The sequence below is a fragment of the Stegodyphus dumicola genome, chromosome 5 (genome assembly GCF_044657685.1).
Source record: "Stegodyphus dumicola isolate Sdum_Otavi_A_Nest chromosome 5, ASM4465768v1".
NCBI classification, from domain to species: domain Eukaryota; kingdom Metazoa; phylum Arthropoda; class Arachnida; order Araneae; family Eresidae; genus Stegodyphus; species Stegodyphus dumicola.
Window position 1 is genome coordinate 40979473 of NC_140772.1, and position 243793 is coordinate 41223265.

General features: G+C 33.5%; 1 protein-coding gene across 1 annotated transcript; it reads right to left on the reverse strand.

The window, feature by feature from the left end:
• Positions 1 to 74947: 74947 nt before the first annotated feature.
• LOC118195907 (Iroquois homeobox protein 5a-like) lies at positions 74948 to 242724 on the reverse strand. Its single transcript, XM_035367247.2, has 7 exons — positions 242358 to 242724; positions 156157 to 156324; positions 127506 to 127600; positions 124173 to 124332; positions 114583 to 114802; positions 86587 to 87279; positions 74948 to 76789 (listed from the first exon to the last, which is right to left on the reverse strand). The coding sequence occupies exons 1-7, from the start codon at positions 242403 to 242405 to the stop codon at positions 76656 to 76658; spliced, it is 1518 nt and encodes a 505-aa protein (XP_035223138.2). The 5' UTR covers positions 242406 to 242724; the 3' UTR covers positions 74948 to 76655.
• Positions 242725 to 243793: the final 1069 nt, after the last annotated feature.

Below are 243793 nucleotides of genomic sequence, written 5' to 3' on the forward strand. Positions count from 1 at the left end.
TCAAAGTACTAAGTAGATATGCCATTTAAATATGCAGAATGAAAGGAAATTATAAAAATCGAGTTAGATTTTAGCACCTTTAAAATAAAAATCAAAGAATTAAAATTTAAGAGGAAAGCATTCACGATGGAAAACACTAAAATCTGCAAGGAAGTTTATTTAATTAACCAATTATTATGACTGAAGCCTTTACTATAATTTCTTTACGTATTTCTCACCAGAATGAACATTAAGTTTTGTATGTATTTAAATCGAGGGTTTTGATGTTGAGATGAGAGTTTCTGGCAACCGCGTCTTGCTGTTTTTTACTCTGTGCAGCTCTGACTAAAGTTATGATCTGACTTTAGCGTCTTGCTAAGTAAAGTTCTAAAATACGCGCCAGTAAAATTGTGAGCCAGCTTATAAGGTATTTTTCCCTCCTTTCTGCATGCCTTCGTGGTGTAACGGTAGCACACTGGGCGTGTATTCGAGAGATGCATATTTGAATCCCGGCGAGATTATTGCTCACTTTTCAAGTCCCTTGCTTCAAAAATCCTAACGACTCTACAATGGCGCCCGAACTAAAAAAGTAGTGGATAATGATGATTCTTCACCACTGGTGCCCTAATCGCCAGTCGCCTTTTAAAAATGGGAGTATATAAAGTTATTTCCTCCCTCTTTTCTGCATGCCTTCGTGGTGTTACCGGTATTGTCCCAGCAAGGACATTGCTCATTATTCGTATCTCGTGCTTAACATAGCCTAATATCTTTACAAGTTCAATTAGTTTATTTTATGTAAAGTCCCCGACTACGTTTCCTTCAGTAAACTTATATTATGCTAATTTTAATACCCGCAAAATAGCATAAGCTGTACCTGTTCTTTTCAGTTTAAGACTAAACAAAAAAGTTATTTGAACCTCCATTAGTATTTGGGATTTGCTTAAGACTAAGTGATAACTCCTTAGCAGTTTAGTAGAGTCTGCAAAGTTTCCAGTTACAGCAGAACTCTATAAATCAATTAAAATTAAGAATAAAATTACTAGATTTTATTGAATACGGTACTCTTTAAGGAATAAATTAGTAATTTGAGAAGCTTCTCGAGTAATCGCAGCAGATTTGTTTTTCAAGTATTATTTCAAAACCAACAATGAATTTTAAACTGACGTGTGTTCTTTCAATTACTTTTGCATATATAATGATTTTGATACTTTAATTAGTCTATCAGGTTCTGTGTTCCTCCTTACTTGCTTTGGGAACATTAAATGTCCTGACTCGGAACAGGGAGCTTACTAAAGCTATGTTCAATAAATTTGGGAAGTAGACAATACACACAGGAAGGGTATACGAAACCCTTTATTTTTCTCTCTTTACAATGATTTCCGGACTTCGGAATACAGAGACCAACCACTTGTGATCTGAACGTAAGAATATAAAAATATTAACTAAACTCTAACTAAACTTAACTTTGGATTAATTAAACAAGTGCCTACTACAAGATTGGCCGTATATTAGCAAAAAGCCGTATGTAGTACAGAGAACTGCTAACACTACGATACGTTTAAAATTATCAAGAGGATTAAACCTCTGGCCTTGAAGGCGACCAGCAACCGAGTAAAACTACTATGGCAAGCGGCCTGCTTCTAATAGCTCCTTTCCTCTCTCTTGCTCTATATACGAGCCAGTTTCCCTTAGAAAGTCCTCCACGAAAGGCATCCCTCCCCTTAGGCAGATAGCCCTAGTGTGCTTTGCCATAATTAAATACACCAACACCAACACCTCTCTCTTGCTTGGCAAAAAGCCACAACTTAAGTACTTGGCGTTCGCAAGACAAATTTGCGTAAATAAGTTAAAGCTTTTAATTCTGGCCGGATGTAGAAAATAAGAAGTGATAGTAAAGATTTAAAATAAAATAAACGTTAGTAAAACTTAAGATCCTTACAAGTCTCATTCAAATATATTGAGTATAGTATTTTTTATGCAAGTCCTGGTAATTATTGTAGGTACTCCTCCACAATCCGCTAAAAAAACGCAAAACATAAATGAAACAATAAACACAAAAATGCGTCGAAATTCTATTCGAACAGAATAGAACTATTGAAGCCAAATAATCATTTTACACGTAAAACCCTTGTTTTATCAAGCTTAATTTAGACATCACTAATTTTGTCTAAATTATCAGATAAGAATACCAACCACTTCAGAAGTAGAAACATATCTTTCAAATGAGTAAACCATAATTTACAGCTGACGTCATCACTAATCAACTATTGTATTAGCTCAACTGGAATAAACTCCACCCCCAAACGACATATTTATGCGACCTGAGACTACCGATGCATGAAAAAAATCCGCCAATGAAAACCACAGGATTCACAAATAATTTCTTCTATTAGGTCATGGAGTTATTTTATCTTATTTTTTATGATAATATCCTCTAATAGCGGTACTTCCTGCTGAAAATCTGCAAACAATCAAATTACATCTGGATGAAAAATAGTTTTGTTCGAAGTTACTTTATGCAACTCGATTGCTGAGGCAATAATCTCTTTTACGAAATAACAAAGCTCTTTAAGCTTTCATTCTTTTGCCTTATTTTGTAACAGCCATATTTTGAAATGAGAATTATTTTTTGGTCTCCATGACATTTAAAGTAATTTTATTCATTAGTAGCAGAGAAATCTATTATCCACGTTATCTGATGTATCTTTGCTTTGAATATTATTCGGAATTTTTTAACTGTAAGCAAAACAAACAAGTGTTACATTTAAAATTAGGTAAAAAAATCTTATATGTACACCACATGACTTCATTGTATTTTAATATTAAACTATACGCATTTTTCTTGCATTTCATTTAAACTTATTGGATTGAATTAAACCTACTTCGCCGACAGCGCATAAACCACAATAGAATAAATGCATTCTTTAAAATTCACTCTAGTATTTGTTTACCATAGCGACACTCTGGCGCTAGATTCACTTAACAGCATTAATAATTATACGACAGTTAACTTATATAATAATTATACAACGGAAACTAAGTTAACTGTTATATAATCCAATAATTATATAACAGTTAACGTATATATTTCGTTCATATTATAACTCATAATGCACAAAATTTATATCATTTAAAGAACAGAATTATATAATCGTTGCGACATGTTCTATTCAAATACTATAATAAAGCTAGAATGATGTATAAAAGAAATTAAGCAAACAAAACAAAAAAGAAACAGTTTTTCACAGACGATTGAGTATTTCTACTTTAATTAATTCAGTTCTCACTTCGTGAGAAGGCAAAAATACATAAAAACTCAAAATATCTATATTAAAAATTACGAAGTAAATCTCAAACACTTATTTTCTTGAAAAAATTCCAGAAAGAATTAAGCATGATTTAATTGGCAATAATAAATGAAGGCGTTATCTTTGTTGTTGCGAAGCTAAGTTTCTCTAGATTGGCAACAAATCCACTAGTCTGCTGTTTGAAATGTAAACATCAATGGCCGCCATTAAACATAGGCTTAGCTTCAATTAAACAATTTTAAAATTGTTGATAATTCTAAAAATATTTCATACAGATTTACTAAAGGCATAAAACCCTTAAACGGAAGACAAAAACAACATAATTCAATCATTTTTAAAGCGAAAAATGTACAATTTACAAACATATAAGAGTAAAGAAACTGAGATCACCGAGCCGGATAACAGAGTAGATATATATAAATATATTTATATACGTTTGGTGCAGCCGATCGCAACCAAAACACGAGGTGCACATCTACATGTTATAGTAGAGTTATATACAAAATTTCAACGTTCTGAGGCTACTCCTTTTTGAGTTATGAGAGATACGTACGTACGCACGTACGTACATACGTTCGTACAGACGCCACAAAAAATTCTCTTCAGAATTAATTTTAAAGCAGTTTTATAATTTTTTTGAAGAAAAAGAGTATTTTATTCCGTCCTTACGTACATATATCACGCAAAAACATCGTTAAATTGCATTCGATAGCGGTCAAAATGGATATTTTCGTTGAAATATGCTGCCTGAAACTTTTCGCGATTACAATACTTCCTTTTTACTTCGTACAAGGAAGTAAAAAGCAACCTTATATCGAAATGGATTTTGAATAAAATTCCATCGATTCTGAGGGCGATCAGGCATAAGTGCCTCTCAATATAGAGGGAAAAAGAAACAATTATACTTGCAGCTCAGTTAAAAAAAAGTCCCCATTTTCACATAACGCTAACTGCACAAGGTTTTACGATATTTTCATGAACCACAGCAGGTGTTAAAAATAATTTGAAATTCAATTTCATTATATTGTTTCTAAACATGAATAGCATACTGTTCTTTAATAAAATATTTTGTAATATCTGCTGTGGGTTCCAAGGTAGCTTTGTCAATTGCCTTAAAAATAATGTGTTACATTTGACTTCTGCGGTGAATTATCACTACTAGACTATCTCAAATATTAAGCAAACGAATATAGAATTAAAATACTTTGAGTTTGTTCTACTTCACCACTTGTGAGTGTTTAAATTAAAATATTCAAACATAAGATTACCAGCCAACCTTGACCTAGTTTCAACATAAAGCTTCCTTTCCAAAAATAGATAAAAATTCAACAATTTTAATCTAATCTGAACAGAGACTACAAGCTTACTTAGACGGCGACAGAGACTCAAACACATACTTACCAAAATACTCTCAGTCTACAGTTTTCAACGCCAGACCAGCATTGGCCACGTCGAAAGATTGGTTTGGTTTATATAATTACGGCAGAGCTCTCGAGGGCTGTTTGCCTACGGGTAGGAACGTCTTCGCGGACGACTTTCTAAGAGATATTGGCTCGTGTACATGTTACACATGAGGTAAACCTCGAAAACCCCCATACAACCAACCTTGTAGGGATTCTTTGCTAGAATCGGCAAGGCAGAGGACAGCAGGCCAAACTATCACATTCTTATTTATAAAATTCTAAACTTTATCGTAAAACTCGTAGAGTCTTACTCTTCTTGGGAGCATAAAATGTAGACCCCACTGAAGACGTGATGGTATATTCTCGCTATGTCAACAAAAGACGAAGGTTATAACAACCTTTTCATTTTAACTCAACAGAACACGCATAGACCGGCGCTTACAACTAACCACTACTTGTGGTAATTGCAAAATAGTATGTGCAGTCAGAATGAATTAAATTTTAACTACGCGACTGGCTCCTAGTTCAGTCTACATCCGCTTTATCGGCTGCACACAGCAAAGCCGAGTTTAGAATATCAATATAATCTAAAGTAAATGGCTAGCACAAATATTCAGCTACAGAGTTATTTGCAAACACGCGTCAAAACTCGTTCTCAACCTCCTGTACTCGTAACTAACTCTTCGACTACGAACTTTTAAATTTTACTACTTAAATACTATTTCCGAAATCATTGACATTTGATAGTACGTCATTTAAATTTGTATTTTGGCCGAAAATTGAAATCAGAAGGGAAAGGAAAGTTTCTTAAAATAAAAATAATTGACTAGTACAAAGTAAAGTGTTTACAAACTCTAGCCACTCAAATCTGCATAAATTCCGGAATGAGCGAATCTCGTGGCGAAAAGAAGCAGAACGGAAAGGAAGAATTGAAAATAACATTCACTTAGTCTTTCTAAGTTTTTCTCACAACTTTCTGGCAACAGTTACACGGTAAAAAGTTCTTTTGACGTCGTCAGTAAACTTTTCCCATAGCTGAGTTACGTTTTCTTCTGCTGTTATGTTTACTAATGTTTCGGTTGAGGAAACATTAAAAATGCCTTCAAAGTAAACTTCGAGAATCTTTTCACACGTTATAAAAGTGAGGAATTCATTTCTCTCATGGAAGAACTCGAACGCGATTCTCATGGTCTCTGAGTCAGACTCAGTTCGTTTTCCGACAAAATTTTCTTCGCTCCTGAAGAAGAGCATCTCCTACATTTGATGGTCCACGAAACCGATAGTGTTTTCTACAGCATCTACGTCAGCCCAAGCTTGCTTTTTTTTGCCTAATTTAAATAGATTTTCCCTTGAAGTCCCCTATAACGAACGCAGATTCAGAATGAGGAGCAATAAAATAATGAATTTTCAAGCATCTAAGTTTCTTTTCCTAAATATCATTTGTAGAGACGTTGGGTTATTTTGAAACAGGAGCTGTGAAAAATGAGCAGTGATCTCGCTGGGACTCGAACCTGGATCCCTCGAATACGCGCCAAGTGTGCTACCTTTACACTACGAGGGCATGCAAAAAGGAGAAAGAAAATGCCGTATACACTATCTTTGGAATAACGCGTTGAACCTCTAGGAAGTTAAAAAAAAATAATAATAAATCGCGTTAAAACCGGGATCTATTCTAAGATAAAATGTTAATGTAACGAAAAAAACATTTACGGCAAATGGTAGGTCGCACAAACGAAAATATTTCAAAAATGCATTATATGAAGCATGCCATACTAACTTACATATATATCTATATGAATTATTATGTCAGTGTATATCTACATGAATATTGTTGTGAAATGCCCAGCTGAGGTAAATTACCTTCTCCTAAAAGCGGGTTAAGGGTTGCCGGAAAATGACAAAAGGGAGCAAAGTTGCCATATTTGGCGAAAAGTCGCCCATTTGGCGACAAAATTGGCGATATGCCGGGGACAGATGGAGAACATTCTGGAACGAATTCTTACCGGTTTGGCCCATATTGTTCTCGAAAGAACCCAAAAGCTATATAAACCCTGCCTATACGCACAGTGTCTTAGTGTGTCTCGTAGTCCGCCGAGTTGATCGTCTAGTCTAGTGTCGAGTGTGTCTGGAGTTATAGCATGGAGAGTCTCGAGAGTACGTTGATCCGAGAACGACCAAAACGAGTACTCTGTTGTTTCTGGTGCTGTACTGTGGTGTTTTGCCGTGAAGCTGTCTTCACCGTTATAGCCTGATGGCCTGAAGGCTGAAGTCTTGAGAGTACGTACAGTTCTGAGAACGACCAAAACCGAGTCGGGAGCTGTACTCTGGTGCTTTGCCATGAAGCTATCTTCACTGCTATAGCCTGGCAGTCTGAAGACTGTGTTGTTGATTGTTTCAGCGTGTTTATAGTCGTTTTTCAACGACTGTAAACTTGATTTTGGAGCTGTCCTGAGTAATACTGTCTAAACAAATTGTGTCCGATTCTTCATCAAGTGTTATTATCAATCATTCCAAATCCACGAGCCCGTGCAAAACGCAACAATATTTTGTGTAAAATGCATATACACAAAATAGCATATAAAAGATATTCTTCAGTTTGGTTTTATTGTCTTTTATTTACATGATTTTTATTTTGACTGAAAGGCACAAAAGTAGTTTTTTCAAGCTTCCTATTTAATGCTTAGTATGCATAATATTTGTTACGCTATGTAAGTATTCGATTTTTTCATCAAAGTTTCGTCTTTTTAAAGGTATAAAATAATTTCATATATGGGAAGAAATACAGCGCCGAGCATGTTTAATGAAATTATTATCAATTAAAGACTAAATTTTCTTTAATTTTGAGTTATATAGTCAACTTTCGATTAACAAAGTTTAACCATCCAGTGTCAGTTCAAAACGTGGTTAATCAGAGGGAATTAAAAACGCTGGAAAAAGAAAATATCCATACTTTAATGAGAAAAAAATACTGTTAACAATTTATCTGCTTTCTAGACAACTTAATCTGGAGAATAATCTCTATTGGTTACTTATAATAAATCAGTATCCAAAGTTCACATGTTCTCTTTTCTGTTATAAGGTTATTATATAAATTAACTAGTTATTCATAATTTCAGCCTTTACTATAACTTCTCCTTTCTGTTTCCTCACCAGAAATGTAAATCAGTTAGAAACAATTGAGTGTTTATGGATTGTAAATATTGCATTGCGTAGTTCCTGTCAGCTCTGATAAGTTTGTAATTATTTGTATTATTGCTGCCGACTTATTAATTGTTACGCTGGTTAGAGCTTTGAGTCAACTCAGATTTAAATTTAATTGTGTAGTCTTTGACTATTAGTCTACATTTTAAATTTTGAATTTGTCTGTTACTGCCACAAGGGGTAGTTGATCCTGTTAGCAAGAGAAAAGTGCTTTTATGGTCAAAGTTTGTGTTTAAATAAAAATATTTATTTAAAACTTTTATAATACTCTTTAGTTAATTTCAGACACAGCGATAATTCGCTTTACCCCTGTTAGAACTCATTTATGCCCCCTTAAACAAGTCGAAATCTATACTATTCTTATTTACATGACATTTTTTTTTTTTTTTTTTTTTTTTAAATTTCCATATGAGTTAGTGTGAAGAAGAAGCCTTACTTAATGTTTTAAGTTCCAGAAATTTATTTTCAAACGATTTAACGATGTTTATAAGTTCTGCTGGAATAGATGCAGTTGAATAGTATGCTACTGGGCTTTCAAATACTACTACGACATAATCTGCCATCACTGCAGTTACTCAGGACTTCTCGTTTCATTTTAGTAGACAGTTTTGTATTATGCTGATAGTTTGTTATAGCAATTTTTCGATCGTTTTGCGTTAAGTAATTTTAGTTTTTAAGAGAAGGCTCGTTTAATCCACAATTCGATAAATCTTGCCAGGATAGTCGGAAGTTCACTGCTTTTGATTCATCTTGTAACTTGAGCTGTTTTTAGAAGAATCTCCACCTAATTATAATTAGCTCAGAATTGCTTAATTGACGGCCCCGACAATCAACTTACACATCTAAATAAAAAATTAAAACTAAAGGGACAATAGTTACAGCCGAAAACATCGCGGACGAAAACGTCGCGGAGAAAACAACGCAAGGCGAAAATGTCGTGGTACAAAACATCGTGGGAGAAAACAAAGCAAAGAGAAAACATCGCAGTTCTAAAACATCGTGGTACAAAATATCCCGGTCGAAAATAAAGTGGTTAAGAAACTTCGCAGTTTAAAAACATCGTCGTCGAAAATATCGTGGTAAAAAATAAAGTACCTACAAATCATCGCATGACGATAACATGGCACACATGCGTATTTCAAATCCCAAACTGACATATCATGTAACTGAGTTTTATCATAACTAACAAATCAACATAAAAAATTGACTGCACGCTATACATAAAACTATTAACGACACATTAAGAATAGACGGAAACAAAACAAAACATAATTTTCACTAAAACAATATCAGATTAACAAATGTGAAGGAAAATAATTTGATAATTAACTAAGGAATTTTAATAGAGGTAACCTTATGCAGTATTTGTCTTCCTTTTTCTAAGCGTTTTTAGACTGTAGTTTTCATAAAACTTATCAAATAAAACTTTATAAAAAACGGTTAATTTATTATTCACCTTTGCTAATTAATTATGTAAATTTAAAATTCTACTATGTTCTATAATATGTGTTAATTTTCTATTTATTAATTCCTTGTACGAAGTAAAAAAGAAGTATTGTAATCGCGAAATGTTCAGGCAACATATTTCAACGAAAATATCCATTTTGACCGCTATCGAATGCAATATAACGATGTTTTTGCGTGATATCTGTACGTAAGGACAGAATAAAAGACTCTTTTCCTCCAAAAAAATTATAAAACTGCTTTAAAATGAATTCTGAAGAGAATATTTCGTGGCGTCTGTACGAACGTATGTACGTACGTATCTCGCATAACTCAAAAACGAGTAGCCTCAGAACGTTGAAATTTTGTGTATAGGACTGCTATAACATGTAGATGTGCACCTCGTATTTTGGTTTCAATCGGCCGCACCAAACGTATATAAATATACTTATATATATAGCCACTCTGTTACCCGGCTCAGTGATCTCAGTTTCTTTACTCTTATATGTTTGTAAATTGTATATTTTTTGCTTTAAAAATGATTGAATTATGTTCTTTTTATCTTCCGGTTAAGGTTTTTATGCCTTTCGTAATTCTGAAAGCAATATTTGTACAATTATCATCAATTTAAAAGCTGTTTAAGTGCGGTTAAGTTTTAAATAACATGGCGGACATATTTGTTTAAATTTGAAACATTAGAATTGTAGATTTGTTGCCAATCTAGAGAGACTAAGCTTCGCAACACAAAGATAACGCATTCATTTATTTTTGCCAATTAAATCATGCTTAATCCTTTCTGGAATTTTTTCGAGGAAATAAGTGTTTAAGATTTACTTCGTAATTTTTAATGCAGATATTTCGAGTTTCTATGTATTTTTGCCTTCTCGCGAAGTGAGAACTGAATTAATTGAATGAGAAATACTCAATCGTCTGTGAGAAACTGTTTCTTTTCTGTTTTGTTCGCTTAATTTCTTTCATACATCGTTCTAGCTTTATTATAGTATTTGAATAGAACATGTGGCAACGATAATTCTTCAAATGATATAAATTTTGTGCATTCAGAGTGTCGTTATAGTAAACAAATATAGTGAATTTTAAAGAGTGCATTTATTCTATTGTGGTTTATGCGCTGTCGACGACGTAGATTTAATTCAATCCAATCAATTTAAATGAAATTCAAGAAAAAAATGCGTATAATTTAATATTCCGTAGAAGAAAGTCATGTGGTGTACACATCAGATTTTTTTAAATTTCATTATTGTTTGGAAGTGTATAATATTTGTGAGGCATTTTTATAAGGATGCTTAAAATACTAGCTAGCCAAAATTTCCTCTCGAGAGGTGTGGTGTTAAGGAAAAAGGGCCGAGAGACCTTCGGATCCGTTTCCCAGGGTGTTTTTCATTAAACTTAGGACGAAGCTGTGCAACAAGTGCTCGGGAGCTATGTCTGTAAAACAATCCTTGGTGAAGTCCTGGTGTTCTGCCATCTTCTTCCTGCCCTATCAACTCTAAGCAGTATGATTCTTACACCATGGCCTATGCCATATTAAACTGGAGATAAATGCAATACCTGAGCATTTGAAGTTACAATTGGAATAAATAGCTGGATTCACTGAAACAACAGACATAAGTTTTTGTACGTGAATCAGAATTAATGTTCAGTGATAATTTATCTCAAAGCTATAAATGTATCAAAGATTTCCTTAATAGGCACATTTTTTAGAGGAAATTACCCATGCGACCAAGCAGCTAACCGGGATTGAACACCAGACTTAACTAGTAGTGTTCAGAGACTGTACGGCTTAGCCGCTGGTGGGTCGAACCCTTTAAAGAGACGGTGTGCTAAACTTCTCATGTGTTCGAATTCGAAATGCGAGTTTCGGTTCGACTACTTGACAACGGTGATTATAAATTTAGATCTTGATATGGTATAAATAAATTTTGGTGACCTCAATGTCTTTTTATGTTTTAATTGTGTGTGTGTATTTAATTACGGCAAAGCACACTAGGGCTATCTGCCTAAGGGGAGGGATGCCTTCGTGGAGGACTTTCTAAGGGAAACTGGCTCGTATACACGTTACACATGGGGAAAACCACGAAAACACCCATGCAGCCAGCCCGTTCGCGGGATTCGAACCTCAGACCGAACTACCAGTGTTCAGCGACTTTACCGCTCGGCCGCTGGTGGGCTTTATGTTTTAATTAAAGACATCAGTAAGGTACGTTGCAGTAATACAGCAAAAACGAAATAATTGCTACATAACGTAAATACATCGAATATTGTCTTTGACGCAACGGCTTTTGTGTATATTTATAGGGTTATGTTTTATTTTATTTGCTTATTTTAAATATTTTTCTTCAATGAATTTATTGCGCTTTTTTTAATCGAATCTGTAACCAAGTAATTTCTTTATTTCATGCGCTATATTGTAGATTTTGCAATTACGAATTCATTGGCGTTTCAGTTTTAAGGATAGCTTGGTTAGAACCTGAGAAATGAACATAAACTCTTCGGACGGGCCTCGGTAAATATTTTTGTCTGCTAGTTCACGACGTGCCAACTTAGCAATATTTTGCAAGTTTTCGGTTAAAGAATTTTCGAGGCTTTAGCAACGAAATTTCTTGAAGTTTCTAGAAGTGTTTGGACAGTTCTATAAATAAGGCTGTTTTTGTCCTTGTGTTCAGTGATTACAATTTAGATTTTGCTCTCTAACCAAGTTTAGTGATTTACAAAAGTCTTGATGGTTAAAGAATAATTTCCCTTATCTCTGTTTTTCTCTTTGTGTTAACTTCTGTTCACATTGCTGTAGAGTCGGTTATTTATTTCAATAAAATACCAATTTCTTCCTCAGCTTAGTTATTATGGAGATGTCAACGAACTTAAGCTCGCAACAGTATCTAATGTTTAAAATTAGTGATAAGTGATAAGTGACGGAGGACGCGAGTACCACCCCTCTACCATAGCGGTTAATTGGTATAGCGCCGCGTTCCCCTTGTCTAGAGTACCCCAAGATGGTATGGGAAAGGATGAGGGGCCACATGAACCCCCTGACACCAGTCACCGATTTAAAATACAGTGCCATACAAGGGCCTTGGCAGATAGTACCTTGCCATACAATAATATTTTGGTTCATACAGCATGTTACAATTGAGGTACATATTACGTATGATGGCATATTACAAATAAGGTACATAGTACATAATCTTACATATACAAAGACAAATACATTTAAAATATGCATATTACATTACATTAATTTGATTGTGTGGATGGGAATATTTTAGATATAGGAAATTATATTAAGATTTACATGTGATCAAAGGGCAATATCGTGTTGCAATGGTTCGTATCTCTTACATCAGAACTTATGACATGTAAATTATGCATACATTATACATTATATACACTATACTGATACATTATACATTATACTGATACATTATACACTATACTGTTACATTATACACTATACTGGTACATTATACAGTATGCTACTATATACATTATACTGATACATTATACACTATACTGTTACATTATACACTATACTGGTACATTATACAGTATGCTACTATATACATTATATATTATATACACCATACTGATATATACATAATACTGATATTTTATACATTTAGCTGAGATACATAGCACAGTTGACTTTTTATTTGTTTAAAATTAGTGAAACCTCACCTTTTAGTTACGCATTTAATCTTATTCACTCCAACTGCCGTTCTATACTAGGCTATTTCTCAAAGTGTAGGAGAAAGCGCTGTTACCATTTTGTAGCAGTGTTGTATTGTATCATTATTGTTACTGCTTTTGTTGTATAACTATACTACAGTTAGTGCAGTTTTTATTATAAAAATCACTTTGCTACTTCTTATTCGTATCGATGACCATCAATCCGTATCATTAAGAGTTTAACAAAAAGTACTATAAGGTATTTCTCTCACCTTCCTAGCGTGCCTTCGTTGTGTGGTGATCTGCACGCTGGGCCGGTATTCCAAAGGTCCCTGTTTCGATTACCGGCGAAGGCGGTTGCTCATTTTTCATCTTTCCTGCTTCCAAAATACCTAATGTCTGCACAGTACTATTTAAAACTAACACTATTTGAAGGAAACTGCTATGATATATTATATAATCTTGGAATACTGTTTTTACTTCCTTGTACGAAGTAAAGGAAGTATTGTAATCACAAAAAAATTCGGGTACCATATTTCAAAGAAAATATCCGTTTTGACCGCTATCGAACGCAATTTAACGATGTTTTTGCTTGACATCTGTACGTAAGGACGGAATAAAGGAATCTTTTCCCCCCAAACTCATTCTAAAACTGATTTAAAATGGACTCAGAAGAGAGTCTTTCGTGGCTTCTGTACATACGTACGTGCGTACGTATATATGTGCGTATCTCGCATAACTCAAAAACAAATACCCTCACATCATTGAAATTTTGTATTTGGGACTGCTATAACATGTAGATGTGCACCTCCCTTTTTGGTTGCAATCGACCGCACCAAAAGTATACCAACTCTGTTACTCGGCTCAGTAAGCTCAGTTTCTTTATTCTTATATGTTTGTAAATTGCGTATTTTTTTGCTTTAAAAATGATTGAATTATGTTGTTCTTGTGGTGTACACATCAGATATTTGAATGATAACTCTTCAGACAATTTCAAGCCTCTCTAATATTAAGGTATAATTCTTGATTTGCAAAGAAATACTTTAAAAGTTATTTAATCGCAAGCAATTAAATTATTTAAGTAACTTTTCAATATATCTAGTACAATTCTATAAAATGTCTTTCGATGAATGTTGTTTGAAGAAAGGTATCAAAATTTTCTTAACGTTAAAGATTCAAATAAATAGAAAGCTCCTCGAAAAAAAAAAAAAAACCCATTCATAAATATTAAAAAGATTCAGAAATACTGCTCTCTTTATCTTGAAATGCCATATCATTACTTTTCTTACGAATCTTTGACTTTATCCTGAACTGCACAGGGTCATAGGCAGGGAGTTCTGAAAGACTGTGCCATCATACAATAAAGATACAACAATAAAGATGTTACACATAAATCATCGCACAGTAAAGATTGTTCATCACACAATAGATTAAATATGAAATACGATTCATTATCTGTGATAAGTGTCTACACAGAAAATCACCTATTTATAAAATTTAAGGAATTTTTTTTTTTTTTTTCTCTTGAATTTCTCGATAATTTTTGCATTTTGGAGCTACAGTTTTGATGTAATATTTTAGGCCAGGTCTTTTTTAAATCGATGAAGAATTGGTTTTGTTGTCTTTAGTGTTTGAGCTACTTGAGGGATAAAAGTACTTGAAAAACTTCTGTTTAACAATTTTCATGACTAGTTTGCTTCTGTTTAAAAACCTTTCTAAATTTTGATTCATATTAAATCGTCCGCGCTTTTCATAAAATTTTAAATTGAACTACATAGTTGCTGTTGATACTTAAAGGTGGCTGCAACGTTGAAGCATAACAATTTTGCTCCTTTCGGCCTCTTATTTATCAAAATGTATCATTTCGTTGTTGAGATCCTTCGATAAGTTAGGGGCTATTTTATAAACCTTTTTAACACTTAACTAAAACTGAAATTGGTTTGAAGGGAATGATCATTTTTACTTCCTTGTACGAAGTAAAAAGGAAGTATTGTAATCGCGAAAAGTTTCAGGCAGCATATTTCAACGAAAATATCCATTTTGACCGCTATCGAATGCAATTTAACGATATTTTTGAGTGATATCTGTACGTAAGGACAGAATAAAAGACTCTTTTCCTCCAAAAATATTATAAAACTGCTTTAAAATGAATTCTGAAGAGAATTTTTCGTGGCGTCTGTACGAACGTATGTACGTACGTATCTCGCATAACTCAAAAACGAGTAGCATCAGAACGTTGAAATTTTGTATATAGGACTGCTATAATATGTAGATGTGCACCTCGTATTTTGGTTTCAATCGGCCGCACCAAACGTATATAAATATACTTATATATATAGCCACTCTGTTACCCGGCTCAGTGATCTCAGTTTCTTTACTCTTATATGTTTGTAAATTGTATATTTTTTGCTTTAAAAATGATTGAATTATGTTCTTTTTATCTTCCGGTTAAGGTTTTTATGCCTTTCGTAATTCTGAAAGCAATATTTGTACAATTATCATCAATTTAAAAGCTGTTTAAGTGCGGTTAAGTTTTAAATAACATGGCGGACATATTTGTTTAAATTTGAAACATTAGAATTGTAGATTTGTTGCCAATCTAGAGAGACTAAGCTTCGCAACACAAAGATAACGCATTCATTTATTTTTGCCAATTAAATCATGCTTAATCCTTTCTGGAATTTTTTCGAGGAAATGAGCGTTTGAGATTTACTTCGTAATTTTTTATATAGATATTTTGAGTTTTTATGTATTTTTGCCTTCTCGCGAAGTGAGAACTGAATTAATTAAATGGTAAATAGTCAATCGTCTGTGAAAAACTGTTTCTTTTTTGTTTTGTTTGCTTAATTTCTTTTATACATAGTTCTAGCTTTATTATAGTATTTGAATAGAACATGTGGCAACGATTAGATGATTCTTTAAATGATATACATTTTGTGCATTCTGAGTTATAATATGAATGAAATATAATAGTGTTAAGTAAACCTAGCGCCAGAGTGTCGCTATGGTAAACAAAGTGAATTTTAAAGAATGCATTTATTCTATTGTGATTTATGCGCTGTCGGCGAAGTAGGTTTAATTCAATCTAATAAGTTTAAATAAAATGCAAGAAAAAATGCGTATAATTTAATATTCCGTACAAGGAAGTCATGTGGTGTACACATCAGATTTTTTTTCTATGGTAACTGGAGATATCTGTATATTTATCTACATTTGCTCAATTTTAATCAATTTAATTGTCTCATTCTTATTTTGGACTTGTTTAATCCAAATGTCTGCCATTTGGATTAAACAAGAACATTTTTTTTTCTTTTTTTAAGACCTGCCATGGCAATTTTGTGAGCATTGTTTTATTAATATTAAGCACATCAATTATAGCTGAAATGTAACATGACGATTTTTCAGCAACAGCTATGAGTTTTTATCCATATTCTCATTTGTTTCAGACTACGAATAATGATCATTATTGGCCTTATTAATCATCATCTTCGCATCAATTATAAAATCGACAGTGCCAACAAAAATCATTGGATGATATTTAACGTTTGATTCCTTTATTCTTCGAGTCTACCAGCGGCCGAGCGGTAAAGTCGCTGAACACTGGTAGTTCGGTCCGAGGTTCGAATCCCGCGAACGGGCTGGCTGCATGGGTGTTTCCGTGGTTTTTTCCATGTGTAACGTGTATACGAGCCAGTTTCCCTTAGAAAGTCCTCCACGAAGGCATCCCTCCCCTTAGGCAGATAGCCCTAGTGTGCTTTGCCATAATTAAATACACACCTTTATTCTTCGCACGATATTTCAAGTATCTCCGTTGCTGCTTTTCTTGCTTTGCAGCAAACTTGATTGCTATTCTTTGCTCGACTTTCGAAATCAAAACAGCAAATATTCTAAATCAAAGCGGATGATTGATTTGCATAGAAAATTATATCCGTAACAGAAAGACAGAACAAAAGTATTTTTCCTTTAAAAACTGGTTAGTAGAAAGCAATAATCTTAAACCGAATAAAGTTCTTAGGCTTACGTTTTGAAATATGAAGTATGATATAAAAATTTATGGAATATTTATTTTTCCATTATATTGCTTTTGAAAATACTCTAAAAATCTTTCAATGCCTTTTCTTGTGTACATTTATAGGTATTATTCGAGTGACAGGCAAAAGCAATTTTCTGGTTGTTCAAATAGTTGCTTCGTTAAACGCTAAGTAGCTATCTCCAAGCAAAACAATAAATCTTTACTTTGCCGATGATTAAGTCTAAAAGAACGAATGAAACCTATTTTAATGTTTTGATTTAAGCAAATAAAGCTATTAATAGTTTCCTGAAAAAAGATTCATTTAGAAGCATTGTCATTTTCGTTTGTGGTACGCTAATTTTTCTCTAAGCTTTATGCTGAAGTACACAGAGTTAGGGATTATTAAATGACATTACTTTGTGTCATTAGTAACGATATGATCTAATATAAAATCCTAAATGATGAGTTCCCGTTCAGTTCATGATGGAAACAATTGCCCACAAATTTTAAAGGCTTATTTTACTTCGTTTTTTTTTTTTTTTTTTTTTTTTTTTTTTTTTTTTTTTTTTTTTTGCCTTTTTGTATTTTGGAACCATTTTTATGGTAAAAGATTTTTTAACCCAAATTTTATTTAATTATATGCACTCTTGATATTTTGTATCTTTAATTTTCGAAGGTTTTGACGGATAGATAGATATAAATGATTTCTCCACAAGCTTTCATTTAACCATTTTCATGGTCTTTTTACTGCATTTTTGAATTCCTTTTCCAAATTTTTAATGCATGCTCTTGGCCTTCGTACAGTCTTAAAATTCAGCAAACTTTAATTTGGATATTTAATTATTTTTATAGCGTTTGCTTCTTTTGGCGTTACAATTGTATAAATTTACTGTTTCGTTCTTAGCAGGTTTGATTCATTGAAGTAAATTTGTAATCGGTTTTAACATTTAACTGAAACTGCAATTGTTTCCAAAGCAAGATTCGCTTTTGCCATTACAGTTTAATAGTTATGCATATTTTTTTCATTGACTCATATTTAAACAATATAGGTGTATCATTCTTATCTGGGATGCTCTTTACTTTTAGCAATAAATGCAGTAAGTCCCATCCCTATTACCTTTGCGGTGAATTAATATATTCAAGTTGATTTGAATAATTTTTTAAAAACCTAGCAAAATATTTGCACCGAAGAAGCTCTACGTGAAGTCCGCACGGTCAAAAATAACTCTAAAACCGATATCAACATACGATTGAACTATTACACTACATTCTCATCTTACTACTAATACTTTTTAATAAAACATTTTATTAAAAAGTAATTGGTAATGTATGATGTTGGTAATGAAATGATTGGTAATGTATTATAAAAATGATCCTAACGGAGGAATGATAGCTGAAAACTGAAACTAAAAAAGAGAAATTAAGGAGATTATACCATCCAGATCGATGTTTTTGTGGTCGAGCGTTGAGAACCGATCCCCGAGTCTCTAAATAAAGAGTTATTTGGTGGAAATGTCAATCCTCGACAAGGCTACTTAGAGGTAAGTGAAATTTAGAGTGTTCTCGAGCCATAACTGTTGGATAACGAACTTATAAAACCTTACATCGCCCTCTGCCAGCCTTGGAGCTCAGTCTCCCTGAGAGCCCCATCAGGCAGGGGCTTTTAAATTTCACCTCTCGACGCTCTCTTAATGTCCTCCTTAAAAGTCGCTTCTATCCGCTTGGCAGCCGGGCTTTAAAAGTTTATGACGTTTTCTCTCTCTTCGGCTTTGGCAGGCAGAAAAGTGCCGCTACTGCCATTTGCAACCGCGGCGTTTTCGCTTCGAATTTTTACGCAGTTCGTCCCCTTTGTTGACTCGCTGTTAATGCAACCATGACTAGGGGTTTCATATGGAAAAGGGATTTAACATTTGCTTTCATTGAGACATTCGGACAAGACTCTAAAGCTTAAAGATGTCCTCAGTTTATAAAATTTTGTTAACGTCAGTTCATCATTACGAGAGATTTATATTAGAATTAAGGATTGCAAATTTATTGATTTTTTCCTAATTGGAAAATTCGCCAAAAGTAAATAAAATAATTCAGTATCTCATCTGTAAAATCATTTAGTAAATTTGACAGTTATTAATAACTAATACTTTACGAGTATGTTTTCTTTCCAAGAAAGCGTTTAATAGAAATATAACAGTAAAGAGGGATATTCTGAAAGGTTTCAGATTTTGACGGTTGCCCAAAAGAGTTTTGTTAAGGTTTTTGAAGCTCTCGCTGATCTGGCGGTATACCACACTGCTGTTGCACTCCCGCTAACCCGGGCTGATTTTTTCGCCTTATTAGCTCTTTTATTAAGCGCCGTTTACTTCTGTCTTACCCCATATATAGTTCAACAACAAACTCACAAAAATTTTAAAAGCAGCAATGTTTAGATTTCCCGATGAAGTATTACTGTTGGCATACATACTTAAGCCAAAGGGGCATTAGCCCAGAATGGCTATTAATCTCGAAACGGCATTTTGCGTCCAATCACTAAAAGTGTTGAATCACCTTTCAAATTCTTTCCACCAAATATTATCGCCTTGTATTAAATTTAAAGAAAGAAAATAATGAAGAATCTGCTTCAATGTATGTATGTTTCTCGCACTGTAAAAAAACAACTGCACCTAGAGACATCAAATTTTGAATAGCGTTAGTCCTCCACCCGAATATGGGCACCTCAAAGCCTGAAATTTGAATTTTGAATTTGTTTTATTATCTATTTAATATTTCGTAAAACTTAGAAACTTATTACCTATTAATGCATTAATGTTTTATTATCTATATCTATTATTGTTTGTGTATTTTGTTATTTTGTAAAACTTTGCTATTTTCAGAATTTGCAATAGATATTCTCGCGCGCTGGAGATTAAAATGATTTATTCCTCGGTGTTGCCACTGCTTGCTTTAAAATGGTTGAATTTTTTAATCAAAAATTCGTTAATATTTTACAGAATATGAAATAGACAATAAAACAAATTCCAAACTGTGTTTGGTGCTCATGCTCTGGTGGAGGATATGTTATTCAAAATTTGATGACACTGGGTATCTTTGTTTTTTCAACCTGCGATAAGCATACATATATTCATCCAGATTCTTCATATTTAGTTCCTTTAAATGTAATACAGAGCGATAATATTTGGTGGCAACAATCTAAAAAGTGATTCGGACATTTAAAGTGATTCGAATCAAAATTCCGTTTCGAGACTAATAATCCTGCTTCTGGGCTAACGCTCATTGGGGCTAAAAAAAGCATTTTATTTAAAACTAATTAGCGCTGCGAGAAATATATTAAGATAAATTATATTTCCACGCGTATTTTCCTCCTTTTTTTTTTTTTACTATTTTTTTATGTAAATCAAAAAGGGAAAACTATGCGAATAATTAAATTTGATGGATAAACTACATTTAATTATCACACTATTATTTCTTTAAAAGAAACTTGCATTCTAATTGGAATACATACTAATGTCAGTATTTAGAATATCTAATAAGACATTTTCATTTCTGCTTCCCTCTAACTTGAATCTCGCCTGCTATTGTTTTTGTATCGTCTGCTACTCCTCAGGCCTCAGATCATTTATAAATAATTAAAGAAGGTGAATGCGCACCTGACTCAGGGAAACTGCAGACTAAATGTCAGTTGGTGTTTATTTTCAGGGTAATTGGTCGGTTTTTGTATTAGCCTCGCATCAAGTTCAGCAGTTAGAAGGGAAAGGTTCGGCATGACCATCGCAGGTAATTCGCGAGTGTTTGTCTTTATTAGTAAGGAGAGAACAATCGCTACGTGAATTAATTCATTTAAAAATTCTCCTAATAATAATTTAAAAAATACGAAAGCTTGTTCTCTAAAGTCACTGAAGAAGGGAGAAATTAAAAAAAAAAAATTAGAACCTTTTGCTAAAAAGGCATGGGTAAAATTACGCAAGGAAGTGCGTTATTCCTTCTTCTAATTCTCAGAATCAGATTTAAAAAGTAATGCCCTGTTAAATATTCCAGTTTAATAAAAATTTACTTCTAATCTAATATTTTTATTTTTGAAGGAATGTAACATCATTTGTTTGTCATTACTGTAATTTCAAGACTGCATTTTTTAAAAAATGAAAATATCTTTTATTTTAATACATCTGCTTTAAATGTCAGATTTCATATTTCATGCTCTTATGCGAGACGCGAGATTATAACTCAAAACCTGGGGCTTCTTAATTATAAATGTGCAATATACGAAAATTGCCTTAAAATATTTCAATAAATGTTGCGGATCAAAGGCTGCTTCATGTTGAGTTAATAAAAAATAAATTAGCATTAGGGAAGCTTTAGATTACTATCTAACTCCTCAAAGAATTTATGTGCTATCTTGGAAATTTCCTAAACTAGACAAAAAAAACCTTTTTCCTCAATGATTGAATTTTTTAGCAAAAAAGGGGACAGAAATTGTACTGTTAAATATCGTCAAAATAATTTTCTGTTATAGAACATTTGTAAAAGACACGAAAATAAAAATTATAAAACTGAAGAAATGGAACAAATCAAAGAAATTTGTTAAGTGTGAATTTACTGTTAATAGATTTTAAAAAATATAAAAAATAACATTTTTTATTAATCCAAAGGGGCTTTGTAGCTGAAGGACTATTGTATTTGCGATTTTGTGTTGGTTCACTATAAATGTCCGTTTCACTTTTCAAACTGTTGCCACGAAATGTTAGAGTCCTGCATTATATTTGAAGAAATTAAATAATAAAAGATCTGCATAAATGTATGCATATTTCTCGCATTGTGATTAAAAAAAACGGTACATAGAGCCATCGAATTTTGAATGACGTAATCCTTCTACGAATATGGGCACGTGGAAGCCCAAATTTGAAATTTGGAATTTTTTTAAATCGATTTCATATTTTGTAACACTTCAACGAATTTTTGATTAACAAACTCAATAATTTAAAAGCGAGCAATAGCAACACTTTACGGGGGATAAAAAAACCGTTTTATCTCCAGCACGCGGAACTGCGTATCGGAAATTCTAAAGATATGCTCATTTTAAAATTATTTTGCGACATTGCTGTTGAACTGAATTTTATGGTTTAAGTGCGAAGAACATAATATTTAATAAATAAATGTAACATGAAAAATGTAAAAAGAAAAGTCCATTTGGACGTAATTTAAAATCTGAAACATTTCAGATTTTTTTTTTATAATTTTTTTAATTAATCCGCAATTCTCTTCTTTGATTTGTTCCATTTGTTTAGTTTTATAACTTTTATTATCAGGTCTTTTGTAAATAAATGTTCTGTAGTAGAAAAGATTTTGTACTTAACGATAACTAACTACACAAATTCCATCATTCTCTTTACTAAAAAATTCAGTTATTGATGAGCAAGGTTTCGTGTCTAGTTTAAAGAAATTCAAGAGATACATAAATTCTTGAAGTAGTATTGAATCTGATGATAGAACTCCTCTTGATGCACTCTGGGGAACATGAAGTCCATCACAGCAGGAGAGCACAACATGTCGTAAACATTGATGTAGTGCATTCAATCACGTAAAGTCTGGCGTTAGAAACGGCTTTTAATTAACTACAACAAAACCAGAAAAGGTTATAAAAATGACTGACTAGATATATCGTAATATAATTTTATTTCAAAATATTATGAATGATTTCTTGTACTGCTTTCAAATCCTCAGTTTGTTAATCAATAATAGATCGATTAAATCTGAAAAATAATTTTCTCTGCCAAGTTACAGCATGGCTATGTTAGTTATGAAACTTGGCTTTCGCCAGACATTGGAGTTTTTGCCGCGTGACGCGGACGACACACAACAGTACCTGAGGGTTACTACTGAACAGCCACTGCCAAGCTACAGTACTTAGAGAATCACATATGCTCGAGGGCGAGGGATATATAAATTGAAGGTCTTACGCTCTTACGCTCTTATGCAGTAGCAACACTTGCTAAGGCGCGTTGATAGTAAATGCTACTTGCAGATTCTTTCAGCTCTTCGCTCGCTAGTTTCCGCGACATGAACCATATTTGTGGATTTTGTTTTGCCAGGATGGGGTTTTACATGTTAACTGTAAACAAATAACGCCTCTTTGAGGTGTTGTAATGGAAGTAAAAACATTAGAAATGATCCCGTAAAATAAGTGTTACCAAGTTTTTGTTATTTATAATACTTTCTGAACTGAAATAAATATGATAACAAACAGGAGTACTCGGCCGCAAAATTCGATTTTACAAATTTAAATTCTTTGTAAAGAACATATAAAAATATTTTGTTAATAATTTATGGATCTCCATTTTTTGTTTTTAATCCGTGGAAAATTTTAAAACTTTTAAGTAAATGTAAACGGGCTATATTAAAACATTCGGTGTGTCAAATTTTGACCCGCCCACCGATGTTGGACGAGCTTGACATATGTATATAGTGAACTCCTAGTTAAAGGCTCAATACCAGGCACGATATCCACAGCAACCCCAAATCACGTCTAATCAAAGGACAATTAACGAAAAATATGGAAAGCAAAAAATAACCATATTATAATCGAAAAAAAGTATCAATTGGACTGTATTTTCAAGCAGTTTAACATGGAGAATTTCGTGACTTAAATTACACTCATGTCCATAAATTAAGGATAATTCTGAGTCACGCGGAAATCGAACTCTAAAATAAATATATCTCCTGTAAAATCACTACACACATCTTCAAGAATCATATGCAAATTTCAGGAAGTAACCAGATGACACCGATGGTACGTCACAATGACGAGAGTATAAGAGAGTGATATATAAGGAATACAGGCAAAGAAGTAAAATTGTTCGCAGGCGCTTTATAAGCATTTCAGTGCAATAACCGAATAGTTATGACATAAAGGATGCATTTGGATGAAATTTTACATGGTAGAATTATCGGCCGTCTGGAATGTGGGCGTACCCAACTGGAAGTATCAGACGAACTTGGAATTGCCCAGAGTGTCATCTCCAGGCTTTGGCAACGATTCCAAGATGATGGTAGTGTGAATACACATTACAGCACAGGTCACGAAAGAGTTACAACGCCGAATGAGGACCGGTATTTGGCAGTTACTGCCAAAAGAAACAGGCGGAGCACAGCCTCAGACCTGTCTCGTCAGCTCTCTTCAGCCACTAGTATGACAATTTCAAGGCAGACCGTGTACAGACGCTTAGGGCAGATATGCTCGTAGACCTGTCAGATGCGTTCCACTTACTGCAACTCACTGTCGCCTGCGGTTAGCCTGGAGTAGAGAGTATGCATTGTGAACACCGCAACAGTGGGCTTGTGTGATGTTTTCCGGCGAGTCCAGGTTTAGCTTGCAGTCTGATTCTCGCCGGACGTTCATATGGAGAGCTACCCGTTACCATCAAGAAAACATCATTGAACGACACCGTTAGGGTGGTGCAGGAGTGCTCGTTTGGGGTGGAATTATTCTGGGTTCCAGAACTGACCTGCATGTTCAAATTGGAACCATGACAAGCCAAATCTATCGATACGTCATTCTGGAACAACATGTACGCATGTTTCGGGGCGCCATGGGCGCACGATTTGTGTTTATGGGTGACAACTCCCGTCCTCACCGTGCAAACATCGTAAGCGAATGCCTTCAATCGGAGGATATCACCTGTATGGACTGGCCAGCATTCTCACCGGACTTGAATCCAGTAGAGCACGTGTGGGACATACTTGGCCGAAGAGTTGCAGCCCGTCAACCTCCTCCTACATGTCTACCGGAACTTCGGAGGGCATTGCTTTTTGAGTGGTGTCATATCCCCCAAGATCAGATCGATAATTTGATACTCAGCATGCCTAGGCGTTGTACGGACTGTATTGCATTGTCTGGGAGACATACAATGTATTAAGAATCATACCAACCATGTAATATTGGTTTTTTGTAAATAGGATTTTTTTTGTAATTTGCTCCAGGGAGAAAAAATCGCTCATTATTTTAATAATATCAAACATATAGCATCTTTTTTTGCTCTTTACCTTTTGTTTAATAAATAAGCTTTACAAATAAGTCAAATTTGTTTTGCTTCTAACTCTTCCTTTGCCCGATTTTGCATTATCCTTAATTTATGGACATGAGTGTAGATGGGTATTCAAAACAAAAAGAGACATCCAATGAATAATGGAGGAATGAATATCATTAGAAATATATGATGTAAGTTGCAAATGGCATTAAAGAACAATATTTGCAGCATAAGTTTAATAATGCTATATTGAGGTTAAGCTAGCTAAAAAATCGAACAAACAGTAGTTTCTTTTTAATATTTTCTCTTTATGATTTTTGAGAATAATTTCCCATCATTCTGCAATGGACAAACTTATTACATAAAAAGAACGAAAGGCAGGTCTCAGTAAACCCACAAACCGGTTAATTCGTTTCCGGTTAATCTGCAAGTAATTGTAGAAAAATAAAATAAACATACATCCAAGTTCATAAAAAATAATCAAAGAGTAGGAAAAAAAAGTAGAGAGGATTCGGATATTGATTTCTTCCGTTGTGTTTCGCAGGAAAATTAGCTCCTTAAAATCCCCACCTAGAAATCCAAGAGCCTGTTACTTTGCTTTTGAAACTTTCGTACCTAATTGCTTTTATCCTGTGAAAATCTTTCTCTTGGATCCATGGCTCAGGGAAGAAACGATTTGCAATTCTAAGAGAGGTCCCAATCCCAGCGTCAAGACAAGAACATTGTCTTCAATTATCGCTATGAGCTGAGCTTAAATATTTATTTATCCTTTTGAAACGGACACGCCTGTTAATTGCAGCCGTTCTCTGGCAATTACACAGTTCGCAAAACTGCAATAAATTCATTTCCCCGCTTTATCATCTTCAGCTGTCACCCCCAGATCCAATGACTTGGACGATGTCCTTGTTGGAAAGGAACCAACATTCCGTACCAGGAGAAACCATATTTTTCTGTTGTCAGAATAAACCTTTTCTTTTGAGCAGCTTCACTCGAAGTGTATCTAACGATGTTTTACGTGTAAATTTCAACTCGCTCATCTTATACTGTTAAAACCGGCCTGGCCCCAGACTGCATTTGTTTGGCCCCCTAAAATGCGATTCGCGTCATTGCACAAGCACATCGTTACACATTTTTGTTTTCAAGTGATATCAAAAAAAAAAAAAAAAAAAAAAAAAAAAAAAAATTAAAAAAATCTGAAATGTTTCAGATTTTAAATTACGTCCAAAGGGACGTTTTTTAACATTTTGTGTGTTACCTTTCTTTATTAAATATCATGTTCCTCGCACTTAAACCATAAGATCCAGTGCAACAGCAATATCGCAAAATAGTTTTAAAACAAGCATATCTTTAGAATTTCCGATACAGAGACTCACGCGCTGGAGATAAAAATGTTTTTTCTGCACAACGTTGCCATTGCTCGCTTTGAAATCCTTGAGTTTGTTAATCAAAAATTCGTCAAAGTGTTAAAAATAGGAAATCGATCATAAAACAAATTTCAAATTTCAAATTTGGTCTTCCACATGCTCATATTCGTTGGAGGATTACGTTATTCAAAATTCGATGGCTCTATGTAGCGTTACTTTATCACAATACGAGAAATATACATACATTTATGCAGATTTTTCATTATTTAATTTCTTCAAATATAATGCAGGACTCTAACATTTTGTGGCAACAGTTTGAAAAGTGAACCGACGTTTATGAGTCCGACGCAAAATCGCAAAACGAAACTAATAGTCCTTCGGGATTCAAATCCCTTTGGACTAAAAATTTGGAATATTATTTCAGCTTGAAACGGAAATCATGCTGCAGTGGTTTTTACAACAATCAGTATTTTAATTTTTTAAATTCTATTTTATGTATACTAATTTTAAACAATATCAAACTCTGAGCCGTTTCAGTTACTTAACACAGAAACATTACTTTTAGAATATGTAGGGGCTATTAAAAGAATTAATAACATGACTCCATTCGTGTTCTCTGCGCTAATGAACACTTAAAATCTCACACAATGCATCATTTTGTTATGGTGTGAATATGTTTAGCTATAATTACAATTGGAAGAAATAAAACACAACTGATGGTCCAGTTTGCATTTTAAATTAATTAAATTATTTAGGATTAGCTTCCATCTCCGTATACTTGTGCTCAGGTTAGTTACGTAGGGCACTATTATTTTTATGCAAAATCCAGGTATATTGAGAGATCTTATTTTAAATAATTCTTCTATTTTGAAGTTGCAGCTTCTCTGTGGAACGTTCTGCTCATCTTACATGTTTAAAATTCGCAGAGAAGAAAAATTCTCTTTCTCAAATCACCGTGGAAAGGACTAAAATTATTCAGTTTATCTTTGGTAATCAACATTGTATTATTTACGCAGAGAGCAGATTGCAACATTTTTAATGTTGGGAAAACGTTTAGTGTTCGAACAGTTTACCATTTGCTTCAACAGTTTCAACGAACAAAATAGGCTCTCTTGAGCAAAATGTTTGGCAATCGTATAATTTCATAATTTCGGAGTTTTAATTTGCAAGAAAAAATTAAATTAATTTGCAAGAAGTAATTAAAGGAAAAGTGAATGCAAATAAGCCACAAACCATCCTAATATTCATAGATCAATTCAAGCGTTAAGACGTGAAATTCTAATCAGAGTTAATGCGAACTTCTGGATAGAGCACTTTAGGTCGAAGCTAACAGAGGTCTTTATTTGCGAGATGTTGTTTTTAATACAAAATACTAGCACATTTCCATAAAAGATTTAATACAACAAAGGAAGAAAATAAATAATGTTGGAAGGGAATATACTATTCATCTTTTAAATTATAACGCTGATTATCTTGTATTAGTCAAATGTAGTGAATTAACATATAAAACTGTACTTTTAACGTAAGTGCTATTCAAGTACGGCAGAAGAAAAAGAGAAATATAGCATAGAAAGTTAATTATCTACACGGTAAATTTACAGATAACTTGCTGTTAGCACCGTAGATTGTCCTGAACCATCCGAAAGGTTATGTAAAATTTCCGGAAAGAAAAAAAGAAAATAGTAACAAGTTTCACAGGATGAGATCCTTAAAATAACGATTTTTCGGATATTCATCGAAGCAAAAGATTAAAGAATAATGTAAAATCGATGCGACATGTATCCTATGTAGCTTAACAGTTTATGTTCGAATTCTGAGATTCAAAATTTGCAAAATTACTTTAGGACAAAAAGGATATCATTAAAAGAACCCCTCGCTACCGAATGTTAGAATGAAATGTAAAATCCCAAAAGGAAATGAAGAATTATTTCATACAGATTATTTGGATATATTTGATTATATGACGAAATATACTAGGGCCATATACCTAAGGAACGTGAGGCCTTGTGGATGACGTTTTAAGGGAAATTGATTCTTATTAACGTTTCACAGGGATTCCTGCCGCCAATAGCGGACTCTAACTGTTTATAGGCGTTGGCCAGTACTAAGGCCGGAAGTGGTGGTCTCTTGATTATGAAGGTACATAACAGGTGGGCCACTGTTGTCTCCTATGAAGGGGAGGCACAAATTACATCATGCCTTCACCGGGATTCGAACTCAGTCACTTCGGTACAGCAAACAGAAACACTAGCCAATTCTTCGTCTGGGTGGTACGTTTCACACGGAGAAACCATGAAAATGCAATGTAGCCACTTCGTTCACAAAAATTTGTTCTTGAATCGAAATGCAATGCTAATGTTCAGCAGTCTTATCCATCCGACCATAACCAGAACATGAATCAAGTTTTTTTTTCTGCCATACATTTGAATTCAGTAATTCATATAAAAAATAATTTCTATTATTTCAAGGCAAAAGGAACTGCGTTCTGATTTAGTTGTAGCCTGAATCTACATTTACAACAGTCCTCACTCTTTTCTCTAATTAAAGTACTAAACCACACGATATAAAAAAAATATCCAACAAACAGAATCTCTACTAAATTTTCACAAAACTACAAAGTATCATGTTTCCGATGTACAGATTATATTTGATTAATAACAGCATGAAAGGAATGAAATGGAATGTTTTTTAATTTATAATCGCAATTTGCTACCGAAAGCATGAAGCAGACCAGTAGGAAAAATTTTTATATTTGTATTTTAGTATTTTATTATGTCTTTTTTCAAAAATGAGATACTTTACTGTTGTATTTAAATTCTCGTCAACCATTTAAGAAAACCCCGATTAACGCTAATTTTGAAAAGCCAACCTCTACAGGGTTCTGACCATCATATTTGAAGAGCATTTTGTCACGCTGGTAAGAAGGTCTTTTTGATTATCATAGAATTAACTTATTCATTATCTGATAACAAATTAATTAAGGATTTAATTGTAATACTTTGCTTTTATCTTCATAAATTAATTTAATGAAGTTTTCTTTAAAATCAATAAGGATTCCTCAGGGTCTTCCATCTGCCTCAGGTTTTTCCAAGGACTAAGGCCAGATGTGTTGGTCACTTTATTATGGAGGCACCTAATAGTTCGGCCGCTTTTGCCTCCTACGAAGGGACGAGCAGTTATATCCATGCCTTCTCCGAGAATCGAACCCGGGCTCTTTGGTATCGCAGCTCCCCCAGCCACTATACCGTCTGGGTGGCACGCATAACAAACTTAAACCATAAAAGCAAAACACATGTAAACATATGAAGTATGTTTAATGTGTAAATAATATAACTGAAAATTGGTAAATTATCACGTTACTTCAACAAAATAACTTTATATAAAACGCCTTACTCCCTTAAAACCAGCTAGAGGATGAGAAACCTTCATAAAAGTGTTGTCTGAGTTCCTCAGATTTGTAAATTGGGCAATAAATTGCAGTGTACGTGTCTCTAATTTAAGGTAAAAATCAATGTTTCATTAACACAAAATACAAAATGGCGCACAATCTCACAATCTGAGAAGATGAAGCTCTTTAAACATATAGCGAAGTGCAATAATGTTAAATTAATACAAGCGCGACACAGATCTGAAACAAAATATTTTTAATTTGAATGAAAAACACTTTAAAAAGAATCTGGAAGAGACCAGCAAAAAAAAAAAAAAAATTCTTGAGTAAATATGGAGTAGACCTATCTTTGTGGAATGATATCAGTAATTTTTAAAAGCTTGAAAAAACCATAGTCTCCTTTTATTTTAAATCAAGTCTCAAAATACAGTAACATCATTCATATGTATTTTAATTTTAAAACGAAAATTTTTCATCACAACTTTGTTCATTTAAGACATGTTTCCTCTTCTTAGCTCAAGCTTTAATATTCGAATCTTAGATCGAAATAGAAGTTCTTGAATATTATTGAAGATCGAAATAGAAGTTCTTGAATATTATTGAAGATCGAAATAGAAGTTCTTGAATATTATTGAAGATCGAAATAGAAGTTCTTGAATATTATTGAAGATCGAAATAGAAGTTCTTGAATATTATTGGAGATCGAAATAGAAGTTCTTGAATATTATTGAAGATCGAAACAGAAGTTCCTGAATATTATTGAAGATCGAAATAGAAGTTCTTGAATATTATTGAAGATCGAAATAGAAGTTCTTGAATTTATATTTCCCGTAGATTTCTTCGTGCTAGTATTTACGATACAGATAAAACTGTTTCATGCGTCAATTTAATATTAAAAGCAGATTTTTTTTTAAAAAAATTCAAAGCTAAAGTACTCCAACACCCGAATAAATTCAAAGTATTTTTGACATTTATTTGTTATCTAATTATTTTTTATCTCTTTTTAATATTTTACTTGCTTAAATGTTAAAATACAACTAATTTTAATTATAGCATTTTTGAAAATTTTAGCTCATACTGATCCTTATTAATTGGACTATCATAAATATTCGTTACGATCATAAAGATTAGATTGATAAACAAAATTTTTTAAATTTTATTTATTTGTTTTGGTCGTTGAAATTTATTGTTTCTTGCTTTTAACGAAATGAAATCTAAAATAATTTTCTTAATCTTTTTAATTATGTTATTTATGTTCAGTACACATTAGATTGATAAACAAGAATTTTTAATTTTATTTATTTGTTTTGGTCGTTGTAATTTAATTTTATTTGCTTTTAACGAAATAAAATCTAGAATATTTTTTTAATCTTTTTAATTATGTAATTTATGTTCAGTGCAGATAAAAGGAATATTAAAAAGTTGTTTTGCGGGAACAAGACTATATTTAGCATAATTGGTTTTTACAATTTTCTGAAGCTTATTTTACCCTAACATTACTGATTGGCAATGTTAAAAATATTCTTAACGCAATTTCTGAATTAAAATATGATTAAATTAAAATGTATTTCTCTTGAATTACATTTAGGAGATCTGATCTATTTTAGCTATTAGACTTAATGAAATAGTGAGGTTCTAAATCTAGACATTTCTGATGAAATATCTACATCATTTACATCATTTCCTTGTTTAAGTGGTAAGTTACCTTTTTAAAACAATTAAATTTAATAGTATTATGTTTTTACCAATTAGAAAGTGAAAATCTTACCAGCTAGAAAGTTGAGATCGAAGACTATCCGTTTAATTTTGTATATCTTCATTTTACTTGCGAGATTAAAATATCTCTCCTTTCTTTCAGTTGTTCTATGAATTTTTTTTTCCCTGAAAAATTAATACTTTTATTTTTTAGCCCAAAGGAACGTTAATCCAGAAGGAAGTCTTAAAACGACATTTTGCGTTTTAAGACTTGCGACATTTAGTCTCGAAACGACATTTTGCGTTGGTTCATTATAAACGATGAATCACTTGTAAATTGTTGCCACCAAATATTATCGCCCTATATTATACTTAAAGAAATGAAATAATGAAGAATCTGTGTGAATGTATGTCTGTTTTCAGCATTGTGGAAAGACGACGGTACCTAGAGCCATCAAATTTTACATAAATCCTCCTCCATGCAAATATAGGCACCTAGAAGCCCGAATTTTGGATTTTGAATTTGTTTTATTATCTCTTTCATATTATGTAAAAACTTTAACGAATTTTTGATTAACAAACTCAATGATTTCAAAGGGAGCAATCGCAACACTGCACAGAAAAAAGAAAAAAAAAATTGTATCTCCAGCGCGTGAGACTGTCTATCAGTTATTCTAAAGATATGCTGTTTTGATGTTGCTAGTGAATTGTATTTTATATGTTTTAAGTGGGAAGAACTTAATATTTAATAAATAATATGATACCAAAAAAAAAGGTTAAGGAACACTTCTTTGGTCTTACTACAAAATCTGAAAGCTTTCATTTTTTTATTATTTTCTTGTCTTTTTACTTCCTTTTACGAAGTAAAAAGGAAGTATTGTAATCGCGAAAAGTTTCAGGCAGAATATTTCAACGAAAATATCCATTTTGACCGCTTTCGAATGCAATTTAACGATGTTTTTGCGTGATATCCGTACGTAAAAACAGAATAAAAGACTCTTTTCCTCCAAAAAAATTATAAAACTGTTTTAAAATTAATTCTGAAGAGAATTTTTCGTGGCGTCTGTACGAACGTATGTACGTACGTATCTCGCATAACTCAAAAACGAGTAGCCTCAGAACGTTGAAATTTTGTATATAGGACTGCTATAACATGTAGATGCGCACCTGGGTTGCAATCGGCCGCCCCAAACGTATATAAATACTATATTTATATATATATCCACTTTGTTATTTGGCACAGTTATCTCAGTTTCTTTACTCTTATATGTTTGTAAATTGTACATTTTTTGCTTTAAAAAGGATCGAATTATGTTGTTCTTATCTTCCGGTTAAGGTTTTTATGCCTTTCGTAATTCTGGAAGCAATATTTGTACAATTAATCAACAATTTAGAAGCTGTTTAAGTATTTGTACAATTAATCAACAATTTAAAAGCTGTTTAAGTGCGGTTAAGTTTTAAATAACATGGCGGACATATTTGTTTACATTTGAAACAGCAGAATTGTAGATTTGTTGCCAATCTAGAGAGACTAAGCTTCGCAACAACAAAAATAACGCCTTCATTTATTATTGCGAATTAAATTATGCTTAATCCTTTCTGGAATTTTTTCGAAGAAATAAGTGTTTAAGATTTGCTTAATTTTTAATAATTAGTAATTTTTAATACAGATATTTTGAGCTTTTATGTATTTTTGTCTTGTCGCGAAGTGGAAACTGAATTAATTGAATGAGAAGTACTCAATCGTCTGTGAAAAACTGTTTCTTTTCTTTCTTTTTTTTTTTTTTTTTTTTTTTTTTTTTTTTTTGTGTGTGTGTGTTTGCTTAATTTCTTTTTTACATCGTTCTTGCTTTATTATAGTATTTGAAAAGAATATGTGGCAACGATTAGATAATTCTTTAAATGATATACGTTTTGTGCATTCTGAGTTATAATATGAATGAAATATAATACTGTTAAGTGAACCTGTTGCCAGAGTGTCGCTATGTTAAACAAATAGAGTGAATTTTAAAGAATGCCTTTATTCTATTGTGGTTTATGCGCTGTCGGCGAAGTAGATTTAATTTAATCCAATAAGTTTAAAAGAAATGCAAGAAACAAATGCGTATAATTTAATATTCCGTACAAGGAAGTCATGTGGTGTACACATCAGATTTTTTATTAATGCTATTATTAACTTTTTTATAACTAACGTTTCTCTTATTATTTTTGATAATCTAATTTATTTACCTTTTGTTTCACTTCTCTTCGTATTTTCTTGACATAGTCATCATTAGAGCTAAATATTTGCATTTTTGTAATTCTGTATCATTTTTTGTAAACAAAGAAATATTCCTTTTATTCTGTTTTTTTCTTTAATTCAGCATGCAAAGATATACCAAGGCTTTTGACTAAATAGAGGGATGCTTTCGTAGAGGATTTTCAAAGAAAAACTGGCCTCGTACTTAGATACCCCATGCAGGAAAGCCATGAAACACTCCATTTAATAAAATGAATAACATGAAGCATTCCATGCAATAACATGAAACAAGAACATGAACTGCGATTCGATATTAGCTTAATCTGTCTATTAAGCGTGAAGTTTTTGTGTCTTAAAAAACTGATTGCCAGGCTTTAGTTTCCATTTTTTTTCTTGCATATTAATTTCTGCGAAGACATATATACAATTTTTAATTTAGTTTCTTAAAATGATTATACTTTCAATTCATCAATGCACTGCAATGATTTACCATTTGATGCCTTATATAAATTTGAACTTTATACAAGTAATCATAACGAATTCAAAATTACATAAAATCGAGATAATGGTTTTTCTACGTCACTTTAAATATTGAATCATTAGTAATTAAATGTTTGATTTGGTTTTCGTAACTGATCGAAGAAAGTAAATGAGCTCACTAGTGTTCATGAATATAACGCCCTTTTGTTGCTTTCAATAAGCTATTTTAAAACGGTGCTTCTCGATATGTTTCAAATTCGAAAGATAATAATCATAAATTCTTTTTAAAATTTATTTCTGAAGGCATCATCCTAGACATTTGTCTGAGGCAAGTGCCTTACTTGCCTCACTATTGACTCTGCTCGATAGATATTGCAAAACTGAAACCGACGATCAGAGCTTGATTTCCAAAACTGGAAGTTTGGAGGAAAAGCTCTTACAGAAGCAAGGCCTTGAGTCTTTTCGAAGTAGTAAATACCATTGTTGAGATTTTTATAAGGTATTTCATGAAATAACCTAATAATGTCTCATTTTTTAATTTCAAATTATTTAAACAAAGAGCTCATTTTTCAATTTTGTAGGATTAGTTTTTATAGTTTCGGTTTATTTGCGTTGTGTAAAATATAATCTTACATATTATGACACAATGAAGAGAATCTAAACAGTTCTTACTGAAATCTTTACAAATCTCACTTTTTTAAACCATAGAGATAAGACTAAACTAATGCAATTAAATTTTTATAAATTTAATAACAATTATATATCTACGATAATCAAATACCTTCATACTTACGCGACATCATGAGCTTCAAGTGTAATAGTCACACCAAAGATTAGTTGATTGCAAAGAACTTGCACAACCAAAGATTGGTTGTGCAAGATTGGTAGTTCACATATCGAGGTAGGTTATCAATGGTCAATGAGAAGGCAAGACAAAGGTTCTGTGTCTGATTTCTGGAAAAAACGTAAAAGCGAAAGTGCAAAATTTAAAATTTGTTCCTCTTTCTAATTTTCTATTTCTAAACCTAGAATTAAATTTCACATATTTAATTATGATAGAAGAATTTGAAGGCCTGTATTTGACATTGTGTAAATCAAGTTCTATCCATGATTTGTATAAACCTTTATGATTTCTATTGCCAATTCCCAGAGAAATTAGATAATATGATGAGACGACATTCCATCTGAGCGTAGGATGTTCTCTTTCGGAATTCCAAATTAGAGCTGAAACTTAACTGCTAGATAGGTACAGCGATATCTTATATGGTATCTTCTCCCCCTTCCAGCATGTCTTCGTGGTGTAATGGTAGCAAATTCGGCTCTTATTCGAGAGGTTCAGGTTCGAGTTCCCGCAAGGGCACTGCTCATTTTGCATGTCTCTAGTATCAAAAAAGCTCTAATGTCTGCAGTGGCGCCTGAAAAAAGGTGGTAGACAATAATTCGTCGCTACCAGAATTTGGCGAATGGATCCCCTAATCCCTAGTTGCCCTTTAAGAGAGAGTATATAAGGTATAGTTCGACCGTCTCAAGGGCAACCCTGGTTGGCATTCTGCCAAAACACACAGACTCATCCAAAAGGGGCGGTATTACTTGCTGCGATGTGAAAGGTCTTCTCTTCTCCGGAAAGAGCTATGCTGGAGGGAAAGAAAGTCCCCATCCTTCCACCCTATTTTGAGAATAATTCAGTCCGAATGGCGCATGCGTGTTTGCCCTCATGGTCGCGGATGAGGCGGTCGAACTATATCTCCTCTCTCCTTCCAGCATATCTTCGTGGGGTGCAACGGTAGCACGGCGTGCATTTGAGACGTTAAAGGCCCGACGAGGGCATTGCACATTTTTCTCGTCTTCTGCTTAAAAAAAGAGGTCCGATGACTCTACAGCCTTAATTACCTATGTTACTATAGATATGCTGGCTTAGCTTCCAGCGGCACCTGTCGCGATTTGTGAAACTCAATTATTTAATAATTATGCAAAGTAAATTTTTTGAGCAGTTTTTTTATAATGATTTCAAATAATAATAATAAAGAGATTTATTCTTGCTTACAAATGAAAATATTAAATTAATTGGGCATTGCACATATTTCTCGTCTTCTGCTTAAAAAAAGAGGTCCGATGACTCTACAGCCTTAATTACCTATGTTACTATAGATATGTTGGCTTAGCTTCCAGCGGCACCTGTCGCGATTTGTGAAACTCAATTATTTAATAATTATGCAAAGTAAACATTTTGAGCAGTTTTTTTATAATGATTTCAAATGATAATCTTATTCTTGCTTACAAATGAAAATATTAAATTAATTGGGCATTGCACATATTTCTCGTCTTCTGCTTAAAAAAAGAGGTCCGATGACTCTACAGCCTTAATTACCTATGTTACTATAGATATGCTGGCTTAGCTTCCAGCGGCACCTGTCGCGATTTGTGAAACTCAATTATTTAATAATTATGCAAAGTAAACTTTTTGAGCAGTTTTTTTATAATGATTTCAAATGATAATAATAAAGAGATTTATTCTTGCTTACAAATGAAAATATTAAATTAATTGGGCATTGCACATATTTCTCGTCTTCTGCTTAAAAAAAGAGGTCCGATGACTCTACAGCCTTAATTACCTATGTTACTATAGATATGTTGGCTTAGCTTCCAGCGGCACCTGTCGCGATTTGTGAAACTCAATTATTTAATAATTATGCAAAGTAAACATTTTGAGCAGTTTTTTTATAATGATTTCAAATGATAATCTTATTCTTGCTTACAAATGAAAATATTAAATTAATTGGGCATTGCACATATTTCTCGTCTTCTGCTTAAAAAAAGAGGTCCGATGACTCTACAGCCTTAATTACCTATGTTACTATAGATATGCTGGCTTAGCTTCCAGCGGCACCTGTCGCGATTTGTGAAACTCAATTATTTAATAATTATGCAAAGTAAACTTTTTGAGCAGTTTTTTTATAATGATTTAAAATGATAATAATAAAGAGATTTATTCTTGCTTACAAATGAAAATATTAAATTGATTGGGCATTGCACATATTTCTCGTCTTCTGCTTAAAAAAAGAGGTCCGATGACTCTACAGCCTTAATTACCTATGTTACTATAGATATGCTGGCTTAGCTTCCAGCGGCACCTGTCGCGATTTGTGAAACTCAATTATTTAATAATTATGCAAAGTAAACTTTTTGAGCAGTTTTTTTTATAATGATTTCAAATGATAATAATAAAGAGATTTATTCTTGCTTACAAATGAAAATATTAAATTAATTGGGCATTGCACATATTTCTCGTCTTCTGCTTAAAAAAAGAGGTCCGATGACTCTACAGCCTTAATTACCTATGTTACTATAGATATGTTGGCTTAGCTTCCAGCGGCACCTGTCGCGATTTGTGAAACTCAATTATTTAATAATTATGCAAAGTAAACTTTTTGAGCAGTTTTTTTATAATGATTTCAAAGGATAATAATAAAGAGATTTATTCTTGCTTACAAATGAAAATATTAAATTAATTGGGCATTGCACATATTTCTCGTCTTGTGCTTAAAAAAAGAGGTCCGATGATTCTACAGCCTTAATTACCTATGTTACTATAGATATGTTGGCTTAGCTTCCAGCGGCACCTGTCGCGATTTGTGAAACTCAATTATTTAATAATTATGCAAAGTAAACTTTTTGAGCAGTTTTTTTATAATGATTTCAAATGATAATAATAAAGAGATTTATTCTTGCTTACAAATGAAAATATTAAATTAATTGGGCATTGCACATATTTCTCGTCTTCTGCTTAAAAAAAGAGGTCCGATGACTCTACAGCCTTAATTACCTATGTTACTATAGATATGTTGGCTTAGCTTCCAGCGGCACCTGTCGCGATTTGTGAAACTCAATTATTTAATAATTATGCAAAGTAAACATTTTGAGCAGTTTTTTTATAATGATTTCAAATGATAATCTTATTCTTGCTTACAAATGAAAATATTAAATTAATTGGGCATTGCACATATTTCTCGTCTTCTGCTTAAAAAAAGAGGTCCGATGACTCTACAGCCTTAATTACCTATGTTACTATAGATATGCTGGCTTAGCTTCCAGCGGCACCTGTCGCGATTTGTGAAACTCAATTATTTAATAATTATGCAAAGTAAACTTTTTGAGCAGTTTTTTTATAATGATTTCAAATGATAATAATAAAGAGATTTATTCTTGCTTACAAATGAAAATATTAAATTAATTGGGCATTGCACATATTTCTCGTCTTCTGCTTAAAAAAAGAGGTCCGATGACTCTACAGCCTTAATTACCTATGTTACTATAGATATGTTGGCTTAGCTTCCAGCGGCACCTGTCGCGATTTGTGAAACTCAATTATTTAATAATTATGCAAAGTAAACATTTTGAGCAGTTTTTTTATAATGATTTCAAATGATAATCTTATTCTTGCTTACAAATGAAAATATTAAATTAATTGGGCATTGCACATATTTCTCGTCTTCTGCTTAAAAAAAGAGGTCCGATGACTCTACAGCCTTAATTACCTATGTTACTATAGATATGCTGGCTTAGCTTCCAGCGGCACCTGTCGCGATTTGTGAAACTCAATTATTTAATAATTATGCAAAGTAAACTTTTTGAGCAGTTTTTTTATAATGATTTAAAATGATAATAATAAAGAGATTTATTCTTGCTTACAAATGAAAATATTAAACTAACATTTATAAAACTTCATAATCAAAAACGCTTTTGGCTTCTTTCGGAAGAAAAAGGACAATGTTCTTTTTTTCCCCTTTTTACTTCCTTGTACGAAGTAAAAAGGAAGTATTGTAAACGCAAAAAGTTTCAGGCAGCATATTTCAACGAAAATATCCATTTTGACCGCTATCGAATGCAATTTAACGATGTTTTTGCGTCATATCTGTACGTAAGGACAGAGTAAAATACTCTTTTCCTTCAAAAAAATTATAAAACTGCTTTAAAATGAATTCTGAAGAGAATTTTTCGTGGCGTCTGTACGAACGTATGTACGTACGTGCGTACGTAAGTATCTCTCGCATAACTCAAAAACGAATAGCCTTAGAACGTTGAAATTTTGTATATAGGATTGCTATAACGTGTAGATGTGCACCTCGTATTTTGGTTGCAATCGGCCGCACCAAACGTATATAAATATATTTATATATATATATCCACTCTGTTACCCGGGTCAGTGATCTCAGTTTCTTTACTCTTATATGTCTGTAAATTGTACATTTTTTTGCTTTAAAAATGATTGAATTATGTTGTTTTATCTTCCGGTTAAGGATTTTATGCCTTTAGTAAATCTGTGTGTAATATTTTTAGAATTATCAGCAATTTTAAAGTTGTTTAATTGCCGCTAAGCCTGTTTTTAATGGCGGCCATTGATGTTTACATTTGAAATTGGAGACTAGTGGATTTGTTGCCAATCTAGAGAAACTTAGCTTCCAACAACAAAGATAACGCATTCATTTATTATTGCCAATTAAATCATGCTTAATTCTTTCTGGAATTTTTTCGAGGGAATAAGTGTTTGAGATTTACTTCGTAATTTTTAATATAGATTTTTTGCATTTTTATGTATTTTTGCCTTCTTGCGAAGTGAGAACTGAATTAATTAAATGAGAAATACTCAATCGTCTGTGAAAAACTGTTTCTGTTTTGTTTTGTTTGCTTAATTTCTTTTATACATAGTTCTAGCTTTATTATAGTATTTGAATAGAACATGTGGCAACGATTAGATAATTCTTTAAATGATATACATTTTGTGCATTCTGAGTTATAATATGAACGAAACATAATACTGTTAAGTAAACCTAGCGCCAGAGTGTCGCTATGGTAAACAAAGTGAATTTTAAAGAATGCATTAATTCTATTGTGGTTTATGCGCTTTCGGGGAAGTAGGTTTAATTCAATCTAATAAGTTTAAATAAAATGCAAGAAAAAATGCGTATAATTTAATATTCCGTACAAGGAAGTCATGTGGTGTACAAATCAAATTTTTTCTAATTAATATAATATTCCTTATGTTGAATCTTTCCTTTACTTTTCTGTCATTTCTAACAGAAAATGAACATTAAGAGATTTTAAGTAACAAGAAAGAATCTAAGTTTACAGAAAGACCAAGTGCGTTGGAAATTTTAATTAAAAGGGTTTAACTTTGGGATCCTACCCCTGGTTGTATTAGTAGGCTGAATGTTTAGTTTTTGATTTAGTTTGCCGTTACGTTAAAAAACTCTCTAGCATAGAAGAGTAGACTCTTAGTTTCTAACTTGATGTTTGTTTTGTAAATAATTTAAATATTCTTGTACTATAAGTCCACAAGAAGTAAATTTTAAGTTTATTTTGACATTTTAGTTTTAATAAATTCAAAGAAATATGAATAAATATTTCATTTGATTTTACAGTTAGTTGTAATAATTTATGTTACTGGATTCTAAGTTAAAGACGAGACGAGAATTTGTCTGACAATCTAGAAATATTTCCCATTGTTTAGATTAAGCATAATTAGGCTGTGTGACCTTACCTACTGCGTCATACGTTTCTCTAAATACAATATTTTATATAATAAAACTTAAAGGAAATTTTAGATAATATAATTTTGCCTGCGATAATGTTTACACATTTTAGCTATTATCACACAACCATTTCTGGCGGAAAGATTTTGAAACCTAGCTCTCATCATAATTAGAATCTTTCCTAATTCTGACAAAGTTGTTAATATTAAACTAATGTTTCGTATCGAAACTAAAAAAAGGGGGAAAGGACATATACCTCGGGCACAGAATTGAAGCACTAGATCTCTTTCTTCATCGTTTGCTTTGGTTCTTTTCTCAGAACAAAAATCTTCTTCAGGGAAGTGATTTTATTGTTTATCACCTCCCATATGACAAATCGACGAGTTAAGAACTTTTTCCCCAAGCGAAGGGGCGTCGTCGATTATTTGTCTTGCCATGGAATCTTTCCTCTTGGAAAAAAAAAGAGAGGAGGGAAAAAAATGGGAGGTCGATTTCAGATTGATAAATGAGCGTACTTTTGTTGAAAACGCGGTCTATTCCCAATACGATGCTAATTGAGAATCGCATTTATTATTTTGTCTTCTGGTTTTTAGATTGCAGTCCGCAAAGACCAGCTGTACTTAATAGATTTTGAAAGTATTTCTTGTTTCGTAATTCTTTAGCATAAGGAGAATTATAATTATCATTAAAATTTTTTATTGTTCTTTATCTGCTTGGCGCTTCAGACAGAACACTTGTTCTATGCCTTCTATCTATACAAGAAGTATTTAAAAAAACATCCGGGACGCCATTTGTTCTCCTAAAGGAAATTTGCAGATAGATGCATGAAACACATATATCGTTTTTAAAAGTTCTTCAAGTTTAACAAATAAAAATTGCTTTTCAAACCACATGTACGAATCGGTTTTTAATCCACAACTGTGAAAGCCTTGTAAGATACTTCCTTCGTCTATACCACATGCCTTCGGGACATAATTGAAAGCACTTCCAGCTGCAATCGGCAGATCTGGAGTTCGAATCCTGAAGAATCCATTGTTTATTTGTGATGTTTCTTGCTTCGGCAAAACTAATGATTCTTTATTTTAACTCATAAATTAAAAATTGAGGTACGGAAGGGAAGTCATTCTTGTTCTGTCATCTATCAACACTATGGACACAAAGGCTCAAAAGAAATTTAAGAATTAGTGCTAGGTTTTCCATTTGAAATCCTTGCAGCTAAATGCATTCAAAGAAGTAATTACCTCTGTGATATGTAATAAATTATATCGTCATTACGATGAGTCTAAGAAGCAGATAACACTTCGTTATCTAACTGTAAGAACTTGCATTCATAGAATGTTCATGTAGAATTGACCGGTTGGGCATAGAATTGCGCCGGTTGGACATAGAATTTCATTTTAAACTGCTTTACAAATCTTTGCCACCTACAGCTTCAAAGCAAAGAATAATTAAATTAAACATTTTGATGTTTTCCAATGTTTTCATATACTGAATTGAAACTATTGTGTGTAATCCGCATAACCTTTGCGAATAAATATAGCAAAAGTGAAAAAAAAAAAAAAAATCAAATGAATCTTAGGAACATTTTTACAACTTCAAGCAGTAACGAGTTTTACAAGATATCCGAAGAAAATCATTCAGGTACTTTCATCAGTTTACATCCCAAATAGAAATAGTATAGCGATCACAAAAAAGTGTGACAACACTTAAAACTCTGTATACGTGAATGTTTTTCAGTTGACTGCGTACATGGCACACACATTCGCCTTTTCTAATGTAAGATGATACATGGTTTTCTTTTGACGCCTAATGTAGTACATACTGTATCCTTTACAAGTATAATAATTAGTATATTGTTTTTGTGATATCGTACTTAGACTAGAAGAGAAACACGCTAATGTGACAATCAAAATCATAAAAACAACCTTGTATTTAGCGTAAGTATAATGAAACACTCAATCGATTTCGAGGGCAGCTAAAGGTCCCTCCTCATCAGGAGAAAGAAAAATCTAGAAAGAAGAAAATAAAGGAGTCTCAGAAACACGTGGTCCTTATCAGCACTGCACGTAGTTATAACTGGATATTTAATCAGAGTTGCATTGGCCGCCTACTTTTACTGAGCCAGGCTATCTGATCAAGCAAAAAGGACAAGAAAAATTAGCGAAGTTAAAATAGGGAGCGAGGGGCAAATGCACCTTCACGCTCAAAAATTGAGTACCTTCACGCTCGATTAAGTGTTTCATTATACTTACGCTAAATACAAGGTTGTTTTTACGATTTTGATACCTTACTTAGTTCACATTATTTTCTACCATGGCCTATGTAAAATAAAATGCGCGTTCTATTCGAATCAGTCTGTCTTGCTTTACTATTGTATCTGTATAGTGATTTAGAAAATAACTGGGTGTGAAAAATTGTCAAACATCCAGTGATAAAAATGCAGCTCTTACACAAAAAACTAAATATTTTTAATAATTGCACATAACTAAATACCAAAATCTATTTTGATGGATAAAATTAAATATCGTTTCAATGCCTTATCTTTAAGTTAAAATTAAGATAAAAAATGTATTGGCGCGTTGCGATGAAAAAGTTATAACATTAGAGCCAATTCTGAGAGACTTTTCCTGTAAAAGACTTGGAAGAACTGTTATTAGATGGATTACAGCAAAGCAGACGAGAACTACCTGCCTATGGCAAAGCATGCCTTTATTAACAGCTTCTCTGAGGTAAACTAGATCTAATTCTTGTTACACTTGAGGAAAATCACGAAAATACGAATGTAACCAGCCCGTTCGCCCAGGTTCGAACCTTACTCGAAATCCAGTATTCATTGGTTTTAATTACTCGGCCGAGGATGAGGCCGAACTGTACCGAACAGAAAATAGGAACTCGCAGGCGATCCAGCCCTTTAGAACCTAGGTCGAATACCAGTGTTTCAGTAGCTTTTACCATGGGCAGTTAGAGGACAGACGCTTGGAAGAAGGTTTCTAAACATAGAAAAAGATAAAGTGGAGAAGATGGATCAAAAAATTCTGAAGGGTTTTTTTAGACCAAAGGGCGTTACCCCAGAAGGGCTACTAATTTCGTTTTGGCATTTTGCGTTGGTTCACTTTTGAAATTGTTGCTACCAAATATTATAGCCCTGTGTTAGATTCAAAGAAATTAAATAATGAAGAATATGCATAAATGTATGTATGTTTCTCGCGTTGCGATGAAACAACGGTACCTAGAGTCATCAAATTTTGAATAACGTAATCTTTCGCCAAATATGGGCATCTGGAAACTCTAGTTTAGAATTTAAAATTTGAACATTTTTATCTCCATCGCAGGAGACTGTGTATTCGAAATTCTAAGGATATGCTCATTTAAAAAAATTATTTTGCGATATTGTTGTTGAATTGAATTTTAAGGTTTAAGTGCAAAGAACGTTTAATAAATAAAGGTAACACGCAAGAGGTTAAAAAAAGTCCCTTTAGGAGTAATGTAAAATCTGAAAGCTTTCAGATTTTTTTTTTTTTTTTTTTTTTTTCTTTTTTTTTTTTTTTGTTAACGTGAGAAATTATTTTGTATTATTATTAGGCCAAAAGAGTATCGAAATGGAGTTTTGCTTCGAATCACTATAAATGCGTCGTTTCCAAGGAGGTTAGAATAAATGGAGCAAGACTTTTCGGAATGTCTCGAGCAATGAAAATGAAGCTATGCTACGTCACGACTTATCATGGCCGTTGCCGTAGGCGAACTTCCGGCTGGTTTTGTTTACATTCTAATTGGTGTTGTCTGTATGTTACCTATACATCATTGAACGTTTATAAGTCTCACGTTCTAATTTTAATATTCAACATAACTGAATTTTTAATCAGTATATAGAAAAATCGCTAGGATTTCAAATAACTGTTTCAAATTAAATAAAAATCTAGATACATGAACTTGTGTAAATGGTAACTGTAACAAATGTATACATGATAAAAACTGGAAGATCAGTGAAAGTTACAATGGTATTTTATGTAAATTATGCCTAAAGACCGCTTTCCTGGGCCTGCGGATGTTGATATTTGCTCCCAAAGTCAGTGTAATTTTATTTAGCAATATGTTTAAAAGTCTTATCCCTACGCTATATGATTGTCATGATAAGTCGTGCTCCAGTATTGTTTCGACTAACTGCATATAAAAAGAAATAAAAACTGAATAGCTGCTTGCACAAAAAAGTATGTATAAATTTAAGCAAAGGTTAAAAACAAACAGGGAGGGGAATAGAAAAGGAGGAGGGGGGAGAAAAAGAAGGAAGGAAAACGATATTCTAACTACGCATGGATGGTGAAATAAATAGTAAATGACCTTTGATGTTAAAGTTATTATTTAAGGCAAAAGATGTTTTTTTAATTGTGTCATAATTTGTTTTCACGTTCTGCATCGGTAAAGGGAAATGCGCATTTAAATGTGTGCATTCTAATCGTGAGTCTGCTTAATGGGTGCTACTTGTTAATGGTTTCTTCAACTTGAATATGTAAGGCACACCACAATTCATTTCAGTTAACTGTTCCGGAAGAGGACTACTGCATCTACCCACCTAACGATAAATGAATATTTGGCAAACGGCGACGGCCGTGCAGAATGTCTTGCGAATAGTTATCGGGTTGATCCGCACTAAATATTTCACGTCCGGCAGTCCAAGTCCGGGATCCAAGGTAAAAGACATAAACAAATTTCCCTCTCCAATAAGGCGCTCTTCTAGTGACCGAGAAGAAGTCATTCCGTATCGCTTACAAATTAAAGAAACTGCGGGGACACCACGGATGTAAAAAGGCCCCCCACAGATCACCCGTCACTCGGATGGACGTCGTGAGTACCCCTGCTGTCCTCTTTCTGCAGACCCCCTTCTCTGTCCTCCCCCTCCAGCTTTAGCTGATGCTTTTGGCTAGTGAAGGATTGCGCGAGTTTTTTAATAATGTGAATTCCATTTAAATGCGAGACTAGTACTTCTGCGACAGGGCATTGCTTTCTTCTTTTTAAAACAATCTAACTTCCATGACTCACTAATCCCGGTAACGTTTAAAAAACTATTATATTAAGCGCGGATTCCTGATGAAGAGTTAGATATTTTTTGTCATAGGACAATATACATCAAGAATTTTCCTAGAAAGATATATGTTTCAATTGTATACTTCCAGTGGAAAAATATACTTTCGTCAGCAGCTCATTTTGAAAATTATTTTACTCTCTATTTAGTTATTTCAATAAACAAAGAAAATATGATCCATTTAAAATACTTATTTCCAATACCATTAAAAATTCTGCATAGATACAACATCTTTACAAAATGAAACGTAAATTATTCTTTCCACATTGCGAGAAAAATGATATTCCAAGGCAATTTATTAATTTACAATTACAAACACGTGGCATTAATTACATCATTTTAAAGTAAAGTTACGATACTTACGAACTTTTTTTAATTTAAACCCGCGGAAGGTTAATAGGCGATGAGTAACTTTTGCATGATTGGTTTCCCAGGTATCATAAATACTTAAAATCACTTTTTTTTACTGTTAACTTTTTCTTAACGAAGCATCACGTTTCTTAGGAGCACTATCTAGTGCACCTGATATGTTCTGTTTCCGGCAAAGAAATGTTACACTGTTTTCTCATCAGTATCTTTGCTACAACGTTTTGTTGAAGGAGTGTTCGCGTATATCATATTAGCCAAAGAAATATTCACCAACCGTCATCAGATGCTTAAAAAATATGCAGCACAGGAATATCCACGTCATCGGATGCCTAAATATTTCCATAATAGTTTGAAAGACAATTTCTTAGAATTCAAAATAAAATTAATTATTAAAAAAGAAAAAAAACTGAATGTGTTCAGATTTCTATATTACGCCCAAAATGGTCTTTTTTTTAACGCGGACTTAAACCATAAAATTCAATTCAACAGCGATATCACAAAATAATTTAAAAAGAGCATATGTTTAGAATTTCTCATACACAGTCTCGCGCGCTGGAGATAATTCCCCGCCCCCCTGTAGTGCTCCACACATAAATAATTTTTACGTACATTGCTCGCTTTGAAATCGTTCAGTTTGTTAATCAACATTTCGTTAAAGTGCTATAAAATGTTAAATCGGTAGCAAAACAAATTCCAAATTAGCGCTTCCAGATGTCCATATTCAGTGGAGGATTACGTTATTCAAAATTTGATGGCTCTAGATACCGTTGTTTTACCACAATGCGGAAGCATACATACATTTATGCACTTCCTTCATTATTTAATTTCTTTAAATGTAACACAGGGCGATAATATTTGGTGGCAACAATTTGTAAAGTGAAACCGACGCAAAACGCCAAAACGAAATTAATAGCCCTTCTGGGCTAACTCTCTTCGAGCTAAAAATTATTGACAGAAAAACAAGAACACTACTGTAAGAGACAAGAACAGTACATTTAACTTAAAGATTGCGAATAGGCAATTTTACCGCATGTATCATTCCGTAGAAATTGCATGTTTTTTTACTTGTTATCCTATAGAGGAAAACAACTAGTTTTCCGCTACAGGAACGCTATCCAACTAGAGAAGGAAAGAAACAGTTTTGTATTTACATATTACATTTTGAAGATGCACTATTGCTGTCGTTTTCAATTAAATCGCTATCGACAAAAATGATCGTTATTATCAGCAGAAAAAGAACAAGACTTTTAATTTACCTTGCATATTATTTATCAAAATACGTTGCTAAGTGCAACACTAAGTTTTTTACTTGTTATCAAATAGAGGAAAACAACTAGTTTTCCTCTATAGAAACGCTATCCAACCAGAGAAGGAAAGAAACAGTTTTGTATTTACATATTATCTTTTGAAGATGCACTGTTGCTCTCATTTTCAATTAAATCGCTTTCGACAAAATGCTCGTTATTATCAGCAGAAAAAGAACAAGACTTTTAATTTACCTTGCATATTATTTATCAAAATACGTTGCTAAGTGCAACACTAAGTTTTTTACTTGTTATCAAATAGAGGAAAACAACTAGTTTTCCTCTATAGAAACGCTATCCAACCAGAGAAGGAAAGAAACAGTTTTGTATTTACATATTATCTTTTGAAGATGCACTGTTGCTCTCATTTTCAATTAAATCGCTTTCGACAAAATGCTCGTTATTATCAGCAGAAAAAGAACAAGACTTTTAATTTACCTTGCATATTATTTATCAAAATACGTTGCTAAGTGCAACACTAAGTTAACCGTTTAAAAATTCGTTTATCTTGAACTTCTGAACAATGTTTTCCAGCAAATATTAATGCATACCATGAATAATGCTATAACGTCTATTATGCTTGGCTATCATAAACTAAACTCGACTTTAGAAGACTGCTTAGTGAAGAATCACTAAGTCTTAACCCTCAGAAAACCGAGGCCTTCACAAACCTATTTGCTTAAAACACCCGTTCCCGTCCATTACCCGTCCCGACCGTTTCCTCCCCTCCACGTTCATTAACGAATAAAGAGGTGTGAATATTTTAAATAACGTTCTTTCTACTTCCTAACAAAGAAGCTTCTATTGGCCTTTATGCCTGCAATAAACTGATATAATGTATTTGTGGAAACTGCAAATGATCCTGTGTACCTTAGGGAGGGGAAAGAAAACTACATCGCAATCTCGGCCATTTCAGGCTGTTGAATGAAATGTTGTCTCAGGCGTTTTGGCCTTCAAATGGTTAAAGCACAACAAAGTCAGGAAAAGGGTGTAAAAGACTCTTTATTAACTCAAATCAGGTTCACAGATGGCACCAACTCATGCTTACAAAAGCCAATATTTTTGGCTTAACTCAAAAGGTAATGACCAGCTTAAAATTAATGAAGTTAAATTTAGCCTAAAGGCTTCACAGCATAACTATCGCACAAACAGGCTGTGACTATCTGGATGGCTCTGACTGTCGGCGTAAAAGAGACCTAATGGCAAGAATATCTCAACGCCACAGAAATCTAATCGCTAGAAAATAAAAGATAGTAACTTGGCCTTCAGACAGGCAGAACACGCTCTGATTTCGCCTTCTCAAGCCTCCCCTTAAATTCTATCTCATTTGAATACACACGCGCTAGTCAGTTTTGTTTTGCATTCTGCTAAGGAAGTGGGAATTGAAAGCAAGAGCGATAGAAAAACCTGCTTTTAATAGATTTTCAATGTAAAATTCGTTAATAGCGTCTTTCGTATTTTATTGCATCATGTTAAGGGACACTGGTCGTGAATCATTTCTCCAAGTCTCTCTTTGGACCATCTAAGTTAAAATAATATATATTGTAAACTGAACAATATCGCTTACTTCTGAAGAATTGATAAATACTGTACGTATTTATCTCTTATTTTATGCTTCTTTTGTATAAAAAAATAGAATATTAGTGTTTGTGTAGCAGTATGCAACTCGTCATGTTACTATTGTCGTAAAAGACCAAATCCTATTTTGCGAAAACGATGCCTAATCATTGATATGCTAACAACACCCAGTTTCCTAAACTATTAATATCAGATGTTTTAACTTTTAAACATGCCTTAATCAGTGAGAGGACGAAATTGTGATTTGATAGATTTTCGTATATTTATTTTGCTTTCCTGTTCATTCCATGTTCACTTTAAATCAACTTTTCTGAAGCACTCGACGAAGCAACAACTACTCATCGTGAAAGATTCATGCAAGTTAAAAAGAGTTAGCTACAGGTTGTAGCGAAAACTTATATAACAATAAATGACAATATTTTCAAAGTGCTTTTTTTCCCAAGACTGTTAGCAAGGAAATCTTTCGAAGGTGATACAAATTTGGGCTTCGAGATGCACATGTTAAGGTTCAGGACACTCACTTGTAGTAATAGTAGCTCGATTCACAGTTCCGGATGATTTCTTAACAGATAAGACCGCTGAAAATTAGGAATTAAACGCTTATTCAAATCATGGCGAATGGGCTGGCTAGGTGGAAACTTTCATAGTTTTCTGACTGTAATAAAGTGTAAATGAGTTTACGACCAGTTTCTCTTGGAAAGTCAAATTCCGACGAAAGGGATGCCTGCTTCGACTTCATGCCTGCTTCCGTGATTTCTAACATGTTTTTGAGAAGATGAAACAGTTTGCTTTAACAAGGCATTTTATGCTTTAGCGTGTAGCAGTAGTACGTTTTGTCATAATGTCATAAATCCAATTTCTAAAAACGCTTTCCATAAAGCCATTTCTCTCTTTAGGCAGATAGCTTTAAGTGTTCTTTGCCATAATGTAATAAATCCAATTTCTTAAAATGTTTTCCACGAACACATTCTTCTCTTCAATTAGATAGCTTTAAGTATGCTTTGCCATGGAACAAATAGAAATCCAAATTAAGATCTGCCCGCTTTAGTCTTCTTTAGAAGTTGTAGCTTTAGAAAACAGGACCAAGCAGTTTAGAAAGCTGTTGTCCTCCTACTGTTATTTAAATCTTTTCTCGGGAACTTAAATAACTTTCAGAAGTTGTGATCATTAGAGTTTTCACTGTGATTTCCCAAATAAAAAAAAAAAAATCTGAAATGTTTCAGATTTTAAATTACGTCCAAAGGGACGTTTTTTAACATTTTGTGTGTTACCTTTCTTTATTAAATATCATGTTCCTCGCACTTAAACCATAAGATCCAGTGCAACAGCAATATCGCAAAATAGTTTTAAAACGAGCATATCTTTAGAATTTCTGATACAGAGACTCACGCGCTGGAGATAAAAATGTTTTTTCTGCACAACGTTGCCATTGCTCGCTTTGAAATCCTTGAGTTTGTTAATCAAAAATTCGTCAAAGTTTTAAAAAATAGGAAATCGATCATAAAACAAATTTCAAATTTCAAATTTGGTCTTCCACATGCTCATATTTGTTGGAGGATTACGTTATTCAAAATTCGATGACTCTATGTACCGTTGTTTTATTACAATACGAGAAATATACATACATTTATGCAGATTTTTCATTATTTAATTTCTTCAAATATAATGCAGGACTCTAACATTTTGTGGCAACAGTTTGAAAAGTGAACCGACATTTATGAGTCCGACGCAAAATGCCAAAACGAAACTAATAGTCCTTCGGGATTCAAATCCCTTTGGACTAAAAAAAAAAAAAAAAAAAAAAAAAAAAAAAAAACTTTCTTTGAGTATTTTTTAACCAAATGACCGGACATTTGCAATCTTTCTTTGAAGTAATATTTGGTGAATGTATTTAACAGTTGCATTATGTTGTGTATTATTATTATTTCCCCAGAGATTTTTTTTTTTGTTTTGTTTTTTTTTTTTGTTTTGTTTTCTTAATAACGCTTATGTTTCTTCACTGCTGCAATTCCTGTTATCGTAAAATACATGGTGGATCCTACATGTACAGCGTCATAGATCATATTGTACAGTGCACGAAGGTGGGACATTTCTGGTGGACTACATCTATCAGCTGTGACTGCTGAAATTCACTGTCAGAGAGACACCATAAAAATCCCTACAAGCTTCGACTTCCAGCTTTGAATATCACTGTAAGACCAACCGCTGAACGGTGGATAAATGGAGTGCAGAGGGAGGAGGGAAAGGAAGAAGATTATGCAACGTCTCTGCGGGGTTCCCAGCTCAGTTTTCACGTCTTCCAATGGGACAATATTCTACAACCGGTAAAGGACACATCACCGGCATTATAACGCCAGTTTATCCGATTAGGATGGTTGATATGCTGTGAATTTTTATAAATTTTGGCAGGACTCTCTGGTAAGCCAATCAATCATAGAAAAGTTAGCAACCAGTTATAGTTTCTCTGTTGCTTTATTGTAATAAAAAATCAATTATATCGCTTATATCTTTTAGTCGAATCTTTTATGGAAAAAATAATTTACTTAGAAAGCAATATTAAGGAGATATTTATCATCCCATAACATACAACAATATTAAATGTATAAAATTTATACCTGTAATGTTGTAAGGATCTTAAGTTTTACTAACGGTTATTTTATTTTAAATCTTTACTATCACTTCTTATTTTCTACTTCCGGCCAGAATTAAAAGCGTTAACTTATTTATGCAAAATTTGTCTGGCGAACGCCAAGTACTTAAGTTGTGGCTTTTTGCTAAGCGAGAGAGGAAGGAGTTAGTCGAAGCAGGCCGCTTACCTTAGAAGTTTTACTCAGTTGCTAGTTGCCTTCCAGGCCAGAGGTTTAATCCTCGTGATAATTTTAAACGTATTGTAGTGTTAACAGTTCTCTGTACTACATACGGCTTCCTGTTAATATAAGGCCAATCTTCCACGTTTATTATTCCAAATTTAAGTTAGAGTTTAGTTATATTTTTATATTCTTAGGTTCAGACCACAAGTAGTTGGTCTCTATATTCCGAAGTACGGAAATTATTGTAAAGAGTGAAAAAATAAAGGGTTTTGTATACCCTTCCTGTGTATCCTGTCTACTTCCCACATTTATTGAACATAGCTTTAGTAAGCTCCCTGTTCCGAGTCAGGTCCTTGCATGTTCCCAAAGAAAGTAAGGCGGAACATAGAACCTGATAATGTAACTTCTGTTATTGAAAGTGAAGAATCTGTGAGTGAGTACATGAATTTGCCACCTTATGGAATGACGGCGGCACTTACAGCCATCAAATTTTGAACACATATACTTCAAATTATGTGTGTTACTACGAGTGGTTATCCTGTACCTGAACATGTGCCTCTCGAAGGCCGAATTTTTTTAGATTCGAATTTGTTTCACGTTTATTTTATATTTTGTAAGAATTAACGAATTTTATGTGGAAAAGCTTCACGAAATCAGTAGATATGTTATTTTCACATTTTCACATGCATCATTTTTCCCACCAGTGTTATAACACAGTGTTGTAATGACGCATGCGTCTTTTATAATCTCAAGCGCAAAAGTCAAAAATTTGTAATCTTTGCAGAATAAGTGTTTTAAGTATCAAAATATTAGTTTTAAGAGAAGATTATTGTGCAGTTTGTTGGTAAAATAAAATAGAAGCTTTGCTTATCGATATATTTTTGTCGTTTGCTCTGATGTACTAACGCTGCTTTTGATGCATTTCTTTATTTTTCAGGGAATAGAAGAATATTATTGTTTAACAATTAAACGCATAGAATGAAATGTGGATCAAATTATTTCTTTCATTCAAATATTCTCAACTACATTTATAGTATTTTATTTTTCTGAATATTATTGACAATACTGATCTGAGCTTAAATATCGATTGGTTTATTTATTTATTTACTTATTTTTAACCCAAAAGGGAGTATTAGTTTGGGAATGGGATTTTGCGCCGATTCACTATAAATGACGAATTTCTTTTCAAATGGTTGCCACCAAATATTATCGTCTTATATTATTTTTTAATAAATTAAATTATGAATAATGTGCATGTATGTATGTACGTCCAGCGCATTGTGAAATAATGACGGTACCTAGAGATATCAACTTTTGAATAACGTAGTCCTCTATGCGAACATGGGTACCTTGAAGCCCAAATTATAAATTCCGAATTTGTTTTATCATTTTTCATATTTTGTAAAACGTAATGAATTTTTGATTAACAATCTCAGCGAACTGAAAGCGAGCAGGGGCAAATTGTACGGAATACGCATCGAAAGTTCTAAAGATATGCTGTTTATAAACGCTTTGAGATTTTGCTCTTAAACTGAATTCAATGTAGAGCAAGTGCGAAGAACATGATACTTAATAAATAAATTTGAGATACAAAACGTTGATAATAAAAAGACAAAAAAAAAACGTTCTGCAAGCCATCTTGCTAAGAAACTGCATGTTGTCATGATGAACTAAGAAAAAGATTTTAAAAAAATAAATAGAAAAATGTTTTTATGTCAGCACTTAACACTGCGTCATTAATTCTAAGCATATGATACTTTTAAAATTTTTGTGAATTTGCTGTTGAATTATACACTCTTAGACAAAAAAAAAAAAAAAAAAAAAAAAAAAACGACGCATCATGACGCACCGAGAAGATATAAAGCAAATTCGACACAAATTGATATGCATACAGGTTTCGACGGAAAATGCAAAATTTTAAATTTTGGCTGCCAATGAATGAACGGTTGTCGCTACAGGGCATCTGATCTGCGCAACTGGCAGGATATTTAAGAGGATAAATTACGATTCCAGGTCATAAATTCTTCACGAATTTCATTCTGTGTACTCTAGACTATGCCTCGCATAGTCTACTGTCTACCAGAATGTAGTAACGCGAACGATAAAAAGTGCGCGAACGATATGCGCAGATTACTTTTCCCTTTAGAAGCATAAAACTTGTAGAGACATTAGGTTAATCTGGAAGCAAGAGAGATTGAAAAATTAGCAACGCCTTCTCCAGGAATCGAATCACGGACCTCTGGAATACCGGCCTAGCGTGCAGAACCACTACACCACGAAGGCACGCTGGGAAAGCGGGAGAAATACCTTATAAACTATCTAAATTTAAGACCATCTGCCTTCAGGAATTTCCTTCAACCGACCATGGCGCCAAATTAAGCTCACTTGAGAAAGTTTTTAATTCGTTGCTATTTCGCATTTATTTAAAGTCACTTTTTCAAATCAACAGAGTTTAAGGTCACGTTTCATTGTGATGGAGATTTTACTATACAGCCGGGACAATTACGCCGCTTTCAAACCGACCTCACTGCTCTGTTGCCACAACTGTTCAGTCCCTTAGAAATGACTGGTAAAAGCTTCCTCTTTTTTATTTCCGAGTTCAGATGAATACAAACTCATTACATATGTCGTGATGTACATTGGCTGAGTCATTTTTATTATGACACTGTTGCTGGAATGGTGTACGTTTCCGCCCTCGAACAACTAGATTCGATTCTTATTTGTTTGTGGCCAGTCACTCGTGTATTCGCATTGTTCCAACGTTTGCGATGCGTTTTCCTCCTACTGAATCCTTACACAGATGCCGAAAGATTTGCTGATTGCATCTTCTTTTTAAGCCGTGAATTCAATTTCGTCTTTTGAAGAAGAAATCTGTGTCATCTTTTTTTTTTTCTTTTCAACTAACATCGGTAAAAATTCGAAGGCAACGAAAATTGCTTCTGCTGGAATAACATTCCTTTCTTTTGATATTTATTTTCGAAGATCCATAAGCAAATGCACATATTTTTCTTTCGAAATCGTTCCTTCCTATTTTATTTTTAAAGATTAAATATTTAAAAATTTTTATTAAGAAGAATTAAAATCTATAAAATTTGAATTGTGTAAAAAAGGAAGGGAACTTTCGAAACATTTGTGGAAAATATAGAAAAATACAACTTTCAAATATTTCTAGTGTTACTACTAAATCCTGGTGATAGTTTCCAACCTAGGAAATGGGTTAGCTGCTTAGTTCGTTTTCGAGTTTTTTTCCCTATCAGTAAAGTGAATGCAAGTAAATTTTCCTTAAAAGGTCCTCCCCGAGGTCATCCCTCTCGTCGGGCTGGTGTGCTTTGCCATATTCAAATAACAAATGCAAACCGTTATTAAGCGCTCTGTTAAATATGTGCTTTACTATGAAAAACAAGATCTTGCAAAGCCATATTTATTGTACATAAAATGCGTAGTTTCTTAAGCGTTTTTTATTCACTGCCCCCTTTTCGAGGATTTTCCCTCAGCAATCCCCTAATTTTACGACAATCCTACACATGTCTTCTGAATGTGATTTGTGAACTTCTATTAGAAACGCTTGAAGAGTTCCCGATATTTATTGCGCTTCATACAATTATTGATTAAAACTCCTGATTCAGTATAAAAACAAAAGGAAAAAGATTTAAATTTCTTTAAATATTTATATATAGTTATGAACCTGACAGAACTTGAATGGATTCCTACCGCGGTGCACGCAAGGGTATGTACTATATTTACACAGCCAGTTTAAAGAACTTACATTGTATTGATGGGTAACTGAGGATTTGCTGTTATACTTTTGGAGTGTTAGTTTTTATGTCCTGGGCTCTTAAACTAAAAATAGGAAACTACATGCAACTTGGATCAACTTGTAGAAAGAATCGATTGAGAAAATTTGGTGTGATTCGTGTAAAGATGCGTGTCTGTAATATTTGTATATTGAATTAAATGTTTAAAATATTTATTTCAAAAGATTTCGGCAGTCAAATTTTAGAAGTATTTTTTATTGTTCACTTTCTACTCAATACCTTTTATAATCAATCCATGGACCCAGTAATGCTCCTAAGTCTTCAGCACTCGCGGGTTGATAACATCCACGTTAAATAATTAAAGTGATAGCTCGATTCATCTTGCAAAAGAAATCAATCTTTAGTGTAGTCACAAGAAGTGGTAATAATTGCTTCTATATGTCTCGGCATACTTAGAGACTCTGAACATTTGCTTCGAGCGTCTTCGGGATGTCGAAAGTCGTATGCTACAGCCGCGGATATTTTGCTGTCTGCCTGTTATTGTGCAATCATGAACTAGACATGCCCAATAGATGACACAGCCGGTGAACTCATTGGAAGAAGCAAAATGGTATATTTGGTTTGTATAAACGTATAGTGGTATATTTTCTCAGTATCGCCCGACACGTTACTATTATAACGATGCTGAGAGAAGCAAGCTTCGCTGGAAAAGACAAATATCACGCAGTTCGCCCTTCCAGGCTTTATACGGTTAAAAGTAGTGTATAGTAGTATACAATTCTAGCCATATACGGTTAAAAGTAGGCAAGGTAACAAACGATCTGCACAATTTCCTCGATGATACAGGACAAAGTTAAACATTTCTTGCGAAGATTGATTGCATTTGAATAGAATTTCGAAGTTAGGTTTTGATGTAGCCTATGATTCGTGATAAACACACTGAGGACAAGATGCCTGTCCTCTCATTTGACAACGCTGCAGGGAAGTTGAGATACTTCACATACATGTGGTCTTTTTTTTCTTCAAAATGATTCCATATCTGAAACACTGTGTGTTTGTGTTTTTCCATCATATGCAACAATATCTTAGAAGCGTTCGCAATCCGAAAATATGCTAGAGTTATCCCACAATTAAAGTTGGATAACTGTTGATATAGTTGCTTTACTTTCAGATGAAGTAATTCTTAGTGGTCTATGCTGAAAAATGGCAAGCAGACATAATTCCGATGTTTAACAAAGGCTAATGTTTTTTACTTTTGCAGCGATTCCAACTTGCATTATTCACATACATGACTTATATAGGCACATGTACAGGTAAAAGTGTTGGGAGCACCAGAAACTTCATTGAAGATCGAACAGGTATAGCTTCCAATCACTAACGGATTACAGCAAATTTAAGGTCAAGCGTCTGCGTGGCAGAGGATTGGTAAATTTGGGAGCTATGGATGAGGTTATTTGAGGAGAGAAGAAGAATAAAGCTGATGATAGTTCTTTAGAGGTTTAGAAGTTTATTATTAAGAGAGGAAGAATAAAAAGGGAGAATTTTAATTTTATTTTAAATTTTATTTTAATTTTATTTTAATCCATGTTTAACTTTTAAGTAAATAATATTCGACGAATTAACAGCAAAAATTAAACACATTTGGGTGAAAACGTGTCAACATGAAAAAACTTTCTTATTTAAGATATGTGTGTTTAAAGATATAAACGGAAGCAAACATTTTTCTAGTTTCAAATTTAATCAGTTAGCGCTTTTTCTCAAAATAATACCTTTAAAAATTTTTATGTAGTTACAATTTTGCAGAAATTATAAGTCTAGCATTTTTTAAATTAAATATTTAAATATTAAGTTAGGAAAAATCAGTTCCTTGAATTCAATTGAAAATAAAATTATACGAAAAATTAATCCATATAGAAAAGAAACTAAGCAGCGCAAACCGCAAGGATACTCAGATTTGGCATAATTAACCGATTTTAATCTTGTGCTGCTCCTGAAATCATAGCCAAATATTTTTAATATTTAATTTTAAATATATCTAAGAAATTATTGAATAAAAATTACATTCTTGTGAAATCATGCCTCAAAAACTTCTTGCTGTAAGATGGTATCGCAAATTTTTATAGATCTGGATTTAAAATTTTTTCGAAAAAATTTATAAAAAGGATTTAAAGACGAAATTTTTTTAAATAAATCAAAATATCGGAATTTTACTTGCACTAAATCACTTAACAGTATTATATTTTATTCATATTATAACTCAGAATGCACAAAATGTATATCATTTGAAGAATTATCTAATCGTTGCCACATGTTCTTTTCAAATACTATAATAAAGCTAGAACGATGTAAAAAAAAAAAAAAAAAAAAAAAAAAAAAAAAGGGGGGGAAACTTTTCACAGACGATTGAGTATTTCTCATTCAATTAATTCAGTTTTCCCTTCGCGACAAGATAAAAATACATAAAAGCTCAAAATATCTGTATTAAAAATTACTAATTATTAAAAATTAAGTAAATCTTAAACACTTATTTCCTCGAAAAAATTCCAGAAAGGATAAAGCATGATTTAATTCGCAATAATAAATGAAGGCGTTATTTTTGTTGTTGCGAAGCTTAGTCTCTCTAGATTGGCAACAAATCTACAATTCTGCTGTTTCAAATGTAAACAAATATGTCCGCCATGTTATTTAAAACTTAACCGCACTTAAACAGCTTTTAAATTGGTGATAATTGTACAAATATTGCTTCCAGAATTACGAAAGCATAAAAACCTTAACCGGAAGATAAGAACAACATAATTCAATCCTTTTTAAAGCAAAAAATGTACAATTTACAAACATATAAGAGTAAAGAAACTGAGATCACTGTGCCGAGTAACAGAGTGGATATATATATATAAATATAGTATTTATATACGTTTGGGGAAGCCGATTGCAACCGAGGTGCACATCTACATGTTATAGCAGTCCTATATACAAAATTTCAACGTTCTGAGGCTACTCGTTTTTGAGTTATGTGAGATACGTACGTACGCACGTACGTACATACGTCCGTACAGACACCACGAAAAATTCTCTTCAGAAATTATTTTAAAGCAGTTTTATAATTTTAGATAAGATATCACGCAAAAACATCGTTAAATTGATTTGATAGCGGTCAAAATGGATATTTTCGTTGAAATATGCTGCCTGAAACTTTTCGCGATTACAATACTTCCTTTTTACTTCGTACAAGGAAGTAAAAAGGGAGTTTAATTGAACAAGCAAATATTTTTAAATACATGCCAAATTCAGTTAATATTACCGAGCTAAATTTTGAATATTAATTTTGAAAATATCCCCTTGCGCAATTTCTAAACTTTAGCCTAATTTAAGGTGGAAAATCGAAATATGAGGGGAAAAATTTTCAGAAAAATTACATAAGCAAAAGTACATGTATTAGAGCAAAGTTTTTACATAAATCTGATATATCGAAGTAAGAATAACTCAAGTTGAATTTCTTAGATTGGCCCAGCAGAGGGGGGCTTCCATGCAGAAGCTTTAGATCGGCCCAGCGGAATGGGAGTTGCTGGGCCGAATTGGTTCGTATTCACATTATAAAGCCTGAGTAAAAACTTTAAGGCCAGTAAAACTTTTTGAGAAAATGGAAACATTTAAACTGAGGAATTAAAATACCATTTGATTGATAATTATTAAGCTTAAATAAAAGTAAAAAAAAAAGTAGAAAAATTAATTTGCAAATATTTTATTATTAGAAAATATTACAGAACACATAGATGAATATTTGAGCCTGAGTAAGAACTTTAAGGCTAACATAGAAAATAACATATAAGAGAAAAATTACAAATTCTTAGAAGGTTGTGTAGGAGCCATTTCTTCGAATTACTACAAATATTCTTGTTTTCATGGATGAAACGAGTTTTTGACAAAGGGTGGGGTCGGTTTTATACCATTTATTTTCAACAGTAGATTTCAGCTCTGTTGTTGATGTAAAATGTCTCCCATTTGCATAAACTCTTCTTGCTAAGTCACCCCAAAGATTCTCGATTGGGTTGAGGTCAGGTGATCTAGCTGGCCATTTCACAGTTTCAACATTGTTGACTTGGAACCAATTTTCTGTGCTGTTACTCGAATGGATCGGTGCATTGTATTAGTCAATTTTGCTGTATATGTGAAACTTCCAGACCTTCTAATTGTGTTATAAATCGTTTTTTGACAAACTTTTAAACCTGTCGTCGGAATCAGTTTCCAGGTTCAGTACTTTCCAGTAGATACAAACATCACTTTCAAACCCTTCTTTCATCACGCGAGGACAAAGCTTTAGGTCTTCTCCCAGTATTCTTTTTACCATAATTGTCTTTCAATTAAAAAAATTGTTGACTACAGTCTTTGATCTTCCTATCTTTATCGCAATAGCACGACTACTCATTCCTGTTGAAGACAAAGCTTCAATCTCTCCTCTTTCACGATCAGTTCACTTCTTACCCTTCGCCATCTTCACAAAGATCACCAATACTTCGAAGAAACGTATGACAAATATGAAAATTGCAGCTTTGTCACAAGCTAGTAGTTGCAATGGTAATTACACAATTATATTATATTTAATTTTAAAAAAATTACTGGTGGCCTTAAAGTTTTTACTCAGGTAGAAATACTAACTTTGTAAATAACCACATGTTTCTCATAATTACGTATTTACAAATTATGTTTATAGCATTTATTTCTTATCAATGAACTTTAATAATTAATATTATTTGAACCCCTTTTATTTCATTTTACATTTTCTCAAAAATTTTTACTGGCCTTAAAGTTTTTACTCAGGCTGTATATGGGCAAGTTTTTTAGTTTTTATCAGCGTTTTAGCTTTTTTGTATTTTGTTCTGTAGGAAAAATGTCTAATTAATTTTGTTATACATATTATTTATTTGTTTATTTGTGATATATATTTTGAAATATAACACAGTATATAAAAATATAACAGAATGCTTTCGCTTACATTACAATACGATTGATTAACAGTTCTAAAGATGGCTGTGGTTCCATGTTATCAAGATGGTTGATATTCTAAAATAGTGTTATTTCAATATGCACTTTATGAGCAACAAAGAATATTGGAGGAGAATATTCCTTCCAGCATACAAATTGAGTTTCCTATAGTTCTTGCTACGTGGGGGTGGTTGAAGATGGTATTCACCTGTCGGCCGAGCAACGGTAAGACTATCATCTGCCTATGCAGCTGCCTCCTCACGTCAATTAAATGTGGCCTATGGCGGGTCCATTCATCACCCCGGCACCTGTGAGATTGCCTAAAATTGTTTGGGCTTCCTGAAAACAAGAAGGAGGCGTGAAGAACACGGGCAGCGGCGCCGGACCTTCTTCCGGTTGCCAACAGCTCCTCAGCATTTTGATGAGCTTGACGAAGAAAGGCGGACGAAAGAAGCTTTAACAACCAATTGATTATATCATCCATTACTTTTACTGAGTTGATGAAGATTCAGATTAATTACGAACTTGAATAACATAGGGGACAATCAAGAGAAATTTAACCATTTTGTAAATTTCCTTATGAATTCATGCAAAATGTTAAATCCTTTATTAATTTTCTATGTGCTCTCAGTAGCGTAGTACAACGGTTATAAATCCTAGACAGCCTATAGTCGCATGAAGCAAATTTTAGTGAGCAGCAAAAAGTTTTCAGGGTTTCTATTTAGTTATATAGTTATAAATATTTAGTTTAAGTTATTACTTACTTTGCAATTAATTAGGTGAGAATATTTATTAATTATTAATCCATTGTTTTTCTTTCTTTCTTTTACTCTTTTTACCATATATTTCTGAATATAAACTAATTCGTAAGCAGGTCGAGAAGTAAAAATTTGCTGCAGAAATTCAACGAAAATTGAAAATCTGTGTATAATCCAAATTTAAAATTTTCTTAATAAATCTGCTGCATATCCCCAAAAATTAGACTTATTAAATACGTTGAAGGTGAGTGCCTAGTGCTCATCTATTTGAAAACATACCAGAAGCAATTATCAAGCTGCTAAAAAATATTCATCAGTAATGTTACGGACAAAACTAAATACTATGTATTATCTATGAGGCAGATGACAACGACGTTAATAAAATGTGAAAGATGATGATTTTCCCCCCATTTGTCTGTATCAGAGAGAAAGTTCTGAGAATGTCTAGAAAATTCCGAATCGCATGCTGAGAAATTTGTTTAATATACATCAGGAATAAATTAAATATACATAATATTTTTTTAGTTATTTAAAGTTTCTGTTTTACAGGATGGAACTCATGCTTTCAGAAATTTGACTATTAATAAATATAGTCCATAATAGTCTGAGAATGAGCCTTAGCATCATTAAAATTATAATATTGTACAATGAATGACAGGTAAATCATCTGCAAAAGCGATCTGGTGCTGTTTTAAAAATTTCTCAAATTTCAAAGTAAATCTTTCAAAATAAGATTCCAAATAAAAAGACAGAAACGGATCCCTGAGTATTATCCTTTGTTCAAATCACACTTTTTTTTGTGATGTTACCCAAATTAGGTTCAGCGAAGTAAAACTTCGTGGAGTTCCATAAGAATATTTTATATTTAATGGAACACTTTATTAAATCAAAAATATTGTTAGAGTCTTCAAGACACTAAATAGATGAAGAAGGCCAGGCTGTCGAGTGCATCTCTTGCATCCAAGAAAACGAGAAAGCTAACATAATTTCTACGGTTTCCCTGGGTGACAATATTGCACACTCGAAACAAAGCGTCTTCAGCATATCTCTTGGGGAGTAAATTCTAACTGATCCTCGCTCAAAAAGCTACAACGACCAAGGTGATAATTAAGTCTATTTATGCAGCTAAACACTTACCCAAATATTGGAGTAAATTAATGTAATGAATGTTATCAGTATAGCTCTTCGATATCTCAGCACTTACAGAAAGAAGAATGACACTCGCACTCCTCTAGCTTCGTGGGAAAATGCCAAGATTGGAACATCCATTAAAAAAGGCATGCAAGTTAGAGGGACAACCAATAAGAAAATTCTTAATTATTTTATTAATTATTCTATCAGACTCCCTATGACTTGTTCAATCTTTAGTTTTCGATTACACCATCAGCTTCTGCCCTAAGAAAAGGACACCATTATCAGCATCATAGGCCGGATCAGCTTCACGACGCAAACACAAATGCGTATATCTATCATGTACTAGAGAATCCCGAGGGAAGAGTCAATTGCATCCTTAAAAGAAGAAATAAAGCGACCAAGAGATATTTCAATCCCTGAAATTTCAAGCTATCTAATAAAACTGGTCTTAACTTCATACGTATAAATTTTCTTCTAAACATTCTGTACAGTTGTATGAATTATGTTAATTTTATTAACAGTTAAATTTTAAGTTCCTTTCCTGTCAAATTCTTAACTTCAACTTACTACTTCCGGCCAGAACGTAGTTTTGGAATCACTCTGAATACTCATATGGAGGAGCGGTATTTAAACCACGAAGTTACTGACAGAGAGAGAGATAATCAGAGTTTCTGATTTACGCGCGTCTGCCTTTTTGGCCACTCTCTCTCTCAAAGCTGTTATTACGCTCGGCCGTACTCAGGCCCTTGCTAAGCTTCGTAGTCAAATAAGTTAAGGGGCCAACTCAATTTTAATCTTGATAGCTTCGTCTATATTTCTTTAGTTAATCTTAGTTTTAGTTTAATTCTTAGTCTCTTAAGTTCAAGCCCAAGTGAGGGCTTTGTTTGTACACTCCCAGGCGGAGTTTTGTTAAATCTTATTGGAATAATAAAGGGTTAGTTACCCTTCCATCTTGTTGTTTCTTGTCACCCGAACTTAAGCGATTATTCGCTTATCATTTCTTAAGATTCTTCACCTCCAACATTAACTTAGAATTAAAAAGTGAGAAACTCTACACCATCGCTAAGAAACTCTTTCCATCATTCTGTTTTATTCTCCTCAAGTTTAAAATCATACTTCAACCTAATCTGAAGAAAATTTTGTTTTATAAATATTCCAAGAGAATTTATTTGTATTTTGATACCGTCTTCTAACAGCATTCAGCTGTTTTCTCATGCAAGATATTTGAGAAATTCCCAGGGAACTTTATGAAAGCCATAGCTTTTCACAGGAAGAGGATTCTCTGCGAGAAAACCAATCCAGTGTTTCAACTCTAAAATGCATATTAGGCTGAGTGTAATTTTCAGTGGAGTTTAAAATATTTGTACTTGCATTTTAGCAGAATGACTATGATGATAGTTACAGTTTGCTCTTTTCACATGGAAAAAAAATTTGGTTTTCCAGAAGCATTCAAAAAATATCATACTTCTGGAAATTACTTCCCATTTGGGAATTTTCCCCTCAAAAGAAATCATTATGTGATAAGTTAAAAATCGTACGCAGGTGTATGCCATTTCTCACATTCTACAGCAGTTCCTGTCCAGAAGTAGACACATCAGTATAACTGTATCCTTGAATGGCGCAGATGGTAGGTCAGTAGTCTTCATTAATCGCAAAATGTTGTCACATACTGTAGATTTCTCTCAATTTAGAGCCTCTGGAGTCGGTCATAAGGCTAAATCAAACATCAGATTTACTGCTAGAAACCTTGCACCGAATAAAATGCTTTAACACTTTCTTCAAAAGAAAATGTGATCTATTTTGCACAAATCAGCATCAATATTATTAAGGGTCGGAAAATGATAAAACAAAAGTGTGAAGTCATATCCTATAAAAAATGTTAGCTATGGCAGCTTTTAATCATAATTCTGAAAATATGAAAATGAGATAATCGCACTTTTTCTTATAAAAGTTGTCTCTTTGATAACTTCAAATATAAGGCAGCAGCTGGAGAAAGGTTTATGTTTAACATCTATCATAAAAACACAAAGCAATTGTACTGAAACATTTTGAGCAAAAAGAGAGACATCATCACTCGAAGGATTAAATACTTCATCTTGGTACTTTTTAAAATACTAGGGAAATATATTTTAATTCCCCGAATGTATTTCCCAAAAGTATCGAAGCAAATATTTTCCAAAACTACTGAACAAAAATTCAGGACGATGCCTTTTGTTAGTCATCATTTGGGAGAACTAAGAAGAATCAGGAAAATCATGAGCTTGGAAAATCTCACACGCTTAATAAAGGTTAAAATGAAGTACCTAAGCCCTTTAAAAGCAGGTAATAAACTTTATAGGGTGTAAGGATTATGTTAATTTTATTAACAGTTAAATTTTAAGTTCCCTTCCTGTCAAATTCTTAACTTACTACTTTCGGCCAGAACGTAGTTTTGGAATCACTCTGAATACTTAATGAGGAGGAGTGGGATTTAAACCGCGAAGTTTACTTGCTGAGTTAGAGAGAATCAGAGTTTCTGATTTGCGCGCGTCTGCCTTTTGGCTACTCTCTCTCAAAGCTGTTATTACGCTCGGCCGTACTCAGGCCCTTGATAAGCTTCGTAGTCAAATAGAGTTAAGGGGCCAACTCGATTAGAATCTTGATAGCTTCGGCTATATCTCTTTAGTTAATCTTAGTTTTAGTTTATTTCTTAGTCGCTTAAGTTCAAGCCCAAGTGTCGGCTTTGATTGTACACTCCAAGACGGAGTTCTGTTAAATCTTATTGGAATAATAAAGGGTTACTTACCCTTCCATCTTGTTGTTTCTTGTTACACGAACTTAAGCGATTATTCACTAACTAGTTCTTAAGATTTCACTTATAATTGCAAATACTCAGTGATAAACCCAGCAAGGCAGCCAGAGTTTAGAAAATTTCAGAAAACTAAGGAACGAGCTTCTAAAACCTTGGACGAAAGGAGATGTAACGTGTCCCTTTTCCTTTTCTAATATCCAGCTTTAATTACTCTTCCAAATCTCTTATTAATCTATTATCAGTTTCTAGTATTTTCAACCGTCTAGAAAAGTTGTTAATAATTCAGTTATGTAACAACTGGTTGAAATTCAAGTAAACTTTTAGCTAATTTGGCTTTTATTTTATTATTTTAGTGTTCCTCACGTGGTGGTGGTGTGGTGTATTTAATTACGGCAAAGCACACTAGGGCTATCTGCCAAAGGGGAGGGATGCCTTTCGTGGAGGACTTTCTAAGGGAAACTGGCTCGTATACACGTTACACATGGGAAAAACCACGAAAACACCCATGCAGCCAGCCCGTTCGCGGGATTCGAACCTCGGACCGAACTACCAGTGTTCAGCGATTTTACCGCTCGGCCGCTGGTGGGCAGTGTTCCTCAGGTAAAGTAGGAATTCTTGTTGTGACGTTCAAGAGCAAATAAGCTGCTGTAGTTAACTAGGACCTTGCATATCTAGGTAATAGTTTAGCTTTTGCTCCGTTCCGTTCCAATTTTTGAAAGAGAACACTCTACAGGACGAATACAAGGGTCTGCACCGCTTTTCCCTTAGCACCAGCCTCTCGAGAGGATTTTTGGATCGACAGTATTTTTGTGACCACTTTCTGCCTCCATGATGAGAAGACACTATGCATTTACGAACATCCGTGCCTTCTTCGGGATTTGAACCCAGTCCCAAGATCCCGACAACTGGTTCTCCTACCCCATACCAACAAGGCGGGTCTTAATTAAATGTTTAATAGCTTAAGTACAATTACATTTAACCTAGTTGTGAAAATGCTATTTTCAAGGAAATACTTTTTATTAACTTTGATTCCGTTTAGCTTTTTTTTTTTTTTTTTTTTAACTTAAAACATGTTTACAAGATAAAATTTAATTCTGGCTCGGGTAGTTAATTTACATGACAACGGAAATGAAAGTTCTTTAAAATGTGTATGCGAAATTTGATTAAAAAATTTCTTCTTGTGATAGTTTACGTATGCAAGTCAATACGTTTTAAAACCAGAGGTTTCTCAGCCACCACAAAACTACTATGCAAGTCAATACAATAAGTAACAAAATGTTCTGAGATTATGTATTGCATTTGGAGAAAAAATTGTCATTGTAGAAGATGAAAAAGAGTACGTCTGAAAAAGTTAAAAGCTAAGACGAAAATTGCTGCCGCTTTATTGCTTAAAATCGAAAAAGAAGTTTGTTAAGTATATATTTTTCAACAGCACATCAGAAGATTTCGTAATGTTAAATAACTTTGTTCTGTAGGCAATAAATAAAATAAAACAAAACATGGTAATCACTGCCAGTTTCTAAGACGATTTTTTCTTTTTCAGTAAATGAAATAAATTAGATCTTGTATCAAGAGAAAAATAACAGAATTTAATTATAGATGCGTACTTTAATTAACAGAAAAAAAAATCGATTCTGTTACTCAAAGCAATTCATTATGTCCATGATAGAATAAATCTATGTCGACAGAACACAAAAAATGTTTATGCATTTAAAATGGCTTTCGATGAAACCACAAGCATTAGTTTCGTTAATTCATTTCCTTTTTTTTTTTTTTTTTTTTTTTTTTTGCCTGCAATAAAGTAACACAGTAACATCAATTTATATCCCTGTAGTCATTGTTGCACAATGTAGTGTTGATGTAAATTTTTCTAAACATATGTATCGTGTCTGAATCGTAAGTTGATCGTGTCTGGATTTTACATATTTTTGAAGCGTTAAGCTTTGTTTTAATTTAATTTTTAACGCACTTTATGTCATAACTTTACTGATTATTTGTTTAGTCGAGTTTGTGACCACTTTCTGCGTTTATAGGTGTTTATTTGTGTATTACGTTCCAGTTCTGAATCTATCGACATTTGAGTTGTAAAGATATTGAGATATGTTAGAAACTGATGTATTGGAAAAACTCTCCCTACCTCATTACTCTCCCTCAGTTTCAACTTTTGTCGGTCAATTGGCGATACTCTGGAACTTTTTAGGATGCGCTGGTTTGAAGTCTTGGAAGAGATTTTTCTCGAAGCTTCTAAAAGCTCTTGGATGTCCTATAAACAGTGGCCGCGTAAAATCACGAATCAATTCATTTAGCTGAATAGTTCAGTTCAAGAGTTATGCGAATGTATTGAGTTCTGCTATGTTGATTACTAATTTAGTTTTTGCTTTATGATTGAATTTCATGATCTGCGATATTCTTCGCGTGTAAGGAGAATGCTACTTATCTCTGTTTTTTTTTTTTTTTTTTTTTTTTTTTTTTAGTCCAAAGGGATTTGAGTTCCGAAGGACTATTAGTTTCGTTTTGGCATTTTGCGTCGGACTCATAAATGTCGGTTCACTTTTCAAACTGTTGCCACAAAATGTTAGAGTCCTGCATTATATTTGAAGAAATTAAATAATGAAAAATCTGCATAAATGTATGTATATTTCTCGTATTGTGATAAAACAACGGTACATAGAGTCATCGAATTTTGAATAACGTAATCCTCCAACGAATATGAGCATGTGGAAGACCAAATTTGAAATTTGAAATTTTTTTTATGATCGATTTCCTATTTTTTAAAACTTTGACGAATTTTTGATTAACAAACTCAAGGATTTCAAAGCGAGCAATGGCAACGTTGTGCAGAAAAAACATTTTTATCTCCAGCGCGTGAGTCTCTGTATAGGAAATTCTAAAGATATGCTCGTTTTAAAACTATTTTGCGATATTGCTGTTGCACTGGATCTTATGGTTTAATTTACAATTATTTATCTTACTGCAGAATAGTTATTTCTTTCAATAAAGTATCAGTTTCTTCCTGTTCACTTGGCCACTACGAGCCCCTAGCTCTCAAAAGTGATCACTACGAGCCCCTAGCTCTCAAAAGTTATCAGCAATGGCCCTTACCATTTCTCCTTCTGTATACACAGCTTCAGAAATTTTAGGAATTGATGTTAATGTGTTTAAGTTTGTTTCTTGAAATTTTTGGAAATTTACTGAATGGAATTATATTTAGTGGATAGAGAGTCAATAAAATTTTGTCCATGGTTCTGTCTGTGTTGCTAGACTCTACTGTAATGATATGTGACATTTATTTCCGGATGACAGGTCTGGAGCCATTGTTTTTAAAGGTGATTTTTACTTTAATGAAGTCAAATATGTCTCTGGGGAGTGTCGCATTTTTGGCTTTTAGCAATGCAAAAGCCAAAAATGTCTCCGTTTGATGGAGCTCAAGATGGTGTAACTGGAAATGTTGATTACCACTTCAGTCTCAGCCTTGCATTTTAAACTTGGAGTGACATGGGTATCAAATTCTAAGCTGTCGTTAAATTTATTCCAGATTTTGATGGTAGTATTTGACAAGAGTAGAGAAGTCACACCATGTAAATGCATTTGAATTATGATCAGAAGAGACTTCACTAAGTTCGAGGTGCTGTCTTTGAGACATATTTCGCAGAAGTACAATGTTCAAGATATCTTGGAGAAGACTACCTATACAAAAAGATAGAAGATAAATTTTTAGGGTCTAGAATTATAAAACACTTTTTAGTGGCTAATTGCAAAGTACGCCACCAAAGAGGTTCTCTGTCTGACTGTTGCATGCTGTCGATTTGGCATATAGATCATCCGCAAGTAAGTCAGAATACTAGAGGAAAAATAACATCAAAGATCATTAGAGTTAATACGCTTATTTGGTAGATTAGTACAAGCTGCAATTAATAGTAATGTCTGAGCCTTTGTGTTTCTAAAATTTCTAAAATTTCTATTGTTTATTTGTATTGTTTCTAAAATTTCTATTGAGCATAAACCATTCAGAAAATATAGCGAGAACTTAACACTTGATTGGATATAAATCAACATACCATCTCTTTTGTTATCTCAGTCATGGCGGATAATTCGATAATTAGGGTCATCGAATCACAATTTCTTAGATAGATCTTACTTAGCATAATATTAGTGTCACGCAAAATAAAAAATTGATTTCAGAGATTTGAGCTTTTAATTTATTCATGTTACAAAACGCAAATTTTGTTTATATAATGACGCGCTGAGAGTAGAGGGGTTATCTGGTCCATAGCTGCAGTCGCTCCGTTAGCTCAGTTGCCTCATAGGCAACAGCCATTTTATCAATCTACGATTTTGTTAAATTGAATTAACGAAATCTATGTTTTTTTTAATTCACTTAAAAGCGATTTTGTATTATTTTAATGAAGTCGCAAAAAGCACGATCGTCAGGAATCAATGGTTTTACTACTTGGACATACATTTTTACGATTATCATCTTAAACCATTTAATTGCACGACATCCTGCTGTCGACGAATCTGGAGGTATTCTTAGAAGTAGCTGAAATAGATTTCATGTTATTTATATTTGGGTAGCGTGGACATCCACGATAGCTGGTAACGAAGTCCTCCCGGTATAGGGCCCATTTAGGTGTCTCTAATTTACTTTTATGAAAACATTGTGCAGTAAGGCTATCTATCTCCAGCACATTTCATACATTTGGATAGTTTGCAGTAGCAATTTTTAGTGTGGCTGTAATTCTGACCCTCATGACTTTTATTTAGATATTTTCCTTTGATTTTATATATCATCATGCTTGATTAATGAAAATCAAAGTTAAATCAAGTATATTTAAGTCAGGTTTCGTTTATACTTCCAGGTTATAGAAGTTCGATTATAATTTCAATACTTTCTTTCCAAATCTACGAATTCTATCAGAATCGAAACGCCATCAAACATCCAGCTATAATAAGAAATAAAGAAGTTTATACTTATTGACATACATACTATATGGATTTTTATTTATGGACCGAAGATGTATTTAATAAATAAGAGACATATATTAAATTGTCATTATTTATACGTAAGTTTGGTCCCACTTGTAACTTAAAGCTTCGTTAACTGTTGTACAAGTAAGTGTTACAGTTCCACTTATTGTAATTACTTTGCATTATTGGGTTCTAATTTGAGGATAAAAGGAAAATCGTACGAAGGTTAGGGAGTATTTAGATTTGGGGTAATTTAAAGCATAACCTTATACAGTATGTCTGGTCAGAGCTCGAGAATAAACTAATCACTCCAGAATAAAGAAGTTCCAGAAAAAGTAAACACCGTAGTTATTTATATGTATGGGAGATGCAACAGGTTTAATCCGATAATTCAAAATTTCCCAATTCTTTGCTTTTTTCCTCTTGGCCAAAAAAAACCCCACTTCCCGAACAGCAATCTGAAATGCTTATTTAATGCTTTTAATCTATGATCCTTAGGCAAAGGCGAAAGATAATGCAAGAAAATTTGTGAAAGTTCCGTAAGATTAGAAAATAAATAAGTTTGATTTCTTACTTACTTGTACGAAGTATTGTAATTGCGAAAAATTCAATGAAGATATCCATTTTGACCGCTCTAGAATTCATTTGAAAGATGTTTTTGTGTGACATCTCTATGTACGAACAGAATAAAGGACACTTTTCCGCAAAACGGATTGTAAAACTCATTTAAAATGGCTTCAGAAGAGACCTTTTTCGTGACGTCTGTACGTACGGAAGTATGTATGTATATATCTGACATTACTCAAAAACGAGTAGCCTCAGAACGTTTAAATTTTGAATATGGGACTGCTGTAGCATGCAGTTGTGCACCTCCCTTTTTGGTTGCAATTGGCCACACCATTTTTTTGCTTTAAAAGTAATTGAATTACTTTGTTCTTATGTTCCGGTTAGGATTTTATGCCTTAGTTAACATCTTGCATGCAGTTTAGTTAAACTGAAAAATATAAATATTCTATAACTCTTGTAATATTCTATAACTCTTATAATAAATATTCTTATATAATAAATATTCTATAACTTATAGAATTATCAACAATTTAAAAGATGCTTAAGTGCGACTGAGCCTAAAAAAGCCGCAATTTGTTTAAATTTGAAACTTTTAAAAGAATAGTGATTTACGTCAATTTTTGCACTGATTTCAGTGTCGTTTTGCCGATTGGGACCAAAAACGAACTTCCAGTTTTGTGCACCAAAAAATATGTCTTCCTGCCCTCTGGCAGAACTGCTTGCTTTTGCATAGAAATTCTAATTTCAACTGTAAAACTTGTTTTTTTAACTGTTTTTAACGGTACGTGGTGCTTTATGATTTTTTGTATTTTACGAATTTTATTGAAGCTGTTTTGTGTTTTTTATGCATTTTTGCCTTGTCGAAAAATGAGAATTGAATTTATTGAATGAGAAATATATTATTTCTAATGAAATTCGAGGAAAAATGTTTAAATGAAATGCAGCAAAAAGTATGTAGAATTTAATTGGCCGTACAAGGAAGTCAGTGTGATGGCCACATAAGTTTTTTTAAATTTATTATTCTTTAGGAACAGTTGGCCATAATCGTATCTTTTATAGCAATCCATATCACTAATAAAATCTAAAAGGAAGGAGACACAAAAAATAAAGTAGAATAAATAAGTGCCAAACGTGAGCTATAAATTTCCTTAGTGTTAACCTAACTTGAATTTATCCTCGTCCCGTAGGAAAACATTTAAGTCATTCAAACTAATATTCTAACAAATTAGAGGCGTTTCTTGTTTCAGATAAGTTCTCATATCCGCATTTACTTAAAAGTGGAGTATGTTCACAATTACATTTTAACTATTTCAAGTGTATAAATAATTATACTATGATGGCAACATCACGTGTTTTCGACGATAAGGTTTCGACGATGTTTCAAGTGCCACCATGGCGTATAGACATTACATATGTAAGGTGTATGTTAATTATATAACAGTTATTTTAATTTTGAAACCCTTTCATTTAAATTCTTGTGTGCCAATTACAACTCCCTACCAGAATGAGTTTTTAGAATCACGTTGAATGCAAATGAGTTAGAAGTAGTATTAAAAGGAAGTAACCGTGTCTTATCTCGGAGTCGAATCTCGGCCCAGTGTAATATAGCAGCTATCACTGATAATGATCAAACTGATCGGGACGGCAGGAATCGATTTTTTATAAAGGATATTTTTAAACTTATTTTTTCCATTCAAGATGCCCCATTTAACATCGGAAAAGAATAGGTGAATAAGAAACATATAATGTTGATTTTTTACTTAGACTATTTATGCTAAATTGTTCTATAAGAGTAATATGAAGGGGATACTTATTACTCATTTTTAAATGCTAAATGGGTGAAACTCTATTGAAACGTTCATGAAATTAATGTTAGCAAATGAAATGACTTTTATTCCTATTGGACGTCTTATATTTTGCTGTGGAAAATACGCAGATACTATGCGGATGCTCAAAAAAGAGTTCTTCATCTAACAGAACATTTCAGTATGAATCGATTTCAGTAACGATTTCCTTTAATGTTACCAAGGTTAAGACTATTTAGATGATCGAAGAGCACGCGAGGACTATCTGTCGAAGGGAATGGGATGCCTTCATGAAGGAAGTTTTAAGAGAAATGGGCTGGTATTTACGTTACACTGGAAAATACTACAGAAATTCTTGTACAGCCAGCCCATCCGCCAAGTTTTGGACCCGAGACGAACACTAGTATTCTGTGATTCTATTGCTCAACCGTCGGAGAGGGAAGAAATAAGGAAATTCAGAAACAAAAGTCGTACTATTGACCAAAAAATCGGATGTCACCGCAATATGGTTCCCTCCTCAGAATTTGGAGCAACAGTCAATTCCAACTTTTTTCTTTCTTCAAATCTAGAAGAAATTTAAGGCATTCTGTAACTTCATGCATTATTGATTTCAGTAATTTGGAAGTTTCGCCATAACATAGTAGAAACAGTTATAATTATTTGTGAGGTTCCTTTACTTTCAACAACCAGTTATTTTGTTGTTCTGAATGCGTACTATCACTTGTTTCTTTCCGTTTTCCTCCCAGAATGCAAATTAGTTCGCGTGCATTTATATTGAAGTTTAGAGATAGTTCAGACGGAGCGTTTTCTGCCACTCATAGTCATGTTCCTAGGGTTGCTACTTTAAATAAGAGTTCCCGTCTTTGGCCTTGGATTACAAAAGCCGAAATCTGAAATCCACGCCAGAGAATTTCTGAGCCAACTTCGCGTAAATTGCGCTGTGTAGCCTTTGGTTATTAGTCTATTTAAATTTAAGCTTTGGATTTCGCTTCTTGATCTTGAGTTTCTCGCCATAAATACTGGCGAAATCGTAAGCACCAGCAGGGGCTTTTGTTCATCTATTTTTACTTAAATAAGATATCTTTTACAACCTTCCCAAATTTCTGTTATACTTTTAGCGATAAGTATCTTAACATTGGATATTACTCAACAGAGTTAAACTTTACGTAATTATAGTCAATTTACGTATTATTTATTCGTAGACAGCAACAACGATCACTGCGAGTACTGGATATAAGATCAAAATTTTGTATATTTTTTAAAATTTTGTTACTAAGAATATAGGTTATTAAAACACATGTTAGCATATGTTTACAAAGCTATACCGTTGTTAGTAATCAAATTATTTTCAGAAAAAAAATCGATATATGTAAGTTATACAAAAAAATACGTTGCAGAAAATTTATGAATCTTCAGTAACATTGGAGGTTTCGTAGTTTACCTATGCAACGTTTTTCCTTTCGTAGCTTTCCCACCAGCGGCCGAGCGGTAAAATCGCTGAACACTGGTAGTTCGGCTCGAGGTCGAATCCTGCGAACGGGCTGGCTGCATGGGCGTTTTCGTGGTTTTCCCCATGTGTAACATGAATACGAGCCAGTTTCCCTTAGAATGTCCTCCACGAAGGTATCCCTCCCCTTAGGCAGATAGCCCTCGAGGCTTTGTCGTAATTAAATAACCTAACCTAACCTAACCTTTCGTAGTTTACGTGCAACGTGGATACAAAGTAGTTCCACTCAGAATATACTCTATGAAGCCATTCCTGCCGCTATGCAGATAGCTTTTGTTTATTTAGCTCCTCCTTAAATTCGACCCAATCAATTAACTTAATTTAACCAGCTTTTACGCTAATTAGTTAATGTAATTTTAATACGCTTTTATTACGCTAATTAGTTAATGTAATTTTAAAAGTGTTTTTCTCTTGAAAACAGCAGAACCTGTTATTTCTTTATTATTAAAGTGCATATCGATTTTACTTTGTTTAATGTTACCAAAAACATCAGTATCTTTAGTTTGCAGTTATTTTATTAATTGGCAGGATATTAATTCAGAGCTTCCGTTATTATTCATCTGCTTGTGATATCTATTATAGTATCCGTCAAAAGTGATAATTCGCTTTAATAGTTGGGGGAATGGAGAAGTTAATGGAGTTAAGAATTATCCCGCAAAATCAGCTCACAGATAAATATTTGAAATGATTTTCAGCCTATTTATTATGGACGAATAATCTACGATATTACATATATCGAATGAACAATACATTGAAAAGATGATTTTGCTTTGTTGAAATAGAGAAATAACTTCATATTTTGACAACTGTATGCTAAGCTTTATTGTAAAAAAGTAACTGTGCTGAAACCAGAAATATTTAAAGCACTTAACAATTAGACGCTTGTCAATGTATCATTTCATCGAAATCACTAAAAATCAGATTCTTTAATTCCTGCATATAAAACACACATATATTCTTTATATTCCTTGAAAACAATTTTTATATTAAATAGAAAGAAACATCTTTGACAATAAAAGTATAACAAACAAAGCATGGTACTTGTGTATTAACTGATGCCCATCAAAATTTCCAACTTAACCCTGATTCCTGCAAATGTTTGGTAATACTAGAATCTGCTCGATTCTTCTAGAAAGCTAAGATTTTTCTTCTTTTTTTTACTTTTATTTATATTTATTTATTTACTTATTGATAAAGGGAGGATTTTTTTTTTTAAATTCAACATCAGTTTCAAATCAATTGGAGCAAGCAGCATATGTGTCTTGCCCTTTTCTGGTATACCTTTCTTAATGGAAAATTCTAGCCACCATATTTGTTCATATTATGTTAATTTTTACTGCATTTTTTGTCATGCATTTTACTAGATATGCCGAGAAATTAAGCAGAAGTAATTTATTATTTCCAGGCATATGATTACTACGAAAAATTCATGAGCATTCAAATTCTTTTGTAATGAAAGCGTATATGACACAAGATATAGGATGGAAATATAATGTCAATAACTGTTATCTTAAGAACTTGGAATTGGGTCGAGAGAAGCTACTTGCTTTTCTATTTAGCAAAGCTCATATAGTAGTAGAAACAATCAGCTGAGAGTAACAATTTAATGAGATTTTGAAGGAATATATGTAATACAATATAGGCAGAAAATGTTTTTTAAAAAATATTATTATTTTTTAAAAAACATTAATAATTCTTAGCGTATTTGCTGACATTGAAAGTATATTTCATCGCCAATAGATTATTAGTGGTATATCGGTGGATATCAGTTAATATGTAAGTACCCAAAGCATTTTTAATTGTGTTTCTTCGATGTCAACAAAGTTAGATAATCAATCGCACAGCGAATATTTGTTTTTCTTTTTAGGAATTTATAGATACAGAATATCACACTTGGAACACAGATCTCTGAAAAGCGATAAACGAAGTAAATGGAATAAAATACACAACTGATAAAAACACTCATTCGGAGTATCTTGTCTTCTGGGCGTCACTCGAGTTGAATTTTGTTGAACACGAGGAATTGTTTCCATTATCTGCATCATGCTCAACACATATATAGCTTCGAAGGTTTAAGGTAACCGGTCCCACTCTTCAGAGCGTGTTGCATTGCTGTGAAAAAGTTGGAGTTTATCCATATTGCCTAGATACAAAACTATCTGCTTGAAGTGCAAATTTGAACGTGCTTCCAGCAGTAGTAAAAACAGTGCTGTCCTTCAAAATGTACTTTCATTTGTTTCTGCGTGCAAACAGACACAAGCGGAATACGTTAAAACAGCCTGAGTTTCCAAGTTTACAATGTTATATATATATTTATTATTTATGAAGAGATATGTGTTCGCATATATGTATATAGAGAGAGACCTATTGCTGACATTTTTCGAAGTTCGTCAAAGTTCTGTGAACGTAGTGTACGTTGATGGTCGTCTATCGCGTGTGAGCCAAACGAAAAGAATCACCGGTGCTTTTGGAGGCTGTGGGCTGGGAAGGTAGTCGAACTCCGGATTATCGCACGCTGGGGGTCGAAAACTGCGAGGGATCGTCATAATCTTCGGAGATACAGTCCGAATTCGGGTTGGACGTTGAAGATTGAGGTAATCCGGAAGAGTGACTGTTTGAGAAACTTTCCATCTTCTCTTCTGGAAATAAAACATAAATGTAAGTAATAGAAAGAAGATAGGCATTTAATTAATACTATTCAGAGTTATTGGTACTTTTCAATTAATGGAGCGGCAGCAGTAAATGTACGCCAAAGGGCCAAATGTGATGATAAATGGGATTTATTTAACCTCACGAATAGCTATATAGTGATATCATTATGAATTAGAGGGAAGAATGACCATCGATCCAGCAGTTTTATCTCCATTATTTATTTTTTCATTTGCTTCCTTTTTTCTTCGGTTGCTATTTTTGTTAAAGCTTAGTTTTTCTTTTGTCCTTGAAAAAAAGAATCAGTATGGGTTACATAATTTGAAAGTTGCCAAAAGATGAGCAGCCGTAATTAAATTCTTTCAACATAAAGATACCATACTACCATACTACTCAAACCGATGGAATGGCTTCTGAAGTAAGATGTCAAAAGATAACCAACAGAATTTGTCATTCCACACACCTGAACAAAACTTCTACCTACCAGCCACCACAATCAAGGTGTAGACGACAAAGCAGTCGCCATTTATTGAACATAGAATATCAGTATTAAGTTACACAGAGTGCTACATTTTGATATTGTGCGCAACTACGCTGCGTATGATAGAAATAAAATATACATTGCCAAACACTGAAGAATAACTTTTACATTTAAATCCGCTGACCTGATTTGTCCAGAATCTACAAAAGTCAATGATCGCAATTTGTGCTTATAGTGTTGATCACCCCCCGGCGGTCGACGTAGAGAACTCTGCGAAGCTACTGGCTAGGATCTGTACCTAGGCAGTCTCGGCCACGGGGTATAAAATCACGAGTCTGGCGGTTCCAGAGCCCGGGGTTGGGTCATATGTATGGCTGGACCTCGAGGGAAAGGCGTAAGACGTATACCAGATGGTTCTGTAGCTTGGTGTGGGACGGCACCACGGTGTTGGACGGCACCGAGTTTGCTAGCTAATGTCCTGATGGGACGAGCTGCCCGTGTAGTACTGGCGGGGGCATTTAAACGACCGGTCAAGTCCATCAGGTGTTCAGGTCACGCCTCCGTCGAAAAGCCGAGAACAGGGAGTGGTGACCCCTCGGGCCCGGACCAGTAACGGAGGTTTTTTGGAGTTATTCTGTCCGAGGCTAAGAGCCGGTGTGGGACCCGGTTCTCCAAACATTAAGGAAGTTAGTTTAAAAGTCCTAAGTGGATTTTGTAATTTTGGGCTGAAGCTAAGTTTTGGATTTGTGCCCCACGACTCCAGTCCATAAAGTCGAACTCGTTTTATGTGGCCTACCTGCCACGACCCTCCCCCTGCCTGATATGGGGGTTCACAGCGGGACGATTCCCTCAGTTGCGTAACTGTTCGCAGGAGAGGTGTACAAATTTTGATTGATTATAGTGTTGATTGTTAACAGATTGGAATCAGCACAGATGGAAATTCTTTCATTAACTTTGAGATGCTACTTTTTCAAAAGCGCACCATGACTAGTTATATTAAGAGGTATTGCCACGCGCCTTTTTACTTTTGCTGCCTAGTACGTATATGTGCTGCCTAGTATAATGTGCATATGTGCTTAGACATCGAGCTACCATTAGAAGACATATTCCCAGGTATTTAATTATTGTTTCCTTCCACATATTTAACTTTTCCAGATCCACAATGACAATTGTTCAGTTTGTTTAATTTTTAGCTATGATCTATGGGTCTATACTACCAATATACGTTTAGTTTGATTTTGTTCCTGTTTTTATTGAATTAGTGTTTTGGATTTCAAATTACAGGGAAGATCGAGAATTCATATGTAGCTTAGGAAGATTAAACGAGTGTGTAGTTTTAGAGTGAAATAAAATTAACCTTACATTGTAATACACATTTGTTAATAATGCTGAAAAACAAAATTCTGATAAAATACAATTTAAAAAAATGTTTGCGTGCAGTAAACTTTTATTTAAAATGGGTATGATAATTTATACATTAACAGGAGAAAAATAATTTATCATATACTTCTGTGGGTATAATTGTGGGTATAAAAGATTATATACTAATTTTATTTACAGATATTGTAAATAAAATTTTTCATTCTAGTATTTCCATTAAACTCTAGGACAAATTATTATTACCCCTTTAGATCACTAATTATCCCATCTATTTTAAATAAAAGATTAATGTATAAAAATCTTCTATAATAGAATTTTACTATCCACCTTTTTAGTCTCAATTACACTTATCTATTATGAAATTTTTAGTCATTATTAAAACACCACAAGTAATAAATTATAAGAAAATTATATAATAACGAAAAATAACTGAATGTTATTCAGAGAATAAGAAAATCCACGATGGCAAACTCAAAAGCAATTTTTCCTCTTTTTCTCTCGTCTGCTTCAGACTGCAATAATGGTTTTTAAAATAATTACAGACAAATGCTCAATAATACTTTTTTATCATTCTTGTTTTAAAAGAGTTTGTTTTGAAATCTGTGAAAATAAAAAAACTTTATATGCAATACATTTTTATAAGTTGAAATTTTAAAAATCATAAATATTAGATAGTCTGAAAAATCGAGCGATTTTCAAAAACTCACCGAAAATTCCAAAATTAAGTTATAATTTTCATACAAGTTTCATTGAAAAAATTTTATTCCGCTCTATTCAATGGTGCAAATTGTGAATTTCTGACATGCTTATTTATTAAACGAAGACACACGAGGAAAAAAGTTTAAACATCAAATTAAAAATTCTAAATCGAATTTTGATAAAATTCTTTCACCAAATTATCATTGGCCAACAGAGTCTGTACAAAATTTGAATTCTATAGTTAATCATGATATAGATTAAAAATCGATTACAAAATTTAAACCACAGTGAAATATCGTAAGTAACCTAAACAGAAGCTTGGAAAAACAAGGTTTATTCTTTAGTTTCACGTTATAATAAATAGGATAGATTATTGTTATTGCACCCATGGTAGAGCTTTCTACCCAATAATGTGTTTTTTTCCACGATGTTCGTTTTCTTACTGCCAAAGTTATATTTTACTGTAAGAGTTTCATCGGTGACAACAGACTTAAAAAAATTTTTTTTTTCGACAACTCCATAAAAATTTATTTTATTTAAAAATTCATATATATAAATTCGGGTAAGCGCATACTCACATTAGCGAGACAAACTCAAGTTTCATGTAGTTAAATAGAAATTTTCTGTAACTCGTTAATGATCACTGATTATTCAGTCTATAAAAGACTAGGCCCACTATTGGTCGAATGGTAAAGGCATTGAACACTGGTAGTTCAACTTGGATTCAATTCCAGGATAATGGGTTGGCTGGCTGGGCGTTTCCGTGATTTTTCCCATGTGTAACATAGATACGAACCAGTTCCTCTTAGAAAGTCCTCTACGAAGGCATCCTTCCTCTGAAGCAAATAGTTCTAGTGTGCTTTGCCATTTTCAAATAAACCAAACCAAACTGTTCGGTACTTCTTTGGGGATTGAGGTTTTGATTTAAATCAGCAACCAGAATGCAGATCTTCAACATCGAATAGAAGATTTCTAAAATGTCAGACGTATGATGTACAATGGTTAAATTGTGAGAGTTTTGTTGTAAAAAAAATTTATTATAGTTCGACCGCCTCATCCGCGACCATGAGCGCAAACACGAGTGCGCCATTCGGACCGAATTTTTCTCAAAATAGGGTGGAAGGAGGGGAACTTTCTTTCCCTCTAGCATAGCTCTTTCCGGAGAAGAGAAGACCTTTCACGTCGCAGCAAGTAATACCGCCCCTTTTGGACGAGTCTATGTGTTTTGGCAGAATGCCAACCAGGGTTGCGCTTGAGACGGTCAAACTATAGCAATTAACTGAAAATCAGTCTTAGACTCCTTCTTCGTATTTCCCTTGCAATTCAAATGAACTTGTAGTAGAAATTTTGCCAGTGGACGAAAAAAAAGTTATGCGGTTGAAAAACTTTAATTGTGTTTTTCTAATGCCTTCAAGAGAATCAAAATGTTTTTTTATTGCAGATTTCTACTTTGGGGAATATGCGAAATTTGGACTGTAAGGTGAGTAAATTTCGTTTTTGCTAAATACTCAGTTTCCCAAAAGTGCTGGACCCACCAGCAGTTGAGCGGTAAAGTTGCTAAATACTGGTAGTCGGTCAGGAGTTCTCGCGGAAAAGGCTGGCTGCATAAGCGGTTTGTTTTCCCCATATGTAACGTGTATACGACTCAATTTCCTTTAGAAAGTCCTCCACGAAGGCATCCCTCCCCTTAGGTAGATAGCTCTCGTGTGCTTTGCCGTAATTAAATAATCCAAACCGAAATCAAGCGGGCTGAATGAATTGGTGCGTCATTGTGTTGTAAGGTCGTTCCTCTCCCTGCCAAATCTGGCTTTACCAGACAGAACGTTCACGCATGCAAACGCTCAAGATTCACATCTGTGCTATTCACGCAGTGGCAGCGGCACCTAAACTCTATCTTTCAAATGATCAACAATTACTGTTGATCATCTTTCAAACAAGCTCGTTCATATACACGTGCCTGTGATAAGCAATATTTACCCTGCACGCCATGTAAAATTTTAGACGATTTTCAGCCCAGTTCACGAAAAATTTAATGACAGTTTCCTATCAAATTTTTGTATCAGCCAATTTTTGTCTGTGACAAGCGTTTCTAAAGGAACTATATTTAACATTTCTGTGGCTGTGGTCAACCTTCTTAAACACAAGCACATGACAACCTTTTCGTCTCACGGTTATAAATAAAGTATCGAGCTTCATATACTTAGTTACAATTTGCTCGAAAAATATCACGATTAACACTTTGTCTTTGTGACAGTCGGTCAGTATTTAATTTGATGCGGTAACTCGGGAGGTGATTCTCGGTCAGCACTTGATTTGACGTGATAATTGGAGCGTAACGATATCTATTTATGTTTAGTTTGGGTAAAATCGTTTCCTGAGTGTATTCAATAATACACGCGTATAAAATAACTGCCAATCTTTACTCTTAAATACGTTTAGATTTATTCTGTTATGTATGCTTCTTCCACGTTAGTTCGAACTCGACTGTCATGGTAATAGCAATATCATTTTCAAAGTTACGGAGCCAATTAAGTTTAGTTTTCAAATTACTAAATTGAATACGATGAAGGAAAAAATTGAATACGATGAAGGAAAAAATTGAATACGATGAAGGAATCAGTTCTATAGAAGAAAAGTTCGAGTTTTCATTGCTGAAGAACGAAATTACGTATGTGCCAAATTACTTGTTGATATAGAGAAGGAAAGTAGTGATAAAGATAGCGATAATGTAAGAGGTGTAACATGGTGAAAAATCAGCGTAATAGATAGTGAATGTGAAAGCGACAGTGATACCACAAAGAAGACAGAAAATTCAAAATTAATAATGTGCGTGGAATCCGAAGATATACTGCAAAGAATATATTTTGTATCCTGAGAAACAACCGTAGGCTGGCAGATATCTTCAGACATAAAAGAACCATTAAATTTTTGTGAAATTATTTTAGGTTAGATGTAAAAAACTCCCCAAACATGCAGAAAATCGACGCAAGTTGTTGGTTCGCAAGAGCGAAAAAGGAAAAGAGTTAATGTTTGCCATTTGGAACAAATCATTTGCTCAGTTTTTTAATCCATGACAATAGATAGTCACTGGATCCAAGCAAACGATAACTTGCGTAGGAAATACATGGTTCCCGGGAAAGAAGTAATCGAAAAGAACGATACATATATCCGAAATCATGTTTATTGCACTGCAGCTTATATAGCTGGAATCACGAATTACTAACGGAATGATGTAATATAAATTAATTAGTAATATGGCGAATTAACAATTGTGAATAAACAGAGTTAAGAATAGACTAGAAGAGAAACATGCTAATGTGACAATCAAAATCGTAAAAAAAAAAACCTTGTATTTAGCGTAGGTATAATGAAACACTCAATCGATTTCGAGGGCAGCTAAAGGTCCCTCCTCATCAGGAGAAAGAAATACATAGAAAGAAGAAAACAGGAGTAACAGAACCACGTGGTCCTTATCAGCACTGCACGTGGTTATAACTAGATTTTTAATCAGAGTTGCACTGGCCGCCTACTTTTACTGAGCCAGGCTATTTGATCAAGCATAAAGAAATATTAGCGAAGTTAAAATAGGGAGCGAGAGGCTTAGACTCTATAATTGACCGAGCTATTGCGAAGAGCAATGTTGCCGGTTCCAAAATTAAAGCCCAAGGGCACTTGACATAAATAAATCCGGACGTGGAGAAAATCTCAGATGAGAAAACGGAGATAAGGGGAAGAAGAGAAGTACCAAAAGGAGCAAGACAATCCAATCGGACCAGTTCGCAAAAGGTGACGAGCGATCATAGCTTTCAAGGAGGACCCAAGACAATGGAAATCAATGACAACAATACGAGAAGATACACTACAGCAATAGTTCCAATGACAAATTCAAATATAATTAAACAACATCAATCGGTAGTGCTAAATACAACACAATACAACCACTGAACGGATTTTTATACCCTCCGGTAGTACCAAACGCGAGGAGGTAACGCCATCTATCGGCAAAAATAACTGAATTAAGATAGTAGAATTTTAAAGGCATTAGGAAGGACTGGATTGGACTTCAAATCATTAACTAAACTTGCTAAATCTTTGTGAATGTGAAAAGCCTCAAGAAAATCCAATTCACCTATGGAAGAAGCCTTTTGGATGATTTTTGCAGACCCAAAATCAAAATTATGGTTAAAAGTCCAACTATGATACGCTATTGAAAACTTGTTAATTTCGCCTTTTTTGACATAAGATTCATGTTCCTTGATACGAAACTTCAACGCTCTTTTTGTTTGGCCAATATATCTTAAACCACACTGACACGATATACTATAAATTCCCCAAGAATTCAAGACAAAAACGCAATCTTTTAGAATCGAAGGGTGAATTTTATTAATAGGGGAGAAACCGACTTGAAAATTGAATTTCTGGAGAATCCGTACAATTTTATAGCTAACAGAAGGATAAAATGGAAGCATGACAAGGTCATTAATATTATTTCTAACAGTGGAATGTCTTCTTTGATGGGAATCTGAAAATTTTTTAACGGCTTTATCAATAATCACGGGAGAAAATCCACGGTCAATCGCAACTGCTCTCAAATAATTAAATTCATTGGTAAGCAAAGATTCAGAGGAACAAACTTTAAGCGCGCGGAAAACATAATAATAAAAAGAAGCCATTTTTTGCTTAACGGGGTGGCATGACTTGGCATGGGGTGGTAAACAAACTGCAAAGGGTTTACGGTACACAGTGGTGCTAAAATCGGTTTCATTGCGGATTATAAGAATATCGAGGAAGGGGAGGGAATTGTTGGATTCAATTTCAAGAGTGAATTGGATGGCTGGATCAATTGAATTCATAATAGATAGAATCTCGGATAAATCCTCTTTATAACCGTCAAAAAGTGCGAAAGTGTCGTCAACATACTCTGATTAAAAATCTAGTTATAACCACGTGCAATGCTGATAAGAACCACGTGGTTCTGTGACTCCTATTTTCTTCTTTCTATGTATTTCTTTCTCCTGATGAGGAGGGACCTTTAGCTGCCCTCGAAATCGATTGAGTGTTTCATTATACCTACGCTAAATACAAGGTTGTTTTTTTACGATTTTGAGAGTTAAGAATGCTTCGAAGCACTACATAAATAAAAAGATGAACTACTTATTCTGATGTTTCGCAATATCTTTTTTTTATTTTGATCTCCAAAGCTGGAGTGACGAAGAAATCGAAATTTTTAATAAATCCACCTTCATGAGAAATGTCATGGAAGTAGTGGAATGCTTAATTAATAAGAACAAAATAGCTGATGTTACTGAATTACGAAAACTGATGCTGCTGTAATACGAGAAATAACGTGTGACCCTGATTTTATGAAAATTTATGCTCTTAATGCCTGCTGCTAAAGAAAACTTTAATTCCTGATCAATACCAGAACCATTGTACTCCATGAGTAATCTTCTCTGATAAATAGATAAGAAATTAAACAGAGTTTGCCAAAAAATTAGAGAATTTTCAATTTTTTAAGGGGGTTATATTAAAATATCGTACAATTTCCAAATGACTACCACTCCAATAAATATAGTACTTGAGAGAGCTTCCCTCCGCGGAAATAGATTTCTAGTCAGGAATTGGGACAAATTATGTTTCTTGTGTGCCACTTCTTTTTAATAATATTCATAAATAAAATAAATATTTACTTATACGTGAAGTGAAGAATTTTCTTAATATTTTTTGTTTATTATTAATATTTATTACCTGGGAATGTATATACACATAAGTTTTTAACATATCTCAAGTTATTTCATTTTTTTATATATATACAGTCAGCTTTCTATTAACTGAAGACAAAGCAATTGGCTTGCCAGTTAAGCAGGACCTGTTTAAATAATTTTAGTTTACAAGTTACTTATTGCAGAAAGATGGATAAATTACTATCACAGCCATCAGCGTCAAACTATTACAAAAAGTAAATAAAACTATAGAAAGAAAGACAGGAGAGCCCACCAGGAGCCGAGACGTAAATTCGCTGAACACTGATAATTCTACCCGGGTTCAATTCTAGGTGAACGGAGTAGCTTCATGGGGGTTTGCGTATTTTCCCCTATGTATTAGGTAGATATATGTTTCTTTTCTGTAGAAAACCCTCGCCTTAGGTAGATAGTCCTAGTGTGCTTTGCTGTAATCAAAACAGAAAAAGAAACGTGCTTGGGATAACAGCAGTGGTAGTAGATGTTATAGTATTTAGACATGTTTCTTTAAATATACACCGTCATTAGATATAATTCGGGATGTATTAACATTGTTCAATCATCCATTAAAATTGTTAAATCTTAAATATAAATCAAGTATTCAGTAATTAATCTTCTGTATCATTCTGAAGTATCTTCTGTATCATTTCCAAAATATAGAGAGTAGGTTTGGGTTGGTATATTTGATTATGGCAAAACACTCTAGAGCTATCTGCCTAAGAAAAAGGAAGCCTTCATAGAGGACTTTCTAAAAGAAACTGATTCGTATCCATGTTACACATGGGGAAAACCAACATCCATGCAGCCAGCCCATTTAATTGGAATAGAACCCAAGTCGAACTACTCGTGTTCGGCGACTTTACCGTTAAGCCGCTGGTAGGCCTTAAAATAAGCATAATGTAAATAAAAACGTTCTTTTTATTTGAATGTTAATTTAATTTACACGACTAAGTTAATTTAATTTACACGACTAAGTGCAATTATTCGTTTGCTTAAAATTTTTTAAAATACACGTAAATTGTTATTAGTAGTCTTCTGTTCATTATAATATAAGTTATTCTTCTTTCTTGAGTTTTTATTTTTTTAACTGTTCTAAGATAAACCGTAAACAGTATTCCCGACGTTATTTTGATTCATCGGGAGTTCACTGTAATGCTACAACATTTTATGTACTAGTATATTCAGAATATAATTTATTTTAATATATTTCATGCTATACCTGATAAGTTTGTTTCGAATAAAACGGGTATTTATTTTTCAATTTTATTTTACTGAATTACAATTAATAGACAAGGTGTTAATAAATTTATAGTCCCTAGCATTTATCGTCTGTCGGTATCCATGTATACAAGCAGCGTCAAGGATTAAAAGTTTGAGTTTTAAATTTTCAATGACATCTGAAATTTTATTTCGCAAGTGTCTCAACCAATTTTCTAGAACAGCCGTTTGATGCAGCATGATAAAGTTCTTTCTATTATGCACTCACCCTGCATATGAGCGTCACTGAGATCCTGTGCGCAGAGAGCAGACTGTCCCAAGTACCCGCTGCCGTGAATTTCGATGTAAGCTGAGGAAGGCACAGTGGCTGCCTGGTGGGCTGCTGTCACTTTCATATTGGGCGGTGTCTGGGGTGGTGTATCAGTCTGAAGTGAGATGGGATTGAAACCGTGCAGACTGCAACTGTAGTTGCCGAACCTCTGGAAAGGTACAGCGCAGCTCTGAAACGAAGAACCACTGCCTTTCGCTGCTGATGGCGCTGCTCCCCAACCAGCCTGAGAACATAAGTCCTGGTGCGCATAAGGCATGAGAGCCGTTTCGACTACTTTGTTAGTAGCCGTATCGGCTAGGGACCAAATTTTGGGTTTGTACAGATGAGATTCAGCAGAAAAGCACTGCCCCACCGACACGGTAGCTAAAGTAGTCGGATGGTCTTTGGCGGGACGGTGATGGGATCCCATGTATGAATCTATGGAACCGAGATCCGGCGAGGAACTCTGCGAGGAGACGGACGGAGTGTATCCACTAGAAGGGCAAGAAGGTGCCCCTTCTAAGGAGGAAGAAGCCGCAGACAACATGTCGGCTGAAGGGTGGGAATCCTCATAATGCTGGTGGAGATGCTGGTCACCAACCGTTGAGCGGTAGGCGCTGTCGTTTCGATGGTGTTGGCCAAGGTCCATTTCTGAAAAGTATAAGAATTAATTAGTAAAGAAGGAAAGATATCTGTATCTTAAATTTGATATTAAAAAATTGGCTAAGAATTTAGAAATCTCCCTAAGTCTTAAAAGATGCAATAACATTTTAATTGAGACCGAAAAATGCAAATCAAGTAAAAAAAGCACTAACTTGTTTTAGTTTTTGGCTACTGTAGGAAACGTTTACGTCTACTGTTTTTTAAATATGCAGATTGTGCTATACTTATGCTTTGTTATTAAATAAATGAAGAAACGTTTAATTTATTTTCATCATATATATATATATAATTAAAAAGCTAGGTAGTAAGTACTGTGCAGTAAGACTTATTTGGTCTTAAAAAATTTTTTGCGCAATATGCTGCAAAATTAAGGAAATAAGAAGATAAATTGTAGTGAGCTCGCCAAAAAGTTACCAGGAGCTGTGGCTCCAAGAAATAGTTCAACATAGTATTTAAAAAAAAAAAAAAAACAATGACATTGAAGGGTGAAAAATTAGGCTACACGCGAAATAAAATGTAGAATATAAAACACAGTAAAAATTAATCGTTAGAAACAGGTGAATGGCAAAAAATACAGTAAAAACCTATCGATGTGATAAGTGAAAAGTAAACACGTATAAAAAACCGATCGATGGAACAAGTTAAAACAAATAAAAACATATGTAAAACATAAAATTATAAAAATTATAAAGCGGTAAATGGTAAATTAGCTCAATTCGACTTCCAACCTGGCTTTTCAAGGGAAATTTCAGTTAAACGTCGAACCAAGCTAACTCCATTAGGCGTTTCGCCAAAACAGACAATTGAAACTCTTGTGTTACGAAAATTTTATAATTAGATGAATTGCCCTAAAAATTGTCCAATTTCCCAACGCGTCCGCAAAAAATGACACATTAAAATGTAAAAAATGTAAATGCAATTCCGATGCACATCAATAATTAATAATTACAATAAAATAAATGGCGGTTTGCTATTAGTCAAACTATACAATAACGTACGGGCTGGACCTGCTTTCTTAAAGAATTAAATCTTTATAAGTTTTATAGATCTTAAATTACATTAAAATGAAAACAAACACAGTGGGTCTTGCTAAGTTCAAGAATTTTTTTTTTTTTTTTTAAGAAACATAATATAAAAAAAAAAAAAAAAAAAAAAAAAAAAAAAAAAAAAAACCAGACCTGTGGCTATGCAGTCCTCTTGAACGTGAAGCAAAGTTGAAAAGGGGTTGTAATTCCCCTCTGTGTACTTCAATGCCATCCCTCTCGTCGTGTGACGTAAGGCGGGGGAAGCAATGTCACTGGGCAACAGCCAATGCGATTAGATTGTCCGTTGGCGGTAACTCGTCCCCCCAGAGCTAAAAAGGGGTTGAAAGACTCGACGTGGAAAGAATTCAAAATGGCGTCAGTCAAGTTGTTTGAAGAAAAAAAACTGTGAATGTGAATAAAACTGTGAAGTTCTAAATGTGAAAATGGCTAATTCAGCTAAAATTACTCAACATGGCCACAAAAGTAAAGAGTAAAATGGACAATCTATTCTTCAAGTATAAGTAAAAACAGCAAATCTTGACAGTACTCTTGTAAAATAGTATTCTGCGGTGTTTTAGGAAAGAAAATAAAGCATAGTGTTACAAAAGTACGATCTTTTAATAGCACCGATACGATCTGTTGCTAAGAACAGCGAGATTAAAAATCATAAGACTACCGGTTTTAGAAGAGTACTGATAACAAGAATTAGTGTTATAGTATAAAATTTACAGTTATATCGCAGTGTCTGAAAGGCCTTAAATTTATTTGCTTAAACAGATCGGCTTTTACAGATTGTTGTTATTAATGCTCTTAATTAGAACATAATATAGATATGGTCTACGAATTCTTTGAGGCCAAGAGCAAAATGATTCACCTGTTATTGGCGAAGGTCTTGGACACCTTATAGATAGCTGACAGTATGAGTATGGCAAACTTAGTCTCAGTTTTAAATTGAAAATATTTCTTCTGATCCAACGCCTGCTTTCCATCTTCCCTACTAACAACCTTTAGATGGTTAGATAAGACTCTCGAATGGGCGGTATTTTAAATGTTCCATGCTGGTAAGATACTAAGATATTACATAGTAACAATGCCTTCCCTAGGAATCCTACTAACAATCGACACCACTAACACTGCACCTACAGGAAGGTGCTTTTCGATTTCATTCACAGAATGGCCCAAGGATATTCTAAAACTATTAATGGATAAAATTATTGTATAACATCCAATAAATACTACTAAAGCTGGAACTGGGATCTTACGAGGTATAAAGCGGAGCAGAATTTTCTACAATAGCAGATAACGTACTAATGTTTGTAGCTATACTTTAGTGAAGTAAAATATATAAAGGTATTCCTTAAAAGCTGTAATATTTATTAAGCATTTTTAAAAGTGGGAAATTGTAGATAAAGAAAAGTAATGCGGTTATTATAAAAGAAGAAGTTCCTGTGATAAAATACTATTTCTTTTGTAGATTTATGTTTTTAGATAATATCTATCGGCAGAATTTTGTTTCCTAACGAATGTTTGTTTCATAACGAACGCTAACTCTATTTTATTATTCGCCCCAAATCGAGTTTAAATCGTTTTTTCCTTTCTTTTCCATTCATCCCAATAACTGTCGAATAGGTAAAATGGCTGAATACTGAAAATTCGAACCTGGCTCGACCGGAGGTGAATGGGTTAGTTGCATGGTTGAATTCGGCAGTTTTCCTCATGTGAATGTGAATAAAAAAGCCAGTTTTCTATAGTCTTCCACCAATTCTTCGTTAGGAAAGTTTTTCCTTTTCTTTAGGTTTATAGCCCTCATGTGCTTTGCCGTATTTAAATAATCTAACCTTATATTTTTTTCACTGATTCCAAAATGTATCTAAATTATATTCTTCATTTCTATTAAAACAATTATGAATTAATAATACTTTTGTACAATTTCAATGAAATGATGTCATATAACTGATTAATTTTTAAGTAGAAGATAGAAAAAAAAATGTTATAAAATGCTTTTTGAAATAATACTTTACGGAATAGTAGTTCAAAATAAAACATGAAATATTGTGAATTTGTTTCGTTCTAGGACAACATGCTTCTAATAATTCCTCATAGAAAGAAATATGCTACAACACTGTGTATTGGCCACAGTTAAATTATTTCGTTCTTATTTCTGATTTTAAGATTTGTGATTGATTATGTTTATGATTAAAATCAACAGAATGTATTTAATTTTTATGCTTTCTAGCGTTGATATATGAATCTGAAATGCTACAAATTATTTACTACATTTGGTTTTTTGAGTATCCACTAATGATGGAACGGTTAAAGTTCTCAAAGTAACAGAAGTTGTTTTCATGTATTCTGTTCTCAATAATGAAACAGGTACGTAGATGAGCATTTTCTTGATTTTTCCATATGTAATGTAAATCATTAACTCATAATGCGTACTTTTGATGCACAAAAGGGTAAACTGCCGTCTGTGAGATTGCTCTTTTAAGATATCTTTGAAGAAACATTTGCTAAAATTGCTCACAAATGAATTTAAACATTCATTCTTCTTTACTGATATATCCATAAACACACATTTTCAAAAACACCACAAGTGAAGAGAATAGAAACATACTAAACACAAAAACTAATAAAATTAACTTGAAATTATCTAAGTAGAGAATAGTACAACACTGTTTGAAATAAATGTTAATATTTAAAGTTATTTTAGCAGCTTGTAACTAAGTTATTTTTAGAATAAAATTATAAAAATCTTTTAAAAGTTGTAATTACCATGTTCTAAACCTATGCGTATAAAGTTGGTGCATTTGGGTTTAGAACCCTGCAGGCATGTTGGCTTCTTACACTGTATACAGCAATATTGCTAAAATTGTAGAATAGGGATTTTGTCGTATCTTATGACACGAAAAATCGGATTTTATATTTTTTAACATTAATTCTTCATCTATTGCTGTCAACTTTCCCTCTGATTTACATAGAACATATATTATTGATGAATTTAATTCGTGAGGTAGGCGACGATTCTGTTGTCTACGTTCCATATGCTCTTGGACTGCTCTTGACGTTAATTCTTCTTTCAGTACCTCATTTTTCTTTTATCAATGATGTCCGTAAGTGGCCTAGCAGTAGAGCTGCACAAGTCAATTATCCTTAAAACATTTTCCACGAAGGCATTCCTCCTCTTAGGCAGGTAGCCTTTTCCTTATTCTGAATAATCCAATCCAGTTGCAGCACTCATGTATGATGTGATAATAACTGTAATACAGAAAACCGTTCTGCTTTTTCTCCAAATTCTCCAGCTCTTCCTATTCAAGCAGTCATTTTTATGATTATCGTATACATTCCTGTACGTGATGTGATATAAATTTCTAACGTACATCCTTTTTAGTGATAATTTTCGTACATATATTTAGTTTCATCTAAATTTCCTTCATTGTGAAAGTTTGTACTTCTGACGTCGTCAGTATTTTCTGATAAGGTTTTTTCAGAACCTAAAATTAGCAAAGCAACACTAGTTTTTGGCGTAGATTTAATCAGGAACTCTCGATTTCGAGGGCAAAGATGTACAAGTCCTTCTTCATTAGAAGCAAAGAAATCTGGGAGGCTGGAAGTAGTCGAAGTCAATTGAGTAAACTTAACTAAATCTACGCGGAACACAAAGCTGTTGTTTTGCTAATTTTAGGTTTCACTTTGGAATGTTTTTCTTCTGTTTTGATTCATAACTTTTTCACATTCTACATATTTACATATTTGTCTTCTGAAAGATTACTATGATCTCTTAAACTACTTCACTGAAACTTTTCCATATAGCCATTTTAAAGTGTAAATCGCCATAATGTAGGCCCATGCAAATGCTTCTAGAAACTGTAACATTAACTAACGTTTGGTGACTGACAGATACTATCGAAAAAAAAAATTCTGATTCAAAAAGTTTTTATTATCATGAACTGCAAATACAGTGTCTCACAAAAGTAATGGGACACTTGTGCTTTACAAACAGAAACTGTAGTAAAATAAATTAAAAAAACATCTAAAAATTTTTTGTGGGTGTGTTTCATACTTAAATTTAGTAACAATTATTACATAACATACATTTTCTCAAAATATTAAAATATTAATTTAATAAAAATACAATTGTTCAGAAGGGAGCAAAAAATGGCTCACATAAGTGATGGGACACTTATTTTTTCATCAAATATTTATCCAAACATTTTACTTTTTGAAAGGTTTTAATATTTTGTTGGATTTTCTTTTACTTTTAAAACATGATTTAATCTTCTTGGGATGGATTCGACTAATTTTTTTGTGATTTCTGGAGTGATTTTACCCTATTCTTCTTGAAGCCCCAATTTTAATTGTTGTTTTGAAGAAATGGTGTGTTTGCGAATTCTTGATTCCAAATCTTGCCAAATATTCTCTATGGGATTTAATTGTCAAGATTGTGGGGGTGTTTTTATTATTTCAGGACAGTTATACAGCAACCAGAGTCTAACGTTCAAAGCAGTGTGCTTGGAGTCATTCTGGTGATAGAATTTAAAATCGTTATGAAAGTTCAATTTTCGTGCTGAAGATTTCAAATTTTGATTTAAAATATCAATATACTTGTACTGATCCATTGTACTGTCAATAAAAACAAGATTACCAACTCCAGCGGACGACATACACCCCCATACCATAACTCCTCCTCCACCATGTTTTACTGTTGGCATCAAGTTCTGTTTGCGAAGTTCTTCCCTGGGTTTTCTCCACACCACGATTCTACCGTCAGGAGCAAATATATTAAATTTACTCTCATCAGCAAATGTAACTTCATTCCAGTAATCAGAATTCTTGTTTATGTTGGATTTTGCGAAAGCCAGTCTGAGTTTTCCATTCTTTTCACTTACGAAGAATTTTTTCCTGGCTGCTCTACCGTGATATCCAGCAGATCGAATTACTCTTCTAATAGTCTCAGGATTAACAATTACTCTATATAATGCTTGTAAATCAGCAGCAACTTGCACTCATTCTTGGATTTTTTTTAATATTCCGAACGATAATTCCCTTTATTCCATTGGATAGCTTTGATGGTCGGCCAGATCTTCTTTTATCCTGAATCATATGATTCTTTTTATATCGTTTAATGATATTGAAAACTGTTGAATGACTCAAGTTAACTGTTTCAGCAATTTCTCTAATAGATTTTCTACGTTCAATATGCAAATTAATAACTAATTTTCGAATTTCAGGCAAAGTTTCTTTTCGTTTAGCATTCATGGCTGCACAGAGCTAAAAAACACAAAAATTCCTAAACAAACTGGAGAGAAATACTGCAGACTATTTTATAAATTATTGACAATTGCTTTTGAGTAAAAATAAAAACCACCAAAAATATTTTTATTGTAGTACGTAGTAGTATCTAATGGTGTCCCATCACTTATGTGAGCCATTTTTTGCTCCGTTCTAAACAATTGTATTTTTATTAAATTAATATTTAAATATTTTGAGAAAATGTATGTTCTGTAATAATTGTTACTAAATTTAAGTATGAAACACACCCACAAAAAATTTTTACATGTTTTTTTAATTAATTTTATTACAGTTTCCTTTTGTAAAGCACAAGTGTCCCATCACTTTTGTGAGACACTGTAGTTTGGAAAAACGGAATTATTAAGAGGCTGGATTAGATAAACTGATAAGAGCGAGAAAAATTCTTTTGAAATAATCTAAAGATTTATGAATGAAACAATCTTCCAGGTGGCGTCTGACCAATTAAGAGTAAATACAAGCCAGTTTCCATTAGAAAATTTTTGATAAAGACTGTATTTAAGTTCAGCTCCTAAACAAATTATCTTTTCTGTCCGTCATCAGTGAAGTTCCTGAAGCCAATGAAAGCTTAATTCTGATTCAAATTATCGTCTGCTTCGCAGGTGTATTTTGGGTTATTTATCATCACACCACAGTTTAATGATGACGTCCATTATTAAATTAATACATGCGCTAATTATATACAAATCACACTGAAAATTTGATTGCGATAAGCATCAGCGTTGTTTCTCGGTGACTGTGTGTATGTTTGCACTCGAATGATTGTGGTGTAGAATTGAAATTAAGAACGAATTTGCGTTCTTGAATAGAGAATGTCATTGCAAAGGATTGGATTCTTCTGGTTCTTTCCGCCTCTGGGGAAAAAGAAGCTAGGCGGAGTTATGAAAAGGCAAAAAATGAAATAAAGAGGTGTTTTAAATTCATTTTTTATTTTCCATTATTTATTTATCTATATAATTTATTCTTGAATTTTATTATATTTTATTATGGAATGGTCAAATATTACAAAGAACATATTTTATCAAATAAAATATAATAATAAATTATAATCTCAAAGGGTGTTAGCTCAGAACGGCTATTAATTTCGTTGTGGCATTGTGCGTCGGTTCACTATAAATGTCAATTTACTTTTCAAATTATTGCCACCAAATAGTAGAGTCCTGCATTATATTTAAAGAAATTAAATAATGAAGAATCTGCATGAATGTATGTATGCTTCTCGTTCTGTAAAAAAAACAACGGTAATTAAAGACATCAAATTTTCAATAAGTTGTCCTCCACTAGAAGATGGGCATCTGGAAGCCCGAACTCGGAATTTAGAATTTTTTTTATTATCTATTTCATATATTGAAAAATTTGAACGAACTTTTGATTAACAAACTCAATGATTTTAAAACGAGCAATGGCAACACTACACGTAAAAAAGCATTTTTATTTTCATCACGTGAGTCTGTGTATCGGAAATTCTAAAGATATGCTCTTTTTAAATTATTTTGTGATATTGCTGTTGAAATGAATTTTCTGATTTAAGGGTGAAGAACATGATTTTTAATTATTAAAGGTAACACACAAAAACGCTAATAAAACACCCCTTTGGGTGCAATATAAAATCTGAAAACTTTCAGTTCTTTTATGACTTTTTGCAAAATAATTTTTTGTTTGATTTCTAAAATAAAGTGCACTTTTCGTTTGTTTTGGTAATATAAAAATTATATTCTATTTGTTATATAAAATAATACATATAATAAATATGACACTTTTAACAATAATAGTCATACCATTTTGTTTCTATGAAATTAAATGGTAGTTGTAACAAGAATAGCAGTTGCTTATATAAATCAGCATACGTAGGTTTGGTTGTAAGATCGATTTTTTTTCAGATTTACAGATCAACTTACACATAAGAAATATACTGTAGCTATCAATCTTCTCTTTGTAAAAGAAACGTGGTTTATGTGCATAATAAAGCCAGCAAAACGTACGTGTTTTTTTTACGATGCCAGCTCTTTTAAGCTTTGGCAAGAATAATTTTAATTCATTCGAAGAATTTTGACCTAGATTCTGGAAGTAATCCTCTAAAATCATATGCCGTAACAAATACTTTTCCTCCAAGAGTTTGTTTCTTGCAATGAACGTCTTAAGCATTGAGTAACTGCAGCATAATTTTAAGCTATTCAAAATATTCGCTAGCTTTTGAAGCTACGATTTCCAGTAAAGTAAATTACAATGGCATATTTAGTTTCGCATGCATTTCTCTTTTAAAAAGTACTATTTCAGTGCTGCTTTACGCTTTATTTTCCGTTTTACCTGGAGATAAAAAGCGTTTTATTTTTCCTTTGAAAGCAACACGCAGACAAGAAGTAATTATTATTCCTTTGTTTAGCATTATAATCGTCATTCTTCTTACTAAGCACGGACAGTTAATCTATAGTTGAATTTACGGCTACCAATTGGAACAGTTGCGTGGAGGTCTTTATTTCTTTATAAATAATACGAATACGAAACAATTCTTCTTCAATTCAGTTACGCGTCCTCTATGAAAGAACGGAGAGGAGAAATATATTATTTAATATCAGTTCGAAATTAATTTGCGTTAAATTTGATTTTTTGGTATGTGATATAATATGACTTATGCGATGATTTTATTGTTTTATTTTATCTGTTTATTTATTTTGAATTTCTTATAATTTTTGCCTCGACGAAGGAAAATCATCGTATTAAATAATATGAAATTCAGCTCTTATATTTTACCTTATAAACCGCAGTACAGTATGAAGTACGAAACTGAAATGCGCCAATATGTGAACCATTTCCTGTTGACGAAGAAATGAGAAACTTCTCAAATTTACCTATACATGAAAGATACTTGAAATTTTCAGTAACTTTCAGATAGAATATGTTTGTTGTTAAAAATTAACTATTTTAATAATAGGCAATATTATTGAGATAACCAGCCAGCTTAAGCTTTTCATTCAGAGAGCAAATGTCTTTGAAACAGACAAAGCACCCAGTTAACCAGGCCAACTTTCATTACGATGTAAGGATATGTGTTCAAAACTTATCTTAGTTTTCTAAATTATGCCTGTGATCTTATGTCTCTTCTTCTCGCCTGCTTGGTGTAATGGTTAATGGGGCTTAATACTAAACTGGTTGGCTCAGGTTCGAAACCCAAAGAAAGTAGTACGAATATTGTTCTTGCTTAATGTCTTTGTGGCACACGGACACTTTAAATAATGTCGAGCCGAAAGTACTCTGAAGAAGTTGGTATTAAGGGAAGGCGGGTAGAAGACCGCTGAATCTATCCCCCCATTCTCGATTAAAATAGGAGGGATCTGAGAAAATTGGTACTGCTGGTATTCCCAGGTCTTAGACGACGAATGGAGCAATCCTTTCTATCTTGACCACCATGAGTTAGAGGACATAATAGTGGGCTATTATTATAGCTATTAGTGGACTATTATTATTATTATTATTATTATTACTAACAGCTTCGCTGCCAGCCTTCGTCTGGCTTTTAAATGTACTGGAAAAATGGCTGAAGGGAACACCAAACGTTAAATTTAAAAACTGCGTAGAATTTTACTTTGCAGAACAACTTCATAAAAAAAGTTATTATGTATAACAAAACTACAATGAAATAAGCAATATCCCTTAATACAAATATTAATTATCCTAATAAATAAATTAACCAACTTCCCTTTGCAAAATCTTAAGAACTCAAATGGTATAAAGGAGGTTAAGAACTTTGTTTCCTAAAAAAATCACTCAAAACTTTTCAATATCTTAAAAACAGTGAAATGAGCCATAAATAACATAAAAGAATACAAAAAACAAAAAATTCTGAAAAGCAAAGTATAATTAATGATATTTTATCTTATATTTTCAAGAGAAAAAATTACAATGAAATAAGCTATATCCCTAAAATTACAATGAAATAAGCTATTATCCTAATTAAAAAATTAACCAACTTTCCGTTAAAGAAAAAAAACCATGCAAAACTTTTCAATATCTTACAAACAGTGAAATAAGCACAAAATAACATGAAAGCAACTCAAAAAACATAAAATTCCGCGCAGAATTTTACTCTACAGGATAACTTTATCAAAAATAAATAAATAAATAAAAATAAAAATGTATTATATGTATATATAAATGACAATGAAATATGCCAATCTCTTAAAAACAGTGACATAAGAAATAGGGTGAAAAATTGTTGCCAAACCCATATTTCTAAAAGAATGAAACTATTCAAAATGATGCGATTTCATCAAAAAACTATCAACAACCATAAGACAGGAAAATTGTTGCCAAAATCACATTTTTAAAGATGTGAGGTGCGAGAAGTGTACTCCGAAGCTTCAATTAAAACAATTTTTAAAAATACAAAATATTATCATTTTTCCAAAATTCGTTTTGTAAAATCAGTCGCAAGGATGAAAGTTTAAAGTGTCCAAAAATCAAAGAAAAATAAACTGTACATTTTTAAAAATAAACTTTTTTAGAAAAAATCCCGTTGAAAAGGTGTTAAGCTCCCTTTGTTAAATGAATTCGTATTTAATCGATTTATTGAAACACAAAATCTATTTTAAGTTCGTAAAATAGCTAAGTGCCTACGTTTCATGACGATGGGAAAATGGAGTGTGTAGAGTAAAATCTCGCTTTCTTATAGCCCATTATGTCTCAAAATGATTAGATTTCGTCACAAAACATAAAATAAAAAAATTCGAATTCGAATTTCGAAAAAATCGCTTCGAGGTGCACTGGCTCTTGTCTAGATGCACCTATGTACCAAATTTCGTAGCCGTGGGTCTATTAGCTTACGCGCAGCGCGAACGAAAGACACACACACCATCACAGACTCTTTCTTTTATTATATGTAGAGATTATTATTATTATTATAAGGGCACAGCCCTGATCCTCCTAGTCGGTACAAGCCAGCCGTATGATAAAAAAATGGGACTGATCAGATAAAACAAATATAAGGAAAAAAAAAACATTTAAAATCCAAAATCGCCAAATTCCAACTCTATCTTTGTTCGTATTTATAATCTTCATTATTGTCTCTGCAAAATCTTTCAAATTTGAATAGTTCCTTTTAAAATCTTCCTTAAAATTCTTTCTATATTTCTCTCTTGCACTCGAAGTAAGCGTACATTCATCAACTAAGTGCCTGGCGCCTCCAAACTTATCACAAATTAAGCATTTATCATTATTCTGTAGATGGAACCGATTAAAATAAACCGGGAAACGCCCATGATTAGTCAGTACCTGATTTATATCAACATTATTTATAATATTCATCTTCTTGTTTAATTTTATATTTTTCATTAACTCTTTTTTTCTTATTAGACGACTTCCAGCAAAAATTCCATTCTGTATAAATCCAGTTTCCCATTTCAGCATAAGGAGAAATTCATTGCGACAGTAATATCTCTTTTGAACTCATCTCTGTGAGACTGTTTCTCCTCTCCGCTTCAGTTTCGGCCCATCCTTTGGAACGATAACTGACATTCTCTGTGCCTAAATGGAGAATTGTTCTTTCTGTCCGTTCATCCTCTCCCATAAAGAACTAATTAACGAGTGCTTGGCCTTTGGGGCTGTAAACCTTTTAACTCGAAGAGTTAAAGGTGTTTAAAGAAATAGTGCTTCTGATTCATTATAAGTTATTTTCAGTGCAAATTTTTCGTAAAGAATGTACAAATGAGCAACTCGGAAAACTTTGAGAAGATTTTTTAACAAGTGTCTTAAATACAAGTTAGAGGAAGTTGTTATCTTTGAATTTCTAAAAACTAAGTAGATCTCTTTAGCTATGAGAGACATGTAACTCTGGTAGAGTGGTAAAAATTCACCTAATATTCTGTAGCGGTGAAAGGCAGTGCCAAATAATACCTATTTCCATATTACTGTCAGAAAGTAATTTAAGCAGAGTATTGTTCAATGTATCCTCAATTTATTTCGGATAATTTTCTATTTAATTGAAAAATAGCTTTCCTTAAATGCAGTGCTCAGTCAGGATATTTCGGTGAACCTTTTTCTATTTGTCCTATGTCACCGATTTCGTGACTGCGTCGATTGAAGAATTTTATTGGACAAGGCTGAAAGACAGCGTCGACGCCCGGTTTCTGAATCCCACCTTTCATATTCGTGACCCGAAATAAAAGGAAAAGAAGTAGTGGAATCCATCCAACCTATAAAGAGACGTTGAAGATACATAGCGGCGAATCGCGTGGTGGACCAATGGCGTCACGAAAGCACCTTATGATAATACCCATTCTTTCTTTTATAATGGGCCATGATTTGAATGGAATTAACATTTCGCATGAGTTAATGGGCATCCGCTTTGCGTGATGCCACGCAACGCTCGCAATTCCCAGCTTTGCGTGGTGAACCTTCCATGCGTGTCCAGCAGCCCGGCCAATGAGAGCGGTCGGGAGGGGCACAAAAGAGAAAATGTCGTCACACTCCACTAATAATGGCCGCAATCATAATGAACAATAATAATGACCTCGCCAGATAAAAGGAAGGGAGATGAAAAATATACTGAAAGAGGCGACCGAAAAAGCCCATTCGCTACGCCGCGCCATTTTCCAAACAAGGGGATAATTACCCTTTGTTTGTTTGTACAAGATGTTTCAGTCTCCAATTATGAAATTCAATTCTGTCACGCACAGGTGCTCAGAGGAATAGACAGAAAGCAGAAATATTGGCTTTCCTCGCTCTATCAGACACTAACGAGCCCAGAACATGATTGAATTGCATTTAGTATGCAAACGAACCATCAGCGGTGCATGTACAATTGAATGCGAGGCAACACGAGAGGTTGCCAGGTCGGGAAGCTGAATTCTCCCACTCCTGGCGGCATTCGACATTAAAATCAGTTTTAATCTCAGCAGATTAAGTCCAAAACTTTCCTCTCCCACATTCGATTGGGGAAGAGAATGTCTCAAATTACAAGGACAAAAGTACAGCGGGAAAATGGGACAAAAGTTTCTCAGTCTAGCAAAGCCGAAGGGGATTTTCCTTGAGACTGAGACAATTCACATTAAGGCCTCGGCTTTAACTTCGAAGTACTTTGTATCTTCTCAGTTATTCTTGTCTTTGAAAATTTCATTGTGTAAAAACAAAGAAATAGTGAGAATTTCGATGCAAGAGTAGTCTGAATGTAAAAGAATAACTTACTATAAGCAAAGTGAAGTGATATCGAGCTCAACAACCAAATGCATGAATATGAACTAAATATATGAATATAAAATGTCATATATTCCCAGAATAACATTGTAATGACAACTTACTATTACTAATGTAGGTACTCCAAGCTTAATTAACTTGCACAAAATTCATTGAAAAGTTATATCATTCATTACAAAGCGAATGAACATTTTGATTTTGAAAACATCACTTTTGCTTGTCCTATTTGGGCTTTCTTCTAGATTAGCCATGTCAAAAGCTTTGAAAGAAATATAAATAACTAACGGACATTCGTATCTTAAGGAAGGAATGGCTCCTGCAGAACTTTTCAGGGAATGTGCAATTAGTAAAGAATTAAATTATTCCTCCTTGTTGTCTTTCTTGTTCCAGCTAATAGTTTCTTGTTCCAGCTAATAGCCAATACATCCAGCTAATAGTTGGTCATCCAGCTAACGGTTAAACATCCAGCTAATATTTAAATGCAGTGAGCAGTCATGATACTTCGTTGAACCTATGTCTGTTCTATGGTAACGATTTCGTGACTGCGTCATCCAAGCTGGATTTGGAATTTCCAGCTTTTAATTCTATATCTTTTTTCTAGCAAGGAACCTACTGTTAAGACACAATAACACACCGAATAAATACTAATTCAGAAGTCAAACAACTTCTTTCCATCAATTAGCTATAAAGTTGCACATATTTTGCGAAATTTAACTTTCGGGTTGTTTAGTCTCCCATCAATAAAATTCCGAGCTCCATACTCAAGGACCCCATTCCGGATATGAATTCCTGGGGTATTTATAGGATTCCTTGCCAGTGTGGTTTAATTTATATTGGCCAAACTAAGAGGACCTTAAAATTTCGCGTCAAGGAACATGAGGCATATGTTAGAAAAAAGGAAACACAGAAGTCTTCTGTTGCTCAACATTGTTGGTCCGATAATCACACTTTCGATTTTTCTGCTGCCAAAATTATTCAAAAAACATCTTCCATTGGAGAACTGGATTTTCTAGAGGCATTTCACATTCAAAAAAATCTTTCTCGATCCTAATTCCAATCCATCTTTGCCTTCGGCCTTTAAAGAAATTATGTTTTAGTTCTGGTTTCACCAACAGATGGCGCCACTTGCTTATTTTTGTCCAGGCTTTCTTATCTTATCTAATCATTATTTCCTATCTCGTTCATTTGCGGTTTTGCAGCTGAGGATGGTGGTTCGGTAAAACCATCGAAACTAGTCCTGTGAAAATTTTGAAAATATAACGCTTATTTTTGTTGTTTGACTTCTGAATTAGAACCTACTGTTTTTACGAACTTCATTTACAAGGACCTAATGATACTACAACAAGATCACTTATCAGATTGTTTTGAAGTAACAGCATTTTTAAATTCGCTCGTTTTTACCTTTTTGTCTACAACAGCTAGGTTCGGAGAACTACATGGAAGCCCTTGAATTTCATCAAACCAGAATAGCAGTTGTCCAGAGAATGCAATAGTCTTTTTTTTTAAGGAAGAATTCATTCGTTAACTCAAATTTTCCCTCACAACCTATCTGACATTAAACAATTCAAAAAAGAAATTTACCGTGGCGTAGAGAATTTTACGAACATACTCTACATCTCGTTAGGGCAATGCCTTAACTATCACGAAGAAGATCTTCCTTGAGGAAATGAGATTTTTTTTTTTTTTTTTTTTTTTTTTTTGTGACTCCAAAATACTGAATTACCCAGCTGTGCTCAGAAAAGTAAAAGTAGGGTGTGTTAAATGTCGCATTTTGAGCACGTCTTTCTTTAGCGAATTCACAGTAATGACTTGACTGACGATCTCTGAGTACTTGTCATCACTATTAACGCGTCTTTCAGTTGTATATAAAATCACTATTAACGCGTCTTTCAGTTTAAAATCTGATAATTACCATTAACAATCTAATGTTTTCTCAAGTATGATTTTCAGCAAACATCATATTATTATTAGTAAATAATACGTGTTCGTAAGAAAAATAGCTTTTTATTTTATTCTTGTTACAAGCAGCTACGCCGCCAGCCATCGTCTGGGTTTTAAATGTACCGCAAAAACGCCTGAAGGGAACACCAAACGTTAAATTTAAAAACTGCGCAGAATTTTACTCTGCAGAACAACTTCATAAAAAATGTATTACATATAACAAAATTATAATGAAATAAGCAATATCCCTTAATACAAAAATTAATTATCCTAATAAATAAATTAACCAACTTCCGGTTGGTTAATTTATTTATTAGGATAATTTATTTATTAGGATTATTAGGATTTATTAGAATTATTTATTTATTAGGATTTATTAGGATTATTTATTTATTAGGATTTATTAGGATTATGTAATTTATTTATTAGGATTTATTAGGATTATTATTTATTAGGTAATTTATTTATTAGGATAATCTCAGCATTAAATTTAAAAACTGAACAGAATTATCGCCATCATTTTTCCAAGTGGCAACAGTGTTGATTTTCAACAGTCAACAGGCCAGTATACAATTGGATGAAAAACTGTTGTCAAAAACCACGTTTCTAAAAGAATGAAACTATTCAAAATGATGCGATACAATCGAAAAGATAAAATTAAAAAAAAATCTGATTCGATGTTTGAAAAAACCGCTTCGAGTTTCACTGGCTCTTGTCTAGATGCACCTATATACCAAATTACGTGTCTATTACCTTAAGCGCAGCACAAATGAAAGACACACAGATTCTTTTATTATATGTAGATATTTACAAATGCCGAGCTCTTGGCTATTACGTGATTAACTCACGATCTGTACAGAAATTTTGAGGAATGTCGTTGTAATTCTGGAGTTCAGATCAAATGTTCGGCATTGAAAATCAGCAGCTAAGTTAAAGCGAACCAATAGACAAGCACGTGTTGTCGAAAATCTAAAATAGAGTCTCGCTAACGGTCCAAAACAGTATCTTTCTTTCTAAGCAGACTCCTCTCCATTTTGAAAGATGAATCTGTGCTTCAGATAAATTTGATCAATGTACCAGTATAGCATGTTAGTTTGAAATCAGTAGCATCGCACTCAGTTAACTTGGGGGATTTGGTGAGTGAAATTTTACACGTGTTAGTGTGCAGAGTTAGAATCCTCATCAGTACAGTTTGTTTCATAGTTGTAAATCAAATTGTGTGTTACAGTTACTTAATTATTTGAGTTATTGAAAACTTAGAAGCACAGGTGGCTGTTAATTGTTAAAATTTAACTGTACTACAAAATGTAGTTTTACTAAAACTTGCAATTACGTTTTATCTCTTGCATGTGTTATTAAATACTCCTGCTTATTTGTAAAGTCAATAATTTACCGAATCAAGGAAATTTATTCAAATGTAATTAGAGAGATAATTAGGTATAACCTTACAATGTAACTACAATATTAAAATGTAAAGTTAACTAATTAAAAAAATACATCTTTAAAATATTTTCAGTTGTTCTAGATTAATTTATGGTCTTTCAAGTTCAATTGGGAAAAACTTTTCTTTCTCTTAATGATTAATTAAAAATATGGCAATTATACTTTCTGCATTATTAATAGGAATTATGTATTTTTGTAAATCCCTGTCGCTCGCTTTACTAGTATTTCGAGAAAATCAGTTTAGAAAACGTATTATTTTAAGAAAAGATAATTACAATTTAAATACCGTATATTCCGGCGTCTAATATGCACCGGTGTATAACTCGCAGCTATAATTTCAAACTATATTTTTTAAATTTTTAGGTATGTTCGCCATACACCGCGCACCCTTTCGCTAAAGGGGACTCATACACCTTAAAACCCATAACATCTTCGAATATTTGACTGTTGCAAGAATTGGGATAAGTAATTTATTTTAAAAGCAATTACTTCCAACTTTTTTACATCTGACTACATAATATAGCTGCTTTCTGAAATAGTAATCAGAAAATTTGTGTTCCCACAAATATTTTTATAATTTAATCCGCTTTGTGACAAAATTTTTCGTCATGTTTCCACCTTGCGTGCACATTTTAAAACATTCTGTTGCATAATTTAATTCCATATTTAATATGCAGCTTTTATAACATTTGTAAACTACTGTGAACCAAAAATTCTAAGAATTTACTGTTAAATTTTAATTTTATTTTGAGTTAAGTTTATAAAATGTATTTTATTAAAAATTCTGTAATGTTTTCGTGCATAAAATGTTTTAATATAAAAATATTCATCATATTTTTGGTTCAGTTAGAAGATAGTGCTCATATAAAGAATTCCATCCAATTTCAAGTATGTACCATTAGCCATTTTTAAAATATCATGCGAAGATGGAAACATGACGAAAAATTTTCTCCCAAAACGGATTAAATTACAAAAATATTTGTGGCAACACAGACTTTCTGGTTACTAGTTCCCAAAGCAGCTATATTATGTAGTCAGCTGTAAAAAGATGGAAGTAATTGCTTTTAAAATAAATAAAATATCTCAATTCTTGCAACAGTCACATATTCGAAGATCATAAGGGGTTTAAGGTGTATGAGTCCCCTTAAGAAGAAACCTGAAAGATACATGTGCGATTGCGATGCTCTGATCTTTTGAAATCATTCATTCGAAAATTTTCACTTCGAACACTTCCGAAAAATGGTATACTGAATTGACAAGAGTTAGGGAGAATAATATTTGTGTGCGGAAAAGGCTTAAAGATGTAAATAATTCTGCAAAGAGGTTAGTTGTATTCAATGCAGCTGTACATAAAAATGTTATTTTAGTGTTGCGACAAAAAGGTGGACATAATTTGGGGTAGTAATGCACTTCCGACCCGAATGAATTAGAGGAATTAGGAGTCAGATGTTTTCTCTTAATGAGTGAAAGCGTAATAATTAATATTCATTTTCACTCATTAAAGAAAATTATCCGTTATCAAAAATTATTTGATAATGAAAATTCTTAAATTCATGAGATGTCATTTCTTTTAAATAAACAGCATTTAGATACATTTATAAATCTAATTTCTGTATGCTCTCATTTTTCTTATTTTTAAACGGATGATTCTGATATTCGGTGTATAACGCGAATTCGTGAACTTCGATTTTAGTAGCACAAATGTTAACGTTACCCGAGTCACATATAGGCTTGCCAGCTAAAAGGCTAAATATATGTAACTGACACGACAGTTTTTCTAAGAATAAAAATAAAAGCCTCCTTCAAACAGAGAGTGAGAAACAAATAAGCGTGAGATAGGTTAAATATCTGTTTACGCCACAAATTGAAATTACAAGATAAAAGTAATTTTCAAATTGCGAAATTTAAGATAAAAGTAAAAAGATAAAAGTAATTTTCGAGTGAATGATTTCAAAAGATGAGAGCATCGCACATATATCTGTCAGGTTTCTTGTTAAAGAAAAATGTCGCCTTGTACGGCGAATATACCTAAAAATTAAAAGCGTACTATAACTGTAGCGTATATTGTAAGGATTATGAGTTCCTTTCCTGTCAAATTCTTAACTTACTGCTTCCGGCCAGAACGTAGTTTTGGAATTATTCTGAATACTTAATGACGAGGAGCGGTATTTAAACCGCGAAGTCTACTTGCAGAGTGAGAGAGAATCCGAGTTTCTGATTTACGCGCGCCTGCCTTTTGGCTACTCTCTCTCTCTCTCAAAGCTGTTATTACGTTCGGCCGTACTCAGGCCCTTGATAAGCTTCGTAGTCAACTAGAGTTAAGGGGCCAACTAAATTAGAATCTTGATAGCTTCGGCTATATTTCTTTAGTTAATCTTAGTTTTAGTTTAATTTTTAGTCTCTTAAGTTCAAGCCCAAGTGCGGGCTTTGCCTGTATACTCCCAGGCGGAGTTTTGTTAAATCTTATTGAAATAATAAAGGATTAGTTATCCTTCCATCTTGTTGTGTCTTGTCACACGAACTTAAGCGATTATTCACTAACTAGTTCTTAAGATTCGTCACTTTCTACAGTAACTGAGAAATACACTAGTGAGAATCTTACATTTGCTGAGTACGGCCGAGCGTAATAACAGCTTTGAGAGAGAGAGAGTGGCCAAAAGGCAGACGCGAGTAAATCAGGAACTCTGATTCTCTCTAACTCTGCAAGTAGACTTCGCGGTTTAAATACCGCTCCTCCTCATTAAGTATTCAGAATGATTCCAAAACTACGTTCTGGCCGGAAGTAGTAAGTTGAAGTTAAGAATTTGACAGGAAAGGAACTTAAAATTTAACTGTTAATAAAATTAACATTAAATTGCAATGTAATGAATTATTTTAAAATGTCAGAGAGATCATGAGAGAGGAGTTTTCCCCTTTCTTGCAAAGTTAGGTTTCACAAAGTAAAGTTTCGAACATACTAGTAAGAGAACTTCTTTTCAGAATAACTAACTTGAAGTACATGAATTTTCTTTCCTGAAAAATTCTGCTCAATTCAACACCAACATCTGAATAAGAGCTCCATATTTATATAACCGGCTTTCAGTCTTCTGACCAGTGAAAGCTTAAATTCATTGAGGCCACACGCATACGTGAAGCGAAACTGCACAACATCGATACCGCATAGGATCAACACAATGCGTAGAGTCCACACACATAGAATCGACACCGGCATACAACAGAATCTAATTATCGACATTCACTCGACACTACAAAAAAGTAATATTTTACTAATTATATAATAATGAAAATAGAATTAATGCAAATTTATCACCTGCATATATTTTCACAAACATAAAATCGACACTGCGCGGACGTCAGCATAGCATCGACACGATATACAGAGGCTGTTCACACATTTTTAGACGATGTATATTGTATTCACAAAACTAAATTACATAAAATCCTTGTGTTTTAAATGCTCTATTTAACATCCCTTATTCTGAACTATCTTTCGACACCGCAATTTCCAGGATAATAATGCCTTTTGAAGTGGCAGAAGAAGTATTCTATCCCATTCCTCCCGAACAGCTTTCCAGAGTCCTGTTAGGGTTTTGGGACAACGTTTGGATAATGCAGTTTTTAAAAGTCCGAAAGCACAAAAATCCATAGGTGACACATCAGGAGATTTAGTAGGGATATCAGTGAAGGGTATGGCCTTAATACCAGTTTTTCGTTCCATTTCTTCTAGGAAATTTACAGTGGATTTTGATGTGTGACTGCTAGCTTTGTTCTGATGGAGTCTCACAGATTGATGGCACTGTGGGTAAAGCGATTGTACTTCATTCAGAAAAATTGGCGATAAAATATGTTTCTGATAGTATTTGGAGTTAATCTTGACATTTTTTTGCACTCTCTTTATTTTTAACTTGCTATTATAAGAAAAACCAGCAACAATCATGAATCCCTTAGAAAAACTTTCTTTCGATTCTTTGAACCATGTACTTAAATTATTTTCTCCCCTTTTATGATAATAAATGGCTTTTCTTTTGTTACAATCATTTAAATACACCCATGCTTCATTTATTGTGACAATTGTTTTCCATTTTTCTTTGGATAAGTGTTTCTCATATAGAATTCTGCAGCGTGTCCTGCGTTGAGCGATATGCTTTGGAAGAAGACGATGCACATTGCGTTTTTTCGCTTTCTTAAGATTTAAATCAACGTTTATCATTTTGTTTACAGTGGACACCGAGCATTTTAATGATTCTGGAACTGTCCTTTGACTAGGGGGATTTTCTTTTAACATTAAACAAGGTACCTTTGCAATAGTCGAAGATGTCCGTTTTTTCCTTGGATACTTGCTTGGAATTTTTGTCCGACTTGAGGCTCCAGTTTGACGTTTTTTTTTTTTTTTTTTTTTTTTTTTTTCCTTTCTTGTTGATGATATTACCTACCGACGCTTTATATATCACAAAATCATGACTCTCACATCGTTTTTGGATAACGGAATATGCATATGTTTCTTCGGAAAGAGCGTAAATGTAGCCTTCGAACTACTGCTTTGTTAAATTCGCCATTTTGCTTAAAAACAAAACTTTCAAGTCACAGACGATAATTTTGGCTTTTAAAAACATAGTACAATTGCAATTACTTCTTTTGAAGCAAACGATTTTTTATTACCAAAATCGTCTAAAAAATGTGCGAACAGCCTCTGTACAGCTAGTACTGATACAGACTATTCAGAGTAGCAACAAGACAACTAATTGTTGAGCTGCTATTACACTATCCAAAATAGCAACAAGGTAATTGATTATTTCGAAGGAATAGTTCAACAAATTCAAAGGAAAGGAATACACAAATCATTCAGAGCAGAAAAGAAGAAGCATTAAGCAAAGTCAATAAATAAGAAAAATATTTAATGCTAAAATAATCCAGCAACCAGTTGATCAAGATTTAGGCAATGATTCATAAATCAGAAATGTCAACTGAAAGATTATTAAAATGCTGCTTATTTTTCTCAACACATTCTCTGAAGAACAGAGTTTCCTGAATGTATTAAAATAAAAACAATAAAAAATGCGTTGTAACTACGAAGGAACTATACCATACCTGTCATTGAAAAATGTGAATTAATCACTAGAATCTACAGACTCCAATTCTGTAGGTTCTAGTGATTAAATCACATTTTTCAATGCCAGGTTTCTCTAGTTAATGATAAAACATGCAATGATGTGAGACCTTTTTTGTTATCACTTTGAAACATTACATTATTGAATTATTTTTACTAAGCTGATTGATGCACATTTCCTTGGGTTACAGGATGACATGTATTATGCTGAAATAGCCTCTTCACGTACCCAAATTATAGCAAAATCCTGGAAAAGTATTTCATTTTTAGATTGATCAAACCTTTTGTTTAAGTTTCTTATGAGAACCTTCTTAGTACAGGGTTCCCAACCTTGCGAGCATTATGGTACGCGCCAACTCCATATGTGAGACTGTTGACAACAATGACGAACATAATACTGTCGGAGGAATCTATAACTTCTCGTTTTATATCACCTTTCAGTTCTGATGAATCTCGTGGATCTGATGTGTAAACCTCAGATTTCAGATAGCCCAGAATCAGAAATCCATCCAAGTGAGGTCGGGGATAGTGGTGGCCACGGAACTGCTAACTTGCGGGAGATGGCTCTATCTTGAAATAATGCACACGTTGAAAACTTCTAATTCCAATAAAAATTTATTATCCTTGTAGAGTCATTGGATTATTTTGAAGCAAGAGACGTGAAATATGTGCAGTGCCCCCGCCGAGATTCGAAACTGAACCTCTCGAATGCCCGCCGAGTGTGTAACAGTTACAACATGAAGGCATGCTGGAAGGAGACATAACACACTGTATATCCTCTTTCCTCTTGTGTTGTCATTGATATTTTACAATGCTCGTCTTTCTAAAAGTTCTACATCTTCAATTTTTGTCATACGTGAGTCGTTCCAATACCATTTATGGATTTTCAATGCGCTAAACATCTGGGCAGAAAAGGAGGGTGTCACGATTCGAGAATTTCGACATTTTTCACTATAACCGTAATCATGGAAGCTTTATTATTTTAAATCATCAAAACCTCGAGTGCATATTTTCAAATAACATTGTCCGAAATTTTGTTTCGATTCGTTGAGCGGATAGGCCTCTAAATAGGCCTCTGATCAGGGAAGTATTTTATGATCACTCTATATTAACATATATACTTAAATGAATTGGCACATATCTCTTTTCTGAGCTTTGTTCAAAACACATATCTAAAATGCAAGTGAAATGAAAAGTGGATATTTTTCACATCATACGAATTATTTTAGCAAGAAGGAAATAAATTTAATCTGCTGCAGATATTTTGGTTTGATACTGTTGCCCTATAAAAAAAACAGTTATAAGGTATTTCTCCTACCTTCCTAGCGTGCCTTCGTGGTGTAGTGGTTATGCACGCTGCGCCGGTATTCCAGAGGTCCGTGGTTTGATTCCCGGCGAAGTCTTGCTCATTTTTCATCTTACCTGCTTCCAAAAATACGTAATGTCTGTGCAGTGGCGCCCAAACTAAAAGGGTGTTGGATGATGATTCTCCTCACCCAGGATTTGGCGATTAGGTCCCCTGAAAACCCCAGTCGCCCTTTAAAAAGGGGGAGTATATAAGTATTTCTCCCGCCTTTTGAGCATGCCTTCGTGGTGTAGTGGTTCCGCACGCTGGGCCGGTATTCGAGAGGTCCATTGTTCGATTCGCGGCGAAGACTTTTGCTCTTTTTTCATCTTACCTACTTCCAAAAATACCTAATGTCTCTACACAGTATTATAATTAATAATTTGTCAAAAGTATGTGATTAATAAGTAACAATTCTGTTTTGAATGATTTGATGGCAATGTTTCACTGAAATGACAATCATATGCAGGTCCAATTTTTTCTTTTATTCAATGATTAATTCCAATGATTTTTGTTTTATTATTAGCCCAAAGGGCGTTAACCTAGGAGGGATATTAATTTCGTTTTAGCATTTTGCGTTATTTCACTAAAAATGTGGTTTCACTTTTCAAATTTTTGCCCCCAAATATTAGAGCCTCGCATTATATTTAAAGAAATTAAATAATGAAGAATCTGCTTAAATGTATTGTGATGTTGCGTGGCCCCAACTTGCCCGCAACCGTAGTAGTGACTGCTATGAAATGGAAATTACACAAACTCTTAAGAAGGGTTTAACTCCCTTTTTATTCCACTTTAGAAGTTACAGATGCGTTCACTTGACGCTCACAAACTACGCCGACCCGGCGGTTAAATAAAAATCAGAAAGTACAACTAAAAATAAATAACCGGATGAATAAATAACAAGTCACTACCTACGAGGCTCTATAAACGTGACTAACTTAACCGCGTTCTAAGATACAGCTGAGATTTCAGCAAACTTTCTGAATAAGAAGTTGAAATATTCAACTAACTGCCGAAGTAGGCACACAGGTCGAAACGTGCGGTTCTTAAATTTCTACCTAGCAACCTTCACGCTCGTGAATCAAGAAAGCACACTTACGAACTCGTTTCCCTTCTATTTAACTCAAATTACTTCTGCTAAAAATTTGAATACTTTGCGCGTTCTACTAAAATTTACATACTCTGGCATTGGCAATTCCAGGGGAAAGTAAAGGCTTGACAGGAAAGATAGCTTAAAATAAATGTTAGTTAAAATAAATATAAACACTACAGTATGTCTGTTTCTCGCGTTGCTAAAAAACAACGATAGAGACATCAAATTTTCAATATGTTGTTCTCCACTAGAATATTTGAGATATTGCTGTCGAATTGAAGTTTATGGAAATCCGAACTTGGAATTTTTTTATTATCTATTTCATATTTTGTAAAACTTTAACGAATTTTTGATTAAGAAACTCAAAGATTTCAAAGCCAGAAATGGCAACACTGTACGGAAAAAAAAAAAAAAATTAACCTCCAGCACGTGAGACTGTGTATCGGAAATTTTAAAGATATGCTCATTTTAAAATTACTTTGAGATATTGCTGTCGAATTGAATTTTATGGTTTAAGTTCAAAGAACATGATATTTAATAAGTAAAGGCAACATACAAAACGTTAAAAAACGGCCCTTTGGGCGTAATATAAAATCTGAAAACTTTTAGACTTTTTATTTATTTAAAGATTTTAATTAGAGTCAGTAATTAAAGCCTGATAAATTAATTAAAACACGTGCTATAATGGTATAGTTAAAATTTCCTGTTTAGCTACATTAAAAACTGGTATCATTTAAATGCATTATGCTCATGTAATCATCCAATAACTGGTTCTAAACAATGGTAATAGGAAGTAAAATCAGCGTATTAAAATTATTAAACGGAATTCAGTTAATGGCATTTACGTCGAGTTTGGTTCTAGTTTCGTATTAAGATTTAAAGGAATTCTGGTTGATCAAATTGCTACGCTATTTGAGTTCATTCTCTTAATGTAGTGACCGAATACATATTACAGAATTACATTGAATCTAAACTAAGTATGTAAACATTTCCTTCAGGAGAATATTCCACATTTAAAAAATATAATTATAGATAAAACTGAAATGAAATTCTGTGTTCATATATTTATATTTTTTATGTATCTGGTTTCTATGATGTTGTAAGAAGTATTCAAGTAATGTACGCAAACTGCAGTTAGTACAGTGAACTGAACTGAAGCTCAGTTTAATTATAAATCAGTTAAGTGACCTTGCAGAGTCATTAGGTTAACTGGAAGCAGAAAAAATGAAAAATATGCAACGGCCTTCGCCGGGAATCAAACCACAGACCTCTGGAATACCGGCCTAGCGTGCTACCGTTACACCACGAAGGAACGTTAGGGAAGGGGGAGAAATACCTTATATACTCCCCTTTTTAAAGGGCGACTAGGGTTTTAGGAAACCTAGTCGCCAAATCTTGGGTGCGGAGAATCATCATCCACAACCCTTTTTTCAGTTTACTTGTAGAGTCATTAGGTTAATTGCAAGCAGAAAAGATGAAAAATATGCAACCACCTTCGCCGGGAATCGAACCACGGACCTCTAGAATACCGGCGCAGCGTGCTACTGTTACACCACGAAGGCACACTAGGGAAGTGGGAGAAATACCTTATAACCTCACGAGCAAACTGCAATTAGTTAAATGTACAGTCAATTCCCGCTTAACCACGGTAATACGAGAGACGACACCCGCGGTTTATTCCAATTCATGATTGATTCAAAAGCAGTTAAAAAATTTTGTAAAAAATAATAATCCATAATAAAATTTTAAAAAAGTATTTTTAACAATTTACCGAGATCTCCAAGCAATTTAGTTTACAGAGTAAGCTCATTTCGTTACGTAAACTAAACTAGTATTCAAAGTTCTCTTCCTCTCCTTCTCTTTCGAGGAATCACGTGCAGCATCTTTCTTTCTTTTCTTGTTTCGGTTCATGTTTTTTATTTATTTATCTCTTCGCAGTGTAGTTTACATTGACCGCTGCTTCGTAAGAAATCAGTGTGAAATTGAAGATTAATGTCTCTACACTTGATTTCTTTTTAAGCTTGAGCAATTTACTTTCTATGAACAATCTAATAATAATTTTATATTCCGCAATATATATAATTAAATGACAAACTTTTTAACTCCAAATGCAATAATATCAACTGTAGATGCTGTTATTTCTTGCATTTTCTCACCTTCTGTTTTCGGCAGATAATTTTGTTTTTCGCTAATGGTTTGTAAAATAAAATTTTCCATCACTCCTTAATAAACAAACAGAACTTATATTTAGACAGGGTCTGTTTAATGTGCAAGTCATTAATCCTCCCTTGAATAGTCGGGAGGGAGTTATTTATATCTTAATGAATTAAAATCACCCTTACAAAGAACAGGAATGAAAAAATTCTGGGAAAAAATAAAGTATTAATAAATTGTTAACATTAAAAGAATTTTGAGCTTATTTGTAATTATTTTTTAATATAGCACATATTTAATCCTTTTTCAAAATGTTTACTGATGTGCATTACTGGAAAAAATAGAAGAAACATTGTTCGATATTCAAAATTTCTTAAAGATAAGAACTTCTATCTAAACCAAAGCTCCAAGTAATTTAATTTCAGTCGTCATTATTTTATGGGTGGCTATTTTATCCTGCACCTAAACCTTAAAAACATGAAAAAATCGATATTGTACATATAAGCGTGACCATAGACTCTAGTGAAAACATTAACCGTAAGTAATGCAAATAAAATTGTGCACGACGTATCACATTTTCTAACATTGGCAAAGCAGGATAAATATTATTTCTGAAAAATGTCATTAAGTGTGGAAGAAGCAAGCACAAACATAAATTTGCGAAAAGACATTGTTCAAATGAACCTGCCTGATGCGTCGACGAGCGCCGAGGGGTGTATGCGGAGGACATCCGCTTTATCTCCGCAGCCCTCTTCGCGAAATCCCGCTGGGTCCTCCTCTTTATCGATGGCGTCCTCCCTCTTTGCGGGAGATTCGTCGTCATGCGCTTCTGCCTTATTCCTCGGCTCCCAGGTCATCTTGTTCTCCTTCTTGAGTCTCCGGCGGGCATTGGCGAACCATGTGGAGACCTGTAAAGGAGAAGGAAAATATTTCTGAATCTACGGCTAAGAGAATATTAGTAAATCTTAGAAATCATTCTCGAAAAACTGAAGCTTTTAATACTTCCGATAACTGAATTCGCTTTAGAAATTAAAATAATTTGTATCTTTCATTTGTCTTACAGTTTCCCCTGCTTTTCCGTCTTACTACCCCCTTCTGAGTTTTTATTTCGTTAAGCACCCTCTACCCTTGCAATAATGCCCTCAACCCTTGCAGATTCCAGCCTATGCCTTTGCATGCGGGCTTTTTTATACTTCAAACGAAAAGGCTGCTTGGATGTAGAGAATATCACGGCAAGTATAGTAATGCTCATATGTTTGGAATATTAGACTGATAGTTCACGAATTCCGATCCATTGGAATATAAAAAGGCACTACAATTCTGATTAATTTATGGGAAGACATGACTGGGTAATTTGGTATGATTCTTGAAAAATGCTTAACTGCATTATTTGCGCAATCAAATAAATGTTTGAATATTTGTTTCAAACGTATTTAAGCGATTTTCCGAGTATATCCTTATTGCTGACATATATCTTAAGGTCAACTTACTGCCCTAAACATAAGTAACACCTCCCTAGTTCTCAGCGCCCACGGTAGACGATAAGAGTCACGATGGGAAACTATGATTTATCTGGTTATGCAAATTTAATTCATTCTACAATAAAATACTTCTGGTTTAAAAAAAAATTAAAATTTTTACTCCATTTTAACAGTTTAATAAAATAACTAATGAAGCAATTTTCAGATGAGCACCAAACTATTCGTTGCCTAAGAGTATGAATGCTTTCCCGAACGCAGATTTCCAGTGAGTGTTTCTTAAGGTCCTTGCATAAAAGTTCTTTTACAGGAATCTGGCTCAGGTTTGTTGAAATACTAGAAAAACCACGAAAACTACGTAACGTCAAATTTTTCATCCGCGGAGAGCCAATGTACTACTAGAGTTTTAGTGTATCCCACACTCGTAAGCCATACAAATAAAAAATTAATTATTTCTAGATTTGATGTCTTCAAAAAGAATCTGTTATTCTATTCAACATAAGTGTACTCATAAACTACTACTCAAAACACAAAAATTAGTTCTTAAAGCTACTATTCATACATCTTTAAGAATATAACTTGCTAAAATGATCAAGAAACTGTGTTAAAATTATTATTCCTTATTAAAAAAATGTTTCAAGTTTTGCTAGCGAATGAACTTCAGTTCGGCATATTTGAGCTACACCTGCAAGTACGGTACTTCTATTTATTTAAAATAATTAACTCTTCGACACCAAAAATATATAATATTAAAACTATTATGACAGTTTTAGAATGCTACAAGGATGGTTAATTTCGAATAGTCAACCATAATTGCTATTTTTCAAACGGTCGATAGTAGTTGTCAAAGCCGGAACAAGGACGAGGCAACTGCCATACTTGCCTCAAATGAAGGAGAGCGCAAAATTAGATTTGAAATTTTTCGAATACATTAAAAAATTAAATTGTGAGTTATAACTTCAAAGTTCGAAATGTAACGAGAGGTGCTATTCTAAAATACCACATTCAAAACATAAAAAAGGGAACCCGAACACTTTTCTTAATCATTTAAAGGGAACGAAATCAAAAACTTAATTTAATTATTAACGGTTTAATATTTTACGTAAGACAGAAAAATCGTTATTACAATATGTTTTACATAATTTAAGGACTTAATATCCGAGTTAACGTTTCTTGCTTAAATGCAAATCTACAATTATTAGCCTTGTGAAATTACTGTGCGGAGAGGAAGCTAATTTTTATCTAAATGGTTCAGTCAATACTCACTAGTGTCGAAACTGACAACAGCCTCAATACTCACAACTGTACGGCACACTGTGATTTCCTCAGTATTCTGCAAAATGTCTGCAAACTGCAATTCCTTAGTATTCTGCGTGGATTGTAGATTCACGGCCGATTTCATTTAATATGACCATGCCAATTTTGAGAGTAATACTCCTGTAGGTGTTCTTACTTGCACCAAACTTTTATGCAAGACGGAGTACGGCTACACATTATTCGATCAGTAAAAATCTTCTACTCCAGCATTTCTATAATGAGAGATTTATCAGCTTAAACTTTCGAAAGGAATGGTGGCCTCGTTCCCGGATATCACCCAATGTAACTTTTGGCTGTGGGGATAGTTTGAATCCTTTGTGTATAGTAGTGGCGTTACAAACCTTAGTTCCTTGAAAGAAAGCATAAGACGGGTTTTTACAAATATCTAAACTGACAATTCACAAGCAGCAGCAGCATCCATCGAATACCATCCACCGAACCCTTTAACAAAAAGGAAGGTCAGCACGTCGAAAGTTTTGCACGTGGTCCAGAGGATTCTAATGTTAATTAATAAAATATTTTTTCTGTGAATTTCATACTGTATGGCATTCTATTTCTGCTTGTGCTTTTTTATTGCTGAAACATTAAGGAAATTTTGCGTAATCCCTTTCCTGAGTATACATTATAATTATTAACATGTTATCGGTTAATAATTATAATGAATAGAGCCAAAATCTCTCCTATATATGATGTTTGGTACTTTTTATTTAATTCCTCTCGCTATATCTTCTACAGTCTTTATGAAATCTGATTCCATTCCCTTCATTAGTTTTAGCTGCAGATGATTTCAAACAGGGAAAGTTATTTTATAAGCACATTGTATATGAACTAAATCAGCGGTTCCCAATCTGTGAATTTCCTAACGGCTCCTCAGCCGCTCCCCCTCCAAAAAGTAAATAAAAACAATGAAATTAATTCTTCAAAATTTGAACTAAAGTCGAAATGTGTTCAGAGGACTTACCACTCGGCCACTGGTGGCTCTTGGTTTCAGCATTGAGTGATGAGATTTAATTAATAATTTAATGCGGTAAATACCTAAACTTGCTTGTATTTTAGGCAATTGTCTACAAAACACATTCAGAGAACACCTAATATATTATTATTGCAAATATAAGAGGCGTTGAAGGAGAAACATTTAAAAGAGAGCGACGAGCCATACAAGATTAGAAAGCTATGTTGCAGACCTTCTAGGGAATTCAAAACTGTAAAATAGTTTTCTCTTCACACATGCGTTGTCAGGCAGTGAAACAACCACATAAGCTAATGAAGGAAATGTGAACTAGAAAAAGAGCCCCATCAATCTAAAACATGAATCGTACGTGAAATGCCGCTAGCATCACTTGCACCAGTTGAATTACAATGCTTGGAGTATCTGAATATTTATATAACCTTATTTTAAATAATGTTTGTTGATTAAATTGATCATAGAATGGGGATTCTCGAACGTTAAAATAACAACATATACTGGGTTGGGTCAAAAATTTATGACGATGGAGTCCTCGTAACTTGAAAATTAAAATGTTTATTATGATCATAGAATTATATTTATGATGCAATGATTAAATAGTTTTTCCTCAGCCCTTTTGTTCTGCAGATAATATTTTAACTAACACGTTATTTTTTACGTTGAATCTTCCCTGCACCTCTGTTGTTTCGCATAATCCGCCAGAAAAGGAAATTAAATTATTTCAGGTAATAAGCATGAATATAAACTTAGGGAGAGAGAGTGAGAAGTTCTACAACCTACACCTGGAGCACTGAGATTATGTTCTGCGCTAGTTATTGTTGAGTTTATTTTGAAGTTATAGCTATGACAGAAGACGTCAAAAATAGCAGTGATTTAAGTTTTAATTACTGATTAAGTTTTAATATTTTGACATGTTTATATAGGCTGCTATTGTCTTGAAAGCTGCAAAAGAGAACCTTTAATTTGATATTCTCTTTAATTGTTGACTTAAAGCTGAAGTAACAATAAATATTTTACTATTTCTTTATGCGTTTGCTATTATCAGCACTAAGTCACATTGGAATAAAAGCCGTACAACAATCTTGTAAGAACATTTCGTTCGTAGGTTCATTAGGTTTATTCCAGAGCAAAAACGTGAAACCTAAGCGATACTCTTGCTGGGATTCGAATATCGGATTTTCCGCTTGCTAGCTGGACGTGCTTTCAGTTACATGCTAGAGGCGCATGCTAAGGAAGGAAAAAGTTCTTACAGTCTCCTTCACTTAAAGAGCGACTGGATAGGAGGAGACCAATCGTCAAATCCTGGAGGTGACGAATTATTGTTCATCACAATGTAGTTCCGTCACTTGTAGAGTCTATGATACTTTTCAAAACAATAAACATTTCAAAGCTAAATCACTGAAGAGGTCACTGGTGTTCGAACTTCGGATCTTCCTATCGCTAGCCAGATGTACTTTTTAATTACACTACGAAGGCACGCAATGAAGAAGCAGAAAGTTTCTTGCGGGTTTAGTTTAAGCCTTATAGGTTTAACGATTTGCTTTCGTAATAAAATGGTATTGCTGAATTAAGTGCTTAATTTTTAGAATAAAGAACCTTCTCAAACTTGAAAATATTATTGAAGCGCTATCCATTTGCAATTTAGTACAAGAACTGGTGTTGAAAGGACAATAATTTCTTCGCTCTGCATGTAATTCAGATCAGAAAAATAATAAATTTTACGTAATATGAATAAAATTTAGTGTATGGCAAATTACGCTTTTGTTCGTTGTGCATCATTTCAGTAATCTATCGAACATCATCCTGTGGGAGTTGTATTCTCACCACAAAAGAGTGAAAAATATATTACTAAATGTTCCTCATGTGCTAAAATAAGTCATCATAGGAAATGTTAAAGTTAGCAAGGTAAGTTTATTTCATTGTAGATATGAAGTCTATTCAGTTTATCCAAAAATCTATGATAATGAAACATTAATTCATTACCATGATTCTCTGGATTATATTAGTGACTTTAAGAATAAACAGGCCTCGGCTTAAAAAAATTAAATCTCTTTTATTCTTATATGACACTCTTATTATTATAATTGTTTAGGCCATAGAGTCCTACCGTGGGAATTATTGTCCACAAGTGGTCTGTGAGGAAATCTAGGGAGGCATTACTATTTTGAGGAGTATTAATGAGTTATTAAGAACAAGGTGGGTAAAAGAATACGCTTAGAAATTTGGTTGCAGAACCACTTTTTAAGCAAAATTTCAAACATTAACTTGATTACATCTATCACGGACAAGTAGCTTGCATCTTTATAAGAATCTTAATAAATTATGTTACATGATTCTTTATACAAGTTTACGGAAGTCGTGTGTAATTTTATTTACCTTAAAGGACTGAAACCTACATGCTATCAATCTGATATTCTAAAAACATTGTAGATTTATTAGGTTATTTCGAAGAAGATAAGATGAAAAATGAGCAACGCCTTCGCCGGGAATCGAACCGCGGACTTTTCGAAAACGCGCCGAGCGTGCTGACTGCTACACTACGAAGGCATGCTAAGAAGGCGGGAGAAATAGCTTAAAACATTATCTACAAATCAATATTTTCAGCACTTCCATGTATGTCTATTACTCCTATGTTCTTTCCATATAAATCACTGCTATAATCTGCGCATGTTCCGCAGGTTCGTTACTGTAAATATTTGGTGAAATCTGTAGTATTTATCATTTTGTTTCTGTAGTACCGTAAGAATTTTGATTGATAAATCTGATACAATACAAATAAAACAAGTATTACAATTTTTTACGTTTCAATTACAATTTCAGGGACTGCAGATTAAATTTAGAAAAAATGCATCCAATATACATAATTATTGCAAACGATCAACAATCAAAAGAAGGTTCCAAATAAAAAAAAATTCAAATCTGAAAAATTTCAGATTTTAAAGGTCGCCTAAAAAAATTCACGCTGTCGCTGACTTGCCAGTTTGCTGTTGCCTTTCAATCCTGCTAAACCTATATACAACCAAGTTCACTCAAAATATTCAAAAACAACATATCCTTAGAATTCCCGATGCAGTGTTACAGGTTGCCATACGTACTTTTATATTCAAGGTACTATTTCTTTAAAAGCTAGCCGGTCACTTAGCCAACCGTCTAAAAGTGTTACCATAAAAATGAAAATTATATAATGACTTCACGAATCCAGCTAGTGCGATTTCATAAAAATATTCAGTTTTTCCAATTAGACATGATTTTAATACATGTTTATATAAACCAGTCACATAGAAAAGCAGAAAAAATATTCTTAAAAACTATAGAGCTTTTAAGTAACTAATTTTATTACTCAATAACTTCCAGATTAAATTTCAAAGTATGTTATGCTTTACTGAACGGCAACTCGCTGGTACGTGGAAGATAAAAGTATTTTATTTCCAGTTGCGGCAACACATTGGTTACATGCAGCCGAGTTTGTTAAATAAAACTCAAGGACAAATATCTTACATGTTTTCGGCTCACCAGCCGCCGAGCGGTAAAGTCGCTGAACACTGGTAGTTCGGTCCGAGGTTCGAATCCCACGAACGGGCTGGCTGCATGGGCGTTTTCGTGGTTTTCCCCATGTGTAACGTGTACACGAGCCAGTTTCCCTTAGAAAGTCCTCCACGAAGGCATCCCTTCCCTTACGCAGATAACCCTCGAGGCTTTGGGGTAATTAAATAACCTAACCTAGCCTCTTACATGTTTTCCGTATGGCAACGGTCGGCGACGCTGGATATTCGAATACTTTATTTCGAACAGTGTTGCCACTGCTCACTTTCAAATCGTTGATTTTGTTAACTAAAAATTTATTAAACTTTTACAAAACATAAAATAGATAATAAAATGAATTCAATACTTAAAATTCGGATTTTCAAGTGCCCATGTTCGGGTGGAGGATTACGTTAATCAAAACTTCAAAGCTCTAGGTATCGTTATTTTTTTACGGTCACAGTAACATACATACTTACACGCAAATTTTTTATTCGCTGGTACGTAGAAGTAATTATTATTCAATGTCTTTAAAAATAATACAAGACGATAATATTTGTTAATTTTGATAATATTAAATTAAAAATTTGAAAAGGGATATGCAGTCTATAGTCAATAGACGCAAAATGCCATTTTGAGACTAATAGCCCCTTTTGGGGGTAAAACGCTTGGGAAAACGTGATCAAAACAATGCTTTGGATAAAGAGCTCTCCGATAACTAGCAAAATATAGGACTTGTTAAAAAAAACTATTCTTTTTATTTTGTATATATTAATGTCCTTATAAATAAGTGACTATTTTACATTCTAATACGTTTCAATTAGCTTAGGCAACAACGCTTATCTGCCTGCGAATACTTAAGAAATGCCATCGAGTTTGTTCTTCACTCCTCCCCCATAAATATTAGATTATATGAAAAGTGAATAGTGTCATGGAACTGGTCCATGACACTATTCACTTTTTATATTGTGGTGAATTGAATTTTAGTCGCGTAAATAGGTAAAATGTATTAGTCAAGAATATATCAGGCGTGTAAGGTTAAAACCTATTTAATAACCTAATTATATCCGTTTATGTTTTCCTTGCTTCAGTGAATTTTCGTCCACGCTCCAAGTAAACATTTAACTAAACTTCAGTAACAAAGATAACAAGTAAAACTTAACAAAAAGATTTATTAAACTGTTCTTCGTTATCATTATTATCAAATAATGAAGAATCTATATGTGTGCATGCATGTATGCTTGTTCCTCCCACTGTAAAAGAACGACGGAAACTAGAGCCAGCAGAATTTAAACACGCATAGTCCTCCATTCGAACATGTGCCTCTCGAAGTCTGAATTTTACATTCCGAACTTGATTTTTATTTATTTCACATTTGGTGAGAATTTAATAACTGTTTGATTACAAACTCAGCGAATCCAAATCATGTGCCGTCACAATTCGGAATAAAACAATATTTTTTAAAGCGCCAATGTCTTGCCATTCGTCAAACTTTAAAATCTTCCTAATTTAATCAACAAACTCGACTTTTTAAATGTATTGCCACTACCTAAAACAAAATACTTTTATATTCTTCTTGCCAGTCTGATGCCGTTCGGGAAAGCGTAAGAAATTTGACAAATTTAATCTGTATTTTATTGATTAACAACTGATTTTATTGAGTGACTTTATTGATTGTAATTATTGTAATTATATTAATTATTGATTGTAATGATTAATTATTGATTTTAATTATTAATTATTGATTGTAATTATTGTAATTATTGATTGTGATTTTATTGACTGATTTTATTTATTGATTGATTTAACTGATTTTATTGATTGTATATTCGATTTTGAAACAGTAAATGTTATGTTGTGACAATTTCGCTTTTAACCCGTTCAGTGCCGCTAGTGAGTTAACTCGGACTAAAGCATTTTTTTTTCTAAGACGTGACGCACGTTTGGCTTTACTCCGAGAAAAACTCGACTCAGCGCGGTTAACCCCTCTGAGTTAAAACGCGGCACTGAACAGGTTAAGCACTTTTGTAGAATATTTTCGTGGTTCTTTGAAAATTATTCTCAAGGCTTCGTTACATAAAGAAAGAATTTTCACACACAAAAAAAAGATATATATAGAGAGAGAGAGGATGATTTCTACAGAATGAACATTCTGCGTCCTATCATGAAATTATTCAATAAAAATTAAATTAAAATACTATTCTTATAGTTTATTATTAAAAATCACTAAATTTTTGTGAAATTATTCTAGATGGATCGAACGAAATTACACTACGTGTGTAGAGACATTACGTGCTTTTGGAAGCAGGCAAGATGAAAAATTAGCAACGCCTTCGCGGGAATCGAACCGCAGATCTTTCAATTACGCGCTGAGCGTGCAGACCACTACACCACGAAGGCTCGCTAAAAAGGCGGAATAAATACCTTATAAGTGGACTCATTAAAATACTTATATATTTTTCCTTTTTTTTAGTAGCTATTTTAGGAGGTTGGCAGGAGCTGACGTATTTAATGCACACTAAATGGGAATTCTAATTTTATGCGCTAGAAGAAAACAAAAATCCATTGAAATTGGGTCGATTAATAGGACATTTTATGTTAAATGGCTGGTTGCCACAGCACTCTCCTAAACCACACGTTTTCTCGCAAATGAAACTTACCTAATTTGTAATCTACTGACGGTTGACCAAAATAAAATAAAATAAACCGTATAGAAAAGAGTTAACATAAATAAATAACATATTCACTGAAATAAACTTTCTGAGAAGGTATAGAAAAGAGTTAACACACATATGACATGTTAGCTAAAATAAATTTTCCGAGTGTTGGTTACGATTTCGACAGTGAAAAATATTGTAGCTTCTTAACTAGGAAGGTACGTGATTATCATTTCTATCACGTAAAGAAATTATTACATTTTACATTCCTCGCTCGTAAAGTTTAAAAATAAAGCAATGTCAAAAAATAAAATTCAATAATAGATGTGAAGTATACCTGTGTGAGTGTCATTTTAGTTATAATAGCCAGCATAATCTTCTCTCCTTTGGTGGGATAGGGGTTCTTACGATGCTCGTTGAGCCAGGCCTTCAAGGTGCTAGTAGAATCACGCGTTACGTTCTTCCGACGAGCTCCATTGAAATCTAAACCGCCGTACCTGAAAATAATCAATAAAACAGACACATTTAACAAATAAATGCATGGAAGACACAGGTTAATTTAAAATATAACATTAGGGGGGGGGGGAAATCGCCTTGTATTTGAGGAGATATTTGCGTAAAAATCTACGGATTATATTTAAAGTTATTAGACAGTATAAATTAAGAATAATCCTGTTGTGAATGATTATAGCAAATTACTTAATTGCTACATATTTGATCTCTTATACATCTGTGACGCAACGACATAGGTAATATGGATTTCAGTTCATCGAAATTGGATGGCGATATTATTTCTCCCGCCTTCTTAGCATGCCTTCGTAGTGTAGTGGTCTACACGCTGGGCGCATATCCAGAGGTCCATAGTTCGATTCCCGCCGAGGGCGTTGCTCATTTTTCATCACTCCTGCTTCCAAAATACCTAATGTCACCAAAATACTGTGGCGCCCGAACTAAAAGGGTGTGAATGATGATTCTCCATACCCCAGGATTTGGCAATTGTATCCCCTGAAACCTCAGTCGCCATTTAAAAAGGCGCATTATATAATGCTGCAGCCTTCGTAGTGTGGTGGTCTGCACGCTAGGCGCGTATCCAGAGATCCGTGATTCGATTCCCGGCGAGAGGGTTGCTAATTTTTCATCACTCCTACTTCCAAAATACGTAATGTCTCTACAATATCTTTAAACTACCCTCCCCCCTCCCCCCACACACACATGCACGCAAATTTAAAAAAAAGGGGGGGGGAAAGACGCAAGGTGTGACATCCAACGAATTTTGAGACCAGGTGAGAAACGCATTTGCTCATTGAGACTACAAAATAGATATATATCATATGAAAAAAGATGGCACATAGAGTATCTCTGATCTATGACAAGAAATTTAAATACTTGAAATTTTATTTTATGTATCGTAGGTCAAAATTAACAGATTACAAATGCAGTAAAAGCTCTGAAGGAACCTCTTCTGGAAGCTGCAACTATTTATGAGAAAGGAAAGGAACATAATACAAAGTCGCGGTATAGAAGCCAGCAGCAAATCATTTTTGCTAAATCGGCCATTTCTGCAGATGACCAAAATCTTCTGTATTCGGATTTATTAGGTTATCTCAAAGAAGAATATGACTATCTGCCTAATGGAAGGGATATCTTCATGGAGGACATTTTAAAGGAAACAGTTCGTTTTCATGACAAAATCGCAGCAAATTCCAGTGCAATCATCTCGTCTACCGAGATTGAACCAAGAGTTAATTGTCCAAAATGACTAGTGGTCGGCTTTGCCGAATATATGGCAATTACACTCTTCGCTATAACCATTTTTACAGAACAGGTTTTTGACTTAGCTTATAATTTTTTTTCCAATAACAGATTGTGAACAATTACAAATGTAACCCAGTCCATTAATCTATACAAGGCTGGATGTGGTGGTCTCTTTATTATGGAGGCACCTAACAGGTGGGCCACCATCGCCTTTCCTATGAAGGGGACGAGCAGTTACAACCCTGCCTTCTCCGGAAATCGAACCCAGGCCCTTCGACATCGCAGTCAGCTTCCTTGACCACTATACCCACTGGGCGGCAGCTTATAAATATATAAAAGGAGAAAACAGCTGAACTGAATAGCAGAATATCATTCAAAAAGCGGAATATCATTCTCCGTTGAATTGATAATTGTCTCCTTTTTAAGGGAAAATCTCTTCACTTTGAAGTTATGTTTGTTGTTCATGACGATGAGTTGATAGCCGTTTAATAAATTAATGATGAAATATTACGCAGTTATAGATATAATATTTCCAGGTGTCTGGCATATTTGTTATACCTGCTTACCTTGCCACCTCATGATTTGCCCTGCCATGTTAACTGTTAGAGGCTGTAGTATAATTGTTCTTTGAGGCATGTTTATAATGTATAAGGTCTTTGCGTCATGGGAACACTTAAAATAATATCGATTTGAAAATCTTTTCTAGAGTTTGGAGGAAGGAGATATTTGTAACTGTCTACCAGGATGTTCTTTATCAAAGCTATGATAGATCTGGGAAAATTCCTAATGCCATTCTTAATAAGTCCTTGATCAACGAGAGCTGCAACTTTCTCCCTGTTGGCCAAGATGAATTCGTGAACCTGATTTAGGCTAAGTTCAGATCACAAGGATTAGCACAACAGAAGAAGTACCACAACAAAAAAGTCTGTGATTCTCCACACCCCAGGATTTGGCGGCCCAGACGCGCTACAGCCGGCCCAGACGCGAAAGTTGCCATTGACTCTGACTACCATACCGAAGGGCCTGGGTTCGAATTCCTGTTAAGGCATGAATGTAATTTGTCCGTTCCTTCATAGGCCCACCTATTAGGTGCCTGCATAATAAAGAGACCACCGCTTCTGGCCTTAGTATTGGCCAATGCCTATGAACTGCTACAGCCCGCCATTAGAACAAAAACTATTATTAGGTTTACCGAAAGTTACGAAAAACAAAATTCTGGAATGTAAATAAAGTCTCATCCTCCCCTGCATCATATCGATTGCGCAAGTAACATGAACGTGATGAAGAGGTACGTATTATAGAAATCAAGCTCTGAAGACAGCTTAAGTCACAATGTGCAAAATTAAAATACCATACAGCTTATAAAGGATTGCTGCATTCATCCATCAATGCTGTCATGTTGTAAGTGGTTAGCATGCCTGTCTAACAACTGAAAATTCTCTGGCTCAAACACACCTGACTTTTCACATCTCCTGTCCGAATAAAATCTAACGGTCTTTCCCGAACTAAAATTTGGGGATTATAACTTATAGTCCAATTGAATTTGATCGATTTACTTTTGTGTCTGTCCTCCACCCTTTAAATGGGGAAGCATATAAGGAATTAGTACATTATTCCGTGTTCTCATGACATGAATAGTTAGCATGCCTAGATAGAAACTGGAACATCCGTGGTTAGAATTCCAGCAAAGGTGCAACTGAATTTTTATGTCTACAGTTACAGTAAGACAATAATCTTTACAAATCTTACACCGTGTTTCCGTCTAATTTTGTTTCTGTTAATCATAAAAATTCCCATATTGCTCTTTCACGCAGCAGTGGTTTATTCAGTACTATAATTTAAAAGTGGTGAAACTAATTTTAGATCAGCTTTAATTTATCATATTAAATTCGCCGGGAATAAGTGAAATACTTACCCGTAGGCAGCTAACGTTGGGTCGTAATAATAAGAGGCTGACTGTGAAATGCTTCTCCATGGATCGGAAGATTCTTTCATTCCATATGTGGAGTTCTGCAAAAATAAATCAGTATTTGAAATTTTAAACAAACATAGTAATATAAAGAAAATGCGTTTTTATATAAAACAGAGTACAGATAAAGTGTTGTATTTTTTCCACTTTTTACAAATTCTTTTTAATAAATATCATATAGTTTTCGAAAATGATTAATAATAGCATAAAATCCTTTGTCATCAAGCGTGATTATAACAAGAGGTTATTATTTAAAATTTTCATTCAAGATTATACATTCAAAATAAGCTCTTTCTAAATGGCTTATATCAGGGTTTATTCAAAGTTTCTTGTGTTTAACTACTGATTGATCACTTTTCATACTGTAGCTAATTAAATGTATAAAAGTGGTATGTAGTGAATTCTTAATTTTCTCTATAATTTTAAGACAGGACAGTTTCTTATTTACTATGATGATAGATTCAGTGGCACAAAATATACGTAATTATACGCATATATATATATAAATTTAAACAAATTTAAATTTTAACAAACACGTATAAAAGTAAAAAAGCAAATTTAAAGCCAAAATACAAGGATTGGTTTTGCACTTGATTTGCTTATGCTTCTGAATTTGAATGATATTGTAAATTAGTTCGAGAATTAAATTTTTTATATGTTTACACATTTAAAAAAAATTTTTTTTTTAATTATTTTGGCTTTTTTTCTTTATTTTGGCTTTAAATTTGCTTTTTTACTTTTATACGTGTTTGTTAAAATTTAAATTTAAATTTCATTCCTTGCAGCAATGGCGCAAAGAATATTTAACTAAATTTGTATTTAAATTAAATTTATTTAATTAAATTCAATTTATTCTTATGAAACATATATATATATATATATAATGTTGTATGAACTTAAATCCATTTAGTGCGAATACAAGTTATTATTACTTGCGCAATTGCTGCAAAGTTAGTTAATAATAATTTATTTCCTAAACCGTATTGATTAATTGATTATATTATCTCCTAAGTTTAATTAAAGTAGAATTATTTTAAAAGTGTGCATCCATACTGGTAAGTTATATTTTGAAAGATGTTTTGAAGTAATTTGAAAGCAAAATGTTAATAATGTTTTAACGGGGACTGGAGTTAAATCATCACGAAGAATAATATTACAATTGCAAAAGTAAAAATTAAAACATGTAATTATTGTCATTGATCGGAAATTAGTTGACTTTTCAAGGGGAACAAACCAACTCCCGTTCAATGATCAATAATTGATAGAAATACGTAAATATGAAAGTGTTTCGTCTTTACTCGAGTTATAAATTAAAGCCAAACCGGCAATTCTAGTCAGGCCAAATATTTCCGCGAATAGTTGTTACTCAAAGAACTGATTCTCATGAAACCAAACCGGCAATTCTAGTCAGGCCAAATATTTCCGCGAATAGTTGTTACTCAAAGAACTGATTCTCATGAAGCATTTTAGTCAATTCAATTTGGAGTAAAAATCAATTACTGTAGAGAAATCTTGTAAAACTCGAGTAATCGTCCCCGACACTATCATCTTTATGTATTTGAGTACTATATTATTTGTAGAAATTAAACATTGGAAATTGTCATTATGAAATCGAAATCAAAGTAAAGTTGAAATAAACATAGAAGATTATAAAAAAGATAAATAATGCAAACTTTGCAAAAACAAATCAAAGATAACATAAAAATAATATAAAAATAATTATATACATACTTAAAATCATTGCAAGCAACTTAGATAAACATTTAAACTTTTAGGGCTGTCATTCGCTTTGAACTGCCAAGTAAATATCATGAAAGTATTTGCTTTTAATTTACACTTCGAGTCTTAAACAAAAGTATGTCCTCAATGAATTTCCGTACAAGGCTCTTTTTGTTAGTGTCTATGCAACATGGAGGTATGTGTAACTTACAACATGGCACATGTAAGAAGATATAAGAAGTATATTTAACACCTCGCAGGCGCACATCATTCTTTTCAGCATATTTGCATAAATGTGATTTTTAGGTACGTCTAGAATTGCTGTTGTGATGTTAATTCTAAATTTGTCAGTAGTTCCAGGGTAAATGGAATACATTTGACCATTAATTATTCGCTATTAGCAGATCAAGTAATCCAGGTAATAATTGTACTTATATATAATATTTTTTCTTGAAAGAAGCTTTCTTCTTTAAGATTAACAAAACACTAACGCACAAAAGAAAGTGTCCTCAGTCAATTTCAAGTTCGATTAAAGGATGCATCCTACAACGCATTTTATTCATCAAGAGTTTCAAATAAGCATGCCTGAAAATCTGAACTTTCTTATCAATAAGACATACAATAAATTTGAAATACAGTAAATTTGAAATGATAAATATGCGCTAAACATCATTCCATAAGACCCCATAGGTGGGGGCAGGGGTTAGATGCTTTTGATAATGCGAAGATATCAATTACTGCAGCAATACATCATCTTCAATCTGGATTACTTGAAATCTCAGACAACTAGTATTTTTAGAGGTCACGCAGATCTTGAATCAATTGTGCAATTTTAAGTTTGAATTTCCTTAACTTATTATTTCAATTAATTATTATAACAGATGCTTTTAAACTAAATAATAGAATATTAGTTCATTTCAATAGACATAGCACATGATATGTCCTTCATCAGAATTATAAGCTACGGTAGAATTTTTATTGATCATTGGTTTTTAGATGATATGCACATTCTAAATCTAGTAGAATTTTATTAATAAATTATTCCTTTTTATTTATTTATTTTGATTCTCATTAACCTGAAATTTTCAAAAGTAGTTTATTTTAGTTTTATAACTAATTTATGGTATTGTGAACTGACCCAAAAGGAATGCTTGAGCAGCAAAATAATTCCATGATTATTAAGTGCCAATATGGCAACATCTACTGGATCGTATAATTTTGGAGGGTAAAGTGCAACTAAATTAAAATTGAACTTTGCCCTCCAAAATTATATTCAAGTAAATAAAACTTAATCGTTACTTATAAAAAAGAATTAAAAAATTTGTGAAAAAGCATTATTTAACATAAATTACCGTCTTTGTCAGCTGATTAATCTAATAGTGAACTTAAAATCAAATTCGTGAAAATTTTAAAATGATGGGAAAATTAGCTTCTTAATTTTATAACAAATCTTTCTTTGGTGATGTAGATGGACACCTCTGACAGAAATGGAAACTTCATATCATAATTTTCCAAACTGTTGGATTGAATGCCACTGTTCTGAAAGTGCCGTTTTCAGATTCTCAAGGTCGGCGGAGTCATTTGGCGCCTGCATTTTTACTGCCTAAGGCAGTTTAGCCTAAGGATCATAAAGACTTCTCAATTAAGTCTCAAAGGTCAAGGCTTAATATCTCATCATATCAGCATACTGTAATTTTAAATTACGTGCAAATTTTCATATCGGAACTAGCTGGCTAGTGAGGTTTCCATGACGTGGGGCTCGGGGGTGGACTCCGCTCCGTTCGCAATTTCGATTATACTTCAAAAACAAGTCATTGCGGCGGAGGTGCCATCTTGCGCTACAATAGCTCTTTAGTCTGCATCTTCCAGAAAGCGGCTAAATTACGCAAAAAGGATCAGTTGTGCTTTAGCGCCAATTTTAAAGCTAGATCATGTCCTGGAAAAGTTCTGCTGCATAGATGTTTGTCTGGAAGATTCGAATGTTTTCGAATATGCTCTACACACCGATGTCGCGAGGTATGAATATAATGACAATAGAAACTTCGACACTTCTAAATTTGAGTTCAGGGCAATAATTGCATTATTTTGATTTAAAGTTATGTGCTCTTTCGTGTGGATTTGTATAAATATGGAAAAGAAACCAAAGACTGTAAGTGCAGAGCATTCAAAGCGCAATAGGAATATCGATATTGCGTTATAGATTGAAGTAATAAAGCAGTGTGTATATTTTGCAGTGAAATAATGTCAGCAAAAAATACAATGCAATGCAAAACAGAAGAACACGATATAAATCATCATTATGAGACTAAACATTCTCAGAATGACTCCAAATTTACAGGAAGCCTAAAGTTAGAAAAATGAATCTTTGAAACGTGAGTTGAAATCTCAGTAATTGTTATATGAGAGTGAATGCCGAACAAGAAGAGCAGTTCGTGCTCGTTCAACAGCAAAACGTGGGAAACAATTTATTTAATTTTCAGTTATTAATATTAACACTTTTTATATTCATATATATATATATATATATATATATATATTGTCTGCTATTTATCGGTAATTTTGCTTTTATTCCTTGTTTTATATTTTCGTAACCAATTTGAACATATTTCTAAACCGATATTTCTCATATATTTTAGACTGCCACCTCCTTGTCTGAATTATTTTTTTCTAATACCTCCTACACATTTTCGTATATTTCATGTACTTGTAGTCACAGCCAGTGAGGTTCAATAGAGGCGAGACTAGTGCTAGTTGAAAATTATATAATTAAATTCTGTAATGTAGATAATTTTTCAAACATTTACCAATACAGATAATATGTAGCATTTTTAATTTCTTCGCAATAAAAGTTATATGATAATAATAATAATAATAAAATGCATGTAATGATAATAATAATAATAATAAAATGCAAATTCTGGTGCTGAGTTTTATGAAATGTATGTTTAAGTTAATGGATTATTTGTAAGGATTTACGACCTTTCTCCATCTTCTCCTTCAGGTTTCGTAATGTAAATGGTTAGCACGTCCAGCTATCTAATTTGAATCTCAGCATGAGCGCAGGGGTTTTACATTTTTTCTAAATCCCTAACATACCTGATAAATCATGGGTAATATTAAAGTATTTTTCTAAAGTTATTGCCAATGTTCTCAAATCTTAAACTCCCTGACTTCCGGATAATTCATAAACGGCGGAATTTCCTACTTTGATAGCTTTATGTTGCCAATATGACACGCGTCTGTGTGCACGGATTTTGTTACATTTTAGTTCTTGAATAAATATACATCATTCGCTTTTATAGCTTTTTTTTTTTTTTTTAGTGGTGTGACTTTCTTCCAGTTACTAGGAGTAGCTATGCAGTTAAATTTAGCAATGATCTCTTGCCTTTGCACTGTATGTTGCAGAGTATCATTTAAGTTTCTAACTAGTTATTTTATGTTAATTTCCTTTTCTGTCAACCTCTTTTCCATTTTCCTGCCAGAATGTAAATTTGTAGCTCACCGGATATTCAACTTAGGTAGAAAAAAGAAAATATTTAAAGGAAAGTTTTGGAGGGTGAAATCAGAGCGTATTCCGCCTGCTGCAAGGCCACGTTACTAACTTTGGCGTTGAGTCATTCGGTTAAAATTTTATAATCGAGGCGAGCGCCAAGCTTGGCGAAAGTTTTTTATTTGGCCCGATTTTAATTTGAATGTGGTTTCCTGCTGTATGTTTTCTTGTGGCAAACCTAGAGCTTTATTTCGGTAACTGTAAGAACACAGAGAAATACTGTGTTTGTTTTTAAAAGTTTTACTGTTTAATATTATTGTTATATATATGTTTAATAGTATATTTATATGAATATTTGCAGAAGGTTAAGCTGTTGTTGGTGGGAGAATGTTGGATTTCATATGACATGAAGTTTATAATTTATGAATGTTTTCATTTGATTTTATTTAGTTAATTTTTTTAAAGTTTTGTTTCTTGCATGTGGCAATCGAAAGATGTGGAATATTTAAAGATTTTAACGAAAGTTGTTTAGTGTGTTGAATTCCACGACGATAGTAACTTGAATATTTTACTTAGTTTATGATGATGCTGAATACGCATAATTTGCTATTCTGTTTACGTTTAAAACTGACTTCGCAGTGCTCTGATCTGATAAGAGTATACATTTTTTTAAATAATTATTTACAAGAATGGTTCATTCTACTATTTTGTGATGAATTACATATATATAGGACTAAGCTTTTACTTGCAAAGCTGTTGGACTTTGTTTTACTCATCTAGTATTTTATCATCTCATTTTACTATTCTGTTTACATAAAATAACGGTGTTTTACTACAGCAAAACTTAAAAGTTACTATTCTGTTGACGTTTGAAAATCACATTTTAGTGCTTGTATTGCCGCCTAAAAAATTCACCAAATTTTGAAGGCCAAAATAGTTTGGCGCTAACTTACCCCGCTTATGGAATTTTAGCCAGTTACTCTTGCCATTACACTTGTTTACGCCGACTTTGGTCAGAGCCAGCTTATGTGATAGTTATACTGAGGAGCCGTTAGCCTATACTATATTTCACGAGTTTTAATTCATCCGTTGTCTTTAAGTTAAGTCATAATTATTGGCAATTGTAAGACCGAGTTGGTGCCGAGTGTTAAACTTTATTTCAGTTAAATAAAGGGTCTTTTCCGTTTCACCCTTTCCCTGTTTGTGTGGTACTTACAAGATATAGTGATAACTCGCTACTTGTCTTTTAGAGTTCCAGCCTAATTTGATGTTATCTAAGAAGGCCAGACCCTATAACATCATGAGATATAGGAAAGCACGTTAACATTTATCGTCCTCTTCAGCTGCCACAATTATCTTTCTGTTTCATTAACAGTTAAACTTAACACTGTGTTATCTTCTCTTTGGTGCATGTTACATATATTCGCTCAAACCAGAAGGTTGTGAAAACTGAGAGAAGTAGAGTATGAAAAACTATGCCGATTAACTGATGTTTATGAAGATTGGAGCAAACGTTAGCATACTGTCTCGCAGAAACTTAGCGCCATTTTGTATTGGCTGGAAACCCACCGTGAGTTATATGAAATGGCTTAAATGCTTAGCTGATAAGGAAAAACGGGACGCGGTGTGTGATAAAAACTTATCCCTGGAAGTTTATTGTATTAAAAGCGGAGCTCCCTCAGTTCTGTTAACTATTATCTCAGTCAATCTATTAATTTAATGTTGTACATTTTTAGTTTCAGTTGTAACCACTAAGATTAGGAGTTATTTAGTTTCAATCTGTCTGTGTACGAAGTCGAGAAGACGATAACTAGCCAACATCAAGAAAACAGCTCAGCGTGAGGTACCTTTAGGTACTGTTAGTTAGACAGACCTGAAAGAATAGTTAATAGTAGAATCGTAATGTAGCCATGCGAGACCCATTTTTATGTTAACTATTCTAGTGCAGGTGAAACAGGTTACCAACCTCTCAGAAGAAAAAAAAAACAGTGATCTCTGATTTGCTGTCTAAGAATAACTTAAATTTTCGAACTCCACACGTTGCGTGCATTGAGTAGTTGCTAGCCATCCGGCACAGGAACGCAAAATTCACATTCTGATAGATAATGAATAAGGTTTATATCGCATAGCAACTGGCTTAAGTGAAAGGAGAAAACTGGAGGGGGGAACGCTATCCAGTCATTGTTTGGAATTAGATGTTGCTATTAGCAACACCGATATCTATTCTATCATAACAAGGCTGAAGTGGTGAAAGCTTTGATAAACTTCATTTTCATAGAAAGTCTGTAATTTCTAAATAAATCGAATTTTATCTTTGATTTGCAAGTGAAGAGAACTTGAAAATTTTTCTCCGAATGGATTTAATTTGTGCAATAAAGTATTCCATACAAATCTGTGCAAAATTTATTATCATGTAAATTACGTGTCTAAAATAATTTGAGCTTAAAGAGCAATAAGAATACATCAGTACAATCTTCCTGTGGGGTTTCGAACTAAACTGCAATAGTTTGGGGGGGGAGGGAAATGCTGCTATCTCATAACATGCAAGATTACATTTGTATTTTTATAGCATGGAAAATAAAAAGCTAAAAATTTTCAGGTTGGTCGAAGGGTAACAAGGAAAAATACGCAAAATTTTCCCAGCTTGGGATTTATATTAATTATTCCCGGTCAAATATTTATATTAACATATCGGGGATGGCGGGGGTATTATATGAAATCAGCTCTTTACTAATTGGTGTCATGTCAAAGAAGGCATCCTCGGTTAATTCAAAATCCCGTTTAGCTCGAAGGTAATTAAAAAAATACAGAATTAAGAAATAATCCCTATTGTAGTTACAATATTGTGACAGCTTAAGAGAAAAATAATTTTGATCATATTTTCAAACAATTTAATCTGTAATAAGTTCATCTGGATAGATAAATTAAATCATTATTTTTTAAATAAAGAAAAAAAATTGGAAAAAGAACAGAACAGAACACTCTGTAAACAACGGAAGAATATACTGTTGCGTTTTTCTTTTCTTTTCTGACACCAGTTGTTACGTTATTTTCTTCCTTCACGTTCGTACGGGGTTCGTAGATTTGGAGTGAATACCGACGACATGATGAAGTATCGAAACACACTTTATTTATCAATATTAATCAGGACAGCTCCAAAACACTTTCACAGTCGTCGAGAATCTGCTATAAACACGCTGGAACAATCAGCGACACAGCCTTCACACTGTCAGGCAATAACGGTGGAGACAGCTTCCTTCAAAGCACCCGACTCTGCTTGGTCGTTCTTGGAACTCCACGTACTCTCGAGACTCTCCACGCTACAACTCGCGATGCACTCGACGACACACGAGCACAGCTCCCGACTCTTCGGTTCAGTCGTTCCCAGAGCTCAAAACTCTCTCTCGGGGATGCACTAACCGCGCTACACTAACAGATTCCTTCGGTGCACTTGACGACCCACTCGGCACTCGCTGCCCGGCTGTCAACTCGATCGACTCCGCGGGGATTGACCCACTAGACGAGACACACACTGACTGACTGCGGACCAGCAGGGTTTATATAGCTTTCGGCTTGTGTTCGAGAACATTCTGGGGTAAACCGGTTAGAATTCGTTCCAGAAGGTTCTCCATCCGTCCATGGCATATAGCCAATTTTGTCGCCAAATGTCGTCAAAGGGGAGATTTATCGCCAAATGTGGCAACCCTGCTTTCCTCGCTATTTTATGGCAACCCTGAAACTGCTTTGCGGGGAAGCTATCTCACCGCGCCTGTACGTTTTGTAACAATACATAACTAAAATAAGTTAAAAATGGGCTCTCTGACTGATGCTAAAGGATTTACTATGCACCTGATTTCCTTTACTATTGTGCATTTTACTAGTAGCAGAAAATTAATTGTATTTATTCATCACGGATTATGATATATCTAAATTACATATTGTTGTGAATAAAAAACAACTGCCAAATACTATGACATTATCTGTTATCAGTATTATTAGCTCGTGCATTTTCTTTTCCTTTTTATTTTTATAGAAATTTTTATTTACAATAAATTTTTTTACGGTAAAACAGAACGAACACTACTTTACTCTAGTAGTAATTTAGCTGTAGCTTATAGCATAAGCAAAATTACAGCATAAAACAAAAGTTACTTACGCTAATTTTGTTTTATGCTGCAGTTTTGTTTTACGCTAAGAGCAATTTTTTATCTTTCCGCCAATAAACAAACTTTTTTTAATTAATTTCCGCCAATAAACAAACTTTTAAATTTAAAAAAAAAATTTTATTTTTAGACAGGTCCCAGTTAATCCGTCCGCGGATAATCGGAAGTTGACTAGATGCCAAAAATAAAATAATAACTCGAATAAATAGAACGTAATTCAAATAACTTTACATTATAGGTTTTTAATCGAAATTTACATTTACATAATAATCAAATTCTAAAAACGTATCTAACACCGCTATTTTTATTTAAGGTTGCTATTTAGTTGGACGATGTTTTAGTCATGATTTTGTACGTATACAGATTTTGTAAGCTAAGTAAGCGTGCTTTTAAAACAATACCATTGACATCGACATCGTTCGTCGTCACTGACAGGCAACGCAACTTTTTGTAACAACTCGGAAACGACCTTTTATCGCCTTTCAAAAATCCGTCTTTAAGGTAATTAAAATTAATTCTTTTAGTGTGAGTTTTGCAGCAGGATTACTTTTAAAATATTTTTGAGAAAATTCTTCGAGAAACAACATGCAAATTATTCAAATATAAAAATAATTAAACAATTATTTAAAAAAAATAAAACAACAGGAAATTTCCAAATTGCAACATTCGCTGGAAAATCTAATATTCGGAAAATCTTAGAAAATTCTCTAAAATTCACAAAAATAATTGCAGTAATTCCCGCCGCTATAAAGTCGCTGCCTTGTTTACGAACAACAATAGATACACTTATTTCTCTCGGCCATGATATGTCACAGAGTCAAAATTATTTTTCAGATTCTGTTTAAAATTAAAGCACTCATGAGACAATGAAAAATGTGTAGCGTTGTATCCTAAATATATTGTTACGAAATGTCCAGCTGTGGTAAGATAGCTGCCCCGCAAAATGGTTTAGGTTTGCCAGAAATTTGCAAGGAAAGACAGGGTTGCCAGATTTGTTGCGAAATCGTCCATTTGGCGAAAAAATTGGCGATGTACCATAGGCGGAACGAAAACATTATAGAACGAATTCTTACCGGTTTGCCCCAGAATGTTCTCGAAGGCAGACCAAAGGCGATATAAACCTTGCTTGTACGCAATGTAGCAGTTTATCGTGAGTGCATCGTCGAGTTTATCGTGGGTGTATCGTCGAGAGTGAAGATTATCTTGAATGTGTTGAACTCCGAGAGCGATGAACTGAGTAGGGAACTGTATTTAGTGTTTTGCCGTGAAGCTGTCTTCACCGTTATGCTATCTTACAGCCTGAAGGCTTCTTGCTGCTTGTTTCAGCGTATTTGTGGTAATTTTTGACGACTGTAACGTGTGTTTGGAACTATCCTGTGTAATACTGACGAATAAATTGCGTTTTGATTCTTCATCAAGTGTCATTAATCATTCCAAATCCACAAACCACTAGAATGCAACAATTTTAAATCTAAACACTCGGTAACATTAGTAGACAACCAGGTAAATTATGATCCCATCTCATTCTGTTAATTCTCATTAAATTCTCATCCTGTAAATTAAGAAAGGTGTTCGATGTTATGCAAATTGTATTTCTTTCTTTGTACCGAGGAGCGGCGCAGACGCAAATTTGTTAGGTTTTTAAAGCTCGCGGTTAGAGCTTCGAGGTTGCTGTGAATTACTGGAGTTTCAACTAAGCGGAGGTTCTTCTGAGTTTGTGTTGGTAAGCCGCCACTGAAGTCGGAGTTTGTGTGGTCTTCGCCGTTCCTCAACTAACTTACTATTTGAAAGTCAATAAAGAAGTTTCGGTCAACGTTAGGAGTCTGAGGTTTTTTGAGTTCTATACTGAAGTAATATCAAGTTAATTTACAGTCCACTATTTTTAAACAACGGAACGTACATGTTTTATGGTCCGTCGGCTACGGAGTCACAGTAAATTTGGTGAGTCAGTGTGTTTTTTTATCTTTCTTATTAGATAATGGAATTTACAACGCTTAAGACTAAAAAGCGTGTAGCTAAAGCTAAGTTAAGTAAACTGAAAGAGAAAATTACAGTGACTTACGATTCTGCTGATGTTGATCAGTTGGAACTTTTTAAATCTAGATTAAATGACTTAATGACCGAACTTTCGGATATTTTTAGTAACATATTTGTAGTGAGTGAAGAAAAAGATATTGATGTATTTATAGAAGAACAACAGGTCATACAAGATACGGTTGATGAGTTAATTTTAATGCTAACCAGAGTTAAGAATGTTAAAGACATTAGTGTGGAAACTAAATCTTGTGAAATAGCGAGTATACGCTTACCTAAGCTAACTCTTCCTGTATTTAGTGGCAGTACTGAAGAATGGTTATCATTTTTTGATTTATTTAAAACGGTGATAGTGGATAATGACCGTTTATCAGGTGCACAAAAGCTACAATATTTAAAGGGTTCTTTAAAAGGAGATGCTTTGCGGATTGTTCAAGCTTTAACTATTTGTGACAGGAATTTCGAAATAGCGTGGCATTTATTGTGTCAAAGATTTTCACATAAGAGAGAATTACTTTCATCGTTATTAAAGAAAATCTTGTATTTATCAAATTTACAATCTGAAATTCCTAGTCAGATATTAGCGTTAGTAGACACTGTAAGAGAGTGCGTATGTTCGTTTGAAAATCTAGGATTCAAAGTGGAGCAATTCGCGGATACTATTTTAATGTTAATAGTACAGTTTAAATTGGATTCTTCGACGAGAGGATGGTGGGAAAGAACATTAAAGAGTGAGGAAATACCAACACTTAATAATCTGCTAGAGTTCTTGAAATCTCATGCCAGAACCTTGCAAGCAGGTAAAACGCAAGGTGTTAAAAAAACAAGTTACAAAAGACAAATTAACTTCATTGGCTTCAGAGATTCGCGCACAGTGTACGTATTGTAAAGCCGGTCATTCAGATTTTAAATGTAATAAATTTTTAAATCTGAATGTTCAGGAACGCGTTAATTTTGTGAAGAGAAATAATGTTTGTTTTAATTGTTTGGTTTCAAATCATAAAGCTTTCGAGTGTAGAAGTACACATAAATGTAAAAAGTGCTTTAAAAATCATCACGCACTACTGCATTTCGAAAGAGTTTAAAATGAACCAAAGGCACTTAAAGGAGTTTCGAACAGTTCGAATAAATTATCAGTGACGGCTAAGCCATTTTTCCCTGGGCCAGAACCTCGCGCTCAATCGGCTGGGTCAGGGGAGAATATCGCAAGTTCTAGTCCAGTAATTAAATCTTGTGTTTCAGACTTTAATTTTCAGAGTGAAGTTTTATTATGTACGGCTGTTATTAAAGTGTTGGATTCATCGGGTGAATACCAATTGTGTAGAGCCTTCCTTGACCCTGGCAGTCAAGCAAGCCTGATTTCAGAAGATTGTGTACAAAGGCTAGGGTTAGCAAGAAGAAATGTCAAAGTTTTTATTTCATGTTTAGGGTCTTTGGATACGAAAACTAATGGAATTACGGAAATAAACTTCGTTCCGCATTTTCCGGCGAAAGTGTCATTTAAAACATCAGTATTTATCATCAATAGAATTATTGGAATTTTGCCGCATTTTACATTGGATAAGAAGTACGTTGAGGAATATAATGATTTAATGTTAGCAGATCCAACGTTTTACAAAAGTGGGCCTGTTGATATACTTTTAGGCGTAGATATTGCCTTACCTCTTTTAAAGGGAGAAATAATTAAATGCGAAGAAGGTAAACCGGTAGCTTCTCGTTCTGAACTAGGATGGATTATTTCAGGTAGTGTGAATAATTCAACAGAAATTAATCCTACTATCTATGTTAATAATATACAAGTGGAAACTGATCAGATGCTGTCTGACTTTTGGAAATTGGATGCTGTACCTACGTTTGACATGCTTACTAAATCGGAGAGAGCATGTGAAGATTACTTCAAATCTACATATACGAGAGAGGAAAGTGGGGTATATACTGTGAAATTACCGTTTCACTCTCCGCCTTCTCAGCTTAGAGATTCCAGACAATTAGCTATGCGTAGATTCCAATCTTTAGAAAATTCACTTCTAAAAAGGCCTCAGATATATGAACAGAATAAGGATTTCATGAGGGAATACCTTGAGCTGAGACATATGGAGGGAGTGCCTGAGGGAGAGATTCTTATTGACTCTACGTATTACATGCCTCATCATGCCGTATTAAAGGAATCAAGTACTACGACTAAACTGAGAGTTGTTTTCGATGCTTCAGCTAAAACGACATCGGGTCTTTCATTGAATGATATTTTGATGGTTGGGCCAAGAGTTCAGCAAAAGCTGTTTCCAATTCTTCTACGGTTTAGAACTCACAAAATTGCAGCATGTGCCGATGTAGAGAAGATGTTCAGACAAATTCGTGTCCAAACCCAGAAGATACAAATTGGCAACGAATGCTTTGGAGGGATAGTCCTAGTGAGCCCTTGAGTACATTTAGATTAGTGATAGTTACATATGGGACTGCCTGTGCGCCATATTTGTCTACTAGAGTAATGAAACAACTTGCATTAGATGAACAAGTGAGATTTCCTTTAGCATCAAAAATTGCCCTTCTTGATTTTTATGTTGATGATTTGCTTTCAGGGGCACAAAGTGAAGAGGAAGCGAATGTTCTAGTTCAGCAGTTGAATGAAATGATGAAAAGGGGTGGATTTCGCTTAAGGAAATGGATTTCAAACAGTTCAGCTATTTTAGAGAATATTCCCGAGTGCTTACGAGAATCCAGTATTTCTCTTGAAATAAACAGTGACAAGAAAGTAAAAGTATTGGGAATCAATTGGAACAACTCTAGTGATACGTTTCATTTTTCGGTATGCATAAGTGATAAAAAGTTTACTAAGAGGACTATTTTATCAGAAGTAGCCAAAATATTTGATCCAATGGGATGGTTAGCGCCAACAATAATATACGCGAAAATATTACTACAAGAGTTATGGAACTTACAGCTGGGTTGGGATGAACTCGTTGATAAGAGAATAAGTAGGAAATGTAAGCGTTTCTATCTAGAATTGCCCTTACTTTCAAGCTTACAATTTCCGAGGTATGTCTTGAGTCCGAAGGCAGTAGTGATAGATATCCATGCTTTCTGCGACGCTTCAGAAAAGGCTTATTGTGCAGTCATCTATCTCAGAACAATAAACCTTGATTCGTCAGTCAAAGTCAGCCTTCTGACATCGAAAACCAGAGTAGCGCCCTTAAAAACCCAGTCTCTTCCAAGACTAGAGTTGTGTGCTGCGTTACTTTTAGCAAACCTCTTACATGCAGTATTATCGTGCATAGAACTGCCTATTAACAATATTTACGCATGGACCGACTCGCGGGTTACATTGGCATGGGTCTCGTCCGAACCTCGCCGTTGGCTACCTTTTGTGGCAAATCGAGTTGCAAAAATCCAAGAAGCTGTTCCAGGTATTCAATGGAATTATGTTGCTGGGAAAGAAAATCCTGCAGACTGTGGGACCAGAGGTTTTATTCCATCAGAATTCCTACAATGTGAGTTATGGATGAAGGGACCGCAGTGGTTAAACGAATCCGTAATTCATGTACAGCAAAATTCAAGTGTAGAATTAGAGGGTGAAGTTATGTTGAAGGAATTGAAAAAGAATTTCAGTTCAAATATTTCCAAATTTGAAGAGCCTAGTGTGTCTTCAAGATTTTCGTCATGGTTAAAGTTATGTCGAGTGTTAGCGTGGTGTTTAAGATTTAGAAATAATTGCAGTAAGTTACCTACAGAGAGTATAAAGGGTTATTTATCTACTGAAGAATTCTGTGAAGTTACTTCTATGATTATTAGGATTGTGCAAAGAGCCGAATTTCCAGAAGAATTATTCTGTTTAGAATCTGGTAAACCCTTGAAGACATCAAGTAAATTACTGTCTTTAAGTCCTTTCTTGGATTCCGCGGGAGTAATGCGTGTAGGCGAAAGGCTCAGAAACTCTACAGTTTCAAATAATCAGAAACATCCTATGATTTTACCTAAGAATCACAATATTACGCGTTTAATTATTAAGCATTATCATGACACGTATCTTCACGCAGGTACGCAGCTACTCACTTCTGTCATACGACATAGATTTTGGATTGTGAATGCTAGAGATATTATAAGAAAGTATATAAACCAATGTGTTATCTGCCGTAGAGTTAGAGCGCAAACTGCAACTCAGCTAATGGCAGATTTACCCGCTTCAAGAGTTACTCAAAGTAGAGCTTTTTCTCGTGTAGGGATTGATTTAGCAGGACCATTTAACGTTAAATATCGTCCTGGTAGAGGAGTCAAAATCTTTAAGTGTTACGTATGTCTATTTATTTGTTTTACTACAAGAGCAATACACTTAGAATTAGTTGGAGATCTGTCAACAAAATCATTCCTCGCGACACTTAAGCGGTTTATAGCTCGTAGAGGCAAACCGTGTGAAATTCACAGTGATTGTGCAATGAATTTTATAGGAGCTAATAAAGAATTAAGGAAAGCCTTTTCTATCGTTCAACGTGATGAACAGCTACAGGGTTATATTTCGTCAGAAAATATTAAATGGTTGTTTAATCCTCCCTCTGCCCCTCATTTTGGAGGGCTTTGGGAAGCGGGTATCAAGTCTATGAAACATCACTTAAAAAGATGTTTAGGAACACTTATTTTAACATACGAGGAATTTTTGACATTAATAACCCAAATTGAATCCTGTCTTAATTCTAGGCCTTTAGTACCAGCTTCAAGTGATTGTAGCGACTTGGAGGTGATAACACCAGGACACCTTTTTAACCGGAGCGGCTTTAAGCGCTATTCCAGAATCTAACCAAATTCAAGAAACCATGAGCTGCGTTGGAGGAACGTTCAAAAGTTATTTCAACATTTCTGGAATCGTTGCAGCAGAGACCCAAGTGGTGCAAGGTACAACAAGACCTGAAGATTGGTGATATGGTTCTTATTAAGAACGAAAATCTACCTCCACTACGTTGGAAATTAGGTAGAATTATTAAAGTGTATCCCGGTCTGGATGAGAAAGTTCGAGTGGTGAGTTTACGCACGTCTAATGGTGAAATAAAACGACCTATAGCAAAGCTATGCGCTTTGCCATTTAATTCTTGATTTAGAGACTTTAATTTTTTTTTTCAGGTTTATGCAGTTCAACAGTTTAAATTTATTGTTTGAACCCCCTTGGGACTTCAAGGCTGGGGGTATGTTCGATGTTATGCAAATTGTATTTCTTTCTTTGTACCGAGGAGCGGCGCAGACGCAAATTTGTTAGGTTTTTAAAGCTCGCGGTTAGAGCTTCGAGGTTGCTGTGAATTACTGGAGTTTCAACTAAGCGGAGGTTCTGCTGAGTTTGTGTTGGTAAGCCGCCACTGAAGTCGGAGTTTGTGTGGTCTTCGCCGTTCCTCAACTAACTTACTATTTGAAAGTCAATAAAGAAGTTTCGGTCAACGTTAGGAGTCCGAGGTTTTTTGAGTTCTATACTGAAGTAATATCAAGTTAATTTACAGTCCACTATTTTTAAACAACGAAACGTACAAAAGGTATACCAAAAAGTGATCCCATCAGGGACAGATAAAAGTAAATGGAGCACCAGAACTTCGCCTACAGGTTTAAAGGTTTTTCTCCATAACTCTAGCGCGACATCCATCACAGGGAATACTGTTCCCTTCTTCGGAAACTAGCTCCACTACACAGAATGCAGTGTTCTCATCTTTGTCGTACTGGTCGGCTCCTTCCTTTTTCTGGTCTGTCATGCACTCGTTTCTTTATATACATTTCTAATTATTTTATTTTGAAATACCAATTGATATTTTGATAATGCCTTGGTGTCTATTTATATTTCGTTATTCATAGTACATTTTTTATTCGTTTCATAGAGGTTCCTGTTGGATGCATGTATTAATATTTCATTTTATTAATTTTGGCAAATTTATATTCTGTAATATTGTTTTGATGGCTTTAGACTCAAGATATAACTGACATCTTCTGGTGCGACTGGCTGCCTGGTTTTGTAATGGTTTTCTTTTGTGAGTTGACAGCTAAATATGGTAGTGACAGGAAGCTGGTAACAACAAGAGTCTAGTCAACAACGATATTTATTTGTACTTTGCCTTAATCTTAAATAAATGTTAACAAAAACTTAACATCCGCTTTTTATGGCTTAGGAATACAAGAGCACTTCATTTACAGAAAAGAAGTACAGGAAGAAAAATTAGCATAAGAAAATAACGCATTAAATAAAATAAATCTCGCAGGCCCACAGATGTGGCTTGTCGTAGACAACGGGCACTTTTTCTTTTAAACAGTTTTTGCCAGAATTTTTAAATATATGGAGTAACTCTGGTTTTCGTGAAGAGCTAAAATGTTTGTCTAATAATTTTTTTCGAGGTAAAATTGCCGTAAGATATTTTTAGAACTTTATGAAGAATATCGAAAATCATTTTTAGTTTCACAAAAGGAAGAAAGGCTAATTAGAAATAACTATAATGAGAAAAAATTGAGATATAGGGATGCAAATTTAAAGTTCAAATATTCAGTATATTAATAAAAAAACTTAACTGGTGGTTGTCTTGCGCCAAATAAAAGCTTAAATAGCTGCATTACAGACAGTTTTCGATTTACTGAGGGTGGATTCAATGGTTCCTGTCTCAAAAAAATAAATGAGCTAATTTGTTTTTGATGTGAAAACTGCTTTCACAAACAATATGCGTAAAACAGAACTGTCTGCTGAAAATACTGTTGCGTTGGGTTCGTAATAAATTGAATGCACAAAGTCCGATGAAAAATGAATAAAATTTATTCTTATCACAACAAACTTCCTTAGAGATATTCGTACAATATAGCAATATCTCACGGCCTTTTGGCTAAGATCAAGTGTAGTAGTTATCTTTCAAACTACTAAAACGTTCAACAGAACTTAATTTAAAACAGAGAAAGCTAATCCGATTTCACCGCGAATTCGCTACAGTAAACAACAACAATTATCCAAAAAGCAACTGAATTGAAATGTTTTCCTCCAGCTTTTATAAGCTTTTTAAATCACGCGCGAGAATCTTCTCATATTTTCTCGACTTTTCTGGATAGCAAAAGAGTACAATTACGAGATAACTATTATTAAAATGTTAAATGCTCGTGCTCCTGTATTTTAATTTTTCCGGCGTAGCATTCTTTTCGTGCTGCATTGCACGGGAATACAAAACAATATTAATCATAATTTTACTAAACATAGCAAACTGAATACAAAATTCGTAACAATACGATAAGAAGAAGAAAACTGAGTGAGCTGCCAGTAGGGGTACCATAGGGTGCCATACTTTTAGAGAACGTATTCACAATAGTACACAATTTGATTGTAAATAAATATAAATTCTAACCGATTTTTTTTACGCAAGTTTAAATTCATTGCTGTCAGAGTTCTTTAGTAAATATCACACTTTAATTACCTTTATAACTTTGTTTCTTCATTCCTGGTGATGCTCTTTCTTTCTCCAGTTACAGCGTGTTCAGTTTTAAATACTGATTTTATGTACATAATCAAATGAACTTATTTTCCAGATTAAACTACTTGAAAGTATAGGTAAATTGTTGAAGGATTTTCTGTTCGTGACATTTCGGGTTACTCTCCTTTCATGTGTTTTGCGAGAAGTCGCTGAGCACTGATAGTTCGGTCCGGGGTTCGAATCCCGAAGAACGAGGTGCCTACACGGTCGTTTTCGTGGTATTCCTCCTGTGTAATGTGTGCACGAGCCAGTTTTCCTTAGACAATCTTCCACGAAAGTATCCTTCCCCTGCGGCAGATACCCTCGAGTGCTTTGCCATAATCAAATAAACTAAAGCAAATCTTTCCTGTATTTTAACTGCATTCTAATAGTGATTTTGAATTAATGCCTATCAGGTTCAGTGTTCCGCCTTACTTGCTTTGGGAATATCAAATGACCTGACTCGGAACAGGGAGCTTACTAAAGCTATGTTCAATAAATGTGGGAAGTAGACAAGATACACAGGAAGGGTATACGAAACCCTTTATTTTTTCTCTCTTTACAATGATTTCCGGACTTCGGAATACAGAGACCAACCACTTGTGGTCTGAACGTAAGAATATAAAAATATTAACTAAACTCTAACTAGACTTAACTTGGATTAATAAACAAGTGGCTACTTGAAGATTGGCCGTATATTAGCAAAAAGCCGTATGTAGTACAGAGAACTGTTAACACTACAATAAGTTTAAAATTATCAAGAGGATTAAACCTCTGGCCTTGTAGGCAACCAGCAACCGAGTAAAACTGCTAAGGCAAGCGGCCTGCTTCTACTAACTCCTTCCTCTCTCCTTTTTGGCAAAAAGCCACAACTTAAGTACTTGGCGTTCGCAAGACAAATTTGCATAAATAAGTTAAAGCTTTTAATTCTGGCCGGAAGTAGAAAATAAGAAGTGATAGTAAAGATTTAAAATAAAATAAACGTTAGTAAAACTTAAGATCCTTACATGCCGTCTGCTATATTAACCCGGTTAATCGGGAGTTTATAAAATTAGAAAAGAAAGATAAATTAAAGTATACAATATAAAAGTTTGGTTTTATAACTTTGTTTGTTACTAATTTAATCATGGAAAGATGTAAAATTATGTGAACATTCAAATAAGTCTCAGCGACTGTGCAGAAAGGTTCAATTCGCTTCGCGCACATTCCTGAAAACTGCTCATTAAATCGTCAAATATTAAAGCTCAGCTTGTCGAAGCTGGAAATGACACAAGCAAATGGATATCAATAACACTTTAGTGAAAAGCCGTCCGCCTCATCCTTGTCGATGATGACCGACACCCCTTTAATGAGATTCTTTAACATTTTCATTTTGGGACGATCCAGCTCCTCGGGGTTGTGGATTTCAGAGTAAGGGTGGGGTAGAGAGAAAACGATTACACCTGCACAGTTTGGCTTTCTACGCCCAACTTGTTTTCGGTGTCTCATTTTTCTTCTGTTCGGTTTTGTTATCGGCGATGTGTCGGCAGATAACGTATACAGGAGCAGCAGGTGTTTGTTCTCGCTGCTGAGCTAGATTAGGAAGACAACGAGTGACAAATAATAACTTGCTCTTTCCTCCATAAATGTTGTAATTAATTGGTACTTAATTTCAGGAATGAAAATAAATTCTTTATTTATGCGACTGAAACAAATGTTTATATGCTTTAAGCATGAATATCAATGGCTAGTAATAGTGATTTAAGCATGAATATCAATGACTACTAATAGTAATTTAAGTACAAATATCTATGACTATTAATAGTAATTTAAGCATGAATATCAATGCCTAGTAATATTTTTATGTCGGCAATTTATTACTACTAAGCACTCGGAGGTTATTTTCCCTATGATAAATTCATTGAAGAATTATTTGCCTCGGGAAGGATAATCACCAAAAGCACAGTGTCCCGGTGTGGATACTAAAGAGATCTAAGGAATAGTTATAAATCTGAAGAGCATAAAAGGGGTTTCAGATTTTAAATCAAGTCCAAAGGGGCGTTTTTTTAACGTTTTGTGTGTTACCTTTATTTATTAAATATCATGTTCTTTGCACTTAAACCATAAAATTCAGTTCAATTCAGTTCAACAGCAATGTCGCAAAATAATTTTAAAATGAGCATATATTTAGAATTTCCAATACACAGTTCCACGCGCTGGAGATAAAAAGGTTCCCAACCTCCGTAGAGTGTTGCCATTACTTGCTTTTAAATCGTTGAGTTTGTTAATCAAAAATTCGTTAAAGTTTTACAAAATATGAAATCGATCATAAACCAAATTCCAAATTCCAAATTTGGGCTTTCAGATGCCCGTAGTCGCAGGAGATTACGTCATTCAAAATTAGATAGCTCTGGGTACCGTTGTTTTATCCCAATGCGAGAATGCATTTATACAGATTCTTCATTATTTAATTTCTTCAACATAATACAGGGCGATAATATTTGGTGGCAATGCTGATACAGCCTTTTAAAATTTTCAACGCAAAATCACAAAACGAAAACAATAGTCCTTCAGAGACAAAGCTTCTTTGGACTAAAGCGTGGCTGCATAAATATTTTTAACAAATATTTAAACCTTCATATTTTATATAAAAATTGATCAAGCATCTTTAAAAGAATTATTCTAATCATGTCAGTCAATCCTTCAAAATATGTCAGTTCAATCATCATTATCATCATCATCATTAGTGTTTTTACGAAATGTACAGGTGTGATAAGATAGCTTCGACGCAAAGCAGTTTTAGGGTTGCAATAAAATGGCAAGGGAAGGCATGGTTGCCACATTTGGCGAGAAATCGCCCATTTGGCGACAGAATTGGCGATATACCATGGACGGATGGAGAACCTTGTGGAACGAGTTCCTACCGGTTTATCCCAGAATGTTCTCGAACACAAGCCAAAAGCTATATAAACCCTGCTGGTTGCACAGTCAGTTAGTATGTGTCTCTCATCTAGTGTGTGTACCTCGTCTAGCGAGCTGATAGTCAATCATTGAACGAGTGTCTTGAAGTCTAGCGCCGAGTTGGTCGTCGAGTACATCGAGTGTGATATGAGTCTTTTAGTGATAAGAGTCTCTGTAGTGATAAGAGTCTTTTAGTGCATCGCGAATTAGTTCATCGTCGAGTTTTGTCTTAGACTGTGCTGAGTCGAGAGCTATACTCGTGTGTATCGTCGAATGAATCGCGTGGAAAGTCTCGAGAGTACTTAGAGTTCCGAGAACGACCAAGCAGAGTCGGGAGCTGTACTCTGGTGCTTTGAAGTGAAGCTGTCTCTACCTTTATTGCCTGACACTGTGAAGGCTGTGTCGCTGAACGTGTCAGCGTATTTATAACAGTTCGACGACTGTAAAAGTGATTTTGGAGCTGTCCTGAAAATATTGGTAAATAAAGTGTGTTTTGATACTTCATCAAGTGTCGTCGTTATTTACTCCAAATCTGCGAACCCCGTACGATCGTGAAGGAAGAAAATAACGTAACAGTATTATTATTATTATTATGATAGTCAAACCTCTATTTAACGAGCACACGATTTTACGAGTTATACTACCTAGCGTAGCTTTTCGCGGTATTCTCCTCGAGGTGTAAATTTCCTTGTATGAGAAACTCGATTTTTCATATATCTTGCTTCCTGTTACTTTCAGTAGTGACACCCGAATTAAAGTTTTATGTCTGAACTGGATCTATTAAGTCTCGGCCTCTCCTCAATCGCTTTTAAAGTGGAAGAGAATGTAAAGAATATTCGCATTCTTCTATACGTGCTCTCTTGGTATAAGTGGCTAGTATATCGTCTGTGTTGATGATGAAAAATAAGTTTCATAAAACATAGTCATCTCTACAATACTTTACAAATGATTCACTTCATCTCTAAATCTTTGATCTTCACTGTTGTCTGGATTTTTATTTTTTAGCAGAATAAAGACGGGGTCTTTACTAATAATATCAGTAGATACTTGTACTGAGTTTAATCTTATTGTCCAACTAGCATTTATAATTTTTTCCGAATCTTCCATAGAGAATTTCTCAACTACCAAAGCGGCATCCTAACCTTCGCACAAAGTTCAGAGATGGTTTCATTCGCTCTGAGAGGGTGTTAAATGGTTAAAAACACAAAACTAGAACTAGTTCCAAGACTAATTTTAATCAGTTCTAAGAACATTCAGTTAATGTGCTGAAATACCGCTAGCGCGTGTTACAACCGAGTTAATAGTACATGTCTTTCCACTTGCAATACGAGGATTTTCTGAAATGTTTAATAAAGGTTATAAAAAGCGCAGATTATTTACGTTAAAACTCAAGAATTCTGTATCGTTCAAACAGTAGTTAATCTGCGATAATATTACTTGCATGTAAAATGTTCTTCATTATGTTCTGAAATACAGTTTTAAAATATGTCCATCATTTTAGTATCAAATTCAACATATAATTCAATTTCAAAATACATTCTTTACCGCATGCATTTTTATATTGATTTTTTAAAAAATATTAGAATATATAACGCAAAGGCAGAATTTTTTTAAAAAGGTTAATTTTGGTTTAAGACGTAACAGAATGAATCGTCATTGATTTCCAATGGTGGCACACTGTAATATAAAATATTTTCCTAAAGGAGAAAAATGTAAGCTAGTATATAAGTTATTCGCATTATTCCTCACATTTTGTTTACCGCGTGCTTAAACTTTCCCCCTTTAAATCAGCCTTTTATTCAGAATGAGCATTTCAACAACGATTACAATCGATAGCGACTTCTCAAGTTACTGATAAAACAGTTGAAAATTATTCCAATTTTGATAAAAATGATTTTCCTCCATTTAATAAAAATAATTTAATTTAATAATTTTGCTGTTACCACTTTCTCTTTCGCTATCAGTGACAAATTGATGCGTATTTTATAGAACTCCAGCTTTCGCACGGTATTTGCTTCTGTCAATAAAATATGTAGTTCTGTTCTTAAAGTTTCTATTCCTGACATGAAGACTTAGGGAATTTACAGTATTTGTCATCAGTTCGATTTCATATGCATTGAACGAAAATAAAAAAGGGGACAGCTTTCAAATCTCTCATCAAGCAACAGGAATCTTAAATTAACTACTGCTAAACATTCTTGGATTGCAAACCACAAATTCCAAAATCATCCAAAAAAGATTTCCTCTGCGTGAATCAGGCCCACCAGCGGCCGAGCGGTAAAGTCGCTAAACACTTGTAGTTCGGTCCGAGGTTCGAATCCCGCGAACGGGCTGGCTGCATGGGCGTTTTCGTGGTTTTCCCCATGTGTAACGTGTATACGAGCCAGTTTCCCTTAGAAAGTCCTCCACGAAGGCATCCCTCCCCTTAGGCAGATAGCCCTAGTGTTCTTTGCCATAATTAAATACACACACTGCGTGAATCAACTTTCTTTGATGCTTTCCATAGCCATGGAATCCTCTCTACATTAGTCAATGGCTCAAGTTTTGGATTTTTCGTACAAATTTGTAAACAGAAACAGACCATTCCTAACTGCATTTCAATCCCTAGATATCATCACTGCCCCCCCAACACTCGATACTTCTTTTCTCGCTTCGTTATAGAAAACGCAGTGGTTTTTCATCAGTATATCCTAGAGTATTTTTCGTTTTCTCTTTCTATTTTTTTTGGGGGGGGGAGTATATATTTTTCATTTATTTACAAGTACGGAAGGGCATAGTGTTTGAATCGCTGAAAGCAGTTCTGCAAAAATAAAATCTACGTCAAATATCGTCGGTTTTCTTAGAATGAGCAAAGATTATCAGTTTTGTTAATAAATTTTCAAGTGAAAATAACGAAAATTCATCAAAATTTACAATGTGATACAAAAGTTATATTCCTTTTTCTACAATAGGAACAATATTTTATTGAACGAATATGAATGTTAATGTTGTAAATAACTGCTTCTTTTTAACTTACTCTCGCCTTTACTGAAATTATTTGTATGTAAAATATTTATTAACATTTTCTAAAATACTAATACATGACCTCACTTCAATTTGTAAACAGCTTTTGTTTTACATTACTTTGTCCACAGCAATTAATTTTAAGTTCAACTCATAACTAATTTTAATAATTAATTTAATAAAAATATTATAATATTATAACAAATATAATAATAATTTATAAAATATGATAAAAATATAATTATATTAATAATAATAACTAATATTAATAAAAATGTTTGTAAACTTAGGTTTACAAACATTTTTAAGTTTTGCTCCCAATTAAGCTTAAATTAAACAATTAAAAACTATCTTACTGCCAAATGTTTCACGTTACTTACAGTTGCTTCGATAGGACTGTAATGCAAGTAAGAGCCCACGGCGGAATTTTAATGTTAGATAAATGAATAACTTCTGCGTACGGGAGTAAACGCTACTAGCTCCCTCGGAGACACTCAAAGCCAATTGCATTTGTCCGAGACCGTATTATTCCCACTTGCTGTGCCAGTTGGTAGGAAAACATGTATTCGAAGTGAAACTTGTTTCCACATCCTGTAATCCTCAACAAAAAAAGTCGCTTCTCAATTTAATACATCGTCGATAAGTTAGCGCCTCTGTTTCGTGTTGTATATTTTCATTTTAATTTTTCCCCATTAGAAGTGACTAAATAAACTGTTATTTAGTTTTAATGTGCCTGTGTCTGAAGTTAATTAATAATTCAGACAATAATTTATCAACTTCTCATGGACAAGAAACTTCTCCGAGAAAGATTCCCTCGTAGAAGTATAAAGGAAGGCTTCCTAGATATATAATATAATTAAGTATCATCTTCTTCCGATTGGTTGAACTATTCGAAACAGAGCTTACAGTGCAAAATTTTCCCGCAGCATCCCCTAGTGCAAATTTAGGCTCCCACATATTGCGGGTTACGTAAATTTTAGACGAAACGCAAGGTTTAGTGGCACTTGTGCACAACAAACATTCATTGTTAGATATGTTAACGGTAGTTTATATAGTTTTGAAGCAGTTCCATATAAAACCACACTTTTTTATTAACTTTTCATAACTTAGAACAGTATTATTAATTTGTATTAAATGGAGGATTAATTTTCTTTGCAAAATTTTGAGCTACTGAACTGTACAAATACAGATTTTAACAAAATGTTCATATTATAGTGCGCAGAATGACAAGTACCTTAAGAAATCAGATAACATTAAAATATCAAAATTACCTAAACCACAACACATTTTGAAACACAACATCTTTATAACAGGATTATGAGGGAGACATTTCGTATACATATTTCGATACTATTAATAATTGTTTGATACTTTTGTTTTATATACCAAGTATTAAAATATAATTACGGATTTTGTATTTAGTTATCTATTTTTGGTAAAGTGTAATCAAAATTTTTTTATGTCCCAGTGTAATGCAGCGCGTGGAGACTTTTAAGAGAAAGCTACGCCAAAAAATTAAAAATACAGGAGCATGCGCATTTAATAAATAGATATCACGTAATTTATATTTAAATTGAAATAATACAATTGTGTGTTAGCTGTAACTGTAATTCTGCTTTTTTTGCTTTCCAGAAACATAGAGAAATTACGGGAAGCATATTTCACAAGTGCACATTTCTGTAGCCACCGAGGGAGTGGCTTCTAGGATGGACCAATGAATGGAATGAACATCCAGTAATATTTCTGTCATGTCACATGACCCTTCGCGTGCTTTAAGATTTAAGCAAGATGGTTGAAAATATTTTGCCACGCAATTTTCTGTACAAAATAATTAAACCATCGTCGATTTCTTCTGAAAATTTTCACTGCCAAGTTAGATCAAATCTAAGCAATTGTGAAGATTTCACTACTTGGTTGAAAGCATTTGAAATAAATAAAAATCCATTTTGGACACTTCGCAAAAATATCCATGTGAAATATTACTTAATAAGTGGTAAATAAGATGAAGAAAGAAATATGTCATTAACATCTGAGCCCAAATGCTATCTTTACATAAAGCTGTGCATATGAGAAAAATATTTACACCAATTATATATGTAAATAGAAGTCAGCACTTTTTATTGCAGTCTATATGAAAAAGATGTTTTATAATAATAGCCAATGCAGAATTTTATTCAAAGTGAACTTTACTAATTTGCATTCGTATGCATTTTTAGTGTGTTAAATTTCACATACAATAACTGCTCACTGTTAAATATACTGTCTACACAAATACTCAACAGAATGAATTTATCTTATTCACAACGAATATATTCAATTTATTAACATATAACTTTTAATGTTAACAATGGATATAATCAGGTTATACACAATATGTATTCTGAATCTTACACTTTAAAAATCAGAAGAATGCAAGCACTGAAATAAGAAAACACTAGATTCATTGTAACACTTCCAGTCCTTCTCAGCTCAATTAAAAAAAAAAACAAAAAAACTATGCATTTGAATTCTATTAATCCACAGGTGTTAGTAAATACATAATATTCGAGGCTCGTTGTACTTGAGTCATTTTCGTGATGTAAAGAGCGATGATATGCCGTGAACATCAATCCAAATATTAATGCGTGATAAAAATCGCGACAGTGAAATGTCAGTGATTAATTATACTTGTAAAATGAAAGCACAACGAGATTTTCTACTATTACGCCATACATTTATAACTTTGAAACAAATGCAAATTGAAACGGAAACAACATACGCTCACTTGTAGGAAGATTTAGCTTCACAAGAGCAATAGAAGCTCATTGAACCATTTTCGAAACTCCTCCCTCAGTGGCTATGCTGATGTGCACTTGTGAAATATGCTTACGGGAAGCTTGCCGTGACTGACTAAAAAGCTTGTAAAAGCCGGAGAAAAAATCTCGGTTCAGTTGTTTAGATAACTGTTGTTGTTTACTGTAGCGAATTGTGATGAGATCGGATTATATTTCTCTGCACTTTGAATTCTGTTCTATATAAAGTTTTATTAGTTTAAAATATAACTACTGTGTGATATTGGGATATTGTGCGAATATCTGTAAGGAAAAATTTCAGCATTTTGTTTTATCTCTTGTGATAAGAAGGAACTTTATTAACTTTTCATCAGACTTGCGCATTCAATCTATTACGAACCCGTACGCGAGCAAGAATATTTTAAATAAAAATGCCCTTTTTTGTAATCCACATAGTATTGTAATATGTACTGAGGGTAGCATTATGTAAACAAATTAGTATTTTTTCTCAAAATAGAAGAATAATATACAATTAGAACGACCTATGTTAAAAAAAGAATTATATTTTTTTTAAGCAGTATACCTTTATTTTTAAATTTCACTACTCCAAAACCAATTATTTTTTAACAAAATTAAAGATAATTTCTAAAATTTTTTAGACAGGCAGGGTGGTTGCTTATATTAAACTAACTTGGAATCTACACAGTTGATAAAACTTTTCTGAAATTCTGACCAATGGTTCCGTAGAAATCATCCACGCAAGCAGGACATTTATAGTTGTGAGAAACCTAGCGTCGTTGCGTAGAAATACTCAAAGCCATTAGGCATAGGTTTGAGCAAAAGACTGTTAAGTAGATAGAATTGTCAGAATAGTTTGATACCTTCGTTGAACTATAGAGGTTTTATTTCGATTATCAAAATAATTTTTCGGGATAAATATGCTAGTTTGGAGTTTTTAATCGAATTCACCCATACAGTCCGAATAACAGCAGTTGCTAATCCTTACATGAAAATAAAAAGAATACTTACAAGCGCTGGAGCATAGAAGGTGGTTGTTGGGTCCAAGTTGGCATCCGTTTGATAGGAAGATGCGTAGGAAGGTAATCGAGGGTAGAGTCTGGTATCGTACTGACTTTCTGGACTCACGCCTGTCCTCTCATAACAAGAATTCTGACCAGACGATCCGCCAATCACAAGCTATGAAGAGAAATGTAATTTGTAAGCTTTTTTAATCAATTTATGCGAATATGGTGTATTTTAGATAACAATATTAAATAGCACAACACCACTCTTCAGTAATACTTGTAGAAGTACAGGAAACCTCCTGTCTTTGAAATATGAAATAAACTCAAAATGAGATTTTTTTTTAGTTTGAACTTTGTCAAAATGTGAGATTTCAATTTCCAGTATTTTTACTTCGTTGTACGAAGTAAAAAGGAAGTATTGTAATCACGAAAAGTTTCAGGCAACATATTTCAACGAAGTATCCATTTTGACCGCTATCGAATGCAATTTAACGATGTTTTTGCTTGATATCTGTAAAGGACAGAATAAAAGACTCTTTTCGGTACTTTTCCGTTTCGCCGGCGCAAATATCGCCAAGCAGACTTTATTGGCGACAACATACAGTATACACATAAAAAATATTTAAAAAATTTTAGTTCTAAGAATTCTTTTTTTAAAGGCATAAACATTTTAATATCGCTTAAAACTTTATAAAAAGCCAATAAATAAAGACAATAAATTTGTAAAAAGACATTAATTTAAGAATTTACTATGCTTTCATGGTTCAACAGCCTGATTTGCCGGTTCATATCACGTGACCCCAAGCGATTTCATCTCACGTAAACTACTCTACAAAAATCTGACGCTCTCAGTAATTATCTACATTAATTTCAAGTTAAATCTTAATTTGGAACACAAGTTTAAATGCAAGAAATATTTCAATGCGTACGAATAGCTTACTCAGAAATTATGTAAAACTGCAGTGCTTTACTTCACTAATGCATTCTCATTAGAATTTGATGAATTTAACCCTTGACTTTCCTTTTCTATATTTTCGGCTTCGGGTAAGAGCTGTGATTGCATTCTAATTGACTTAATTACCCAAAATGGCCTTAGACATAAAACCGAACTATCTGATAAAAATTATATGCCAGTATTGAAAGAAACAATCAATCTGATAAGAAAAAGCTGCGGCTTGTTTTGAAAATGAGGCGTAAACGGTTACCAGCGAGAATATTCCGTTTGGCATCGGTTGTACCGTTATTGGCGACTTTATCACTTGCGCCGGCAAAACGGAAAAGTACCCTCTTTTCCTCCAAAAAAATTATAAAACTGCTTTAAAATTAATTCTGAAGAGAATTTTTCGTGGCGTCTGTACGAACGTATGTACGTACGTACGTATCTTGCATAACTCAAAAACGAGAGCCTCAGAACGTTGAAATTTTGTATATAGGACTGCTATAACATGTAGATGTGCGCCTCGTATTTTGGTTGCAATCGGCCGCGCCAAACGTATATAAATATATTTATATATATATCCACTCGTTACCCGGCTCAGTGATCTCAGTTTCTTTACTCTTATATGTTTGTAAATTGTACATTTTTTGCTTTAAAAATGATTGAATTATGTTGTTTTTATCTTCCGGTTAAGGTTTTTATGCCTTTCGTAATTCTGGAAGCAATATCTGTACAATTATCAAAAATTTAAAAGCTGTTTAAGTGCGGTTAAGTTTTAAATAACATGGCGGACATATTTGTTTACATTTGAAACAGCAGAATTGTAGATTTCTTGCCAATCTAGAGAGACTAAGCTTCGCAACACAAAAATAACGCCTTCATTTATTATTGCGAATTAAATCATGCTTAATCCTTTCTGGAATTTCTTCGAGGAAATAAGTGTTTAAGATTTACTTCGTAATTTTTCATGCAGATATTTTGAGTTTTTATGTATTTTTGCCTTCTCGCGAAGTGAGAACTGAATTAGTTGAATGAGAAATACTAAATCGTCTGTGAAAAACTGTTTCTGTTTCGTTTTGTTTGCTTAATTTCTTTCATACATCGTTTTAGTTTTATTATAGTATTTGAATAGAACATGTGGCAACGATAATTCTTCAAATGATATAAATTTTGTGCATTCAGAGTATCGTTATAGTAAATAAATATAGTGAATTTTAAAGAGTGCATTTATTCTATTGTGGTTTATGCGCTGTCGACGAAGTAAATTTAATTCAATCCAATCAATTTAAATGCAATTCAAGAAAAAAATGCATATAATTTAATATTCTGTACAAGGAAGTCATGTGGTGTACACATCAGATTTTTTTCTTATGAAGAACAATATAAGAGATCAGTTAAAACGTCTTGGTCTAAGTAAAAACTAGGCTTTAGTTGAAAGATTCTCAACTATGTTTGAATTAATTTCTTAAAATACACAATGCAAAAATGAAGTTTTCAGAAGAGGTTTCTTTTATGTGCTTTTTTTTTAAACATAAAATATAGTGTGTTTGCTATACGTAGCCTAACAAATCTTAATCCATTCTGAATACAATAAAAATTTTCTAATACTAAGATATTTGTTGCGTTTTTCAAAAAAAAAACAAAGAACGGCACACAAGAAACAGAATGACACACTTTTAAAACAATTAACTGACAATATTTACTGGAAACAAGAACACCGTTAAAAAAGATAATAACAACACGTTTAATTTAAAGATGACGAATAAGTAATGTTGGTGCGTATAATTTTTTCTAAGAAAATGTTTCATGCGTGTTGTCCTATAATGGAAACATCCAAAAAAGTAGCTAAATTAAAGTAAGAACTTACAGTGGTGGCCAAAATTGTGGACACTTTTGGAAATTTTTATGTTTTTGAACTTTGTATGCTTATAGAAAACGTTACGTTTCACAAAATGCAAACTTGTATATATCATTTTAAAGAGAATTTATTACTGAATTCAATACAAAACACAAAATTCAATTATTTGCAATACAAAAAAACTTAAACCATAATAGTTATCGATATACATTAGATAGTGATGATTGCAGTGAGTTATCAATACTTAATAGGGTACCCTTTATTTTTGATTACAGCTTCACATCGACGTTTCATTGAGCTGACAAGAGTTTTAAGCTCTTCTTTCGTTATTACATGATGCCAGGAAACAATTATAGCCTCAATTAGTTTCCTTTTATTTGATGGGCGCCTCATTCGGACAAGAGATTTCAAATGGTGCCACAAATTTTCGATAGGATTGAGGTCAGGACTGTTTCCTGGCCATGACAACAATTTAATGCTCTTTGTACGAAACCACTCTCGATATTTTGGCCGTGTGGCAAGGAGCAGAATCCTGCTGAAAAATAAACGAAGCATTGTTGGGAAAGAGATCTCTGATGGAAGGTAGAAGTTTTGGTTCTAGAATAGTGTCAATGTATTTTCTGGCATTCAGTGTCCCATCGATGACATGAAGGCGACCAATACCATCTGCTGACATGCATGACCAAATCATAACACTAACTGGGTTCTTCACAGTTGCTTGAATGCAGTCAGGATGTAGCTCTTCTCCTATTCTACGTCTTACATATTTTCTCCCATCACTACCGAATAACGATATCTTAGTTTCATCACTCCATATAACTTGTGACCACTGATCATCTGTCCAATTAATGTGTTCCTTTGGCCACTGTAGTCTTTTTTTTTTCGTTGCTGAAAATTAAGATAAGGCTTTTTTCGTGGAATTCTACCTCTCAGAGTCCAACACCTGTTAATCTTCTCCTAATTGTTCTTGAACTGACAGAAACACCAGCATCATTCAGATCACTTCTGATGGCCGCTGTTGACATTTTTCTATCTTGGAAACATAGTCTTTTTATTCTTCTGTCATCAATAGATGTGGTGCACCTTTTTCGGCCTTTTCCTTCTTTGTTTTTTATTGAATTTGTTTCCTGATATCGTAAACAAAACTTTCGAACTCCAGATGTAGTCACTGAACCACCCACCTGTCTTGCAATTTCAGTATAGGAAATACCACTATCTCGTAACACAATAATATTACATCTCTTTCTAGGTGTCCAATCTACTCTTTTATTTGATGTCATTGCTTCTTGACTAAGTATTAAAAATTTTTACAAAATTTCCTACTTGTAATTGCAGTGTATAAGAAACAGAAGAAAGAAAGATATAAGAAACAGATTATAAGAAACAGGTCCTCCTTCTACAGAACAAAGCAAAATAATGAATTGTTTCAGGAGTAAACATGATGTCAGCTTCTACTGGCAGTTACTAACATTTGATTGGTTCTCAGAACAAGAACAGTGATTGGCCAGGAAAGCTAGACATTACAAACCACTTCATAACTGTGTTTTTTATTTATATTAAAGTACATATAACTTTTTTTGTATTGCAAATAATTGAATTTTGTGTTTTGTATTGATTTCAGTAATACATTCTCTTTAAATGGAATAAATCTAAAATGATATATACAAGTTTGCATTTTGCGAAACGTAACATTTTTCTATAAGCATACAAAGTTCAAAAACATAAAAATTTCCAAAAGTGTCCACAATTTTGGCCACCCCTGTAAGTTACCCTGCTAAAAATTCCCCAAAGAAATCAGGAAAGCTTTCTACTGGTTTCTTCTGACCTTTATTGATTTCTCTTGATCTTCCATGGTTTTTCTTTACAAGTCAATGGAATCCTTTTGACACCCATACCCATACAACCAGCATCAATGTCAGTATAACATTTTCTCTGTTTGTACCTTTCTTCTTTTTTATCTTGACCTTACAGGTTTCTTAGTGGTATCAATAGAATCTTAGTGGTTGCAATACCATCGAAACGGACGTCATTAGCTGTACAGATATGAGTTAAACAATTTAATCAGTAGTAAGCATGGTTTTCATACATACGTGATAAATTATAAATGAACAATTTTAGTGTTTTTCAGTATAATTTAACATTAATTAAAAGATTCCTATATAAAGAGAAAGAGAGATTTTAATGTAGGAAAAACATGCCTTTAAAAGATTTTATAAGTTTCTAAAAAGTTATTCTACATTGGTGAAAAGTAAGTTGTTGACCGAGGCGTTTAAAAAAAGGGGGAGAAATGAAAGGCAAATTTGGGAATCAAACAGTCAAGGTGTTACAGGATGTAAGAACAAAATGCAAATGATCGCGCCAGCTAGCCAAAATGAGAAATACTGTGAAATTTATTGTACAACGATAATTTGAAATTTCAAGGCCTAGCTTCCTTACGAGGATCCATTCATAAAACTTTGTTTGTAAATTTTATATAACATTAAGGGGTACAAGTCGACATAGATCTAGATCATCCGCACGGAAAAAATACTTGTGTTTTTCTTTTCGTTATTAAAAAAATATTAGAAGTTAGTTCAAATGACCCAGTATCAACAATGCACCCATGATTTTGTTCTTGTAAGAAAAGGAAAGAAAAATTTTAAATATATTACAAATCCATATCAAGATTAAATTGAAAATTTGAACGACACATATATTTGAAGCATTTGAAAGATGACTGACATGTGAAGTGGTAATTATATTTTGTGTTTCATGAATACACTTTCAAAGCGATATATTTTTATTTCCATTCTGTTCTATCGTTTGAAGTTGATATTTTCTTATGAATTTGCTTTGTATACTCTTCGAGATTGTGGCCTTTTTTTAATTCCCAATTGATAGTTTTGCCATTCGATAATTTAATTCAAATTAATTTCCATGGCGTTTTTTTAACTAACCAAGTATTTCTTAGCTACGAGTTAATGACTCACCTCCATCAAACCTCATAGTTGCTTCACCTCCATCAACCCTCAGAGTTACCTCACCTCCATCAAACCTCAGAGAAATCTTCAGCTGCAAATGCCATATATTTTTATTGGTCTTATTTTCATAAAGTTGGACATTTTGCACTCCATGTGATAACCTTGGTTGATGGATTTTCCATTCGATAATTTTCATTAAGTTGGACATTTTGCACTCTATGTGATAACCTTGGTTGATGGTGGTTTTTCCATTCGATAATTTAATTCATTCGATAATTAATTTTTATTCATCTTATTTTCATTAAGTTGGACATTTTGCACTCCATGTGATAACCTTGGTTGATGGTTTTTCCATTCGATAATTTAATTTAAATTGCCCATGGAGTTTTTTTTTTTTTAACTAACCAAGTATAATGCCTCACCTCCATCAAACCTCATAGTTGCTTCACCTCCATCAATCCTCAGAGTTACCTCACCTCCATCAAACCTCAGAGGAATCTTCACCTGCAAATGCCATATATTTTTATTGGTCTTATTTTCATTAAGTTGGATATTTTTCCCTCCATGTGATAACCTTGGCCAAATCTTCATTTTCCTTTTCATGCAACACTATTAGCGACTTGTAACGGATAGCAATATGAATGAAAGGTTAACATCACTTTTGTTTTCACTGCAAAAACTTGGCTTCGTGAGGGAAATGGAAAGCTTCTTCCAGGGTTCTAACCGCTTAGCTTGCGAGACTCTTAAAAGTGTAATTTAGTCTCGGCTACGCAAATGGGGCAAATTCAGGCAATGAAAAGTAGAGATATTTGCTATTGTTATTTTAAATACTCACGTATTATCACAGTCCCCTTAGTAGAAATCTCCAAGCCCTGGCAATCTCACGGCGCATAACACTTTTTCAATTTTGACAACTAATGTAGTTATTTTCATATGCGTTCTTTTTGTTGTTTTCTAAGTTTCAAAGAATTTTATGGGCAACTTGTGATTACATCTTATCTTGAACTCGATTTTAAAGTACATGCTTAAGGAATTTTCCAAGCAAATTTTCCATTTCTAGAGCAGAAGAACTGGGGTAAATGTTCTGCAAGAATACTCTACGTTTTCGCAAAATCGCTAAAGGCACAATGCTTTGAATCTCGTCTCAAAGCGATTGCTGTAAAATTTCTACCAGAGCAAAAGAAACAAAGCCCAAATAGATATATCGTAAGTAGATCTAATCTATTGATTGGTTGTGGGGATAAATACCTAGTTGAAACTTAAAAAAATCGAGCCCTTATATGCAAGTACTTTTTTTTTGAACGCCGGAAAGGAAAGGAATCAAATGTGTTCTCACCAGGATTCAAACCATAGATCATCTAATTATTAACTGGGTGTTCTACGCCGTACAACGGTTGTGAAAATTAAAGAAGCTCTAGAACTTTTAGGGACATGTTGTGGAAACAGCCTAAGATTAGTTGAAGTTTTAGATTTAGACTTTTGATTACTCCCAGAGTTATAAGCAAATAGTTTCGTTATTAATAAATGTTTTACGAGTTATGGTGTGCATTTTTTATTTAACTTTTGAGTTAATAGCGAAGTTAGTGGCAAATTGACAGCTAATAGGCAAAAGTCTGTAATTCGCCTAAGTAATTTTTAAAAGGTTTATTATATGCTTAGAATGTTTCTTTGTGCGAAGTTCGCGTTACTCTTTTACGCTTCCACATTTTTTTATTTATTTATACTCCGTCATTGGCCATTACACAGAAAAGGACGGATGCCCTGTGGAAGACTTTTCAAGGGCACTGGACCGTTCCGCTTCATACCACGAAAGGAAAAACCACAAAAGCGCCCATGCAGCTAGCCCGTTCGCCGGAACTCGAACGCCGGACCGAACTACCAGTGTTCAGCGAATTTTACCGCTCGGCGGCTGGTGGCCTATTTTCCCCCATTAGTTTCATTTCAAATAATGCGGAAAAATAAACTCAACGCTTCTATGAACTAGCTTACTATGCTAGGACGTCAACCAGAAAAGATTACGATGGTGCAATTCATGCAATGAAGTGAAAAGATATATCGCTCTGATATGACAATAAATATCAAAATAAAAGACATCTTCTGTTAAATTAACGCAAAACTGCATAAATTTGAAACTGCGTTTTTTATTTATAGTAGATATGAGAAAACATATATACAAAAATAAAAACTTCCTAAATGCAGGGTATTGTTCATATTTAATACGATTAGGGCATTTGAATTTTCGAATCTCATGAACCTGAAACGATTCGTTCCCTCTTTTCTCTTCATTCGAATTCTAGCCTAAAAGGTCGCTGAATAGTTCGACTCAAAACTTTGAGAGAAGCTTTCATTAAAGAAGAACGAGATCTTTTGTAATTTCAGTAAACAACATGTACGACCAATATCACAACGTGGCGGCCCCAATGCCGCATTTTTATGTTTTGATAGAATTTTGCAACTCATATTAAGTGGGCAACAAAACTCTTGAAACAGTCTTTCCCTGTCTAATTGTTCTGATTTAGAAAGGTTTTTGAAAAATGTAAAGAAAATTATATGTTATGTCAGTTTTTTCTCAAATAATGTTTAGAAATAAACCTTAAGATTCAAGAGTTTAAATTAATTAATTAATTGAAGAATTTAATTAGTTTTAATTTGTAGAGTTATTCACTATGTAATTCTAAGTTAATGTTGGAAGTGAAGAATCTTAAGAACTGATAAGCGAATATTCGCTTAAGTTCGAACGACAAGAAACAACAAGATAGAAGGGTAACTAACCCTTTATTATTCCAATAAGATTTAACGAATATCCTCCTGGGAGTGTACAAACAAAGCCCTCACTTGGGCTTGAACTTAAGAGACTAAGAATCAAACTAAACCTAAGATTAACTAAAGAAATATAGCCGAAGCTATCAAGATTCAAATCGAGTTGACCCCCTTAACTTATTTGACTACGAAGCTTAGCAAGGGCCTGAGTATGGCCGAGCGTAATAACAGCTTTGAGAGAGAGAGAGAGAGTGGCCAAAAAGGCAGACGCGCGTAAATCAGAAACTCTGATTCTCTCTAACTCAGTAAGTAACTTCGTGGTTTAAATACCGCTCCTCCTCATTAAATATTCAGCAAGATTCCAAAACTACGTTCTGGCCGGAAGTAGTAAGTTGAAGTTAAGAATTTGACAGGAAAGGAACTTCAACTTAAAATTTAACTGTTAATAAAATTAACATAATCCTTACAAATTAATTTACGTTTAGAATTTTGATTAATTTCACCTTCTTTTGTTCAGTTTCATTTTAAATTATCTTTATAAATACACGTAATTAAAATTGTATTCTTAAATTCGTTTTATATTAAACGTAAATTCGAAAAGTTTGCTTTAATTAATCTTTAATTAATTAATCTTTGGATCTTTTCCGTTGTAACGTAACATGCGTCAGACAACGTTTGATAGAAAGATAAACAGATATTTGTGTGAACATTGCTTTCTGGCTTATTGTTAAATTAAATGTCTTGTTCTTATCTCTTGCTATAACAATTTGCTCCTTTTCAAAGTAAGTACTGTCAATAAAAGATTTTTAGAAGTCTTTCTAATTTTATTCTTTGTTTATTGAAACAAACCTAAGAGATATTAATGCAGGAAAGTTGTGATTTGATAACAGAAATATGTTTCCTTGCTAGACTTATCAAATTGGCACGCATATCTTTCTACGGAAAATTCCTCAACGCCTATTATCTTAAAACATGAAAGATTTAAAGCTTTCAGTTTTAAATTATCTGTATTATTAGATGAAGGATTCAAAAGATCCGGTATTTGAAACTTTCTGTACATTTGAGAATCTTTTACAATGCGTCTTACCTCTGATATTAGACTTTAATTAGTCTTTATTTGCAAATATTGTGTTTACTAAATCCCTGACGCATTATATTTTTTTAGATTACAAGGGAGGGAGAAAACATTCCAGCAGTATTTTTAAATTATAGAAAGCTTTTTGTAAATGCATTATTAAATGAACACGGCAGAACAAATATGGGCTATCTACCTAGGTCTTGAATACTTTCGTGATAAGCTTTCTATAGAAAACTTACTCGTAGTTTTACAGACGAGAAAAACACAAATACCCATATAGTAAGGCCCTTACTATTCGAACGGTTAGGGGTCGAACTACTAGTATTCCGCAATGTTCTCGTAAAAGATAATGTTTATTTCCATGACATGTGATACATTTTCATATGTCATGGAAATTTACTACAGATTCCTACACTCAAATTCCATTGTAGAAATTGTAAGTTTATTATTCGTCATAGATGTAGATATTGGCAGCTTACTACCAGAGAAAACACGGTATAACGTAACGAACTCATTCTAGAAGTAAGCAACATACAAATGGAAACTTAAGAACGAAGCCACAATACTTCCACAGTTCATCGTAAACTTAAAAATCCTTTGCCTTATATTATACCTAGCAGTAGCAATAGAAGACAGACCATCAACAGAGCAACCGCACCATCATTTAGACTTTCGGTTTGTATGCTCTATCTGGTACTATCCACCATCTGACGCTCAGCGGCATTTATTAAAACAATTTAGTGTACATATTACGTTACAATGGGTTAATGTACAAAACATAAGTAATTAGAAATGTTCAGTACGTAATATAACTTTCAACTTGGATAACTTTTAAAATAAAAATTTAAAAAAAATCTGAAATGTTTCAGATTTTAAATTACGTCCAAAGGGGCGTTTTTTAACATTTTGTGTGTTACCTTTCTTTATTAAATATCATGTTCCTCGCACTTAAACCATAAGATCCAGTGCAACAGCAATATCGCAAAATAGTTTTAAAACGAGCATATCTTTAGAATTTCCGATACAGAGACTCACGCGCTGGAGATAAAAATGTTTTTTCTGCACAACGTTGCCATTGCTCGCTTTGAAATCCTTGAGTTTGTTAATCAAAAATTCGTCAAAGTTTTAAAAAATAGGAAATCGATCATAAAACAAATTTCAAATTTCAAATTTGGTCTTCCACATGCTCATATTCGTTGGAGGATTACGTTATTCAAAATTCGATGACTCTATGTACCGTTGTTTTATCACAATACGAGAAATATACATACATTTATGCAGATTTTTCATTATTTAATTTCTTCAAATATAATGCAGGACTCTAACATTTTGTGGCAACAGTTTGAAAAGTGAACCGACATTTATGAGTCCGACGCAAAATGCCAAAACGAAACTAATAGTCCTTCGGGATTCAAATCCCTTTGGACTAAATATAAATATAAAGTCTATGTAGAAGTCAACATATAAATATATGTAAAAGTCCATATGAAGAAGTCCATATCTTGTAGAATGTAGCAGTAGCAACAGGCAATTCCACATAAACAACAGCACAAAACAACCCACTACTTTGATCTCAAGTAAAAGATTGTCTTCTGTCACAAATAAAATCTCGCTGTTTGGGGCTCCGCTCATATTATGCTTATTGTAAAGTTTAGTACGATACAATGTTACTTTATCATACTAGGTAATTATAAACAACCCAGGGCGTTATTTTATATATCATTGATATTTTAAGATATTTTAAGATAAGCAAAAGAAGAATTGGCATAAATTTGAATTAAACCTTAAACTGGAGAATATTTTGAATTAAATCGATTTCCAAAGTAATCAGTTATCAACCCCTCTTTTTTTTTCTTTTGGAGCAAAAGCCTTTTAATGGATACCTTTTTAAGGAAAATTGGCTTATGCAGAAAGCCATAAAAACTCTCCTGCAGCCAAGCCGTTCACTGACATTTGAGCTCGATTCTTAAAGGATGAATAACCCCGTCTGTCTGGCTGTAAAGTGGCCCCATGAGATTTGAGATAAGAGTAAAGTATCGTTATATGTAGAGGAAAACAGTAATGAAATGTGCAGAAGGGTAAACTGTTAGAATTTTGAAAACATTTGGAACGAGCGGGTTGAAATGAATATCACTAAATATTGAAGATAAATTTCTAATAATTCTAGATAATGGAAGTCTAGCAAAATTTAATTTACCAACCGAAGAAACTTTGTGGATAATTTTCACAAAAGCAAAGTCAATACTGTCCTTAATAACTTGTATTAGCTATCGAAATTTTTTTATATTACCCTTTTGGTATATATTAGATAATCCAATTGCCATGGTGTTGGGTTTGAGAATCGTGGCTAATTTGCGGATGCTTTATAAATTTTTAATGTATTTTTTGCGATATGGAAGCATTTAACACACTGACAAGCTGAAAGTCCTCTCGGGAAGTTGATGGTAGAGGAAAAGAGTTTCCCAGAATGTTCTCCGTAAAAACTGAGATGAATCTGGACAAATTCGTGCTGTTACCTACGAGGTGCCTAGGATCTTGCCCAACGATAGATACAACCCTTTTCCATTTGGGCACGAGAAATTCGACTGATCCTTTTGATCTGAATACATCAGCAAAACTAGTCGCAACAGCAGACTTAGAGAAAGAATTCTTTTTTCAGCCTAAAATTCGTACTCTTTGATGCGAAATTTTAGTTTTGATCGAGATATATTAAACCACATTAACAACATATGTCATAAATTCTCTCATAATCAAAATCGTCATCAAAATTGTTGTAGTTACTTTTGATAGAAGAACGTTTTTATAGTAGCAAAAGAAAATTTTTTCTAGGCTTTATCAGTTACCGTAGAAGTAAGGCCTTCTGTCAATGACAGCCAGTTTCAAATCATTGAGTTCTTAAGAAAGAAAATATTATGAAAAACAAACTTTGAGAGCACGATAGGTTTTACATTCTCAGGCAATTATTTTAAACAGATTTTGTTAAATGTTCAGTAATGCTAACGGTCACTTAGCTTTATGAAAATGTCTAAGCTTTGACATAAAAAAAATTTTTAAAAACCTAAATCACTAAGAATATCAAAATTCCATTTACATTCGTACCTACAGAAAGTAAATGTACAGTATATTTCCACGAAATAAAAAATAATAGGAATGCTTTCTTTTAACATGTAAATCGAATATTTCTCAATTATAACTAGTCGAAAGGATTGCAGTTTAAAAACATATCCGCTTAAATTACCTGCTTTTCAAGTAAAATCATAGATAGCTCTTGATTTTTGTTGTCTAATTTTCTTTAAAAGTGAGCACTGGAATTTACAGAATGAAAATTTTTACTAATATAGTTCATCTAAAATATTTCCATCGACGTCTAACCTGATGCTTAATTCATGAGAATGTGAATGTTTGATAATGATATTTTACAAAATAATAAGCATGAAATTGTGTATGTTTTTTACTTTCAGTTACACAGATTCAAAACACCATTTAATTTAAAAATTATTTATACGTAACTCAAAAACCTAACAGGACAGTAAGTCAGTTTCAAGAAAGAAATTCGTTTTAACCAGCGTATTATTATAAACAAATTGACATTTTTCTTTTACTGTAACCTAACTGTAATTGTTATTCAATGGAAAGTTTTTGAAGATCTGAAACAGATCTGTTATTCTATTCTAGATCTATTCTGTAACAGTATTACCATACATAGTCTTCTTTCTTTTAACTTTTTTATACTTACTGCTGTTTAAATAAGGTACTTTTCTTTTAATAAATGCTTATTTTATTAATTTACAAATACAATCAAATTTGGATACATCTGTTCTGAAGAGACTAAAAGAGTTGTCAAGTCGAATAATTGTTAAATCGAAGAAACGTCTTAATTCAATTTAAAATTTTATGCGTATTACAGAATGCTAAATTGTTCCAGTTCTTTTACATTTGAGCAATTTTAAAGAGAAAGAAAAAAGTGTTTAATATAGATAGTGTTAATAAGATTTCGTCGGTTTTAGATGTTTCACGCCAGACAAAATGAAACAATCATTAATTCGATGTTGGACTGTTAATGAACAAATAGATGACTTTGGCCACCATTTGTCCTCGAATTCGATAAAAATATGACTCTGTACTTACACTGGAGCATATCTATTCTAGCCTTATGGTTACATTTAATGACAAAAGAGTTAAATTATATGAGTTATTAAATCTAAGGTAATTATGTTTGCGTTTATTAAATAATGTACTTCCATACATACATTTAATGACATAATATCAAAGACATGCAGAACGGTATTTAATTGGTCCCTAAATGATACAAGTTTGAATGTTCGACTTAAATCGCACAAGGATATATTTTTATTAAATCTATTGCAGAAATGTATTAGACATTTGCGATAGTTTGAAAACTAGCATTATTCAACTTACTATTGTATTTAAACAATTCCGAAAATCTAGGTTAGTTATAAATGCCCATACAGGTTTTATCATTCATCACAATTAAACACACCTAAACCCGTTCAAGAAAGCGTTTTGTTTTTTATATCTAGTAATCTGGCCTGCAGTGTTTCATATTAGCGTTTTATTTTGTGTAAGTACTGGAAGGCAGGTGTGTCATCTTGCAATTCTAATTCGAACCATGCGTGAAAATATGTTTACCTAGCAGTACTTCGCTAAAGGTTACTTCCTAAATGTCGGTAAGTTATTGTCCTGACTACAATGAACTTACACAAGCACAGATTAAAATTCAATAATTATGTTTGTTTGCTTCTAGTGCGTTACAATTAAAGCGAGAATTTACGGACTTATCGGCAATAAATAATAGTAACAATTAGGTGACCCGCTTTGAACGTACAGGAACCTGATTTTAATTCAGCTAATTACTACAGAATAAGGCTTCTTGCCAATCTCGAATAGCAGCAGCAATCGATGCGGCCGCCTACCATTACTAAAATATTTCATTCAGGTAGGTATCTGGACGATGTGAGTAATTTCAAACAAGTGCTTTTCACTCAACAAAACATGAATTGCTGTTGATTTTCACAAGCTCTTAAAATCTCTTGAGCTTGCTTTAATATATTTAAACTTCTGATCTGAATGGAGATATGTCACCGGAAGCAAATGCAAGGTAACAGAGTATTTAATTTAACCTCAACTCCAAGTAAAATTTAAAATAATTGTTTCATTGTTTTGCAAACCAGGCTCAGGTAAAAAAATGCCAACACGCTTAACCAATAAACTATCGGCGACAAACAGACACTTTAGCCGTATATATATATTGGGAGAATTAACATTATCTCCTCCGAAACGGCTGGCTCCCGGGCTTAGCGAAGCACACCGTTGGATTCCACAGGTCCGTGGCACGCCATTTTGACCATTCGCGTCTTCTTGGGACTTTAATTAGCCGAGATATTAATTAAAAACTTATTTTCCCCTACGTTTTCCCTACATTTTCCACTTTCTTTCTTGGGTTTTCCCTATTGCAGGGATTTGGCTACGTGCCAAATTCTTTTTTCTCGAATATCTACGGAACGGCGCCGAGTTGAAAATTCGAGACGCGTATCCTCGAATTCCGAAAAATTCTCCGAATCCATCGATACCGTTCTCATGTTCGTACGACTTTAATCGGTTGAGATATTAATTAAAAACTGCGGAAACGTTAATTTCGGCGCTCATTTTTCCGAGTGGCAACAATAAACTATCGGCGACACACACTTTAGCCGCTTATATATATAAAGATGTATTTACTCCCCTTTACGTATTCTTAGTAATATTTTCTTTTATTTAGCCTACTTAAATGTATGAATAGGATATTCAACGTACACAACGAACAAAATACGTATTAACATAATTTTTATATTATGAGTTTTCAACTAGCATCAAACTGTAACATTTAATTTTTTTTTCAAAATCAGTAGTTATAACAAGATTTTGGAGAGTAAGAGGTTTGGTATCTTCAACTCACGCATTATTCAATGATCAAGTGTAATTTATATAATGCAGCCACCTATAATAATGAAAGTCCTCCTTTCTTTTTTTTTACGCGATTGCTGAAAAGGCAACATGGCTGCCTGCTTAGTCTATTCATCTTTTAATGATATCTAAAGGTCAGTTAGTTTCTCAGTTGAATTTTGTCTTCAGTAGATTTTCATAGAACTGTTCTGTACCATTTTCCTTCTATATTAAATAGTTCAGAGACAACTTTGGCTCTGAAAGGACTTGAGATTCATACAAATTGGTCGACATTACCTTCTTAAGAGTAATTTTCAAATAAATTGATGAGTTAGTGAATGCTGTTTAAGAACAATGATTTGTACACTGCCTGCTAGATGGTCTTCCTGTCAAAATACTCGTACCTCAATGATCCGGCTGTTAAACCACATGGACTAAGTGTTATATCTAAGAACGTGCTGGAATATCTCTTAGTGCCCCTATAACTGCATACAGAGCTCCAAGGGAACTGTTGTTTCATAGCATAATTCTGAGCTTTGGAAGAAGTAGAACTATTAAAACATAGCTGACAAGACTTTAAGGCTTTAAGAGCTTTGATTCTTTTTGTGATTTACCTGAGACAGGTTTTTTCTCTATTGCTGTCATTAAAATATGAAGTTATTACAAGAGAAAGTTCATATGGAGATGAGAATTGCATTTCTCTGCCCTAAAGCAATCTTTGAAGATCTTAGATGAATTGTGAAGAATGTTTTTCAAAAGAAAAATGCTTTTGCGAATTCGGTGACACATTTCTTCTCTGTCTTGAAGAATTTTAAAATTTTAATAAAATCGTTTAATTCATTCATTTTGATGTTACGAAATGCAGAAAAATTTAAATGTTGCTCTAGGGATTTTTAAAAGGTTTTGTTAATTCATAAACCTTTTGAGGTAGTTAAATCCTAATAGTTTACATATAGGTCACTAGAATTATGTTAAAACATTTTGAAACGGTAGTTATTTGATCAACAGATGCAGTTTTACAGTAAAATATACGAATAACATTATTTTTAAAAGAGGGATTATATTATTTACCTTTAAAGTAGTAAATTACTCACTGCAAAGCTATATTTGTTGACCTTTGATAAACTTGTAATTTCCATGGCGAGAAATAACTTAACCTTCTCCTAAAACCAAATAAATAAGTTGCTTCACAAATAGTTGCCTGTAGTATTACTTAACTATGCACTCAAAATACGGTTTAATTATATAAACTTAAACAGAATATTATTTGCAAATCCTGGTGGATGTTACCAAACTTAAAATTGAAACAAATTAAAATCACGTCGTCCTTGTACAAACTTTACAACAAGCTACATGCTTTTTTACGCTAATATTTCATTTCGGTTACATTGTCAGGATTTGTGTTTCTCTTGATTTGCTTTGGAAACATGAATGGTCCTGAATAGGAACAGGGAGCTTACTCAAGCTATGTTCAGGAAGGTGTGAAGTAGACAACACAAGCAGGAAGGGTATACGAAACCCTTTATTTTCAATACCTTACAGGTATTTCTGAAACTTCGGAATACAGAGACCAACCACTTGTGGTCTGAACGTAAGAATATAAAAACTACTAACTAAAAGCTAACTTTGAATTAGTATACAAATGCCTAACACTAAGACTGGCCTTTATTTAAAAAAAATGTACGTATGTAGTACGCCGAGCTGCTAAAACTACGATACGTCTGCAAATATCAAGAGGGCTAAACCTCTGGCCTTAATATCAAGCAGCAACCAAGTGAAAACTGGTAAAACTACAGTGGTAAGCAGCTTGCTTCCTAAAAACTCCTTCTCTCTCTCTCTTGGCAAAAAGCCACAAGTTAAGTACTTGTCGTTAACAAGACAACTTGCATAAACAAGTTAAAGCATTTAATTCTGGCCGGAAGTAGAAAATAAGAAGTGATAGTACAGTTTTAAAATAAAATAAACGTTAGTAAAACTTAGGATCCTTACAACATCATTAGCCTAGCTCAAATTTATGTACACCTAGGGTCAAGGGATATCTGAACTTCCTTGAGAATTTGCCAACTAAGACAAACTTCTCGGTAGTTCTTCATGATTCCTGCAGACGACTTCGACAAGCAAGGCGACAGAATTACGATCAAGCTCTTTTTGAGCTGTATGCCAAGACTAACTTCATACTTTTTAATTATACTTGCCATTCAATTTATATAATTTCTTGATTAGATGAGTATCGTTCAAGCCAAGGAAAACAGGAGAGAAATTAAAATCAATTCTTAGTAAAACTTAGCACAATTATCACAGAGATACGAAGTTGAGTTTAAATTACTGGTGACTGAAGAAGAAGAGTGAGTAATGTACAGAAACATAAATAACATTAAAAATCAATTATTCTATGACTCAAATATCTGGCAATACAAATAATTTTTTAATTTACAAAACAGATATTGAAGCTTTACACTGCCCGTCTGAGGCAGATGTCTTTAACACTAATACTATCATTATAAAAACCGTTTATGCAAATATTTTGATTCAAATTTATTTGGAAAGAAAGAAACCAATTTACGTTTCCCTCACTTGACATGTGACGACGTGATGCTTCTGAGACAGGAGCAGAAGAAATTCACAAGTTCAAAATATAAATTATAAAGAAAAGGAGGAAAAAAGAAAGAAAAGGGTGGAAAAGGTCGCACGTCTTTCTTTCAATAGTAAACCAGGCAGAAAAATTGTCCGAAACAGTTGTTCGTGTGAAACAAACACGGTATGATATGGGCCTTATACTCATTTGCATTAACCGCGATTCTAAAAACACATTCTGGTAGGATATCGTAAGTTGAAATTAGGAACGACAGGAACGTAGCTTTAGCTAAACTGTTGAAAACTTAGGATAAACCTTACAAGTTTTCTAGTTACCAAGCCGGTTTACTTCAAGTAGTATAATAATATTATTATTATATTATTACCATACTACTTTCTCTTAAGTTGAAGTCAATGTCAATATTCAAATGTCATTATTTTAACGGCACTGAAGGGATTCAGAAAACTGTAGCGAGAGGTTTAGATAATATTCAATATATACTAAGCATTTGCACCTACAAAGACTGTGTACCAATGGTTAAGAAGTAGGAATGTTGTTCTCCTCCACTTTTGATTTTGTATAAGTTACTCCAAAACTAAGTTCATACGAATTCTTATAAATTTGTAGGCGCACTCTGTATGCCACAATTATATTAATTAATTAAATATATAAATTCTATTGCGCTTTATAATGTCCCAGCAAAATTTGTAGTCCTTAGCAGATGGAATCCTTAAGAACTGTTAGCGACTGATTGTTTCGTTCTAATGCCTCCACTTGGGCTTTAACTTAAAATAGAAAATAAGAAACTAATCTAAGGCTAACTTACTAAAACCAGCCGAAGTTACACAGAAATAACTAACAGAATTGGCACTTATTCAAGCTCACCGATGAACACTAACAGGCACGTAACAATAGGCTTAAATTTGCTTTAAAGCAACGGCGTAACCAGAAGGTAGAACACGTTCTACTAAGAACTTCTAAGCTTTTCTACTAAAGTGACGGACACTTCAACTGAAATACTGGTCGTATCTCATTTACATAAAACGCGATCCAGAAAACTCATTCTGGTAGGAAATTGTAAGTGGAAAATAACAAATTAAAAGAAAGCTTATTCAAAAATAAAAATAAGTATTGGGAAATTAAAATAAACCCCCACAACTTTTAAACGTTAGTTCTTGTAATTATGTAAATCGTGCAAATTTTTTTAAATAATGTTTTCATGATGATAATTAATGCAATTTCTTTATAGGATACAGGTGTACCCCTAGATAACTTTCACGGGTTACCCCTAGATAACCTGCGAAAGAAAAAGTTAGACACATATCTGTTGTTTAATTGTTTACCAGTATCACTTCATGGTTATCCTGAGTTCCATATTCTGATTATTCTGAGGAGAATTTAGCATTCCTCTATGTCAACTCTTGAAATAATCCTGCATCCTCTGTACTTGATTTCAGTTTACGTAAGACATTTCAGTAGAACCCCTGAATATGTATATGTATGTGTGTGTGTATTAAATTATGTTTAGAAATTGAGCACCTAGATTTAAACGTTTCAGTTATATATTTCATTATGTTGGTATGTTTAAAGAGGCATCGGGTATGTTTTGAAAGCAGAAGAAGTGAAAAATGAGCAATGTCCTCGCCGGGACTCGAACCTCTCGAATACGCCCTGTGCTGACCATTACACCTCGAAGGCATGCTAAGAAGGTGGGAGAAATACCTTATACACTCCCCCTTTTAAGGGGCGACTGGGTATTAGGAGACCCAGTCTCCAAATCCTGGTGGTGGAGAATCATCACCCACCACCTTTCTTAGTTCGGGCGCCACTGTAGCGACATTAGGTATTTTTTAAAGCAGAAGAGAAAAAAAATGACCAATACCTTCGCCGGGACTCGAACCACGTACCTCTCAAATGCGAGCCGAATTTGCTGACGATTACACCACGAAGGCATGATAAGAAGACGGAAAAAATAGCTTATATGTTCTTAATAATTTTAATAACTGTTTTCTGTTGAATTAAAAAACAGTATTCTATTAAATTTAAAACCTGTATTCTGTAAAACTGTTACATTTATTTTACATTTATTCTGTAAAACTGTTACATTAAATTTCTGATTTGTTTTAATGAAAAAATTTTAATGTTAAATAATTTTTCTTCATTATCATCCTTACATGAAGGATTCAAAGTTTCAGATTCGAAAATCTTTGAAAATTTGGAGTTGAATTCGAGAAATTTTGGGATTCGTCTTATCTTTAGCATTTAAGAAGCTCTTGAAGGGAGAGAATTTTGGAAAAGTATAGTGGTTTAGAAACTCTAAGATATGCAAATATCTTTACTGATAAAATAATGTTTGACAAGCATTTAATTGAGAAGCTTACTTTCCTGAAAGATAAATTTAAATCGTTGGTTGCACAGTGAACTAACTATATTCCGACAACTAAGTCGAGGAGTATGCATGCATGAAGATATCAGAATAAATGGAAAAAAAATGGTTCAAATTAACATCCATATAAAGTTCCTTAAGCCACTCTTGGTCGGTACAACCAAATTTTTAACACAAACTATACAGTAGCCAAGTTTCAGCTATATACACACGACTAGCTCTCTTCTAGGATCTGTACCTATGCAGCCTCGGTACCGTGGTATAAAATACACGGACCTGGTTCCTGCGACCAGAAATGGCAGCCTATGCTGTCCCGAACGATGGTCCAGAAGACATGTTCTTCATTAGACCTCCCCGTCCTCCGTGTTCCTGATAATGGCGACCCTGAATTGCCGGTTCAGCGAGGGATGTTAAAGCAGAGTTCAAAATTTTAAAACTCCGCGAGGTTACAGCAGAAAATATCTCGGACGAAAACGTCATGGAGAAAACAACGCAAAGCGAAAACATTGTGATACAAAACAACGTGGGAGAAAATAAAGCAAAGAGAAAATCCCATGATGATTTGTGAGCGCAAGATGGAAAGAACGGTAATTTTTAGATTAAATTAAATATGGAAATATTTTTATTAACTAATAAATTAAAAAACAGGTTAAGAAATTCAAACAAAACAAGAAATAATTTTCTCTATAAGAGTATCCGATTAACAAAAGTGAAGAAAATAATCTCATAATTAACTTAGCAATTTTTACTTCCTTGTACAAAGTAAAAAAAAAAAAAGTATTGTAATCGCGAAAAGTTTCAGGCATCATATTTCAACGCAAATATCCATTTTCACCGTTATCGAATGCAATTTAACGATGTTTTTGCTTGACATCTGTACGTAAGGACAGAATAACCCTTTCCGGCACGCTACCTTTTAAAGACGGAATTTCGATAAAAAAAAAAAAAAAAAAAAAAAAAATTAAAAAAAAAAAAGGTAGGCAGTCTAATTAGGCCTAGAGGAGTACACAAGTAAAATTTTGTGAAGATAGCAATTATCATTTTAATTCTGTGGGCGTGCCCAAAGTGGCGCACTAATTGAATAGAGCTTCGAAAAGAGTCCTGAAATGAGCATTGTTGTCAATGAACTAACTGACCGATGAGACGCGGAGAAACAAAGAATACAGACTCTCAGTTGTCTTATATGATCGGTGAGCCCGGTCTGGGCACAACTAGGGTTCGCCGTTTGATTTTAGGCTATATTTCAAGGTAAAAATTTAAAACTAATATAGGACAAGGAGATTAGCATACAGCCAAAAAAATAACATAGAAATTTCATTTCAAACAATTCCTTTTATACCATAAAAAAATCTGGAAGATTTCTTTGAAAAATGAGGGTCTTAAAAAACTAAACATGGCTAAAATATACGGACTGATTTGTATTAAGCTGCCATCTACTATAAATAAAGAAGGTTCAGAGTAACATGTAGTAACCTATAAATCCTTTTTCATTCAATTTTTTCTTTGCGTACGGAAGGCAAATTTTAGGTGTGTCCAGACCGGACACACTGTGCCGCAAAGGGTTAAAGGACACTTTTCTTCCCAAAAAAATTGTAAAACTAATTTAAAACAAATTCTGAAGAGAATTTTTCGTGGCGTCTGTGCTCACGTACGTACGTATCAGTTTCTTTATTTCGTCTGTGCGTACGTACGTACGTATGTATCTCGCATAACTCAAAAACCAGTAGCCTCACAACGTTGAAATTTTGTATATAGGACTGCTATAACATGTAGATGTGCACCTCGTATTTTAGCTGCAGTCTGCCGAACCAAAAGTATATAAATATATGTATATATATATATCCACTCTGTTTAAGGTTTTCATGCCTTTAGTAAATCTGTATGCAATATTTTTAGAATCATAAACAATTTAAAAGTTGTTTAAGCGCCGCTGAGCCTAATAATTTTTGCCATGATGGCCATTGCTTGTTTACATTTGAAACAGCAAAGTAGTAGATTTGTTTCCAATCTAGATAAAGTAAGCTTCGCAATAACAAAGATAACGCTTTCTTTTATTATTGCGAGTTAAATCATGCTTAATCCATTCTGGAATTTATTCGAGGAAATAAGTGTTTAAGATTTACTTCATAATTTTCAATACAGACATTTTGAGTTTAATGCATTTTTGCCTAGTAGCGAAGGGAGAACTGAATTAATTGAATGAGAAATACTAAATCATCTGTGAAACACTGTTTCTTTTTTACTTCCTTGTACGAAGCAAAAAGGAAGTATTGTACTCGCGAAAACTTCAGGCAGCATATTTCAACGAAAATATCCATTTTGACCGCTTTCGAATGGAATTTAACGATGTTTTTGCGTGATATCTGTACGTAAGGACAGAACAAAAGATTCTTTTCCTCCAAAAAAATTAAAAAACTGCTTTAAAATGAATTCTGAAGAGAATTTTTCGTGGCGCCTGTACGAACGTATGTATGCACGTACGTACGTCTGTACGCACGCACGTACGTACGTGTCTCGCATAATTCAAAAACGAGTAGCCTCAGAAAGTTGAAATTTTGTATATAGGACTACTATAACATGTAGATGTGCACCTCGTATTTTGGTTTTAATCGGCTGCGCCAAACGTATATAAATATATTTATAAATACAGGGGTTGGACAAAAATATGGAAACACCTTTAAAAAAACATGTTTCTTTGCTTAATATGGTGTAGGAAACCCGTTGGCATCCAAAACAGCTTGCAGTCTTCTCGGAATGGATAAATACAGTTCCTGTATGTTTGCCAAGGGAGTATTATACCATTCTTCCTGCAAAAAGGTGGCAAGTTCAGATAACGATTTTGGCGGTGGATAACGAGAACGCACTTTCCGTTCCAATGTAGACCACAAAGGTTCGATAATATTCAGGTCTGGTGACTGTGGTGGCCAGGGGAGATGGGACAACTCATCCTCATGCTCAGAAAACCAGTCCTGGACAATGTGAGCTGTGTGAACAGGGGCTTTGTCGTCTTGGAAGACACCATCACCACCGGGGAACAAAGTTTGTACCATGGGATGAACTTGATCGGCCAAAATGTTCACATAAGTCTTGGCAGTCATGTGCCCTGACACAGTTATCATGGGGCCAGCAGAGAACCACGATATGGCTGCCCAAACCATAACAGAACCCCCGCCATGTTTCACTCTTGGCAACAAGCAGTCTGTATTATAGGCTTGAGATGGCGTTCTTCAGACGTAAACTCGACCAGAAGTGGGAAACAATGTGAAAGAAGACTCGTCAGACCATATTACTCGCTTCCACTGCTCTTTAGTCCAGGCTTTATGACTTAAACACCACCTTTTCCTGTTACGGGCATTAGCATCACTGATGAGTGGCTTCTCAATTGCAGCACGGCCAGCAATTCCCTGTTTATGAAGCTCCCTTCTAATTGTTTTGGTACTCACAGGGTTCGGTAACACAACATTCATTTCAGCAGTAACTTTTGCAGCTGTGATCTTCTTATTTTTCGTCCCAATTGCCCTTAATGATCGTCTGTCACGATCACTCAGGACACACTTTCGTCCGCGCTGTGATTTAGCAGATGATGTTTTCCGCTTTTCAAATATGCGGAATAAATCTTCGATACAGTACCTCTTGAAACACTAAACACCTCGGCTACCTTGCTTAAGGAAGCACCTACCATACGTGCTCCAAAAATTTGCCCACGTTCGAAGTCTGTTAACTCTGACATAATGCAATGAATAATGCAATGACAACCTCACATAACAGTACTCCGACAACAACTGAACTGTTTAGCACATTTAAGAAGTTGTATAGGTGGCGTCAGTAGTCAAAAACGCTAGCGCCACCTACATATTTCATTAAAATCAATCTTTCTTTTTAAACATGCATTTCACAAGGTGTTTCTATATTTTTGTCCATCCACTGTATATCCCCTCTGTTACCCGGCTCAGTGATCTCAGTTTCTTTACTCTTATATGTTTGTAAATTGTACATTTTTGCTTTAAAAATGATTGAATTATGTAGTTCTTATCTTCCGGTTAAGGTTTTTATGCCTTTAGTAAATCTGTATGCAATATTTTTAGAATTATCAACAATTTAAAAGTTGTTTAAGCGCCGCTCAGCCTAATAATTTTTTTTTATGGCGGCCATTGCTTGTTTACGTTTGAAAGAGCAGAGTAGTGAATTTGTTGCCAATCTAGAAAAACGTAGCTTCGCAACAACAAAAATAAACGCCTTCATTTATTATTGCGATTTAAATCATGCTTAATCCTTTCTGGAATTTTTTTGAGGAAATAAGTGTTTAAGATTTACTTAATTTTTAATAATTTAATTTTTAATAATTAGTAATTTTTAATACAGATATTTTGAGTTTTTATGTATTTTTGCCTTGTCGCGAAGTGAGAACTGAATTAATTGAATGACAAATACTCAATCGTCTGTGGAAAACTGGTTCCTTTTTGTTTTGTTTGCTTAATTTCTTTTATACATCGTTCTAGCTTTATTATAGTATTTGAGTAGAACATATGGCAACGATTAGATAATTCTTTAAATGATATAAATTTTGAGCATTCTGAGTTATAATATGAAAGAAATATAATACTGCTAAGTGAACCTAGCGCCAGAGTGTCGCTATGGGAAACAAATAGAGTGAATTTTAAAGAATGCATTTATTCTATTGCGGTTTATGCGCTGTCGGCGAAGTACATTTAATTGAATCCAATAAGTTTAAACGAAATGCAAGAAAAATGTGTATTTAATATTCCGTACAAGGAAGTCATGGGGTGTACACATCAGATTTTTTTTTTTTTTTTTTTTTCTTTGCTTAATTTCTTTTATACATTGTTTTAGATTTATTATAGTTATTGAACAGAACATGTGGCAACGATTAGATAATTCTTAAGATGATATAATTTTTGTGCATTCTGAAGAAACGATTGCTGGCATCTTCATTGATATTGAAAAATCGTTTGATAAGGTTTGGCACCCAGGCCTCCTTATGAAACTTCTCTGAAACAAATTTTCACCTGGATTAATCCTCCTAATTTCAAGTTCTCTTGGAAAAAGAACTTTTCAAGTTCGTAGTAAGAACGAGCTATCTAATATCAGTGTAATGAAAGCAGATGTCCAAAACAAATCCATCCAAAACCTCCAAAATGCAATAGACTATATCTTCCCATGGTTTAACGTTAAGAAAATTAAAATCAATGAAAGCAAATCCACTACAATATATTTCCAAAAGAACCCTTCCAGAAGACATCTCAACAATATCACAATTAATGATATCTCCATCGCAAATGATAAATGTGTTAAATATTTAGGCGTTTATCTAGATCAAAAACTAACCTTCAAAAACCATATCGAAAATATCTGTAAAAAAAACCAACCAAGCAATAGGCAGTATCTATGCACTCATAGGGAGAAATTCTAAACTTAAGTCTCGCTACAAAAAGAGTTATTTATTTACAAGCTTTATCCTCCCGATTTTACTGTATGCTTCCCCAGCGTGGGCTGCAACTGCAAGAACTCATCGCGAAAAAATACAAAGAATTCAAAACAAGGCCATCCGAATAATTACAAATGCGCCTTGGTTCGTACTAAGCAGCACTCTTCGCAATGACTTAAAAATTAAACCCACGGATTCTGAAATTCTAAAAGCTTCTCATAATTTTTTTATGAAATGTGACAGTCATCCTAAGAATATCATCAAAAAACGAGGAAATTATGATTTCACAATTGAACAACGCCACAAGAGGCTCTGCACTATTCACCACAATTGTCAGTGGTAATGTATATATTTTATTTTCTTCTTATTTAGCCAAGATTTTACTTAATTTTTTTACTTATAGTTTTACTTATCAAATTGCAAAGCGCTATGGACTTTGTTCCTGCCAAAGCAGGTAGACTTTGTGTGCAAATAGTTTTTACTCTCGTGAAACGTTTCAATGTACTGGAAATCGTGTGTTTCATCATTTTACTTACCAATTATTACTTATCAGAAGAATAATTTTTATAAAATTTTTAAAATGCCTTACAATACATCCTGCATGAGATGGCGCCACCAGAGCTCCAGTCAACTAAAATGCTTTTCATCCCTACTAATAGATGGCGCCACACGAGCGCTTCATTTGTTCAAAGTTTACTTATTCCACGGACTGCGGCACAGGAGCCTCCGTCGCTAGAAATTTCTGAGTTCTAGCACAGCATGTGCACAAGTACTTCCATATTATTGGATACAACTTACTCGATTCTTCACGCATTTAAAAGTCAAGTATAATATATTGGTAAAGGCCGTTAATGGTCGATTGCCTCTTACTAAGTGATAAGACATGGGCATTCTGAGTTAAAAAAAAATGATTGAAATGTAGCTCTGTTAAGTAAACCTAGGGCCAGAGTGTCGCTGTGGTAAAAAAAATATAGTGAATTTTAAAGAGTGCATTTATTTTATTGTGATTTATGCGCTATCGACGAAGTAGATTTAATTCAATCCAATAAGTTTAAATGAAATGCAAGAAAAAAGGCGTATCATTTAATATTCCGTGCAAGGAAGTCATGTGGTACACACATTAGACTTTTTTTATAGATAAGGTCATGCAGTTACTTATCTTTCCTTTTCTATTCTTTTTTAGATTATACTTTTCATGAAAAATTACCAGTAAAACTTTATAAAAAAATTTTTGTTAATAACCTTTGTTAGTTAAATTTGTCAGTTTAAAATTCTATTAAGTGCTATAAGTTCCATTAATTTTCTATACTTAAGTTTCCGTATTACATCTTCAGCAAATATTTATCAGTTAATAAAAAAATATGAAATTAAAAAGTATCCTTCTTTCCATCTTGCGCTCACACATCATTATGCGGGTATTCTTTTACAATTATTAAGGCATGTCCTAAAAACGCATGTTTGCGATGTTAACGTCATGCGATGATTTGAAGGTACTTTATTTTTTACCACGGTATTTTCAACGACGATGTTTTCAAACTGCGAAGGTTTTGAACCGCTTTATTTTCGACGACGATATTTTGTACCACGATGGTTTAGAACTGTAATGTTTTCCCTGTGCTTTCTTTTCTCCCACGATGTTTTCGCCTTGCGTTGTTTTCTCCGTGATGTTTTCGGCGGACACCCTCCGCAGCTATGGAGTGGGATCCCAGTGTGTGTGTGTGTGGGGGGGGGGTATGAATGCGCAACCAGGACTCCTTTATGGAGGTTTTTGACGATTTCCCTGCCTCCCTTCTAATACGAAAAGGAGTGGGGTCCATCCGTATTATGCCAAAATCATAGATGTCGAAATACGTAACTTAAATAGACTTACGCTTACTCATAGTATAGCAACAATCTAATTTCTCATCTTTCACAGATCCAGCAAAAACTAGCTATCAGTGAAATACAGGTGATGAGGTGAATGCTCCAAATGACTACAGTTAAGTTTAAATTCTTACTATTAATATATGCCAAATGCCTTAAAATTTGCCTTTTTGCTCTAAGCGAATGACGGGACATCAGACAAGGGAGTTAGAGTAGGGTTTAACTCATATTTACTTGTTAGTACAACTTAGGAATAATAGTCCTAATGTTTTTCGAGAAGTACTTGGAATCAACTCCGTAAACAATAGATGAAATATTTTTCAACCACAGCCTTATCAGCTTGAGGGAATAACTTAAAATAATGAACAACGCAATAGTCTGAAGATTTGTTAAGTTATGACAAGCAATACAAATTGCTTACAATCTCTAAAAATTTTCAATTTTAACTACTTGATTCATTAAGTATTTGAAATCATTCTGGCTTCCATTCACCAAAAAGGACTCTTAATTTATGGTCAATGAATAACGCAGGACCAACATTAAAGGAGCGACAAACACTTCCTGAGTCGGTAAGTAATCTCACTGTGTTCCGGTATAAATTGCAATTAAGAAGCCTAATACTTAAGCCTATTCTCATGTAACTGAGATTGGCTTAAAACTTCTTAATCTAATTAATTATACTAAGGGAAGCTAAAAGGACTGAAAAGGGCAAAAAGTTTGTCTGTTATAAAAACCTAATATAATTGTCCAAAAACTTACAAAGTTTGACTGGATTGACTGAAAAGTCTGATTAAAAGAATTATTCAAGGACTGACTAAAGTCCTTGAATAATATTTCTCTCCTTAAATAATATTTCTTATATTTCTCTTTCCCGACGTTAAACGTGGCAAACATGTACTGTATTTTGTATAGAGGTTTTGAAAAATTGACTTATTTGAACCTGCAGCTGAATAAGCATAATCTTTAGAATATCTAGTCACAACGGATGAGTGTACATAGTACGTTTAGTAACAGAGGGTATAAAAGACGTATCTGTGACTATAAAGCAAAGATGTAACTAAACTTTTGCTAAATTTAGGAAGAACTCAAATCTGCTTCGAATAGATGCAATTCTAGGCAAACCAGCTTTCGCCGCCTGCGTTGATTTTCCTAAAGAGATACTCCTTTTTGATTCTCTTCTCTTTTCGATTATTTGATAATTAATGGACTCGTGGACCTTGTATAGCACTCCACTACCAATGGGATTAAAAACCACAGCAACAGTTGTTCCTGTTTCAGTATTTAACGTTTTGCAACTAACTTTAATTATGTCAGAAACTTATGTCATTAGTTACGTGTTCAAGCTGCAGAATGAAATTATTAACTAACTTTTATGAATGATATTATTTCCAATCCAGTCCTCCTTAACGCTGCTAAGATTGTAATATCTTAATTTTTCACATTTCATTATTCGTTTTTTAAACATATGGCGCTATGTTTATATTCACTTTGCTCAATCCATTGCTTTTGAAACAAATATGGTCATTGCTCTTCCCATTTTGCAGAATGTTTCTCTCCTGAAGAAGAGGAAACTCTATCTGATCAAAGTCGAAATCAATCAAGTTTTATTCAAAATCTATGCCAATATACGTTTGTTCGCTTGGCTGCTTTCAAATTTTACATTAGCATGTTTCTCCTTTCACTTTGATTTATTATGTAAATCTTTTGAAAACCATTTGCGGGAAACCATGAAAAAGGAAAGACTGGATTAGCTCAAGAAAAGTAATTTTCCCTATGACCCTACATATTGCTACATATACTACTTATTGCTATGTTTGGCTATATATTGTTGCTGTGACATTGGCAGTATAACCTATCTGAAACTGCCTAAAAGTGATCTAAAAATATTAAAATATTTTACAATATAGCCTGGTCTTGGAACCATGCCATTTCTGAGAGTTCTCAACATAGATAAAGGAAAGTATTTCTGAGGGTTCTCAACATAGATAAAGGAATTAATATCAAGATATGCTAACGATAAGCCGCAAAACTATTTATCTCATGCTTTTGAAGTGTGCTGCAAAAGTATAATTCAACATGAGGTACTCAATTTTGAAAACGAAATACGAATAGGGCCCATAAAGTTATCTGATAATGGACAAAAGAATTAATTTGAAGACATGTCATTCTGCTTATATAAATGAATGCATCATCTACGAATCTATAATAATCTTCAAAATTTTAAACACTATTCCCTAATTCTTTATGAAAAGGGTTTTGTTTTTAACACTATATAAAAATATCTTAGACTTAAAACTATACCTCTATGTTGAAGATTAGCCTTTGCAAACCCAAATTTCAAAACAGCATTTTCACCAATGCTTTCAAACATTTCAAACAGCATTATCAAAACTTCCTTATTTTGGAGGGGGGGGAGAACAGTAAATTTTAAACCTTTAAAATTATATTGCTCCCTGATTCTGTATAAAAATAATTTGGCTTTTATTAACATAAAAACTGCCTTTTCTTATAGCAGAAGATCCTGAAAGCAGAAGATCTGAAAAGGGAGAGCATTTGAAAAATTTCCTTGTTTTACCTTTAAAAAAAAAAATTCGCATTCTTCATAAAAATAATTTGATTCTGAATAACATAAAAATACATTATCCGTTAAAATGTATCCTTAAGTAGATGATATAAAGAGAAACGGTGTTGCAAAAATTTCTTCCCTCTTCACTCTAAGCAAACCTTAGGTCTTTAAAACTATACTGCTCTCATATTCTATATGAACATAAGTTGATTCTCAACAATACAAAAATGCGTTGTCCCTTAAAAAAAATAGTCCGGAAACAGAAGGTCGAAAAACAGGGTTTCCATATCTCTCTCCCTTTCTTTTATCAAGCAAGTAAAGTAACCTGTAAAACTATTTTCGTACAAGAAAGCATTTGAAACTAAGGAACAACGTGTCCCCGTACCTTCCTTTTTCACATTTGTCTAGTTCCTTTTTACATTCCAGGACTCTCCTGAAGCACTTTATACTTTTTTCTTTCCTCGTAGCGTCTCGGGTACGAAAACCACGTTACCATCTAACGAGCGACGGCGTAAAGCGCTTTTCCATCCTTCGAAATCCTCTTCTCGCGGTGAACCCCCCGGGACGGACTAAGTAAGCGAGAGCCAGAGCGAGTCTTGCCTTTAAAAGCGTGGGCCACTTGTGGAACGGGTCTCCGAATGAAGATTGATCATACCCCCAGCCCGTGCAGATAGACCGACGAATGCAGGGAGGGAAGGATCTCCTACATCTCCCTTCAGAGAGTTGGGAACCAGAAGAAGATATTGGGTCGAAGCAGTCCCAGAAGTGCAGATCCATTTTGTTCGAGGAAATACTATCATGAAACAGAAACTATCGACAAATGATAAAAATTTTTTAGAGATGCCTTTACTCAATACCATCAACTTTATCTTTAGCCAATTTTTAAGGGTGTGGAAAGTAAGTTTTAAAGGCTTCGAAGGTTTGCAATGAAAGCTAACATTCTTTGGTTAGTTCAACTTAAAGGCAAAATAGGCCTAATTCTGAATAAGGATAATTATCGTGTGTGTTAGCAACGTATATATCACATCCTCAGTTGTGATATATCATAGATGGTATCAACATGCATTATTCGAAATGTTTTAAAATCACGTTCATTCGAGATCTATTACATTTTCTTATATACCCATACTTTAGGGTGACTATATTTCCGTGAGACGAAAACGGGACAGTGCGCGGACACATACATGATGCAACGATGTTGATTTTACCATTTTTCTTCAGTAAGAGTATCCGTATAAAAACTTAGCCAATATTAGATGAACTATGAGGATATTTAAATTGAACCATAGCTGCATTCTTGTATAAATTTCATAAAAATCATGTTTCATTGGGCAAACCCATATTTTTTTTACATGTTGAATTGATCGATAGTCGTGCATTCTTTTCATCATCTCCTTAATAATCAACACCCTGCAATCAACATATCGAAATAGGAGGTTCACACTAGTAATACGCATGACAATGCGGCGTCACATTTACGTTCTCTTCAAGAAGTTTTCTTATAAAGAAAAAAAAATGTCGCAATTTTCAACCGCTTTCTTTATTCCGCAGATTTGTCACCTGCAGACCTTGATTCCCCTTAATGGCTTTCACTCAAAAGTCATTATTTTAATGATACTGAAAATTTTCGGAAAACCGCACCAAACACTTAAACAGTGTGTTTTGCGAAATAATCAAGCAGTTAAATTCACGTGCTAAGTGTAACATACGCTCTAAATTGTATTAAGAGAGTTGTATATTGAAGTCTAGGAATTTTTCTTTAGCTTTTGATATTGCATGAATTTAGTCATAAAATTCTACAGGCACACTATATACATTTAGAATTCTTCATAACTTTTGCAACTGTGATACACTGATCACTAAAATCGTCAAATTTTTAAATAATCTAACTATTGCCATATTTATTTAAAACTCTTCTGGAAACTAAGTCACAGGCTAATTAGAAATGTTTGGTTTACATATTCTGCCTAAATGCTATTTCTACTTGAATAATATGTATGCTGATTTTATTTTCCATATTTATGTTGGTTAGCCTCATAATATACGTGAAAAGAATGTGGTATTGTCATTGTTAAAAATCTAGGCATTTTTCTAATTGAACTGTTGACAAAATTTGTAGCACATTACTCATGAAATTTGAGCTAGACTTTTATTTTCGAAGTTATTCTCTCGCCACCCCCTAAGGGTGGTTTATTGTGCTTATTGAGATCTGTATGCAGGGAACTTTAATTGCGAGATGAAAGCATCAGGGACTGGCTACCTATTTAAAACCCGTCTAAGCAGGTTATGCTCTAATAGAAGTCATTTCTAAGTTCACTGGTTTCGAAAATTCTCTCTTCAATGTTTGGATAGCTGAGAAAGTCCATCTTTTAGCCTACTACTGATTCTGGCAAAGCTTCAGGTTAGAGTGTTAATCTTGTTCCCAAACGGAGCATTCCGTCCAGCTCGCTCTTCCTGGCTTTCATGGAATAGAGCACATAGAGTATCAGCCTATAGTTGTTTTAATTGACAGGAATGGGTGTAAAAGAAGTTGAAGTTTTCGAATCACTAAGAATATTTATGGAAGAGTGAATCTGGCAAAATCCACAGGAATCTTTTAGGATTACTGCATTTCCTAAGGGCCAAAATTCGTCATGCAGCTTTTTCCATTGCAAAATCACATTTTACATTTTCTGAATGCGTGCGATTCTAAACTGTATAAAACTGTATACCGAGCTTAATACCTTATCTGATAATTATTGAAATTGATTGCTGAGCTTAATATCATCACATTTTATTTGATAACCTGTAGTGAATTTTCATCAAACTTATAAACTGTCATTGGGTTTATTTCGCAGCAGGAAACATGAAAAATCATGGATTCCCTCGCCGAAGTTCGAACCTTCGACCTTCCGAGGGCTAGTCGGATAGGCTTTCCAGTTACTCCACGATGGCAGAAAGAGAAAATGCCATACATTCTCTCCCACCTGAAAAGCGACGACAAAAAAGGAACTTAATTGGGGACTAGTAGTAGTTTTCTTGGGGCTCTGCTTGTGAGTTATTAGGTTTATTACAAAGCAGGAATCATGAAAAATCAACAGTGCCTTAGCCGGAATTTCGAACTCTGGACCTTTCGATTGCTAGCCGGACTTGCTTTCCAATTGTACCAAGAAAGTACGCGGTAAAAAAGGAGAAAACACCTTAAAAAACCACATCTAAAATATCTTATCAAGATTAAACACATTTGACGATAATTAATATTCGTGACACGTTATTCCTTTTTATCTAAATTGCCACGATTATCATTCGTCTCATTTACGTCATGGATGTCAGACACACAATTTCAAGCATCAACAGGTGGAAGTAGCGAAAGAGATGGATGTTACGGAACACTGTCGTAAGTGATTGTAAAAGCGTGATTGCTTCACGCCTTTTGGATGGATTAAACAAGATAGCTTTTCATCATAACGAAAAACAGTCAGGTTGACAGATTGCGTCAGACTTTTGTGGAACGAATCAATAGATAATTACCGCCGAAAACTGCGAGATGATATAGAAAAATTTTAATAGTTTGATTTTTGATTTGCTTTGAAAGTTTGACTGGAGGAGAAACATGCCAATGTGGAATTAAAAATTAGGTAAAAATTAAACCTTAAAACAAAATTGCAGATTTCAAAAGTGATCAAACAATAGTCCCTCTTCTTCAGAAGCATATTTTACTCTGATTAATAGTATTAAGACTTGAAGGGTATCTATTTGTCTATTAGAAGTGAATATATCCCTCCCTTATTAGACTCATCTTATGAGACATTTTTGCAACTTCAGCTTTGTACAGTGTGCTTTGATGAGTATTATTCATAATCATTAGAAGACCCTTTCACTGTTATATGGTGTAATTAAAATTAATTATGTGGTACTAGACTACTCTGGATCAAACTTCATTGAATTCTGCCCGATATTTTTGGAGAAACAGCGAAAGAAAAAAAAAAGTGTTTATTTTCTTCATTTTGAAAACCAGGATACAATATAATCGCTTGTTGTAAACATATTCTTCCAATTACAAAAATGTTTTAAACAAGCAAGTTTTGGGCATTTTTATGTTTAAAAAGTCTATTTTGTAAAAAGTACATCTAACATTTTATACTGCCCCCTTCTCCTTATACTCATACATAGCAAAAATTTAGACTCAAGTAAAAAACGAAATGTTTGACTCCCATGTGACAAAAATTGACAGAAATATTTAAAGTTTGAAATCACGCTTTCTGAAAGTTCAGAGTTTGTACACGTGCCCACCAGCGGCCGAGCGGTTAAGTCACTGAACACTGGTAGTTCGGTCCGAGGTTCGAATCCCGCAAATGGGTTGGGCTGCATGGACGTTTTCGTGTTTTCCTCGTGTGTAACGTGTATACGAGCCAGTTTACGTAGAAAGTCCTCCACGAAGGCATCCATCTACATAGGCAGATAGTCCTCTAGGCTTTCCCGCAATCACATAAACCAAACCGGAGTTCGTACACAAATTGAATAGCGAAGTATGTAAATCTTTCACCCAACATTATTAATCAAGCAGTTAAAAAATTCTCATCTCAACACACTAAAAGGCACACTCTTGTTTTAGGAGATTATAAAAATTCTGCTGTCATTTCCTTCTTTCCATCAATTAGCTATAAAGTTGCACATATTTTGCAGAAATTTAACTTTCGGGTTGTTTATTCTCCCATCAATAAAATTCCGAGTTCCATACTCAAGGATTCCGGATATGAATTCTTGGGGTATTTATAGGATTCCTTGCCAGTGTGGTTTGATTTACATTGGCCAAATTAGGAGAGCCTTAAAATTTCGCGGCAAGGAACATGAGGCATATGTTAGAAAAAAGGAAACACAGAAGTCTTCTGTTGCTCAACATTGTTAGTCCGAAAATCACACTTTCAATATTTCTGCTGCCAAAATTATTCAAAAAACATCTTCCATTGGAGAACTGGATTTTCACATTCAAAAAAATCTTTCTGTTCTAGTTAACGATCCTAATTCCAATCCATCTTTGCCTTCGGCCTTTAAAGAAATTATGTTTTAGTTCTGGTTTCACCAACAGATGACGCCACTTGCTTATTCTTGTCCAGGCTTTCTTATCTTATCTAATCATTATTTCCTATCTTGTTCATTTGCGGTTTTGCAGCTGAGGATGGTGGTTTGGTAAAACCATCGAAATTAGTCCTGTGAAAATTTTGAAAATACAACGCTGATTTTTGTTTTTTGACTTCTGAATTAGTATTTATTCGGCGAGTTATTGTGTCTTAATGTAAATCTGTTTTCAAATAAAAATAAAACGACAAAGTTTGGTGCACTAACCACCATATTCATATTCACCCAGTAATGAAGAGTAACGACAACGTATTCCTTTTACATTGCTTTCTGCGCAACGTTTACTTTCGCTTTATATTTTTCCCCCGTAGTTTTTTTGATGGGCTTCAATATAGGACAATAAAGTTTCACTGATATCAGTAAAAATTTTTACTTATTTCTACCGGGCGTTTTTAGGAAGGGTCTTTATGATAAGCTGGGACACAATCAACCCAATAAAAGCATTACTTAAAGATTAAATAAAAGATTCCGCGAAGTCACAGCCATGACGGGCAAAATTAATAGTTTTCATTTCATTATTCTCTGTAGCATATGTAAATTATATTATACTGACTTAGGTGTACATGAAATATTTGAAGTCTGAAGCAGAAATGCAAATGGTAAAAGAAATTCCTTTCACTGCAATGTCTAACATACAAGCATACCTGGCCCTTCTTTCAATTGGAAAAGATAAAAGCTTTAGCATTTCCTTATAAGAATGAATAGGAAAAAAAATATTAAATCAAAATTAGACAAATAAACCCCCTAATGATCGAGTTAGTTAAATAATGCACTCTATTGTATTTAGTAAAACTCTTTATAAGACACATAAAATTATACCTATAAAGTATTTTTTTCTCTTTTCCCAACTTTATGCAATAAGATGTATGTCTGGACGTTTTTATTTCGCTTAAGGTATTGAATGTCTGGCAGAGTAATTAGTATTCTAAGAAATAGCAGTCCGAAGCAATTGAATATGGAGATAAGCAATTACAGGATTATCAGAAACATGTTACGAAGTTCCTCGAAGTTGATGTTAAGATAGTAGGAAAAGATAAGCAGTATTTCTAAATAATTATATACCAAAGGAAATTAATAGTATTATTTAAGTAACGGAGTTTAATCAATATAAATAAAGGATTCTATGCAAAGTAATTTAATTTATGTGACTCGGCATTATTTATTACTTACGGCTTAAAAATAATATTTCACTGAATAATGCCTGTCATCTATCCCTAAACTCAGCCCTTTACAAACTTGCAAAATGCTTCAAACAGTACACTTTTCAGCCTCCTTTTAAACCCGTCCAATAAAATAGAATTCCTAATTTGTAGATGACAAAATATCGTAACTTTGGTCAAGCAGCTTTCTTTGCATTTCTTGTTAATGCCTTTTTGCTGCAGGTTTTTAAATTCAAGACAGGTGAGCACACGCTGTATGCTAAACAGACGGAATAAAAAAAATCTTCAATAATTTTTCATTGGCGGAATGAAAATCTCAAATTTCAGTTTTCGAAGATCAAATTTATTGCTGTAACTACTATGCCATTTATTATGTTCAATGCTTAAACACTTAAGCATCGAACATAATGTAATCAACAGTATAGACGCTTGGGTATACCGAGCATTTTGGCTCAGAATTAGAAAACAAAGAAATGGGGAAATATTTAGCATCTAAACTATTTTTATATTTTACATCTCTCCATTGTTTGAAGAAGTATTAAGACAGAAACTGGTTGAGTAATAAAATTCGCTTTAAGGAGTCTGTTTCTTGCCTCTTTAAACTGAAGGTTAAAATGATCATTATTGTTAAGAATAAATCTCCAAATAACAAGAAGAAAGCCAGTAAATTTCAATAGCTACAGGCAAATTTGATGAGTTCCAATTTCATATTTTACTGAATTTCATTCCATCATCTAGTCATCATTTTATATCACCTAATTATCTTGCGTGGTGTGTTCATGACGTAGCTCAAAATGGCTTGCTAATTTTTTTTCATTTGAATCAAAAATAATCAACAAAGCACACTTATCGGGTAATAATGTACATGTCATTATTTAATTATGGCAAAACGCTCCAGTAGCTAATTTTCTGGAAAATCTTATAATTGAAAAACGTGTAAAGTTAAACGTATGTAGAAACTCATGAAACCTCTTACGTAGTCAACTCAACATATAAGTGATTATACTCAACATATAAGTGAATAACATTATATGTTGAGAAGCTCTTCAAGATTTTTTTCACTTGAGATTGATTTACCACATTAAAAAAGTGCTTTAATAGTGTTGTTCTATCATAAAAGCGTTGGCAATTTATGCAGGTCGGCTAGTGTGGAATAAGGCAGAAACTTTAACAACGGTGTAATATCAGGAGTGTGTCGGCACTTTGATGAATACCTGTTTTTAACAGTAGATTTATGATGCCCATCATTTTAACGAATTTCGAAGTTCATGAGCATGTTTACAAAAACCATTATTTTTAAAGTTTTCTAATTTATTCTGACAATTATCGATTTAATGAGACCAACATACATCCAAATTTATTTGCCCTTCGGAACTTTAATTACAGAGTATATCATGTATACTTATCTCTATGGAGACCCGTCAAACTGACGAATAAGCTAATTTAGTTAACCGCACTACACCTGTTCTTTTATTAAATACTTTTTCTGGTGACATATGTAAAAGTCATTAGAATGTAGATACTAAATGAAAATTATAATTCAACGAGAATATCTTTCAGTAAGTACGAACCCAATATCAATGCACCAAGGTTCGCCAAAGCAAGGATATGTCACGTATGATTATTTGTCAATCGTACGTGTCAAAAGCGTAAATACAAAGTGTTAGACTCAATCTTCTTCAGTCGTTGAGTTCCTGTCAATGTTTCAAGACGTTTTATAAAAATTTCAGTTAAATCGAGTAGAGACGATCGCGAAGAAAATGTAAGCACATTATGAATACTAGCAATATCATTATAGAATTAGAGTAATGTACTAATTTTACTTTATTCTGATGAAATTTCGATTTTTTAGTAGTCATGAATGATTCAAAAAGAGATACTGAACTGCTAGACAGAATAGTTAGTATCAGCGAAGACTCCGGTAAGTCTGTTAAAAACTAAAACTGCCGTAACTTTTAAACACTGATAAAAACAACTACAGATTCGTAAAACTGACGGTTATCAGCAGTTCTTGTTAATATTATCAGTGTGTTTTAAATGAAATTAATCGTTTTTATAAGAAAATACAGGGATTCTTATAGAAGTCAATCTGATAGAGGTGTCCGTAAATATCATGGAGGTAGGAAAGGGAGGAGGGGCCAACCCGCGCTAAAAGTGAAGCACTGCTTTGAAGCTTGGGTCACCAGATGGGGTGTTATTTGCTTACATTCAGAAGCTCGCTTGACAAGATTCTGATAGTATTTCGACACACGACAGTTCCATACAAATCGAAAAAGGGACACTTTCGCATGAAAGAAACATTCATAGTGGGATGGATAATAGCAATTTGTATAGTTTAGTGACATTTACGCAAAAATCACATCTTGGTTATTTTTCGATAACTAACAACAGCGATTTTGATTATGAATTTGTTTTATAAAATTCTAAGCTGTTGCACTACAAAAATATAGATTTTAAGAAAAATGTTATGCTTAAAGAATGAAAAATACCTTACGGTACATTTAAAATTGCATAAGTCTTTCGATACCCTTGATAGAGTATTCGCTACTTTTATTTTATTTTCCAAACGTCAAAATGTTTTAAATAAAACAAATTTTTTTCACACCCATATATTATTGTAACATGTACCTTTTAAAATTAAGTAACGCATGCAAGGGCTATCTGCCTAAAGAGAGAGATGCCATCGTGGAGGAATTTTGAAGAAAAACTGACCGTTGAGTGGGTATTAAAAATAATACTTATAATTTTCATTCAAATTATATTCATACATATTTTTTATGTAAAACTTTCGGGTGTATGCTAAATTAGTGTAAATTACTTTATACGAAAAATATAGTGAATGCACAGAAATTAAAGATTTGCACATGCCGGAAATGATAAATAGGAAATATGTATAGGTATTTATGCATGTGCTTGCAAAAAGCATGTATCTGCCTTTGACAAAATACTTAAATATTCATTAAATTATTTGTAAATGTATTTGAAATGAAGAATTTATTCACTTATAAACAACTGTGATAGTACTGTGAAGAAATCTAATGATTAAATGCATCTAATTTATAATGATTATAAATGTTATCTAAATATATAATAACCTTAATATTGAATTGTAAACATAAATTGAAATCCTGTTGAGAAATACGTTATAAAACTATTTAAGCAAGAATTGTTCGTATTGGAAAGCAATCTGTTAAAAGTTATTGTAAAGCAAATGCTATGAGATGCGCACTTAAGAACGTAATAAAGAGTTTTGGAATATGTATTGTTGAAATGAAGGGTAAAAAAAATCTGATAAGTGTAATTAAAAGAATTATTCCCCTTACATTTTATAATAACTCAGTTACAAGTTTTAAATAATACTTTAAAAAAAAACTTATTTTATTCCCTTTCAGAAATGTTCAGAGAAAGTTAAGTACTATTTAAAGTATTTCGCTAATTCCTAATAATTCTCTAATTTAAAATGAACCGAATAGAGCATTAATTATAAATTGACTTACATTTTTCGATTTAAAAGAAGCCAAAAAATCATGTCATATTTAAGAAAGTATTTTAGGAAGAAGCTCTATAAATAGAAAAGAAATAATGCATAATTTTAATATTAATAATACAATAAACTTTGATCTTAATTTTTGTACCTTAACCGAATAAAATCGAATTACCTTATTTTTTTTTCTAATGTAATTAACGAAAACTTGTGAAAATATTTCATTCAAATTAAACCATTATGAGAAAACTGTCCTGCGAAAAGTATAGCATTTAATTCCGTTCAGAATGAAATGTTGTTTAAAAATATGTTGTTTTCACATACTTAGGACTCTGAAGTGTTGTAGAAAAAGAAAATATATACATTTATATGTATATTTACGACGTAATTACAAAATATTTACATCCGAACGCGTCAAATCCCATAGAACTCAATGGTAAATGACCCAAGGTTTTGGTCACCACGTAGGGATCGCCGGTGCTTCAAAGCAGGGTACGGGAGAAACTTGTTTAGGGCGACTCCATCTTACTTCCTACCTTCATGGTAAATATAGGTATACAAAAATGTCCTCAAGCCTAGTGAAGCAGGGCGAGATCACAGTTTTAAACAACCAAGACTGATTAAGAACACCAAGAAATATTTTGCCAGGCTCGTTTAGTGCTTTTGCTATTCCTCTTTATTCTTATTTTAACTCTGTCTATATGAATTACCTTCTCTTTTTATCTCTATTATTATTTTTAGTTGTATTCTTAAAGGAAGCACAAACAAAAGTAATTTGATTCAAGTACAATTACCTCAAATTTATTAAAAGTTATAATAAAATGGTGTTATTTATCAGCAGCAATGTGGGATGTCGTTTGTGAATGCTCAACGCTCTTGCCAGAAAGGGTGGAGCCAAAATTTGTCATGGCGACTATGACGTCAGTGTGCTCTTTCCTATTTTATCCAAATCTGAAAACTCGTTAAAATGCAGAATATTGTTTTATTATGTTTGAATTACATAGATTAAAATTTCTTCCTACCTTCTACATTTTTATTTATGTTAGAAAACTACATATTGTTGTGAAGTAAAAGGTAATTTGAGTACCTATTCGTTCTTTTTGACAGTATAATTTTTAGCCTTTCATGCGTGCGTCTAATGGAAGACAGAAAGGAAAAGATTCAAAACTTTTTTTTTTTTTTTTTTATCCGAGAACCATAAAAGAAAAGGGGCCAAAGGAAAACGATTTGAGCAGTGTAAGAAATATATGCAGACTGATAAATTGTTTATAGAAAAATCACAAGATAATGCTGATTATAAGCTCGAATCCGATATTGTTTCTGCAAGTTCTAAAATTCCAGCCCGCTCTTGTGCTTCAGTTATCAGCATAAAAGAATTAACCAGTCGAGGTCATAGCACACACTTGCTCATTTCTTTAGTCAGATAATTCTAAAGCAGTTCAGAATTTCAATATATTGGATATACAAATGTCCAAAAGTACATAACAATCAGATAATATATAATGTTATCTATATTGGTCCATCACAAAGTCATCTGTTACGGTTAAAATTGAAAATGAATGACATTTGTCAACTATTCATTATTTTAAAAAACTTTTAAAGAACAAAATCATCCGAAGTCTCTAGGGTGTTTTACTCTATTTCAAGCAGCAGTCTTTTGTTTTGCTCTTTATTGTTTGATAGTAAGTGACTTCTAATTGGGATGTAATACATGGAAGCCGTGGCCGCCCAGACGGTTAGGGAAGCCTGACTGCGATACGGAAGGGCCTGGGTTTGAATCCCGCAGAAGGCAGGGTTGTAACTGTCCGCCCCTTCATAGGAAGCGATGGTGGCCCACCTAGTAGGTGCCTCCATTATAAAGAGACCACCACATCTGGCCTTGTATAGATTAATGAACTGTGTTACACTGTAACTGTTCATAATCTGCCATTGGAAAAAAAAAAAAAGAAAAAAAAGAAACATGGAAGCCGTAGTAGACGGTAACTGTTGAATTACTCTAAATTAAATCAACACTTGACAAGTAAAGACAATAATTAATGTCTAAAAAAAGTAGCGTTCGACTTATGTGCTTCTTAAAGTAATGAACATGATTTCGTATTTGGGTAAAAATAATATGATTTTTAAGGAAACGACGAGAATTTATGTTAATCAAATAATGGAAAATGTGTTTAGCCCAACGATACGGTAGACCAGAAGGCCTATTAGTCTCAAAATGGAATTTTGAGGCGCGTCACTATAAACAACAAATCACTTTTTAAATTGTTGCCGCCAAATATTATTAATATTAAATAATTATTATTAAACTATAAAGACTCTATATGAATGTACGTTTGTTTCTTGTATCGTGAAAAAAACGGCAGTACCTAGAGCCATCCGATTTTGAATAACTTAATCCTTCACCCGAATATGGACACCTGGAAGTCCGAATTTTGAATCTGTTTTATTATCTAGCTCCCATTTTGTAAAACTTTAACGAATTTTTTATTAACAAAATGATTTCAAAGCGAGCAATGGCAACACTGTACGGAAAAAAATACTTTTATATCCAGTTCGCCGATATTGTCTACCTGAAATCCTAAAGCTAGGCTGTTTTTAAATATTTTTAACCCAAAGGAACGTTAGCCCAAATGTTCTCGAAACATGTATGTGTATGTAAATGAAAAAAAGTGCTCTTTGGGGGAGCAATATAAAGTCTGAAAGCTTTCAGATTCTTAGGATTTGTTCAGCTAATGGCAAAATTTGGTCTAGTCATGCAAGAGTATGTTATAATGGATGTATAGTAAGCCATTACTGCGGGAAAAAATATTCAAAATGAAGCAATAAAATATATTGCGTTAGAAGTAAAGCCCGAAGTTTTGTCTAGATTTAACAATCAAAATACTACTCAGTTACAGCAAATTGACTCCAGATATTAATCATGCCAAACAACTTTCTGTAATCTTTAGATTCTCCGATACCACTTATTGTATCATAAACACAAAAAACCTTTTACTGCCTTTTTAGCTCTTGAGAATACAACTGGCGCAAGTCTTACTGTTTCTATCTGAAATACTGTAAATGTCTTTGATTTTAATTAAACGATTGTATAACGCAAGAATATGACAATAGGGCAAACATGAAAGATAAGCACACAGTTTTGCAGGAAAGAATATCCATTAAAAACAATTGGTTCATTTCGTACCATGTTAATGTCATAATTACAAATTTGTACACTATGAAATTGGAAAATCATTCGTAAGATCAATTATGTTACACGAAATTTTTAAAAAGTTATTTTGATACTTCTATCATCAATAAACAGATGGAATATTTTAAGTGCGAGTTTAAAATTGTTAGTCATTGTTTCAAAATCAATATAAATCACTAAAATAAGTTAAGAAGCTATGACTGACAATATCAAAGCACTGAGATATCAATTTTGCGCCGCTAATGATGTATTAGTTATTCTGCCTATTGATACTGCTTTGGGAATCACTGACGACGCAATCCCATTTGAACAACAATTAAAAAAGACAGCTTGATTGTTCTTTAATAACCTGGTATTATCTTTCAAAATGACTGTTGTAAATAAAATTAGACAACAGCACATAATGACTTAGTTAAAATTACCCAGTTGCTAAAAAGAGGTTATTCGATAAAGCATAGGAAAGTAGGTTTTGAACAAGCTGTTATAACAGCATCAGATATAGAGAAAGATTAAAATACACAGTCAATATGTAAGTTTCCTTTACTTTAATTAACCAGTTATGTTACGCTTTATATCTTACTGTCATTTCTCCTTTTCGTTTTTCCTCCAGAATGAAAATTTAATTCGTGGGCATTTAAGAAGAGGATTTTAGATTTTACGACGGAGCTTGTTCTGTCTCTCGAAGCCATGTTATTAAGCTACTAGGTAAGATGATAGTTGCAGTCTTTGACCTTGCATTCTAACTGCCGATAGTTGTCCACGCCGGTTATGTTTTGAGCCAACTTCGCGTCAACTGATTTGCGTAGCCTTCATTTACTGTTTTATTTGAATCTAAATTTTACATTTACTTACTGTACTTTAAATTACCTCGCTACAAGTGGTTGGCTGAGTTGTAAGCACAAAGCATTCCGTCAATTCTTGTTTAGTTTTTAAAAAAGGGTCTTTTACACCCATCGCAAGTTTCACTAGTTACTTAGCGATAATTCACTTATCGCCTACCAAGAGTTCGGACAATTTGAATGATTGCAAAGAACACTTTACAAATATTTACACCGCTTAGGATATTGAGACATATAAAACGTCAATCTAAAGAAGAAGATGTTGACAACTTATAGAAAATTGAAAAATATCGAAGTGCAATCGTTAGTACGCTATCGCACATTGCCAGAAAAGAGAAACTTGTTAAATGTTGCTTTGATTTACAGCTAAATTTAACAGATCTTTCAAAATCAGATATTGAAAGAAATTTATTATGCACGGTTACACGGTTCCTTTCACAAAGAAGATAATGTAATGCCTCTACAGGCATTAAATTTATTAAAAATCACAATGTTTAAGAAATGTATGCCAATGTAATTTATAGCATTGCCCCTATTACTAACTATAGTAACTTAAAAATTATATTATTTTTAAACTTAAAAAAAAATGGCATTGCAGATGACCATGTCATAAACAGAATTTAACAGGCTAGCCATTTTACCAGAAGAAAAGAGTGTTGCAGGTAACGATTTTTTGTATTCTTTAATAAGAGATTTTGTGAACAAGGGTATCCACAAAATTTAAGTTATGAATTCAAATTAATTAAGAACTCTTTCTCAATTACTTATAATAAATTAAAGAAATTAAAATTTCTTTTTATTATTTTAAACAATAGTTACGAAGTAAAAGTTACTGTATTGTTAAACTACTAGGATCAAACGCGAAGATTTCCACCGATTCAAATTGATAAAAATATGTTGTAGTTTAATTGTAAAGTTTAATTCTTCTCAAAGGATTTATTTTTATCCACTCGTATGTATCAAAGGTCTTTGTTTTCGTAGAACATTGTGTTCTGAGCGCTTCTTGCAGAAGCTCTACAAATCAAAATTAAAGAGAGAAAGAAACTTTTAATAGTGACGTGAACCACAAAACGAGCATATCAAAACAACAACAATATTTTATTTCTAATATAATTTTTGTTATCTAATTAAATAACATAAAATAAACCTGTTTCCTTTTTGTAAAACTGCAATGCACGTGCGCATCTTCACAGAAGTCAGCGCGTGGCTACGCAATCGCGATTAAAGTATATCATAACCAACATGTATCATCTTTTAAACGAGATCTCCCCAGCTTCATGTTAATTTTCCATCCCCGCACAAACTCAACTCCCGGAGGCATGCGTCCCTGTCGAAAAAAACGCGGCACGACGAGCGTCGCAACGACGCCTTTTCCTTGTTCTGTCATCAAAACCCAGAGCACGTCGCGGACCATGAGTGGATTTCCAAAGAACGACTGAGAAGAGTATTCCTTCCCTACCTCCTGTACCTTCATTGCTTTAGTGTGCGGATACCACAGATTAAAAGTGTGGAAACGACTTCTGCCTCTCCCCACTGGCCGACGAAATCGAATGAAAAACCTGCGGGTGGTTTCTCATATTGTGTACATTGATTGGGAATGTTCCGAGACACCGTGGACAACTTTTCCGCCAATGATGTTGCGATTTGAATTATTGTTTACGTGACGAGTGTAAAAAAAAATGATCCGTAGTAAAGGTAGAATATTTTATGATATTCGCAACAAAACCTCACTGGAGATCATTCGATGGACTTTCAGAAAACCATGGAGTATAAATTCGTTTCCTTAGCACCCTAATTTGAGGTTAAAAAGCATTCATTCATACCGAAATCACACAATACAAGAATACCAGGAACGACATCCACGGTAAACACCCAACTGAAAACTGTTATTCTGAAATCAAAAGGATGAATAAAACTTCCCTTTCGACTCTCTATATAGCATTTCTTTATTCCGTTTTTCAAGGATATCTACGCTGTATTTTAAAGGTCATAGAAAATTCATCTTCGCTAAAATTTATTAGTTAAAATGCACGTAAACACAAATTGCATCCGACTATATGTTTAAGATTGTAAATGCATAGGGTTTTTAATTTTCCAACGACATCATTTAAAGTGGCACTTCAAATAAGCTTTCTATAGTATAAATTAAATGAAAATAACTCATTGATTAATATTCAATATTCGAAAATTTGAGTCCTCGTACTTCAAAATATGATAATGCGCAATTAAAGTAAACTTTTAACTACGATCATTAATGCAAATTTTTAATTACATCCAAGTTTAAAATGATGTGACGGGGCTTTTAATAAACATTTAAAATAATATGTGGCACTACAGAATGACTGACAAAGTTTAGAAATTTTAATTTTAGATTTCCGTTAATACACTTGAAAGACTCGCAATAAGACTCGGTTTTATCTCGAAAATATTTTATATGTAAGTAAAATACTTTTTATAGCCTTACTTTCCGTACATATTAATTTTCTTTTCCAAATTACGTATGCGACGTGATGCATAACGTTTCAAAATAAATTAGTGCGACATAAAACGATAAACAAAATTTTAATATTTAATTTTAGACTTGCATTTACTGCCCTTCAAATTATGTGCAGTTAAACTCAATTCCATCATGAAAATATTTCATATTTTATATGTACCTTATATCAATTTTCTTTTCTGGATAATCTATTTATAAATACATAGCTATTGATGAAAGATTAATTATCGTCAGAGAATCATCAAACGACGGTGCGTTTTGGACTCTACGCACCTACGGTGCAAAACTTGCAGATGCACTTCCACTGGTCCCTGTTCTTCAGCAAACTGTTGAAAATAATTCTATAGATTTGAGTGCAGAGATCATGCTATCATAGTCTCTACTTAATCTGTACAATTAGGAGCTCTTAAAAAGACAAGTGAAACATTTAGACGTCTCTAAATGTCGCCGGCAATAAATTTAGATGACTTTCAAATTTCGTAACAGTTTCATTGACAATTTTCAGTGCAAGAAGATATTCATATCTCATTTACCACGTGAGACACCTTCATATCGGTGCTTCGTAAGAAAGAAACCTGCACCTGTAATAGATTTCGAACAGTGGCAAAACAGACTTTTTGCAAAAACATAGAAACCTTCAAAACAAGGCAACAGCAGGAAGGTACCCACACATTTATGGAGATCGTTTTCTAACTTGAGAAAAGTAACCTTCATAACAAGTAAGGGCACCTTTATCCACGATGCATACAAAGAAAACACAGCATACGTCAATATTTTGCCATTGCCTAAAAGCGGAATGTTTGCGGTGGTGTTGGTGTATTTAATTATGGCAAAGCACACGAGGGCTATCTGCCTAAGGGGAGGGATGCCTTTCGTGGAGGACTTTCTAAGGGAAACTGGCTCGTATACACGTTACACACGGGGAAAACCACGAAAACGCCCATGCAGCCAGCCCGTTCGCGGGATTCGAACCTCGGACCGAACTACCAGTGTTCAGCGACTTTACCGCTCGGCCGCTGGTGGGCCCCGGAATGTTTGTGATGTTATTGGAATGGCTGTGTGTTCAATGTTTTTTCTAAACCCATGCAGTTTTCTGATTGATACTGCTCTATGAAATCCATCCTCGGCCAGTATGCCCTTACCTAATGACAATTTCGTTGTGATTCTCTGGTTTTATCGCTCAGTGGAACACCAACTCCTGTGGCTTAATCATACTATTGTGCATTAAATGTTCATCTACAATATTAGCAGATAAATACTATGGCATAGCTCTTGCTATGTTATAGAATCAGTATCTGTGATAAGCGACTGCAGTTTGGTCCACACTGCGACACTCTAGTCATCAGAGCATTGTAACCTTAAAACGACTGGAAATCTTCGGATGACTGTCCAATCGTGCAATTCAATTCGGATTTGGTTCCTCTGAAGAATGCAGTTGAAGAAGGGGTATCGACGATGCATTTTTAACTTTTTGAAGAGTCAACGGACCTGATTTATTAGCAAAAGTTAAGCTTAAACAGAATCTGAGCCCCCTGCTGACAGATAAAAGTCTTTCTTAATCAAACAACTCTCAAAATAAGTAGCAGAATTCGTTAAATATATCTAAAAGGGGGGAATGATACTAATAAGGTATTGGTGCTAACTCGGGCACCCGATCTAACCCATTGATCATTAGGTGTAGTCCTCACATGTTACCCATACTCTAATCGTTATTTTGGGAGCACAGTGTTGGTATTTTTAATGTGTTTGTAGTCACTGAATTCATTTGGGGAATATTAGTTACTTTATAAAGCATCTTAGGATATCTTATATTTAGCAGAGTAAGCTTCGATCATGGTGGCGTGGACAGACTTCAACTACGAACATTGGTATTAGCCATATTCGGCTGTCTTGCTCATGACTGCTGTCCTGTGCTTACTCAGATGGGCCTGCTGCTTCATACTTAATTTTTTTTCATCTACCTTGGATGACCGTATTTCATTCGGCCAGATTTATTCCGACCCACGCGCTGTTCTCACTTAAATCTTCAGTTTCATGCTTCATGCACCGTCATTTCAGATTTCAAATGGATTGACATACCAATTCGGAAGACATAGACATCATCATGCTTTGCGTTAAAAAACATAGCGTGCGTAGAAACAAAATGCGCCTAACCGCTAAACGTATGGCGATTTATTTCATACTGAAAAGTGATTGTTTCGGTGTATCGTATCATTCGCATCGTCCCCCCCGGTCTGTTTCTTCTCAGTAACTGAACACTTACAAAGAATAATGCTTAGTCTTATGGTTGAACTTTACAGAGACAATCTCTCAGAAGGAAGATCTTGGATACAAGTTTGAAGGTAGAACCATATAGGCAAGACTTAAAACGCCTGATAAACAATCGGACATGAATCATCCTGTTGATGGAGTAAAGTAAAGACTGTTAATCACCCCTTAAAAATGTATTCCATTAGCTTTAGAATACTACAAAAACCTTATTTAACTAATATGGCAATTATAAAGGTGCACAAGAAGTATTTAGTGCACCTTAAGAATTACAGTTGATACATCACGTTTTTTGTAATGATCTAATCGCAAAATGAAAACTTAGAATAGAAAAAAGTGTTTGAATTCGGCAGTTCATGAAACGAATATATAAATAAAAGAGTACGTGGAGAAAATATTACAGAGCAAAAATCAATTAGTACTACTGATTGAAATGATATATTTTCCCGCTTTATGCGAATAACTAATAAGTTAGCATAAGTATTCTTATGTAACGAAAAATTTTATATCACTGTTCTGCAACGATAAAGTTGCTTCAGATCTGACAGTGTTAATACAATTAGTTAAATTGTGAATATGGATAAAATTCCTCTATTAAACTATTGACGCATTCTACGGATATCAGCATTCACGAAACGTACCGATTTTTTTAAATAAAATACTAAAATTCTGCACATTTTTAATGATAATTTTGGACTATAACATATTCCCCTAATAAGTATGGCATTTTAATAAATAGTACTTTTTTTCCGGAGGCTTCTTCAAAAAATTAAAGGGAAAAACAAGGTTCCTTTTGGGAGTAAAAACTATTCTAGCTTAGATCTGATTTAATTTAGTTCTCTTTTTCTTTAATTTTAAATTCTCTGATTTTAGGTAGTTTTTCGGTTATATTATCACAACTATTATTAAGCTTTACTACAAGTAGATTTACTTTAAACTATATTCTGTTCTTTGTTCTTTTCGCTATATTTCCTCAGACTAGAAGTTGAAAGAAGAAACCAGAAAGTTGTGCAAATTTAACATCAAGTGGCACAGTTTAAAAGGTAGAAGGTTAATTTCAACCGAAAGGTTATCAGAGATGATGCCATGCCGCTGGTCTAATTTAGCATTATTTCTTGCCTTAGTTGTAAACAGTCAAATTAATGAATCGCTGTTCCATGGTGAATCTATTATAATTTTAGATATAGTATAGTAGACAAAATACTTAATTTTGACTTCGAACTTATAATAATTTGTATCTGGGTAACAAGTAACTCAAACACAGGTTGAAGTATAAGTAGCCTCATCTTGTAATTTTGTATAATGATAAGTCAGTCGTTTTATTTAGCATTTTGGTTTATAAACCACAAGGATTGTGGACTAATAATTTAATTTAATTGATTTTTAATTTGGCTTATATGTTCTGTTGGCAGTTAAATACTTGTTAAAAACGATAATTCGCTTCAAGTTAAGTAACTTTCTGTTGATTATTAGGTAACAGGTTCTATAGATTAATAGGTAACAGGTCATTAGGTTGAACATCCAGTTTAAATTAATTTCATCAGAGAAGGTATAATAATAACCGCGCTAAGAAAATTCCAGAAACGGAATGTAACTTCATAGTTCGCTAAATGTTTGGAAAATCCACCGTAATTTTCATAGACAAGACTCCAAAGACAAGCTGAAACAGTCGAATACTATTGAAACAACATTAGATTGCTTTCTGGAAAAGTTTTGAAACATTTTCAGACATTAAATAAAACTGACGAATTGATTTTCATTAACTTTAATAATCTTATCCTCTAACATTGCTTATAAAGTTTTTTCAAATTTTGTGTTGAAGGATCCATAGATGATCATTCTCAATGTTTATTTTATTAGCTTAACGCGTAATAATTGCTGATGGATTAATTCCGTTAAGAGAGATGTAAATAAAGAAAATAAAAAGAGAAAAAAATGCAAAATTGTGAAAGAATGGATAAATAAAGGATCGTGCGTGTGATTATGGCAAAGCCTCGAGGGCTATCTGCCTAAGAGGAGGGATGCCTTCGTGGAGGACTTTCTAAGGGAAACTGGCTCGTATACACGTTACACATGGGGAAAACCACGAAAACGCCCATGCAGCCAGCCCGTTCGCGGGATTCGAACCTCGGACCGAACTACCAGTGTTCAGCGACTTTACCGCTCGGCCGCTGGTGGGCCAATAAAGGATCATGAAAAATATGGGAAAGGAAGCACTGACCTAACAAGTAACTTTCGTATTCTAATTAAAACGTTTACAACAGAATAAAAGCGATTTTGTATATGGGACGTTCAAATGTAAACAGGAACTTTCATACTAGGAAGGAAGGAAGCCAACGTAAATATGACTTATTAGGCAAAGACGTACATGTTTTAATTTGCCAACATTAGCGTTAGTTCATCTTTCAATAATTCTCGTTAATTGTAATCCATATGTCGAAGAAAGAAGTTACAAAAATGTTGCACAGCAAATTATTAATAGAATTTTGACTAATGAAGGTGTTATTCAGTCTCAGAAACTTAAAACTTAATTTCGATGTCTCTTAGACTAAAATGTAGGATTTGTGAAAGACTTTTAAAGAAGGCCAGATGAAACTTGTAAACAAACGATCTGGTCAATGGCTGAGAATCTCAACCTGTAGAGACAAAAAAGCTGATTGCTGCTGATACGCTAGCTCGGGCCAATCAGAAAATCACTGTCAGAGAAATCGCTAAGTAATTTAAAACAAGTTTTGGTAATGTAGAAACGTGAATTACAGATTCTCTCAAATTTAGTAAGCTGAACAAACGCCAGGTGCGTTCCTCATCTCTTGATGTCTGGAAGAAGAAGAACACAAAGAAGATGGTTGAAGTCACACAACACAAGCAAGATGTCCTACTTCACCCTGCGCAAATATTCTAAATTTAGCATCATCTCACTTTCATCTTTTCGGTACATTTTTTTTTTCTTTTTTATTCCTTTGAGAACATACAGACTCCCCGTGCACCACATATGTACAACACGGGGCTTACAGAAGTAACTTAACTAGAATATTAAAGGTTACATGTATAAATAAACATTAAAAATTACATGCATAAATAAAGCGAACAAAAGCAGAGAACAGCAGTCTGGACTTCACGAAAACAGATAAGTTCACTGGCCAAGTCACTCCGAACATTTTCAAATCGTTCTGTAAGCATAATCTAGGGCCATCAAATGTAGGGCACGAGAAAATCAAATATTCTACATCCTGAGGAACTCTTTTTGAACATTCACATAAATTGTTTGATCGTAGATTAAAACGAAACAGATAACTTGCAAATTTACCGTGACCAGATAAAAACTTAGACACTTTAAAATTTAACGAGAGGAAAGACTCGGAATTCAGTCTATGGTAAATAGAAGGAAGGAACTTTTTGGAACTTTTGGTGAACTTTTGGTAGACGGTGGCAGGCGACTATTTAGAAAAACAGCATGAAAGTCTTTTCATTGTACTCAATAAAGTTCAGCTGATAAATCCTTATTTATATTTGAATGTTCCTTATATATCAGACATGGTGTATGAAATTCTAAACAAACATACTTTTCATGTAATCAGTTAAAATAAAAAATAAATGAGATTTGCTAGACACAGTTCAGGAATAATCATAAAAAAAAACAGTAACCTCTAATATTTTTCGTCACAAAACCAACACGAGCGAACATACATAGAAGTTAGACGATCCAAGCTAGATGACGTTTAAATTGATTTTAAACTAAAAACTAAAAAGAACATGTTCGAAACAGGAAACTCCTAGTAAAAAAAGAAAAAACTAGAGAGAGAGCGAACATACTAAAAGAACACTCTGAAAAAAGCCCTGGTTTACATACTGCGTGGGTGGCTCAGCAGAAGATGGTGATTGCACTCACCAATATCCGTAAGTTCGCTGATTGAGCAATGAAGAGCTAAGCATTAAAGTAAGGGTCTCCCAAGTGGTCGATAGAGATCCTCAGCGATCGATGTAACATTCGGGCGCATGAACCAATGGTGGTATTGGCATGGAAAAGTAAATTGAAAGTCACTAATATATATAATAGAAACTTCAAAGGTTTTAGTTGATACTGAAACTAAAACGCTTTTTTTTAAAGATGTGATCTTAAGTTACTTTTGGACGAACATAAATCTTGAACAAAAAGACTCAAAATTTTCTGAAGGGATACTTCCACTTTTGCTTGCGTTTATCGCTAATCTTGTATATGGTGTAAGCTGCCTTTAACTATCTTAATGCTGCCTTAAAAGCATAAAAATCATGGATAAAGAATTTCGTGAATATTCTAAAGCCGAAACTCGCTAGTCCTCAATGAAATATTGTTAACCTTGCCAAGAGTCGTTCGTTGTATTGTGATGCCAGTAAATCCTAGTAACTCAATGAGAGTTTTAGTGCTAATAACTTAGATTACTGCATTACTAACTTAGACATATTAGGTATAAGTAATCTAAAATATAATAAATGCTGTAAAAATAATATTAATTTAATTTTTTGTTCTGTTTTAATTACTTAATAGAAGGGTCTATAGAAAGTTGAGAATTTCTTCAAGGGGTTGATGGTCAAAAACGTTCGGCGGCCTTGCACGTGTTGCGACACGTGTTGATTCTATATCCCTCCATGCCGTGTATTTTTTCACTTTAAATAATGGTGTATTTTAATAACGGTGCATTCACTTTTAATAATGGTGTATTTTATTTTTCACTTTAAATAATGGTGTATTTTATTTTTCACTTTAAATAATGGTGTAGTTTATTTTTCACTTTAAATAATGGTGTAATAGTGTATTTTTTGACTTTAAATTTTTTCACTTTAAATAATACCTAACACCATTTCTGGCCACCCCTTAATCTTTTCTGAAGTTGTCCTGAATTAGAATTTCTACTTTACAGTTTTTTGTCATAAATGATTTTGGCTTTTATTCTAGTCTTTCCCTTACAAAACGAATTATTTCTTACATATTTCTTCGCAAACTTAGATTTTGTCCAGAATTGTGCTATTTTTGTCCGCATAATTTTAACACACTGCACTTTTCTGAAGTATTTTTTTTTTCCTTTTTGCTTAATTTTTAGTTGATTTATTTGTGGTCTAGATTCGTCACTTTTGAACAGCAGTTTAGTTTAACTTTCACTTCCGATTAATCGAAGCATGAGTCCTAGATTGTGAAAAATTGCATGACAAACAAAACATTTTTCCGTATGTTTACTATTTGTCTGATACTTATCCAGTTATTCTCCTAAGTGAACCTGATAAGGATAATGTGATAGTTATCTGTGTTTGTGCAAGACACACAGTCTTTTTGAGATAATATAAGAGGTTACTTCACTGTAATAACGATTGATAGAGCACATATATCAGTTTTACATTCCCTCATAATTTTATTCGTGCTGCTCGTGTCTACTGGTTACTGTAACCACCCCTACATAATTTGATTGTTCGAACACAAATGCTTGAGAATACTTCAAATCTAAGCAAAGAATTATTTTTTACTTTTATTCATTATATTTTAATTTTGACGTAGCATATAAACCGAAAACTAGCCAATTTTCTTAGGAAGTCCCCCCCGAAGGCATCAGTGCTTCTGAAATAAATGATCTCAAATTCCGTACCATAATAAATTAGGTTTACAACAATGGGCTAAACATTTCACAGAATCGACACTTCGTAGCATTGACAGGGCATAGAACTGCACAGGTATAAGACAGATTATAATTACCAGTATACAATAGACAGTAGCAAAAGAAATTTTATAATATGATTTTGAGTAAGATGACTGATGCACCAAGCACAGAATACGCACTGCGTCAGGCCTATAAATTTCCGCTTTAATTTTGATGGAGAAGACTCGGAAGGAGCAGTTCGAGTACCACCATTCACCCTACCCACCAACATCTCGAGAGACTTTTCGGCTTACCTTGTATACTGACTGTCCACATTATGGGAAAAATTAATTCATCTGATAAACTAAACTTTTATTTCTTTTAGGGAAGTGGAGAAAGATCGTGATATGAAACACTGACTTAATTTACTTCCAAAGAAGTCGCATATTCAATTTACCTTGCATACTGAGTGCCCCCTTGCCGCATAGATACAATTTTGAAACAAGGTCCGTCGATATGGCCTTCAGCGTTACTAACCATTCGGCCGGCTGGAAGGCGGGTAGAATCAAGGATCAGACTGATCTTACAGTGGACACCTAATGTTTGATCATAGGTAATGTTATTGTGCTCTAACCGCATTAACTAAACAGAAGCATGTAAATAACTACTAATGTATATCTTACCTTGTTTAGCCATGTACAATGCTATTCTTGAAGATTCAAAATCACTGGACCCGGGCACTTTGGACGGGTGTCTACCCGGTGGCATTTGGTTCGCGGAACTGCCAACCGTATGGTCCAGGCGTTGGGTTGTGCAAGCCTCCCATGTGGCCTCTCTGGCTTTACTCTGTATAAGGGCGGACGTGGCCCTATATGCTAATTAACTTAATAGTAAAGGGGTGGTGGCCACGTCCTCCGTCACTATCACTATCACTAACCACATTAACTACTATTTATACAGCAAAACTAACTGCTTAATCCCACAACGGACCCGCCGAATATATTACAACTTTTTTGTAGTTGGTGCTTTTTGCACTTGCAAAAATTTGGAACAGTTGGCGTCTTTCTCACTCGCAAAAATTGAGAAAAGTTTGTGCCATTCGACATTATTTGATGCCAATCACCATCGCTAGAATATTTATCGCCCATATAAAAATTACACTTACAAATCACCGATAAATTCATGTGTAATTTCATAAAATGTTTATTTATTATAAAATATTTTTACATAATATCTACTAGGTCGTTTACGAGGATTGTTAATGCAAAATTCTTCTTTGTAAAATTTCTTAATGTAGAGTTCTTTTATAAAACTTAAAGTTCATTGTTACAGTTCTTAATCTGCACAGAAATTCTTTTGTTAAAATTCCATTTGTGCGAAATTCTTTAGTGCAATGTATAGTTACTCTGTGTAACGTTCCTTTATGCAAAGTTTCGTTATGCAAAGCTCTTTTGTGAAAGATATGAATATGTTGTTATGTCACAATACAGAACCATATGACTGTTCTTCTGAGTATATGATGCAGCTGTTTGTTCAGTTTGGTGCACATATTTCCTTTTCTGCTCTTGGGAGTCTGCTCTATGGTTTTCTGCTTCTTTCTGCTCTATGGTTTGGAAATAATATAATAATCAGTTCTATTATTTCTTAATTGTTTTGGTTTTATTGCATACTTGATATATTCATAGGCTGGTTTCTGAGAGCTTTATATTGCATTTAATTGTTAGCAAGCAATTGATGAGGAAGGAATTTGAATCACCCCTTTCGGTACATACACATGTATCTGAAGATACAATACATTTCTCTCCTGAAAGTACGCGGGCATGTAGTTTATCAAGTTAATACATATTATTCCTATATTAAATTGAAAGAGGAAATGAAAAATTTGTTTTCTAGTTTCTCCGTGATACCGTTCTTCTTCCCAAAGATGTTTTTGTAGATATTTAAGTTTTTAAATGAGATAATATTTCGACCAAGGCAGAACTGAAATCGCTTCATCACAAGTTACTGCCGATTTATATATTTTTGATTTTTTTAGATTATTTTCAGTACAAGTATATAAGGGTCCTCTTGACTGCAGAGAATTCGGCTTTAAATATACGATTTTCATTTTGTAGTCAACCTTTTAGAATTACCTTATTTTGAGGAGATTTTAGAATTACAAAAGCACATCCTACTCTTGCTTCCGTTTTGCAACTATCCATATAAATACTCTCTATCCTACTAAATATCCATATTAATCCATACATACTCTAAGCACTCGACCACTCATATGTGTCTCATTGTTCTTTGCGTGTTCGATTGTACAGTAGATTTTTTTATACGTTGTTGAATGTTTTTGATAACGTTAAATGGGAGTTTATATTTTGTGCATTCTATATATTCTTCTCTTACGCTATAATTTTCCTGAGTTTTAAAATAATTCCTTTCGAATACTCAATCTGGGCTGTGAAGTGCAAGGGGGTATCCCCATTTTGCTGAGTTGAAAGGAGTTCTGTAGCATCTTGTTATTCGAAGGAGAAGTATGCACGGAATTGCCTGCAGTTACTTTTCTGTTCCTTTGGTCTTAGGTTGTTCCTCTATTTCTGCCCCATATAGAATTAATCTTTGTATTACTGAGTTGAATAGGCTTTTCTGAATATACGCATTAAGGCTTCCAACCGCAGCACTAAATATTGTATATTGCTGGCAATTTTTAAAGTTTTTAGTCTCATGAGTTTAAGATGTTCAATCCAACTGAGCTTTTTATCGATTGTTAATCCAAGGAACTTAATTTTATCTACAATTTAGAATTTTTGATTTTCTGCTATAAATTTAGGAAGTCTTGAAATGTTTTTTGTGGTTTGGAAAGATAACTGCTATAGATCTTTGTTGGTTTATTGTTAGTTTAGCCTGGTATATTGCAAGTTGCATGTGCTGAGGATTTTATTCGTATTTCTTTGAAAATGATCTCTGCTTTTTTTTTTTTTTTTGGGGGGGGGGGGCATTTGATGAAAGCTGCATCATATGGAAAGGCAATTCGTTCAGAGTTTTGATGGCAGTTAAAGAAAGTGATTAACTTGAATGTTAAGTTCCTGAGCTTCGGCAAGCGTCTTGCGGACAAACTCTTTCCTGATGATATTCAATGTTATGTTTGTTCATGAATTAGGCTTTTTCTGTTTCATCGGAACTCTTGTAGAAGTAAAAATACATTGTTTCGGAATTTTGATTCTCTGAGTGCTTGCATGACTGCAGACTATCAGGACTTTTCCTATTGCAAAGGAGCCGGTTTATCGGTCGATATGGTATCCCTTTCTCTGGATCTTGAACTTACTTTCTGAATAAAATTACTCATCCTGCCTTGAAGCTATTAGGAAAAATTTCTTGCATTGTTAATGGAATATCATTGGGAAATTTATAAGTATCTTTGTTATTTTTAATAAATTTCTGTTCAGCTGAGTCTTGAGAAGGGTCATCTGCGATGAAGACTTTTTTCATTATTTATTGTGTAGCTGTAAATGTAGCATCAGTAGCAGATGTATAGTTCTTGAAGCCCGAGGAGAGAATTTCTCTCCACCCTTATTGAAATTATCACTGTACATAATGTCAATACAAATATATTATTAGTATTTATTTAATTAAAAATAAATCATTATGGAAAGCAAAAAATCTTAAGACGGAAGAAAAAGCAACTTACATCTAGCAAATGAATACATATTTAAAAAAAATCTTACTAATCTGCCATTTTTAATGTTTTAATAAAATATTTTTAATGTTTCTGTCAATAAAAAAATTTTAATTGTTTTCCGGAAGCTTTGACTTCTGAAAATGTGTTTATAGCTTCCTCAAAATTAATGCTTTCAGCCGTTACATTTTCAATGGAAAGGCCTTCTAAACCGTTGGTGATCAAAAATAGTTTTTAATTAACTTCATCTTTGAAAATTTTCTCTCGCATGAAGCAGTTGAAAGACACACTGGCAAAAAACTCTTCAGTGCCTTTAGTGTTAGCGACTGATTCTTGAAGTTTATTCCACAATAAACTTTAACTTTTTCAATAAAGACTAGTTCTAATTTTGTCTTTTTTATATTCCTAGATGTAAGTACATATGATAATTAAAAACTTACGGCTTTTCGAAGTCCCTCTTTATAGGAGAGCCGGGGAGGTCCACCCCCCCACCTCTGTAATCATTGTTACTAAGATCTTGATATAGTAATGCTGAAGTATGTCTTAGTTGTGTGGGTTTAAATGTTTTGTTTATACAGATTTTGCAAATGATTCCGTACGTATCTTTACTTTTGTGCAGAATTTTAGCATTTATTTTTCGCTGTTAAGATTTTTCTCTTGTTTCTGCACAATTTAAACTTTCGATCAAGAAATTCGATTAAAGTTTAGACAAACATTCTATTCGATTACAGTTTAGCCAAATTGCTTTTTTCTTGTAAATTGCTTTTTGCTCCGAATAATTAATATAAGCTGTATTTCTTGATTCTTGGGAATTGAATTTTTTCATCTTGCTATTTAATGCTCTTGTTTTATTCCACTTCGCTGTTAGTTTCTTGCCCACTATTTGTTATTAAGTCTTTTATTGAGTTCTTTTATTTTGAAAGTATTCTTGCTATGATGTTGAACTGCATTTATTAATTTTTCTGTTATTTTATTTAGCCCATTTTTGTTAGAAGTGGAAAATATTTTTTCATAAATAAATGGAAGGTATTTTTTGAATGGTATTAAGAAATGCTTACCAGGATTTTGGGTGATATTAAAGCGCATTATGGTTTTTGTTTCATTATTGTAATTTAGGAAGTATGAAATTAACTTTTGGTCTGAAATTGTTTTAGAATCCTGAATTATCCAGCCATTTATGGCATTTAGAAAATATTGAGGAAGAAAGGGTGGTATCTGGCCAGCCTCTATCCAATATCTTATCTCTCTTTTGCGTAATCCTCTATCTCTCTTTTTAATAAATCCAGTAAAAATACAATTACTAAGAAAATCGAGGGGTCAAAACTTGAAAGAGAACAAAACAAATGCTACTGAATTACAAGAAATAACATGCGATACCGATTAAAACAATTTTGGACCACATTCTGTCGTCACCCAATTATGTTATCAGCTGAGGCAAAACTCCAATTCCTAATAGACTAAAACCGTAGTCCCGAGGAATCAGCTGTAAGTAAACAATTAAATAAAGTTAAGTCAAGTTTTCAAAATGTGATCTGAGGTATTTTTAAGAAGGAACAATAAAGAAAATACATATAATAAAATAACATGCAACCTGTGATAAAAATGTGCAGGCTACAAAAGCATGAAGTGCACTATAACTTGAGAGAGCTTTCTTAGCAACTGGTTTTGTTTCTGCACAATTTAAACTTTCGATCAAGAAATTCGATTAAGTTTAGACAAACAAATTAAGTTTAGATTAAGTTTAGACAAACATTCTATTCGATTACAGTTTAGACAAATTACTTTTTTTGGGGGGGTGGAGGAGAAGTGCGCTTACTTTTTAAAAAGAATTCATAAATTTAAACAAAAATAAAATGTTATTATGCATGAAAGTGAAGAATTTTCTTAATGTTTTCATGCTAGAAACTTATGTATGCAGACATGTTTAGATTATAATTTATTTTGGTATATTGTAGTGTTAGGTCAGTTTTGAATAAAACGTCTATTTGTGTATATTTTATTCACATATTTTTAATACTTTTCGAAAAGAAAAAATACCGGTAAACTGGTTTTAGTTGGTAATTTTACCGAATTACAGGTAATTGAAAAAGTCAATAAATATATTAATGCCTAATCTTGATGCTGTTGACGTTGCACTCGCGAACGTTAGGAGGAGTGAACACCAAATTGTTTCGTTATCTCTTCCGTGCTTGTTGTTTTAATACCTCGACGATAAAACAATCAGCGCGTCGTGAGATAAGGGAGAGGAACACGGCGAGCGCATGCGTGCCCGCGGCTGTGATGCTTATCGCCGTAATGAGAGGGGAGCATCAGTTTTAACCTTCCCTGCTCCTTCCCATCCTTTCCCGCTATGGTAGCTATCGACGAAGGGGACTCGGGTCAACTTGGGGCTAAGCTGAAGTTGAAGGCCTTGCTACCTGCCATCAGCAGCAGATAATTTTGACATCAGGGTTTCCGAAGAGGAAAATATTTCTAGTCATTAACGTTTTCTCCAATTTTTATTGTAACTGCGTGTTACATAAATGACTCCAAGATGAGCGGTACAAAAATACACGCAAATCGTTACATTTGGTTTATAACATAGTGTTTCAACATTTTTGGCTCGCCGCCACCTATCGCTGGTTCATTTAGCTCGGATCCCTTATCTTTACAGCAATGATATTCTATTTTAATGTAATATGTAGACATTGATTGAAAAAATGGATAAAATGTTTCATGTTTTTATTTCATTTGCACGGTATTAAAGTATTAATTAAAATTCATCACGCGGTACGGAAAGAGAATGGTAAAGAGAGAAAAGATTTCTCAAAACGTAGAAAAGTGTAGAAAATGAACCTGCTAAACATGCACAGATACCTGCCATGTGACGCGCAGAGATATATATTGAAAGAACAAGTTACTTAAGTGTAACGGATACCGCTGAAAGTATGTGTGGCTTTGTGATCATGCTTTTCAGACTATCAAACTGATATTTCGTAAGTTCGAATCCCTTGAAATAGAAAAATGAACCTGAATGTAACTTAGACCAGTGTGTGTGAAGAGTCATTAGGCGTAATTTGGTATAATGCTTGTAAGAATGCGTGACTGTAATGCTTTTAATCAAGAGAATGTTCAAACGTTTGCTTCCAAGATATTTGAGCAACAAAATTTCCCACGCATTTTCGTAATGCTCACTGATTTCTCAATAATTACTGACATTAGAAACAGTAACGCCGATATACATTTGCTGAACGGCCCCTTGTTGGCTATAATAACCACATTGGAAATTATGGTCCCCATTGTGGATTAAAAGATTAATCTTTTAATCTGATCATTGTGGATAACTGATCATTGTGTATTTTTAAAGATTAATCTTTTAAAAAAATTATTTAATATTTACGGTGTTAAAGACACATACCAACCTAGATTTAAGGATATACTTATCGATATCGTCGATTAAACTACATCCTGCTTAACGATAAATTAATGAACGATAAAGATTCGATACGATAACGATAATGCACGATACTTAACGATAAAGATAATGCAATTTAACGATTACTTTCATAGAAACGTTCCGAGATGTATAAAACTAAATCAAATTATCCTTGATTTAGGAAAAGATTTTCTAGCATTGAAGTAATATCTTTAATAAATATATATATTTCTAAATCCATGTGCAGCTCTAAAATCGTAGTAAGATACGTATTATTTTCCTACAACTTAACTCTTTGAATGTTTCTCTAATTGCAATTAATGAATGCATTTATACAATTTTGATATACGGATATACAAATTGAAATTTTTTAGTCTTAAACTGGCGAACAGCCAAGAATTTTAGGATTTTTATATGATAAAAAGGTTTAAATTTTAAATTACGATGGAGCTTCGATTTAAGGATATCACTCTTCGATTAACGTTGCATTTTCCATTTAAAGATTTAATGGTAATTATCGCTGGTCCCTTGCTAATCATTAAATCGTAGTTTAATCATTAGCTTCTTGATCGTCGTTAATAGCTAAAGCAGGATTACAATCGTTACAGCGGGGGTTTATGTTTTGTTATCTTAACCAAATCAACAGAAATTGGCTATGTTGATATGAACCACACGTAGACGTGCTGGTCTGGACTATGTGCGATAGAAGTAAAACCACCTTTGTAATTTAAAAGGCATTAATGTGCAAACAGCGTATAAAGTGCTTAATTTAGTAGCAGGGCTTAGTTCTACTCGTGCTAGTTAATTAACCATTTAATCACACCTGTTTAACCTTCCTTTTTCGTCTTCGTATTAAATAGAAATCTAAAACTCTATTAATGAACACAAAAAAAAAAAAAAAAAACCGTTCCTTTCCCTTTTGCCTATGATCGGATTCTTGCTCTTAAATATTGGTCGGGAATGGCAGTGTTCATCACTCTTTAGCCGTCTCATTACCAAGTCAAAGGTGCTTCCGGTCAACTTGGGGGCTAAGCTAATACCAAAATCTTGCCCAAAAAAAAACACTACAAGGATTACTTTTCATCCAAGAGAAATGCGACAGGTAACTTGTAGAGTTACTAGGTATTTTTTTGGAAGCGGGAGTCATGAAAAATGAGCAACGCCTTCGCCGGGAATCGAACCACGGACATCTGGAATACGCGTCCAGCGTGCAGACCAGCACACTACGAAGGCATGCTAAGAAGGTGGGGAAAATACATTATATATTTGACCTTTTAAAGGGCGACTGGGTTCTTTTTAGGGGACCCAATAGCCAAATCCTGGGTGTGGAAAATCATCATCCACCACTCTTTTAGTTCGGACACCACTGTAGAGACATTAGGTATTTTTTTAGAAGCAGAAGACTTGAGAAATGAGCAACACCTTCGCCGGGAATCAAACCACGGACCTCTGGAATACGCGCCAAGCGTGCAGGCCACCACACCAGGAAGGCACGCTAAAAAGGCGGAAGAAATACCTTATAAACTAATTACCAACAGCCATGCTTTTTTTTTTCCGAGATTTGAGCCTGATCTCAAGGATAAAATAACCGACACGAAAATATAACTATAACGAATTAAAATTATCTTTTGGACACAAATTTCCTGAATAACCATACGAATCAGTGCGGGTGCATGCACGGATAACTGGAAGACACGGATAATCTAAAAAGTATCCTATATACGATAAACACTGAATTTTAGTCTCACTGTAAATGAACGACGTTCAACGTATTATTTAAAATGTCATTTAATTACAATAATAATGAAACTTACATGCATTTTTTTTTTCTTTAGAAGAAATTCCTCGTTTTCTTTTGGGGGGGGTGAGGGACAATATATCAAATACTAGGCATAACAATAAAGTTGCCTCGAATTCAGTTTGTTGATTCCACTCTTTGAGCAAATTTGTAGTCTAATAATTCCTCTATCTCTTTTGGCTCGTCGGTCCTTTTTAGCGATCTTTCTCTTTTCTCAACGTTTATTTATTTTTTCAAACTTTTTCCAGCTCTATCCTACCCTTCAGCTACCTTTTTCAGCTCTATCCTTGTAACAATGATTTTTTTTTTTTTTTTTTTAATGCCACATGTAGAAACCGAGTAAATACGTATCAGAAGTTTTTGGTACTTATTTATATCACTTGCGCATCAACTGCAGAGTCGTTGGGTTATTTTGATGCTGGAGACTCGAAAAATGAGCAGTGCCTTTATCGGAACTCGAACCTGGACCTTTCGAATACGCGCCGAGTTAACCGTTACGCCACGAAGAGTAACCGTTACGCCCTGAAGACATGCAGAAAGAAGGGAGAAAATGCCTTATACAACGAGTTATTGATAACAGTCTACTACGTAGTACAGATTGAAAACTTCTCAAAGCATTTATAGTAAGAAAAATCATAAAGCACGCAGAAATTCAGCTATGGCATGCTCCGTGACGTACATTGCTATTTGTGCATCCTGACGATCACTGCAAATTCGAATCTTGTGCGATCTTAGACTGTTAGTTTGTGACTTCAATTCTCTATGTTAGAGAAAGTGAATGCAGCTTGAATCTGCATATACGAAAGGCCGAATGGTATCATAGAATCCTTGTAAAGAAAGGTAAATGTAATAATTGTGTAATATACGTAAATCTTCAAGTGTTTGTGTCAAAAATATTTAGGCATCCAAAAATTTGAAGTGTGTTATCGTTGTTTACTTGCTTATAAACCCCTCTTACAGATCATTGGATCTAATAAAGTCCTTCTAAATATCTCAGTGCTCACCGATAGGTGGTAGAACCCACTTTGGGAAACTAAGGTCATATAACTTATGCATTCCATCCAGTGTTCAGAACTTGCTCTTTCAAACCTTATCTTCACTTATTCTTTACCATGCCTTCCCTAGTTCCTACTTATTAATGACCAAGTGAAAAAGACCCCTAAATGCTGATCACTGGAAACCCGGAGAACGGGCTAAATCCTGTCGTGCTTTACCTTAATCAACCAAAAGGTTTAACTATCGACTGACTCTTTTTGAATCATTCATAGTATCCAGAATGTGTTGGTCTAGCTTTGCAGCTTTATGTTTATGTCGAAATTCACTGTAGTGACGCTGACTGCCGAAACTCACATTTTTCACTGACGAAATTCGCTGTAGCAAATATCATGTAGCTTCTTTCGAAATCTCGCAAGATTTTTTTTTTCCAGATACCATTCTTACACGTTTAGAGGTGATGCATGGATAATACGATAGTTGGATAATTCATGCAGAGATAATCGGAAATTATGTACGCTTTCTTCTCACTTTCTCATTTGAAAGCATACGTATCTGCTTCTTCTTTCGCTTGTATAGACATTAGGTTACTTCGAAGCAAAAGAGATGAAAAATGAGCAGTACCCTCGCCGGGACTCGAACCACGGACCTCTCGAATACGAGACGAGCGGACTGACCATTACACCCCGTAGGCTTGCTGAGAAGGCGGGAGAAATACCTTATATACTCCTTCTCTCAAATGACGATTGGGGATTAGGGAGTCAATCGCCAAATCCTGGTGGTGGAGAATCATCATCCACCACTTTTTTTTGGTTCGGGCGCCACTGTTATGACATTACGTTATTTTGAAGCAGGAGAGATGAAAAACGACTAATACCCTCGCCGGGAACCGAAGCGTGCTGACTAGAAGGCGGGAGCTAAGAATGCTAAAATGGCGGGAGAAATACCTTATACACTAATAAATGTATTTCTATGGCATAAATCTTATATCCACAATCATCCTTAAGTTATCATCATTTTAAACGTTTAAGTAATTTATTTGTCATTTTTGTGTTTTCAACTTACGATGCCTCTAAAGATTTTCCAAAAGTGCCTATTCGCTACCAGTAGTAAATAATAATACTATTTTTCTGCTAAAATGCACAACCTAATATCTAAAAATCAGTCCATATAAGCTAGTAATTGAAATAAATGAATTATTACATAAAATCGGAAAGTAATAAATTTAAATGCTTATCTTAAATGTTGTTTCTTCAGAACATTAGCTAAACGATTCAACAAAGTGATATACAGAGTGTTCTTATCCTAGTCTATCTATTTCTTTCTTATTTTTGTTTTCTGCTCCATATCCTGCACAAATTCAGAATAAATGGTACATATGGGTCGAAAATATTTGTCAATAATTTTTCCCATCGGGACGTATCCTAATCGATACCGTTCCATTAAAAGAACTCGAACTGATCGAGTCGGATCCCATATGGAAGGGTTACAGCAGAAAACATCGCGGCAAAAACATCGCAAAGAGAAAACATGGCAGTTCTAAAACATCGTGGTACAAAACATCGTCGTCGAAAATAAAGCGGTTCAAAAACTTCGCAGTTTGAAAACATCGTCGTCGAAAATATCGTGGTAAAAAATAAAGTATCTACAAATCATCGCATGGCGATAACATCGCAGACATGCTTTTTTCAGGCTTTAATAACTGTAAATAGATATTTCCATAATAATTTGTGAGCGAAAGATGTAAAGAAGGATAATTTCTTTCTTTACTTTCACATTTTTTATTAACTAATAAATTTTTGCTCAAAAAGTATGAAGGAAACTTAAGCATAGAAAATTAAACGCAACTTATTATACTTTTTATGAAAAATTACCAGTAAAAACGTTATAAAAATGATTGATTAATGGTCTTTGTTAGTTAATTATGTCGGTTTAAAATTCTATTAAGTGCTATAAGTTGCATTAATTTTCTATGCTTAAGTTTCCTTCTTATTTTCTCAGCAAAAATTTATTAGTTAATATAAAATATGAAAACCAAATTATCCTTCTTTACATTTTGCGCTCACAAATCATTATGGGAATATCCATTTACAGTTATTAAAACCTTAAAAAAAAGCATATCTGCGATGTTATCGTCATGCGATGATTTGTAGATACTTTATTTTTTACCACGATATTTTCGACGACGATGTTTTTAAACTGCGAAGTTTTTGAACCGCTTTATTTTCGACGACGATGTTTGTACCACGATGTTTTAGAACTACGAAATTTTCTCTTTGCGATGTTTTCTCTCACGATGTTTTGTAGCACGACGTTTTCGCCTTGCGTTGTTTTCTCTGCGACGTTTTCGTCCGCGATGTTATCGGCGGACACCATATGGAAGTGATCCACCAGCAGCCACGGAATAAGATCGCGAAACACTGGTAGTTCAACTCGGGTCCCAAATCCTGGTCAACGGACTGACAGCATGGAAGCTTTCGTAGTTCCCTCATGTGAATGTTTCTAGTCTGACCTTTTTCTAATATCTTATTAATATTCAGCTTTTGGTGAACACTTAAAGTCATAAACTTCCTTCCCTTATCCGGAATTTTATTAAGTTTTAAAAATATTTTAAATAAATAAAGGACACAAATTATATATAAATATGAAGTTTTAAACGAAGGACTAACTCAAAATCGTAAAAATGGCGTAAAGCAGCTGCGAAGCTTTACCGAATATCACCAAATGAAGAAGTCTCTTGAGTGCATCTTATTCTCATTCGTAACATGTTATCGCAACTCTACTGTTCTTTAAATTCGTATTAATCCTGATAGGCACTGCAGAACCTGCGAATAATAAGGCTACAAATGTTTCGAAACTGCTAATTGGCACTGAACATTGAGAAAATGAATCACTCTTATTTCTACCATCTTTGCGAATAGTATGTTGCATTATGCAGTGATGCAGAAAGTGCATTTCGTTTTCGTATTTTGCGTAAAAAGTTAGAATATCAGAATCTCTTACTTTCGCAAAGACAAGACAGATAGCCCCGCAAAGTACAATACGTTTCACATCAATTTATTCAGTATATTACATTATTATCATGCAGATTACTGTGTTACTCATTTACTTAATTTTGGTGAGGGCTTACTGGGCATAATTTATCGATAAACTGTATCTTTATACGCAAATACGAAGTTTTAGATAGTTTTCACCTATTATCTGCGATTTAACTTATCCATGGTAAGTCTTGGAACGCATTACCCACAGATGGCTACAGCCGAAAACATCGCGAAAAAACATCGCAGACAAAACCATCGCAGACGAAAACATCGCGGAGAAACAACGCACAACGTGGAAGCGTCGTGGTACAAAATATCGTGGTCGAAAATAAAGCGGTACAAAAACTTCGCAGTTTAAAAACGTCGTTGAAATATCGTGGTAAAAAATAAAGTACCTACAAATCATCGCATGACGATCGCACACATGCATGTTTCAGACTTTAAAAGTGGCCCACCAGCGGCCGAGCGGTAAAGTCGCTGAACACTGGTAGTTCGGTCCGAGGTTCGAATCCCGCGAACGGGCTGGCTGCATGGGCGTTTTCGTGGTTTTCCCCATGTGTAACGTGTATACGAGCCAGTTTCCCTTAGAAAGTCCTCCACGAAGGCATTCCTCCCCTTAGGCAGATAGCCCTCGAGGCTTTGCCATAATCACACACACAGACAGACTTTAAAAGTTGCAAATGCATTTTAGCATAATGATTTGGTAGCTCAAGAGGGAAAGAGGGTGAAAATGTTAAGAACACTTTAAGAATAAACGGAAACAAAACAAGATATAATTTTCACTAAAACAAATAACAGATTAACAAACGTGAAAGGAAATAATTTGTTATAATTAACTAAGCAATTTGTATAGAGGTCACCTGATGCAGTTTATTTATCTTCCTTTTTCTAAACACTTTTATACTGTATCTTTCATGAAAAATTATCAGTAAAACTTTATAAAAAAATTAATAAAACTTTGTAATTAACTATGAAAATTTAAAATTACGTGCTGCAAGTTGCATTAATTTTCTTTTCATTTGCAGTTTTTAAAGGCTTAAGTTTCCTTCTTACATTTTCAGCAAAAAGTTATTAGTCCATTCAAAAAATATGAAATTTAGAAGTAAAAATATCTCTCTTTCCTTCTTGCGTTCCCAAATCATTATGCGAAAATGCACTTCCTTTTAAAACCTGAACAACGCATGTGTGCGATGTTATCGTCATGCGATGATTTGTAGGTACTTCATTTTTTACCTCTTTATTTTCGACGACGATGTTTTAAAACTACGAAGTTTCTAAACTGCTTTATTTTCAACTACTATATTTATTTCGACTACTATATTTTGTACCAGAATGTTTTCTCTTTGCTTTCTTTTCTCCCACGATGTTTTATATGACGATGTTTCCGCCTTGCATTGTTATCCTTGATGTTATCCACGACGGACACTCCCACAGATGCAGAGACCCTGCTGCAATGAATGCCTACACACGCAGCATTATAGAAATAATGTTTTTCAACAAATTTCAGTAAAACTGCCAAACGATCGTTGACAGCATTTATTACATTACATTTCAATTTAATTTTCCTAAAATATAGTTTGCTTACAGACAGAAATTTCTATGCTATTAAAATCGGTTACTTTATTCAGTGATCACATGTTGTCATAGATTCGAAACTGAGCAAAGAATGGCAATAAAGTTTTGCTGCAAAGCAGGAAAAAGAGCACATTTTTTCAAGCACTTGTGACTAAAGACGAAATTTTTGGTGTTCTTTTCATGGTTAGGAGATTAAAAGAGCAAGAACTTTCTTGAGTTGAAGAAAGTCCAGCACATCCAGCCTAAAAATCTCTGTTTCATAAATCTCGAGTAAAAGTTATCTTGGCGGCCTTTTTTCATTGGAAAGGTAGGTTTCACAAAGAAATTGTTTCTAAGGACACACGGTGAACTCCATGTGTTATACTCCATGTTTAATAATCGAATTTCTGAATAGAATACAGTACTTTAATCTTGAAAGCTTTTGATCGAATAAATGGTTTCTGCTGCACAGTAGTGCGCTGTTACACAATTTTATTCTCCTCAAGCAGTTTCTGCCAAGAAAAAGTATCTCAGTTTTCAGTCACCTACTTGGTCATCAGACTGGCACCTGCAGATTACTTTCTTTTCCCTTAAGTAAAGTTTCATATCAGAAGCCATTACTTTAACAGCCCTAAAGAGATTCAGAAAACTGTAACTCAGAGACTTGAACAGCTTTTCAAAAGATACGTTCTACGAATCAGTTGTGTGAACGTGTCAATCATTGCACAGACTTGCAAGAGTTTATTAAAGCCTGAGAACTAAGAAGATAGCTTTCATCAAATTTTAATTTTGTACAAACTTTGTTCCAGAAAAGACTATAAATTAGTTAGTGTCAAGTAATAGTTACGAAACGAAGGGGGGAAGAGAAAAAGGAAATCAGAAAAGATTCATGTTTTTAGCGTCGCACGTCGATTTGTCAAGATTTTTATACTCTTCCTGAGCATTTCAAGTTACCAAGTCTGGTCTCGAACGCACGTATACTTACACATTTATTTTATTTATATTTATCATTTTTTAACTTTATTATTAAACATCGCTACCTTCGCACTTATGCCACAAAAAATTCAAGAGCAAAACCACAAAATATTTAAATACAATAAATCTTTAGAATTTCCGATAGAGTGTTAAACGTTGCTATATTCTTTTTTATATTCGTTATTATATTATTCGTTGAAAACTGGCCGCTCGAGCGTACAGACGACTGAAAGAGTTACCATAAAAAGGAAAATATATATATAAGGATTTTAATGGGTCCAGCTGATCATTTCATAAAAGAACATTTAATATTTCTTATTGAACATTGCATTATTTTTAAATTCATTTTTATTTAAATCAATCATATGAAAAAGTAGAAAAAAATATGTGTAAGAACTGCATTTATTGCTTCACTGTTGCCCGGTTTGCTACTTATTAACCAAAAGATTGAATTTTAAAGTTAAATACGTGTAATTTACGCTTTACTGAATAGCAACACGCTATTCAATGGCGAACTTCAACTTGTTGGCGAATTATTGTTCCCAACAAATGTGGCTGCCAACACAAACACAAGACAATATAAAATTAAATAAATAGCTATTTATTCGTCCCTAGTGATTTACCAACCGAAATGCTTGTCAGATTAAAACCATTGATTCGTCGTTACGTGAAATTAGAAGATGAGACTTTAACCTGATCCTTAAGTTTCAAATTCTTCACAAGATGCTAAATTCAAAACTAAATAACCTCATCATTAATATAAATTAATTAATTAATTAATTAATTAATATTAATGATTAATATAAATGCTCAGTAAAACGTATCAGAGACTTTGCGAAACCTGTCATAATTTTGGGTTAAGCAATGCCGCGTGCGTACCATTAAATTTGTATAACTTTCCCTTCTGAGCCAATATTATGAGAAGATTCAAGAAGGATAGCATAAAACTGTAGTTCCCAAAATTTCGGGAAGAATTAAAAATCCTACAAACAATTGTATGAGCGATGTATTGCAATAAAAAATAAATTGAAACATATTTGAAATTTATTCATTCCTATCTTTATGAGAAACATGAGCGTTCTGTTTCTAAGCAATTTCTTTAATTTAGGAGCATATATTTGAAAGGCAAACTCTCATTTCCTCGTCAATACATTAAAGAATTCTTCTCATTTTACATTTGTCGCCCAGATAGGCAAGTGCTTAGTGAATGTGACTGCCGTGCCGAAGGGTATAGGTTCGAATCCCGGAGAAGGCAGGGATATAATTTGTCTGCCTATTCATAGGAGGCAACGGTGACTCACCTTTTAGGTGCTTCCATAATAAAAAGACCATCGCTCCCATCCTTAATAGCCGTTAATACCTATAAAGGGCTAGAACAAATTTAATTACCCCAAAACAGAAGCAAACTCATCAAATTTTTCTTCTCATTAGTTTTTTATTTTTTAAAAAATTTTTAATGGATTTATCTTTATTGACACGGTACATATCAATGCAATAATCCATTTCTTCGCGCCAGTATGTTACAATCGACCAGAGGAACAGAACTTTTTTTTTAAATCTAGTGCGGCCAGAAGTGGTGGCCATTTTTTGTGTAGGCACCTATTAGGCGGCCACCGTTGCTTATTATGAAGGAACGGACAGTTTCAAACATGCCTTGTCCAAGATTCGAACCCAAGCTCTTCGGTACTGCAATAAGTTCCCCTAACCACTATACCGTTTGGTCGGAAGAGCAATAGAACTGATGATACGGTTGCGATGATCCTGGAAGTTAACGGAGAACGGAGATACAGAAACAAAAATTTATTGAGAAAGGTTCACAAAAAAATCGCTTGGGATTATCTTCGAATACAGTCGTGGCAATGGCATAAAGCTCCATGTTCTCAGTTTTTGCATTCTATCCAACTTTGCGGAAAATTTTGATTGAGATGTTCTAACAAATGGTCTCTCCCTTTGCAACAAGATTTTGATCATTGTTTGGATAATGATCAACAAATGACCTCGATAATAGTCTATATGGTAATGAGCTAGACAACTGTCTTGATAAAACAGATAGTCATCATTCTTTTTATTCAACTTTAGCATCAGTCAGAGTTCCATTATGCCCAAGTAAGTCTTCCTAGTGAGGCACAGTTGCTACCTTTCAACAAAGTTGCACATATAAGTCCTTTGGGGCTATGAAAAAAACTTAATAAGTTATTTCAATGTAATAAAATTTAGTATCAGTTGTGTAATCTATTTGATATGAGTTTGTAGAGACAATAACTTTTTTTTGCGGGGGGGGGAAGCAGGCAAGATGAAAGATGAGCAAACGCCTCGAACCACGGACCTCTGGAATACCGGCCCAGCGTGCAGAACCACTACACTATGAAGGCACGCTAGGAAGGCGGGAGAAATACCTTATAAGTTTTAGATATTTCCTGGATTTCCAATAAGATTATATTGTGTAGTAAATTTTTTACATTAGCTAAGACATTAATATTTCTTTAAATTAAAGAACTTTTTCGTTTTGCTTCTGAGGTAAAAGGAAAATAGGTTTAATTCATATAATTAAAAACGTTAAAATTTCTATCACCTTGAATAAGCATTTAAATGCTAAAGTCTGTCCGCCTCCTTGTCTAAAATGAAGAAAAAGTTTTTAAAAAGGTATTTATTTACTTAAGACGGTCCGGGTAAATATTAATTTTTCGTCACTAGGATTATATCCTAATCAAAATTTCAAAAATAGCATATGTTAAAAGCTATGCTAATTAACAAAAACTGTAATGAATTTACTGCATTTACACACAATCACTACATGCACATTATTACTGCATTTATTTCACAATCAAGTGAAATATATTTTTCTCAAGTACTTCTGATGTTATGTGGTATTTCTAAGGTTATTTATCATGCTTAAAATATCCCATATTTAAAGCTCATAAACAGTAAGAATCATTTATGTTATTGATTGAATTCTTCAAAAAAAAAAAGGGGGGGAAGAAAAGAAAGGAAGAAAGAAAAAAACTTGGAGTTATAATAATTAATTTTTAAAAATCTAAAAAAATAAAATTCTGGAATTTGTGAAAATTAAATTTTAAAGCAGCTGTTAAGTGTTTACAAAGGCGCATTTTGTTTATATTATTTTAAACGTAAAACATGGGTTTATTTCAGTTCAGATTACAACCTCTACGAGTAAAATTTGATCAAAATTACAATTATTATAACTTAAAAACGTACATTGACACATCTTGGTAAATAAGTAAGCCATTAGCAAAGTGTTTACGATAAGGCAATCAACAGTTTTCTTCGTTACCAGCTACATCAAATGTATTAAGGTTTAAAATTGATATTCTTATTAGAATGAGCATTCAAGAGTTGTAGACGCTGGCACTGCGTAAGTAATTGCAATATTTTCTGCATAATTAGATTCATGATCTAAATTAATATCGCGATAATTAGGGTATCGAGAAACTTCTCTAAAGTTTTATTTATTTGTATTCATGTATTTTCAGCCAGTAATATTTTGGTGAAATTTTTTTCACATCTAGTAAAATTTTAAGTTTCAAATGTAGATGTGTTTTCATATAAAAATCGAATTAATAAAAAGTTAATTGCATACTGATTTAAAATTCCAGTTATTCTTTGTAACGTTCAATCAAAAATTTAATTTAAAAGTCATAAATACTTTAATAAGAAGAATACGGTTTATTTCAATCCTGTAAATGATTCCGTTTAGATTAATATTTAAAATTCTTTTTGGCAAAGTTCTCAGAACATCACCACAGGCGTCAAAAATAGGAAATAGCATTAGATTATGTATACCTCTTTTGTAACATCATTTCTATTTATTTATTTATTAAATTTACTATGGATTATACTATTATACTATGGATGTATAAATTAAATTCAGGTTACAGAAAACCTTTCTACATTAGAGTGAAAGGAAAAGGCGTTGTGAACATTTCTACAAAATAAAATCCTCCGCTTAAAGCCAAATAGAAAATAAATATTTACATTTAAGCTTTTAGGAGGAAATCAAAACAGCCGTAAAAAACGCACATGTAGTTTTTTTTTTTTTTTTTTTTTTTTTTTTTTCTCTTTCTGATGTAAGTTATGACTCTCTTTCACATGTTTCTCTTTGATAACGATATCATATTTTCCAGAAATTAAATCTTCAAAAACCTCCTTAATAACAGTTCAGCTTTCAATTTTAAAGTTCCTATTGTGGGAATAATTTGCTATGGTAACATCCATTTATTTCAATAGAAAAACGGAAAATTAAGTATTCCATACTTTTATCAGAATGTTCGTGAAATTTATCATCTCTGTTATTAATCGTTCTGATTTCAGCATAATCCAAGTCAAGTTCATGGCCAAGATAAGAAGAGCAATTGACATTAACCAAGATCTGGATTCAAGCATTCTGGATGACGAAATGGCCATCTCAATCTTAACTTTGATAGAGAATCCTCCGGGGGACGAAACCAAGTGCCCCTGCTTTCCTATTCCAGTCTCTCGACGAGACATTAAAATGAACAAAAATTTAAAGGCTCTATATGGCAAATACAGCACAGACTGGGCATTTACAAACACTCATATCTTTCCAGAAATTCAAACCAGAGACCAGAGATACGGTAGTCACCATTGCTAACTTTTATACAGCACAGAATAGCCTAGTCAACATTTTTGTAGTGTTTACTTGGCGATTATAATGCGAAATTTTTGTATTATGAAATGATGATTAAAAATAAGAAATTTTATTAGACTTAATGGATGAGAAACACGCTGATAAATTTATAGATTGATAATATTAGAAACACAATTTAAAATGCTGCTACAATCTTGTTAATATTCCATTTTATTCTTTCAGAAGCTTAAAATATTTCTAAGATTCTTCGTTATTTCACTTTTCATTTTCTAGCCCATCAATCAATTTCCTTGTTCAATTCTTATTGATTCCTTCTCTAATTTTGATTTCTGATTAAATTTATAGTATATCTTTTCAGTGTCGTTTGGCATATACAACTGTTAAATTAGCAGGTAGTTGAAATTTCAAATTTCAGTGCTCAGAAAAGAGAAATAAACAAATCTTTGCTAGCTTTTATAATGGGTCCCTTAGATTTTGCGGGAACCATTCACAAAATTTGATGAATTCTATTTTCTTGAAATACTTCACATTCACAAAAATTTACTTTCTTTAATTAATAATTAGAATTAGAATTCCAATTTTCCCAACATCTTTAAAATTCTACAATCTTATCGTTTTCAGACTTCATTACTTTTTTCTCAACGGAACAAAGAAAGAACATTTGTTCTTTCTTTGTTCCGCCCGTTGAATTAACTGTGAATACGACTGTTACTTTTGAAGAAAACGGATTCAGATCTGATATTCCTGTTAATCTATAGAATTTTATTCAAAATCCATTTCACTATAAGGTTCCTTTTAAGTTACCTGGCTTCTACTTGTCGTTAGAGAAATTTATTAACATCTTTTATGATTAAAAATCTCCCATTCAAACGGAAAACTATGAAATTTCAATCTCATGTTTACTAATACGGCCAAAACTAACAGTAGTTTCTAATTCTTCGCAATATAAAACATAGAGATACATGAAAAATGAAAAAATTAGGAGCAGTTTGTATGATGACAGTATTTAGATTAATAATTAGGAGAAATTAATAAACAGTAGCGAAATCTTGGTGGTGTTCACACTGAATATAATATGGACAATATACAGAATTTAAACATCAAAATCATTGTTATGTGTTCCGACTATCGTATCTCATGTTTACGCACTCAAATTTTGCCAGTTTCAATAATGCTTACTGACCACTTTCAAAAACAATTTTTACAATACACGTGGCTAATGTTCCGCTTGTAGCAAAATGACTAGCTACATTCTTTCAAAATAAAGTGACCACATTCTCGGATAGTTCCGAATTTTGTAATTAGCTGACATGAGTTATGCAACTGTTATGTACTTGTTATGGTTATGAAGATGCTTTTGTGGATTCAGAACTTATATAAAATCATCATGTTTCCTAGGGAGACCTGCTACAAAACTCTTAAAATTCATAAAAGAACTTGAAGTTATTTCATAAAAAGCAAAAGAATTCTTAGATTTCAATCTAAGCTTCATTTTTTTTTTTTAATTTAGAAAACGACTTCGAAATTAAATCATTTGAAGTGGATTATGGTTTTAAAATATTAAAAATGTAAACGCAAGGAGAAAAGCTTAACTTGCGGAAAATAACATTTTTGATGAAGAATAGTTACTTAATAACAAATAATTTAGTGAAAAATTAATCAGTTGTACAAGTATAAAACTGAAACTGATTGAAATGGGAGGTAAAATGTTCCCATAATCAGAAAAGTCATCAAATCTATAACATTAGTAACTGAATTCCTCTTTGCGGGAAGAACTGCAGAAACGCATAGTGTATATTTTGCTAATAAATACATCGAAATCTTTCATAACGACCACCTCTAAATGCAAATAACCTTGAGGGTATAAATAAACTTTATTATTGAACATCTTCGTTACTCATATTATCGGCATCCATCTTCATAACGTGCAGAAATTGTCTGAAAAATGTGGAGTCTATTTTTATAGATTTTGCTATGTAAAATCCTAGCAACTACATAAAAATTCAGCTAAGAATATTGATTGTTTGAAAATAAAAGATATGCTTCAAACAAAGCCCCTTTTCCCACTTTATGGCCGAAATTGTCTTGTCCCACGCTATCTTCGAAAAACATCTGGTCACTTTAAACTAAATCGCTCCCACCAGCGGCAGAGCGGTAACGTCGCTGAATACTGATAGTTCGGTCCAGGGTTCTCATCCCGTCGAAGGGCTGGCTGCTTGGCCGTTTTCCCCATGTGTAACGTGTATATGAGCCAGTTCCCCTCAGAAAGTCCTCTACGAAGGCATCCCTCTTCTTAGGCAGGTAACCCTCGAGTGTTCCGCCATGATTAAATAAACCAAACCAATTAAGCTAAATCACATGATTTTTTTTAATGTTATATGATAATGTGAGTCTGATGTAGAGTTTTTCAGCACTTCATATTCATTTCATGATCGGATGCTCCTGTACCTGGAAACGCTTGACTGATTCGAAGAGATATAAATTCAACGTCACTTTATTCGAGATCCCGCAGATAATGTATTCCACAGATGTTCCAAGGCTTATTGCGATTACATGAAACTGCACGTAATAGCAAACATCATGCTTTATAAATAAAAGAGAAAAAGTCAGCACGCCTGTCAAAAGTTTAAATAAATATAGATATTATGATATTAATTATTCATCTTTATTGTAAACAGGAACTCTGCTCTTTTTGATTGTGAAATTTCCGACCAAATGTATGGTTTTATTTTTGATAATGCTTAAAAAGCACAGGACTGTAGAACACTTAAAATTTTTAGTTTTAAAAACTGAGACTGATTTCATGTATCCAATAACTGGACCCTTTACAAGCATTAACTATTTTAATTTTTCAATTACCTTAAAATATCCTCAGTTTTATGCATTAAGCTTTCGTACTTGTATTAAAATTATAAATAATTAAGAGGAATATAAAGCACTACTAATTCTCAAGTGGCATTAAACTATCCTTTTTATGACTTTAGTTATTTTAGAAGGGCAAATTCAGAACATATCATTAGAATATGTATTTTAAAACTAAAGTTTAGATATCTGATATAGGTAGACACAATATGTACATATGTACTATATAATGCATATAATACAAATTGCATGCATATTAAATATGTTACTGCGCAATACAGAACGAATGTGCATAAAAAAGTCTTGTTTTGGATCATACTGTAGCTTAAGATCCAAAAGGAAACTACAGACTAGCAATCATTATATTATATATTTATCAGTAATATATATTTTTACAACCATTATACTATAAATTTATATCATTGTACTATATAATTATTTTTTATATATTGTATATATTTATATCATTATACTATATAATTATTTTTTATATATTCTATATATTTATATCATTATACTATATATTTATTTTACTATATAATCTATATATTTATACATTATATTTATTAGACTTCCAATCTAGTCATTATAATGAATATCATCTTGTATCTATTTGCGTTCTGTTTTACTGCAGCTATCGGCATGAAATCTAATAGTTATATTAGTAGTTACTTTAATGATTTCTAAGTTACGTGCTGCGAAATATTTCAACACATTTCTTGAAATGATGCTTTTTCCCCATGACTTCAGAAACATCGCTATGTTTGTGATATAGTAAGAAGAATATCTAAAAGGCATTGCACTAATCACTGGTTTTTAAAAATCTCTTTTCAGCTTAGAAATATTAAAAAGTTAGCATGAATTTAAGATCATATCAGATCCAAACCTCTATTTGAATTTAGTTCTGTAGAAGAAAATATTACTGAGCAGTTTTATAACAATACACTGAAGATAAATTTCAACAGCTGGTAAATTAATTGACATTTGGATGTCGTTAAAAAATGAATGATTTTGCAAAGCTTTGTTTTCAATATATACTATATTAAAACTTTAGTATCGTAAGTAAAATGAGGAAAAGGAAATGAGATGGCTATAGTTAGATTTTAAAAGAAATGCGATGACAAAATATTCATCCTTTTCACTAATTCAGATTTATTTAATCGATAATATGATTATTTAAATAATGATGATATGATTATTTATAGCTAGATAAATATTATATGTAAATTATTCCTGAGATTGAAATATATATTTCATTTATTTTTTAAATTAATCAACCCAGTCTTAATTGGTTCTAAATTTATACGTTGCCTATGTTCTGACCGTAGAATTTAACCCCAACAACAGATATGCACTGGAGTGCATGCACCCACTTGTAATAAAATTTTGTGTTAACGTTACATTATATTAAGAGTTGCAGATCATAATCATTTAGTAAATGGGTATATATGTTAATGAAGGATGTGATATTACTCCATGTTTTCACCTTTTCTATCTCTCTTATGATGCACTCCATAATTTAACTTTTAACTTGCTCAGTGATGATATCTGTTACTATTTCAATGGAAAATATTTGTTAATCTCTTCCATCTTGATGACCGAAGAATCACTTTCATCATTCCAAGGGAGTATATCCACTAAGTTAGATAATGTAAGTTTGATTTAAAACTTTTCCTCTTTATTATAATTACACTATGAAATATGTGAATACTGCGTCGGTTTCGGTGCATGGAGAAAAACTATGATAGCCTGAGAGTTTGGAAATAGCGAAGCAGGAACTTTAGACTACTTTGTCACTTAAAATTTCTGTTATATATATATATGAGTGTTGTGTGTATGCGTATCCGTAGGAAAGCTGAAGTGAAGGAAGGAAACGGTTCACGATATAAAACGCAATATAGAAATAAAGTTAAATGTAGATCAAAATTACATAAAACAAAGTAAATAAAAGAGTTCAAATTACAAGAGATCTGTGTTATTGGAAACATGCAAAGCGACAAAAAATAACCATCAGAATATGAAGCAAAGGAGGAATTAAAAACCAGTAAAAAAAAGAGAGGACAGATGGTAAAAATCTCTTGATAATGGAAATTGTGCAGCATGTGCTGTCTCAGGGGGCAAAAGCGGGGGACAAATCACGACATACAATTGACCATCATCAGTTACATTAAATAGGTGCACAGTTTAAGATTTAACTAAATTTTATGGTAAATTTAGGAAAAACGAAATGGTAAATTTAGGAAAAACGAAAACTTGTTAATTAATTACGTCAATGTAAGTTAAATGTTTTACACCAAAACTAACATGAAAAAAAAAGGGGGGAAAAAAGAATTTGCATTATGTTATGTCGTTTGACTTACGTTGTAGTTAACACATTCCTTAACTAAAGTCTCTTTTAATAAAATCATATACCATCCTACTATCACACTCAAATCTTGAATTTGAAAATTCCATTATAATGGTGGCATATCTCTTTCAGAGTTCAAATTTATATTTTTTATAGTGATATGCATGTATGAGCAGCTTTGAGTATCTTCATATATATGAGAAGATTAGTGGAGACAGAATTTCTTTCCTTTAATTTTCCTCTAAATGAAACGAAGTGAAAGATACGTATGAATTTCCTCTTAAATTTTCGGGTATAAATCGGGTATAACTTCAGGTATAAAATATACCTCATTAGGTATAAATATTTCAGTCTTACTTGAAAGTGCGATGAATATTAATATTTATTTATTCTTGAATAAACTTCGTGGGTTAGCAATATAATCTCTATCATACTGTTAAAGTAATTATTTTATTTCATTTATGTAAAACTTCGAGACCTTTAAATAAAATGAATGTATTAGTGAAGTTTAAATTATACATAATTCAAGCAGAGTTTCCTTCATGTGAGCAACTTGTAAGGATTATGTTAATTTTATTAACAGTTAAATTTTAAGTTAAAGTTCCTTTCCTGTCAAATTCTTAACTTCAACTTACTACTTCCGGCCAGAACGTAGTTTTGGAATCTTGCTGAATATTTAATGAGGAGGAGCGGTATTTAAACCACGAAGTTACTTACTGAGTCAGAGAGAATAAGTTTCTGATTTACGCGCGTCTGCCTTTTGGGCCACTCTCTCTCTCAGAGCTGTTATTACGCTCGGCCGTACTCAGGCCCTTGCTAAGCTTCGTAGTCAAATAAGTTAAGGGGCCAACTCGATTTGAACTTTGATAGCTTCGGCTATACTTCTTTAGTTAATCTCAGTTTTAGTTTAATTCTTAGTCTTTTAAGTTCAAGCCCAAGTGCGGGCTTTGTTTGTACATTCCCAGGTGGAGTTTTGTTAAATCGTATTGGAATAATAAAGGGTTAGTTACCCTTCTATCTTGTTGTTTCTTGTCACCGAAATCATTCGATTATTCGCCTATCAGTTCTTAGATTCTTCACTTCCAACATTAACTTAGAATTCCAAAGTGAGGAACTCTACAAAGTAATACACAGTAATGTAAATCAGTAATGTTAAAAATCTGTCTAATAGGAGCTGTTAAACTACAATCAACCACGAAATACCTAGCATCACCATCAACCTGACAACTATTACATAATTTATTTTCCTGCAAATTAAATCGGTTGAAATAGAACGGAAACCTACCATGTCCAGTTAAAACCTGATTAACATCAATATTGTTCATACATTTCATTTTATTTGTGATTTTAATTAGTTCCATAAATCCTTTGTTTTTAGGCGAAGAGAACCACTGTATTTTCCATTTGTTAACGTAATATTTTTTCATTCTTCGAATCGCAATTCTCTTCGAACCTGTTACTTCAATATCCATTGCACTGACATTTGAGATAGCCTGCTTGGCCAGGCTGTCGGCCCTCTCATTACCAATAAAGCCTATATGGGCTTTAACCCAATGTAGCTTAATATTTAAATATGAACTCAAAGTTTCTAAATGACTCTTAATTTCGACAATTAATTTCGACATTAGAACAGTAACTTTTAATTTCGACATTAGAACAGTAACTTTTAATTTCGACATTAGAACAGTATAGAACATATTAATAAGTTACAGAGAAAAATTCGTTTCATTCAGTTTTATTGTATTTTTTAAGTACTGTAGCTTCTCTTCAATAACTAATCGTAAAAAAATTTTGCTAGGGAGACAATCCATTTTCATTTCTCTTCCTGAGTTTGAAATTAAGATGTCCCTCAGGTTCGAAAGGGAAGTCTAATATTTTTAAGTCAGAACTATTAGTTATCATCATATATAAAGCTTCAAGCTATGCATGAAAACAATAGAAATGAATTTTGTGAAAAGACGTTTTCTTCTAACAGAAGTCTCTACGAATTTCATTCACAAATTTGATACTGTCAGCATAGTGCTCCTAAACTGATAGTACAAATAAAAATCTTAAACTTGTCTATCCATTCAGTAGACTGGTGGTCTACAAAGTGGGGGTATGTGTAAGCGTACGCAAAATGATGATTAAGGGTACGCCAAAGAAGTAGTAGGCTCACAATCACTTGCAAGTGGATGACTGTGTATTACGGTAAGAGCGAGGTTCTCTTATTAGTCCTTGTGTCTGCGGAAGCATATATATTATATTGTATTATATTGCATTATATTATATATATTAATATTATATATAAATATATTATATTGTGATGTAACATTACATTATATTATATCGGGTACAACTCAAAATTATTTTCATCTTAGGGGGTACGCGATCAAAAACGTTTGCAGTTCGCTGTAGTAGACGATATATAATATTGGGTAGTGATTGCGAAAAATGGTCGAATTTAATGAAGTATGTTGTATGAATTATATGTGACTGCATTAAACTAATTACAACAAAATATATGCTCTTTCTATACCTTTCATTCCATATTTTGAAAGATTAATTCCAATGGTTTTACTAGTTGTTTGTTTATGTTCGACACATCCTATGTGTAAAATGTTGTATACATCTGACTCTCCTTGAGTAAATTTAAGGGGACTCATACACCTTAAAACCCATAAGATGTTCGAATAGGTGACTGTTGCAAGAATTGGAATAACTTATTTATTTTAAAAGAAATTACTACCAACTTTTTACAGCTGACTGCATAATATAGCTGCTTTCTGAAATAGCAATCAGAAAGTTTGTGTTGCCACAAATATTTTTATAATTTAATCCGCTTTGTGACACCATTTTTTGTCATGTTTCCAACTTGCGCGTACAGTTTAAAACATTCTGTTTCGTAATTGAATTTCATATTTAATATGTAGCTTTTATAACATTTGGAAACTACTGTGAACCTAAAATTCTAAAAATTTCATGTTAAATTTTATTTTGAGTTAAGTATATAAAATGTATTTTATTAACAAAATTTGTAATGTTTTCGTCCATAAAATTTTTCAATATTAAAATATTCAACAGATTGTTGGTTCAGTTAGAAAATAGTGCCCATATAAAGAATTCCATCCAATTTCAAGGATGTACCATTAGCCATTTTTAAAATATCATGCGCGCAAGGTGGAAACATGGCGAAATATTTTGTCACAAAGAGGATTAAATTACAAAAATATTTGTGGCAACACAAACTTTCTGGTTACTAGTTTCCAAAGCAGCTATATTATGTAGTCAGCTGTAAAAAGTTGGAAGTAATTGCTTTTAAAATAAATAAAATATCCTAATTCTTGCAACAGTCACATATTCGAAGATCATGAGGGGGTTTAAGGTGTATGAGTCCCCTTAATGAAATATACATTAATGATGCTATATCACGGCTAACTTAATTCTTCATGCAATTGCACGTTGCTTTAAGTCAAATGCTTATTTCACAGCTTAAAAACTCCTGTTGCCGATTTCAGAAACCAGTTTAGAAAGGAGCGTTACAGCTTATAAGTTAAAATTACTAGGGTATGTTAATTAATAATAGATACTCGTATATATAAATAACGACAATAAAAGGCATGCATATGTCAGAAAGATATACAGCAATTAAAATTTTTGTAGTAGACATATTTAAATTATTACTCCTTAAAAAGCTATTATATAGTTAAATGATGTCTAGCTTTCACTAACTTGGGATTATGATGCCCAGTGTGGTAATAATAGGCAATGTATAAAAATGTGAAATCCGTCCATTTTCCCCTTCTATTAGAAATGCCTTATTTGATTCTTTTATCTGTAACATTTTATAAGAGTCTTTAAACTGTTTTTTTCCAAACACATTTAATTATCATCTGGCTTCTCCATTTACACGCAGCATGATTGGTGAATACCAGCTGGCAACTGCAACAGATGACTGATTACAAATCAGGTGCTGTCATTTCCGTTCGTTCTACATACAGTTAAATGATGACTACTTGACTTGTACTAAAAAATGCCATTTAATATAATATTTTTTTAGAGGATTCATGGCAGTTTTGTTTAATTGTTTCCCACCTATGAAACATATTGCTCTAATCTTTTACCTATCCTGAACATTTGGTGAGGATGTGTAAAATAAATAGAGAAGCAATATCAGATTTTAAAAATATAATCAACTTTGAAAAGTTCATAGATTTAACATTTATTTAGATTTTGCTTGTTAACTGTATCAAAGCGACGTCACTGAGCGAGTTTTATAAAGATTCCTTTTTTTCTGCCCTGCTATACTCCCCGCAAAATTAGTAGTATTAACCTTTGTTATCACTCCTTTTAACATCTGATGCAAAAATTTATAATTCTGTGAAATAATTATTTAATTTTGTGGATCCGATGCTGCTGCTTAAATGGGCGAGGTCATTTTTAATCTCTTGATTTATTTATAATTAATTAAAATTAAGTGTTTAATTACACTAATACAATAATAATTAGTTATAAGTGTTTAATTACACTAATACAATAATTTAATTACACTAATACAATAATTAAGTGTTTAATTACACTAATACAATAATACAATCTTTTTAAAATAAAGTTTTTAATTAGTGTATCATTTTTAATAGTACATTAGTATTTAAATCATTGTTAAATAAAAATCGGTTATATTTAAAAATTAAAATAGGCAGCTTCATCTATCGAGAAATTAAGGCCTAATTTAAGTGAGTGGAAAAGGGGTCCACTTCCCTGCTCTCCACCTTCAAAAAGGCCTGCAAATTGTTGTACAATGTTTAAAATATGTAAAACTTCACATATTTTTATGTTCAAGGCTTGAAAATTATAAACTTAAAAGACGAATATTTATTTTTAATTTCTTATATTTATATATATACAAAAATCATAAAAAGACCATAGTCTCGCACTGATATTGACGAGAGATGTCGCTAAGTTACTGCGCATTTTTATAGATTATTATAGCAAAGATATAAAAATACTTTCAAAGCGGGGAAAAAAACGCCAATAGAAAAGATTTCTTCAACGGTGAAAAATACCTGAGTTATTTAATTTTATATTTTATTTCCATATCTGATAATTAAATTAATAAACAAGTCAGTTGTAAAGATTTCGAATATCTTTGTAATTTAATTACTTAATGTTTGTGATCAATAAGAAGATAAGATCTTTGGTTTAAAATTCGTAAACTTATGTTTTATACAGCACGTAATAAACTGAAATCATGAAAACAAAGGGTACAAGATTGAAATCAGGAAATATAAGCGTACGTGAAATATATGTTTTGATTCATTTTAAATGAAATGTGTTGAATTACACATTATATGTTTTGATTCATTTTAAATGAAATGTGTTGAATTACACATTATATAATTTATATCATTGGTATCTATTTGGGAAAGATTACAGAAGTGCGGTCTTCATAAGGTGTTTTGACGAGTGTCTCTGATTTTCGTAACTTAACTACTGGTAGAAATGCAAACAGTTTACATAAAGTTAAATGCAAACAATATTAACAGAAAATTTCGCTACTTCATACATTTGTAACGCTAATGGCGATGGCGGCCATATTGCTTATATGTAGAATAAAAACCTTTTGGAACAGTCATCGCAATCAGAAAGATCACTTTTTCAGATTTTACATGAAAGCAGATCATTCATTATCCATGCTGCTAAGCTGATCTAAAAGATTCTGATGTTATACAGATAGTGCACAATGCGTCAACAAAGTTTTAAAGCTGAGTGGTATATAAAGTTGAGATAGGATGTAAAGAACTTATTGTTTAACTTTCTAGAATACAGGTTCTGATACCATGAATATCTTGACACAGTCTTAGAGCTTATTGGCTGCTCCGTAGATGTCAGCTGTTGGAACCCTCTTTGATCTCGTCGTCAACTTTCTGAAATGTTTTTAAAATGGAACTCTTTGAGCTGAGATTTCACTTCAATGAACAGAAAGCAATTTATTAGAGTATAATGACACTTTTGTTCCCCGTCCCCCCAAATGTTGTTATTATATCATAAAGTTAAATGTAAACAATATTAACAGAAACTCTGCGGGTCTAAGCCCTGCCCTAAGTTGGGGTCTAAGCCCTGCGGGTGCCACCTGCATAAAAGCAAACAAATAAAACAGCATTCGAATTTCTGACCGTAAACATACGAAACGGAGATATTTTAATAATGGTAAAATGAGATGCGCACATAACCGTTGCCGCAAGTTATCGTTTTATAAATTTGTAAATTTTAAGATTTTATAAACTTAAAATTCGCTCCTAAAAAAAACTTTGGAGACGCACTGTGTAAATCTCGATGGGAAGCATCTAATTCTAGCACAACGAAATATTTTCTGCAGATATTTCTGCAAAATATTTTAGCAGAATACTGTGTGTACTCACCGGTGACGATGCCGCGTACGAAGAGTATCCAAACTGTGTATAAGACATTCTTGCAGTCTTTTCAGTCAAGCGAGAGTGTATTTGACATTCGAGGGATCATCCACTCTCTAGTCATATGTTACATGTTGTCCGGACTTGAGAATTAGTTACTCACGGCACTGCGGTAACAGAAGCAGAAGCATGGTGACTCGACACCCCACCAGGACAAAAATCTCTTTTAGTGCTCCCTGGTAGAAACAGCTTTCCTACTTCGTGTGGAATCCGAGGAATCTTCAGAGCTGTCCCAACAGCCACAGCCTGTACGGGTGGCAATGCCGATAGAATCCGCGTTCACGGGGCGCAATACGGGAATTGGGTGACGGAGGAGGGGCTCATTGTTTCCCATTGGTTGGCCCACGGGGACCTGGCTCCACCTCCTGCCGTGTCTCGGATGCGAAGGAGGCTGCGGCCAGAGCAAACGATGCAAGCGCGTAGAACGGCGGGGACAGGGAAAAAGCGGCGTTTTGCACGCGACGGAATGCTGCTGATGCTGCAGAGTACGGCTGCGCGAACTCGTTAAAAACTTTTTAAGGGGTGTTGGAACCCAAAAATCTTCAAAAAACGGTGATTTCGGATTTTTGCATTTTCAAATTCTCTTCATTTTTATCTTTCTAAAAATACCGCTCTTTAATCGCTATGAAAATTAGAACTGTAAGTAAAAAATCTAGTTTTAATTTGCCATCGAATGCTTTGATAAATGAGGATTTTTACATTAAAAACGTGTTTACCTCCAAACATGATTTTTTTATACTCGATGTACCTTTTCTCAGGAACTATTGCTCACAGGTATCTATAAAACTTTTATGGCTTATTTATTAGGTTTCCTGATATTTACTAAAATGAGCTTTTTGTGATAAACTAAGAAATGTGAGAAAAGTGCTAAACATTACTGTGCCTAACAAAATATTCTGTAAATTACTCACAAAATCAAAATGTTTCAAAAGCTAATTTCAGCATAATCAGATAGGTATTCTTTAATTACACAGCAAATTTCAAGCGTGTATCTGCAGTAGACTTTGAGAAAGGGTACATCGAAAATGGCCAATTTAACATTGTCGGTATAGGGGTTGCTGATACCCCTTAAGGGCTCAGCTCTCATTTAAATCACTCACATTAAAGACTATATAATATAACAATTCGATGTTCTGTTGCAAAACAAAGAAAGACTTGGAAATTAGCTGCTTAATGAATTTAGTTTCCAAAATATCATTCTTAGCGATGTTCCTCAACAGTTACGAATGTTATATCTAAAATACGAGCAAGTTCTTGGTATTACCTGTGTATGGACGCTCCGCGATTGTGCTTTCATGCAGTAGTGCATAACTAGGCTTATTTGAACATGGAGTATTTGCTTCTGCGCAATACATACTCCATGCTCGTTAAAGTGTATGAAAGCT

Excerpts from the sequence above, each read along its gene's own strand:
- LOC118195907 (XM_035367247.2), bottom strand. The coding sequence starts at position 242,405 with ATGTCTTATACACAGTTTGGATACTCTTCGTACGCGGCATCGTCACCG. Across the intron at positions 156,325-242,357 it reads CGTACGCGGCATCGTCACCG|CTTGTGATTGGCGGATCGTC; the intron begins GTGAGTACACAC and ends TTCTCTTCATAG. Across the intron at positions 127,601-156,156 it reads CCTTCTATGCTCCAGCGCTT|AACTCCACATATGGAATGAA; the intron begins GTAAGTATTCTT and ends TTATTTTTGCAG.